Source organism: Thamnophis elegans, chromosome 9 (genome assembly GCF_009769535.1).
Source record: "Thamnophis elegans isolate rThaEle1 chromosome 9, rThaEle1.pri, whole genome shotgun sequence".
In the NCBI taxonomy this organism is placed as follows: domain Eukaryota; kingdom Metazoa; phylum Chordata; class Lepidosauria; order Squamata; family Colubridae; genus Thamnophis; species Thamnophis elegans.
This window is the reverse complement of record NC_045549.1, coordinates 47,557,685-47,843,210: the sequence shown is the minus strand read 5'-3', so window position 1 is coordinate 47,843,210 and position 285,526 is coordinate 47,557,685. Positions and strand designations below refer to the sequence as shown.

Genomic DNA, 285,526 nt, shown 5'->3' with positions numbered 1-285,526 from the left:
TTTCAAGCTATTTAGCTCTCATCAGCTAGCCATACCCTTACTGGGATTCGAACCTGTGCTGTATTGCATCTTAGGCAAACGTCTTAGCCACAAATATATATATTTACTGTATATATATACAGTATTCAAAGTTGACAGATTTACTACAGTTGTAGATAGATAACAACAGACAGCAATGAGTCAGGAGAGCTTATCTATTTTAAATATTTATCATATTTAAGAAGCATTCATACCTCACACAGCTTGCCTGAAGAGAGCAAAATGCAGTCCAAGAAGCAAGAGCATAGTCCAAATCCCTTTCACAAGTAGGTAGTCAGTTGGTCCAATGGTCAAGAGTCATCAACAAGATGCAAGGGCTGGAAAGCCGAACCGTTGTCTCCAACAAAGACTGCAAGCAAAACAGCTATCTATATCTTTGTAGCGAACTGACTGCAATTATGCATGCTTACCCTTTCATGAACATTTCTCAGCTCACTTCTGGATGTACCTAAACTTCGGCTTAGGGGTTGTGCGTCATCATCTGACTGGTCCAACTAAACAGGAGCTCCTTCTAGTCATCAGATGGTATTAAATCCTGCTTTTTTATTCCTGTGGCTGACCAATCTAAAGCACAGGTTCAGCTGGAGCAAATATTGTCATATTCCAGGCCAGAGTCAAACTCTAAACCATGGCTTAGTCTTATATCTTCAGCTCAGTCTACCGCCTAGAGTTGCCACTGTGGTGATAAAATAAAATAAAAGGTGGTTTTGATGTTAACTGTCCCCGATGGGATAGAAATCTAACACATAAATAAATTGTGCAGGATCTTGTTGATAAAAGATTGATGAGTGGGCAGTGGCACAAATATCTTACATCCCACTACACTTCCTTTACAACATGCTGGTACTTGTGCCTTGTACCTTAATGTTACTTTCGTTTCTGCTGGCATTTGTCACTGAAACCACTAAAGTAGGATCCCAGACAAAGATATCATTCAACACAGATTTTCCAGAAAGAGTTATTTCATGACTTAATAAAAGAAATTTAAATAATCACTAGCTACACAGTTATATTAAAACATATCCTGTGATTCTTAAGAAATGCTTAAGATACTTATTTGATCATAGCTATACACCAGTGATTACACCAGTGAATTATTATTATTTTTTTAAAAAAATACTGTAGTTCTCATTCTATATTCTCTTAGAAAGCAATTGCACTCTGTCCCAAGGTACATAAAGGAAAGTATTATGAAGTTCAATTTCTAAACTTAGAAATTCATTTTACTGAACTTTGCTTTTAAAAAAAAATACCTTATTCTATTTCATTATGAAACTAAAATAAGACAAATATTCTTTTCATTTGTTAGCCTTTTCATGTTTTTTCTAAGTTGGCATTACAAATGGCCATAACATAGGACTCTTATATTATTTGCATTCATGCAACAGCTTTCAGCAGTTCAGGTAAAACCCCAGGGCTACATTGAAACAAATCATTGTGTTTGAAATACATGTTTTGTATGTTCAGCCCATTGTTTACTTTATAGTTTAATGTAGTCTGCAGTCTGACAGGAGAAAAAATAATTCAGTAACCGCAATATCCTCAGAGAATGCAGCCAGAAAAAGAATAATGGTAATTCTAGCTAAAATATAAATGTCAAAATAGATTGTGGGTATCAAAACCCAAGATAATAAATAATCTATTGTCTTCCTTTGTCATGAAAGGCAAATACCATGTTCAAAGCAAATATCATGCATACATGCATGTATGCATGCATGCATGTATGTATGTATCAGTGACGTGCAGTCAGAGGAGGCAGGGCCTCATCACTGTCATGATGAAAAGAAAAACAAAATTAAAAGGAAAAAGGAAAAGGTAGTTGCTGCCAGAGTCACAGTGGATGACTCTGGTTAGTGCTTAACTGCAGGGGGAAGCGAGAGAACAACGGGCCTCCTTTACTCTAGCTTTATGATTACTTGAGCAGAGTTAAGCAAGGGTTAAAAGGTGAAAAATTCCTTATGCAAAGGAGGCAGGTGGTTCTCTCGCCTCCTCCTGCAGAGGGCACTTTGTTTAGAGGCTTTTTTTAAACAGTTAAGCAGAGTCATCCATGTGGTGACTCTAGCAGCAACTATCCTAGCCTGGCTAGAACAGCTCTTGCCTTTTTCTTTTTACATTTTCATCGTGGCGGACAAGAGGAGAGTTGAAATCCTCTGACACAGCTGGAAAAGGTATGTGGGTCGGAGGGAGGGGGTAAGGGGAGAGGAACTCAAAATTATTTGTAAGTAATTGTAATTTGTTTTATTATAAGTAATTTGTGTTTGTGTTTGTGTGTGTGTGTGTGTGTGTGTGTGTGTGTGTGTGTGTTTTACCCGCCTCTGCTGGTGCGCGGGCTGGCACTTTTTTATTTTTTATTTTTTAAAGCCATGCCGCCGCGCCTCGCCATAGAGCGGGACACACCGGCTTCCGGCCATACAGCGGGTCCCGTTGTATGGCCGGGGTGGCGGCATGCACTTTAAAGTGCCAGCACGCCTCCCGGCCATAAAGCAGGTTTGAACTTGTGATAGCAGTGAATGAATGACATTTTTAACCAGTTCTCAGTTCTCTTGATTTCCTGCCAGCTTTTCATAACCAAAGTCAATGGAGAAATCAGCAGGAAGTTGGAAATTGTATTCATGGAAATATTTGCTTAGTGACCATGGAGATTTGTTTAACAATCAGAAGTGGTGTTCAGCAGGTTCTGACCAGTTCTGGAGAACCAGTAGCGGAAATTTTGAGTAATTTGGAGAATCGCCAAATACCATCTCTGACTGCCCCCGCCCCCATCTATTCTGTGTCTCCTGAGTCCCAGCTGATAGGGAGGAATAGAGATTTTACAGTATCTTTCCCCTGCCAGACTGCTTAGCAATGGAAATTCTGGTCCCAATTATACAATAGTATAATTGACACAAAGTTATACAAAAAGGTACACAGAGATTACTCCCAGAGGAATAATTCATATATTTACTATGAAATATATTCTGATTCAGAGATTTATCTTTTTATGCAATTGATATGTTAATGGACATACTAGCAGCTTATATTATATAGTTAAGTAAGATTTGTCATTGTGATTATTCGTGGTATGCATATGACTCAACTGAGCTGCTTGTATTAATATTTTTCATTTGGATTGCTTGTTAAATCAGATAGAATGATTTGGTGGAATTTGAAATAATATTGTGGCCTAGAATGCTATTATTCACTTATAAATATGAAATGAAATGAAATCTGCTTTGATTTGAGGTACTTGAGACAATTGTATAGAGCCTGGAAATTTTTACAATTACGAGAAGGACTTTGTCTCTTGTTCCTCTGATAGATGTTGTCCACTTTAAGAAATATGTATGATGAATCAGAAAAGTTCCTATTTTTGATGAACAATTTTTGATTTTATAAGTTCATTATTAATAGTAGATTTCAGTTTTAAAGTACAGTGTAAAGCAAGTTTGGAGTTTTAAAGTTTAATGTTCTGGGGAATTAGCCTAGCAAATATGTTAGTGGAATATACAGGATTGGGAAGAATATTCTAGAAAATATTCTGGAAATTTTCTGACAAATATCCTATTTGCAAAGGACATTTACAAAAAATATTCTGTAAAAACCATAATATTTATCTGTACATTAACTTTAGAAGCTGCTAAGTTGATAGACAGGTAGCTAGCAAGAGATGTAGGTAGCACATAAGAGATAATACTTGACTCACTTTCAAACTTGGTAAGTTATATTGATTCCTTGGAATAATTTCACTTGAGCGGTCTCTTAGGAAACATGTTACATTATGGAAAATGTGATTCTAAGTGATTCAGTTGAGTACAGGAGTCTGGACTCATCTAAATCATTAATATAAAATTAATTTGTTTAATATATCTCAAAGAAGTTTCTTTTTATCTCAAGGAGAAGAGATAGCTGAGGGTTTTTTTTTAAAAAAAAAACAAAGACTTAAGTGTGTGTGTGTGTGTGTGTGTGTGTGTGTGAAGAAAGCTACAAAACTACAGGTAGTTGGCAAAAGACTCTGCAGTCTATAGATGAAAAAGTCATTCTTCCTTGCCCCATTCCATTTGTTATTAGATGTACTGCAATAATGTCTTACATTCATATACAGAAGAAAAATAAATCCATTTCAAGTTTTCTTTCAGTTGCAGCTTTAATCTGAGTCCATCTTCACATCAGTTTACAAAAGAAAAGTTGGGATAAAAATACCCCCTTAATGTCCTTTTTGCCACAAATATACATTTATCTGCTCTTTTTCCAATGTGTATTTGGTTCTTACATTCATATTTTTGTGTACACTGTTCCTTAGCAATGAAGGGTTTTTTTGCATGCAGGGAAAAAAAATTACAACTGTGTTGATATTTTTTAAATGTGCATCCTTTCATAATATACCCATTCAGAATCATCTTTTTAAGTAGGAAGGATATGAATTTGGTGAATTTGTATACAAAAATTACCTAGGATGATTTTTTTTCCTTCCTATATCTAATTCTAAATGTGGACTTTATCATACAGGTCTTGGGAACTTGGACCAATTTGTTCATTTGAATGAAAATAGAAATAATTTAATCATATTGCCTAATACTTGAAGTCATTCCTAATAGTTGCTGATATTCCCAGACAGATGCAAAGTAGATAAATAAGTAGCTAGAGAGATGGTGGATATTTACTCTATTATTGTTAAATAATGAGAGATTCACTGCAGGCAAATAAATATTTACAATCTCAGTAAATGTGTACTTATTCATGAATATAAATGTGTTTGTTACTTCCTTGCTTTCAGCATTATTGAGATGTTCAAAATAGTAGAATCTTATGGGTATATCTTTACTACAACTAAGATAAAAAATTATATTTTCATGGCTTATGGACAATTCTTTGTTCAAGATCTGTCATACTCACTTTTTACCCAGCTACAATTTCCATTGGTTTCTGCAAATTGAATTTAAATTTGAACTAGAAAAGCATTTTTAATTCTCTGTGTGTGTTTCCTGTGCTGAGCTGCAATTTGATAGCATCTTTATACCTTATAGGTGTAAGATAGGGCAGATAGGGCAGTTTTGTGCTATTCATTCATCTACATAACTTTCAAAATATACAGGTAATCCTCGACTTACTACAGTTCACTTAGTGACTGTTTGAAATTACAACAGCACTGAAAGATGTGGACTTATGACAGTTTTTCACACTTAAGACCACTGCAGCATCCCCATGATGATGATTACATTCAAATGTTTGACAACCAATCCACATTTATGACCGTTGCAGTGCCCCGGGGTCAAATCACCTTTTACAACCTTCTGACAAGCAAAGTCAATTGGGAAGCCAGATTCACTTAACAACTGTGACTAATTTAACAACTGCAGTGATTCACTTAACAATTATAACAAGAAAAGTCGTAAAATGGGGCAAAACTCGCTTAACAAATTTCTCACTGAGAAACATAAATTTTGGGCTCAGTTGTGATTGTAAGTTGAGGGCTACCTGTACACCAGCATGACTTTACTCAAATTACATTTTTTTGCCAATTGTTAACACATTATTTCCTGAATTATTTTAACTGAAAATAAATTTATGCCATTGAGAAATTTTCTTAGGTAAGCGATGTGTTTTAGATGAGTGATGTGTTTTAGATGAGTGATGTGATTTATTTTTATGGAAATATTTTGCTTCACATTTATGGTTTCAGTATAATTCATGCAGAAGGCAATCATTTGTCTAACAAGTTACTCTCTGATTTGATCACACAGCTGCAGTCTGTGATTGTGACTGCTGTTTTAAAGATTATTGTTCTTTCTGGCTTGCTAGTATTTATCTTGTTACTGAATTCCTAGTTTCACAGGATCTGCTAAATTGTAGCCTAATGATCCGTTTCAAACGCCCTACTTCTTCAGATGACTAATTAACTCTGTCGCACAAATGGTTTAGAAAAAAATTCCTTCCAGATTATGAAACTTATAACATTCTGAAATGAAAATTACATCTTAGTGTCAAATTATTATGAATCTCCCTTTTTCTCTTCTTTTCATCTGGAATCTGCTTCTTCTGGAATTATATACTTTGGGCTTAATGCGTAGCATGATTCCTTTTTATTGTTCCTAATTGTATGTAAGCAGAGGAAGGCTTATTTCTTTGATCTCCAGCATACTTGAATTAAAACAACACCCATGGCTGATCTTGAAAGGGGCTATCCAGCTCTTGTTAGAAAATTCTCTACTGACTGGTTCCCCTTATATTTTACTCCTCTTGCATCAAGGCCAATTTCATCTATTATGTTATAATGGTGCATTTCACCACACAATTCACCATCTACCAAGCAATAGATGGAGACATGCCAAGTCATTTTTATTTTGCAAAACTTTGACAGTGATCACTGAAAGCAGACTGTAGTTTTATACCATGGAAGTTTCTCACATAGAAGTGAGAAACATGAAAATTCTAAGTACATCTAAAACAAGCCTTAGTGTCCAAATAACTGTCAAAATCCCTAACAATTAATTTAAAAACAAAAACCCACATCCTGTGAAGAGCTAAATCCTGAGAAAAGGGGATGGATAGCAATAGCACTTAGACTTATATACTGCTTTACAGGTTTTACAGCCCTCTCTAAGCAGTTTACAGAGTCAGCATATTGTTCCTAACAATTTGGGTCCTCATTTTACCCACCGAGGAAGGATGGGAGGCTGAGTCAACCTTGAACCTGGTGAGATTTGAACTGCCAAATTGCAGGCAGCTGGCAGTCAGCAGAAGTTGCCTGCAGTACTGCACTCTAATCGCTGTGCCACCATGGCTCATTTTCCTCAGTATTATCTCACATTAGCTTCAGGGATATACCAGAAGTGCTGAATAGGTATAGTTCCAGGCCTAAAGAGAACCTGGGAGAGGTACTTTTGCAATTGCCTTCCTCTGATCTCATCTCTCTCTTATTTTGATTTTGTATTAATAATGATAATCCTTTCTCATTTTCATTCTATACAACAATGACACCTTTTGGATTTTTAAATTTCCACCAGCCAATCTGCATCATAACAGTATTGAATTACTGGTCACTTAGTCAAATTTGCAGATGTCACAAGACAAGTAATTTTAAATAAAATATTTTTACATGGGATAAAGTACAGATCTCTTAGCTAGCCATATACTATTTTGGGGAATAGCCTATGAAAATACCTGAGCGGAGATCAATGCATCCCATACCCCCGTTTCAAATTGGTGGAATGCTCTCAAGGGCAGTATCAGATTAACTTCAGAAGTTTCTAATAACACAACTCTTCTGCTTAAATAGTTGTATGGTGAAGTATTTCACGAGAAGAGTACTCCACTTCTCTGCTCACAATAGAATCCCTTATGCCACCAGGCTTGAAATTTTGGCCTTGGACAACCTGGAACTACGCCACCTATGGTCTCACCTAAGCATAGTACACAAAATGGTCTGCTATAATGTCTTACCTGTCAACAACTGCTTCAACTTCAACCTCAATAACGCATGGGCAAATAATAGATACAAACTCAAGGTAAATTGCTCCAAACTCGGTTGCAGAAAATATGACTTCAGCAACAGAGTGGTCAATGCCTGGAATGCTTTACCTGACCCTGTTGTTACATTCTCAAGCCCCCCAGTTTCAACCTTAAACTGTCTACCATGGACCTCACCCCATTTCTAAGACATCCATAAAGGGGGGGGGAGGAAATAAGCGCACCAGGGTGCCTACCATCCTGTCCTACTGTCCCCATTTATTTGTACCCATTTTCTTTGTTCATGTCCATGTATACTTATACCTGTTATCTTGTACCTGTTTGACAAACTAAATAAATGAATAATAAATAAATAAAGTTGGTTGGCTCCACATGAATGTTATTTTGTAGTAGTTACTGCTACACAAGAGACAGTAGGTTTTGACAATAGAAATATTTTGTTTTGAATAGTATAACAGAGTTGGAGGTCTTCTGGGCCAACCCCCTGCTTAGGCAAGAAACCCTTCACCACTTCAGACAAATGGATATCCAACATTTTCTTAAAAACGTCCAGTGTTGGAGCATTTACAACTTCTGGGGGTGAGTTATTCCATTGGTTAATTGTTCTAACTGTCAGGAAACCTGTTCTGCAGGTTAATCAGATGTTCATAAAAAGCTCATATAACAACTTTTTTGCCTATAGTTTACTTTCCTCAAGTAAAGTATTCATGAAGAATATGGAGTATTTATGGAGTATCGAGTGTTCATGGACATATTTATGTAGACTTTATTAATGAGATAATATATAACGTATTATTTCAATCCACTTTTATTCAAGGGTTATTTAGGGAAAACAAATTATTGTGTTAACAACTGCTTTTATCTTATCGGTTTCTAATATCTAAAAGCATGCATTCTTGGCTACCGCTAATCCAGAAATGTTCACATGATTGTGAAAAACCAGGTATTACTAAGATGATTTTCAAGAATATTATATAAAAATTATGTCTGCCCATTAAAATTAGTTCATATTCTTATTTCAAAAATTATTTATTAGAAAGATTATTTCTTATTAATATAGACATTTATAATGAATTATTGGATTATTATATTTTATATTTTTTATACTTTAAAGGGAACAATTAATAAATTTACAATGTAATGGGAATTATAATTTTACTAAAATTGATTTTATTAAAACAGAATTTCTTCTTGAAAAATGATTATCTTCTATTTTTAAAGTGCTAAGAGCTATAATTAATCATAAACTCATTTTAGAAGATCCTATTTGATTAATTACATCCATACATTTAAAGGTTTTTTTTTCTAAAAAAAGCCAGATAACTAAAAATCGTATTATATAAATCAGTATATAAAAGTCACTAAAATTACTGCCATAGTTAAAGTTTGTTAACCACTAATAAACTTAAAATGCCTCAGGTAACTTTATAATTAATGCAAGTGAATTAATCTTAAAGCACCAAATCATTATGTGCTGTTAATTTTAACAAAATTCTATCAAAATATAAATTAAGGAATAATGTTTCATTTTTAATGTGCCAATATTTTATTTTATTTCCACAATTTTAATAAAATATTTTATTATCCAGAATAAAAGGGACATATTATTGCAACATTAAATTAAGGATACCCTGCTTGAGGATACCCTTCCCTTTCAGAACATAAAGGGGAGGGGGGAAATCTTCCTTGCACTTTCAAGACCTCATCCAGGTCTGATGTCCAAAAAAGCAAAAAGGGAAACAATCTTGTAGTTTGTTTTAGGCAGATCAAAGGAGGCTTCCTATCAAAAGCTTTTCTGATCCTAAGATTATTGGCGACAGAAATAGATTTGGAGCAATATAATTATAATGTTCTTTTGGCTGAGGCAAAGAAGCAACTAAATCTCACAATCTCAATTTTGTAAACTTCCTCTACATGTTCATTCTAATTCTCCATACAGAGATATCCATGGAGAAACTGTGTGTACTGACAGAATCTCTTCTAGGGATAGCAAGCAATGAAAAAGGCTGCTGAATATTGGAAGAGGCTGTGATAAGCATAGGAAATCAAAGTAATGAGCTGATTAGTATTAATCCATTTTGGGGGGCTAATCTAAACTACACAAGTAATTTACAGGGACTTATTTTATAATTCTGTTAATAACCCAAACTACAATTCTATACCTTCATGTACCCAACTATAAGCCTTTATGAATTCAGTGATCTTACATTAGAGAAGACTTGTGTAGGAGTGCAAGGTACATTTGTGGTGTCATTGAATTACTGGAAATTATCTAATCAATGTCAAGTATAACTGGCATATTTTCTTAACTATTGTCAATGGTTTTCAAGTATCTTTGTTGAAATCATGCCTGCTGTGTGTAACATCATACATAATGTTGTAATAGAACATGTAATTATTAGCTTGGTTCCAAAATGTTATACATACAGTATAATCTTATCTAAATCCATACAATATATACATGTAAGTTTCCATGTATTGTAACAGAAGTTGAAGAACGGGGCTAGTACGTGGATTTAATACTTGGGTGTCATGTAACATAATATTTAGTAATTGTTAGTAACTAGAGCTCTCCCTTCATACTGAGCCAACTCTCACTAAATTGTTTTGTGTGAGCAAGGGTGAGGGCTTGCTTTTTATCCTTTCTGGAGCATCATTAGAACTGTCCTGGAAGAAAACTTTTCTTGTACAAATTGTCCTAAGTATTCGTTTATATTCTCGACGGAAGTTCTGATTTAGAAGTCCATAAATGATGGCATTAAGGCAACTATTGAAGTACGCCATGTAGTAGCTGGAAACAAACAACCATTCTGGAATCTTGGAAATTATCATTTCTGGACTGACAGCCACTGCAAGGCCGATGAGATTCAATGGAGCCCAGCAGACTGCAAACAGTACAAAGACTACAAACATGGTGATAAAGTTTCTGAAATCATATGGCTTTAGTTTAGGTTTGTAGCCAGGTTTAACTCTTCTCCGTACCTGGATAACGAGGATCCATATTCTCAGGTAACAAAATGTTACTATGGTTATTGGAAGCAAGAAATGAAAAAAGACCACTGCTATGGTGTATGTGGAACTCACTGACTGAGAGAAAGTACATGAATAAATCCTAGCATCATACTGAAGGGATCCAACAAAAAAGTTTGGCACAATGGCAACAAAAGTCAAAGTCCAGATTAGAATGACACAGCAAACAGAATTCTTTTCACTGTACAACTTGTTGTACTTGAGGCTGTGGCAGATGTAGCAATATCGATTAATAGCAATGCCAGTAATGTTGAAAATAGATCCAATCACACTCAGGCCCATAAGAAATCCACTGAGTTGGCAGTGTATATATCCAAGGTTCCAGCCATTATGAAAGACAGATGTCAAGATCATAGGATATGGGTAGATAGCTACAATCAGATCAGCGATAGCTAAGTTGACCACAAAAACATTTCCTGAAAAATAAACATAATATATTAGTAAATAACTTATAGCATTTTTTAAACACAAAGTTACATATAAGTTGAATTGAAGATCAAATTATGATTTTATGTGCATGTATACATTCATTTATCTCATGAAAAATTTATTCTGAATTCAATCCATCAGAGTCATAATTCTGACCATAACAAAATGTTTGATACAGGAAAAGAGAGTGAGAGAGAGAGAGAGAGAGAGGGAGGGACCCAGAGAGAGAGAGAGAGAGAGAGAGAGAGAGAGAGAGAGAGAGGGAGGGAGGGAGGGAGGGAGAGAGCTGGTGGAAACTCTAGGTGATTAATGCAAATATTATGAAGACTATGTAAGATTATTATTATATCAGTGACGTGCGGTGAGGGTTACCATTGGTGAGGCAAGAGCGCAGCAGCGGCGAGAAGCAACGTCCCCGCCGCTGTGTCCGATAGGCATCTGGCGTTTATGGCGGACATAAACGCGAGATGCCTGTCGGACACAGCGGCGGGGGTGTTGCTTCTCGCCACTGCCGTGCTCTGCCGCCTCGCCTCTCACCTCCTCCGTCCCTGCTGACATTCCAAAAGTATGCCGCCGAGGAGCAGCAGAGCCGGGATCATTGCTGCTCAGGTGGCCCCCACCGCCAGCAGTTTGGGTATCCCGGCTCTGTCCCAATTGCTTGCTGTCGCGCTCCACCGCCTTGCCCCCCCACCTCCTCCGACGAACAGCCAGCCCAGCACCAAACGGGGAGGAGGAGGAGGAGGAGGAGGAGGAGGAGGGGAGCAATGAGTCCTTGTGCCAGCCGGCCAGCCAGGCAGGGAGCAGGTCAGGCGGGGGTGGGCTGGCTGGCTGGCTGGCTGGGGAGGGTTCATCTGAGTGGCAATGATCCCCCCTCCCCAGCCAGCCAGCCCCCCCCCCCCCACCGGACCTGCTCTCTGCCTGGCCAGCCGGCACAAGGACTCACCGCTCTCCTCCTCCTCCTCCTCCTCCTCCTCCTCCCTGCTCGGTGCTGGGCTGGCTGCAGGCCAGGGCAAGCCGCCCAGTAGAAAATGCCGGGCAGAGAAGAAATTGCTGCTGAAGAAATGGCCCAGAGCAACCTCTCCAGAATCACCCTCGATTGCGCAGTCGCTCAAGTGCAAGACATGATTCGCTGCTCCCAGATCAGGAGGCGGGAGAATCAGTGCCTCCTTTGCATATTAATTTTTTGGCTTTTTAACTCTTACTTAACTTTTAAAAGGCGAAAAATTCCTTATGCAAAGGAGGCCCCGTGTTCTCTGGCCTCCTCTTAGTTAACACTCTGAGCAGACACCAAGCCACTGTGACTTGAAATCTGGTAGCAACTATCCTGGCTTTAATTATTTTTTAAAAAAATCTTTAAAATTCTTTCCTTTTCCTCAGGAGACTGGTGAGGCCCCGCCTCCCTTGCCTCTAGTGACTGCACGTCCCTATATTATATATATGCATTGTTTCATTCAGTGTAAGGTTTTGGAAAAATATTTCCAAATCTGCATTTGTACACACACACACACACACACACACACACACACACTGACTCAACTTTTTCAAAATAAATAAACTTCAAGTTTATGAAGACCTATCAAGTTGGATAACAGCATAACAATGTTTGATGCTGAAATGTCTACAATCACACAGAAAGTATTTGTGGGAGATGCAAGACAAAACTATTTTTTTTTTTTAAAAATGTATAGAAAAGTCTTTAGTTTCTTTAAAAAGGAAACTATATTGGGATAAATTACAAAATCTAATTCTTGAAAATTCACTAAACGAATGGATAAAAATTCACTCCTGCTGAGATAGGCAGGAAATGGGATAAAACTTATACTATTCTAACTACTTGGACACATGTATTGAAAGCTGTCTTAATATGAAAATAAAATAATATGCACAGACATTCAGGATTACAAAACTATTACCATAGTTTCTCATTTTGCTTTAATAATCCTAGACCTAGTTAAATTTGGATGAACAGACATCCAGTCTTTAGGGCACATGAAAGTTGAAGGAAAATAAAAATATTCTCAGAAATATTACATTCTTTTCACAATTCTTACATCTCCCGCAAATGTGAAATGCCTGCCTCTATAATACAAATTCTATATATAAACCTATATTAAGAATATGTATAAAAAATCCTGTGCATATTAAATGGTAATTCATAAAGACCAATGGGAATTACTTCTAGTAGTGCAGATGGCTATATAAAAGGATGTGACGGGCTTTAAATTCAAAATGTTCATTTCAGCAGAAATCATGGGTACTTCAACATATCTGTCCATCTAAAAATAGGCCATATATTTTATATTATTAGTATTTTTCACATTGATCTGTTTTAGTATCTTAGCTAAGAGAATTCTGGGAGCCGCTGTCACATTTCTGGACTGCCTTAGCCAATTGACTCTGTTTAGGAGATACAAGCAAGCTTTGTCAATTAAACAATTGATCCAGATAGGCATTTAAGAACCAGGAACCCTACAACTGTGCTCAGTAAAGAATCCCATTCCCAAATGGGATGCTTAGTGCTTGAACCAAGCTGAAACTGCGATAAAACCATCAGTTGATAGTTTTGTATGTAATCTAAGGTATTATGATTTGTGATTGTGTTATAGTCAGTGATTGTATTGTCATTATATTGATTTGTGATTTCAGTTATAGCCAGAATAATCTTGTAACTATTAGTAAAATACTTGTGTTACTGCAAATAAACCAGATCATAGAAACTAAATTACTGGTATTACAAGGTTGTGTACAACCACAATCAAGTTGCAATGGCTATTAAACCACATTACATGGTTATTTTAAATAATATTTCCATTATGTTCATGGTTACTATTTCCTTAGTCCACAAAAGACTAAGTTTGGAGCAGAAATTTTGCAACTTTATAAAAGTTTGAAGAAATATGTCCAGCAGGAAAGAAAATCAGTTTCACAAAATATTACACAAAATATCTTTTGGCTATCTTGTACAAAATGATTTGGCTCACTCTGAATTAAGCTAATATTGATAAATTCCTGAACTGTCTTTGCAAAGGCATTTCTTTGAAACAGTCCACATTTTAGTTTAATTTTGTTTAGTTCATGTTTGCCTTTGTTAATTCAACAAAGTGGATGCCAATCTGCCTTCAGTGAACTGTAGGGCAAGGATTCATTCTCAAAACTACCTTTTATAAGGAACTGCAAGATTTTACAGTGTTATAATTTGGACACTTGAAGGGATAAGAATTTCATGGTTCTATCAAAGTTCTTATCTTAATACAGTAGACTGAAATGGAACATGAAGAGAATAATTAGGCAATATAATCTTCAATGTTCAGCAAGCATTTAGCATTTTACAATTGCAAACATAACCTTCAAATATCTACTTTTATTGTTGAATAATACACATTTGCCTTTGTAGTAATTTTCAGAATTAGTGTTATGCTTCCTTTATAAGTGCCTATTACATTGATTGGAGTACAAGAAGTATATTGAAAAAGATGAGGTAACTAAGTGCTAGGTTATTTCAGATGCAGGAAAGATACACTTAATCTGATTTTAATAAAACCCATTTATACTAGAAGTACAAAAGATTTGTTTAGATTGTGCACAAATTAAATGGCTCTGTACTAGTGTTGAATCAAGGCTTCCTGTTTGAATTGTATTTTAAACTGTGTAATATTAATAGATATAATGACTAGGGATGCATATGTATGTACGCAGCCCAAGAATGAAAACATCTATAATCTACACAGGTCAAACAGGCAAAAAACTGGCAGAATGCATCCATGAACACAAACCAGCAGTCATTAGTCATGATGAAAACTTACAACATATGGGCAGACTCAGCCATAGTTTCAGAAAACTCTGATCATACTTTTGCTACAAACTGTGCAAAAGAGACAATCAACAAGGGAACAAAAAGACCATAACATCTCCTCATCAGCAATCAATGCCCAGATGAGCATAGATTAATTCCAAGATTAACATCAATCCCACCAACACTGACAGGGAAAGCCACTAGAACAGGGGTGTCAAACTGGCATCCCACAGGCTGGCTGCATCATGCCTACTCCAGGAAAAAACCATCATGATACATCACATGATAGTAATGTGACGTGGCACGTTTGACAACCATGCGCTAGAATATAAACTGAGAGTAACCTCCACACTTTAATAGCATTGGGTAATGAAACATCTGCAAGAAAACAACCAAGCTCAGAGCATTTATTTGCACACGTTTTATATTTATGAACGCATAAAATTGAACACTGGTATAAAACCAAAATCCTATGAAAGAAGTTCAGATTTAATATTTGAAGTAATTCACCTGGATAGTGAATGATTACCTAGAATCATAATTTATATAACCTTCTCTTTTCAGTGTTTCCTCTTACAGAGTTCAGTTTTATCAATATGACTATAAAGATTGTCAGGTATGGACACATAGAATCTTTGTTATATGAAGGAGCTGATATTTGAGGAAGTCATTTGGTTATTTTAAAATCAATGACATAAGTCACAAGCAATTTATATTGTCCAGGTAGTCAAGGTCTTTCCTAAAATGTGATGCCTAAAACTGGATACCAATACTAGTTGTATAATAGAACATAGAATAGAAATAATATTTGACTTGACTCTATGATTACCCCAATGATTAAGATTGAATTTTATCACAATGTTGTGATATCTAGAACATTTTGCATGTCTTAGTATACAATATAGGTCCTTCTATCATATAGTCATATAGTTAAACCACTTCCTAACTAAGAGTTACAGATTTAGACATTCAGGCTGGTAGCAATAAATATGAATAAAATACTATTAAAAAATATCCTAATGTGAAAGTTTATTTTTTTTAACAAAAGTAACTTTGATGAATTAATTACAGTATTTCTACAGCAGAACACACTGGCCAGTTAAAAGAACAATTTAGATGAAGAATATCACAAACTGTTATGAATGAGTTTATATGACTATGGAACAATCTCCCCGTGGAGATTCGTACCCTCACCACCGTCCAGGCCTTCCGCACAGCCCTCAAGAACTGGCTAGCCCGTCAGGCCTGGGGATAAGTTTACTTTTGCCCCTCCCGAATGTTGAGTGAATGTTGAGTTTTACTATTTAATTTACTTTTGTGCACATTTCTTTTTGTATTGTCCTACACTAAGGTGACCAGATTTTCAGATTGGAAAAGAGGGACACCCTTGACCGGGGGGGGGGGGGGGGGGGGGGGGGCTTGATTAAAAAATTTTTTTTGTCAAAAGGACACTGAAACCAGCATAAATACGAATCTGTTGCCAAACAAAATTTTGATCACGTGACCATGAGGATGCTGCAACGGTCGCTAAGTGTGAAAAATGGTCGCAACGGTCGCTAAGTGTGAAAAATGGTCGCAACGGTCGCTAAGTGTGAAAAATGGTCATCAGTCACTTTTTTCAATGCCATTGTAACTTTGGTCACTAAATGTTTTTCCCCTCCTCGAGACTCCTCACTTCTTCCTTCATTCCTCTTGCTGATCTACCTTCACCTTATCTGTCTTCTGCTCTTTCCCTCTCTTCCTTCCTTCCTCCCTCCTTCCATCCTCTTCTTTCCTCACTCACTCCCTTCCTCCTTTTTTCTCTTCCTTCCTCCTTCCATTCTTTATACGATATAAAATTCAATGAGGGTGAAACACACCAAATCTGGCAAAGCTGCCTTGCACCAACCTGGCCTGCCCATAGAATAGCAGCCACTTTGAGACACATAAACCTGGTCTGAACATATTGCATCACAAAGATTTGCAAAGATCACATTTGCAAAAAGGAACATTTCTTGTAGTAAATACATTTTATAAACAATTTAAAAGTAAAAATCCCCCCAAAATAATAAAAAAGGTATTCTATAAATAAAAGAAATCCTTAAAAACCATTGTTAAGTATTACACCAGCAATAATTTATACTGTCACCATTTCAAACTATCATCAGAAATACGAATCTGTTGCCAAACATCAACATTTTGATCGTGTAACCATGAGGATGCCACAACGGTCGCTAAGTGTGAAAATGGTCGCTAAGTGTGAAAAATGGTCATCAGTCACTTTTTTCAATGCCATTGTAATTTTGGTCACTAAACAGCCATGTTCCTGACTTAACAACCACCATGATTCACTTAACGTGGCAATAAAAGGTCGCAAAATGAGGCAAAAATCATTTAACAAACGTCTCCCTTAGCAACAGAAATTGGGGGATCAATCCTGGTCGTAAGTCGAGGATTACCGGTAGCCAATTGCAAAAGGCAACTTTACTTGGAACAGGTGAGATTGTGCCCGGATCCCTTTCATGCCAACATCCCATCCTGTCCATGGGGAGAACTCCACAGGCGGACAAAAGCCCCAATCCCCTCTCAACCTCCAGTTGACTCTGCCATCCGCCATAACCACACATGCCCCTCAAAGGCAAAACTCAGGGGGCTGAATTCTACAGGGGGAGGAGTAAAGGGGGGATTTGAGGGGCAGCCCAAAGCACCATCTGTCTAAATTTGCATCAGGCAGGCAGTAACATTTTCATAGACCATGATCAGAGGAGCAGCTGATCCTATGGAGAGACTCCTCCTGCATTCAGTCCCAGGCCTACAAGTGGAAGTACCCTTCCTTCCTTCCTCCTTTCACCTTCCTTCCCTCCCTCCCTCCCTCCCTCTTTCTTCCTTCTAGCCTTCCTTCCTTTCCATTCTTTCTCCTTCCTTCCTTCCTCTTGCCTATCTGCCTTCTGTCTTTCTGCTCTTTAGATCTCTCTTCCTCCTTCCTTCCTCTTTCCATCCTTTCACCAAAAATCAGGATGTTTTATTAGCATCAGCATCATTCTGCTGAAAATGCCAGATTCTGTGGTACTTCTGGATGAGATTTAGAAAATTACAGAGACATGAGGAACCATTATATAATTTCACTTGGCAAAACTCTGATTAAAATAATAGCAACAAAATGTAAGGTTTTTTAATTTTAAAACTCTAGCAAAACATAGATTTATTTCCAGTTTAGTTAATTAATGCCATTATAAACAGGAATGCAATTGATTAAATAAAAATGACTTTTTCTTTTATTAAGAATACTTATTCTACACTAAACTAGAAAATATTTCATAGGCCCTTCAACAAGTTTGTTACAAATTTTCAGGATTGCATGCATTCTTGAAACTGATACCATGTAATGTTAAAAAGCAGATAGCTAACTAAGTACACTAAAAACCATGTTTAATTATTTGCTACTTGAGGCCAATAGCAATGATGAAGAAATTTCTGTCATCCTCAATGACAATATTTTTAGGGCCAAAAAATAAAACTCTGTATATTGGATCTGTTGAATGGAGAAAGGCCTGCCCCCCCTCCCCCAAATGAGACACCTTCCATGATAATAGGAGAGGAGAGCCTGGAGACAGCAATCACAAGGCAGAACGTAGCTAAGAGAATGGAAACTTGCCTCTTGGAAGGAATGACCCGGTTTGGCTCCCACTTTCAACAATCGAACAGAGAAGCGAAGAGGAAGGAGAGACGAAGCGGGAGCCAAGCCGGGCTAGAGTGTTGGGCTGAAGGAAGGAAGGATACACACACTCGTGTTCTCCCCCTTCCTCTCTCTCTCTCTCTCAAATGGCAAATCCGAGCCCGGTCCCATGCCTTCTCCCAACCCCCACCCTGTTCTCTTAGCTCTCCTCTCCTATTATCGTGGAAGGCGTCTCATTGGGGAGGGGGAAGCAAGCCTTTTTCCATTTCAAGGAGCTGCCGCTCCTCCCCCCCACCTCTTAGAAGTCCAGCCAGCTGCCCGCCAAGCTCTCCGCGGAGACTCACCCAGAGTTTTCACTGCGATTTGCCTGGTGAGGGGAGGCGGCAGGTTGATGCAGACCAAATCCACAGTATAATAAATACAAGTATAATAAATACTTGTATTTATTATACTTGTATTTACTTCCTCCTCCTTCTCCTCGCTGCGATCTGGTTGCTTCCCTTCAAATCTTTGGAACGGCTTGGCTCCTTTTTTTTTTTTTAGGGCGCCCCTCCGTTGGGAGGAGGTGGAGGATAGGCTCCAACTCTGCCCAGAGAAGGAGCCCGAGCGCTCCAGGGAAACGCGGCAAGCAAGCCAGCACTTCAAAGTCATGTTTCGCTGAATGACGGGCAAGTTCTAAACTGCCGGCATGACTTTGAAAGGGCTGGATTGCCTTCTGCATGGGCCGACGTGGAAGGCAAGCGGCAAGCCAGCCCTTCAAACCTATGCCGGCACTTTAGCATGCCCCTTGGCCACCATTCAGCGAAATATGTTTCGCTGAATGACGGGCAAGTTCTAAACTGCCGGCATGACTTTGAAAGGGCTGGATTGCCTTCCGCGCGGGCCGAAGTGGAAGGCAAGCGGCAAGCCAGCCCTTCAAACCTATGCCGGCACTTTAGCGTGCCCCTTGGCCGCCATTCAGCGAAATATGTTTCGCTGAATGACGGGCAAGTTCTAAACTGCCGGCATGACTTTGAAAGGGCTGGATTGCCTTCTGCATGGGCCGACGTGGAAGGCAAGCGGCAAGCCAGCCCTTCAAACCTATGCCGGCACTTTAGCGTGCCCCTTGGCCGCCATTCAGCGAAATATGTTTCGCTGAATGACGGGCAAGTTCTAAACTGCCGGCATGACTTTGAAAGGGCTGGATTGCCTTCCGCGCGGGCCGACGTGGAAGGCAAGCGGCAAGCCAGCCCTTCAAACTCATGCTGGCACTTTAGCGTGCCCCTCAGCCACCATTCAGCGAAACATCTTTCGCTGAATGGCGGGCGAGTTCTAAACTGCCGGCATGACTTTGAAAGGGCTGGATTGCCTTCCGCGCGGGCCGAAGTGGAAGGCAAGCGGCAAGCCAACACTTCAAAGTCGTGCCGGCAGGCAGGGCTGGAGCGAGCGTGCTCCGTCCCGGTGGGTGCATGAGCGGAGCACTTTTACAGCGCTCCTGTGCCTGGAGAGCTCCCTCTGCATATGAGCCCGGGATCCGCCATTTGCGCTCCCTTGCTCTGCCTCGCCACCCGCCTTCCCTATCTAGGGACTCCTCCAGCAGAAATAGCAGAGTCGCGTCGAGCGCCGCTCTGCCTTTCTCTGTGCTCTTCCCGCCCGGACGCCCAGAGCCTCCCAGCCCGCCCGGCCCGGGGTGAGTCAGCTGCAGTGCAGCGGGTGGCGATCCCGCCACCCCCCCTCACTCGCCCCGCCCGTCACTTACTCTGAGTTCGGAGAAGAAGCAGCAGCCCCAGGTGGCACTTTTTGCAGAGGTTTTTCCACAGCTTGTCCGGAAGTGGAGCTGGAAAGGCAAGCTCGCTCCCCGCTCACTCGCTACGCTACCCCGCCCATGCGAGCGGCAACGGATGGGCGGGGGACTCATGCGGCATGCTAAGCGGACTCCAGCCAATCAGTGAGCTGGTTGGGATGGAAAACTTTAAGCACGCCGCGTTTTCCATCCCAGCCAGCTCACTGATTGGCTGGAGTCCAGGCCAATCCAATCTGTGAGTGGCAGGCTGGGCTGGCTTAAATTTGTAGGTAGGAGGTAGGATAGAGAACAGAACGATGAGCCAGCCCACCAAGCTAGCAGCTGATGGGCGGGAGCTGCTTGCGCCAAAAAAAGCGTGCTTTTTTAAAAAGTGGGCGGGACGCGGGAAAATGCATTGGAAAGCGGGTGTGTCCCGCCAAAAGCGGGATGTCTGGTCACCTTATCCTACACTCCCTTTCCTTTTTGACTGTAAGCCACCCTGAGTCCCCTCAGGGAAAAGGGCGGCCTATAAATGTCTAATAAATACAAATACAAATACAAATGAGGAACTACCCTTTCAGATTGAAAAATTAAAATCACAAACATTATAGTATGCTTCCAATCTCCTTGGAACTGGGTCACAGATTTTGCTCCTGACATTTAAAATTACAACTCTCTGTTAACATCTTGATATTTTGCTAAAGGACTTACAAATAATTTACTGCTCTACAAAATGTAGCAGGTTTATTGTCTGTTATAGAAATATAATCAAATCAAATCAAATGTTGCTCCTCATACAACAAATAAGCACAAAATATTTAAAAGAAAGATGTATGAAGAACTTTAAATACGGTCTTACTAGAAAGAAGATTTAGAAATTCTGAGCAAGATACTAAATACATGATGTTGTCAAGGTAACTTCATCTTGAATTGTAAAGCTTTTATTCCCTTTAGAGTTAATCAGGAAGTGAAGATGCATGTGACAAAAAACAGATCATTGAACTTTTTTTTTACTGTGGTCTGAGAATTCTGGTTTTTAACTGAAAGAATGGACATGGAATCGATGACTCAAATGCTTATTCAGTCATCTGTCTTTCCCCCAGAGTTAATGTGAGCTGACCTTTCTTTTTCCATCTTTAAACTTCCATATGCACATTAATTGTGCACGTAGTGATTTGGATGCAAAAATCCATCCCTTTAGCGGAAAAGCTCTAGAGAGAAGTTAATTCTTTGGCATTCAAACAAGAAAAGTTTTCTAATATCAACATATTTTTGTTTGTTTTAATATATAAATAAATTTATTTTTTAAAAATAATTTTATTACCTGTGAAAATGAAATAAATGAAGCAATCTATATCAAACTTCAGCAATAAAAAGGCAGAAAATAATCTGGACATGATGATGTTCAACATTATATATTTCTAAATTTCACTGATTAACATCCTTCTTAACTTCTGTTGATTTGAACTACACACACTTAGAATTACAGAAGTGGAAGAGCTCTTAAAGGTCCATTGAATCCAGTATGTATTTGCCACAAGAAATCTAAAACTTGAAATCTACTTAAAAATCACTGGATATAAACTGAATGCTGTTGACTCATTTACTTATTTTCTGAGACAGCAGGAAATTTTAAAAAAATACATACTCATTGAAATCAAATACACTAACAACATTTTAACCAAGGTTTTCTACAATTTCTTAATTAAGCAAACAGTACAAAGAATTTCCAATTTAATTCCAATTACTCAGAAGCCAAAGGAAACTTTGTACACTTTAAATACAACATGGTAGGAATGAATCAGACTAATAGTTTAAACCTATTACATCAAATATGAAGTCTGTAACATATGTGAGGTCATTGGAGAATGCTATTCCTTATTCATCATAAGTGAAAACCGATGCTGAATTGTATATTGTCAAGGAATTGGATTGGATTGGATTTTATTTCATTTATATGCTGCCCTTTTCCCCGAAGGGGACTTAGGGTGGCTCACAATTCAAATCAGGGAAGTGGGGTACAAACAGGAAATAAAAAAGACGAACTACTTACCCTGTTCTGGAGACAATAATAGATAGATGTATGGATATTAATGAGAAAGGCCCAGGTAAATGTTACTTGATTTAGACATAGTTCCTGTGTTAGCTATGGAAGGGGTTCTCCTCCACCCCCATCCAGCTGACCAGCTTTGCAACTTGAGAGTTCTTTAGGATCAACAAATAATGCCAGGAAAGCAGTGAAGTTGTGGGTGGTTTGCTACTGTGACATGCTATACATTGGTCTGCCCTCCAAAATACCTTGGAAACTGCAGTTGAATAAGGTGTGGCAGACAGGATATGAATGGAACACCAGTGTTAATTTCCTTTCATTGGTTACCAATAGTTTGCAGAACAAATGTATGAGATAGTTTTGACCAACAAAATCTTATATGATTTGACGACTTTTCCCAACAGAAATAGTCTGGCCCATGTGTGCATAGAAGGCATAGATGCTTAGGACCTAAGCCCAGTGATGGTTCTTTTGTGCCCTGACTGTCATTGGCATCATCTGTCCTGTGTAACATCATCCCCCAGGAATTTCCTGTAGTTTCAACCCTGTTAGTCTTTTATAAGGCAAATGCAGATAAAATAATTGAAACATATTAATTGTAAACATTGTAAACCATCCTCAGAGAGGCATATGCACCAAATTTAATAGAAATGGATAAAGAAGCAATTAAATCTGATTTGAAATGCCTGTCATCATTTGCAATTTGATTGTGAATGTCCACAGATATCAACCATGCAATATTAAAAGTATTGCACTGTTAAAATGTAGTCTGCAGTATAACCATCAGTATTTCATCTGTTTGAGATTCCATGCTTTAAATGCAAAACTACTTCATAGGAACTAGTATTTTTCTGTTGTATTTGTGTCCAGGAAAGGGCTGATCTACTGACATTTCATAAAGACTTATACTTTGAGGCCACCTGATGGAGAAATTATTTGAGGAAATTTACCAAGTAACTTAAAGCAGTAATTCTGTAATTTTTTTCTTTCTTTCTAGCCCCACTTTACAATATTTGCATATGAAGCACGCTGCTTTACACTGAAAAGTAATTGCCTCATGAGGGCAGAAATGGAAATGAGTGTAGCAATTTGACTTACTGTCAACTAACCACAATTGATAAGCAGCCAGATATTCAATAATGTAGATTTTATTTCTCACATGGCAAAAAACCCTACACAAAATTACTATAATTCCATTCAAAATTAAAGTAGAATTTTATCTTTTGATGCATTTAATTTTAAGGTGAAGGAGTGACAGAATGAAAATAAAATTTAAAGGGCAGAAAAGTTTTTCATTCCTCATCCAAAGGACCAAAAATGCATACTATAGTAACACACCCTTTCAATAAAGCTCTATTTCAGGCAAATAAATAAAGGCAGGTAATCTTGTTTTTATCTGAAGGCCATACTTTCAAGTATTATTTGGAATGGAGACTATGGAATGGCTGATGAATCAGTAAGTATCCATTTGTTGTGGGGTTGGGAAAAGGCTATTAAAAAATTACACCCCTAAACAAGTGGTTTTGCCACTGAATTGCAATGTCCTAAACTGGAACTTCTTTGACAGTTATATGACTAACATAATGACATCTGTAATTCTGGCTTTCTGTTCCTCATTTGTAGGATCAATGGGAAAACTGTTCTTTTTCCAGTTGTGAGGAATTGGGGGCGGCTGGAAAAGTATCAGGACACCCAATAGATAAGAGATTGTGTCCACAGCATATGGTTAAAAAAAAAGTCTAGCTGGAATTTGTGATTGGGCAATGAAAGTTCTGCCTATTTTTATCTGTGTCATGGGGACATAAATAAGGCAGAGTTTGAATTCCACTGTCGGTCAACAGCTAGCAGTTGATCCTCACATATCATATCTGACAGCCATATTTGAGCTAGTCATAGACAATGTGAAAATTTTGATTTGATTGCTGGCAAAGGTTGAGTTCCAGATGTGACAAAGCAAGCTGCGCTTAAAATTTAGTGAAATGTTCAGAAACAGTCCTGTCAGTTCTACTTTCATTTCTGGAAGGAATGGCATTGCCCCTGAAGGAAAAGATTCATGATCTGGACTCACTTCAAAATATAGAAATGGAGGCTATGCTCAAAAGATTTGTACAGCTTGCCTGGTGTGCTAGCTGTGGCCAGAGCTTACAACATAACTATGAAGTGCTGAACTATGAAATGCCTTTGAAGATTACTTGGAAACTGCAGGTGGTGTTAATATATAACACATTTATTGGTTGGTAAGAATCACTATACTCACATAAGACTTGTATTGGAGGATATGCAATAGCTTCCAGGAAATTTGTTTCGGTGAAAAGTTATTAATGGTTTGCCATTTGTGGGAGATGAAGGAGTTGGAACAGTGCTTTTCTGTAATGGTCTTCTGTTTTATGGAATATTCTTTCTTTCTTTCTTTCTTTCTTTCTTTCTTTCTTTCTTTCTTTCTTTCTTTCTTTCTTTCTTTCTTTCTTCCTCCTCCTCCTCCTCCTCCTCCTCCTCCTCCTCCTCCTCCTCCTCCTCCTCCTCCTCCTCCTCCTCCTCCTCCTCCTCCTCTTCTTCTTCTTCTTCTTCTTCTTCTTCTTCTTCTTCTTCTTCTTCTTCTTCTTCTTCCAGTTTTAGACACCCCTGATGACTTTCCAAAAATTAATGAAAGATGAATTCCTCATGAAAACTTTGGAGAATGCTGTAGCTTGAGGTCATGGTTATTATTGGTTTATTACTGTATATTACAGCTCATGCCTTATTTTGTTGTATGTTAACTAGGAATACGTTGTTGATTTATACATACATACATACTAAGAATATCATCCTAATGTACCACCTATACATTTTCAGTAAATCCCATTTATTCTCCTGATTTACCAGGAGAAAAAGATAGAGATTGCAGTGCATTAATTGACATAGTGTAGAAGCACAGATTTTACAATGGGAAGGTGGAGTTGAGTTAGCTGGAACTTTTGTGATAAGGAAGGAACTGAACCACCAGTTCCTGTATATGTAGTAATAAATATCAACAGCTCATTACAAAATATTATAGCCATGAAACATAAACTGCCCCTCCCAAATAAAAAAAGAGAAAATATGGACTAAAATTAAATGAATACTCATTCTTAAGAATATAAATTTCCTAGTTATTAAATAACCCAAAAAATAATAAAAATGTCAAGACAAACATCATTCTTCCACCAACAGTGGAAAACAGAGGAAACAGGTTCATTTAGTGTTTTGCTTAATATTATATATGAGAAAATTTGCTAAAAATTGATAGCATAAAATTCTTTCTGCTTTGAGAAATTTCTCAAAAAACGATTTACAGCACCACTGTAGTTTTGTCAAACTTTCCCTACAAAAAGGTGCATAAGAAGCATGAAAAATACTTTAATAGTGACGATATATGTACTTCAAACCAAAATACATGTGCATCAGTATTTGCTTTTTCCTAAAGTTGAAATGGCTTTAAAAACTTTAAGAGAAATATACAGACATTTAATGTATTAGTTTGGCAGGTTATTTCAAAAATGTGTAATTCATGATTATTGTGATCATTCTTAGATTCTTACATCATTATTTGTGGGTGACTGGAAAAAAGAGTCAGATAGAAAGGGCTCAATAATAGAAATAAATATCCTATTTCATCCAGCTCTCCGATCTCAAATTCAGAAATTGATGGAAAATCTTTTGCTAATTCAATATTTTTCAGACACGGCAGTTCTATCACTTTCAAAATTCCCAGTCATCAGGGCAATGTGACCAAGAACACCTGAAATGAAAGTCTCAAAAAATACAGAAGGCCATGTAGGTTGGAAAGGTTTGATAAAAATAAGAAAACATAACCTATTTTCATATAAAGATCAGGAAATAGTATTAAGTTTTGTAATTGTTGTACAACTTTCTAGAGCTACTTTCAGTGAGATGGTCAGCCAGATAAATTTGATTAGTAAATCAAATAAATGATCATGATATAAATTTCACAAAGAATAGCAATAACATTTTTGAAAGATTTTTATTCTCCACCTGAAGGAAAATTTAAGATGCAATTCTATAGACATCTATGGAAAAGTGAGTCCCCCTAAGTACAAGGGAACTTACTTCCTTGTAAACAGATGTAGGAATTGCAGTCTAAGATGGCTAACTCCCAACCCCTCCATATATGCAATTTGCTTACCCTTCACGCTACCTGATGTAAGGCAATTCTGAAATACAAATGTTCACTCTCTTCTCATGACATCCTGAGTTTGCATATAAGTAGCGGGTCTTCTAAAAGTGAAAATGTCCTTCTGATGGTTCAGATGTCTCCTCCATTTTTGCTCCAAAAGACATCTGCAATAATGACAAGGACTTTTTTACTTCAAAATTCAAGGCAGCAATCAATGTATTTTTTATGACATGGAAGCAATAAAAAATTAAAAATCTACTTCAGTTCAAAAATAGGGCACCAAAAACAATGAAGGTAAAAATGACAATTTGATTTTCTGAAGTAGATTAAAATCTAGCATCTGGCCTTCTGTTTTTCAACAAATATTTCTGTAAAAAAGGGTCCTTCATTAATTAATTAAACTGCTGTTCAAAATTTCATACTTGCTTCAGAAAAAAAAATCTGTTTTCCAAATGCCAGTCAGCTGGAACCGTCTGTAATTTCAAATATAGACCTCAATTTCCTTACTAGGTCATTAAATGACTGATTAGAATTAATTTAAAGCCAAGCGCTGCAATCAGCAGAATCATAAGTTGCAGCTCATATTTACACTGGAGATGGTGTAGTGATGTTTGAAGTACACAGATATGAAAGTATTTTAAAAGAACACATCGCACTGAAAATCTAAAATGTTATCCATCAATGACTGTTTATCCTGCTAATTGTAGGATTCACTTGAGGGCTGTACAAAACAGTTAAAAGGTAAACTTCACAAGACATCCAGAGACAACTTGGAATAGCTTTCAAGGTATCCACCTGAGCCTTGAAAAAATGTGGCTGTTTTAATGATTCAAAGAGCAACACTTTGTTATGCTCCCATGTATCATGAGTCACCTTCTTTGAATCCTTTGTGCACTCCTCTATATTTTGACTCATGTTCCCATTTGTATTATTTATAAAGCTTCGGTACAGATAATATGTTTATTCTTTGATAGTTATCATTTACAAACCAAGGACTAGACTTAACGTCTCCAGAGGCTATTGTCCTCCTCCTTTTTCTATGTGGCCTTTTTCAACTTAACTATGGTTAAATCATTTTTGATACAAATGTTCAAATGAAGTTTAGTTATTTTTATTTATTTATTTGATTTGTCAATCGTTTACAAGATAATCTTTACAAGATATAAGAATAAACATGAATATGAATGAAATGGGTATAAATAAATGGGGACAATAGGAAAGGGATGGTAGGCACGATGGTGCACTTAAGCATGCCCCTTACAGACCTCTTAGGAATGGGGTGAGGTCAATAGTAGACAGTTTAAGGTTAAAGTTTTGGGGATTTGAAGATGTAACAAGTGTCAGGTAGTGCATTCCAGGAATTGACCACTCTGTTGCTGAAGTCATATTTTCTGCAATCAAGTTAGGAGTGGTTACATTGAGTTTGTATCTGTTGTGTGCTCTTGTATTGTTGCGGTTGAAGCTGAAGTAGTCATTGACCAATAGGATGTTGTAGCGGATAATTTTGTGTACTACGCTTAAGTCCAACCATAGTTGGACTTAAGTTGGGAGTAGTTTTGGAAAACTAATAAAATGCAGTCCTCATTAAAGTTAATCAGGATTTAGATTGATCTACTACTAAACTATGCCCTAAGTGTGAGAAGAGAAAATTTGCACAAAGGGGAAATGGATAATAGATCAGAAGTGAATGTTTCCAAGGCTGCTTTCTGATTATGAAAGACCCATGGTGTTGTTTCTATTTACTTCAGTAAACTTGCATAACAATCATATTATATATATCAGAAAGATATACACCTCACTCATTCATTTTAAATATTATTAAATTTGATTAACAATCTTTTTTTATTTTTTGCTAAGAGCAGTTTGGATTTGGTAATACTTTGGAAATATTTCCCATACAGAACAGGTGTCCAGGGAATATCCGTTCATAACTTTGAATTCTGCCTTATCAATATTCTCCTTACAATAAGAAAATAAATTAAAACAAGAAATAATTGGTGAGTGAATATTTATAGTTCAATGATGAATTGTGTCATGAAAGTTAAAAATTGAGATTTGGAGAAGGGATTAAATTTGTTTTATATTTACAGCAAATATTTGCAAAAGTAGAACAGACTGTTCTGAATAATAATTTAATCACACTTCCATATTTAAGATCCTTCCCTGTTTCTATAGTTGGTTAAAGAACTAATTATTATTTTTCTGAATATCAGTTTTTTTGTTAAAAAAAGCAAAAATAAACCAAAAGTTGCATAATAATTTGAGAAAAATCTGGATAGAAAAAAAAAACCAGTTTACATGCTTGCATCAATTGAAGATGATAATGTTTGTGTTAATATGTTGTGGCAGTTGAATCAAGCAATCAGATAGTGGTCACATTGACAGTGTTACGATAAATGATAATAGAAGAATGGATATTGCAATGGAAAGCAGCAATTTGCTAAAAAAATAAAATGGGATTGCAATTAGTTAATTCCTTTGTTTTATGCACTACTTTCTTTCCATAAATAAAAAAGAAGACATAAGAATGTTACTAATTGTAGTAACTAAATATGCTACACTCCTGATTGGTTGTAGTTTAACTCCTATAGTTTTGTATTAGCTAGATGAATTGAAAATTATGGAAATTGAATTCCAACTGAAAAGCTGAAACAGGGCTGTCCTAAATGCTTTGGAAAGGGAATATGCATATTCAAATGCTAATTATTTTCCACATTTAGACAGCAAGCTTTAATTTCAAAAAATAGCAGTGATATGCTTCTAACACATGCAAAATTATCTTTGTTATCCAGCAAGGTTAATGCATCATGCCAAACACAGGACCCATCCCATTCTTATTTCTGCAAATCCAGGAAGTCAGTGCTGGAAGAAAATCTCTAAAATCCTAAATCAGTCACAACATACTGCTAGACCACTATATAGCTTAATCACTATAAGTATAAAGGTAAAGGTTCCCTCGTACATATGGGCTAGTTGTTCCCGACTCTAGAGGGCAGTGCTCATCTCTGTTTCAAAGCTGAAGAGCCAGCGCTGTCCGTGGTTATGTGGCCGGCATGACTAAATGCAAAAGGTGCACGGAACGCTGTTAACTTCCCACCAAAGGTGGTTCCTATTTTTCTATTTGCATTTTTACATGCTTTCGAACTGCTATGTTGGCAGAAACTTAAGTATAGATTTAGTCTAATTACTCTTTAATTTTTGTGAAACTAACAAAATCTTCCTAATTATCAAACTCTTAGCTTTATATCTGACTACAAATTAGAAAATGCCAAATAAAGTGCAATAAGGACATAATTAGCACACATGGAATCCTGTATGGCACCACTGAATGGCAAAATAATTGAAATAACTACATCTGCATCCCCTTAAATAGAAGAAACCACAGGTAGCCATATAAGACCCAGTTACTGTTAGTTACTTCTTTGTTTCCTGACATAATCAGCTCACAGTTTTATTGTACAGCATCCCATATCATAAACAGTACTCAAACACATGTGGATCACATTATGTGCAGCATTAGCCCATTATTATCATCATGACTTTTGATAAATATACAACTGTCTATTTTCCCATGTAGGCAACAATTTCCTGTTCAAAAAAATAAATACATTTGCCAGACATTACCATATAATATGTCATGTGAAGAAATAATTTGTACAGTTTAGTAACTTTTGGCAAAAGATGTCTTTCAGTGAAGTGCCTGTAATTTTCTTGCTTACTGAAGGCGTTGTGTCTGCTTTGCAAGTAAAGGCATAGCAAGGAAGTCCATGTCATTGCAGAAATGAAGATTGGGTGTCGAGGAAAGGTCAGTTGCAAGAGTTAATCTGAGCTCAGGACAATAGTCTGTAACCAAATATTTGGCTGGTTAACCAAACCCTTTCATCAAGAGAAAAGCTGTATAATAAAAGTTGACATCATCTTGTAACTTCAAAATTATGGCATAGATATATGTTAGTAAATGTTCAATCCATTTTTTTAAAAAAAAACTTTATCAAATTTCATCAAGATTCAAATTCAGGAAAACAGAAAAATTAAAAAAGAATAGGAAAAAGAAAGGATTAGCCCAAAAGAGAAAAAGGAAAAAAAATAGAACAGGAAAATTTCTTTATTGAGACAAATATAGAATTTTACAGTATTTCTATAACCATAAAATTTTCTAATAGTAAATTCCAAAATAAAATTTTATTTAATTCAGTTTTAAGGGGGGAAAAAATCCAGATGTGGTTTCCAGGTAGAAACAAAGCTAGTCTTTTCTTTAATCAAAACAATACAGAAATTTTGCCATTTCTGCCTGTTAATCGCATCATCCAGTCTTCCATAGTGGGAATATGTAATGTCTTCCATCTCTCTACTTACAGAGGTTTTGCTGCTATTATCATATATAAGACCCCATCCCCATTTTAAACCTTATCCTATTTTACTCAAAGAAAAATCTATGATTTTAATTGTACATTTATTTCAAGAATTCTCTAAATTAAAGTTCATATCTGAACTTTATTTCCCAGCTTTCTTACAGATCCCCAATGATGATAAAAATACCTTCAGATTGATTACATTTCCAACATATATTTGACACACTCTTACACCTTTTTGACAATTTGTAGGTGTTAAGTTCCAACAACACATCATATAAAATTGTCTTTCAAGTTATAATTTATAAGTAAAATTATCAAGTTATAATTTAATGTAAATTTAAATCATTTAGTATACATATTTTTCCATTGATCAAGCACTATATCATATTCAATTTTGCCCATTTAATCTTAATAAATCTTTGTCACATTAATCTTCCATATTCATTTTTAATAATAGTTTGTATACCTTAGCAATAACATGCTCGTCATTAGTATGTAAATCTAATTCAAAATCAGTTTTCTCATTTGTAAAATCAAAATTCTTCTTGTACAGTTTAAGTGTTTAAGTGTTAAATGAACATAAGCATTATGTTCATAAGCATACTATGGACAAGTATGACCCTCCATTTTAAATTCTTTTCCCATTTTTAGTTTAGGTTCACTTTTAGAAGTCAGTAGGTCTGAGTAGGTCAACTGATTTTGTAAGTACTTCTAAAATAAAGCTTATTGGGGTGATAATCATGAAGAAATTTGGTAATCAATCTTGTTTTATACTTGTTCCAAGCCTTCATTATAAAATGATTTTGGAAATCCATATTTACCTTAACTTTGTCATATCATAGGTAGCTGTGTCCCCACCCCCAAATCTCAAATCATGTCCTTCCAACAGGATACTTTTAGTTTAGATGTATGAAAATCTAACAGGGACACAGCAACAAATTGTGGAGTCTATATAATAAGTTGATTTTTTAAAGTGACAATAATTTGCTGGAGAATCAAACGATTCAAGAAATTGATATCTCAGCTTGCATTCATTGGCTTATTGCAATGTCAACCATAAGTTGCACTTTATGCTAAAGTCAGAGTTAACTATTGTAAGAAAGACTATAAGGAATACTTCCAAGGATCATAGTTTAATTAATATTTTTGATGAGACAGAAAGACCATTTTAACAAAAAAAATATTGTTTATAATGCTACTTTTTTCCATTGTTCAGTTGTCTCCAATTCTGTCACACTCAACAAAGAAATGTTGGACTCAATTGTGTCATAAGTCGAAGACTACCTGTATATTCAATAAACAAGGGTCCTACCAGTCATATCACCTTCTTACTCTATAGGAGCATCTTCTGAATCCAAGCTTGTGCTATGATGAAGCTCTTTATAGCTGCAACATATTATTTTCTTAACAACATTCTTGGGAGACCTCTGAGAGACATCAGTGTCTTTTGATTTGAGTTCTGCAACTCTAGTTGCAAATGTTATAATTGCTGTGAAGAGAAACTGATCTACACAGTGCATAGCCATTTTTTTCTGTCTTCCTTCCTCTTCTTTTTTCCCAAAAAGTCAATAAAGAAATCCAGATATCCGAATTGGTTTTTTCCCCAGCTATTTGGTAACATGGTGGAAAGAGTGAAGAGATATAGATTGATTTCCCCAAGCTATCACTTTCAACTGGCCTTAATCGGTTTGTTTTCCTTGAAGAGAAACAAGAAGTGATCTTCACTGATTTACATTTTCTTCAAGACACATCTTCCTTCATCTTCTGATCTATGTCAGATTTCCATCCTGTAGTGATGTTTTTCATAGTGAAAATGTCAGCAAATAACTGTGATAATTACCAGGTTCCATGTTCTTATTCTGCATTGTTATAGCTTTTCATATGTAATACATTACAAATAAAAAGTGTGTGTGTGTGTGTGCATGCGTGCCCGCTCACACACATTCACAGAGAGATGTACTATATGTATTCATTGTCTTAATGATTTAAATAGCAATCAGAAACTTAGAAAGAAAATTATTTTTCAAAAACGCATAGCACAAATAATACTATGCTTTGTGTGTGTGTGTGTGTGTGTGTGTGTGTGTCTGTGTGTAAATTAAATAAATAAATAAATAAATAAATAAATATGAATTCTCTGTTCTGTTCTAAACATGAATTCTCTATTCTACTGATACGATATAAATGCAAAAGATACAGGATACATACATACATACATACATACATACATACATACATACATACATACATACATACATACATATCCTATATCTTTTGCATTTATATCGTATCAATAGAACAGAGAATTCATGTTTGTTTGTTTATTTATTGAATTTATATTGTCGCCTATTTGCCCATGGTATCTCAAGGCGTCTTACAGAATATAAAACCATATTTAAAACAATAAAAACCTCCCACTTCCCACTCCAGCCGATCACACAAGCCATTTAATGGGCTCCATCACTCTCTGTGTTCCCCAGGCCCGCTGGCAGAACCAGATCTTCAGCACCTTCCAGAAGATAATTAGAGTGAAGTCCATTCTAATCTCTGGGGGAATGATGTTCCAGAGAGAGCCACCTCGGAGAAGGCCCTTCTTTTGGGTCCCACAGGTGTATCTCCCTCAGGGATGGGACCTGCAATATTCCCTGCCTCCTTGCTCTGATGGGTCGGTTAGATGTGACTGGCAAGAGACAGTCCCTCAGATAACCTGGTCCTAACCAATGAAGGGCTTTAAGGGTGTCAACCAGCACCTTGAATTGCACCTGGAAGCAAATCAGCAACCAATGCAGCTCCTGCAGGAGAGGTGATACATGTGCACGCTGGGATCTGCACAAAACCATGTGGGCCACTGCATTTTGCACCAACTGCAGCTTCCGGATGCTCTTCAAGGGCAGCCCCATGTTGCTTTGATGTGCCTCATTTAACAGTCTTCTCACAACTATAAAGTTACATGAGAGATGTAAATGAACACGTAAATACTCCCAAATTCAGAGTTTGTAACAGTTATAGCTAAATGTTACAGTTTAATTAATAGCAATTATTTAAAATGAGTCAAGCTTGCATTTTAAATCTCTTTTCTCAACAGCTTATCAGCTGCAAATGCTTTAATAAAAGAGTCTGGCATTGTTTTGCCAAAAAAGGTACCGTAATTGAAAATTTAAACTACAATTTAAGTGGAAAATCCTTAACCTAAATATTTTTAGGAATATTTTAAAAAGTTGCAAAGAATGGATTTTTTAAAGCATATTTACATAGAATTGTGCTGCTCATTACAATGACAATTTCTTTATAAACCCAAGACTTCCACATTTTACATTGAATACAATTATTCTGTTAGCACACCCTTGACCACAATAATGAAAAGATAATTAGAAAAGCAATACTTGGGATGAAGACCAATAAGCAGATATGTGTGACAGTGCTTATGGAACATGGTCAGAAGCATAGAAAACTCAAGAAGCAGAGCCAGCAAAATACCCATTGTAGCCTAGCCCAGTGTTTTTCAACCTTTTTTGTGCAAAGGCACACTTTTTTCATGAAAAAAATCACGAGGCACACCACCATTAGAAAATGTTAAAAAAATTTAACTCTGTGCCTATATTGACTATATATAAAGTAATTTTCCCACGGCACACCTTACATTATGTCACGGCACACTAGTGTGCCGCGGCACAGTGGTTGAAAAACACTGGCCTAGCCATCTCGCCCTAGCCACAATTTTCCTCATGTTCTGTAGATCTCAGCTGGTTTCATTCATGATATTTTAAAGCAGTGGTTTTTAACCTTTTCTTCACCACAGACCCCCTTAAATACCTTTTGTAGCCATGACCATGGCTTCAGATCACCAAGACTTAACTCAAGATTTAAATCATAATATTTCTCCTCCCCCCCCCCCCGGGATGACATTGTGACATGCCAAGGGTCCACAGACCACAAGTTGAAAGCCACTGCTCTAAAACATTTTCTATTATTTTAGCCGTACTAAAGTCACACATTGTGACTTTCTATAAACAAGCTTGCAATAGTGATGTTCTGAATTACTGAGATCTACCCTCGGTATATATGCTTGAGAATGGTAAACTCTAAAAATCATTGTGGCAAAATTAGAATGCACAAGATTTATGTTTTTGGAGTCTTATTATGGAAGACTATAGAAAATGGCCCCTTCTGCGTCAAAGAAGTTACTCTTTGGTTGACTAGAACTTGGTTCATCTAGTCTACCTGCTCTAACTGAGAGTCACTTTCTAAGATTATAAGCACTAGTTGTTCCCAACTATGTTATCTTGAATAGTTTAATTCATTGCTGTATTGCCCCAAGCTCTGCAGCTATCTTGGACCATGCTGTTAAATTTCAGTAGTGTGGTTGATAAAAATCCATGGTGCAATTTATGCAATTTCTAGATATAAAATGCAAGAAAATGATTGGGTGTGCTGCAGTAATAGAGTATTATCATAAAAAATGAAATATAACCCTTATCCATGAACAAAACCTACACAAACATAGAATCTTTATCCGTTGCCTAGTCCTACACACTTTGGAACATCATGTCATTACAACATTTTCACAGTCCAAAAATATTTAGTGTGATTCTGACTATAAATATTTCAACTCTCCACTCCTCTTCAAGCTTAAAACACCAAGAATGGAACTATAATGTTCCTGTAAAACAAAATTTTTTATACTTGTCATGGATTTAATGGAAAAAGATGGATTTAATGGATTCAGAATGCCTATCAATTGATGCAATTAAAGAGGCTAGTGATTTATTTTTCAGATCAGCAATGCAGGTAAATACAGAAACTAAATTATTCATGAATTCTGTACACAATACTATTTATTAAGCTGTATTTAATATGCTATTCCAATATTACGCCCAGGAAATACTATTTTGTGGGTAAAATACTGGAGTACAACAGATAACTACCTTGAATTCCTGAAAGAAAGTCATATTATAAACCTAATAAATAAAGTAAAGTTGCCTTAGGTAGAAACATTTTCACATAGGAAACAATACACAACTCTCATTCAAGCAATTGTACAGTATGATTCTACTACTGCAAGTTGTTATGGTTATACATGGAGTCCTTACTTAACAATGGTAATTGGGACTGGAAATTTGGTCGCTAAACAATGCAGTATTAAAGCACAGTGTCACATGGCTGCATAGCTTAAATGATGGCAGGCCCTGTTGCCATTGTTAAGTGAAATTTGAGGATCATTAAGTCACCATCTCTTTGTGACTCCCTGCCAATTTCCAAGAAACAAAGTCAATGGAGAAGTGAGGAAGAAGTTGCAAGTCCCAGATGGGACCAGGCTAATGTTAATTGAGGGCTATCTGTCCTGAAAAGCCTAATTCGCTTGTTTTCATATAGTGTATGGAATATAATGCACATATTCATTTGTCCTGGAAGAATTGATTTTTATTGCCTTATTTTCAATATCAAAGTAAAACTTTGTTTCCACTTGGTCTGTCCCTCTGTCAGTACTGTAGCACTCATGTCTCCATTCCATGCAGAAGTGTATATGTGTGTGTTTATGTGTGTAGGGGGCATGGGAAAGGGCTGGAAGAGAAGACAAGGAGAATCCCCAGACTGATGAAAAGAACACCAGCAGCAAATACCTCAAAGGAAGACTATATCCTTTGATTCCATGCTGGTTCTGTAATAATTACGTTGCAGCAGGTAAGGAAGAGATTTATTCTAAACCCCCCACAAATACTGGAAAGCACTGTATTATGTTAGGTGCTCTGGAAAAAGATGTGCTTCCCCAGAGTCATCCATCAGATTTCATCTGCCCAGATTGTCAAAACACCATGTTTGAACAACTAATATTCCATGTGATGCCCTTCAAAAGCCTGCAAGACATTTCATTCAGAGCATCAACTAAAGATTGGAATTCTAGAAGGGGGTGTGGAAACACATTTGTCTGCTTTGCTGACGCAATTCCCTGCACGTGTTTTCTGCTCCCTGCACGTGTTTTCTGATCCTTCAGCAAGCAAGATTTTTTTCCTTAATGAAAGTTTAAAAGGGCCAGAAAGGTATGAGTGACTAGATTTAGAATATGTGTGCCCCAATTGAGCCATCTTGATCAAACAAATAAGGAGAGGACTTTCCTCTATTAGAACAAGCACCAAAGAAGGCAGATTTGCTCAAGAGATTCTCCTTTTTAAATACAGGAAGAAGTAAAACTCTGTTTAACTGCCTGAGAGTTTTGCAATGAATTAAATAGACAGAAGAAAGGACAAAGAATTGGTTAGCATTGCATTGGCTGCACCCCAAACAGGCATGGTAGTAACATATTCATTTTGTACCATTATTTCTTACCCTGGATTAATAACATAGAGCAGTGTTTCTCAACCGTGGCAACTTGAAGATGTCTGGATGCTGGTTGGGGGAATTCTGGAAGTTGAAGTCCGGACATCTTCAAGTTGCCAAGGTTGAGAAACACTGACATAGAGTATGGCTTAATTGACCATCTCTTTCCATCTATTCATCTAAGAGAGAATTGTATTGCCTCTCTTCTCTCTTGCCGACTGTGTGACTCCAACTGGGACTAGATCTTACCAATGCCACTGAGCAAGTTTGATATAAACCGCCTAAAACCTGGTTCCTGCTAAAAAATCTCCTTGCTTATCCTCCCATCTGAAGTGGAGAAAAAATACATTTGTTTTTTTGTCACCCAGTTTGAAGCTGATGTTCTGCATAGTACAGGGCTCAGCGAGGGCAACCTGCAAACCTTGAAAAACTATGAAATACTGTACTTAAGATGCAAAGAAGGAAAGAATGGATACATGAGATGGGTTCATCCTATGGGCAGGTCTTAGAAAGGGTGCCACCCCAAACTTCCGGGGAAGGCTAGCTTGAACTACAGAACTTGCCTTGCAGCCACCCGGCAGAGTCCGGAGAATAAAAATCGACGGCTGGATGGGTCCTAACTGTGCCTGCCAGATTAAAGAGGGAGGGCACTAGGGGAGGCAAGGCAAGCCATCGCTTTTGGGAGGAGGGGAACAAAATTAATTTGGCGCCTCACAGCCAGAAGGAACGCCTTTATGATTTGCGGGGAAATATTGTCCCGGGACCGAGCAACTCTCCCCTCCCTCAGCCCCCCCCCCCGATCTTCCCTCCTCTCCCCGGAGCGCGGCTGGGTTGGTTTGCAACTTCTTACCACCCTCCTTCGGCGTCCCGTTTCTCACCAGCGTTCCTCAGCTTCTTGTTCCTATAGACGGACAGGATCACCAGCAAGTTGCCCAGCAGGTCCACCACGATGGTGAAGATAAGGATGACGGCCAAAGTGGAAGCCACCCAAGGGGGCTTGTCCAAGGTGAGCTGGTCCTGCAGCCCTGAGCCATTCAGCCCTGAGCCATTCAGCCCGCTCCCATTGACTGACATGCTGGGAGTCACGCCCGCCAGACACCCATGCCAGCGGTGCGAAGTTGGGCAGCAGAACTTCGTCCCGGTCCTCTGCCTTTCCTTATGCGGGACGCTATATGCGCACGAGGCGGAGCGGGGTGTGAGGAGAACGGCATCACTCCGTCTCCCCGTCCCTTTGCAAAAGAGCCGGCCCGTCGCTGCCCCTATCGCCGGACTCCTCCCATCGGCGTGCGCCCCATCTCGCCCCCTTTACCCAGACTGGAACGTTTCGCCGTACTGTGCATGTGACTCCTTGAGTTATTTTTATAGCATCTCCCCCCCCCCCCCTCGTTCCGCCTTCATCGCCCCGACGCTTCGGCTGCTGCACTTGCGTTCGGCATCCACACCTCAGCGCCTCTGCCCAAACACGCACATACAAACGCCCCTACAGCCGCCACCGTTGCCTCCAGGTGACATTCCGCGTTGGCGTCTGCCCCCCCCTTCCCGAGACACGTGCGGCGCGAGGGGATTCCAGCTGCCGCCCGAGTGGGCAGCGCGGGCACAGTGCCCTCCTGCGGTCTGCACGGGAAATAAGGGAACTCCATTCACGGCGAAATTGTAAGCGGGGAGGATCTGTGCGGGCGCGAGCGCGAAAGGTCCCATTCATTTTTTTACCCAGGCTTTCCCTCCATTCATCTTTTCGCTCGCTCATTCATGAGCCTACCGGGGTTCATTCATGAGATTGGCCGTCGGTAGGTCCTGGAGAGGCAGCACCCAGCAATTTTTCTATCTTTTGCCACCTGAAGTAGCGGCTGAATAGACTTCGGGAGGGCTTTTTGGGAGAATAGAAGAAGGAAGAGCAAGAGGAAGATGATGAGTTATTTATTTATAATACATGTGAATTTTATGTATGCTTTCTAAATCGATTTTTAGTCAAATAGGTAAGGAAAGGGAGGAGTGGTTGGGAAGGGAGGGAAGAAAAAAATACTGATTCTGTATAGAATGCTCAAAAACTTCCTTTGAGTACAGTATTTGCTTTGCATGAGGAATGAGCAGAGAAAGACCTCTGCTTTGGGGAAGAAAAAAAAAAACAGCAAAGAAGAGTCCAAATGTCTTAGTTAGTAAAAATAAGTAAAAATCAGATCCTGTATGTTTATGCAACATTGCTTATGAATCTACCAAAAGATGCAGATGACCTTTCCTGATTGTGAGATGCAATGCAGATTTTCCATATGATCTCAGAACACAACAGGATGGTCCTGTCTGAAACTGGGACCCTTTCCATCCCATCTCTCAGGAACCTGCTTGATTTTTTCAGTTGAGATATTGCCAGCAGAATAATATTAAGCTTATAGGGATCATGAATTGGTACCCGAATAATGCTATAAACCAGTATTTTCCACCTTTGTAAACTTTAAGGTGTTTGGACTTCAAGCTCAAAAGGTTGAAAAACATTGCTGTAAAGTAAACAGTCTAAAAAAATAGACAGGGAAATTAGTAAACAGTGTAAAAAAATAGCAGGGAAATTACTCATTTTCCCCTTTCAGAGAAAGCTGATTGTGTTTATTTTTTAAAGGTGTGTAAATTCAATTTATGTGCAAAACATGTTTACATTGTTCAAACAGCCTTAACAAATGCTAACCAAATTGTCCATAGAGCTAACCCCCTCACTCTCATTTTGGTGTTTAGCTGGAAAAGAAAGAGTAATGTCTTATGTGAAAGTTCAATATATAATTATTTGGCTATTTAGAGATCTGCCCCATTCCTCTTTTCCAAAGAGAAAAAAATAGAATTTATCAATCATAATGCACTGATCCTTAACCATTTGGTGATTATGTCATTTTGAAGTCCTTGACACCAAATAATGAAAGGTGCTGCACTGAGCTATAAAAAGGGAGAAAAGACAATCATAATCATGAAGCACAAGCTGAATAACAAACAAATGGAAAAAGCAGGAAGTGATAGACATGTAAAAAAAAACAACCTCTAAGAAGATGCAGCAGTTTCCTATGGTGGCATGCCATTTGCTAAGAGAGGGAAAAACTGTGCTAAAAATAGCATCCAGTGATCTTACACGTGCCTTATGCTACAAGGAAAATTTCTCTGATTTGTACTGATCACAGATTCAGAGGAACAGCGCATTAGAAAGTGAAGGGAAAGGATGATGCATCACTATACTAAGCCAGTTTTTGTCAATCAAGCTATTCTTGCACAAAAACATACTTATTAAAATCTTTCAAAAATAAAAAAAAGTATCCAGGATTTCTTCTAATGTCATGTTAATTCAGACTGGTGTTCAACTATTATATCTGAAAGATGATGGTCTGTTTAAAACAATCCCCCCATTCAAATGCGGATCACAATTTTGTGCAATGCCCAACTTCTCCAACGCTAATCCTAGCTGTCCTAGCTTCAATGCTGTCCCTACATTCCTGGAAAACTTGGGAGAAAATTTCCTCTGTCCTGAATATATGCATGTGACACATTTGCATATATGTTTATGTATCTGCGTATGCTGAGTTGCCACAGTTACATCAAAAGACAGCTTGGCTAGAATTATCTCCTTCCAAATTTATATTGCTTTTATTGTACATTGCCCAGTCACCCTCATGAGATAAGCAACTATATAAAGGTGACAAATAAATATTAATTGAAATAATTACTAATTTAAAATAAATTACCTTTAACATAAAGTAGCTTATTTATAAAGTTAATTGATTTCCTGATGGCATATAATGCATATAATTTCCTACTGGCATATAATACACAAATCAGTCTCAGACACATGCAGTAGAAAAACAAAAAAGACAGAGGAGACAAGGGAATAACATCAAAGGGAAGGAAAGTGAGGGAAAATGAAAGGAAGAACAAAACTAGATGGAAATGATACACAAATGTGTAATTAAGCAGAGGGCGAAAAAAGAGGAAGTCCCACTTATGCATTACCAAAATCTATCCTTCTCTAAAAGATAAAAATATGTTAGAAGAGACTTTGTGTGTATGTGTTTGTGTGTGTGGGGGACTCCTTGACAAGGGGTGTCACTACTTTCGTTAAGGCAAGCATGGTGCTTGATACAGCTCTAATTAATGTAATAAAATAAATAACTCAATAATGTCAAGAATTTGATATAAAATTAAGGAAATGTAAAATGTTTTAGTCCAGAAATCATTTGGAAGTTTGGAACAATGCCACTCCATCTTAGGTTGATTCAGTTTTGAAGGGTTGGGGGCGGGGGAGGCGCTCAGTGAGGTAAAACCAGCAGATCGAAACAGAAGCAGATTCTTTTAAACGAGATGGCTCCAACTAGTTGTAGATCCCTGAAATCACTGCCATATTCTAATGTTTTCCAACTAAACTTTTTTCCTCCTTTATGCCTTTCACTCTATAGTTTTTCATCTTTCTAGTTTGTAAGCCTTAGCTTACTTAATTAAAGTAAGTATATTCATATACTACTGTGAAGAATATAATGCTATGTGTGGCCCTTACTCATAACAACATAAAACTGCTTACCTCAATACAATTCAGGAAAATGTGGCTCTTTATCTATCCTCAGTTTATGAAAAACAGGCATGCATAGAGTTTGAGAGGCCTGCAAAGTGCTCCTGGGGGCTGGGTGAGGGCAGGAAACGAGCAAACAACGGCCCATTTTTTGCAAAAAAGGGCATGCATATTCTTTGGGAGCCTTGTAGAGTGCTCCTCGGGTGGGGTGGGGGACCAAATGGGCAAAACAACAGCCCCATTTTTGCCCCACCAGCCCCCAGGAACACTTTGCAGGTCTCCCAAAGCCTATGCATGTTCATTTTTGCGAAGGGGGCAGGGTTTCGGGAGGCCAAAAATGCTGTATTCAGTGTACAAGACGTACTCAGATTTTCACCCTTTTTTGGCGGGGGGATGCGTCTTATGCTCCAAAAAATACGGTAGTTCAGAGGTGTCAAACTCCTGCCCCCTGGGCCAGATGCGTTATGCGCTGGTCACTCCCACACCATTCAGTGAAGGCAAAAAAAGTCTCAAGTCACGCCACCATGATGAAGTGAGTTTTATATCCCTGGTATAGTTCTTTCGTTTCATTTGGGAGCATGGATCAAATCTCCGTGTGTATTTTATTTTTATGTGATCACTGCTTACTTTCCAGTTTTGCATGCATTTTAATGAATAAGCATTCAGGTAATCAAGACATGTTTCATTACCTTCCCTTTTAAACACAGGTATCTATTTTTTATATAGTAAATGTCACCAACATAAACATTGCTGATGGGTAACATCATCCCCAATTCCCTCCTCTCCCCTTTGATTTTCCTTTAATCAAAATATCTAAAGACTATGGAGAAGCAGTATTCATTAGCAATGAGCCAAAAATGGCTTGTGTGTTTGAAAGAAAATCCTTATTCAACTTGAACAAGAAATTGCCTGTTTAGGGAAAATCTTAGGAAGTTCTTGACTTCAAATAATTTTGGAAGAGTTGTCCTTGTTTTGTGAAATCATTACACATTAATTTGAAGCCTCTTTAGCTTTCTGCAGTTCAATTAAATTACAAAGAGGCTATGAATGAACTCATTTTAGAAGCTGTTTCTTATCAGGGATTAAGGTAACCACATATAGTGCAGGTAAATAACAACATACTTAAGAACACTATCTTAAAACATTGTCAAAAAGTTCTAAAGTATTTCTATGAGAATTAGAGAAAAAATAAGTCTTTCACACGGAAATACATTTTGGTGCAATATTAATCCATTCTTTCTGCTTTCCTTTTCTTCCTTTGTTCCTTCATTTAACCACTTTTGCTTTTCAATGTTGGCTGAGGAATTCTGGGAAAGAGAGCCCCTGAGGTTGAAAAACACTGTTGTAGAGTTCAAGTGGGCAATTTTCTCCACATGGTGTTTCACCAGGTGTAAAAAGCAGGTCTTTGCAGTGGAAATTGTATTATGCCCTATTATTGAAATGCCACTTTAGTGGATGCCATTTTTTTTTTCTAAATGTTAAATGTTTTATTCATTTTCATTTTCAATTTTGTACATTCACTTATATACGGGATATTTGCAATAATAATAATATAATAGTAAGGAAAAAAAAAAAAACCCAACCTAAACACAACTCATAAACCCAACCTATCGCTTTCATACACCCCTTCTTCTCCCCCTCCAACTTTCCTTTCTCCCTCCAACGATCACCCCTCCTACTTCCCTTTCCCCTCCTATCTTCCTTTCTCGCCTTCCTCACCCTCCTTCCCCTCTCATCCTCCTTACATTCCCCTCTTCCTCCCTCCTTACTTCTCCCTCTTCCTTTCCTCTACTTCTCACTATGGTGCATTTCTCTATTCCTTACGCCAAAAAGAAAAAAGAAAGGAAAAAAGCAATAAGAAAAAAAAGAGAAAAATAAAAAGAAAAGATAAGGAACAACAGTATACAAGTGTATTCTTCTTATTCTATATATTGAAACTATATCTCCACCCACCCACCCACCCCCAATGAACCCCCCTCCCTAACCCCCTCCGACTTCCCAGGTCACACACCCGGCACAGTTCAGTACCATTCACCTTCAAAATATCTTATTAACAATAATAATGAAAATAAAATAAAAAAAACACTCCGAAAAAGAAAAAAAACAAAAACAAAAAAGTAAATAAAAAAAAATTGAAAAATCTTTTGCATTATGCTCAGCCTCCCATCATTCTTAAAATTTAAACAGTGTGAATCATTCCATTTATATTTTGTCCTCGTCCCTTACTTCTTTGATATTTACCCCCATCTTCCTGTAGACTCTCCAGATAGCCTTTCTTAACCTTATATTCAAATATTAGTTTATACAAAAATCAATTTATCTTCATACTTTCGCTACTCATCTTCCTATCCTTCGTTTCACGTCTCCATTCCTCCCAAGCCCAAATTGCATAAGATTAGGATCTCGCTCTTCACTTTAAAATCCTGAGCTTTTTATGTTATACTTCAGACATGTAAATTCGTAAAATGTGTGCCCAAAATCCATACCAGTTCGTTCAATCCCAAGATCCCTTCATCAATATCCCGCTTAGTGGATGCCATTTTTGATGTAACTACAAATTTCTATAAAAACAAGAAAATGTTCCTGTTTGTATTATAAACCTGTTATGTGTATTTAATATTTGAACAGGAAAGCTTATTGCAAATTCTTCCTTGGCAATTTCTCTGCCAATTTCACAGCACTTGTCAAAATCACTGACCTCATAAGATTTTATTTACTAGATTTATTTACTCTCAGAAGAGTAAAATTGAATAACAGAAAGCAGCATTTCTCCAAGGCTAATCATCAAATTTTCTCAGTGATGCTAAATCTCTTTGAAAGTATGTTCTCATATTGGGCTTTTTCTTACATACATATAATCCTGATTCTATGATCACAATTGGGACCAGAGCATCCATCAGAAATTTCTGCCAACAGTAAGAATAATCACATAACAATTTTTAGCAAGTAACTTGCAAGTCTTCCATTCTGTGTATTTGTACTATAACACATTGCAATGTAACAGGCAATATGTGAATATTCATAAGTATAGATTTATCTATCAAGGATGGATCTGATTTTTAAATGAGTAAGCTCCTACTGCCACCTAGTGGATTGATTGCACACAACTAAAACTTAGCTGCACCAAGCATCCTTTACACTTTTTATATCTATGAATCTATACTACATATAGATTTGCAAATTTATATATTAAAATAGAGTAAACAAAGCTAGAGTATTTTATTAATAATTTATTATCTGTAAGAAAGACTGGCTAATGGTAGATTTCAGTAAAAACCTTTACAAGACTGCTGCATCACAAATATACAGACACTATAAAAACTGTGCTGTGATTTTGGTTCTAAACAGGAATGCAGTGGGCTCCAACACACTTCTCAGGAAAAGAAATAATGGATACTGTTCCAGAATACAAAACTTGTGTAAGACACTGCTGTTTTTTTTGTCCAGAAAATATCAGAGATGTTTTACAACTGGAAATTATGTACAGTTGAAAATGCATGAGTTATTACACTGAAATATATAAGTGATAACACTGAATTTCTGTGAAAACACGTATAAATACAGTAAACCTTTGATTTAATGAACTAATAAGGGAAGTGTTTCTGTTACAGCATTCTTTGTGTTGTGCAAAATCTGAATCTGATTTTCCAACTGCACAGTGTATAGGATTCTATAAGTATGTATATGGAAGTTATGCACTGTATGGGTCAATTATACCCTCTGCATTGTAAGCTAAATAAAGAACTGTTTAAATCAAGGGTTTACTGTAAAGTGATTCCTGAATATAATGCAGCCCAGGGTTTAATGGCACACAGAAACACCACTAAATCAGTGGAAATCAAATTATCTACAAAATCTAGGTAAAATTACCAAAATCAAAACTGTACATAAAATTTACAAAAATATAAGAAAAATGATTTACTTCTGAATGATATAAATACATTTATCATGCTAAAATGAGGAAGTGGTATGTGTTTTTTTTCCTGTTTCTAACATAGACAATGTAAGTATAAAAAAAAATACACAGGAGACCTGTGATTAATGAAACTGCAGGACAGGGGGGAAAAAAAGAGAAATTAGTTAATATGAGCTGCATATTCCATTGCAGCCATGCCAGTTTTAGTTCACTGAAATAATAGCGCTCAAGCATTGCCAGGGGGGGGAAAAAGCTCTCCAAGATTTTCTACAATCCTTTTTCTTTTTAGTTCATTAGCATCCAGGCACTTTTTTTTTTGAGGAAGAGTATCAGACTTCTGTGTGCTGTTGAGGATCAAGTGGAGGGATGATCACATCTTCAAAATGGCTGTCGTCCCCACTTTCATAGTCACTCATCATTACCTCAGACTCCATTTCGCAGCATGCTGACATATCGGAGCATGAAGCTGTGGAAGCGTACGCAGAAATGGACATGTTGTCTACAGGGTCTCTGTTATAGCCTACAGTGTAAGGAGCAAAAGTTTCTTGGAAATTTGTAGGGATTCCATTTATTGTGTTCTGAGGTTCTGAAACGTCTGAAGGATAGTGATGGGGAAGATACTGGTTGAGATTGAATCTTTGCCTGCTCCCTACCGAAGACCCTAAGCTACCTACAGCAGATACGTCCCTGGATTGCTGTATGGATTCAAACTGATCATTGTATTCCGGTGGCAAGGGTGGGAGATCATCAGGAACAGGGAAATCATCTGGTGGAGGTGGAAAGTCACTTTCAATGTCATAACCTCCAGCATAATAGTCAGCATCAATCGAATTTGGATCTGTGTACAGAGGTGCCGCCTCTTCAACAATTTCATAATTTGGATATTCTTGTATGCCAGGCAGTTGAACATTTGGCATCCAGTCAGAAGTATCCCAGTGATAGCCTGGAGAGTAGAAATAAAGAAAGATTGAATATCTTGTTCCTGATCTATCATGAAGACTGAAAAACCAAAACAAATGCATCAAGAGCAACTCTGCCAACCAGGATTAGAGAATACAAATAACTGGAGCAATTTGCCTGCAATGGTTAACAAAGACATCAATGGTTAACAAAGACATTCAGTGTTACAACCACAAGTTCACAAAGTGCCATGCAGTATATAGTTTATTATCCAAGGCTGAGCTATCTTAATTTCAACATATCTTATTATGCAAAGTTGTGAAAAGATGTAGTTGACTTCCTTATACAAGGGCACAGCACAATGGTGTCCAACCTTGGCAACTTAAAGATTGGTGAAATTCAACTCCCAGAATTACCCAGCTAGCTGTGCAGTTCTGGAAGTAGACGTCCACAGGTCTTTAAATTGCCAAGGTTGAACCCTCACACAATATCATTCTTTGGGTAAAAGAATGCAACCATCAGTGACATGCAGTCAGGGGAGGCAGAGCCTCACCACTGTCATCATGAAAAGAAAAAAAAATGTAAAAGGAAAAAGGCTGAGCTAGTTGCTGCCAGAGTCACAGTGGATGCCTCTGCTTAGTGCTTAACTGTTTAAAAAAGCCTCTAAAAAGTACCCTCTACAGGAGGCGGCAGGAGAACCACGTGCCTCACCTAGTCTGACTTTATGATCACTCGAGCAGAGTTAAGCAAGGGTTAAAAGCTGAAAATTTCCTTATGTAGATGAGGCACATGGTTCTCTTGCCTCCTCCTGTAGATGGTGTTTTTTAAGAGGCTTTTTTAAACAGTTAAGCAGAGTCACCCATGGGGACTCTGGCAGCAACTAGCCCAGCCTGACCTCAGCAGCTCTTGCCTTTTTCCTTTTACATTTTTACATTTTCATGATGGCAGGCAAGAGCAGAATTGAAATCCTCTGTGAAACAGCTGGAAAAGGTATGTGGGTTGGAGGGAGGAATTCAAAATTAATCCTCCTGGTGCAACTTTGTGTGTATATGTGTATGTGTGTGTGTGTGTGTGTGTTTGTTTCTTCACTCAAACAAACTCTCTCTCAATTTGAGAGAGAGTTTGTTTGAGTGAAGAGAGGGAAGGGGGTAGGAGAGGCAGGGAGGGCAGCCCACCAGCTTTCTTTTTCTGTGTCTGCGGCAGCCTGCCAGCAGAGGCGGGTCTTTTGCCTGCCTCTGCTGGCAGGCTGCCACTTTCTTTTGCCCACCTCTGTGTCTGTGGCAACTGCGAACACAGAGGCAGGCAGCTCAGGTGGGCTGCCACTTTCTTTTGCAGGCATTCTCTCCTGTCCCCTGACACCCCACTGTCTAAAGAGCTTTCTTTCTTTCGCCCGCCTGTCAGACTCAGGCAGGCGAAAGAAAGAAAGCGCTTTAGACAGTGGGAGGTCGAGGGAGAGGACTGCCTCACCAGCCATAAACCTCACCGCACGTCACTGGCAACTGTCAATTACCAGATGCATGGCAGCCACTTACTAAAAGCACTTTCTTTGCACGTAATGCTTATACTCCATTATTCTGATTTGGGTTTATACAGAAATAAGGGCTTAGTAGTATTTCCTTCTCAGTGAAAATATATGGGATTGCAGGATTTGTCTATTACAATTAATGGAAATTAGAATTTTGGGGAGGGATCAATTCCTGACTTCAATGCTTTTGAAAAAGGATTTTTTTTATCCATTTTTAGCAAACTGACTGATATTGCTTTTCTAGTGTAAAATATGCAGTAATTGTTCAAACTGTGAATTTCCCCATTTGTAATGTAAAATTGAAAAAGTTATTTTGATATATAGCAATAGCACTTAGATTTATATACCGCTTCCCAGTGTTTTATAGCCCTCTCTAAGCAGTTTAGAGTCAGCCTATTGTCCCCAATAATCTGGGTCCTCATTTTAACCACCTTGGAAGGATGGAAGTCTGAGTCAATCTTGAGTTGCTCAGAACTGAACTCCTGGAGTGAATGGTGAGTTAGCCTTGCAATATTGGATCCTAACTACTGCGCCACCATGATTTAGGAATAAGCATAGTATGTAAATGATACAGAAACAAGTTTCTTTTTGTTCTGTATTGGGACCAATAAATTTAGGATCGGATTTTTTAAAAATCAAAAATTTTAATGGTTAATATTACTGTTACTAATATTATCAATGACCAATTAGCTCTTTAACCGAAAGTATAAAATAAAATTGTATACCTGATTTTTAAAATGTATTAGTAACAGCATTCAGACAGTCACATGTCAAAACAAATATTAAGCTAAACATGCACAAATTTGAAAACTGCTTTGTGTTGTAGAACAAATATAAAATAAAATATGCTGAAAATAAAGGTGAACTGATTATAAAAACATTGTAGTGTTGCAAAAAATAACATTTCTCCAATTCATGATAAATTCTAAAAAGGTGTATTTTAAAACATTGCAATAAAGTGTATGAATTACAACACAAATACACACTAAGCAACCAATTAAAGTCAAGTTAGTGTTGTGGACATTTAAATGAGTATCACTGAACATCTACATGCAGAAATCACCTCTTGAATTGCCCAGGTCAGGAACAGCAAAAGACTCTTTAGAAGACAAGTGAAAAAGAGGAGGAAAATGCACAGTTGATTAGTTCCAAAACTCTTAATGGCCCCAAATCCTGCATGATGTCATGGTAATGGCACACAAATTCATGTTCATTTTTATCTATTATAGTTATGGAACTATGTAGCTAAAGACTGAAATCCGTGAAGGAACATTAGGTTAGTAGGTAGATGATAACAACATTCATCAAATATCCTTATAAAAAGGGCTTCTGAAAGTAACCTCAGTTTCAAAAGGCGATTCTGTATCTCCATCAAATTTTAGGTGCACAAAATTAGTTATGTGCCTCCTTGGATTTAATAAAAGTGCTGATTATGAACCTAACAAACTTCCAAATCATCAGGGATATCCTTATGTTCTTCTTAGTTATGAAGACAATCAACAACACCTTTTCGTATGTGGTTCTTAAGCTGTGGAATGTATACCATAGGTAGGAGAGTTGGATCCCATTGTCCCAAAATTTGGGAAATTGGTAAAAGCATTTTTGGTCAAGCTTTTAGCTGTTAATTACTGATTTAATTACCGATTTCACATGGATTTTAATTTGTTGAAGCTTATATTTTGTACCTTTACTGTTGCAAGATAGCTTAATGGTCAAATAGATAGGAAGATGTGATTCAAATCCAAAATACTTAAACAACAAGAAAAAATATCTGAGACCTAGGCCATTTTTGAAAAGTATAAATCTTGATCTTGTTTGGTTTATTTTAATCACCCACTGATCTTATATCGCTACTATGACTGATATGAGGATTACTGATTATTTTTTTATAAAATAAAAACATTTTTAGTCTGAAGGTTGGTAAATATGTCTTACTAACTGGACCCACTTCATCTTATTTACTTTTCTAGGACCCTGCTTATTGTGGCTACATAATCTATTCTAACCATGTTCAGGAGCCACCAGGTAGATATTGACGCAGTCCTTAGGCTCTTTTTCCTTTAAAAAAGTGTTTATGTGTACATTATTGTAAGACATGGGTTTTCCTCAGCCTTCTGATTCTGTTACTTGTAGATGGAAGTATTTATAAGATGGGCATGTTTGTGGACAATGGTTTTGTAGCATTTAGATAATTTGTGTGATTTTATGTAACATAACTCCCCTAAATTTTAAGGAACAAAGACCATCCATTACTCCTCCTGTATATTTCTATATATTAAAAATATAATTAACATAATTATTTTCTTGTTATTGCTGGAATAATTGTCTTTTTGGTCAATTATCATTCTGCCCTAATTCTGCTATGTTTGGAATAGATTTCCTTATCTCTTGTCCTGTTGTCTTGCCTAGAATTCTGAGAATTGTGTAATACATCTGGAGAACACTACAGGAGTTTGCTGTGTTCAAATAGCCAATATAGATTCATAGAATTCAGTCCTATTATATAGTCATCTTACACTAACCTGAATGCCAAGAGAAGTAAGAAGATCTGAAATAATAGTTGTTCTAACACACTAATTTTAAACAGCTCCTACACTGCAAACTATTCTGTCTTCCCAACTAATTGGATACACTTGTATGCATAAAAATAAATTAAAGTAATTTTATCAGTATGGGATGAAATCTATATGCAGAATGGTGAATATTTGAAGATTATTCCATTTAGATTATGCCTTTCATGTAAGTAAAGAATAAATGTATACAAAATGGAAAGAATTCTGACAAAGAACTGAATTGAATATGAACGGAAATGAATATGTATATTACTATTTGTTATTCAAAATGAATGCAGCCATTTAATAACATTCTCACCAATATTATTATAGAAGTGGGGGCAAAGAGATTGCTTTATTCGGAGGAATCCTTCATTGCTGAATACTTGAGCTGAAATATAAATCAGTGTCTTGCTGTTTCATAATTTGTACTTTTTATCAGTACAATAAACTGTTGATCTATTCTACTATTGACACCAATGTATTCCAACCTGATTCCCTTAAGATGTATTTAGACATTATGAACATCTCAGCTAGAAATTCCTGCAATCAGAGTTCTAATTTATCAGGAGATTTTCCATGGTGGATGAAGATGCATTAGTAGACAAACTTTAACAGTTATCCTTCTGAGTGGATGTGAACTTTTGGAAAATCAAGTCAGAATAATACAGGGCTACATTAGACATCTTATTTAGTCTCATAAATAAATCATATATAGTCTCATACATAAATCATATAAAGATGTCTATTTTAAAAATAACTACCAATATATACAGCACACATTGTCAAATCTACACATTACTAATAATAAAGCAAATATTGCACATTATATTCCAATGTTTCCATGTTAAAATACGGGACATGCAGTTTTCTACACAGGCAATAAATAAAAATGAAAACTATATACCTTCTTTTCCCACCGAGTCAACAACAGCATTGACAAGGTGTATTACAGTCACTAGGGAAGCTTGTAAAAAGTATGGAAGGAGTAAGTTAAAAAAGAAACCTATGATTAGCAACCATTTCAAATAGCACATAACATTATGTCAACATGAACTAATGTAAGACTTATATATTTTATAAAAATTACATGCAAAGTAAAGCTTGAAACAATTGTCTATGCACACCCGCACAAAACATACATCTCCCTGCCACACAAACAGATTAGCACTAGCATTGCAACATTTTGATTATATAGAAATATTGAAGTGAGGTACAGTCTCTAGTAGAATGAAAACATTTTCAACCTGCAAAGATCAACAATCAATCCTATCCACGTGAATGGCTTACAAAGGTTACCAAAACTCAAAATGGATTGCAAAGAGAAACATGCACATACATTTTAACAATCATTTATACTCATTCACTCTTCTTTTCATACTTGTGAATACATTGTCAAACACAAATGCAATACAGCAATTATAAATTGCACACATGAATAGTTACTTTTCAGCAAACAGAAGTGGGTTCAAGCCTTTCACTATTGCCCTAATCTTTTTGGAGAAAAGCATCAATTTACCAGGATATGCATCATCAAGAAATTCCTACACTGCATCTGGGCTCTATTTGTTTTGAATTATGTCTGAATTAGGTCACTATCAAGTTGCAGGAAACACCTTTAGATTTACTGATACAAGAAAGTGAGTTTTAAAAAGTGTGAGGAATGCCCGTCATAGCAATTAACTCCAAATAAATTCTGTTTTATGTCTATGTGTATCCCCAGTGGCTTGCCACCTGCGTATCTACAAGCACCCATTTATTAGGGAAATAAATTCAATCCAGTACATAATCCATCTTTTGTGCAGACAAGATGTAGAGAAACAGATGTCCTAGCAAGTATTACATGAAAGTTAGAGTGACACCTGGAAAACTGACAGGTAAAAAGGCAGTAGTATGGATAGAAAGCAAGGAGATGGGGAAGAATATTTTACAAAATCTTTTGAAAAATACTGGGACAAGGCAGAGTCTGTGGGTTTTTCTACCCCAGAGTAAAATTGAGGTTGCTTTTAATAGGTTAAGGCAGGAATTTTATAGGAACTAGTTCAGAATAAACACAAGCAATGGCTGAAAGACAATTAGGATTCATGTTAGTGGAAATAGAGGTGGAACAAGGAAGCATAAAAGTGGAACAGTATTTCAGAGAGGTTTAATTACATTTTTGAATTGTGCTTTTAAATTTCCTTTTGCATTTTATTTTGTTAGCTGCTCCAAGCATCGTTAATTGGGTGTAAAGTGGAATACAAAATGAGATGAAGTTGACACTATTGAAAAAGGAAGTCTGTTACTAGTAGTAGTAGGACGTAAAAGAAACCACAGCGTGAAAGTTAAACTACGGAGGGTAGGAGAAGCTTTGATAGAAGCAGCCAAATTGCTAGCTCTATTTCTCTGTTTCCACAGAACCCTTTCATCTACAGTCTGCAATTATGATATTTGTCATTGCTCTTTTCTTATCATGCTGCATTATATTAACTTATTTGGAAACAGCATTCCGATTTACAGAAATAAAGAATAATTTCTATAGATAAGATTATTTTTTCTGAGAAAAAACAGAAGCACATTTTGAAATTTCTTCAACTTTACAAAAAGTATTATCTACTAAGAAACACACACACACACACACACACTTCATTAAAGCAAGAAAACAATAAAATTTACTTTTTTAAAGTAATAAAAGGAAGTTTTAAGATGTATCATTTTTATCAGAAAAATGTGTTTTAATATATTAATTAAAATTTGCAAAAATGTTTTTAAAATAGTAGGATTTGTGGTAAAATACTTAAGGTTAAGTCAAATTTGAAAAATAAAAACAAATTTTCAGGATAGATTGGATGGTTCATGCAACTTTCAGAATGTTTTCCTGTTATGATTATAGTCTGATTTTATTAAGTGGAATATTTATGCCATGATAAAGACTAAAGGGATATTTAGTCTTTATCATGGCATAAAGCAGATTGCAAAACATTTATAACAAAGCCCCACCAGACAACTTCCTTCATTACTTATGTAATCAGACTTACAATCAGAAATCCCTTATACTCTGCTTTCACTCAGTACTGCTCTGATCCATATGGGAGCTGAGGCAGCAGCAGCAGGAAGGGAGGAAAAAAAAGGAAACAAATAAAGCTGTAATCCAATTTTAGACGTTTAAAGCCTAACATTAGCATCAAACAGCTAATGGATATACTTCCAAAGGATTATTTTGCAAAGGAATTATTTGGTCATATCTATCATCAATTACCTATCAAACGAAGATGTATTAACCAATTTAACTACTTTACTGAGTTAACTTATGTGGAACATGTACATTCCTATAGAATATTATGATATTGTGTAGTGTAAAACAGCTATCTGGGGATGAAAGCTAAGGACCATCTCTAAGTCTCTAATAGGATACAGACTTCCTCAACTTGGTGCCCTTTTGATGGTGCTGCACAAATTCCACAAGAAAAGTTGTAATTCTACATGTCTGGAGATTATCAAGCTGGAAAAAACTAAGATGCAGAAATGACCAATAAGGATCCATTGTGTACCTACCATTGTCATCACATGACTCTGACTGGAATGAGCTGAGGGATTGGACCTCAGACATACTTTCACGAGCACTGTAAGGCTGAGACACCTTTTCTTCCAGAGGCTTCTTTGGCAGGCAGGAATCAAGATCCACCACCTTAGCTAAGGGGGAAAAAAAACCCACAGTATAAGAATCATCGGAATGAAACCAATCTATCTCATAAAATAGCACAAAAAATATAAAAGGAACATGAAGAAAACCACTGATCTTTAGCTTCCCTGCCTTCCACACCAACTCTGTAGCATGCTCCTTGAAGTACCTGCTTCCGACTCTCAGCTGTTTTGCCTTGGTCTCCCTAGCGCTCAACAGCTGACTTTTGCACAAAATGAAGCAAAAACAGACTTTCATCCAAACGGTTCGCAGCACGCCCCAGAGGCATTGCTTCTGAAGTTGCTGCTTTCTACGCCATGTAGCTGTTTCGAAAGAGACAGGCTGTGTAATCAGCCACCCAGAAAAGAACTGAATTAAACCACAAACAAATGCTAATAAATCCCTTTACTGACTCTGAGTAAGTTAAATCCCTTTGTTCTGAGTATTTTTTATTACACATGCCTCTCTCTGATGAAGACTGAATCAAAACTGGGGTTCAGTCAGGAGAGGCGTGGCAGAAAAGTTTTATGGATTCAGTCTCTAATAAGAAGAAGGCAGAGTTAATCCATACTTTGGATTCTCACGTCAGCACATCGAAGAAAGAGTTCTTTTTTCCTTTCCCTTCCATCTACAACACCCCGTAACACTGGACAAAAGGAGACCTTTAATTTCATGGTATACATCCCCCAAATCCTATGTCCCATCTTAAAAAGATGCATATTATAAAACGATTAAGTAGCTTGAACAGTCAATATTTTTTCTTTCTCCTCACTGCAACTTTTTATAGTTCTTGGTGTTTTCAATACTAAAGTAACTCTTATTTTAACATATCTGAAACTAGGAAACTGGAATGTTCCTTTCTGCTCTACAAGTCAGTGATAAAAACTGGATTTTCTGTTCTTAGTGTTCCACGTAATCCAGAAGTTTCCTCTCTAATTAGAAATTTTCTTAATTCTATGGTCTCAAACTCTGGAATCTCATAAATCTGTATAAATTGTTCTGCACGAAAGAGGAGAAAGGAGACAATGCTACATTACTTTTTTTCAGAAGTTCATACATATCTACTGTTTGAGTTTCCAGGGTCTTTCTGACTGTACATAAAACAGTTTTCTATTTTTGAATGATCACATTTTGCTTGCATTCAACCATTCTAATTAACTATTAGAGGAAATAATTTACTACATAACATAAGTGGTAAAAAATGACTTGTTACTTGATGTTTAGCTTACACTCTAAATTGCCCTCAGCCATTTTATTCCTAGTTTATGATTGATAATATTATTGCAAGACACACGTCTCAACATCCTATCAGCAAACCATTTTTAATAGAAAGAAAAGCAGCACTTACTGTCATAATCAAAATCCCAGCTGGGTTTCTGTATTGAGTCACTGTCTGATGGAGAATTGGATGGAGGAGGCGGTGGCAAATTAGGAGCTACACTGCAAACAGCCACTGTTTTTCTATGACCATGTACAGAGTCAGGGTTAAAAGTAGTAAACTCTGGATGCTCTGGAATAGTGGAACCTTCAAAAGAATTTCTGTCCAAGTTGTTTCTTGAGTCACTTGGAATGCTTGGAGTATATGAAATGGGGCGTACAGGCACCTGAGGCGGAATGTCAGAATAAATGTTCTTATTCAGTTTGGAATCAAAGTATGGTCGTTGCAAGAAAGCTGTTGTAGTTCCTGGGTGTTTGTCTTCTGATTGTGGGTGGCTTTTCCTCTTTTTTCTGATCATTCGGCGGCAGACAACGAAAACCCCCACTAATAGCAAAATTATTGCTATGAAAATGATTATTCCAATTACTTCGGCTAAGCCAATGTTCCAGGAAGTTGAAACATATTTGTTAATGACCTCAATACAATGTTTTCCTCCAAATCCATAACTACAGTTACAGTTATAAGCACCGTATGTATTCTCACACAGAGCACCATTCTGACATGGGTTTTCGATGCATTCATCGACATCAGTTAGGCACCTGCAAAACATTAAAAGATTTTGGGGGTCTGTGAATACTAACAGCATATATCCAGATTACACACTCACAAGTTTATAAATACCAAGATTCTTATAATACAAATTGTAATGGGCTGTAAAGTAATCTGAACTCATGCAGGGAACAAAAAATAAGTTCACTTTTCTAGTCCAAACACAGTAAACTAAAACCTGGTCATCCTATAGCATCCAACCTCTTTGCTTAAGTTACTCTTCCATTCTGATCCACTTTCCCAATTGGTTTGTGGTCATCTCAACAAGCAAGTGGGAGATAAGGTTCTTCTATTTTGCTTTCTGCTATCTGGGAACTATTGCTTGGAATATGACAGTATGTCACAAATAGCTGTTGCGAAAAATAATTTCAGGACTACAGCACTGCATTGGCAAAAGAAAAAAAGTTAATGCATGGTTGGGTGGAAGGGAAGATAGCACTATGGATAGGAGAAAACATTGCCTTTAGTTAGTAATTGGTTCTGATTACAGCAGAATGGGATTTTTCTAAGTAACTGTTCTACAGATAAAATCTTTGCTGATGAAATTATGTGCTGAGGAGGTCCAATTTTGACAACTTAAGACTTGTGGACCTGTGAATTCTCAGAATTCACCAGCCATTCATTCTGGGAGTTGAAGTCCACAAGTCTTAAAGCTGGACACCCCTATTCAATGGGCAAACAGCTTAGCACAATTAAGCACTTAGTTGCCCTGATGGTGAAGATGAAGTCCCTAACCTACTCAACAACTTTTCTAAGCAGAAAGTTACAAAACTTTTCTTCACAGCTATTATTATCATGAAGAAAACTCTTAAAACTAATGCTAACATTTGGTAGGACACATTGATTTCCTGTTTTTCATTACTTACTATTTTTGCAAACATATGTCTTAGGGTGCACATTTGCTATAATCCAGTGATAAGAAGCAGAAACTAAAAGTTTTTTCTTGAATGCCAATACTTGTGGCAAGTTCCCTTTGGCAGATGAGGTTTTGCTATGCTGCTGCACTCATCACACATCTCCCAGGGATGCCCCCTTCCCAGCCTGGATCCCAGGCCATCAGTAGGGATAAACAACAGCAAAGGTAAACTGGGGGCAGCAGAAATTTGTCGTAAAGTACAGCTCCCAAAAAGGTGGAGATATTCGGAGAGTGGAAAATAGGCAGGAGGAAGGGGCTGAAGCACCCTGATGGTCATAATTGCAGGCAGACTGCCAAATGCCTGAATTTTCATAATAGGACCATGGGGATGCTGCAGCCCAACTTCAGAAACAAATTATACTTCTGGTCATACTCTTTATCTTTCCTTCTATATTTTACAGCATTAAAAGTTTTCTCCAGAGAGCTAGCTCTTCACATAATTTGTCTGAAGTATTTTTCCAATTTTAAAACTATGAAACTATCTTACATTAGTATAGTATTAGGTTATTTTATAACACAGTCAATTCATATGATATAAGCAAGCTTCATTTTCTTAAAAAATATTCTAATTTATTATACCAAAAAACACTTTTGCTTTATGCAATTCAAGCAATTTTCTGGCTTGTGCTGCAAACAGTTCTATTTGTACTTTATAGGTTAAGTCTTTAAACAAAATCAACCAAAGGTTGCTCAACCATAGAAACAATATTATACTTGTTTGCAAACCCATGGTTTGCTGGCTGCACAGAAAAAGCCAGTGGAGATACCTGTTCACTGATAAATTAAAATTTAGTCAAGTTCTTGTCTCATATGTCAAATGAACACAGATAGTAACACAATTTTTCTTTGATCCGAATGTTCTGTGTTTAGAGACCATTCTTTATAGTTGACTTTATGTTTCAGCCTCTTATGATAGAACTACACTTTAAAAATGGGGTAGGTAACATTATGATAGAACTACGCTTTAAAAATGGGGTAGGTAACATTATGGGCCACTAAACCCCCCCCCCCCAGGTAAGAATTTTTATTCCACTTGCTATGTAAACTTGAGCAATGAAAACCATTAACTGTACAAAAGATACTCACCTCTCACCATGAAAACCTGCATCACATTCACAAACAGGTCCATCTAAGCTATCAATACATTTGCCGCTGTTTTTACAGGGGTTGTCTTTGCAATATGGACCAATCTGACACCTATAGGGAAAAATAATAGTCAATTACCTCCTAAATCATTCGAACTTGATGAGCTATGAATGTCAGCATATTCAGCCAGGTGCCCGGAGAAAGTTGTTTTGTGAAGTTAATAGAATATGATTCCAGGATTATTAACATTTATCCTGCCTATGTATTTACCCACACCATAAACAGATATGTTATCATGGATTTCAACTTTTTTTTTGTACAATTCTTGCAGGGAGAATCTTGCTTTTCCAATAAATGTGAATTCCACAAAATCCACAACAGGTTTTGACTCTCTAAGAGAATGACCGAACAAGACATATGTTTATATACGCAAGCTTGTCCTCATTTGTACCTCACTTCTTCAAACATACATAAAACTTTCTTCTGCTTCTAACAAAGTAAATGCTCACACAGACCATTTTCTCGAAGTACACATGCAAGCAGATAATATTATAGAGCCGATACTGTGAAGATAAACATATTGGGATGAAATTTATTTCAACAGTTAGAAAGAGGCCTCCTACCTCTGGCCTGTATATAGCCCTCTGCACTGGCAGATGAATTCATCATTGTTGGAAATACAAGTGCCACCATAAAGGCAGGGATTGGAAGCACATGGGTTGATATTTACTTCACAGTGTGTACCCATAAATGCAGCTGCACACTTACAATAATAACCTGCAATGAAAGCCAAGAATAAAAGCATGTCACTGTGCTCACAAAACTAAATGATTTTTTCCTGCACGGAAAAGACAATCAATGGAGCTTTTCTGAAAACCAAATCTAGATAAATTAGCATTAAAAAAGCATTACAGAGATACACCACTCCTAAAAAGATGTAAAGAACCAGTTAATAAAGCTTAATAATATCTTACTATGGAATAAGTAACTGTAATTATGATAGCTATTTCAGAAATGATTACAGTATTACAATCAAAAGAACATATTACATCTCATTCGTTTTAAAACCTTGACAGCTTATGAAAACTTTAAATGTCGAAATATAATAAATAAAGAGTCTAGATAGTTTTACTTTACTAGAATTTAGAAAACTAGACCCAGCAGTGATGCTCCACAGGGCATTTAACATTTAGGCTAATTGAACTGAATGGCACCTGGGATATACAAGTTTTTTTTTAAAAAAAATGTCTTTACTTGTTCTACGGAAAGTCTGGTTTTAGACTATTACTTGGAAAGTATTCCAGCTAATACAAAGTTGCAATAAGATAGTGGTCTTTGTACAGCATTTATATTTATGATCATACAAAATAGGAGGGCTGTGAAAATATTTACAGACCCCTCACATCCTGGACATAAATTGTTTCAACTCCTACCCTCAAAACAACATTATAGAGCACTGCACACCAGAACAACTAGACACAAGGACAGTTTCCCCCCGAATGCCATCACTTTACTGAACAACAAGTTGCCACAACACTATCAAATTATTTACTAAGACTGCATTATTATTACTATTAATCTTCTCTTCATTCCTATCACCCATCTTCTCCCACTTATGACTGTATGACTGTAACTTTGCTGCTTGTATCTTTACAATTTATAGATTCCTAGTATGATTTGATTGCTTATTTGTACCCTATGACTATCATTAAGTGTTGTACCTTATGATTCTTGACGAATACATATTTTATTTTATGTACATTGAGAACATGTGCACCAAAGACAAATTGCCTGTGTGTCCAATCATACTTGGCCAATAAAGAATCCTATTCTATTCTATTCCATTCTAAATAAAATCATGCTAAATATCAATAACAAACAAACCTTACCTCCAGTAGGGAGTGGACTACAAATGCCTCCATTCTGGCATGGACTGCTTGAACAATCCTCTACGGGTGTCAGTAAACATCCAGGAGATACATCCACAGATTCTTCCATTTGAGCATAACTTCGAGGTTTGTTATTTAGGGGCAATTCTTGACCATTGAGTACAATGGAGTCCATACAGCCTCTGAAGCCATTGTTAACTTGTGGGCTTCTTCCATGTCTGATACCCTGCTGCCTAATGTGACCACCAAAAAATACATGGTTATCTAAATTCAGCGTCCTGAGAGTACCCGGGGCAATACCAGAGGCAGTGTGTACCCTATCTAGAATCAGTTTAGCATAGTTTCCATCCACTTCAAGAGACACTGAATGCCACTGGCCGTCATTGATTTGAGTACTCTGCACAGACACAATTCCAGGACCACTTCCACAGTCAAATTTGTACTGAAGTTTCCCATGGTGGATCTAAAAGAAAGAAGAAAGGTAACAATTAATCCTGAAGACATCTCATGGTGGTCACAAGTTGCGTGGGTAAATCTCCCATGCCCAGTAGCAAGCCCCCCTCCCCGCCAGAGTTTCTCTGGTTGTGCCATGCTGACCTTATGTACCATTTCACAATCCAAAGCAGAACTCCAAACCTTGTTGTGCTTGTGCTGCATTGAGTATTTGAACACCCTCCTCTCTCTAACAGAATTCATCCCAAACTTCACTATTCTTGTGCCATACCAGACCTTTATGCCCCCTCACCTGCCTCACAGCAGTCACCCTAAGCCTTATTGTGCACTCACACTGTGCTGAATCACTGCCCACCTGATACCAGCCATCCCAAGTCTTGTTGTACTTGCACTATATGAAACCATGCCCTCCCGAATAACAGCCCTTACTGCTAGGCTGTTTGAAAGCCCCTTGGGAACTGCAACTTCCTGCCACCTTCTCTACTGATTTTGGTTGTTGGAAACTGGCAGAAAGTTGCAAGCAGGTTAATGACTCATAAACCTCACTTAATGACAGCAATGGGGACTGTCAGGATTGTTGTTGTTAACTGATACAGCCACATCATGTCATGGTTTATGACAGCATCGCTTAGTGATGGAAATTACAGCCTCAATTACCATTGTTAACTAAGAAATACTGTAATTCATGTCTCATTTTTCATGCAAGACAATTTTTTAATGATTTATAAACTTTATAAGTTAATTATAGTGCTTTATTTCTTCCTACATTAAAATGAGAACAATTAAGTAGAATGACGTCTGAATATTTACGGATATAAGCTTAAAGATCTAAGTGGAATTATTAATGCCATTTAAAATTCCTAGTCATTGCTGGTAAATTATCAGTAATTCTGAATCTTTCAGTTTTTCCCTTCTCTTTATCTATTGTATTTATTTTTCCACTATGCTTCTTACTTCTATTAAAGAATACCATGACTACTTTTGTTCGAAAAGGTTATTAACCAGGAAGATAAAAATGCATACTCTAAAAAGCATTAAATATTTAGCTAACCATCTAAAGCATTTCACTTGCTAACGCAGTATTCACCTGATGATTAAATTATAGGAATCCAGTAAATTATTCTAAGTCTGCAGCAGTTTAGATCCGAGGTAGATTCAGAATGAAATTCAGAAGGTTTTTGATAATTAAAAGTTTTCAGGAAACCGGAGACATTTCTATTAGGTTTAATCACAACAAATATCAGTAAAGAGACTCTATATCTAATTCTACATATCATTTACTGCGGTAAGAATAACATATGCACAGAAATGGAGGAACAACACAGTACCGGACGAAGATGAGATAATACGGAAGATCTTAGAATGTGCGGAGATGGATAAATTGACCAAAGAAATTGAAGGAAAGGAGGAAACAGAGTACTATTTAGTTTGGGAAAAATGGTACAAATGGTTAATGATAGAAATAAGAATTTGGGAATTGTGGAATTACCGTAGAAGAATTAGGAAACAATGATAAGAAAGTAGAAAAAGTAGGATTTACAAAAGTAGAAAAAGATATACAATAGAATAAGTATACAATAAATAAGTCTGTAATACAGACTGTCTCATACAAATGACCAAACATAGACTATTAAGTATTAAATAAAGGCGTAAGAAATAAAAGGACCATAAATGTAAAATTAGAATGTATAGAGGGGGAAACAATACTTGTAAGGATGTACTGACTGATCTCTGCTGTAAGAAGGAATGTACAGTTCCAGTGCTGTCTGTAAGTTTTGAATATGTTTTTGTCAATGTGTTTAAGTGTTTAAAATAAATAAAAAAATAAAACAGTTTTTAGAATTTGGAGCTACATACCTCTAAAATACTATAGTCAGTTCCTCGAGCATACATGACAACCGCATGAGTAGAATATGTTCTCAGCCTCATAGTGAGTTTCATTTCCTCTTTGTTTTCATTTTCTATGAGGCGATACTTCACATAACTGCTTCCAGTAAAAGTCACTGCTTGTCCAACTGATACTTAAAAGGAAAACCACAAACCAGGATTTACCAACTGCAGACCGTATCTGAATTAGACAAAGAGGATTAAGTGATAAAACCTTACCGGGGCATTGGGTGGCAGTGCTTCCATCACAAACACAAGTGTACTTCTCTTCCTGAAGGTCAGCTAAGCATTCGGTACCTTCAGGGCATGGATTTCTCTCACAAATACTGTTCATGAGAGGGCATCTTCCATCTGGGAAACACATAACAGAGCATAACTTTAGTTTTATTCCTGCCTCTCCTCTCCACCTCTCAGTAATTATTCAAGCAGGAGCACCTAAACCTCTGATCCTAATTTTGCTCAGGCACAACAGGTGATGAAAATGATAGCTGTCAGAAGGCAGGAGGAAGGAGAATGTGACAGCCAGCCAGCAAGCAATCATTCCATCGTTCAGTTGTAAATTGCTATCAGATCAAATTCTGCTGGGAAAATTACTCACCCGAGATTGTACTCTTTTTTTCCCCTTATCCCTCTACAGAATTCATAAATTATGTTATCTAGGTAAACCATACGCTGTTTATCATTTTCAAATCCTTTGGAGCCGGCAGGCAGAATTTTCTAGGAGTTGCAATTCTCCAGTCACACCATGAATGTATGTTTTCTTAAAGGCCCACACTGAATATCCTTAGGGATAGAACTGCTAGCTGTGAAAGCCATCAAGATAAGGATATGAAAAATGAAGTTCTTAAATGTTTGAGAGACCTCCAAACTTTTCCTAGAGGCTACAGCCAGCATGATTTGGGGAAAAAGCTATTTACGATAGTGAGGTCAAAAGCTTGGTCTCTCCACTCTACCACTGTTTTACGTTTTGCTCAATATAAGGTTACACTTATAACCGTGGCTATTAAAAAGGAGGGCGTCAATTTTTGTATTTTATGCAAAGGATATTCCCTATACTTCAGTTATTGTTTTTCTGCTTAAGAGCGTAGAGAGTTGATTCTGTACCTTAGAACATAAATAGTCCTTACCTTTACAAAGGCAGACTGCACTTCTATGGTGATGTGGTGTGACAAAGCTCAGTCTAGCCGTGCTGTGAGTTGACATTATTTTCTCATCCACTGTCACTTTTTCATCACAAAATTTCCAAGGGCAATCCAAACCCAAGCAGAGTTTGTGGAAAACTTTAAGGATTTGGACACCTGAGATCTCTTCAAGATCAGGCACAGACGAATTTATTTTGTGGAGTAAGGCTCTGGTTGAATGCGGAGAACTAGCAGCCTTTTCAACAAACAGCAATACATCAAGATTTGATGGATGATCGGAAGGTTGTAAGCTGATTATCTGAATATCATTTCTTCTAACTCCCAAGGAAGTCCTTAAAGCCCTTTGAAAATTGCGCCAATAGTCGCCAATGAATTCTTCTGGGGCAAGGTTGGCAAACTGAAAAGTTATGCTGTGATTCAGCAATTCTTGTGTCACCTGTTTGATATGTACTGCAATGACAGCTGCAGTGGTAAACTTTCCATCTGTGACAGTAACGTTCAGGGGGTACTGTCCTACATCTAACCTTTTGTGAGCAATCAGTTTGCCCCCAGTGCTAGAAACACTGAACAGAGATTCCATATGGGGATCCAGTTTGTATGTTAGCGTGTCATAAACATCTTGGTCTGTTGCATGGACTTTTCCAATGACGCCACCACCATATTCTTCTCCAAAGATTGTGATGAAGATTTCTAAGGGCAGGATTGCAGGAGGGTGGATACTTTCCTCAATTATTTTAATGTCGATGTGAGTCACAGAAGACAACTGAGGCCTTCCACTGTCAGCCACCTAGAATAAACAATGATTTTGTACTCAATCTAACTCACCTTTAACTTAAAACACTGTAAGATGCAAAATATAGGTAATTTTTACAAACACAAACGACTAATGAAGATCATATACAACTGAACTTGAAAGAAGCATTACCGAGGAGTGGAAAATACCCTGTTTCCCTGAAAATAAGACCTCCCTGAATAATAAGCTGAATTGGGCTTTTGAGCGCATGTGCTAAAATAAACCCTCTCTCCTAAAATAAGCCCTCTCCTAAAATATTTAACCAAATGTATAGCCAGTCCATGCCATTTCCTGGGGGGGAGGGGGGAAGATGCCCCAAGCGCCCCAGATACACCTGCCATTCATGCAGAATGTGGATTCCATTCCCACAAACTCTAGCTATTGCACCCCTTCTCTCAGTGGTGGCTGCAAAAACAGCGACAGGCTCAGCTAGGCTGGCAAGGGTATGCCAGAAACAGAACTTTCAGCCTTCTCTCGATCAGCTGAGCCATGGACCGAGGTTAAGGGACCTCCTGCACCTCAAAAATAATAAGACCTCCCTGAAAATAAGGCCAAGCGCTTATTTCATGGGTCAAAAGAAAATAAGACCCTGTCTAAATTTTGGGGGAAATATGGTATCTATCACACTTATTCAGTTCAATTTGCTTTTAGTATCTCAGTTGTGATGAAGAACTATTCAATGTACACAGGAAACATTAGTTACTGGCAAAATTTAGAAAGAAATGCCTAGGCAGTAACAGATGATAAGTACCCAGTTTTTCTCTGAAGGAAATGGAATATTTCTGATACCCCATTTTTTTTAACAACAACGATAAGAATAAAAGGACTACTGTTTCAAATTAAGTTCATTACTAGCACGTTTCTAAGCTGACAATTTATAGAAGAGAAGCTTATTTTAAATATATAATCCGGGATACTATTTCTGAGTTCTGCAATGGCTTTTTAGATTCTGCAAAATGAAGAGATTCATTTAAATCTGAAGTCATTGCTCATTCTTAAGCCTGGCGGGCATCTGAGGCGAGTTCCATCATCAACAGAATTCACTTTGTGTGGCTAGAAAACCTGACAATAAAGTGCAACTTCTCCCTATTACAAGGTTTCAGCAATATCTATTTATGAAAGCTTCTCCGATACAATTGAAACAGTTTAATTGCCTCCTCAAAACCATTTTTTAATATAGCTTAATTAATTTAATTTGAAATCAGTGTGGTAAAATGGTATAAAACATTCATTATAAACCTTTATAGGAAAGGCAGACCTTTTAAATATGTGAAAAATTTATACATACTAAAAATGACTTTGGAATCACAAATTCAGAATGTTCTCTAATGCACTAAAATGATCAAAGATGCAATAACAATCACAAACCGCAGATGGCAGTTGGATTGTGTTTTGTTCTTTCAGAATTCAGAGCAATTTTTGTTCAGATCCTTAACTATTCCAGAAATGTCTTAATATAATTACAAAGCATCCTTTTATAATTCCTTAAATAATCCATTATGTACTTCACCAGAAACCATTTATTTTGGTATCATGTAGGAATGATACCAAAATCAGGCTTGAAAGGGAATGAGATGTTATGGTGCTCTTTATGTACAAATAGCAATAGCAATAGCAGTAGACTTATATACCGCTTCATAGGCCTTTCAGGCCTCTCTAAGCGGTTTACAGAGAGTCAGCATATTGCCCCCAACAATCTGGGTCCTCATTTTACCCACCTCGGAAGGATGGAAGGCTGAGTCAACCCTGAGCCGGTGAGATTTGAACCGCTGACCTGCTGATCTAGCAGTAGCCTGCAGTGCTGCATTTAACCACTGCGCCACCTTGATCTGGGAAAGGTACATTCTTGATAATGTTGTAATATTATTTTCTTTATTAATATGCCTAGATTGAATGATTGATAAAATGTTTATGCCACCTCTCAGCCTTGTAAGGGGATTCCATTGCTCTTCAGGGGTAATTAGATAGGTTTCTGGAAATAAATCTTCCATAAAAAGTTTCACAAGGAATCAGATGTAACCCTGGCCAGGCTGGTGAGTTCTATAGTACCGCTGCACTAGAGTGGTAACTTTTGCCTTTTTATTACTCTTCAGTATCATAATAATATCTTAAACGTACTTTCTATAAAGAACAGAAATGGACCATTAATCTATCAATGGTTATATATATATAAGATTTTCCCCTGTCCAGTCATGTATGGCTCTAGGGGGTGATGCTCATCTCTGTTTCCTAGTCGAGAGAACCAGTGTTGGCTGAAGAAACTTCCATAGTTATGTGTCTGGCATGACTATACACCAAGATAGATGGTACACTGTTATCTTCCCAGTGAAGTGGTATCTATTTAGTACTTGCATTTGCATTCTTTCGAACTGGGGCAGGAATGGGAGCTCACCTAGTCACGTGGTGCTTGGGACTTGAACTATCAACCTTCTGGGTCAACAAGCCGAGTGTCTTAATTTTATTAGAATGGAATGACCATCGTAATAAAATAGTAAAGATGTAGTAATTATAATGATTTGGAAAATCAGCTTAAATTGAAATGATTTGACCATACTAGTACATACTAATCCTTTCACAGCCCAGTTATTTCAACATTATAGCATTTCATACCTTAATATGAAGCACGTAATGATCCTTCACTTTGCGCTGTAGCTGAATACCAGTTATAAGCACTGCATGTTGGTTGATCTCAAAAGCATTATCTTCATTTCCACTCAGAATTGTGAAAAGAAACGGTGGGCCATTGTGGGAGGAGTCTTTGTCTGTGACCACCAGCTGCTGAACGTTATATCCAATTGGCTTATTTTCCTATAAAAGTGGGAAGAAATCTTCTGACACAAGCCCTTAAAGGATGCTTTATGTGGACGTGTTAATATAGTTACAAAGCTACTTTCAACTACAAAGATGTAACATGATAATGGGACAAGAAGCTCCATTTTGAGTTCACAACTATTGTTTCAGATTGAATGGGATATTTCAATCTTTCTCAAACTGCTAAAACTTATTTATAAGATGAGACAGATACTTTACATTTAGGATAAATCTTTCAAACTCAACACGGGTCATGTGGATTTCAAATTTAATTTTTTTGAAAATTACTTAGCAGGTGTGCTTTGTCTTCCCTCTTGGCTTTGTAAGTGGAAGAAAACATGATCAACCTGACTTTTCACCACATGTAAAGCACTGAGCACAATGATCCAGCTCAATCAGTTGTTCCATTTCAAATGAGGTTGCTGCAAATATGCTACTTTTACACATATTATCATGTCCTTTTCAGATCATAGAAAGTATTAAAATACAAGAATATAAAGTATACAAACATGTAAGTATCAGTAACGGCAACCTCTCTCCCCCCTCCTTATTACTGAAAATGGTTAGGTGAGGTAGTTCCATAATTTCCAAATCAATATCTTCAATTAATTAATAATAAATATAATTATAACATTTCTGGCGTATACTGAAAACATGTTAAAGTCCTTCCAAACAAATAAAAATGCTACATACATAATGTCTGAATATATGTTATAGTGAATAGCTCTGGCTGTTAAGAAATTAGGTAAAATGTGTAAGTTTCTTAATAATATATTGGGCCTTTCTCAAATAAATCTCAAGTTTCCTAGCTCCTTCCTACCCTTAATATAATATCATCTAATTGATATATTTTCTGAATTTATTTATTTTTAGGAAATGAATACTATCTAATGCAACTTAACCTTCAGCTTGGATGAACAAAAAATACTGAGGTGGTGGGGAGTGGGTTGTTTGCTTCTAACAGACTTCTAGTTTTTTGTTTTTATTTTTCTGAAATGACCACTGTTGAAGTAGGATGCTAGATTAGATGAAATGTGTTTAGCTATTAGGACAATCCTAAAGTACAAAAGTCTCAGTAACAAAACATCCAGGATTACTTCCTGTCTGTGTCATAACCCTCTGTGAAATAAATCCTTTAATCTCTCTGTCACTTTACTTCCGATGCAGTTAAAGGAGAGCTAAGCTTACTGTTTCCTATCCTTTGTTTGATTCATGTATTTTACGATGCAACCCAACTAGGCCTCCAACCATCAACTTTTTTCTGACAATCAACATGCCAAAAGTAAGTAAGCTTAGCTAGTAAATTCTGTAAGAGTGAAATTAAAGATCCAGGCAGGGTATATTTAATGTATGATGTCTACTAATATTATAAATGCACTACATATAAATGCACTATTATCACAAAGCAAGCAAGCATCTGAATGAGGAATTTTAGCTACAAATAAAGGGAAATGAGAATATTTTTCATCTCTTATTTAAATGTCCTCATGTTCACCTTTACTGCATATTTGTAAGAGGATAAATTTGATATTGCTAATTTAAGTGTGTTAAAACCTTGTTTTCTTGTTCAACAGAACAATATTCTTAATTGTACTCCTGGTTTTTGTTTGTATTTGTATTTTTAAAAGAAATTTGTCAATTACTGTCAGTAAATATTACTATTATCCTTTGCTGTCTTTTTGTATATTGCAAATTAAAACCAACTTATAGATGATGCTGTTAAATATATTTCATGTTTAGCTGCTCTCTACTTAAGAATATCCATAAAGGTTTAACAAATACATTTTGAGTACGAACATTCAAATCAATTAACATTTCACTGTTAATCGCTGATTTCTAATGACTTACTGAATCAGAAAATAAGTTCATTGAGCTTTGATAGTTTCTTTTCCTTGCAATTATGCTACGCTTTGTTTCTTTCAGTAGAAAGCAAAAGAGCTTCATTTCTCATGTTGGCAAAACTAAATTTGTGAGATTCTGCTGTCCCCAAAGAATAAGAAATAATAGTTTCCATTTGCAAGATGAACTTACATAAATTATCAATTTCAACCTAGTAACATAGTTAGAAGTACCTATGAAAATAAAAGGATCCTCCCCCTTGTCCTATATAATTTTTTGAAGGAAATAAAAGCAGCAAAGTTGTCAATATGGATTTCCTTTAAAAAATCAGGATAAGGACTGACTTCTTTTCTGAAGTCATGGAATCAGGGAAGAGAATTTTTAAATTGTTAGCATTTTCATGGACACTATTTGTCAACTCCCAAAATCCATACATATTCAAAAGATACGCGTCTAAACTCAGACTCTGCAACTGATCAAGTGTCACTGAAAATTTATGTAAATGTTTTACAATCCTCTAATGGTTGCATTGTATTACATTGTAAGTAGAATCTTTCCAATAGATTAGGAAACAAACAGAATACATCAAATGCTGGAATATAATATGTATGAATTACCTGAATAATAATGCTATAATTCTCCTTTGAAAATAAGGGAGGATTATCATTTATATCAGATACATCAATATTGACTGTAGTTGTGTTGGTTCTTGGTGGGTATCCATTGTCTGATGCTTGAACTGTCAAAGTATAACCTGAAATCTTCAGAGTGAAACACACAGAAAAGATTAACACAATTAGGCTCTATTCTTTTGAACTATAAAATTCTCCACATTTTGCGTTAAGAAATTTTATACAGCTTTTAAATGAACAACCCAGCATCTGGCCATAAACAATGCTAGTTGCTTTACACCAATGATTCATATATAAGCATCTACCCATTACAGTACCAACTATGTAGAGCAAACAACATATTGTATTTTTTGGAGTGTAAGACGCACCTTTTTCCTTCCTAAGAGGGTGAAAATTTGGATGTGTCTTATACACTTATACGCATTCATAGTCCCACCCATCAGTCGGCCCCCACCCTTTGGCCTCTGACTCCCAGCAATTTACCTCCTTGCAGCAAATGGGGAAGATGGGACTTGCGAAGGCAGCAATAGGCTATGGCAATCCCTAAAGCCTGAAACAGCTGATGATTGGGAGGCCCATGCTGAAATTGAAAGTGAAATTTGCTGTTTGCTGTGGGGAGGCAAATTGCGGGGAGGCAGAGGCAGATTTTTTTTTCTTGTGCTAATCAGGCTGTTTGCTGCAAGGAGGTAAGTCAATAATTATAAATGTCTATGGAATGTTCAAATTATTAGACTTAGTCTTTAAAGACTGCTTTATTATTGTTCTAGAAAACTTAACAAAACGAAGCAGCTTTTTAAAATAAATGTTTGATCTGAAGAGGCCCAATGCTATTGTATCTTCTTTTAAATAGAACAGAATAACATATACTTCCAGAAAGCCACATCAATTTTAACAGCTTCTGTACAAGTATAGTCTGAAATGTAACAGTGTCTTGTTATTTTGTTAGACCCTGACTTAGTCATGTTTGGAGTAGATCTATTTAAATATTTGGGAGGAGTTATGTGACAACAGTTAAGAAAACTTTCAGGCATTAATATACTGCCATAATGTACATTTCTCCAATTCTTCGCTATTTCTGTGCGTCAGGCACACATGCACAGAAATACACCACAAACAGTGTATATTGTCTGTAATATTTGCTGTTTGTTGCAAGGAGGCAAATTGCTGGGAGGCAGAGGCAGATTTTTTCCCCTTGCTTTCCTCCCCAAAATCTAGGTGCGTCTTATACTTCAGAGGGTCTTATGCTACGAAAAATATGGTAACTAAGCCAAGAAACAATTTTTTGTGAATAGAGCCAGTTTATATATACTGGCCTGTACTCTATAAATCAGTTTTAGTAATATATTACAAACCTCTACACCATATCTACTTTGACTACTGCAGTGCAATTAACACAACATCTAGCAGTAATGATGCTAACTTTTATAAGTCTCAGCTGCTTGTAATGAAGTATATATACCGACTGGCAAATGTTTACCAGGTGTAATTTCAACTTCTTGGATTAACAGTTAAATCTCTAAATTGCTTAAGGATCAACTATCTGAAAGACTATCTCTACAGTTATAAGGTAGCCTTATAACTTACAATTAGCAGGAAAAACCATAAGAAGATGTTGTCTATTTAATCTGGTATGTCAGGGAAAGCCTTTTCTTCTTTCATCTTTCCCTCTCTATTACCTATTTTATTTGTAATAGTGGCAAATATCTGTTTGCTGGTGTTATTTGGTGTCGGTATGGGTAGAAATTAAGGATTTGGGATTGTTCTGTTTGACTTCTAGCCAGTGTTGGTGAATCCCTATTCTGACACACAGCACCCAAACCACAACACATCACACAGCCAATCACCTTGCGAAAACTAACCTTATCATACACAAATGGGGTGTTGGAAATGAGAACCAGAATACTAGGAATAGCAATAACCCATAGCTTGACTGGAGTAACACAAAATCATCAGTCATGCTACGACCTGCCACACTTGTGAGTTCATCAAAGCCTGGCACTCCACAAGCAATTCTATCAACAGATACATTTACTTACAACTACTCTACGAACCCCTCGGAATCCAAATCAACTGGACAGCCAACCAGAGACAGCACCAACAAATACAACCCTTCCCTCACTCCACCAGCAATTCATCTCCCAATGACTCTGATTTGATGTAACCTCCTTGTCACTTGAAACCCTTATAAACAGAAGAACACTAACATCCCCTAAACTCTGCTGAAAATATTTCCTAGCCTGGTAATGAAATGATGATGTACTAAAAATTAAAATTGTAAGAAGTAAAAGGAAAGAATATAAAGTTGAGTTAATTGATGAAGATAGAGGAGCGCTTCTGCTCCTGATTAGCCTCTGCATCAAGGGCTGCCTCTAGGAAACATATATGCCCTCTCTTCCTGCCTGCCCGGCAAGGGTCCTCCCTGAGTGACTCCGTCTCACTCAGTGGCCAGGGCAGTGTGCCGCCCCAGGGGGCTTGTGGCAGTCCAGTCCTTGCAGGAGGAGGCTGTGTGTGATGTAGGGAGGCAGGATTCGCCGGGTCCAAGTTTATTTTCCTTAATCCTTTGTAAATTACTGGAGGTCCAGAGTGGTGCATCCTTTCCCTGAGTAGGATGAGTCAAAATATGGGCAGTCCTGCTGGCCAGGGGGCGTTGCCCAAAGAGCTTATCTGACTCATCCAACCATGAGAGGACAAAGTCAACCCATTCTGGATACTCCTCCCCCCTCACTATGGAGAATAACAAGATACATTTTTACTTCTGGCAATCTTGTATGGATTTTCTGCTGGTACATGAGCTGAAAAGATGATTTTTATGGATATATATATATATATTTTAGAGATAAGAGATGGGATATGGAATGAAGTGATGAATGCTTAGAGAGGTTTAAGAATCTCTAAATTTGTTCATATGTGTTGTGATAAAAGTTGAAGTCACTTCTTTATATTATATGTATATTTATTTTCTCTATTATATGTTTTTTTCTTTTTCCTTGTGCCTTTTATTCCTTTCTATTCCCTTTACTTGCTTTAAGTCTGTTTGTATTAGATTTTAATCAAAATAATAAAATAGGTTGAGGGTAAAAGTTCATTTTCCAAGCTTGTGGATTGGTTTCTGAACATTCTATCCACTGTCTATCCACTGCAGGATGAAGGCCTCTTCCATATGTTTCCAACCAATCCGGTCCTGAGCTTTGCCAATTGTACTCACAATACTTGCTACATTTTAGCACATTCATATATTGTTATAGAATTTGATTTCTTTTCATTTCTTCTTTGTTCTATTGAGAACATAATTGAGATTCTTTGAGCTTTAAGAAGCCTGTTTTGCAAATCCAATTGAAAAAAAAAGATCCAGGACCTTGTCTAGGTTTTTCATTGGTACTTCCTTTTTAAATTTTAAAACACCAGCCAATTCCTTCCAGTGAAATATCATTTTCTAAGTCTTATTCTTGGCCTCTCAGTTGTAAATCTACTTTTCTATCTTGTCAGATAAAATTTGTTCTACATCTGTAATTTCTTCAATAACATCTCTTGGACATAGTCTATAAATAGCAGACTTTAATACGGATATTGTGGATATTTTCTAATTCCATTCTTAAAGTTTCCTTCAGTTTTTTGTTATAAGATTTTGCATCATTCCATACCTGAAATCATAAAATTGCTTATGTTTGTTATGTCTTGTAAAAAACAAAATAGGATTTATTTTTCCACTTGAAACTGTTTGTCTGTTGTAATTCCAAAATCTTATTGTGAAAGTTTCAATATTCAATATTTTTTTCTTTAACAATGGATAATATCTAGAAATACAGTTTAAACCATTACAAACATAATCTTAAATATAACCCTACTTTCTCTCTGTCGAGAAGTTTAGCCACTTTAATTTCCCCCAAAGTGGGATCAATTGTGAAAGGATATCCTTGGTTGCCATCTATAATAGAGTATCGAATGTGGTTGTTCAAAGGCCCATCAGCATCAGCTGCCATAATCTGAAAGAGACACATTTCTGAATTAAAACCAAGCTAAGTAGATAGTGATTTTCTTTTAAATTGTTTAACTTTTCAGATAAACATTTTCGAGATTTATAAGTCTTATCTAAACCAATCTATCCTTAATTATAAATTAAATCATATTGCAGAATCAATATTCAGGACATTATAGCAATTTATAATCTCAGTTTAATAGCAATGACATTTAGATTTATATACTGCTTCCCAGTGCTTTCCAGCCCTGTCTAAGCAGTTTACAGAGTCAGCATATTGCCCCAAACAATCTGGCTCCTCATTTTACCGATCTTGCAAGGATGGAAGGCTAAGTCAACCTTGAGCCAGTGAGAACTGAGCTGCTGAACTTCCGGCAGCTGGTAATCAGCAGAAGTAGCCTGCACTGCGCCACTGTGGCTCTTAAAATAATACTTCAGAAAAATCAGCAAATATAGAACATATTATTCTTTCATGCACTGCTGTTTAAGCATAATTTTTGTTCTTCTAAAATGCAAGAGTCATGCAGGACTATCTCAGGGAAGCTAGGAATGGAAGTACATACTGTGATGATTGATTGTTCAACTTCAGCGTCTTCACTGATTACTGCTGTATAAATGTCTTGACTGAATACTGGAGTATTATCATTGATATCTGTTATGTTTATATTCACTGTTACAACATCACTTAGTGAAGGTGTTCCTCCATCAGTGGCTTCTACCATCAGAAAATGCTCAGAGGAAATTTCATAATCAAGGCTTCCAATAATAAAAATTCCACCTAGAAAAAAAGTGAAACTAATCGTTACAGCAAGTAAAATGACAATGATATATTTCAAATTGCTTCATAAATTATTTCAGGTTTAGTAACTGGTTTGAAGCTTTAAATGTTTCTGTTTTGTAACATGAGAAAGAGATGAAAATAACCCCTCTTGAAAATAATCCATGCTTTTATGGCTGATTATGTTCATAATATATCCAATAGTATTATTTTCTATGATGCATTTCTGCTAAAAAGCTACCAATCGGTGATGAATAAATGTTAAAAGCAATCAAAGCAAGGGTGTATAATCAACGATAATCCTTTGGAAGTTGTTGATTTGCAATTCCTCAAATGTGTTACCTCTGTGAATTCTTAAAGACTGTTTTTGTAACAGGATTTCGATCCTTCGCTCCTTGTAATCAAATCTATTGTTAATCTCTAAATATAAGGTGTGCATAAAAGTCCACACAAAAAGTCCAAGGGAACAATTGTGACAAAACTGCCACAAAATGTTTCCAACTTATGTACTTGAAGATATCAGAATGTAAGTATATAATAGCAACATTAGTGTAATTGTATTGTCTATGTGTTGTCATGCTGCCATTACTGAGCTGGATATAAATTGGTGTTGATTGTGTACATGCTCATCTTTTTAAACAAATGAAAGGTTGCTTGAAAGCTTTGAGGTAATCTTTTGTTAATTTAAAATGAAATTAATCTAATGTAAGACCTTATTTCACACTTCAAAGAAGTTAGTTACGATTCTCTTATTGTTGGAAATATAACTTGGAAGTTGTGGCTTCTTGAATATATTTTGAAGTTATTCACCAGCCTATTAATATGACTTTATAATGATAACTTTTTTTGGTTCCTAACCATTTGATTGGTATAAATGGAATTTATCAACATATCAACATATCAAGTAGTACGGTAGATTTTTCAAACTTTGGATGTAGCCCACAGAATAATCATATAAAGCTGGAACAATATAGTAATGCCTGATTGGTTTTTTAAAAAGTGTGCATTTATATGTGTTTCTATATTTGAACTTTTATTCACATACATAGACAAAAAGGGATTTTCAAGCAATTGGTCTTATTTACGTTTAGTTTATGATTTTTTTTTGTCCCCAACCTTTGCGTCTTGGTGGCCTGGCTAGGGGTCGGGGGAAACTGGGCTATTCTAGAAAAATTAGGAGTATTTCTTAAAAGTTTTTTTTTTGTCTCATGTCCCCTTTACTTAAAAAAATTATGAAGATTCAGAAACGGAATTGATTAAAGATTGTATGATAAAATGGGCTCAGAATATTGAGGAACCAATAATGCTGGACACATGGGAAAGAATATGGGTAAGAAATGTAAAATTTACACAAGCACAAAATCTGAGAGAAAATTTTTATAAGATGTTTTATAGATGGCATTTAGATCCCAAAAAGCTTGCTTCTATGTATCCGAATGTTTAGCCTAAATGCTGGAGATGTGGTTCTCTAGATGCTACATATTTTCATATATGGTGGACATGTCGTAATGTTAAGGTATTTTGGATAAAAATATGGTGGATCTTGCAAAATATCTTTAAAAGAAGGATAAAATTCACCCCTCAGCTGTTTTTACTAGGTATATGTACTGACTTTACAGTAGCAGAGATTAATTTGGTTCTGTACTTAATAACGGCAGCAAGACTCTTGGTGGCGCAATACTAGAAGAAGAAAGACTTGCCTACAATTCAAGAATGGACTTTGAAAGTTATAAACTTAGCCGAAATGGCAAAAATTTCAGCATATCTCAAAGAACATTCAAACGAGAGATATAAACGAGACTGGAAAAAATGGATTGATTATACACAAAGTAAATATGGGACTAAGAAACTCCAGATAGCTTATGCTTAACATCAGTAATAACTTAAACTGTTTAAAATTTGGGTAACAGTAAGAAGCTGAGCTCAATGTAGAGACATTTTAGACTGTAATTGTTAAAAAGTTATACCGTGTATGGGCTCTGGGAAGTCGGGGGGAGGTGGGGTTCTAGGGGGAGGGGGGGAGGGGGGAAATAGAATATGTGTTAAATTCTAAAGTACATGATTGCACTTGTATACTGTGGCTTTTTAATGTTAGTGTTAAAATAGAACAAGCTGAATATATTGGAAGGCAATAGAAGTACACCGAAGGGAGGAGTTGAGTGAAAGAAGGAGGGTGGAGAGGGTGAGAGAGAGGAGGAGGAGAAGGGAGGGAATGGATGAAGAGAGGGAGTGATAGAGGGGGAGGGGAAGTAGGTAGTAGAGGGGTATGTAAGAAGGAAGAATGAAAGTTGGAGGGGGTTGAAAGAGGGTGTATGGTGGGCCAAGGTGGTATATTGGGTTTGTATTGTAGGGGGCATTTTCTATATAAGTGAAGGCTGTGTTTATTACTCAATGTTACATGCCCTGGTTATGCACAGTAAACATGTGATTGTATAGAATGAAATGGAAATAAAAAATATTATGTGTTAAAAAAAAAATATATGAAGAGCCGAAAGAGCTTGTATTTTTTGTTTGGGCTATAAATGAACAGTTTTATGGCTAATTTACAACTATTTACAGTCTTTGCAGTATCTCTCATGATCGCCGTTAGTCAGTAAAACTGTAGACATTTTCAATCATCCAGGTCATGGCTGTCCCAAAGGTGCTTTTTCTAGAGGTAAGTGGACCTTTTTTTCCCTTGAAGATGTTTCGCTTCTCATCCAAGAAGCTTCTTCAACTCTGACAGGTGGAGAATTGAAGGATTTATATTCCTTGCAGAAACCTGGTATTTTGATCTTTTTAGAGGATTGTTGAATCACTTGGAAGTTCATCTGTGTCCTAGGGTCACCTAATGGTTCCTGTAGTCTGCAATTTTTCTCTGGAAATCCATTCCTACTCCCACACCTTTCAAAGGGTTTTCTCATAGCTAAAATGTCTGTAGAGATTTTCAGTCATCCGGTCAATCCAGGGGTGGGTTCCTGCCGGCAATACTACTTGTTTGGAGCCCCAAAATTTTTGCGCATGCTAATTTGCGCTTAAAAAGGTCTGTGAATGCACATATTAAAAAAGGGAAAAATACATTTTTTCAACGAAAAAATGTGCAGAACAGAAAATCAAGATGGCACCACCAAGGATAGAATTGGTACAGCAATGTGTCTGGTCAAGTTACTACCTATTCGGCCAAACTGGTCCACCTCTAAGTCAATCGTACATAACCAGCCTATGATTGAAAATCATTGAAATAATATAACTTACCTGACCAATAAAGTGAGTGTGTGTCATTCCCACCCATACTAAATTAGATGATTCTGGACCTGCATTATTTTGAAAGGGAATGTGACAGCACTGCATCACATAAAACTGAACCATTATTTTGAGAGGATGTCAGAAAAAAAGCATTTAAAAAAGCAAACAATTTAAGCCCGATAATTTGCCCAAGACTTTTACCCTTAATTTTTCTATCTCGTCAAATAAAATATGATATTGTGTTAACACAATACATTCTACGAATGTTTAAAATGCACACATATATGCAGCCCATTATGCAATGTTGTAAAAGGGATGGGGTGACTCAGTGGCTAAGATGCTGAGCTTATAGATCAAAAAGTTGGCAGTTCGAATCCCTAGTGCTGTGTAATGGAGTGAGTTAGTGTTACTTGTTCCAGCTTCTGCCAACCTAGCAGCTCGAAAGCATGTAAAAATGCAAGTAGAAAAATAGGGGTCCCCTTGGTGGGAAGGCAATAGCGTTCCATGAGCCTTCAGCATTTAGTCATGTCGGCCACATGACAGAGACGTCTTTGGACAACGCTGGCTCTTCGGCTTTAAAACGGAGATGAACACCGCCCCCTAGAGTCAGGAATGACTAGCACATATGTGCAAGGGGAACCTTTACCTTATGCAATCTGAATGCTAGTAATTTTTTTTATTTATTAATAGTTATATGAATAAGTACCTGTTTTTGAATCAATACTGAATCTTCCATGCTCATTTCCACTCACTATGGAATAGGTGATTTCAGCATTGGCTTCAATATCCCGACTAGCAGCATAGACCTGAAGAATTTCCATTCCAACTATTGCATCTTCTGAGATAGTTGCACTGTATTCTTTATATTCAAAGACAGGAGGATTGTCATTTATATCCAGAACAGAAACCACCAGTGTAGCAGTAGAAGACAGCTTCCTTGGTGATCCTTCATCTTCAGCTTTCAATATTAAATGATATACTGCTTGTAACTCACGGTCTAAGGGCTTTTCTAACTTAAGAATCCCAGAGAATTCGTCTATAGAAAACTGCCCATCTGCATGTGTTAGCAGAGAATAATGAATCTTCTGATTTAAACCTACAATTAAAAAAGAAATAGCAAATTAAGTTTCTAAACAGTATATTCAAATGAATCTCTTTGATTAATGCAGAAAATAATGACAAAATTGTCACTTTCAAATTTTACTATATAGCTCTCTGCTAGTGTCAAATGACAAACAGTACAAATGTTTACACAACTTACCCTATTTTTTTCAAAATGCATGCATAAGTTCAATATATGCATATTGATCCACAGAATTTAGTCTAAATGGACTACCCATGCCTCTAGTTAAATTATATGCTATTATCCATAACCACAAAACCTATACTTATATTCTTGTAATGATTATACCTTTTCTCTTCTAAGCACTAAAAAAAAAAAGCACGTCTGGGCTTTTCCCATAGCCCAGAAGATTCTAGGTAACATAGCTTGATCTAGAGTAGGGGTGTCAAACTTGATTTCTTTGAGGGCTTCATCAGGGTTGTATTTGACCTATGAGGCCCAGAATAGGTGTGGCCAGTTCAACATCACTCGTGTCAGGGGCCCAAGTGCTTTGCCAGCGTGTCTGTAGAAGCCCAAGTGCTCTGCCAGGAAAAACGGAGCTTGGGAGTCCATTTTCACTGGCACAAGCACCGCGGCCTGATCCTTCACTGTTTCCAGGGTGGACCCATGGACCAGGTCTAAGTACCCTGTGGGCCAGATCCTGTCCCCAGGCCTTGAGTTTGACATCCCTGATCTAAAGTAAGAAAAACTTCACAATTATATAGGCACTGGCTGCCAGCTGGAAGCAGTAGCAGTGGTGGGTTGCAGGTGGTATGCCCCAGTACGGGTGTACCGGAGCCTGCCCGGAGCACTTGGTACGTTCCGGTACAGTGCTCTGGAGGACCCGCCCACCTGCGCTCCTTACCTGTTTTTAAAGCCTTTGGCGCTTCCATGCATGGTGCGTACAGTGCCTGCGTGACGCTCCGCTGAGCAGCTGGAGCGCCTTGGAGGCTTGCGAAGGCATCACTGGGAAGGTAAAACACATGCGCGTGTCGTGCGCATGTGCATGCGGGCCACATGCAGTCATGTTGAGGACGCCGGGCCCCGTTGCAACCGTAGCAGTTGCAATGGGATCCGGAACCCACCACTGAGCAGTAGCTAATACCAATCCCTGAACAGGAGCTGTGAATTGTGATAAGATTATGCTCAGCCTCATCTACACGTCAGGGATTATATTATAAAAAGTAAGACTTATGAAATATAATTAACAAACAAATGCATAAATAGTAGAAGTTTGTTTTAGAAATACATATTCTATAACTCATACCTGCATCTGCATCAGTAGCATGAACTCTTGTCAGCAAAGTGTTCAATTCAGTGTTTTCAAACACTGTGATGGAATAGGTTTCGGCTGTAAACTCTGGACGGTTATCATTCGTATCTTCTATATTCAGAATAATATTAGACTGGCAAAATCTTCCTCCGGCGTCTGAAGCCTTCACCATAAGGGAATATATAGATTTTTGCTCACGATCAAGTGTTGCTAATGTTTTCAGTTCACCTACAATGAAAATAAAGGAACCGTATGCATTTATAATTTGATACACCAGATTAAAGAGATCCTCTGAATCTCTTCAAAATGACATGTAGTTATTACTATACAAAATAGTTTAGAACCATTCACAAATTGGTTCTCATTGCTTACCAATTGTCAAAACATTTTAAACTTTTAAGAAGCAGAAAGACCAACAAAATCTTTGCAGAACTCTACTTTTTACTTTCGTCCATTGAAAAACCTATCCATTTATCTGCTCTTTGCTTTCAATTGTTAACCAGCTAAGAATTACTTAAGGCCCTGATAAAATCTTTGTCATAAGCTTTTGTTTGAAAATGCAAGTGTATCTCCATCCATGTGCCTGATTAAAAGATAGACTAAAAGTTTGGTAAAGGATTTCCTTTGGATAACTAGATTGATTTTACAACATAGCAACACTTCTTCCTTTATACTAAAATAAGTATTTCCCTCCTCTAATTTATATCTGGATCAGCATAATAAATAATGAATACATTACAGCTTGCAAATCAAATACATCCAACCAACCATAATTTTGGAAGAAAAATAATTTAAAACACCAAGAGCTAAAATTAGCTGCCCTGAGTCCCCTTGGGGAATAGGGCGGCATAGAAGTTTAATAAAACTATAAACTATAAAATAATTCAGAAATATAAAATGATATAAACTATTCATGTTAAACTAATCAAAATACAATCTTAAACTGACTAATTACAGAGTAAGCCCATTAGTATTGAGATTGCAAGATCTCTTAAGGTGGGGCATGGGAATGTGAACATTCAGCAACACCTTAAAGCACTTTAATTGTTGGCAAGGGGAGCAAATATATGTTTGCTATGCTTGGCTTTTCTGCTAGGTTGATTTTATATTCATGATTTCAGCTATAGTAGTCTTACAAATGTAATTGTCAGACTCAAACTAAAGCTATTTGGGAGAACAGATAAGTATTAGTGATTCCAAAACTCATTGTTCCATTCCTAGAGCGTCAACATTAGACAGTCTTTGGTGGCTACAAATTGGTAGAAGAATCATGCTCAATAACTGTTGCCCTGCCAAACTAATGAGGAGCTTGTTCATGGTGTCCTTCTCTTGCCTAAATCAGAAGAAAACCAACTATGCAAACACCTATGAACAATTTCAACAAAACTTTATAACCTCTAAATCCTACCTGTGTCTGGATTGAGTCTGAATTCTTCTGCTCCAGCACCAGATAATGAATAAGTTATTTCTGCATTGGAACGAATATCTGCATCTGTGGCCATGACTTGCATGATGAATTTGCCTGGAGGAGAATCTTCTGGAACAGTATCTGTATACCAGACCTAAAAGCATTTGTAAGATAATTGTGAGTAAAAATACATTAAGTGTGTGGACCATAGACATAGCATTATTAAGATCAGGTATTACTAGATTTGAAAATGTGAGAGAACAAAGTATAAAAATATTCAAAAGTTACTCTTACATGTCTACTTTCTAGAATTCCACACTGTTCTTGTGATTCACCAGTCCCCACAAAATTGAAAAAATAAAAAGGGAAACATCCTAACACTGCCCCTTTCAGCCCCAAGTCCTATGTTACTACCTGACTTGGAGATTGGATGATAACTGCTAACGAACGGTTTCCACATTAAAAAAATAGCCATATCTATACTAAAACTTTTCAGCTTTCCTTCATCTGGCCCTTTTCTATAAGTCCTATAATATTCAAATAATATTAAAGACTGTCAAGAATTATAGAAAGTTTCAAAGCTTTTTCCAGCACCAGCTTGGAAAGATTGCTGTAGAAAACAACAGCAAGCTTTGTAGTTTTAAAATATGGTATTTTTTAAAAAATAATACATCCTTACTCCTTTCTGTGTACTATGCATGTGTTGCAATATTCTGAATAGTTTACAATTAAAAGCTTAAATAAACCTGTAAACAGCCTGATGCCAAATAGATAAAACTAAACCCCATCCCACTTTAACCCAAAAGGGCTCAGCCATCGCTCTGTCCTAAAACCTGTAATAATAAACAGGTCTTTTAATAGTTTCCTGAATATCATCATATTAACTTCCTGAAAGTTATTAATATAAATTAGGATTAGCAGATACAATGACTAAAAATGTTTCTGGGACTTGATAATTTTCTCTGCCCCAAATAATTATTCAGTTTGAACATTAGCATTCTTGTTATCAAGATTGCAGGATGTTTTCAAGCTAGAAATAAACATCTATGTAAAAAATCCAAACCAATACCTTTTCGCAAACTGGGCTATTGTCGTTTGAATCAAGGACTTTCACTTCTACCACTGCATTAGCAGCAAACATCCCATCAGTAGCTGTGATATTTAGGAAGTAGTTATCTTTTTCTTCTCTGTCCAATTGCTTTTTGACATAAACTTTCCATTCATTCTGTATATTTTCTACAGCAAACTGTTCCAATGGATCACCTCCTAAATAATTAACAAGAGAATATATGTTTATGCCATGAGAAAAGAATGAATATAGCCAAGACTTAAAAATTCTAAACATGGGGAGATGCTGAAGTACTCGCCCAAGACTGAAAATGCTGGACATCCCTTGCTCCCCAACATGCTACACGTAGCATGGAAGGATCTAGTGCTACTAAAATGTGCAATATTTTATACAGACAAATTGGCACTATGCAGATATATGCGTGGCCCGACAAAACCGCGCTTGTCAAAATAGCGGCGACAAAACCGCGTTGCTAAAGCCGTGACGTCATCACCGCGGCGACAGAAGGGCACTTTAAAACAGCGTGGTGGCAGAAAGCTGATTTAAATTAAGGTAAGGGTTAGGATTAAGTTTAGGGGTTTGGTTTAGGGTTAGGTTTGGGTTAGGGTTAGGTTAGGGTTAGGTTTAGGGTGCTGAGTGCTTCGGAAGGCGTGGATTTGCCCTCCGCGCTTATGTCGGCGCGCTAGGGTCGCCTTTTTCCTTAGTGCTTTGGAAGGTGTGGATTTGCCCTCCGCACTTAGGTTGGCGCGGATAAGGGCTTCGTGGTTTTGTCGGTGAACCGATATATGTACAATACATGGAAATCAATAGTTTAAATTTTTAATAGTTTAAATAGTTACATTTAGAGTATACCTGTATCAAATTTAAAATAAAAGCTGTAGCAGCATATTTGAGAAAACATGCAATGCTGCTTCAATAAGAATTATATTCTGGTTCAGCATGTTTTGCATGCAAACACAGTTACCTCTGTTAAAAACAGTATCCATAGCTTTCATGTTTTTCAAATGTGGAAACTTTAATATAAATGAACTTCAACTCCTAGAATTCCCAGCCACTTTTGAAAAACACTACTGTAGAGTAGTAGGAGTATGAAAGTTTTCCTGCATAACCTAATGTTATGCATTATTTGATATAACAAACGTGCCTTCTATTTCTCCAGGCATTCCAGTCTTTTCTATCTTACTGTTTTTAATGTTGTTTTATGTTGCATTAATTGCCTAACAGAACTTTTTGAATTTTTTTTTAAAAAATCCATAAAATCAAGGGTCATTTACATATTGCTAAATAAGCAGGGCAAACAAATATGCAGACTGGTAAGATATCACTACTCAAACATTGTTACAGACTTTCAAGGTTCAACTATTGCCTGCTTTGAATCCCTTCTTTGTAATGTACTCAACTGGCAATAATTTTGGATGGGAAAAAATATCAACATTGCTAAATGCATACTAGACACATTCCAAATTGTAAATATTTATTTGACAGCTATATTGCTATTTTTTTTAGTAATTGAACTCTTATAATCAATACAAATAATTGTTCCATAATAGGTGTGTATGTGTGTGTGTATTTGTTTTCGTAGATTTTCATGGGTGTAGGTATGCTGGCCTTGATGTATTTGGGTCTTTTCCCGTGTAAGATTGAGATTGTCTTGGCAACGTTTTGGCAAGGTTTCTCTCGCCATCTTCAGGCCCCAAAACCAGCCTGAAGATGGCGAGTGAGACCTCGTTGAAACGTTGCCAAGACAATCTCAATCTTCTCCACAGCTTACTCATATTAAAATCTTAACTTCCTTATTTTCACTTATAATTTTAACATACGGTACATTTTTCTACTGGCTAGAAACAACTAATATTATAGGCATGGATGAAGAAACATTAAGTGCAATGACTTAATGACAACAGGATAGGAATAATATAGGTACGTCACATTAATTAAATATTCTATATTTCTTATATCAGAATAGCACATGGGTTTAACCTTATATTTCAAGACCATTGCCACAAAACAGTTTATGGAACAATAAATCTTCCCTCCATGACAGTGAATATCATAAATAAAAGAAGGAAGTCTATTTAAGATTAAAGCTATGCCATACAAAACATATAAAGCTAAAGCTGTCTATATATATTTTTAAATATTTACCGGTAATAAAATAGTTGACTTGTCGATTAGAATATTCTGAATCAGCATCAGTGGTGCTTATTATAGCAACTACTCCTCCAACTGGATCATCTTCACTGACTGTTCCTTTATAAATCTCTGCAGTGAACTGAGGAGGGCTGTCATTCACATCAGCTACATAAACTTCCACAATAGTGGTAGAGGACAGCTGTATTTTTTCAGCACGGTCAGATGCCACTACAATAATTTGGTATTTGCCCCGTTTTTCCTGGTCAAGCTCTCTTAGAGTGGTAATCCAGCCAGTTTCCGAATTTATACCAAAAGACTCTAGGATTTCAGTATCCTGGGTTGGTTCTAGCTTGTAAGTAATTTGTCCGTTGTTCCCCGAATCCTGGTCCATGGCTTTTACTCGTATGACTTTTGATCCGGCTGGCATATTTTCTACTAAGTATGCTTCATAAGGATTGGCTTCAAAGATTGGTGCATTATCATTTGTATCTTTGATTTGAATACTTATTTCTACAGAAGAGACAACTTTATAATTTTCCTTCATAAAATATGCCAGCACTGAGAACTGGTACCATTTGGTTACCTCATGATCCAGACTTTTTTCAACTTTTAGCCTTCCATTATGTTTGTCTATCACAAAATAATCATCTTTATTTCTTTCAGGTGTATATCCTTTAACAAGACTGTATAACAAGGTATGGGTGTGCTCTGCTCGTATAGTATCAATTTCAGTCCCAATAGGAATATCTTCAGAAAGAATGTAAGAATAAAAGGGTTCTGAAAATTTTGGCAAACGTGTTTCAGGAGAGAGTATTCTAACATATAGGGGGACACTGGAATCCTTTTGTGGGGATCCACCATCCATTGCTCTAACAAAAAATGTAAGAAACTGATTTTCTAGCCCAATTAAGCTTTCTTTTGTAGTTATTACTCCAGTCAAATGATCAATTTCTAAATTCTCCTCAACATGTTCAGAATCTGCTTCAATTGTGTACGTGATATCTGCATTGGAACCTTCATCAGCATCGGAAGCCAAGACTTTGATGATAGAGGTACCTCTTGGAACATCAGATCCAATACTGACTTCATACTCAGTTGCTCGGAACAGAGGAGCATTATCATTAACATCAGTAAGTATGACATTGATGCTGCAAAATGCCACTTTCCCCCCAGCATCCTTAGCCATGAATCTAATATAGATGACCTTTTCAGCTTGAGTTTCACGATCAAGTATTTCCAATGTAAATAATTGCCCCCTCTCATTAGTATAAAATCTGTCTTTTGCAAAATCATTCATAATATGGTATGTTACAGATCCATAGCTGCCAGTATCTTTGTCTGTAGCTTTGACTTCGGTCACCAGGGTATGCAATGGAGTATTTTCAGCTAATTCTACCTCATATTCATTCTGACTGAACACAGGACTATGCAAATTGGCTCCGATTACATTTATGTCAACCTGAGCTGAACTTCTGAAGACTCCATCAGAGACAGATATATTGAGATGATAATTTGGTTTCAGAGTCTGTCTATGTATGTTTGAAAGAGTGATGACCCCAGTCTTGCTATGGATAATAAAATGCATGTTATCATTCCCTGTTAATATGGAATATTCAAGCTTTTCTGCATCTGAACTGTCTGGATCTGAGGCTTTTACACATGTTACAAAGTGCCCATGGGGAGCCAATTCACTAATATTAGATTTATAAAGCAGCTGGTTAAACACTGGTGGATTATCATTCAAGTCTGTTATGTCAACAGTTACAATGATGTCACTGTTCAGTGGAGGCATTCCACTGTCTATTGCTCTTACCAACAATGTGTGTTGCTGAGCTTGTTCAAAATCCAAACTCCTTGCTGTCAGAATGAGCCCCGTACTATCTATAACAAAATAATCATTGTTCTTGCTAATGTTGCCTACCAAGTGGTAAGAAATCTTTTTGTTTAATCCAGAATCAGCATCAGTTGCCCTGACATGTACAACAGATGTTCCAATTATAGATGCCTCAGAAATTGTGGCAGCATATATTTGCTCTGTAAAGACAGGAGGATTATCATTGATGTCTTCAATTATTATATCCACAAACACTTCAGCATGGGCCCCTGTCAATGAATCAGTTGCCCGGATCCTCAATTTGTAAGCAGGATGGGCCTCAAAATCTAAGGGAGCAATAACATTGAGAACGCCAGTGTTGAAGTTGATATTGAATTGATCAAAAGGATCACCATCTGTGATGCTGTAAAAGACTTTCAGCCCCTCTGGGCTATATGCTTGCACATGAACCACTGGACTATGTAGCGGGATATTTTCTGGTATTTCTGCACTGTAGAAAGTTTTTTCAAATATTGGCATGGCTTTATTTACCACAGTGATTGGAACAATAACTTCAGCAGATAAACTTGGTTCTCCTTTATCCTGGGCTATCACAGTAAGATGATACTCTTTGTTTAGTGTGTCTGGGTCAAATTGTTTCTTGAGTGTGATTTCACCAGTTTTCCCTATTTGGAATTGGTCACTATGTTCCTTGAAATAATACTGTATTTCACCATTTCTACCAATATCATTGTCTACAGCAGTGACATAGTGAATCACTTCACCAACTTCAGTATCTATTTTAACAGTGGCATAATATGGAAGATTGACAAAGACAGGGGCATTATCATTTATGTCTTCTATAGTGACCTTTACCACGAGGTGTACAATTATGGATGGATTATGTTCTGCAGTGACTTCTACCACAATGTCAAATGATTCCTGTTGCTCACGGTCAAATGGAATTCCAGTGGTTGAAAGGACTCCAGAAGTATAACTGATTTTAAATCGATTATCTGGATTTAGAATCTGATAGAACAAAGGTTCATTTATTTGATTTCCTACAGCAGTGATGATTGCTACTGTTTTTGCTTCTGTGGAATTTTCCTGGACTACAGCATTATAAGAACTACGTGTGAATTTCAGCTGATTTGCCTTGGCCTCTTTTACATTAATTTTGACAGATGTAGTGCTTGAAAACCTGCCATCCGATGCTCTGATTGTCAATTCATAACGGCTTCTTAGTTGAGTTGTATTTTGTATTGTTATGCACCCAGTCTTGGAATTGATTGAAAATTTTTCTCCAATATTGCCTTCAATGATAGAATACATGAGTTGTGAGAAGGCTTCTGAATCCCGATCATTTGCATTTACTGTAACAACTTTTACTCCTTTATATGTTGGCACTAGAACAGTTGCTTCATATAGGTCTTTAGAGAACACTGGAGGACAATCATTGATGTCAATTACAGAAATAGTAATATTAGCTGCATATTCTGCAGATAAGCGTGGTATTCCCATATCATATACTTGCACAGAGAAATGAAAAATATTGATTTCTTCATAATCTAAGGTCATCACTGTACGAATGGCTCCTGTACTAGAATCAATGGCAAAATATTTGTGGGCAGATGGCTCAACAATCTGATAGACAAGTAAAGCATTTGATTCTTTGTCAGCATCTGTAGCTCGAATCGCTAATGGCATATTCCTCTCTGTTAAAACCACACTGTTAATCAAAGCAGATTCACTGATGAGTCCTGTGTATTCTGATTGCATAAAAGTTGGTGCATTATCATTCTCATCTCGAAGGTGCACCAGTACAGTGGTGTTAGTGGATTGGCCAGCCATATTAGTTCCCTGAACAATAAGACTATAAAAAGGCAAGGTTTCAAAATCAAGAACCTTTTGAGAAGTGATAACACCAGAATGTGAGTTTATAGTGAAGGCATCACCTATGTTGCCCTCTTTTATTTCATAGGCTACAGATGACTGGCTATGTGTAATAACCATGATGATGGAGCTACCAATGATGCTGTTTTCACTGATTTCTGCAGAATATTCTTGGGAGGAAAACTTGGGCAATGCATTGTCAGAAATTGTGACAGAAATGTGCACAGCTGTGACTTCATTCATTGGGGGCATCCCTTTATCTGTTGCCTTCACCATCAAAGTGTACTCATCCTGAATCCTAAGATCCAATTCTTTTGCAGTAGTAATACTACCCAAGACTGGGTCGATGTTGAAAGCATTTCTAATATTTCCTGTTTGGGAAAAAGAAAAAGAAAAGGACAGGAAATTAATAATCTGGAAAAAAATATTTAGATAAATATATAGGTTCCCAACTGCTCCTTACTGAATCGGGAGGCTCTCACAACAGTCACTCGGGCCCTTGTGACCTCTAGGCTGGAATACTGCAATGTGCTCTACATGGGGCTGCCCTTGAAGAGCATCCGGCGACTTCAGCTAGTCCAGAACGCGGCCGCGTGAGTGACTGTGGGTGCACCTCGGTTCACCCACATAACACCTATCCTCCGCGAGCTGCGCTGGCTACCTGTCGATCTCCGGATGCGCTTCAAGGTGCTACTAGTCACCCATAAAGCCCTGCATGGTAGTGGATCTGCGTACTTGAGAGACCGCCTTCTGCCAATTACCTCCCTGCGACCAATTAGATCTCATAGATTGGGCCTCCTCCGAATTCCATCGGCCAGCCAGTGCCAGCTGGCAACTACAAGGAGGAGGGCCTTCTCAGTAGTAGCCCCGACCCTTTGGAACGAGCTCCCCGTGGAGATTCGTACCCTCACCACCGTCCAGGCCTTCCGCACAGCCCTTAAGAACTGGCTAGCCCGTCAGGCCTGGGGACAAAGATAGCCGCCCCTCCCGAATGATGAATGAATGTTGCTTATTATTTTTACTATATGTGTCTACGCCATTGTTTGTATTCCCCTTCCTGATTTTATGTGAGCTGCCCTGAGTCCCCTCAGGGAAAAGGGCGGCCTACAAATGTTAATAAACATTCAAACATTCAAACATTACTGAATACCAACTTAGTAGATTCAAATAATATAAAGCACAATGTCCTTTAAATGCCATAGCATTTTATGCTGAAGTAAAACAAAAAACTTAGAATGAGCCTTATTCTGGAATGAGAATAAGCTCCCAGCTGGTAGCCAGCAAAGGAACTGAATTCTGCAAGTGCCTGAAATTGTATGCAGTTAGGAGAAGAAATCAAGTGGGCTATAAGCATTGGAAAGGCCTGTGCCCCAACGTGCATAATAGGAATGTAGTGGGTTGCTGATGGATGGAGTTCTCTGACCCTGCTTTTCTAAGTTCATAGTAATCTAGAATATTTTGGGAGGAGAGAGGTTAATTATTATGGTCATATTTTCAAAACTGATTTTTCCATAAATATCCAGCCTGCAAATTGTAATCAAATGTCCTTTGATCAAGTCTCAATTGAAGCTTAATTAGTAGTTCATTAGCAGTCCTTTTATGTCATTATTTTTAAATCTAAAAACACTTCAGTGGCTTAATTAAAACATTTTTTAGCTAAATTACTCCCAATTAAAATGTATAGACTTGAGGCTCTGTATTAAAATTGTTACTTTGAGAAAAGGCAGTTTCATTCTGACTGCTGAATAAAAACAGGAACAAACAGGCTTTTCTGAATGGCAGAAAATTCTCTGGCATTTCACAGTGCCTAGGAAATTCCCAGAAATTAAGACAGCAAATATTTTCCTAATACTTTAATTACAGAACATAGCAGGCAAATTTTAAATCCACCACTTCATAATGACTGACTTTATTAGTATGTTTAAATTATGTATTTGGGTAGAATGTTAATATTATCCTTTTTTATTACTAGAAGTCATAAACAGAGTGCCATTCTTAGAATACCCCATTTCTAATCCTTTAAGCCATTACAAGCATTTAAGGAATGTTCATTTCATATGCCTAAAATGTTTGCCCCCATGCTTTAGCTGTAGAGTTGCTGAATAGACCAGAGAAAACAATGTTGAGAAAGTTTTAACATTTCCTCCCACAATGTTCTCTGGATAAATAAGGAAGAAGAATTTTTAAGGAAAGAAGAGAAAGATTGGGTGACAGGGAGCTAGCTGGAAAACAAACATCTGACCAGTTTTCATTTCAAAATAATGTCCTTTCTTCTAAACTATTTTCATACAACATGGGATGCTATGTTTTATACATTTTAATTAATAGATTACAACCTAACCTCAAATGTGGGGTTCTAATCTTTATATTTAAATAAAAGTAGAAGATTCCCTTTATATAACCTTCTGTGCTGTGAGAGTCTTGTTGGAAATCTATTGCATCAGAAGCCATCATTCTATAAATGGAAAATTATATGACTCTAGATACACAGATCATTTTCAGAGATGCCTCTTGATTTATGAAACTTCCTTTTAAAGTAGCAGCTGTATTTCATCATCATTCTGGATCCTAGAAACAGACATTTCTAATCTCCTTGCTGCTTTTAGTGCAGCATATTCCAGATAATATATAGATTGTCATTTTTTTTAACTTTTAAAATAAGTGAGCCATTACTTAACTACATTTAAAACAGGGAGAAAACAAAATTAACCAATCATTACTTCATTTTAATGGTTAATAATCGGAGGATTTTCTTCTTGGGGAGGGGATGCTATTTTGCTTCATACTATGCAAATAATTTGAACAAAGAAATAAATTCAGTATAGATCAAATACTTTTGAAAGTAAGCTTTGCATTATTTTGATTAATGTAGGTCTGGTCACAATTTGCATATTGTAAACTGTGGATATTTTTAAATTACATTTTAATCTTGACAACATATTGAAAATATTGGAATTTACCTGATTCTATGGAGTATATGATTTCTGCATTTTCCCCTTTATCCTTATCTAATGCTGTAACTTGAATCACCATGGACCCAACAGCTGCTGACTCATATACTTGGCCTTCATAAGAAGAACTGGTGAAATATGGAGCGTGATCATTTGTATCACTAACATTAATGATGATTTTAGCAAAGTTACGCTTGACAGGAACATCTTGATCTCGTACCTAAAATAATTAGCACAGTTAACAATTAGCACTTTATTTTATCCAAATTAACAAAAAAGACCGTTGGCTTACCTGAACGGTCGTTCTCGGGGCACTGCGAAGAGAGCCCAAATGCTGGGTTAACACAGCCTATCTGCCCTTGGACTGAGTGATGTTTTTCTTGACCACGCCTCCTTTGCCTGCACATGCTCAATTCGAAAACGAAGGAACCGTCCTGTAATCAATTACAGTCAATACAGCCACATCGTTCAATACTAACACCCGGGTGGGTTTGGGCTCTCTTCGCAGTGCCCCGAGAACGACCGTTCAGGTAAGCCAACGGTCTTTCTCCAGTGCACTGCTCAGAGAGCCCAAATGCTGGGAGAGCTATTGAGTCCCAGGGTGGGGAAGCGCCGAAGCCTCTGGCATTTCAGCCACTCTTTGTAATACTCTTCTGCCAAAGGAGGCTTCGGCTGAGGCAAAGGTGTCAATCTTATAGTTTCTAATAAAGGCCGTGGGGGAAGCCCAGGTGGCCGCTCTACAAATGTCTAGGATAGAGGCCTGGGTTGCCCAGGCTGCAGACGTTGCAGCACTCCTGGTGGAGTGAGCGGTGATTCGTCTCGGAGCCGTCTTGCCCTGGTGCTCCTATGCCAGTTTGATGCAAGCACGTAGCCAACGTCCCCCAGTGTGAGAGGAGACCTTGCGGCCCAGGGACGCAGGGAGGAAGGAGACAAAGAAAGCCTCTGACCGGCGGTAGTCCTTTGTTCTCTTTACATACGTGCGCACGGCCCGTCTCACGTCCAGCTTGTGCCACTCACGCTCCTTAGGGTGAGAAGGATGGGGACAGAAGTTGGGCAAAATAAGTTCTTGAGTCCTGTGAAACAGGGAGTTAATTTTCGGAGCAAATGACGGATCAAGTCTCAATATTACTCTGTCCGGGTGAACTACGCACAAATCCTCCCTGACAGAGAGCGCAGCAAGCTCAGCTACCCTGCGAGCGGATGTAATGGCCACCAGGAAAGCGGTTTTGATGGTGAGGTAGCGCAGACTGGTCTTTTTTAAAGGCTCAAATGGGGCTTTGGTCAGGGCCTTAAGCACAAATGGAAGATCCCATGACGGATACCGGTGAACAGTTGGAGGGCTGATGTTCGCTGCTCCCTTGAGAAAGCTCTTGATCTGGGGGAGCTGACTCAGCGAGCGAGAGGAGCCCTTTGCCAGGATGGTAGACAACGCTGCAACCTGGCGTCTGAGGGTGCTGACTGCAAGGCCCTTATCCAGACCCTCTTGCAAAAAGTCTAGGGTCTGGGGGATCGAGGCTGAGGAGGCCTCTATGTTCCTAGTCTTGCACCACCGTGAGAAGGCGGCCCAGGTGGCATCGTAGATTCTAGTCGTAGAGGGCTTCCTGGACGCTTGGATTGTTCGAATGACCTGGTCAGAGAATTTTTGCTTTCTCAGGAGCTCCCCTTCAAGTGCCAAACGGCTAGCTGCAGCCACTGGGGCTCCGGATGGATGATGGCCCCCTGGCTGAGGGCAATCTTGTCCCGGGGGATTCTCCAAGGTCTTTGAACTGAGAGGCTGACCAGGTCTGCGTACCAGGGCCTTCTGGGCCAGAAGGGAGCCACCAGAATGAGGTCTGCCTTTTCGGTCAGGAGCTTGTTCACCACTTGAGGGATGAGCGGAAGTGGAGGGAAGGCATACAGAAGTCCCTGAGGCCACGCTGACCTCAGAGCATTTGTTCCCTCCGCCTGGGGCGAGTGGTAGCAACTGAAGAAGCGTGAGAGCTGTGTGTTGTTGTGTGTGGCAAACAGGTCTACCTGTGGCTTGCCGAACCTCCTCACGATCTGCTGGAACAGGTCCGGGTGCATGCGCCACTCCGAGTGGTCGATGCGTTGGCGGCTCAGCCAGTCTGCTTCCCGGTTGCTTACGCCGGAGATGTGATCTGCACTGAGAGAAGCCAGATGACGTTCCGCCCACCTGCCCAGCGCTTCTGCCTCGAGCATGAGGGCCTTTGATCGAGTGCCCCCTTGCCGGTTTATGTGCGCTTTTGTCGCCACATTGTCTGTCATCAACAGTACATGAGCCCCTCTTACTAGAGATGCGAACTTTCTCAGCGCTAGGTGAGCTGCCCTCAGTTCCAGCCAATTGATGCTGTGGGCGGCCTCCCTCTGAGTCCATCGGCCTTGGGCTAGGTGGCCCAGACAGTGGGCGCCCCACCCCAGGAGGCTGGCATCCGTGGTGACAACTAGTCTCTCCGGCTCCTTGAACAGGCAGCCCTTCCTGACTGCCTTGGACCTCCACCATGCCAGAGACCGGATCACCTTTCGTGGGAGCCGAACCTGCCTGAGTGAGTTGCTGTTCCTGGCCCTCTGCACTGGCAGCAGAAACCACTGCAGCTCCCTGGCGTGAAGGCGAGCCCAGGGAACCACCCCCAGGCACGAGATCATTATCCCTAGGAGCTGGGACAGCTGAATGATGGGTACCGACCTGGCAAGGCCGCAGTGCTTCACTCTGCGTCTCAGGTTCGACAGCCGGTCTGGCGAAAGAAATACCTGGCAGGAGGTGGAGTTGATGATCGCACCCAGGTGCTGTATACAGGTGGATGGTCGGAACTGGCTCTTCTCCATGTTGACAGAGAAGCCATGGTACTGCAGGGTCTGCACAGTTAGAGAAACATCGCGGTGTGCCTGCTTGGTGGTGAGAGAGTGAATGATTATGTCTAAATAACATTCCAGACGAACCGGATGGTTGCGGAGATGAGCCGCTAGCACTGCCAGAATTTTAGTGAATGTTCTGGGCGCAGATGATAGCCCGAAGGGAAGAGCCCTGTACTGGAAATGCTTCCCTTCCGCGTAGAACCTCAGGAACCGCCTGTGGGCCACATGGATGGGGACATGCAGGTAGGCCTCTTTGAGATCTATTGATGTCAATAGGTCCCCCTCCCTCACACAGCCCAGGATGGAGTGGAGTGACTGCATCTTGAACCTCTTGTAAGCCAGATGCTGATTTAGGCTCTTGAGGTCCAAGATGACCCTCCACCCCCCTGAACTTTTGGGCACTAGGAAGAGGATCGAATAGAAGCCCCTCCCCTGCTGATCCCTGGGGACTGGCTCTATCGCCTCTATCTCTAGGAGATGGCAGATTTCTGCCCTCATGCGTTCCCTCTTTTCTGGGTTCCTGGGGGTAGGGCAGTGGATAAACTTTCTTTGGGGAAAGGATAGGAAGTCCAGGAGAAGGCCCTTGCGAATGGTGTTGAGGACCCACTACGGCATACAGCCGTAGCCGACCCCCGATGGGGGGATCCCTGTGACCGTCACTTTCCCTTATGAAAGGGCCGGGATCCACCACTGTTGTTTCCTCCTCCTCGGAATGGTCTCCGAAAGGAAGACTGGGATTGGTTGGCACGAGCCCCGAAGGATCTGTCTTGGTGCCTATCCCCCCCTGCCTGAAAGGGCCTCTGATAGGAGGAAGGGTGAGAAGATTGCCCTGTTTCCTGGCTCCTGTAGGGTCTCTTACGAAAGGACCCCGCCCCTTTCCGGTCACCCCTTTTAAGGTTGCCGGAAGGATCTTGCGTTTGTCCTTGGTTTCGGTGACAAACTTGTCCAGGGCCTCTCCAAACAGAAAGCCCCCTTTAAATGGGGCCGATGCCAGCTTCCATTTAGCCTTCATTTCGGCCTGCCAGTGCCTGAGCCATAGGAGGCGGCGGGAGGTGATATTGGAAGCTAGAGCTCTGGAAGAGAATTTTGCTGCTGTCAAGGTGGCATCCGCCGAATACTCGACAGCGGTAATAATCTTGGTTAGCTCATGGCGCCACCTAGATTTCCTGGGCGGGGGTCTGGACCTGAGTTGGCGCAGCCAGAATAGGGTGGCCCTAATAAAAAAGGAGGCAGAGGTGGATGCCTTGATGGCCCAGGCAGACGCCATGTGTGTTTTCTGACATGCCTTTTCCGACCTCTTATCTTCTGCCTTAAGTCCCTCTAGGAGCTCAGCTGGCAGGTTGGAATTGGAAGTCAGAGACACGACTGGGGCATCTACTTCTGGGAATTCGAGGATTTCCTCCATTTTATCTTCTACTGCATATAGAGTTCTATCCCCCCCACTGGGGTTGGTCAGGGTGCCCGGCTGTAGCCACTGGCGCTGTACCGCGTCCATAAATAGGTCTGGCACAGGAATAACCTCGGGAGTTTCTACTGTCTCTTTGAACAACCCATGCTTAAGATCCTTGGAAGTGGAAGCCTGAGAGGCCTCAGGTCTGGAAGTGGGGCCTAACTCTGTGGCCGTCATGGCTTTGTGCAAGATAGACTTGAATAATGACGGTTGAAACAGGCCAGAGAATTTTGGCTTGTCAGGGGTGGGGTTTTCGTCTTCGGAAAGGGCGAAAATCTCCCCTTCTTCCTGCTCAGAACTTGATAACCCAGAGTGAGAGGGGCTTGAAGATGGAGAGGATACAGGCTCCTTAGAGGTGGAGGCCCTAGGTTTGCGTTTCTCCTTTGGGGCCTTGCCCTTGCGAGAGCCCTTGCGCTTAATGCCTTCAGCTATCCCTTGGGAGATGGCTAAGGCAATTACCTCCCTCATTTCATCCGAAAGAGCAGGACTTTTTCCCCTTTTTTTCTTTTGCTTACTGGGCCTGCGACGGCTAGGCCTGCCTGAGCTGGATCCACCCTTCCCAAAGGGGGAATTCTGGACAGAACCTCATTCCTCTCCGATGGAGGAGCTAGGGGAGTCGGGGTACCCCCAAGATGCTTCAGGAGATGGATCCCTGGATGCATAGTTATCCCCAGACAAGAATTCACTGTCCCCGGGGGATTGGGCCTCACGATCAGGGGAAGCTGACTCCCTGCTGCGACGGTCTGGGCTAGGTTCTGGCTGAAGGGGCCTTGAAACCTCCCTGGGATCCACTGTGGCTCTTGGAGAAGACCTTTCAAGTGAGCCTTTGTGCCCTTTGCCTTTATTTACAGAGGGATCCAGCTTGCAGCGCTTGCTGGAGGGCCCCACCTGATCCCCTAAGGCCTCCCTGCATTCCTCAGCCATTTCAGGTCCCCACGAGGCCTGGAAGATAGCTGGAGTTGGGATGGGCACGCGCTGGCCTTTGCAGTCCAAAAGCACTGGCAGAATCTCCAGGAGGGAAGGGCCGCCTTGGGGTCGGATTTCCTTCCTCCCACCGCCCTCGGTTCCCCGAGACTTAGCTTATTTTCCGGAGGGAGAGACTAGCTGGCTTCCCAGACTAGCCCCCAGCCTCCCCGCGGCGTTCTGCAGTCGTTGAGGGCTCGCTGAGGCTCCGTTGGCTGGCTGGGCTCTTCTTGCTGCCTTGTTCCTCGCACGCTCTGAGCTCTGCCGCTCTGCCCAGTGAGTCGGAACGATCCAAAATGGCGGGGGTGCGCACGCAGCCGCTTCCCGCTCTTTCCAGCCCTGAAAGGCGCGCGAAGGCTCCAGCCGTCGCTGCTGTTGCTGGGCAAAATGGAGCAGGCGAGGGAATCCTAGCAATCCGGCTCACCTGCTTTAGAGCCTTCTCAGAGCCTTGCTGGACTTTTCCTCCCCCTGGGACGCCCCTGTTCCAACAGGGAACTTGGTTTATCCCACTAAATGCCCCCTTGCTAGCCAGCCCCCGCTGTGCAAGCCTTTTCAACCCCCTGCAGTGCTTGCAATTAGCAACAGCAGGGAAAACCCGGCAGCCCTTCTCTTAAAGCGACGGAAGCCTCACTGGAGGCAAATAGACAGACCTGATGTAGAAGCGTGATTTCCTCTATCTGAGAATTTAAACGTGGTCCAAATTGGGAAACTTTTTCCAGCCTTTCTGCTCTTAGACTGGAGCTCTCCCAAAACAGCCCTAACTCGGGCGGACTGAGTTTTCGAATTGAGCATGTGCAGGCAAAGGGAGGCGTGGTCAAGAAAAACATCACTCAGTCCAAGGGCAGATAGGCTGTGTTAACCCAGCATTTGGGCTCTCTGAGCAGTGCACTGGAGAATTCAATTTTTACACGGAACTTTATTCTAAACAAATTGTCAAACCTCCATCCTACAGAAATAATTTTGCTCAATACAAACACATACAATGCAAGAGAATAAATATTACAATTTCGCCTATTTCTTTTGTGATGTGGGTGAGTGTTTTTAATATTGTGTACCATTCACAAGCGTATGATTAGCGTTACAGATGGCTTTTTATATAAATCTCCTTAGTTAGATTAGACAAGGAAGAGATAGGAATTAAAATGGGGAAAAGGAATAATAATAGTTAAGCACTTCTTTTTAATTGGTCGTCTCTTTGATAATATTCAAAGTGAAATGCCTTCCAAACAAGAACAAAACAGAAATGAGGGGACAAAACATTAAACAGCTTGAATGTGGAAAAAGACCATAACATTAGCTGGCATTAGTATTTTATAGTGTTTAGAAAATTTTTGATCTTTCAAATATATCATCTAAATAAAGTTTACAGAACTCTTTATGAAATAGGTCAGTTCTACAGTATTGCCATCTATGTTAGTTGCCCAGAATTGCTATAGTGAGTTGGCAGACCTACAATTTGGATATTTCATTTTAAAGCCAGTGTCTTGTAGATTTGGAGATAACAAGTTGCCAAAGAACATCATAAGTAGTATCACAGAAGAATTAACATTTAAACAAATAACTTTTAAATTTACAGCTCAGAGTTAAATTGAAGGGTGGTTTGGGTGAGAGCTAACGAGTGTATTGAAAAGGGAAGGCATTCTAAAAATTAGGGAAAGAAGGCTTCCCAATTTACATATCCCACAAACCTTTCCCAAGCAAAAACAAGTAAATGGTTAAGCTATGTGGTATATATAAGTGTAAGAGGTAGCTGACCTGCAGTCATTTCAGTTTCTACTTATGAATGGTACTGTTTTACTGAAAAGCCAGACATTTAATTTGTTTTTCAGATTTGTAGCCATATTGCAAAGTTTAACACTTCAGCTGAAAAACAAGTACAATAATGGGTTTTTTACCATGACTGTGAGAACATGTTGATGGATGACTTCATGATCCAACTTTTCAACAGTATAAAGTGAGCCAGTTACAGGATCAAGGCGGAATTTCCTAAGGCTGGTAGGATCCATGCTGCTTTGCATAGTATAAATTAGTTTATTCTTCTCATCTCTGTCTGAGGCACTGACTTGCAAAATTTCTGTCTCTGGCAATATGTCTTCTGCTATAACGACTTGGTATTCTAACAGAGAAAATTCTGGTCTGTGATCATTTGTATCTATTATATTAATGTACACCTGAAATGACATGCAAAAATAAAACATGGCAGCAACAACATTGTAACATAAATATGAAACCCCACAGGAAATCAGAAAATAATGCTGCAAACAAGCTACAGACGACAATATAAAATAATACATATTAGAGAGGATCAAGTCAGTCTGTTGCAGAGGGAAAAAAATTGTCCATCCACTATTTTAGAAGTTTTCAAGATTCTGAGCATGATGTATGAAATTCTTATTTTGTCCTCTAAAGAACACAATTATCTTTAGGATGGGCTGGTCTTTGTAGAAAATATAACATCCTTAACATGTGGCATACCTTTTCAATCATATCTACTATAGTATGTTATATTTACTAACTATACCAAATTAGCAGAAATTATAGACTACTCCAATCCAATGATTCTAGGTGGAATTATGTAATTCATATGATTAAATAATTTAGAACAGTTAGTTACTTTCATATAAAAGTGACAATATTTGTACTATTTTACCAGAGTTCAACATTTTAGGACTAAGAAAAGCAACATATTAATGTGGTTCATAAAATATTCATTCACATATATATATATTGATTGAAATGATCACGTCTGATATACATTTACTATCAATTACAAGTTTCATATACGGATAGTTCAAAACAAATCTTTATACTATGTGTTTGTTTTCTCCAATCCTTTATTTATGAACAAACTTTAACATTGTAAATATTATTGAAATATTTCCTTTTCTACATGTATGCAGCATCAATCTCTATTTCAGTCATTAAGTTAGCATAAAATGACAATTTACAACCATCTAAATATGAACAGCCTAGTCAATGAAAAAATACTAAAACACAGAATTATTAACAAAAGAAAAAAACCTTAATATCACTAAAATCTACATGTAAAATATAATTAATATGGATACTATGTAAAGTATAATGTGCAGAATACAATAGAGTGGTATAAATATTATGATATAAAAAGCAATGCTAATAAGTAACTATAAAACTAAGCAACTAGAAATAAATCAACAAGGATACATCTAATATATCTAACTGCTGTCTAATCCAGCAATTCTAACTGCTATAAATGAATGAGTTACTTTATAGAAGTTATGAACGTAACAGAAAAAAAATCAAACTACAGTCATTAACACTTCTGTGAACACACACACACACACACACACACACACACACACACACACACACATATATATATATATATATATATATATATATATATATACACAAACTGAAATAAACTATTCCAAAAAAAATACATGTATGTCAACTAGCAATTGGGACAAATATCTGAGTGCTCTAGAAAATTATGTGACAGCAGTGATCAACAAGACATATAAGAACTGACAAGAAAGAAGACCAGAGGCCATGGTTTCTATGATACCAAAAAGTGACAAGGACATCTGAGACTGTAGCAGCAACAGCACTTCACTCATCAATGTTTAGATAACTTCATCAAATATTCCACAGATGCTCACCCCAGTTATACTTCAGGGTTATTTTTTTCCCATAAGATCTTTCATGAAGTTATTATTTGCTTAAAAGTCTTTAAAAAATACCCACTGGTAGTCCTCAACCTATGACCACAATTGACTCCAAAGTTTGCCTTGTTAACCAAGACAGTTGTTAAGTGACTTTTGCCCCATTTTTCTTGTCATTGTTAAGTAAATCTCTGCAGTTGTTAAGCTAGTAACATGGTTGTTAAATGAAACTGGCTTCCCTATTGATTTTGTTTGTAAGCAAGTTGCAAAAGATGATCACATGAGCTGGGACATTGCAACTGTCATAAATACATTCCAATTGCCAATTTTTTTTTTTGAATTTTGATCATGTGACCACTGTGATCCTGCAATGCCCTAAGGGTGAAAAATAATCAGAAGTCAGTTTTTTTCAGTTGCTGTTGTAACTTTGGATGGTCATCAAACAAACGGTTGTAAGTAGAGAACTACCGGTATAAATAGATAAATCTGTGAGAGGCATGGGGAATGATGAAGTGGGACATCATGACTTAATTTTGTCCCCTTTTGCATGTGATCACAATGTGATATTACATGCATGCATAAAGAGGACCATGTGTGTCCTCCCACAATGCAATGTTGCTTTCATAATTTTGAATAAAACCGGGAATCCTCAGGATACCCCTGGATGAACAATAGAATAATATAATAAATAACATAATAGATAATACGGTGACATGATATATTACAATAATAAACAACACTTCAAAGCTTTCTTTTAGAATTTTAAAAACTGAATTCTTTAAGAGAAGTTTGGGAAAATTGCCTTAGGCAATAAACATGTCTAGACTAGTTGGAAACTTTGCTGCTTATTAAATAAACACAATTCTATTTCTTTTACATAATAGTGTTAAATTCCTGTAGCCAAAATTCAGTTAATTCTTTTAAGAAAGGAATATGAAAATTCAGATAAACTTTTATCACAAAAGTAATCTGTTCCTTTCTTGACAAATAAAAAACGTTTAAAAATGATATAGGATTTATAAATAGCAAACTATTATTTTCTAGAGGACATGGTCAATATTTGATTCTAACCATAGGAAAAATCACTCAAAGATGCTGTTTTGACAAAGAACCAACTCTACCCTTTGACTAAATAAACAGCCAAATCTCAACAATGTCTGCCATGATGACAATGATTCTGCGTTCCTTAGGATTTGTATATAATGGCATTCTTTATCTCATTCTGCTAATAAGTCACAGTCTAACTTCTCAACAATTGGTATCTAATAAATCTTTCAGATCTACTTCAGCTGATGTTCATCAGCACATCTTCTGGCAGCATATTTCACAGTTTAACAATAAGCTATGTCAAGGTCTCTTCCAATGGTCTAAAACCAGTTAATTACACTGGATAACCATGTTTTAGATAAAGGGGGAAAACTTTGTCTATATTCATGTTCATACCACACATAACTTATCTTTCTCATCTTTTGAAGAGGAGAAGGTGGGCAGAAGAAAAAGTTGGCCCAGCTATTTCAAAGTACAAGTAGGACTGATAATAAATCTTTCATTTTCTACTTTCTAATCTTTAAACTGAATTTGTTCTTTAATCATTTCATATGTCACAGTTGAGTTTATTCAAATTGCTTTTGTTTCAAACAGTCTTCCTCAAAATTCTGGTGCCAAGTTGTATGGAGAATTGTTGTCATATGGAAGTTGTTTCATGTGGTTTCAACAGAGAAGTTATATTCACAGTCATTTTATCTTGACATCAAAATAAACAGGAGGTCTTTAATCATTGGGATAATTCAAACATAAACAGCTATTGTTGCTTTATTTCAGGTTTTAATTTAAATAACCCTATATACAAACATAAATATACTACTAGTATATACAATGAAGACATATAAACAGATGGAAATTTTTGTTGGGGAACATCTAGTAGTAAGAAACCTAATCTGTCATTATTACTTTTAAGACCAACATTAATCCAGACATCAAAACAAAATTATTTCACTATAGAAATGATTATTTTCACTGAATTTGTGTGTATGGATATACACATTGTAGTATTTTCTTATTACTGCTATTATACTTTCTTTTCCTATGTGAATTGTAGCTTTGTCTTGTTTCTGGTTTTCATTTATTGTACTAATGGTAGAACACTGTCTGATTTTAAAGCTGACACAAAGTGTACTTATATACTCACACAGAATCGTCTCCCTTAGAATTATGGAACTTTAAGCTATTGTATTATATTTGTATAGAAAACTATTTTTCAAATAATATTACCGTATTTTTCAGACTATAAGACGCACCTTTTTTCCTCAAAAAACAGGCTGAAAATCTGGGTGCGTCTTATACACGGAATACAGCATTTTTTTGCCTTCCGAAACCCTGCCGCTTCACCAAAATGGCTGTGCATACCCTTACGGAGACTTTCAGAGAGCTCATGGAGGCTGGGGAGGGCAGAAATGAGCAAAAAACAGGCCGTTTTTTGCCTCCCTGCCCCCAGCAGCATTCAAACCTCCATAAGGTATGCATGCAATTTTTTTGACAAAAAACGGGTCCTTTTTCACAAAAAACTGGCCCTTTTTGCTCATTTTTGCCTTCCCCTCCTAGGAGCAATCTGCAAGACCCCCACCCCAAGGCTATTCATGCCTATTTTTGAAAAAAAAAAAACAGGCCTGTTTCGTGAAAAATGGCCGTTTTTGAGAGGTTTGCAGAGTGCAAAAACTTTTTTTTCCTTTTGGAAAGCTCTTTAATTGATTGATGAGAATTAAATTGATCAAGTGCTGTGCCAGCAGAAACACCTATCTATCTACTGTATTTCTCTCTCTCCCTAGTTCTCTCTCTCTATCCCTCTCCCTTTCTCTCTATCCCTTTATCTACCTACCTACCTACCTACCTACCTACTTAACTACTCTCTCCCTACCTATCTACTGCATTTTTCTCTCTCTCTCTCTCTCCCTCTACCTACCTACCTTCCTACACACTATCTCTCTTTCCCTACCTACCTACTGTATTTCTCTCTCTTTATCTCCCTGTCTATCCCTCTATCTACCTACCTACTTTTTAAAGAAATTTTCCTCTTCAAAACCTTGGTGAATCTTATACTCCGAAAAATACGGTACTTTATGTAATTCTGCCCAGGGACACTGAAAACGAACACATGAACACACAAACACAATCTGATTTCTGTAAACAGTTCATTAGAAATCCGTTACCTGTGTACTAATAGTTCTAGTTCCATCTGTTGCTTCTACTGTCAAATTGTAATTTGATTTCTGTTCTGCATCAAGAGGTTTAGCGACAACTATTGTTCCTGTGCCCTTGTCCACATCAAATCGGCTGTCAGAGTTGCCACCTGCTCCAAAAAATTGCACAAGAAGTAAATTCATAAAATCCCGTTTTCTTGTAACATGGGAATATTCTTTGCTCTAATGCAAAGAATCGAATAGGCAACTATGGTCCCTTTAGAACCTGTGGAGTTCAACTCCATGGCTGACTCTGGAATTCCAGGAATTGGAAGTTTAAACTCCACAGGTCTTAAAGGGCCATAGTTGCCCACCCTTACCCCAATGTTTTAATCAAATTAAAAAAAAACAACTTTGAAGCACTCAACTGATAATCTTACTGGAATAAAAGAGGAATAGCCATTTAAAATCTCCATTTCATTCAAAACTATGTATTTAGTGTTAAAATCCAACAGAACTCATTTCATTTCATTTTCATTTTATTAGAATTTATAGGCCGCCCTTTTCCCTGAGGGGACTCAGGGCGGCTTACATAAAATAAGGAAGGGAAGGTACAAGACAATAGACGCAAAACAATACATAAAAGTAAAATAGTAAACAACATTCATTCATCATTCGGGTGGGGACATATTATCTTTATCCCCAGGCCTGGCGGGCTAGCCAGGTCTTAAGGGCTGTGCGGAAGGTCTGGACGGTGGTGAGGGTACGAATCTCCATGGGGAGATCGTTCCAAAGGGTCGGAGCTACTACTGAAAAGGCTCTCCTCCGTGTGGTTGCCAGTCGACACTGACTGGCAGATGGAACTCGGAGGAGGCCTAATCTGTGTGATCTAATTGGTCGCAGGGAGGTAATTGGCAGGAGGCGGTCTCTCAAGTACGCAGATCCACTACCATGGAGGGCTTTATGAGTGACAAGTAGCACCTTGAAGCGCACCCAGAGATCAACAGGTAGCCAGCGCAGCTCGCGGAGGATAGGTGTTATGTGGACGAACCGAGGTGCACCCACAATCACTCGCGCGGCCGCGTTCTGGACTAGCTGAAGTCGCCGGATGCTCTTCAAGGGCAGCCCCATGTAGAGCACATTGCAGTATTCCAGCCTAGAGGTCACAAGGGCCCGAGTGACTGTTGTGAGGGCCTCCCGGTTCAAGTAGGGTCGCAACTGGCGCACCAGGCGAACCTGGGCAAATGCCCCCCTGGTCACAGCCGTCAGGTGGTGGTCGGAAGTCAGCTATGGGTCCAGGAGGACTCCCAAGTTGCGAACCCTCTCTGAGGGGTATAGAATTTGACCCCCCAGCCTGAGCGATGGAACACTGATCGAATTATTGGGAGGGAAACACAACAGCCACTCGGTCTTCTCCGGGTTGAGTACAAGCTTGTTAGCCCTCATCCAGTCCATAACGGCCTCAAGACCCCGGTTCATCACGTTCACCGCTTCATTGAGTTGGCACGGGGCGGACAGATACAACTGAGTATCGTCCGCGTATTGATGGTATCTTATCCCGTGCCTCCGAATGATCTCACTCAGCGGTTTCATGTAGATGTTAAATAGTAGGGGGGATAGGACCGAACCCTGCGGCACCCCATATGTTAGGGGCCTAGGGGTCGATCTCTGCCCCCCCACTAACACCAACTGCGACCTGTCCGAGAGGTAGGAGGAGAACCACTGCAAAACAGTGCCTCCCACCCCCACCTCCCGCAGTCGTCGCAGAAGGATACCATGGTCAATGGTATCGAAAGCCGCCGAGAGGTCAAGGAGAACCAGGATGGAGGCGTAGCCTCTGTCTCTGTCTCTCCAGAGATCATCGGTCAATGCGACCAAAGCGGTTTCTGTGCTGTAACCGGGTCTGAAGCCCGACTGGAAGGGGTCGAGATAACTTGCTTCCTCCAAGGACCGTTGAAGCTGGAAGGCCACCACCTTCTCGACAACCTTCCCCACAAAGGGGAGGTTGGAGACTGGACGGTAATTGTTAAGGACAGCTGGATCCAAGGATGACTTCTTCAGGAGGGGTCTCACCACCGCCGCTTTAAGTGCGGCGGGGAAGTGCCCCTCCTGAAGAGAGGCGGTGACAACCGCCTGGATCCAGCCTCGTGTCACCTCACTGCTGTTAGCAACCAGCCATGAGGGACACGGGTCCAGTACACAGGTGGAGGCACTCACAGCTCTCATGGCCTTGTCCACATCCCCAGGGGCAACTGATTCACCATGCTATATTTTTACTACTAGAATTTCCTCAAAGGCTTCTGAGTAAAAATAAAGATAAAGACAAAAGTCCCGCCGGGAATAGGGCAGCATATAAATAAAATGAATCTTGCATATAAATAAAAAATTCCAGCCACCCTTTTCTTTTCCTGAAATTAATTCTGACCATGATAGATTTATTTTGAATGGAACCCACTCTGCAGCAATAATGAAGTGGCATTGTATTAAATATTATGAAAATGATTAAAAGAAACTTTAATTAGTGTAATAAATATTTTTGCCCACCCAATTTTTTCTCAATTTTAGATAAAATATTTCTAAATAATAAATCATGTTATGTGTTACCATGTTACTGGGGATACCCACTCAAATTATCTTACTTCCATGGTGCATATTGATTATATTTTTTTAAAAAATATTTTAAAATAATTTTAAAACAGATGTTGTCATTCATTCTTGAGCTGCATTTCTTTCACAATTACATTGTACATTTCTTCCAAACATATATTTAGTTGTAAAGAAGCTTGAGAGATGTTAAAGGCATTTAATCACATGTATGTTTACAAATAATGGGCAGGATATTGCCTTATTACAAATAATACTGAATTTCTAGATTGCCAACTCTAAAAGCAGGATAAAGCTTCTAACTGCTACAAAACACAAACAGGGCTACAGCAGAACATCATACTCTTTATCTGAATTGCTTAGGAGCACATTGCATTGGCGATGATAAAATAACAGACAGAACCATGGCCAATTATTGTGAACTAGAAAGCTGTGAACTGATATAACATATTCTACATCAATGTTTTTTAGTGTAGATCTCATAATCTGACTGCAATTATGTGATCTAAGCAGATACCTTCTGTTATACAAGCCATGGGAAAGATGTAAAAAACTTCACTAGCAACTTTGTCCTCTGATATAGCCAAAAAGGAAAAATAATAATAATAAGGCAAATACAGAAAATGACAATCAATTTGATTCATGCTGGTAGTAACAGTCAAGAAACTTGCAGTAATTGCAGGATTCCAATCAGTACGTTTTATTATCTACACAATAGCAGCATTTCATGCAAATAGAAATTTTCACAATTCCCATTCAGCTAGGAACAAGCAGACAGACATAGATCAATTACTCCAACTAGCCCTTATCTACTAACTAGATCTCAAGAGTGCAACCTAAGCATTCTGGCTTGTTCTACTCTTAATAAATGGTGTGCACCCAAGAAGCTGAAATTGAACTGAAACTGCAACAAAGTGCATTGAATAAAGTCTTCTGCTTGATAGTTACTTTCATGGAATATTTGAATATCTTTGAGTGATAAGTCCATTGTGTCTAACTATGGATTATTAGAGTACAGCATTTTAGAAAATAGTTTTGCATCCTTTTCCAGATTGATAGACATCAATGGCTTTTTTACGGTGCTCTTCAAAAATTAAATTTAAGCAGAACCCCTGATGTGCAACAACTTCATTGGGATGAAAGGACCCAAAATCTTTGTGATTGGTATGGCTAAATCAGCATTGCTTAGTAATGCATTTAAAATACTGTCCTTAATTATCCATTTTTATTAAATTGAATCTAGCTATTAAATTAGACAGTGCAATTATTTTTCATACTGGAACATAGAATGTTGGATTATTTTATTTATTTTATTTATTTACAACCCATCACTCATCAACAGCATATATTTAATTAAATCCTTCCTAGATTTCTTTTCATTTTGTAGCTACTGACGAGATATTAACTATCATCTAAATCCGGGGGGGGGGGTCAAACTCACATGATCACATGACATATTATCACTCCCTCCCCTTTGCTAAAGAAGGGATGGACGTGGCCAGTGTGTGACGAATCTGGCCTGCGGGCGAAGAGTTTGACACCCCTGATCTAAATAATCAAGAAGTCACAATGAAAAATTCTAAAATTCTCTTACCTGTAATATCAAACCAGAGTGGAGTACTAAGTGGCTCTACACCTATTACACCAATCATGTGAGCTACTGGATCACTTTCCATGACCGTAAAAGAAAAAAACGATTCTTCAAAAGAAATGGGTTCAGAAGATGGAGTGGGTTTTGAGATCCATTCTATATGAAGACGGGCTGTTGATGACTTTTGTGGACGTCCATTATCCACAGCTTTGATCTAAGAATATAACAGTATTAGAAATTTTAAATGTTTGAAGGAAAATAAATTATATACAACACAGAAAATACTGGACTAAAATGGCCAACTCACAATCAGGAAAGGTCAAGAACCAGTAAGTTTGTAGCTGCAAAAGAACTTTCAATACAATCCTATTCAGACATTTTCAAGCATTTATTGACTTTAAGGTTTATTCTCAACTATATTAGAATAAACTGCATTATATTATCTATATATAAAGTATATAAATGTATAAAATGGAGATTGTATGTATGAAGAAGCAGGCTAGAAAACTATTTGCACAATGAACAACTGAATCTTAGCTAAGAGAATGTTCTTTAAAAACCATTTGGTTACTAAAATATTACATGAACATTTTATTTTTTTATAAAAAGGAAAACACTCATCTCATTTATATTTTGAAAAAGTAAAAGTTTGGTTTTAAATTGCTATCAATTTAAAGATTTTCCAGTATTTTACACCATTTCCCAAACAAGCTATAATAGTGTTACATAAAAATTCAAAGGCATTGATAGAATGCAAGGTCATGTAATTGAAATACAGACTTACTGTTAGAATGTCGTATTCTCCAGCTCCAGAATATTTCTTAGATGAGACAACACCCGTTATTGGGTCAATAAAAAATTTTCCATGCTCATTGCCATCCTCAATTTTATAAGATATTTCTGCATTGGGACCTTCGTCTTTGTCTGCAGCTACCACACGATAGATTGGTTCTTTTCTTGCTGTTCTTTCTCTCTCTGGTTTTTCACGCTCGGGCAGTTTGATTTGATAAAATTTTTGCAAGAATTGAGGTCGATTATCATTTTCATCTAAAATTTTCACAATGACACGGGTAAGGGTTGATTCTGCTGGTGTACCATTATCTGTCACAGTTACCTAATTGGACAATAAAACAATTCACAAAAATAAATGTTTCTTCTTTGTTACAAATCAAAGCAGACTGTGACTCCCCCTCTATTTTTCCCACTGTAGAACTTTCAATACCGTTTCCAGCTGTAATGTCTAAATATTTTGAAAAGTGGATAAAAATGTGATTATCTTTGCCAACAATATCTAATATAAGCCTAAATTAAATCAACTTCTTAAGTATTCATAATTGTCTATGTATCAAAATGGAAAACATGACTCACTTTACTGCAAGCACTTGGAAAATAATTAAATACTATCCTTAAATGGTGCTAATATTAAGTATAGTTCTAATGTTCAAAATATTTTATTTAACAAATCAGGACTAGAACCAAATTCCGCAGTGCTGAAGCTAAAACAGGGAGGAAGAGAGTCACTTTTAAAATGATGCATTTATTTATAGAGCCATCCATCTTATGTGCCACATCTCTAGCAAGAACAAGAACACAAAAGAATCAACAAAAACTAACCTCCAAAAAATAACTCTTGAGTCCCTGAATGTATTTTTAAAAATCACAATTATTGGGGGTCAGTTTCACTATCATAATTCAAAGTTTGGGGGAAAGCCATCTAAAAGGATGGAATCCTGACAGATCTCAAGGAGAAGTGTATTTCATGTAGTAGAGCTGCTACTTGGAAGACACTCTGCCTAAGTGCCATCTATCTGACCTGATGGAGGCAAAGGGAGCTGTGGCTTTGCAAATAACCTGGCCCTATGCCAGCTTTAACTATAATAACCGACATTATGAATTACACCTGAAAAGAAAATGGAAGTCAGAATACAGCAATGGTATTATAGAGGCAACCAAAAGAGCACCTGAATGTTAGATTCTGCTCCTAAGTCTGAAGTCTTTAAAACTCTTAGTAATTACCAAACTTGCAAAACTCTTACCCATTTTAAGTCCTTATGCTAATTTATAAACATTTTTGCCTGAATATTATATTTCACATCACACATATGCACAAATTGTTCATTTCATGTGAAAATATGCAATGTCATTCAATATAAATCTACTAAAGTTGTGACTCTTATATGGGATGGAATAAGATTGAATCAACCATATCATCATGCTTATTTATATGAATGTAGGTTTTGTATTTTTTGCTTATATGTTCTTTGCAGTAGCTGCCATGAAAAGGCAGAGTACAGAATTTTCACAACTGTACCAAACTATCCTTTGTTAGTGATTAAGCTCTTCCTTTTTATTAAGATAAAAATGTTGCCTACATTTCTGATCCATATTTTGGTTGTATCTGTTGGAGAGCTATAATATCTAGACTCTGCATTATAGTCTCCGTTATGAGTCCTGAGAGTGTTTTGTTGGTATATTTGTCCAGGAAACTGATAGTAGGTAGTGAGACAAAGGCTGATGAGGTTCATGGTTCTGATTATTTCAATGTTAATGTATTTGGTTAGGTTGGCTATGTTCAGTAGTACTGCTGACCTGGACTCTTTCATTTGTTCTGTGTCTATATCTGCATTGTTTACATCCATAGGTCCAGAACTTTCAAAAGAATGGTGTTGGATGTATAAAACAAAAAATACCATTGTAGTAGATTTTTAAGGTGCTTATTGCTTTTTAAAAATATTTTTCTACTGCTCACTAAGTCAAATTGCTTTTGATTTGCTATCTTTATAATGTACCTTGAAACTTTTTGTCTGCATGTTTCTAAGGCAGGACTTAAGAAGACGCAGTGTGAAAAAATAAGGAGTCGCTTACAAAATCTTTCTCGTGCTCTACCCTTTGCAGCCCTCTTTACCACTTTCTAAATTTCTCTATAAAATCCCTAATTCTCAAGAATGGATCTGACATAAAGGGAACAAGTGAAAAGGATAGAATGGTGTTTCATTCTCATGAATAAAATAATTTAAGTTTTTGATTTATTTTAGATAAAATGTTGAAGTAAAGACCCTCTGCTAAATTCACCTACTATGTTGCTATTTGAACATTCAACTCTACTGTATTTCTATCACACCTTTCCCAAATATCTCCAGGGCTGAATTTGATCCACACTCCAAACATATTTCTTTGAGAAACAATAAACAGAATGAACATTCCTCATCGAAGGCCACCCATAGATTTTATGGCTGAGTAGGGCTTTGAAGACATTATTACTAACACTCAGAAACTTTGTAAAAAATAAGCAACTGGCTAAGGTGGTTCTACCAAAACACTTATACAACAACAAATATTGTTAAAGAATCAAGAACAGTTATTCATACTTTTAGTTACAATTGCAATCCAATGCAGTTCTAACTAAAAGTACGTCCATCGACTGCAGATGCCATAGTCTCTGAAACAAAATGTTTAGGACACTACTATAACTTTTGGAGGTATAACTAGGTACAGAGAAAATAATTGCTCCCCCCCCCCCAATGTTATGTAGGAACAAATCATGTATTCTAAGAAACACTGAATGTAACTATAACACATTTGTACTTACTGAATTTAAAAGATGCTACATAAAGATTAGTTTAGAACCTAAGAAAATATAAATAGGATATCTTTGTTTCAATGGAAAGAGAAGTAAAATACAGGATAAATGTTAATAGTAAATAAAAAATAAACTTGGTAGTTTCTCTAGTCAAAACTTTTAATGTCCAGAAATGTTATGACAATATTCAATTAAAGTTAAATAAATACAACTTAAAAAGTTCCAGGCTGGCAAATGCTAGATATGTAACATTTCTAAATTAACATATTTTGACAAATTTTAAAGTGCCCCTGGATGTCAAGTGCAATTTTGTCTTTAATCTTCCCAAGTGAAATTATGTACCCCTGTAATAGATTCATTTATTTTACTGTACTTTTTTATTTGATATCCCTGTTATGTTTTTGATGAATCTCACACATTTCCACATTTCCAGAACAGTGCAGCTTTTACTATAAACAGAACTACTGTGAAAAAAAAAAAAGAAAGCAGCCAAATCTTTTTGATGAAGTGCAATATTAATCTCTTGCTGATCAGGCCTGCAAACAGCTTACTGAGCAGCCTTCATCGAATTGTCAGAATTGGCATGGCTCTAGAACAATTGACTAAAGAATGGCACACAATGCATTAGTTTAATGTAATATATAATAAAAGCTCAATGCTGGATTTCTGTTTCACAAGAGTAATTGAATTTGCAGGGGATTTTACTGGGATCATTGCAATGGCAGGCCTTCCTGTTCCAAGTATAAATGGACACAGTGAAGCATAATAATAGGAAGCAAATACTCAGATCATACCCAGACAGTTTGCATGAAAGAAATGGAAGCTGATTTCCATTTCTAAACCTCACAAAACTGACTCCAGCTGGGTGAGCGCTTTGAACAAAGATGTTGGTGTGCCAGAAGGAATGAACAGATAAACAGATAATTAAGACTGCAATACATGTAATTGGAGACTTGAGGATGAAGTTGTCTTATAAAAAAAAAACCCCTTTCCTTCTTCTAAGCAGTCACATGGGGACTGTTGAAACCCAAATTTTCCTCCCAAGGACTGAAGAGGGAGACCTAGCATTTAGAACTTTATGGATTCCCATTTAGCACACTCTCATTGCATTGAAGGGGAAAGAGCAGAAGAAGGACAGAAATATTTGGGAGGTGTATTGTACAGAAGAAAAGGGATATGGTGGCTCAGTGGCTAAGATGCTGACCTTGCCGATCAGAAAGGTTGGCAGTTCAGCAGAATCCCTAGTGCCACGTAACAGACTGAGCTCCCGTTACTTGTCCCAGCTTCGCCAACCTAGCAGTTCAAAAGCATGTAAAAAATGCAAGTAGAAAAAGAGGGACCACTTTGATGGGAAGGTAACAGCATTTTGTACGACTTCCCTGTTTAGTCATACCAGCCACATGATTACAGAGCGCTGGCTCTTCAGCTTTGAAACAGAGATGAGCACTGCCCCCTAAAGTCGGGAACAACTAGTACACATGTGCGAGGGGAACCTTTATGTTATTGTGCAAAAATATCCCTCCCCCTCCCACAGCACAATTATTTTTCGTAGAAGTGTAGTAAGAACACAGCAGCATAATTTACCTCTAATATATGTTCTGCTTGCTGTTCTCGGTCAAGTTTTCTTGAGGTTGTTGTAATTAGACCTGCAAATATATATAAAAAGATTAATTCATTAATCATTATTTGGTATGATGAGAAAAAGGGAATATTGTCAACTGCAATTTTATAATCTAATTTTGTTACAAAAGTATTGTATTAGCCTGTATGTATGTATTTTCCGAGTTTATTTAATATTTGATTCATTCCTGACGTACTTGATGGTGTGATAATAAGCAAGAAAGTCTTAATGTTAATGGCAGAGTTAGGGAAGACCACTACTGAAGAATTCAGCCAGAGTTCAGTTCTTTATTTGCTTTCAAATACAGCAAATTAGATACTCCTGCTCCATTGGCCCAACCGACTTCATAGAGTACATTTGTTTATGTAAGCAAATTCAATCATTTAGAGAAGAAGCAGAATATAATTGTCAAGTAAATGAAAAAAAACTGATGTGATTTTAAGTACGCATTGCATTATGGGGATGGGCCATAAATGTTTCCGGAAGAAATCATCCACTAAACTGTCCTGTCCCTTGTGAGATAGAGATCATATTAAGTTTAATGGGGATTTTAAAATGTATCTTTTTCTAAATAAAAGAAAATAGTTTGACTATTATATCTAGCTTGAAACACAAATGGTGCAGATTTGCTTTATCTTTTAGGATTCTTTCTTTGAATACCAATATATAAACAAGGAATTAATGATGACATGTAGAGTTTGACCAGGGCTGCTGTGGTCATCTTCAGTTTGGCTGAATGCTTGGATAGTTTCAAATAAGACAAAGGAGCACGATACTGGTCCTGTCTTTTCTTCCTCTCTGATTTCCATATATTCAGCTGGAGAGTGTAAGGAAAGCAAACTGCTTAAAATTTTAAATCATGAAGGAAAAATGTCTGAGTTGAAATAAACATATGTAGTTTTCCTTTAGCCTCATGTTTTCAGACTTTGTCCAGGCTAAAGTTCTTCATGCCTCCAGCTAAAATGTGGACACAGCTTTCCCATTTATCATTAAACTGACCCTTTTCACTATTAACTATCAATAATGCCATACACTAAGCTCAAATGAATGCTGAGTTCCTAATTAAAAAGTGCTTTTAATGGACTGGTATGGAACATTCACAAAATAGTAAGGAAGTAACAAGAATAGGCTCTCATCAACTGTTTTTTACAGCCTGAAAGATAATTATAAGTCAGCATTTGGATATACTTTCAGTCTGACTTTTTGACCTCTATACTTCTGGCAGAGCTATTTTCTGATTTCTAACAGATTGGACATCAATTAGCATATTCCACCATCTGGCACCATCTACGTTAGGACATCATTTTAAGACTGTCTAAGAACATTCTTCAAAATCTATTCTTTTCATGCACTTTTACATGTTCATTCTTGGAATTAGTTCCAACTAGACAGACATGGTGAAAATATGTAATGCAAAAATCTATTCTACAGAATATATAGCAGTGTCAACACCAAATGTAGTATACTTTACTTACAAGTATAGTTGTTCCCTTATATATGTACAAACACATAGCAAAAAAGGGATATAATGGTATATTATAAAGCTGATCGAGTTATAGAATTACAGTTTTCTTAAAACAGTTTTAGAATGGCCAGTTACAGAATTTCCTTTAAATGGAAAGTTGAAAAGCTAGAGATACATTCCTGGAAACCCATTTTACAATGTTCTCCATTTTAAGCATGAATAGTTCTATTAGGTTATCCAGCTTAACTGGAGCTTAAGTAACACTTATTGGAAAATTTAGACAGACTGTATTCTACAGCCTTAAAACAAATTACAATAATTATAGGGGAAAACTGCAAGTATTCTTGAGATAATGTCATTTCTATAATGGTATTCCTGTTGCCTTATCTTTAAAAAAGTTTTCCTTAACTGGATACTCATTATAAATAGGCTTAATGAGTTACAACCTCATACTGACATCCAAAGAGCTGTCCTAAAGTATAACTTGTGAATGAATAAGTGAGTAACAGTGCCCTATGGGTAGCAGATGGCACACCTACTTAGCACAAAGTCAATAAAGTATATGCTGGCAAACTTGTTTGATTGGTATGTTTGTCAAGGAAGTCTCCAGGACTTCATGTGCTAGATCAAAGGTTACCATTTTAGCTCATACTTGGTATTTTGCTGTAACAGTCACTATGTTATCAGCTGTCAGGAAACACTAGAATTGGTTTCAGCAAAACTACAAAGTACCGGCATTAGAGTGCATATGTGCCGGTACCAGACTACTTCCTCAGTCTCTAAGCAGCATTAAGATGTTAAGATAATGAATCTGCAGATTTTGCAAGAATTAGACTTTTAAGTCATATAATGCCACATGAGAAGATGGATCCAGACATTGGCTTGCTGCCCAAGAACAACACACAATAAAACTAACATTCAAAGTATAACAAAAGGAACTAGGCCCTCATAGCTTTACCCACTCACTATAAAATCTGTTTATGGGCACTTTATATATTTTATATGAATTTTCAAACAGCGAATAAGAATTTAATTGCATAGAATTTAAATTAATCTGGTTATTTTAAAAACAAAAGATGTCCTGTTCACAATACTGTAAATATTGTTTCTTGAAAGGACAAGGCAGACATTTATAAAAATATAAATTGAACAACTTTTAATAAATATTTACTTTCAAATAAAAATGTCAGCCGAGGGCAAAATTTTTGGAAGGATAAGACTTCAACTAGATAATACCTATATAGTTATGAAAAGTGCTTGAGCATTGGACAAAATTTCAATGTTTTATTGCTTTATTACATATTAGTTTTTGTTTTAGGATGAATCCCCCACATAAATTTAAACAAGTGTGTTAGAGGACTTGTTTTATGAATTAACTGAAGATTTAAGTCACTTAAATTGACTATATTTCAATAGTTCTGCTTTAAGGCTAAATAATATATTTCAATATTCAACTGATTTTTATCTTGATGTTCATTTGATATGAAAACATAACAGCTTTTTAAAGAAAAGTAAACTCTACATGGATACCATTATTTTTTATATAGGTTTAGGGTCTTTGATTTAAAAAGAAGAAACTGATAGCAAGTCATGAATGCTTGCTAATCAGCATGATTGACTTCTACATAATGAGTTCTACAAGTTGTAGTTAAAACAAATCCTTGTTTCCTGTGATATGAAAAATACAACCATTTTATACCTTTTGGCAAATCTAAGTCTAAAACTAATCTAACTGAGCACTTGTACTGCTTATCCAAGCAAATTATATATTCTTTAACCAAAAGAGCAAATCAATCCATATTTTAATTTCCCCATCTGTACATTGTTCTACTATTATATACAGAAGTTCTGATGTGACTTTATGTGAAATTTCTTTAATCTCAAGTTTCTTCCCACTTATGTAACTATTCTGTTGCTTAATTTCCATTTGGTTAAATTAAAAAGGGCTAGGAAACCGGAAAGCTCAAAGATAAAGATCAAATGTAGTTGATGCTATTTTTAATCTATTTGATTATTTCATTGTGTTTGAGAATCAAGATCATCTGACTCTGAGGTTTGTTTGTTTTTTTAACAAGAATGGCACACACTTGAACAAAATGCGCCATAAGCTTAGTAAAATAAAGCTCATCTAGGTGAAATATTTTTACTTCTCCACTTTTGTTTATTATTTGAAATTAGTAAACTGTATTGCCAAATTATCTAGTAATTTGGCAAAAGACAATATATAAGACTTCTGATCTAATGAAAAACCCAGTTATATGCTGTTATATATTGCATTTTAGATACTGGCAATCTAAAGTTAATTCAAAATAGTATGAGATTTGAGAATCTCATTTTTATGAGATTATGAGAATCTTGTGAGAAGCTGATTACCAACAGCTTCTTTTCTTTGCTAAAATATACTAGGATAGTCCGTTCATAAAAGAAGGAGAATGCCATCTAAATTGTTAAAATACATAATAAAATACATTATTTAGTAATAATAATGTATGGGGGAGCTTCCCCAAATGATAACTCTGATCCTGAATAGCTTGCTGAAGTGAGACTAACTGGTAAGGGGACTAATCATATATCTTTTTATAGTCTTTTACCCATCATAGGTAAATGGAACAATAATTAATGAAATATGAAGATATTGTTATCAGTATGATACAGATATTTCCACTGTTATCATAATGGAAAGATTTGAAACTTACACTGGATTCCATAATGTTCTCAATCATATTTAACAAATCTATACTTGAATTAGATTTTCTGCTCTTTAATTGAATGTCTATTTAATAGAAACCAACTAATGCAGGCAGCCTCTAACTGCACTGTGTCATAAGAGGCAACCTTTAAAAACTGTTCAGAATTGGCAGCTGATCCCAGGATGACCGTAATATTATTAATTAAAGCTGATATTTATCCCCATTATACCGGTGCTGTGTCAATGCAATGGCTCCCACTCCATTTATGAAAGCAGCATGATTTGCTTCAAAGGCTTAGTGCCATTTTATTGTACTACCTGGAAGATTGCATTTTCCTATATGTATCTTCAAACTTCATACTCCAATACTCCAACCAGATTCAGGGAAACAACTACTAGAGTCAGAAATGGTACTTTAGTTATTGCATAATTTTGCATATTACATAAATATGGCATGATGTGCATTTTCTTATGTGTTATGGGTTGATAACCTGATTTGAAAATTGCGTTTTTTCTATTTAAATTCAGTTTATTTTTTAAAACTAAAAACTGTAGGGGAAATGATGCACATCTCCTTTTCCTAGTCTAGTGAGCCAGAAAAAGACATGTCCATGTTATATCATCAACATGATTATATGTCGAGGCACATTGAACACGATTATCTTCCCACAGAAATGGTACTTATTTATCTACTTGCATTTGCATGTTTTCAAAAGGCATGGTTGGCAGGATGTGCGGTAAGAATGGGAGCTCCCTTTGTCACATGGTGCTTGAATCTCAAACTGTTAACCTTTCAGTCCCAAGCCTAGTAACTTAACTGCTAGTCTACCACTCTCTAAACTAAACTGAATGCAGTAGCTATTATAGAACAATTATACGACAAATAAAAATAAGTTTGTCCATTATTATCATTCACAATCAAGAATGCATAACAAAACACATTTCAGCTCAAGATACTTTTTATATAGGTATCTAGCAAATTTATTGGTACTAGGCAAATGGATCTACAATTAGAGCAGGTTTGACTCCAGTCCACTGAGAATCAGTCATTTTTGATGCATGCTGCAATGTAATGATTGCAGCCTCCAGGTAATTAACAACCTCTTCTTCACTTGAATTAAAGTGGTTCATATGGCTAAGCTCTTCCCTTTCATGTGGTACTTTCATTATAATAATAAAATAAATTGATTTCATTTCTTAAAAATCCAAGGAAGCAGAATAAGGATTGTGTGCAAAACCTTCCCTCTCAATGAATTTGACCCCCAGTAGAAGACAAAGTACATTCAGAAAAAAATAATAACAGAGGTATTAAAAGATAAAACACTGTTAAATCAAGTCCAACTGCTGATGACTTTGTGGAGATATAATTTTTATTAAAATATTGTCATCACATCAATGATGTAATTGTAATCTCCTTTATTTCTATGAAGCTCTCCTCCCCCCACCAATTTTATGTTCCAGATGGAAACAGAAGTTGCATTTTGTAATTTCATTCTGTTTTGGAGTTTTGGATCATTTCTCACAAAAACAATAACAAAGAACAAATAAAATGTACCATTTTTTCTCACTCCTGAAAAAAGCGCATGGCCTTATTTTCGGGGAGGTCTTACTATTTTTGAGGTGCAGGAGGCAGTGAGCGTGGTCACCTCATGGCTACTGCTGCGTTGCAATATTTTCAGAAAGGGCTTATTTTTGGGGAGGGATTATTTTAGCACATGCGCTCAAAAGCCCAATTGGGCTTATTATCCAGGGAGGTCTTATTTTCAGGGAAACAGGGTAAGAATATAATGTAATATTAATAATTTACATATAGGCAGTCATTGGTTAACAATAATAATTGGAACTGGAATTTCCATCGGTAAGTAATGTGATTATAAAGTGCAATGTCAAGTAACTGCACTTACCGTATTTATCGGCGTATAACACGCACCGGCGTATAACACGCACCCCCCATTTTAACACAAAAATTTGAGTAAAAATTTTTTTCATTAAAAATAAATGACTTGGAAGCTCGGAACTTAATGTTGGATTAAAATTTATAACATTAGAACATGAATTATAACATTAACTCCTCTTAAAAGGCAAATATGAAATGAAAAAACACCTCTTTGAGCAAAAAAACTTAATCAGAATCACTGCTTTTTGGAAAACCAAAAACCTCTTCCTCATCTTCACTCTCTCCCTCTTTTTTCCCTTCCTTCCCCCTTCCTCTTGCCTATCAACTTCATCCTCTTTGTCTTTCTGCTCTTTCCCTCTCTTCCCCTTTTCTTCCTACCTCCTTCCTTCTCCCTCCCTTCTTCTTTTTCTTCCTTTCTTCTTCCATCTTCCTCCTTCTCCTTCCATTCTTTCTCCTTCCATCCATCTTTTCTCCTTCCATCTTCTCCCCCCCTCCCTTCTTCTTTTCCTCCCCCCTCCCTCCTTCCTTCCTCTCCTTCCCTTTCTCACACACAGGAAGGGGAGGGGGGCTATCTAGTCGCTTTCACAGCATAATTTCTTTATCTAACTTTTAAAAAACAGTGTGCAAATCAAACGAGATTTTCGTAACCTGCGAAGCACCAAGTTATATTATGTTGTTACAAATTCGCAGCTACTCCATTCTTTCTGATAGGGAACTACATTTCCCAAGATGCCTCAGGTCCTCAAAGCGCTGAACGCAGCTTTGCAATTGACTCCAGCGAGGCCTGGCAGCCGCCGGCTGGGGTGGTTGTCAGGGCGATGCGGAGCGGACGCGCCGTTTGTTACTGCTTCCAGCAATCAAGACGGACAAGGGAAGCGACTGAAACGGACGCTGGCCGCAGGAGAGCGAGGCTGCTGCCAGCCGTTTCACCTTGCGCAGCGAATTTGACTGGGTCCCGGGGCTTCTGCCGGGTGGCAGAAGCCCGGGACCCAGTCAAATTCGCTGTGCAAAGTGAAACGGCCGGCAGCAGCCTCGCTCTCCTGCTGCGGCTTCTGTTTCAGTAGGGAAGAAAACTTCCTTTCGCTTCCCGAATTTGACTGGGTCCCGGGGCTTCTGCCGGGCGGCAGAAGCCCGGGAAGCGAAAGGAAGTTTTCTTCCCTATTGAAACAGAAGCCGCAGCAGGAGAGCAGGGCTGCTGCCGGCCGTTTCACCTTGCGCAGCGAATTTGACTGGGTCCCGGGCTTCTGCCACCCGGAGTATCGGCGTATAACACGCAGGCAGGGTTTAAGCTTGCAATTTTAGTTTTAAAACTGCGTGTTATACGCCGATAAATACGGTATTTAGCGACAGCAATATGGCAGCCCTCATTGCTGCTGTTAATTAAATCCTACCCAGTCATTAGGCAAGGCCCATTCTCATCCAAGCCAAGCCACCCATAGCCATAATTAATATGATTGCCCCAAGGTAGTTATAAATACAGGTGGGCCTGAATTTTATTCACATACCTATGGAGGCACTGCAGCAGCTGGGACTTTGAGGGCCAGTAGTAAATTCCTTTGTTCAGCGCAGTTGTAACTTTGAATAGTCATTACCAGTACAGGTTTTTTTTAAATAAAATGCCTAATAAGTTTTTTAATTATGCTTGTAATAACAAAAACTACAAGATAACTCATAAATCTAGTTCTGAAAACTATCAAATATGTCAGATATAGAAGATTCCTGAATTACTGAAAATTCTATAAAAACGTTAATCACTTCCTAACCAAATGAAAGACCCAAATAAAAAAAGGATCCCCCTACATAGTGGTGGGTTTCAAAAAAATTAGAACCTATTCTGTAGGTGTGGCTGGGTGATCATGTGACTGGGTGGGTGTGGCCAATGTGGAAAATGTGGTGGAACTTGCTTAGCAACCAAAATTTTGGGCTCAATTGTAGTCATAAGTTCTCTTTCTCTCTCTCTCTCTCTTTTCTTTCTCTCTCTCTCCCACTCCCTTCCGTCCTTCCTCTTTCTTTCTCTCTTTTTCTCTCTCTCCCCTCTCTCTCACACATCCCTTCCAATTATATTGTAGATATAATCTATGAACTAAAACCGGTCCCCAATAAATCCTATGATCATGGCATTCTGTGTCCTACAAGCAATTCACAGAGCTCACAATTTAGCCTCTTACCGCTCTGGGGGTTAACCGAATACGGTTAGTCGTCTTGTTATCTCTTGGCTTTGGTTCCTGCCTTTTTAGCAGAGAGGCAGAGAGGGCTAATTTCAAACGGCTTTTTTTCCTTTTGTCGAAGCCAAATTTCTCTGCCACTCGGCCGATGACCTGGTGGGTGTCAAAGGTGTTGGCCACACCACGGAAGGCACACACATCAAAAACACACACTGCACTTGCCACAATGCAAGGCACATGTGTAAGGGAGACTGGATCAGCTGGAAGGCTGGCAAAGAAGCCTGTTTCTTCGCTGCCGTGGCTTGCAGAGGAAGAAGGCAGGTATTATAGCCGGCACTTGCCTCTTTTCCTGCCAGCCACCCAGCTAAGCAGGGCAGGCAGGGCTGCAGCCGGTGGGCCGTAGGAGCAGTGGTGGTGAGAGGTAAGTGAACACCAGGCAGCATCTCTGCCTCCTTCCTCCGTAAGCGTGGCCACGGAGAAATCAAGGGGAGAGAAGGAGGAGAAAGCCACCCCTAGCAGAAGCTCGGCTTTCTCTTCCCTCTCTCCCCGATTTCGCTCTGGATGCGCTCGTGGAGGAAGGAGGCAGGGATGTTGGCCGAGTGGAGGAAGGAGGTAGTGATGTTGGCCAGCGAGCTTGCTTCACTTACCACTTGCCGCAGCCCCGCCTGCCTTGTTTAGCTGGTCGGGAAAGTGGCGAAGGGGCGAGCGCTGGCCAGCATCCCCACCTCCTTCCTCCGTGAGAGTGGCCAGGGAGAAATCAGGGGGAGAGAGGGAGAAGGCCATCCCTAACAGAAGCTTGCCTTTCTCCTCCCTCTGTTCCCCTGATTTCTCTCCGGACAAGGTTGCAGAAGAAAGAGGCAGGGATATTGGCAGATGCCCACATGGCGAGCACCCCCTTCTCTTTGACAGCTGCTTGGTTTCCAATGGGGGGGGGGAGAAATCCATGCAGAGGGAGGAAAAACGCATGGATTTCTCCCCCCCATTAGAAACTAGGCGGCTGTCAAAGAGAAGGGAGCGTGCACCACGTGGGCTTCTTCCAACAGCCGAATCCTCCCCTCCTGTTCCTTCTTGGGCTGTTTCCCTCCAATGGGGAGGGAAAGAAATCCATGCAGAGGGAGGAAAAACACCCATTGGAAACCAGGAGGCTGTCAAAGAGAAGAGAGCGTGCCACGTGGGCTTCTCTCAACTGCTGAATCCTCCACTCCAGCAAAGGAAGTGGGTGGGTGGGGCAAGCCTGGTGCGGAAAGGTGGGTGAGTGGTGATTGTGTGGGTGGGGGGAGTGAGCAGGGGAGCAGGCCAGGGGAGGGAGCGTTCAGGTATGGAGCCTCCAGAGGACCCGTACACAAATGCATGCTGGATTTCTGGATCCGGTACATGTGTACTGTACAGTACCGCCTTACACCCACCTCTGCCCCTACAAGACAAATGAATAAGGTACAGAGGTGTGCACAGCATAGGTACCACTGGGCAAAAATGCTGAACCAAACAGTTGCATATTTCAGTTTAACTCACTGATTCCTTGATGAAAGGAAAATAAATGACAAAAGCTGTCTGAAAAATTAATGCAATGATATTGCTAGATCTGTTGGAATCAAGGACCTAAACAATAAAATACCCAAATACACAAGATTGCATTATCTATACAGATTTGCATTTAATCCTGATCCGGACAGCACTTTATCACATATACTTCCATATACTTATTTTCTGTGGCAAATTAAATCTAAGATATTTAAGTCTGTATTAATAAAACAGTATATATTTGTGAAAAAATACATACCAACCAGAATTCAAATTACTGGCTGAAAATAAAATACTTTGAATGTCATACTCTAAATTTTATTCACAACATGTTCAAATACGAGTACCTGCCAGCATTCCCAATAAAAGCCGTTTTTTTCCTATTGGGCCAATATATAAATCAGTTTTGCAATAGCAGTCCTAATATTGCCCACATATTTTCCATAGAGGTACATATAACCTCTCAAAGTCTCAAATGATTTTCTCCAGTTCAATTTCTATTTAACAATCTGTAGAATCAATATGCTGGTGTAAATTTCACAAAATAATATCTGCCAGCTACTTACCAGTTTTAGGATTTATATGAAAGAATCCTTGTGGATTTCCACTACTAATCTTATAAGTGAGCTTTTCATTAGAGCTTGAATCTGAATCAAAGGCTTCAATCTGGATGATTGAAATGTCCTTGGGTGAGTTTTCCATAACTTCTGGGTAATAAACTGGTTGCGTAGTTTGTGGGGCATTGTCATTAACATCCCCAACTTCTATGTAGATTTCAATGAATGAAGACAGAGGAATAACACCTTGATCTGTTGCATAAACAGTTAGCCAGTAATGAGATGTAGTCTCTCGATCAAGCAGATCAACAGTGAATATTGTACCTGTTTAGAAAGATAAAAAAAAAATAAGTTTTAAATGCTTTTTCCCTACAGGACAGGTCAAAAATATTTTTGTTACTCTGTAAAGAAAGAAACAGCTTCCTATATTTATATAAAGTATAATGTTCAAGCCTGTTAATTATAGATGGGAAGCAAATCGTATTTAGTTATTATGAATCAACATTATAAGAAAGAAAAAAACAGCACAATTAAATGTACACATAATTGTCTACATGAAATATATCCCAAATAACAATTGAGCAGCAAAGCTGTCAACACAGTTGATCCATTCCCACTTGCAAAAGCAGGAAAGAAGTACCTTAATGTGCAGTAGTACTATAAATAGGTTGCATACTCTTTAGAAACTCCTGGTTAATTCTTGTCAGTTCTTTAGGAGGAGAATTACAAGCTTGTGAGGAAATAGTCCCTTGCATTTCTTGGCCATGGCTAACAATTGTAGCCAAAAAGCTGATTAACATACATGGTTAACATGAATGTCACCTGTGCTTCTTCTCACTGAAAGGAACCCATGAACTTCAATCTTTCCCCTTACTATTATCCTATTTATCAGCTTTAAACAATACCTCATCAGATGCATTAACGATAAGGTTGGAACTGAATTCCATGAGCTCAATTCCAAGTCATAGCAATTGTCTAGTGGAAGCCGGCAGATTGACAGGTAAAGCAGATAAAGAGCCTAAAATCAGGCACTGGGAAATGTGCTCTCCTCTTAGGACACTTTGACCTAAGATAAGAATAGCTGCCACTTTTTGGTTGTTTAGAAGCTTGTAAAAACTTTGTGTTCTAGAGCAGGAGTCAGCAACCTTAAACACTCAGAGCCATTTGGACCTGTTTCCCACAGAAAAGAAAACACTGGGAGCCATAAAACCTGAGTGGGCATGGCCAACTTGACGTCACTTACTCCCACCCAGTCACATGACCACCCTAGCCTACTGAGCTGGTCATTAGGGCAGAGAAAAGGTTGTTAAAAACACCCGGAACCACAAAAATCCTTTGACATACTGTTTTTTTTTTCAGACTGTAAGTCGCACCGGTGTATAAGATGCACCAAGATGTCGAAGAGGTAAGTAAGAAACAAAAGTTTTTTGTCCTCCCGGGCCCGCAGGAGCACTTGCAAGCTTCAGCAGGGTTGGAGGAAGGCAAAAACACCCCCAGTTTAGCAAAAAACAGGTGGAAAATGGGCTGTGTTTTGCAAAAACAGGGGCATTTTTGTGAAAAACAGACCATTCTTTTAAAAAATGGAATATGGGGCGAGACTTCAGGCCAAAAATGGCTGTATTTGGTGTACAAGATGCACCATTTTCATGATCTTTTATGGGGGGAAAGGTGCATCTTATAGTCCAAAAATACAGTATATTTCTCTCTATCTCTCTCTCTCCCCCCTCACATCTCTCTCTCTGTATCTGTCTCCCCCTTTCCCTCCCCCTCTCCATTTGTGTTTCTTTTCCTCCTGCCTCTCTCTGTGTCTCTATGTCTCCCTCTCTCCCCCTTCTATCTCCATCCATCCATCCATCCATCCATCCATCCATCTATCTAATTTATTTATCAGCACAAATACAATACACACACACACACACACACACACACACACACACATCTGTCTAGCTAGCTATGATTGCAAGGGAAAGAGGAGGGTCACCCAAAGCAGCTCATGCTTGTTCCTCAGCTAGCCCAGATTTCCAAAAAGTTGCCAAGAAGAAAAGAAGCGAAGAGCCCAACAGAAATCACCGGGTTGGCCCAGCCTTGTCTTTTTGAGAGAGACACACACACACAGATACACACACACACACACACACACAGAGGGGGGGGGAGATTGGTGAGAGTGCTCCAGCTTTCTCTGAGCCTGACCCCCCGGGGTGGGTAAGTGAGGTTTGGTGGGGCCAGTCTCCTTTTCCTACTGACCTGAGCTTTACTCGTCCAGCAGAGCATACCCGCCGCCTTTCATTAAAAAGCATCCTCCAGGTGGCAAAAATTTTAAAGCTGTGGCTGGGCACTGCAGGCCTGTCTCCCTTTCCATCATGCCCTCCTACCGGATCCCATTCCCACACCGCGAGCCATCATGTTAGCGAAACCGGCATTCAGTCCTGGCTGGGTCAGGCCAGTATCTTGGGGCGAAGAGCATGTTGCATGTCCAAACGACCAAGGCACGCCCAGCACCAATAAGGGCTGGAAGAAGCTTCAGCAAGAGTGAGGTGGGGGGAAATCAGCCCCAGCTGCTTCTCCATCCCATGCCCTTACTTTCTCAGGCCAGGCAAGCAGTGACTGGTAGGGAAGGCAAGGCTAGCCAGTGGTGGGAACACGTAGCCACAGCAGAGGGTCCCAAGAGTCGCACATGGCTCCAGAGCTGCAGGTTGCAATCTTTTGGGCACCAAATACTGATTCCTTGGATAGAGGTTTTTCCATGGATCAGAGGGGGCATGCTTTCCTGTGTTGCATGCATTCAGTGGATGGTGCTTTGCTTGTTTGTCTGGCCCTGTTTCTGGCATGTCATGGACCTGTACCAATCCAAGAACCAGAGGTTGGGCCTCCTGTTCTAGACAGCATTTGGGACTTCAGTGCTGTAGAGAACTGGGATTACAGACTTTTTGCAGAAATAATATATATTATTTTAATTATTTTATGCAGTATTACTATTACTATATTGGCTACGGGTTGGCTGCTTCCATAAAGGATAAAACTGACTACAGTAGTTTACAAATGTACAAATTAAATAAAAGTCAATAAATTAAATTACACATTCAGAAGATCTAGCTACATCCTTACATGAACAACTAACCATTCTCCATATTTGATTTTCACTATGCTTCTTTGGAGCTTCAATCCCAAGGCAGCACCCACCCCCCAATAATAATAATGATCTTATTGGCTAATATTTTAAGTGTTCCCAATTCCAAAAAAATTCTGACCATCATGTACTGTATTGAGATATATTATGACAGGACTTTTAGTCACCGAGATTTCAAATCTTTTTTTCTTTTTCATTCCTTGCTATCTCTTTCCCATTAAAGCATATTTGTAAAAGAAAAAAAGAAGAGGCTATCTAATACGAAGATAGGACAAGGATAATAAGCATCAAGATTAACTCACTACAAGCAACATTAACTCTGAAAAAACGGTTGGTTCAATTCAACCACAGAATATTTTCAAAAATTGTTTCTAATCCTATCTTGCTTACTTAAAAAATCCACAAAAAGTGAAGGAATTTTCATACTTAGTTTTAAATAGGTTTAAATTGAATTCAATTTCAAATGTTATTTTAAAAATGTCTAAATTACCACCAGATGTCACTGTAGAAAATATTTATAAAAGTAATAGTGATGAAACAATATGAAAAGCAAGTAAGCCAAGTAGTAACAGAAATTTGTATCCTGAACATATTTTCATTTCTGTTCTTCATGCAAAAATGATCCAATTATATTAGAGACAAACTGCTAATTGCCTTGAATCATGCAAAACCAAGTTATTAATGCAGGTCAAATTGTCATTAATGTAACACAACCAATTCAAATTAATGCATATTTTAATCACCCTCTACTATAGACTGCAAAACAGAAAAGCCTTTACATCTTACATACAATATAGATGTATTATCACTGATATAATATTACACTGTAAGATTTTTTTCTCCTTTAGAAATTCTACAAGAGAGGACTTAGAAAAAAGAAGAGCATTTCAGAGATAATTGAAGCTAGCAGGTATTGTCTGAATGAACTTGAGGGAACTGTGTTACAATGTCCATCAGCAGACCAGTGAAAAAATTATCATCTCTTTGATGTACAAAATATTTCCGGACAATCAGTCCAGTCAATTTGTAATTTTTATTCATTTCTTGTAATTAATTTCTCTCTGCATAATGGAGAAAGTAATGTGGCATAGGAGATCTTAACTGACAGGAAGAATGTTCTATATGCATGCCAGAACATCTCTTGAACTTCCCTTTGATCAGAAAGAGTATGGTAGCAACTAATTTTCCAGCTAATTTTATTAAAAGAAATAAGCATACATAAACTTAGTTGAAAAAGGTGGTACCAGACTCCTCCAGGTTTTTTTTTTCTTTGTCCCAGTTCTTTTAGTGTTTACAATTTGATCTTATCAGTGATTCCGGCTTTATTCTGAGAAAGCCAAATCATGTTGTAACCCAGCCAATCCAGTTGAATCTTGCACAGAAACGAAAGATGACTCACCTCTAGCAACAGATCCTGCCAATTATGTACTAACAAATAGCAACAGCCATGATGTTATTTTATAGAGTGGGAAATATACAGCTGGAAAGATCCACATGTTCAGCCTTATCCAAACATTTCTAATATTCACACCTATATATGATAGCAAGTTGCAATGGTACCTCAAATTTATAGTGGAGCTTAAACGTTTGTGAACCCTTTTCAATATTTCTGCAGGTACATGACCAGCTATGTGAGATGTTCTCCAGACAATTCTTAAAACCTGATAAATGGAATCCAATTAATTGGAACATTATACCTGTTCATTGATTTATTAAGGAACATAATTCAATCCTTAATACTGACTTGGAATCTCACTATATAGGCAGCACTAGTTCATATCATTTCATGATTTTATTTTAGTCCAAAATAAATTTATTATTTAGAGCAAGCTTAATCTGAAGGCAAGTTTCATCTGAAGGCTTACATACAGTAAGTATACATTGGGAACGCAAATAAAGGCCTTGTCAGTTAAAGGAGAAGATGGAAGAAATGATGGATAGAATGTGAGAAAATACACAAGAGATCAAAGAGTTACAGCTTAGCTGGCTCCGAAAGCTGTTGATCCTATAATTGCATCTTAAAATGGAAGATTCCCATGATGACTAGAACAAGCAGAGAATTCTGGGAATCCTTTTTAATGATACCTTGCTTCTGAATTATATGATTGTTGTCATATGATACTTCAGAAAGGAATTTAGTATTAAATGCTAAGTTAATAATTATTTTATGTCAATTCAGGTTTGTCTCCTATTGACTGCGTAGACAAATGCTCATTAGAATTTTACTGAATTCACTCTAGTACAATAATAATTTTTAATTCTTGCAAGGATGTGCCAGTAATTCCATCTATTCCATCTACTTTTATCAAATGCCCAAATAATAATGGTCATTGTTTCAAAGCAGTAATATGTTTTTTATTGATTCTTCTCTGAATTATTAGTAAGTGTCTCTAACTCTATCATTCTCAGGCTCGTCTGTCATACTCTACAGTTGGCTCCACCCTGTTCCAACCCCATGAAAACATGGATCCAAAATCATATTAATCATTTTTATTCCAACGTTTTTAAAGTTCAACATATTTGTTTTATAACAAAGGGAGCCAGTCTACAATACAAATCCTCAGCATACCATAACTACTGTTTGTTTATAATGCGAAGATGATCATGGTAAAAAGACAAGAAAGGATGAGGAATGACAAGGTAACAAGAAATTGAATTTTAGCTGCTTGAGACAGTAGTTGATATCTGGCAATTACATTACAAAAATGGAAGATCAAAGAATATCTAGAAATGCGGAACATTCTAGGATCACTTGGATAAATCTGCACTAAGGGTTGGCTAAACTCCAAAGGAATTAAATCATTGTGATGGGTATTGATTGCAACCATTATTATGAACGGAGAAATTAATAGGAATACAGAGAACACTGCCCAAATTGTACAAATTTGAAGAAATGTACAAAAATTGCTCCTCAAGTAGCAAGTAGTGGGGTAGTGACAGTGTAGTGCAAATCTGCCAAGAAAATCAGATAAATAGCTCTATTAGGAGAGTAATGCAAATAAATATTTAATCTTCCAAAGTTATACTATCAAACATACAAAGTCACAGTGATGATTTTGTCAAAATTGACAAATGAATAGGAAGATGATTTTGTTTAGGTAGGCAGACTCTACGAAATACACCATTGCCTTACCTGAACGGTCGTTCTATGTGCACTGCGGGAGAATAAATCTTATTACATTTTAAAGATTGCATCACCATTATAGTCAAAGGATAGATGTTCAAATCTACAATATAGAGGGAAAAAATGTAATCATGATGCCTTTTTGTGCTTCGCATGAAAGTAGATATTTTCATGCCTACTTTACATGAGTCACAATTTCTGATTACTACAATATCAACCTTACCTTTTAAAAAAGGAACCAAAATATTATACTAGTAAAAACATATTTTGTACAAATATTTCATATTTCTCTTAAGTAATACATTCTTTCCCTCTTGTACAGTTTCCTTAAAAATAAACCCAAAACCTAGGTTAAAATTTCTCAGAACCTTTATAGAAGGCTGTATTCCTATGTTAATGTGTCTTGCACTTGTTTCAGCTTGACTGTTGAATTAATTATTATCATAAGGAACTCTGAGCTGGCTAGCAAAATGAATCCTTTAACCATTTTCTCTTGATAAAGGAAACTGCAAATGCAAAACAAACTATTTTTCTCTGCATGATGCTGTTTATAAATTTAACTCCAAGTCAGAAAAAAATCCTCTTGGTGGAAAGCTGGAAACAATATTTAATTAAAGTATATTTAGAAACTTTTCATTTCTCTACAACTGCTTGATATTCTGGAAAACCACAAGTGAGGAAATAGGTTAGCAGACGGCTGAAAATCTGTCTGTTGCAATTCCTGGCTTCAGGAATGATCCTCTCCACGCTCCCCCACCCAGATTTTTGTGGTTTCTACCATTATTTCAGTCAGGAAATTAGTGAAGATTTGTTGTCTTCCAGGCCTTGTTTTTGTTTCTTTGCTTCATTTTATTTTGTTTTGGTCTTTTGTTCTGTTGTATATATACTCTTCTTTTGCCCTCAATCTTTCCCAGCATTAGGCTCTTCTCCAGTGAGTCCTTTATTCTCATTTGGTGGCCAAAATATTTCATTTTCATTTTCATGACTTTTAATTATGCTTATTACATTGTGTAGCAATGAAGGCTTAAAAAACTACTTTGTAGTCTCCACTGTGGTCTCAAATTAGCAGGCCATGTTATATCCTAAATGTTTCCTTTCCTGGCACCTTTTCTAAGCTCTCCCCCACTCCTCAAAAAAAAAGGGTGCTCTTTAATCGCCAAGGAACATCTATACTCAAGAGGTATGTATCCAGGAGGAGGAGCCAAAGTCGTGACGATATGGTTGTGTGGTCTCGATGCTCCAAGACCGCAGCCAATACTTTTGCTGCTGGGTGTTCCAATTGGACCTAAACCGTCCCAAAGAGATGGTGAACAGGAAGAATACGTCTTGCTGACCTCAGGGACATCGTAAAGTCCCTAATAGACACAAGAGACGTTCTTCAAGCAAGTGACAAAAAATCCGGCCAAGGCTGACGAAGTCGGGGTGGCTCCAAAACAGAAGGATGTGGAAAGAGAAAGTGCTTCCAGCTGGTGAGGAACTTTTATTGTTTTAAAAAGAGACTGCCTATAAAAAACTTAAAATTAATCTAAATTGGAGAACAGAAAAATCAAGCGGAAGAATTAAGGTTGGAATGGTTTTGGACAGTGGTTATATTACTTTTTAAATGCTATCTTCACGGATGGAATTTATGCAAACCTTTTAAAACAGATGGATTAAGTTTTCCTCTTCTATTTTTTCTTTTATTGTTCTCTGTAACCTATGGATTAAAGTTTTCCTCTTTCATTACTGTGGGTGTTTTTCTAACTCATTTAAAGATTGGACTCTTTTTTCTAACTTGAAATACAAAAAAGATACAAAAGAAATAAGATTTGCAAAGGGAACATTGCTGCTCGGCTGGGAGGTTTGTGGATTGGAGTTTGTGTATTGAAAATGGAACACTTTTTTTCCCTCCAGATTGTTTTGACTTGGCACTACAAGGTTTCACTGCTTGGCTACAGAGAGTGATAAGAAGGGAAGCACACAGATGTCCCTTTGAAGTATATCTTTAACCAGAGAAAAGTGAAAACAAATGTTTTTGTGAATCTGTTTTAATTTTATTAAATTTACCTTCCAAGCTAGAGCAGCTGTGTTTGTTAGCTGAGAGAATGGCACAATTTCAAAAGCAAACAGAAATTTCAAGCTTCCAAAAGATATTTTCAGAAATACAGAAATTATCAAATACATATGAAAGGATAGAGAAGAAACTGGAAGACTGAGAGCATATAACAGCAAAATATGATGAAGAAATTAAGGATGTCTATCAAATGCAAAATATGGTGGTTAAAGCTCAAAAAATCGAAGTGGAAAATGAATATAAAGAGATTAAACCTGCTAATATTTATGGTGATTGGTTTGTTTCTGAAAATGGAAAGAATGGAATGCTGAAAGAGGAATTAAATGGAGAGGAAATTTATTCCAGAGGGCAAGATACAGAAGAAGAAAAAAAACCAAAGAATCTATGGATTTAAAGAGAGAAAGTCTATTAGCAAAAGCATTGATAACACTGCTGACAATCAAAGATAAGCTGAATAAGGAAACAGAAAGAGGGCATCAAGATTATATGAGAGATCTTATAAGCAAGGAGTTGCTAAGAGGAGTCTATACAAAGCTGACCAAGAAGATGATTAGAGGACTGAGACTGTTTTGCTATTGGAAAGATAAATGTTATGATATAGGATATAGTCAAATAAAAGAGGGATAAGAATAACAACGTATATATAGATATGGGTATACATAAGGAAACTGGATGTAAACTTTAAATAGTGATTTGGAAAGGAGGATTAGAAAACTTCGTTATTAAATATTATAGATGTTTAGCTAGAATAGGACATAAGGATTTAGTGTTAGTGGAGGATTTTAGAATTGGTAATTGAAAGGCCAGTTATGTGGTTATGTATTAAATTTTTGTATACTTTATGATGATGGACGCTTAAACAATTATAGTCAAATGAAAATGGAGATATGATGATGGTGACATGTATTAATATTTGAGTTAAAATACTTAACTCAATATGAATTATGTTTGTTGACTATGGAAGGGATGCACGAAAGTCTTTTTGTAACCACCTGATAAACTTTCTATAGCATGTAAAGAAGGATGTTGTATTTGTTTTAAATTAAATATTAAAAAAATATATTTAAAAAAAATTGGTATGTATACTATCTTCTTCCTTGGATAAGGATAACCTAACTGCTGTTAGTCCATAATATAAGTGGGCAAATTCCAAAGCATGGATACTGGCCATTCATTTTATACTTTGTGGCACTCAGAGCCCTGTCTGTGGGCACGCGAGCTGTCGCCCCAACTCAGCTCCATCCTCTCACCAGCCAGTTGATTTTCAGGCCTCTGCTGCGCTTGCACATGGGGTTGTGGCACTTGCGGGAGACACGTGCACATGTGGGTGGACACGCATGTGTGTGAGTCGAGGGGAGCAAGTGAGTGTGCTGCCGCAGCCCATTTTTAATCTCAGGAGGCTGCAGGGAGGTCTACTAGGCCAAAAACAGAGCATGGGAGAGTCACATGTGCATGCACGGACTTAGGGGAGCGTGGGGAGAATTTCAAATGTACATGCATGGAGAGAGTGTGAAGGTGTCACACACTCATGCGCAGGGTGCAAGGGGGTGTTGTGTGAACATTGCATTATGGGTGTGAGTGCACTCGCTTTTTGACACCTGATGACAAAAAGGTTAGCCATCATTGTCGTAGACTGACCTTCTGCAGTGCTACAATTTACATTAGGTCATTTCTCTATGAACCCATTTTCTCTGAAATTATCTCCTCCCATTTCTGATATCCCTGAAATTTTTATCTTCTCATCCTCGGTATTTTATCATAAACAAAAATAAATTATTTCCCTCCTCCCTGCTTTTTCCTTTCTTTTCAAGCCACCTGTTAACACATCCCTTTCTTTTTGTAATTTAAGCAATATTGCTTTATTTTAATTTTATTTTGAGACCTGCTTCAGGATAATTGCATGGAAGGGATATTAAAATAGACCATCAATATTTTTTTTAAAGGTATTAGAACTACGGATCTGAAAAATTGTAATCTCCTACTTCTCCCTCCACACACACATGCATACTTCATGTCCTCAGATAAAGTTCTTTGGGGGGAGGAAGAAGATGGGACACAGGCATGGATGTTTTAAAATCCAGTTCTCAGATCTCTCACATTGCATTGGAACACAGGAGTGAATTTTTGGAGAAAATCAATATATATAAGAAGAGTGTCTGATGTTTCTATGACTTGTTAATAATCTTGGGGGGAAAGCACCTAGATTATTTCATATATATATATATTTTCAAAATAAAAAAATTCCCCTCATTGGGGAATGGAAAATTGATGATCTGGATGGACTGTGTGTGATCTGCACTATGAAATCTACTCTGGTTCACTTATTTTTTTGAAAGATCAGTGTTCAAAGCTTACAACAATCTTTTAAAGTAAGTTACCATGTGAAAGGCATTGAAAATTATTTTCCTAAATTTGAGTAGTTATTTGAACCACAACTTAATTGCAACATGAGAATAGATAAGAAGACAACTGGTTACAAAAAAAACTTCTTTGTCTCTCTAGCATGAAAAACAAGTACTGACATTTTGATCTGATTTAGTTTTGCTTCTGCTATAGACTTAGCAGGTCAAACTTCTGTTTCCAATCTCCTGATCCAGCCGACTATCTTACCTATACAGACTTAACGAGCACAATTGGGACTGGAACTCCCATCACCAGGTGATGCAGTTAAGTGAATCATCCCAAGACTGTGCCCATTTTATGACCTTTGCCATGATTGTTAAGGAAACCATCTTCCCTCACTAGCTTTGCTTGTTGGAAGCTGCCTGGAAAGGTTACCAAATACATGCTAGGTGTCAAACACCTGAATTAAATCACATGACTATGAGGATGCTGCAATCATCTTAATTGGGAAAATGGTTACAACTTTTTTTCCCAGTACAGGTAGTCCTCAACAATTCATTTAGTGACTGTTTAAAGTTACAAAGGTGCTGAAAAAAGAAGCATGACTATTTTTCACACTTATGACAGTTGCAGCATCCCCATGGTCACATGATCAAAATTCAGATGTTTGGCAACTGGTTCATATTTATGACCGATGCAATGTCCTTGCGTCATGCGATCAGCTTTTGCAACCTTCTGACAAACACTAAATAACAGTGTGACTAACTTAACAACTCCAGTGATTCACTTACAACTGTGCCAAGAAAGGTCGTAAAATGGGGCAAAATATACTTAACAAATGTTTCACTTAGCAACATAAATTTAGGGTTCAATAGTGGTCATACCTCTAGGACTACCTGCACCATTATAAGTTTAAATAATTGGTTATAAATTAGGGATTACCTTTATAGGAAACTCAATTCTAAGTCTGAAATGTCAGTCATGCATAATGCATACCAAGCAGCCCCATTTTCACCACAGCAGAAGACCAAGAAAGCAGAAAGGAAGTCATCACCATCAACCCAGATTGTTGGGGGCAATATGCTGACACTGTAGACCGCCTAGAGAAAGCTGTAAAGCACTGTGAAGCAGTAAATAAATCTAAGTGCTATTACTATGTCTATTCATTGGCTTTATGACACTGTGATAAGCTATTACCTTGAGGGTAAAGCAATAGCCTGAAAATAGTTTTAATTTCTCTCGGCCCCATCAAAGGAAAATGTATGAAAAGTCATTCATTCAGTTCTGAATCAAATGCATAACCACAGTGAGCTCTTCCTTCCATTAATGGAGAACTATAAAGGACGCTTCCTTACGACATGCTGACATTCAAAAAAAAAGAAATGAAAGAAGGTTCTTATAATGTGTTTTGTTTGTTTTTTAAGAAAAAAATTATGCTAACATGTTTTTCTATGTATTTAGCTGTGCCAAATAGTTGAAGGAATTCTCCAACAAATGCACTGGATTATGTACTAAAGCCTGGCATTTCAGAACCCCCTTTTCTTCCTGCCAGAACAAGAAGACCAATTATGGTGATCAACTGACTACCACAACCAATTAGGATCTGTTAACCCACCAAACAAGGGACCAAATTGAATCCGATCAGTAAAGAAATAGGGAACTAGTTTAGATTGGAAAGAGGAGACAGTTTATTATATGTTGTTTATCAGAAGAATATGGAGGTACAAGGAAGGTTTTTTGTGACCTGGAGGGGATTTGCCATGCTTGGTTTTCTCCCCAAATTAGGAACTATACATTTTACAACTGCCAGATCATCACATTCCTGAAGAAGAAGGTAAAAGGGCTAGAGGCAAGACTCTAAATCTTAATTATCAAGTAAAATAGAGAATGCCTGAATCAGACAAAGCACTTCACCAAGAAACCTTTAAGAAGGAAGCACAGCATTAAGGTATGGCAAGATGGTGCAATGTAACACAAGGGTACAATCCTCTCAAAACAAGTTCTTATAATATGGTCTACATTATAAAAATAGATTTCAAGATTCATTGTTAATCTGCAATATGCTTGAGAGACTGAAGAAGATGACCCTACAGGGTCTATAGAGTGAAGAATTCTTGCTTCTAATTCCAAACAGGAGGACATTACAGTAGTCCTCAACTTACAACTGTTCATTTAGTGACCGTTCAAAATAACATCACTGAAAAACGTGACTTAAAAGCGTTTTTCACAATTATGACCACTGCAGCATCCCCATGGTCACATGATCAAAATTCAGATGCTTGGCGCTGAATATTTATGACAGTTGCTGTGTCCAAGGTTATGTGATCACCTTTTGTGACCTTCTGACAAGTAAAGCCGATGGGAAAACCAGTTTCACTTAACATGTTACTAATTTACCAACTGAAGTGTTTTCCTTAATAACTGTGACAAGAAAAGTTGTAAAATGGGGCAAAACTCACTTAACAAATGTTTCACTTAACAACAGAAATTTTGGGCTCAATTGTGGACTATCTGTACCAGTCATGGGTTCCAGATGCCAGCGCAGCAGGTATGCTGTGCAAGGGGCCGGGCATCGTAAACGGGCACACGTGCTTCATGCAAATGCACATGCCACCGTCCTGCGACACCCAGCAGAGGTTACGCAGGCACTGCGTGCTGTGCGTGTATGCACAATGGGCCGTTCGTGGTATTAAACGCCCATAGAATGCGGACAGGCAGGTGGGCCAAATGACCCACCGTACCATTACGGTGGCTGCTTCTCCCGGCTATTTCCAGTACGGCCATACCAGGCCATACTGCCTGGAACTCACCACTGATCTGTACCACAGGTACAGATGGTACTGAAGAAAAGACTCCCTTTTGAAAGAGAATAATGCAACAAGCAATTGGCCACTGTTCGGGGAGGAAAAAATTGCCCTTCTGTACACACAGAATGTGGGATATGACTCCTAGGACCCACTAAACCTACTGACAAGTATTGCTTCCAACCGATCCACATAGAAACAACCCAATAATTTGTTATAATAAGTAACAATAAATAACTAACACAATAACTTCTTGGCCAAAGTAAACATGATTATTGACAAAGTCTAATTAGATTATTGAAAGGGAAAATGGTTAGGTTACAGAAATCTCAAGAACTGGATATTTTCACTTGTTCCCCATTTTATCTCTAATCCCATTAGGATGGGCAATTTTTAATGGATCTGATGGACAGCAGAGGTGGACAGTTGGTTTACTAATAATGGAGGAATTTACATTTGATATAACTTTAAGGTTTTATAAACTTTTACTCATTTTCTTGTATTCTGAGAAGCACATACCGTATTTTTTGGAGTATAAGACGACCAAGGTTTTGAAGAGACATTTTTTTTAAAAGTAGGTAGATAGAAGCAGGGAGGCAGGGAGGCAGGGAGGGAGGGAGGGAGAGAGAGAGAGAGGGAGAGAGAGAGAGATACAGTAGGTATGTAGGGAGAGAGAGATGTTTCCAGGTTCCATGTGCTGGAGAAGGAAATTGCTGACAATCTGCAGCACCTAAGACTTTGTTTCTGCTAGCACAGCACTCGATCAATGTAATTCTCATCAACCACTCTAACTAAAGAGCTTTCCGAAAGGAAAAAAAGTTTTTGCACTCTGCAAATCTCCCCAAAATGGCCCATTTTTGCAAAAACGGGCCCAATTCCCACTCCCCAAAAGGCATGAATAGCCTTTAGGGGGCTTGCAGAGTGCTCCTGGGTAGGGGAGACAAAACCGAGCAAAAAACGGCCCATTATTTTGCAAAAACGGGCCCGGTTTTTGTCGAAAAAATTGCATACATAGCCTTTAGGAAGCATATAGAGTGCTGCTGCGGGGGGGGGGGGGAATGGGCCGTTTTTCATTCATTTCTGCCCTCCACAGCCCACAGGAGCTCTCTAAAAGCCTCCATAAGACTATGCACGGCCATTTTGGTGAAGGGGTGGAGTTTCGGGAGGCAAAAAATGCTGTATTTAGTGTATAAGATGCACCCAGATTTTCAGCCTCTTTTTTGAGGCAAAAAGGTGAGTCTTATACTCCGGAAAATATGGTAAGTATCAACCTGAGAAATACTGAGCAGGCTAAGTGTTTAGCCTAGTGTTCTATTAACTCCTTATTATCAAAAGATATGCCTTAGGAAGAGAGAAATATATTTAGTAAGCAATGGGCTCCACCGATGGTGCCAAAGGAAATGGTTTGGATTTTTTAAAACAATAAAATCAAATGCATTTTTCAAAATAGATTTCTGGTAAGGTAAGAAGTATGCTTCATTTACATCGAGATTATTATAAACTTCTGAATCCTATGGGAGGTGAAAAGAAATAAGCCCATAAAATAGTGTAAAAATAAGTACTGCAAGAAGTGAAGGCACAATAATAAAGACCACATAACGAAGGTGTCAGTTTTGGAAGCCATATTTTTTTATTTTAACTTCCTGATTGCCAGGAAGGTTGTTTTTTTTGCTGGAGCCAAAACAACATGTTTTACTCTGGGAGTCAAGGATAAGTGCCTGCCCCTGGATGGGAGTGACTGGTTTCCAGTTGCAGAATGGACTGGACCATGTGATGAATTTGTGGGTGTTGAGCAGGATTGTGAACTTTCAACTTGGTGGGAAAAACCTGGATGCTCTCAAATTTGGGTTTTCCCAGATTGCCAACAAGACATTTTTTTCAGACTTATGTTGCTTTTAGTTACCCGATCTAATCTTATTTAAGTTGAGTGAAATTTTTAAAGGTAGTTTATAGGTAGTTTTCAACTTACAGCCATAATTGAGCCCAAAAGTTCCATTGCTAAACAAGGCCAGTTGTTAAGTGAGATTTGCCCCATCATTTTAACAACCTTTTGCCACAGTTGTTAAATGAATCACCACTTGTTAAATATATCATATGGCCATTATGTCAATTTGGCTTAGCCCATTGACTTTGCTTATCTAAAGTCAGCTGGAAAGGTTACAAATGATGATCACATAACTCTGGGAGAGTGCAACTGTTTGCTCCTGTGACAATGACAATACTACAACATTTATAAGTATGAAAACTGGTCATCGATCACTTTTATCAGTGTTGTAACTTTGAAGGGTCACTAAACAAATGGTTGTAAGTCAAGGACTATCTGGAGATCATCTAGTCCAGTGGTTCTCAACCTGTGGGTTGGAACCCCTTTGGGGGTCGAACGTCCCTTTCACAGGGGTCATCTAAGACCATCGGAAAACACATATATTAGGGAAAAATATGGAAAACATAAAATAATTTTATGGTTGGGAGTCACCACAACATGAGGAACTGTATTAAAGGGTCATGGCATTAGGAAGGTTGAGACCCACTGATCTAGTCAAACCTTCTACTAATATAGCTTCAATAATACAGAATCTACAACTTCCTGAAGCAATCTGCTCCATCGTTGTTTAGCTATTGTGTTAGGAAGTTTTCTTGATTTTCACTTGCAATTTACTTCTTTGTCATTTAAGCCAGTTGTTACTTGCCTTATCCTCTGCAACAACTCTGAGTAATGCTGCCTTGTCTTCTGCATGATATTTCAAATACTTGAAAACAGCTGTAACGTCTTGCTGCAGGCTAAGCATACTCAAAATCTCCAATTGTTCTTCAAAAGGTTTTCCTTTCAGGCCTCAATCATCTACATTTTTTCTCTTCTGGTTATGTTTCAGTTTCTCCATGTCCAGTTTCTCAGTGTCCTTCTCTTGAACTCTAAGATCACCAAAGAGGGAAAAGCAGTGGAAAGCTGGAAAATATCCTGCTTTACCTCTTACCTTTTTTAGATAATATTGAAGAAAACCATTCCTCTCATTTTCTTGTAAGCTTTTTTAAAATGAACAAAAAACATGTGAGAAATTTTAGAGTTTTGGCCAACTACATTTTTGAAGTTTTGGTGAAATTGTTTTTTTCTCCAGGAAATATCTATCTTAGTAGTTAATAAGGGTTGTAAAATGGGGCAAACCTCACTTAACAACTGGCCTTGCGTAGCAAAGGAAATTTTGGGCTCAATTGTGGCTGTAAGTTGAAAACTACCTGTAAACCACCTTTAAAAATTTCACTCAACTTAAGTAAGATTAGATCAGGTAACTAAAAGTAACATAACTCTGAAAAAAAATTTCCTCAACCTTTAAAATATAAAACTTCAGTGTGATTTAAGGTGATTTAAGACTTCTGTCTCCTATTGAGAAATGCAGGCCAGAGATTGGGAAAAGTAACAGACCATCTGCAGTCTGCCTCCACATAAAGACAGATTTTTTAAAAGGTTGTTGTATTTTTTAGCTCAGTTTGACTTAGGTGATTGTTAGGACATCTCCATGTCTGTACAGTTTTATTGGCAATAATAGTGATTTCTATTGTTGCCTTCTAGAATGAATTTCTTACCTTCTACTCTTACCTCGTAGAATGAATTTCTTACCTTCTACTCTTACCTCGTAGTCTCCCATGCAAGTATTAATCATATCTGACCTTGCTAAGTTTTTTTTTATCATGAACACACAAGGACAGTTGACTCAACAAAATCTAGATCAAACTGTCCCTGTAATCTTTGGATTCAGGACTGAATCAAGGAATATATTATTGTAGACTTCTTTGCAGGTATTTAAACAGTTTACTCTTCACAGAGCAAGCATATTTAAGGCTGATTGAAAAATAATTTCCCAAGACTTATAGAGACTGATTGTACAATAATTTGAAAATCATATAAACCACAGATAGTGTCAAATGTAAACAATCTACCAGTGATTAAAGATGATGAAAGTGCCCTTCTAAGTGACTATCATGATGGTTCAAATTTTCTTCTTATATACAATTGCAATTCAGAATCAGAATGCAGCTTGTGTGTTGTAGAAATTGCATAAAAGTAGGAATTTAAAAAATAGCAGAATTACAGAAAGAAAAGGTTAAACCAAAGAACAAATTATGCCTCTGCCTGTAAAAATCATTACTACCCCCCTAATAAACTTGATTGCTTAGGGAGGAGGGAATCTTCATTTTTCCTGCCTGTACAAGTCAAAGCTATTATTGAAAAAAGTATGTTAATTTTTCTAAACATAACACAGCTTTCAAATGCCAATTTTATTCCATTAACAAATTGTAAAACTATCATTCCCTGTATAACCTTCTTTAAGAGTGCTATTCATTAGGACTCTTATTAATATTATTAATGATTCTGTAATGGAAATCAAAACCTGCAATCATTTTTCAGCAATGCATGAAAATGAAGTTTAATGGACTATATCTTAGGAGTGATGGCTGAAACAAAGCAAACAAAATATTCCAGTCTTTGGAACATGAAGTTGAAATGTTGATTATAATTGTAATTAATCTGAATTCTAATAAGCTAAGCACATTTTTAAACAGTCACATTTTGGTTGCCTTGAAGTTCTATAGAAATATGTACCTATTATAAAAGGATAACACTAAGAATATTTAAAATTCTATTTCAGAGGTAGTACTTGAATAAAATATGTCTGTACTTTTCGAAGTATAAGACACCCCGCCCCCAAAAGAGGGTGGAAATGTTGGTGCATCTTATACATAGAATACAGCCATTTTTGGCCTCCGGAAACCCCGTCCCGTGTGTCCCGGTTTGCCAAAATAGGTTTGTTTTTTCCAAAAATGAGAGTAGAGGGTTTGGGAGGCCTGCAGTGTGCTCCTAGGGTCTTGGAAGGGTAAAAAGACAATGTGTGTGTGTGTGTAGGGGGGTGGGAGGTGAAAAATGGGCCCATATTTTGCAAAAATGGGGGTGGTTGTTCTCTTCCCAGTACTCAGGAGCAGGCCTCCCAAACCCTCTGTGTGCCCCATTTTGGTGAAAAACGGGCCCATTTTTGACTCCAAAACCCCCCAAGGTTTGCTTTCCCCAGCCCCCAGGCGGCATTCTGCATGTCTCCCAAACTGTGGGCCCTGTTTTTGCAAAAAAATTACTCATTTTTGGCCTCCCAAAAATGCTCAGGAGGGCCATTTTTGCTCTCCCCAGCTCCCAGGTGGTCTTCCAAATTCTTCTGCATGCACTGGTTTTGCAAAAAATGTGTCCATTTTTCACCTCCTAAATCCCCCACGGGTCATATTTTTACCCTCCCCAGCCCGTAGGAGCACTCTGCAGGCCTCCCAAACCCTCTGTATGCCCTGTTTTTGCAAAAAAAATGAGACATGCAGGAGGTTTGGGAGGCCTGTAGAGTGCGCCTGGGGGCTGGGCAAAAACATTTTTTTATAGTTCAGCTCTTTGAAATCCTGGTGCGTCTTATTCTCTGGTGCGTCTTCTAGTCTGAAAAATATGGTACTTCTCCAAATAATGTTTTCTTTAATTTTTTTCAGTGTGTCTGCAAATAATTTCTTATCTATCTAAAACTGGTTCCAAAAATAGAGACCCATAATCAATAAAGGTGGACAATGTATTTAATCATATTTTTGGCTTTCTGAATAAAATTGTATAGGGATATGTGACTAATACATGAATCATATAATAATGCCCATTATTATTTCTTTAATTAATTAAATCTACATACCATTTAACTTCAAAAAAATTCTGTATGGCTCACAATATATGCATAAGAGAAACATAATAGAATAAAAAAGAAGGAATTTGTTTGCTCAATACAAAAACATGGAAAAATATATTCATCATCTTAATGCAAGGGTTGAGAAAACATTCAAATATTCAAGACTTGTGGAACACCAACAGGATGGAGCCACACAGATTTCAGGAGCTGGGTCATTCCAGTACACTGTAGCATTTATGGGTGAAACATTCCATACAAACTTCACTTTTCAGCTACACTTCCAATTGACAGGGCGAAGAGTGTGGTAGAGGACAAAATATAAATCACACATATAGCTATAATTTAAAAGTCTGCACAAGCATCTTATCAATTGTAACTCTGTTGAGTAAACCCCAAATCTGTATCTTTAGGCAGACATGGGACTGTTTTACCACTGAATTCAGGAACCAATACCATCAGCATTTGCATTTTCATTTTAAAGATCCAAAATAATTGTAATAATTCAATATGATTACACTATATATAAATTAAAATAATGCACTCAGTTTAGAACAAATTGATTATACTCTCTCAATAATTATGATCCTACAGAGGCCATTAATTCAGAAGATCATCAAGATTGGTTTTGTGAGCTCTTCATTTACCACTACATGATGCCAACTTGCTTTAAACAAATCGCTAGCAATACTGGAATGAAGCAACTTTGTTTAGACCCAACTTCCATACTGTGATGTAAAACACATTTCAAAACACAAGAAAAAAAAGTGATTTGGATCTGACATATTACCAAACCTAAAACCATGAAGAATCAGAACATGAAGATTGAACCAGTCTATTGTATCCATTTATGCAGGTGTGAAGTTACTTAAATTTCAAAAATGTTTTGAAATTTCCTTAAGATGAAGATTCCCATGAGTTGATTCTTGTAAATTTTCTTTTAAGCTGTAATGTGGCATTGTTGACTATGAAATCTTCTAATTTCAGGATTAAAGAAGCAAATCTGTATTTTTCAAATAGAGATGCCCAGCATCTGGAGCAAAAAAAAGAGTACTTCAAAGGCAAAAACTATGCTTTGAAGCAGACATGGGTGTGCACTTTGCATCTGATGGCACTTCCTTAAAGAATCTGAGTCTTCGAGGAACTCAAAACAGTAACTGCACAACCCCAGAACAATCTGCATTTCAATTAAAGTATTGACACAAGAGGGCCATGAAACAACTTTTTTCAGCCTGTCTGTGCCTCACACCCAGTTATTCATGGCTATTGTGAGAAATTAGAAAAAGATGCTTCATTCAGAAGGTGCTGATGGGAATGGGGTTCTCAATATTCCCTATTGTAAAGCATCTTTGAAACCAAAGTACTGAATAGTGTTATATATAAACAAACATACATTTAACAATGTATGAGTCCCCTAAGTTTCTATGTTTTTAATATAAACTGAACGAACCAATTTTTATTAAGCAAATTTTTTAAGATTCCTCAAAATGGAAAAATGTATTTTTTTAAAGGCTGGGGAAATAACAGCAATCAACATTATGATCTAAAGTCTAGATATCTCAAACAACTTAGATCTTATAGCTGTATTTATCACTCTTTTAAGTAGCCTTTTATTTTTTTATTTTAAATTGAAACTAAAGTTTAATCCACAGAATGACTGCATAGTGAGTAGAGTTTGTTTTGTTTTGATATAAAATGTTTAATACAAACTTTGTTAGGCTATCAAAAAATATTGTAACATGTTAAGCTGTTATATATTGCCTAGTTTTGATGTACTCCAGTGTGGATAAAAATCAATGATACATGCATGCATGCATATGAATGTTATGAAATTAATTATATTAAGTGATTGCCATAGCTTATTTATGCATATTAAAAATACTAAATATATATGGCAAATAATAAACATGTCAGTCAATTTATAATTGTTCAATAGTTTGTCCCAAGTATTTCTTTGGTGCCTTCTCTGTCAGCTTGTTTTAGTAACCAAAAAAAAAAAAAAACCTATTGATTTTTCAGCAAGCAAATTAAAGGATAAAATTGAATTGATTATTTCTATCCAAATGGGATAGCTTATATACTAGTGAAAATAACTTTAGACATGACTGTCAGTATATAAGAACATACATTTTTATTTGGTTTATTTAAGGATCCTGTTAAAATGGTCGCATAATTGTAGCATCTTTCAGATGAGAATTTGTTATGTTCATAACACACTATTTAATGGTAAATAAATCCACACTTATAATATTAACATATTTTTTTTGTCTGACCATATAATTCATACAATTCCTTTCCTGCATATATTCAAACAAAAATCTTAAAATCTGGGAAACTTAAGTGCATCTTTTTGAATTATTAACTGGCTTAGAAACTTTATTTGAAGGTAAAGAATAAATGATACATTAGTAATTAGTACATGGGTTTTTAATCTATATCATCATATATTTTCCCATTAGATTTAAAATAGGCCATTGTTTTCCCTCTTGATAAACTCATTCAAGTTATATATTTGAACTTAAATTACCTCACTCATTTCCTCTTGCAAAGCCATAAAATAGCCAATTAATACTATGCTTATAAATCAACAGCACTTTGCTTCTAAGAAAATAAGTAGATTTCCCATTTATGTTTCCATCCAGATTACATTTTTACAAAGTGGGAATAAAGAGGCAAACTTTGTTTCTAAGTTTTCTAAAAACTATTCTAATTAGTACTTAACAGTACTTTATAATACTTTCAGAACAAAATCATATGTATGGGTTTTCTTTAAGTTGAACGGTAGTCAATAAATGGCTACTGTTCTGTTCATATAACATTCAATCTGGTATTTTAGCTGAAGATACATAGACAACATAGTTATTTAGCAGAAGATTGCTTTAGGGAACATAGGCATATATGACTGTTTGTGTTTTCAACTGACATTTTAAGTGCTCAATAGTTCCTTGTCTGTAATGGGATGTACCAGTACGTTATAACTTAAAACACTTACAGGCAGCTGGTTTTACCTAGTTGAAACCACCACTAAGGCGGGGTGGAGCTGTTTCCTTGGCTCTTTAATACAGACAGTCCTCTATCTCATTTGCTTTGTTGATAACAGTCATACAAAGGACTTTCTTGTGTTTTGGGTTGCTTAGACTAAGAAATATGAGAGGTTCAGTCACTTTAAAAAAATGAGGACTTTTACAGGTTGAAATCTTCTGAGAGCTGTCTACTGAAAGCGGCTCTGTTGTAAGCTAAAGAGCTATGGTTGAAATTAGCTGTTGCCTAGAGTTGTTCACTTTCTGCAATTCATTGCTGACGAAGCTGTGCATAAGCTGAGCCAGCAGTCTGTCGCAGTCAGAGATTTTATGATGCAGTTTAGATCAGTGTTTTTGAATATCTGAAGTGGGTCTTTTTATTCTTTCAGATTGGAAAACTACTTTAATTCTGCAATTTAGAAACATAAAAAAGAAATAGTCTATTTATAAAGCTCAAGGTGATATATGTAACTTCTGATGATTCCATTAACAGACACAGTGATATGTGCACCATTTTGCAATCTACGTCAAATGCATTACAACTGGAAATACTCCAGTACATACATATATGATATTCAGTGTGCTTTGTGCAGTCATAAGTTGCATCCCTTTTTTTCGATATTAGATAAATAAAGGAGAATTGAATTGCATTTATCCTTAGGAAGAAAGAGCAGGTAGAGTGGCAATTACCAATAAACTAAATTCTGAGGCTTCAGTTCTGTGCATATTATCTGGGTTGAAAGTACCATTGAAATCACTGTGTCTAAGTAAATTAATGAGATGGTATTATCAAGAATTGGCAGCATGTTTTTTCCAGCCCTGGGCAATCTGGAACCTTTCACAAACAAATCTCAGGCTGAACTTTATAGCCACACTATGAAATTACACAGATGTTTCTTGATTAAATTCTATTCAAAGCAATAAGGGTTAATCTTCAATTATCTGAAAATAAGGAAGTGGCTGAAAAAGACAGAGAGCTGCTGACAGATACCTTATGCCCGGGATGGCGAACCTATGGTATGCGTGCCACAGGTGGCACGTGGAGCCATTTGTCAGGGCAAGAGAGGCACTGCCCTGTCAGCTGGCCAGTGGGCATGCACACACTAGTTAGCTGAGTTCACCCTTTTTAAAAGCCATTTTTGCCCTCTGCAGGCTCCCGAGGCTTTATACGAGCCTGGGGAGGGCAAAAAGAGCCTGCCTGGCCCTCAGGAAGCCCTCTGAGGGGTTCATGAGCTTATCTGAACCATCTGGAGCACAAAAAACTGGCCCTAAGGGCAAACCGGAAGTTCGGGAACGGCGTTCTGGTTTGCTTGGAGGGTCGTTTTAAGTGCTCCGGAGGCTTCAGGGAAGCCTCCTGAAGGTCCCTGAAGCTTCAGGAAGGCTTCCGGTGGAGAGGCTGTCCTATAAAGCCTCTGGAGTCTGGGGACGGCGAAAAAGCATGCAAAAAAAATGGGGGGTTGCCTGTAGTGCGTGCATACACACTGGGGGGTCGTGCATTGTATTATGGGTGAAGCACGTCCACACACGACCCCCCTGCGCTCCCCCCCACTTATGGCACATGAGCCAAAAAAGGTTCGCCATCGCTGCCTTATGCTGTACTTTCAAAGACTCTTAACCATCTGATCTATCAAGCTGGATTTCAACTAAAAATAATTCAAATGCTCATGTGTTCATTTTCCAAGCATATAACATATTAAATCAGAAAAGTAATTGTAATTTGCATAGGCTTTCCCTAAGTTCACCAAATAAGTTTTATCTCTGTAATACAGATCAATAAGCAGAAGTTTAATATAGGATTATTTCTCAACAGAAATATCAGCATAAAAAAACACAATATAAAAACAGCTGGTGAGACTTCCAGGACAGCCATGAGTCTAGAAAAAAAAGTCAGATTTGAAAAAAATGTAGGGGTTTCTATCTGTTCTAAAATATCTATTTTGAAATATTTTACAGACCTAATAGGAACTAAGGTTTCTATCCATTTTTAATAATTAAAGAATCATATTTAATATTAAACATGGTGTCGGGTTTAAAGTTCAGGGTAAAAATTATGGCTTGAGTTAAATTATCCTAAAATTAATACATTTGGGTTGCCATCTCATAACCATTTGATATTAATTGGAAGGGACTAATTTCTGGGTATACATGAATAAGAGTGGTCTAAAAAACAAGTTAACAAAAAGATGTAAGATTCACTTTTTATTTGATAAAGAGTGAGTTATTTGTGACAGATTCTTTGAACTTCTGCTGAAATGTGGCTGTTATCCTCTTTAAAAAATAGCAAGATGGTTTTTCATGCTAAACCTCATGTAGGTAGCCCTTGACTTACAGCCATGATTGACCCTGCCAATCATGATCATAACTTGTGACAATCGTACAGTGGAACATGATTGTGATCAATCTGATTTTTACAACCCTTTTCCCGTGATTGTTAAGGAAATTCAGTGGTTAAGGAAATCCATTGTTTACTATGGGATGATTTTGCCCAAAATATTATGACCACAGAACATGGCAAACAATAATAAATACAGCCCCATTGTGGAGTGCCGAAAATGCAGTCATGTGATTATGATGGGAGGACAGAACTTTGGAACAGATCATAAGTACCTTTTTTGCGGTGTATTGCAGTTTTGACTGGTAGCTAAGTGACTAATTGCAAATTGAAGACTATTTGTAGTTAATTCCTGAATTGAGATATTTCTAAAAGCCAACTTTTTAGGTTAAGCTGCTTTACAAAAAAAAATCATATAAATATATTAATACATGATTCCACAAGGCTTATTTAGTGAACAGGCCATTTCCCTATCTAAATTCTGCTACACTGTTTTCTTAACGTGAATAGAAAACATGAATGCCACCTTTTCAATTGGTAAGCAAGATTATTTCAATAAAATATTATTAAAATTTTCCTGATGTTATGGAAGATCCAGTACTCTAAGCAAAAGGAGATTAGAAACAAGTCTAAGCATTCTTGAAAATAAGCTTTTAAAAATGATTTAATTAATAGCTCCCAATGGAGCCTTAGAATTCAATTTATTAATTCCATTTCAGGAAAACATTTGGGCTAAAACAGACAGCTCTTGCTGTTATTGCAGTTGAAGCTTATAGTCATTATACTGCATTTAAATCAAATTTTGGGATAAGTGATATTTTCTGAGACAGAGAACATTTGAGAATACATAGCCAATTAAAAACTGTCTTACATGTTTAAATGAACTAGATAGCTTACAACAAATTGGGAACACCTATGAATATCACAGCCACAGATATCTTGGGTTCTACTATACAAGGAACTCCATCTGTGAGCAACACGGTTGTTAAAACACAACATCATATGCTGTGCACACTTATAATGTTCATTTTAGCTGTGGTCATTCAGTGAATCACTGCAGGATGTTAAATGCAATGTCATGTGACTGCTTCCGTATTGATTTTGCTTGTTGAAGGCCAGTTGTGAAGGTTGAAAATGATGATCATGTGACAATGGGCTGCTGCAACTATTAGAAATGGTGGAAACTGCCAAGTGTCTGAAATACAATCACATGACCGAAGAAAAGCTATGATGGCTGCAACTTCCAAGACTGGCTATAAGTTTCCTTATTCAACTAATTGTAGTAGTAACTCAATGGTCATTGAACAAATAGACAGTAAGTGAAGACCATCTGTACTAGCATGGAAAGTCTAAATCTGCCATTCTATATAAATTTTAAATAGCTCTTCTTTTCTCCTCAAGATATATAAGCTAATACATGTATCGTATACACAGAATAATATTATTTTAGCAAAAAGAACATCAAGTCTTTTTGAGAAGTCTTCTAATTTTGGAACTGATTAAATAAATAATGAAAAACATGTTTAGAAGAAGAGCTGTGGTGGCACAGCGATTTGAATGCACTATTGCAAGCTAATTCAGCTCATTGCCAGGAGTTCAATCCTTACCAGCTGAAGGTTGATTCAGCCTTCCATCTTTCCAAGGTCGATAAAATGAGAACCCAGACTGTTGGGAGCAATATGCTGACTCTGCAACCATTTAGAGAATGCTGTAAAGCACTGTGAAGCAGGATATAAGTCCAAGTGCCATTACTGTTTTTAAAAATCTAATGAAATTTCCTTGCCTTGCATAAAAATACACAACCAAATTTATTGCTCTGTAAATTATTGTTAAAAGTAGAACTGAATAGTAAGCTGTATGCATATAACTTTGTAGACATTTTTAAATTGGCCTGAAAGATAAATACAAATGTTTGGTGGCAATCTTTTAGCAATATGAAATCAAATGCCACAGTGTTATTGTATATTTTGTCTATAATTCTAGCTAATTTATTTCACAAAGCAATCAACATTCCGAACCTAACAGGCATAACATTTGTTGATCATTAACTGCACAGGTCACTACAAAAGCAACATAACCCTCCCCCTTAAGTTATGGAAAGGCAATAATTTGCCTTTTATTTTCTCCCATACTTAATCAGCCAATGGATTTAACTTTCACAATAGATTGTCAACTGTATTGCAGTCATAAAGAATTTTATACATGTCCTGCAGTTCACATAATATTGCTCTTCAAACTAGGAGTCATTGTGAAAGTGTGCTTCTAAGCAAGACAAAACAGGAGCACTTATCTTTTGTGCAAGAAAAATAAACTGCAATGGCATTTGTTAAATCAAAAATGTATAGTTAGTGAAGACATTCCATTGTTATCTACCATCATTTTGATAGATTTTTCCTTTATAGAAAAACACACTGAGCACTCTAAGGGCACATATTTGGATGAAGCAGATATTCTACACTAAATTTTTTTCCTATTATTAGCAAAGCATGTTCTCAACAGAAAAAGGAACAGAGTGAACTATAACATTTCCATCTCTCAAACAAGCTTCTGGAGAGAGCTACGTACATCTAGACTGGTGGAAAAGATTACAAGGCTTTTAAAAATGTTTAATAGAAAGAAATTAGCCACAAAGTACAAAACAATTCTCAAGAAAACAATGTCCAGCCACTTCAATAATTTCCCGTACCTGAGTTTAGCTGAAGAAAAAAATTATTATACCTCCAATGAATATAACTTTAGACCTTTAAAGTGTTACAAATGACATTACATGAGCCATGCAAATAACAATAGTGCAAAATGTAATAAATAAGCAACCATAATGCTGATGCAGCCCTCAATGAAATTTGAGTTTGACACCCTGCTCTACTTGTAGATTTGTCATTATTCCCTCACTTCACTGGTTGAATAGTACTCAAAGAGCAGGCACTGACAAACACATTTTATTATCAAAGTCCTCCTGATTTTTTTCCTTCCATACACAAGACCTCCTCCTACAGTGTGAAGAGGAATATCTACATCCTGTTAATCAGTAAACTTCAATCAATAGCTCAAATTTACTTCTTTCTCAACAGGTTCTTTTCTTTTCAGTCTTAGCTTGGAAGCCATTACTATGGAACTTTTTGCTTTGCATACGCATGATGGCAGCTATGTATGGTGCCTTCTGGGGTCAAAGGATTGAGAGCTGCTATTTCTATCTCGAAAATCTGGAATAACACAATATCAATTTCTTTTATCCCTAGAGGTTTACAAGCACGAGGAAAAATAAAACCTTGTTCACTCATTCCTCTGAATAAATTAATATGTAAAAAAAGGCAATTCACTGAATTTAATTCTTAATTTATACTGAAATAAAAGTGCATTTGACCCTGTGTGTATAGCAAAAGCAAAAAAAAAACCTATATAAAATTGTCATAATGGTTTTCCCTTATATTGTGAGAATACTTCTCAACACAGATGCATTAAACAGAAACCCCAAATCGGAGATGAACAAGGCAAGCAAAAATGCACAGTATATAATGCAAATAAGAAGAAAAGAAACTTCTGCTGCCTTCTTTAAGAAGCTGCAGTATTTACTTTTAAAAAAACTGAAACAATCCTATTAAAGGGTCTCCCTTGGGCTTGCTTCTCTTTCTAGGGCCAATGATCTTAGACTGCTTATTAACACATACAATCCTGCACTGCCAAGATATTCCCAGAAGCTAGCATAAAGGCAGGAACAGGAGAAAAATATAAAATGTATGGCAAATCCCAGACAAAAGAATATCATGTAAATACACTGAAGAGTATTTACTGGTACATGATGAAAATTTATTACAATATCTTGAGTAACCAGCAATGGCTGCATCTTACTTTGCTGCATATTAAACCAATCCAAATGAAATCAGAAATATCTATTTTTACTTTGGCTGGTTCAATTACAATCTAGGTTAATTTTTAAAATAACTAATAACTTTTCAATAAAATAAAATAACTTAATAATTGTTATTTGTGATTCTACAACTGTAATCTAGATCTAGTTACTCTTCCTCAACTGCTTGTCAAAATTTGCTCAATGTCTCAGCCCAGCAGAAAGTGTCTAATGTTTCAGTTTCATGAAATATGCTGGGTATCTGTATTTTTTTCTGAGACGAACTTTGGTATTAGTACAGTTAATTAATAATGTTAATTAACATTTTAAAAAACTATATTCTGCACCTAGAAAATATTTAAAGTACATTTCATTTTGCTAAATTGAAAAAAACCCACAAAGCTCTCCTTATTTGATTTAATATCAAATAATCTTATTTACTTTTTTAGGAGAATGCTTCTGTATTGGCTTCATGTTAGAGATAGTTCAGTAAGAATTAGAGATAGAAAAAAATCCTAAGAAAATACATGTTAATAATAAACAGACTTCAAGGTCACAATCCACCAGAAACCTGCGTAAATGCTACTGCAATCAACAGAACACACTGCAGAACATTGAGCTATGTTTTTAGCCAGAATTTCTTAATGATTTAAAGCAACCCTGTTTAGTCAACTCCCAATGATCTTTGACCAATGCATACAAAGATATATATTCCCATAAATTGGATTTTGACCATGATAAAACATCTACTGCCATTCTTTAATCAGTGATGCATAATGAAAGTGAATCAAGGTAATGACTAGGCTGTAACAGAGAAAAACAGATTATTGTGAAATAATTGTAAGTCTTAAAGAATTAGGTGAAGGACCCAACAATTAACTCATTATAATATTAATATAAATTTATTTGACATTTGACTCAATATCTGTTATTCCTTCCACATTAAAAAAAACCCATAAAATAGGAAATACTATTTTAGTTAAATCTGAAATGTCACTATTAAAAGAGTAAATGACCAATGGATGTTCCTCTCCAGGAATGGACCATGCTCCCTTCTTATTCACTCAAAATATATCCTAATCTGACATATGATGTGATGGAGCTTCCCAGCTGTTTTGGAAAGTGTTTAACTTAGAATTTACTTGTTGCTCTAGAAAGCAATTCCAATGGCATTTTACCAGAGTTTTCTGGGACTTCAAGAATTAGAGTATTTAGAGTATTTATTAATACTTATAGGCCGCCCTTTTCCCTGAGGGGACTCAGGGCGGCTTACATAAAATAAGGGGAGGGGGTATACAAACAATAAACACACACAATACATAAAAGTAAAATAATAAGCAACATTCATTCATCATTCGGGTGGGGGCAATTATCTTTGTCCCCAGGCCTGACGGGCTAGCCAGGTCTTGAGGGCTGTGCGGAAGGCCTGGACGGTGGTGAGGGTACGAATCTCCATGGGGAGATCGTTCCAAAGGGTCGGAGCTACTACTGAAAAGGCTCTCCTCCTTGTAGTTGCCAGTTGGCACTGACTGGCAGATGGAACTCGGAGGAGGCCTAATCTATGTGATCTAATTGGTCACAGGGAGGTAATTGGCAGGAGGCGGTCTCTCAAGTACGCAGACCCACTACCATGAAGGGCTTTATGAGTGACAAGTAGCACCTTGAAGCGCACCCGGAGATCAACAGGTAGCCAGCGCAGCTCGCGGAGGATAGGTGTTATGTGGGTGAACCGAGGTGCACCCACAATCACTCACGCGGCTGCGTTCTGGACTAGCTGAAGTCGCCGGATGCTCTTCAAGACTTTTTGATGGCAAGAACATTTGTCCTCTCCTTCTAGAATTCCCCTCCATATATTTTTCCACTAAATGGAAGAGTAGCTTTGCTACTGTCCCAAGAGTACTCACCTTGCTACCAAAAGTTGCCTGCTTTTCATGCTCTCAGTGGAAGCCTGTACAATAGTTGGCTAATGCAAGGAAAACATGGAGACTACTGCTAAGTGCAATGAAGAAGTGCCTCCTTTCTCACATAAGTAGCATTAGAGAGTAATATCAGTGAATGTATGTCTTCTCAATCCAGAACCCGTTCTATTGATTAATAAATAGAATATTTAAAAATACACATTTGGTGCAGAAAACATCTGTGTCTACTCAGAAAAAAATTACATTTGAAGTGAAAAATGCCAAAGATTACACTATTAATTCTAATTTGGTAAGGCGAAATGCACCTTGTGCTGATTCTTTTTATGCTGGTGTAGAAAGTCATAGAAATGGGTTTGGAGGGAGTATTCAGAAATTGTTACAGAAATGACAAAGGCAAAACCATTTCTTATATTCTGAGAAAAGAGATTGTATTAAGAAGAGATTCAAGGTGGCTTCTTTTTGATTCCACAAGATATAGAAGGAAGGAAAGTTAAAACACAAGCAGGCTTGTAAGATTCTGTTATTATAGCCTATTGACAAAAAAAACCTAAACCCATCCTCATCTTGCTAGGGGGACAGTTTCTTAATCTGATCTACTTTGTATGCCTAACAACTGATTACTTGCACCTGAAATGCTAACACTTACACAAATGATTCAGCCACCTTCAATTTAGCTTCTTGGACAATCACTGGATTTACAAAAGAAATCTCATTGGATAACAAACTGTGCTGTTTCTTTCTACATTTATAGTAAATGTTGTGACATACCCTTAATACCCAAAGCAAAAATTTCCAAAATCTGAGAAACACATCTGAGTCTGCAGATGTGTTTCTATATCTTGAAATCATCAGTTGCTCATAATTCACAAAAGGTTATGCAGCACCAGCAGAGACTTCTGTGTTTTGGCACCCATTGTATGAATTCAAACATTACTATTCTATCAACTTACTCTTAAAAGAAGTTGAAGATTATATTTAAAATGGTATTAAAAATAATCCATTAGCTTTAGCTTAATTTTGAAAGATTTTCATAGATATAAGAAATATTGAAATTATGAAAATGATTAATGAAAATAAGCATTGCAGTATGTTAGTGCATGAGCACATGACGTTGTACTTCAGATGATAATCATACTGGTATATTTAAAATGTACACCTAGACTAGTCTTAAATTCAAATAAAAAATACTTCCCTTGAACAAGATTCTCAATTTGATTTTACAAGTATCTTGTCATCCTTACCAGGTATACCAGCATAAGAAAAACAACCAGATTCAACTTTTTAGTAAAGTTACATTAACAGAATCTTGCAATCCTGAAGTATAACTTTCCTGCCATATCCTTTACTGTCAGAGAAACTAGGGTGGGTCTCTTCCGATTCTCTTGCTTCACCCATTCTCCAGTACAGGTTATGCTATCTCTTATTTGATTGTTCCCTAGGCAACATGTCTCTGCCTTGTCTCCCAAGGTCTTTTCCACATACCATTACATATCACCTAACAAAGAGATATTAGAACATCTTCAGAAATATGCACTTGCTGAAATAAGTTCCTTCTTTAATTTTCAGTAATAAATTATTAAATTTCAGAATATGAACATATTCTGAATACATACATCATAACATAGAGTATAAAGCAGAACTGTACCACTCATTATGTAGGATTAGTCTCTTACTAAATACAAAATAATTTATGATTAAATAAATGAAGGAAAAACATGTTTACGGTACATATTGCCAGGTCTATCCCTTCTTTCTGGTCTTAATTTTAGTAGAATTTCCAGTGTGATTTTAGTATCAGCAACCATGCAACACGACATATATTTTTTTAGTTTTGACAAATGATTTTCCTGCACTGTTCTCTATTTGTAGAGTTCTGAGAGACACGGAAAATTAAATCCACCTTACTTTACTTTAATAAATGAAATTCTCTAGGGCAATCCTAAAGACAGAGAAAGTGTTTCACACCTAATCTTAGTCCTCCAAAAACTAGTCTGTTTTCATCAGACCAAGGTATGACCTGGTCAATAGGGGTAGTCTGCTAATCAATGCTCATTTTCAACAGAGAAAAAACAAAAAAAAACCAAACCCAGTGTTTTCATGGTCAGTGCCCTTATTAAACCAGGCTCCAGGACAGTTTATCTAACTAGATATTTAAAGACCATCTTCACCTTTCTCAGCACATTCTCTAATGCAGCAAAAGACGAGTAAAGTTAGATGTAAAAAGCCCCACAGTAATAATACTGTTTTATTGGTATGGGTCATTTTTCTCCATGAAAGTCAATTATTTCTGTTTATGATTTTAAATAAAATTTCAGATGATATATTAAAAAGCTGGTAAATATAATTCTTCTATCCACATTCTAAGCTAGTAACTACAACTGTTGAGTCTTTGTCAGCATAAATAGTTTCATTAAAAGCTTAAACGGTGTCTGCTATTTTTTTTTTTTTACAAACAGGTGCTTTTACCTTGCACAGAAATACAGAACTTGCATTTCACAGATAATATACATTTTGCAGCCATATCAGAATGCTAATATTTGGAATTTATCTTATCTTACCAACCGGTAGTTCCAGTTACATATAAAAATATAGTAAACATGGTTAATTACAACAAATCCTATCCATATTTATATAGAGAAATGTGTACAGGATTTGTTATACTTCCCCCCCCCCCGCCACAAAAAAAGACAAGACATTTTAACACCTAGTATTTTTTTCTTTCTCAATTTTTTAAAAGCTAAACACTTTAAAATTACAAATCTTTTTACACTTTTTAAGGTGCATATCACAGTTATTTTATGTTTCTTTGTTCTAAAGTGACCTGCACAAAAAGATATTACAGGCTTTTAAATTCTCTAGTCCTGACCCCCTCACCTCCCATCCAACAACCTCCACAAATGAGAAAATTATGTTGAGAAAAAGTTTACACACTTTGGAAAAGGAACAAGGTTGTCATTCAAGAAATAAGTTTAGCACAGAAATATTTAAATCAGTTTTCCAGATCAGGAATGAACAACATGATACACACATGCACCCTTGTGAACACTGAAAACCATTACCATTATACTGTGGAGAGCAATACACATTATTTTTGCTATTTTTATAATGAAAAAATTAAAAAAAGTATACTATAAGGCCTAAACCATTGTAAAGCAGTCATTTGTACAATATTGCCCTCTCTACTTTGCATCATTGCTCTCTTCCATTAAGTTAAACTTCCATCCAAAATGATGCCAACCTACTTCTGGTCATCACTATGAACTACAAGAGGGTATAGTGTACAGAAGATTTTATAGACATTATAATTCACTCCTAGTGTTACTTTTCCGGCACCAATTGTCTCTATTGCTCACTTCACAGACCCACAACTTCATAAATGGTGCTAACTTCTGTATCTCTCCATTAGGAAACTGTATTATTTATTTATATCCTACATGTATTATTTTAATAAATAATTCAAGGCAACAAACACATGTAATAGACTTCCCCCACCCTCCATTTTCCTCACAAACAGCAACCCTGAGATGAGTTAGGCCAAGATAGAGTATAAGGGGCCCAAAGTCATCCAGCTGAGTTTCATGCCTAAAGTGGGACTAGAACTCATGCTCTCCTAGTTTCAGATCCAGTCTCTAGAAAAAACTGTTCTACTTCCGTTTATAGGTACAATCCTTATGGCATATTATTGGGGGAGGGGACTGTCTCCCATTTTCCTTTTCCTGCTATGCTAACAAAAAAAATGTCTTAGGTTACGCAAGAAACAAACATTACCAATGTTCCAAAAACGATTTATATTAAAACTATAAAGTTACATATCAGACATGCTAAAATAATATCCCAAATAAAAAACATTGTAAATTGTATTATATTCACTTTGGAATATGTCTTTATCATGTTGAAAATATACTGGAGCTTATGATAAAACAGATATTTTTTCTATATCCATCTATCAAGCATTCTGAATGAAATAATAATCACCAGATTAAATCCTGGTTTAAAATGTATTTCAAAAATTCCATTTTTCTTGTTAAACAAAAAGCAGTTTTGTGATACATGCGCTGAAGCAAAATGCCATTCTGCTTTCCTTGAGCATCTTTTAGTACTCAATCCTAATATTCTTTGAGAACCTCCTATAGGTATTTCGTCCTTAACCAATTTGCTGAAGATTTAAGTGCAAAGACATGCAAGAATTCCAGAGACTTCTACTGCCCCAACAAGCAGAATATTAGTATATTATGTTTGAATATGAAATTTGTTTCTCATTTCAGATTAGAAACTAGTGGAACAGAACAAGTCAAGGGTCTCCAAAAGGAAGCAACATGATAACCGTACATGCATACTGCTTCACAAGAGGGTAGGTCAGCCAGCACAAGCCAGCAAGGACATTTGTTCAATAGTTACAAAAGTCAAGCAGAAAAGTTCTCTACTGTTCTCATTCAAAGACAAAAAAGAAAGGGAAAAAAATCCTTGCATCAGGAACAGATGAGAGGTTAGAAACAACAGTAACAACAAAAGTAGATTAGATCATATTTGCAGGGTAAGCAAACAGTATCCCTATGTCCTTAGCAGTGGGAGAAACTGCAAGAAAGGGTTGACTAGTAAAATATGCCTAAGTAACAAATACAGCAGAAAAATGTGGGCCTCCCCCCGATATTTTCAATCTTATTGCTCATTATGCAGTAATGAGTTTATGTGCCTCTTCTTGTTCTTTTTGAGAAAAGCAAGAGACAAACATGGATATATTTCTATCCTGTAATCTGCCTAAACTCCAATATGCTCTAATGATAGTGTTAGATTTTCACCAAATGTCTTAGCAAATACCTGAATGAAATGCAAATTAATCAATCATAACTGGTTCCCCCGCCCCTTATATTCTAAAAAAACTATACTTAAGATCACTCACATGCAAAGTATTATGCAATCAGTTCAGAGTTATAATACTGGTCTGACAATGAATACTTTGTACTTCATTATTTCATAAGGATGCTCCAATATTTAATTTTACATCTTCAAATCTCTATGGAGACTTAATAAAAAACAACTGTTGCCATTTTTGTCTATATACATAATAACTGCTCTGGCATAGAAGTATTATCTGTATTTATGCTTTTTCATTAATGAGAACAATAAATACAAACTTAAAGATAACTCTTGAGTCTTTTCAAAACATTTAGAAGAGAGTGTAATTTCTTACCTTTTTCTTCATCTATTCTGAAGATTCCAATACCCGATCCATCTCTTATCGAATATCTGATTTCACCATCTCTTCCTGTATCCTCATCATAAGCAGACACAGTCATTACTGAAGTACCAATGGGAACATCTTCACTTACAAAACTTTTATCCACAAAATTAGGAAAACGGGGTGGCTGCAGATTTTCATTTACATCAACTATTTCAATTTCAACATAACAGGTAGAAGACAATGAAATGGGTTTTCCCTTATCCTTAGCCCGCACTGTTAGATTATAAACTTGTTTCCTTTCGAAATCCAGTCTTTGTACAATACGGATTGCTCCACTGAGTTTATCTACATCGAAACATCCATTTCCACCATCCAAAAGGCTATACCTTACTTGGCTTGCCTGGCCTAAATCAGGATCATAGGTTTCTAGCCACATGACAATAGTTCCTTCAGGAAGATCTTCTCGAATTTTCACTCGATAATTTGTAGGAACAAACTTTGGAGGATTGTCATTAACATCTTCCAACGATACCTTTAATAGAACTGTTGAAGACAATTGTGGTGACTCTTTAGCTTGGTCCCTAGCTTCTATTTTTAAGAAATACACTGCTTGAACTTCACGATCTAAAAGTCCTGAAACTTTTACAATTCCAGTGACACTGTCAATAGAAAACTTATTTGTATCTGTAAGAAGTGAATATCTTACTTCACCATTGGTCCCCAAGTCTTTATCTATGGCTTCTATCTGAATTATTTCTGTATTCAGTTCTTTGTTTTCACTTACATCAACATAATAACTATCCTGTAGAAATTCTGGAGGATTGTCATTGGCATCAAGAACTCTGATATTTAAAAGACGCCAGTTAGACTTTTGTGGTATCCCAAGATCATAAACAGTAACATTCAAAGTATATTTATCTCTTATTTCTCTGTCAAGAGGAGACAAGATTTTTAGCATTCCTGTTTCCATTCCAACGATAAAACTGCTGTCATTATTACCTCCAGAAATAGAATAGATTAACTTTCCATTAAAACCAGTGTCAAGATCAGTTGCATTCAAAAATATGATGGTAGAATCTACAGGCTGATCTTCTTTTACTTCAATGCTCCTAGGAAGACTACTTTCAAACTGAGGTGCATGCAGATTCATTGTATGTGTATCAAAAATAGTATCCTCTACTTCAACATGACCATGTAGCTTATTTGCTTGCAAGAGTTTTTCTGCCAACATTTTGGCAACACCAGTCTCTTCACATTGTAAGCTCACTAGTTTGCGGCTGGTGACTACAGTGATGTTAATAAATATGGGTGCTGCAAAATTCTCTCCATCTGTAGCAGTTATTTTCAAACTATGAAAAGATGTTTTTGAACTTAATCCATCTCCTAGTGATTGTTTCAGGAAAAGAACCCCAGAGTTTGGATTCAAACTAAATAAATCTAATTCATTTCCAGATTCAATTTGATACTGTACTAACTGGAGCTCATCAGCATCAATAGCAGACACCGTAGTTATTTGATCTCCCACACCAAGTTCCCTGGGAATTGTTCCCTCACAGTTTATTTTCTCAAAGAGAGGAGTGTTGTCATTCAAATTATTTAAAGCTATTGTAACAGGGACTTCAACTTCTCTGCGATAAGGGGTGCCCCAATCAGATGCTCGAATTCTTAACTTATAAATTCTTGGCATCAATTCATAATCCATAGTTTCAGAGGTGGTAAGCACACCAGTGAAGTGGTTTATTTCAAAAGGAACAGGGTTTATATTTGCAATGCTATATGTGACATAGCCATTTTCACCTTCATCAAGATCCTTTGCACTCACACTCATAACACTTGTGCCTATAGGGACATTCTCATTAAAAGAAGCTTTGTAAGATGTCTGAATAAATTCTGGAGGATGAGTATTCACATCTATGACCTTAATGAATACTTTGGTGGATGCTTTTCTATCGCTTGTCATGATGTCAAATTCAAAATGTGGTGCACGTTGAGCTTCTATGGCATCTAGAGTAGTGATAAGGCCAGTGTCAGGATTCAAACTGAACTGAGTTTTGCTTGGTGCATTTATAAACACATATTTTATATAGGGATAAGTAGGCAATGCTTTTACCATAACCACAGGTGTGTTTGGTGGAGCAAATTCACTTATTTCAGCTCTATAAACTGCTCTTTCAAACTGGACTACTCCAGAACTAAACTGGGGAGAGGGCAGATGAATTGCTTTCACAGACGAAAACTTTGGAGGGTTTCCTTTATCTTTAGCCTGTAATGTAAGATTAAAGCCAAAAGGTTGGCTTTCCCATTCAACAGTGCCAACTGCTTTGATTTTATACTCTTTTCCTCCTGGGAAGGTTCTCACAGCTTTGAACTGCTGAAGTGGGTCACCCGCTACAATACTTAGAGATGCTACCTCTCCATTTAAACCATGATCTTTGTCTTCCACAGTTATAATTGCATATGCTGGATCCTTGTCCAGCTCTGAAGGAGTCAAAGCAAGGGCTGTGATGACTGGAGCATGCTCGTTAGCTTGTTCTATATGAATTGTCAATCTTGCCATGCTACTAATCCCACTGCTGCCATATAATTTCATGCCACGATCCACAGCAAGGATTTCCAACTCATAAATTTTTGTTTCTGAATAGTCAAGTCTGCCAGTCAGAATGACCACCCCACTTGTGGGATGAATAGCAAACATGTCTGTCCTCTCCTTAAAGCTGTAATAAAACTCTCCATTGGTTCCAATATCTGCATCAGTTGCACTAACTTTGGCAATACTGGTCCTTATTGCTGTATTTTCTGACAACGAAACACTGTAAGAAGTTGGAGAAAACAAAGGCCTTAAGTCATTTGTATCCAATACTTGCACTCTGACATTTGTGAGAGCTTCTGCATTTGTATTTTTCTCTATTGCTTTTACATTTAACGTATAGTGGTCTTTTACTTCTCTGTTAAGTATAGCGGTGTTCCCTCCCTTGGTCCGAATTCGTAAGAAGCAAAAATCCCCCAAAATGTATTCTTCGGCTTTAAACAAGTTTTCACTATCCCCAGAAATAATTTTGTATTTTATATCCCACAGGGAGCTTGTAATGTAAATGCCCATTTTTACTGGATGCCCAACGTAAGTCTTAGCTGCAGAGTTTTCATATACTGTGGCATTGTAATGAACTTGTGTGAATTGCATTGGCAGTGCATGGTATTGTCTCAAGGTTCCTTCACATTGTTCAAAATCCTGCACAAGCAGCAGTAGGGACAGCAACAGCATCATGGTCCAATGGCTCTTCATACAAGCAATCACTAAAAATCTGGGGGAGAAAAAGACAAGAGGAGAAATCAATGTCTTTAATCATGGTCCTTTAAAATAACTATTCTGTAAATAAAATGACTTGAGTTCTCTTATAAAGTCTACATGGGAACATAATGTATAGCTCCATTATCCTATACACATATTTTTTTTATTAAGTGGTCATACCATACCAAAGGATTAAAATAATGAAATGGAAAAGATTTTCCATATTAGTAATATCCAAGAGTCCCTTGGTTTTGGCTAGCTGAAGATCCAAGAAAGCTTCATGCCTCTACAAGTCTTAAGGGCCAGGTTTTTGTCCTTAGCTTGCATTTAAAAATGGATATAAATCAGAATACTGGATAACATTCATAAGTTATCAATATTACATAATTGAATTTCAAGATTCTTCATATAAATTCAAGGTCTAATTGAAGTTTAGAAGTTATTGAATAATTATTATATATATATTTTCTTTTGCATTGTTTCACAGACATTTTCCATCAACTTTATTTCTTCCCCGAAAGAAAAGACAAAATTCCCATGAATAGGATGTCAGATTCTGGCACTTTAAGGAGCACTCAGACATGCACCAGATTCCTTTCTTTCACTATCCAATTTGCCCTCACATTTCCTCATTTTCCAACCTGACATTAAATCTCTAGGGAATATATAAGAGAAATGTTCCCAAGGTTTTTTTTTCATGATTAGGAAATGAAAAGGCAGTTTGACAAATATATAACTGGGAGAGAGAAGAGCAACACCAGCATCCTGTAACAGTGCCCAGTAATGAATTCTAAAACATTCTGAGAGTAAGAGAAAAACAACAAATGCCTCTTTTATTAATAAAACTTTCAGGAATTTGGAAGTAAGTTTTCAAAGTGGCATTCACAGAGATAATTCACAGTGTCTTCGGCTTCTAATACATAAGAGACTAATAAAGCTGTGAAACTGATTCATTCAGAAGAGAAAGACCATGTTGTTTGTGTCATAAAGGCATCAACACAAATGCCTAATATATACTTTTCATATTTTATTGAAGAGAATGAATTAAGATGAACGATTCTACACTTAAACAATGCAATCTGTAAGCACCCAAGCAATATATCACTTAAGAGACAAAATACAAATATTAAAATACATGTCTTGTTTTTGACCCTAATCTTGGTATTAAATAATATTAGAAGAGTTGAACTTTACACCAAACTGTAGTTAACAAAACCAAACATTTTGTATTTGCTGAAGCTCAGATAGAGAACTTTTCATTCTTTCAAGCATGAATAAAATACATACTAATAGAAGGACAGAAAAATAATCTCCCCTGCATTCCTAGCCATAACAGCTTTAAGTGAAGATTAGTTTTTAATTAGACTACCATCCCAAGAAGAAATTCTATCCTTTAAGAACACTGTAAAAACAATTATAGTTTTACTTGGTAAGGTAGTTTACATAGTGATTGTTCTATTAACAAATGCAATTTTTGCTCCATTCAACTTAGTTCAAATATTTTTAATGGTGCTTTTAGAGTGTAGGTAGTTTGCCTTAAACACTACTTTTTCCAAGATACTACTTTTTATTGCATACAATGTGTTAATACACGATACAACAAGATCCTGGAGTTTCTGAAATTACATGTACTCTCAAGTACTGTCAGATCTTAAGATTTGCTTTGCCTCACCTTGAAAAAGGATAACAGATAATGAGCTCTCACCTTTGCTCTACAGAATATATGATAACCAATATTTGATTTAAAGCACCAATGTTTTGGAACCAAAGTCTTGTGGAGCAATCTCAAAAATTGCAAACAATTTTCTAAATCATAAACAATTATTTCAATTATCTTTAACTACACAATAGGACACTGTGTCCCACAAAGTGACTCAAGAGGCAATTATGATTTTTCACAAGTATAGATATTATTTTATGACCTAGAAACTCCTAGCACTGTGATGGCAGACCTATGGCATGCATGCCAGAAGTGACACACAGAGCCATCTCTCTGGGCATGCCATTATTCTTCTCAGTTCCACGTGCTGATCTTCGCATGTGGGAGAGTGCTGAAAACCAGAAAAAGCAGCTCCCTGGCACACGTGTGCATGCCAGGAAGCTGAGCTTCTGGTTTCTGGCACATGAATGCATGCCAGCCAGCTGGTCTTCATGTGTGCATGCATGTCAAAAACTGGAAGACCAGGTGATCGGCATGCGCATACATGCTGGGAAACTCTTCTGGTTTCCAGTGCTCCCCCACAGCTGCTCGTTTTGACCCTCGGTACCAAAAAGGTTCGCCAACACTGTCCTAGCATGTTCCCTAGCACTTTAAAAACCCAGCTAAATTTCTATTTATTAACAAATGGTGAGCAATCCAACATGCTGCAAAACAAAGTATCAGCCTTAAGCTTAGGTTTTACTTCTAAGAAAGGTCCATAATAAAAGACCAACGTTTGACACTTTTCTTTTGTTAACAAATGATTATGCACTAAATCCATCTGGTGAGCTGAATAGCATTACAGTGATCACTTGAAATAATACTTGGTCTGGAATCAGAAAAAAAGGCTTTACAATCTCATGTCTCCTAGGGTTATGTATAAATTTGTTTGCTTTCTCTGACATCTTCATACAAAAATGTTCTTATGTTTATCAATAGGTAAACATTTATATACAAAATTCCACTGTAGTTCATCGAACATACTAATTATTTAAAGAACTATGGCTAAAAGATAAACAGACAAAAACAACTGCAACTGATCATTAAAAGAATCAGGAACTAATCAACTGTAGGGGAAGAAAGCTTATCAACTACAACTGGGATCAACAACTTAATTGCTTCTACTACTAAGTGAAACATCAGGTGAATGTAACTTGCAATTTTGACTTCACATTGTCCATTAAGTCTGCTTGTCAGAAGCAAGTTCACAAATGGTGATCACATGGCCAAGGAATGCTGCTCTGTTCATAAATCCATGCCTGTTGTGAAGTACCCAAATATTAATGTAGCTCAAGATGAGAGGTCATAAAGCTGTTCTCCCCCTCCAATTGTCATAACTTCAAATGGTTACTAAATAAGATGAGGACTACCTGTATACTAAGAGTTTCTTCAATAGTTTTTCACTTTTGTCCAGTTACCAAACTATCAAAATGTGTCACTACTTTGTGAAGGCTGAATTCTTTTACTCTATGGATGTGTTCTCCATTTGGAAATAAGTAACAGAGGATGTCACTAAGATTTGTTCATTGAAGAACATCTTGAAAGTTAGGTTTTTACTTATTTATTTTAGCAACTAAATATCTATACTAATATTATTAGCTACAACGCAGTACCAATGAATAAAAAGAACATTTTATGAAAAAAAAATCTGTAGAAAAGCAGGCAGAGCTGAGGGGAGGAGTTAAAAATATGTCATCAGCTTAGAAAAGTTATGTTGCTACAAATGATCCAAGTCCAAACCCTCTTTATATTAATGACAGGTGCAAAGAATAAGTGTTACATTTCAATTTCAATTAAAAGATTTATTGTTCAAGCTATACACAAGAATCTAGCCAAATTAAGTTCAACATTAAACTGGCCAAAGGACACAGTGGCTCAATGGTTAAGACGCTGAGCTTGTCGATCAGAAAGGTCGGCAGTTCAGCGGTTCAAATACCTAGTGCTGCATAATGGAATGAGCTCCCATTACTAGTCCCAGCTTCTGCCAACCTAGCAGTTCAAAAGCATGTAAAAATGCAAGTAGAAAAATAGAAGTCACCTTTGCTGGGAAGTAAACAGAGTTCCATGAGCCTTAGTTGTTTAGTCATGCCAGCCACATGACCACTGAGACGTCTTTGGACAGTGCTGGCTCTTCAGCTTTGAAATGGAGATGAGCACTGCCCCCTAGAGTCAGAAACAACTAGCACATATGTGCGAGGGGAACCTTTACCTTAGATGAAGGTTATTAGAATTCAGGAGGGGTTAGACTTGAACCATTTGTGGCAATCTAACAATTCTAAGCTGATGGATGCTTAACTACACACCCCAGCTCTGCCCGCTCTTCTCCAACAGTATCATCTACCAAGTGATACAAATACACAACAAGTAAAAAAAAAAATTGGTTTGCACAAATTGAATGATCTTAAGCAATGCTAAACACTTACACACTCTTTTTATGCATAGCCCAGGGTTTACATTCATTTTGCATGAAATTTGGTTAGATGGCAACATTCAGAGACTGCAGCTTTAAACAAATTCTAGTTATTGAAATAAATCAGAATAGCAAAGATCCATTCATATACTTTTCCTGAATTTTTGCTGAATAAATAAATTCTGCCAATACTTAAGTAAACATGTTAAAATGTTTATTTCAAAAATATTACAAGATTAAATATTTTAATAAAGTTTTAAATATAGTATAAAAAGTTGCTTGCTTAAGTTAACTGGCAATCGATACTGATTTTTTTAAAACTAAATCCATGATGGCAAACCTATGGCACACCTGCCAGAGATGGCACAAAGAGCATGTGCACCGTCACCAGCTGCTCTTCTGGTTTCCGGATCTTTGCGTGTACTGGCGAGTGTGGATGCACGGGCAGCTGGTCTTTAGGTTTCCGGCATGCACAAAGACCAGCTGGCCGGTGTGCATGTGCACACTGGAAACTCAAAGACTAGTTGGCAGGTGTGCATTAATGTGCCTGCCAGCTGGTTTTCGGCGCTCCAGCACATGCGTGCACGCACATTTCAGTTTGGGCACTCAGTGCCGAAAAAGTTCACCAACACTGAACTCTTTTTTTAAAAAATGAGGCTTGAGTTTAAAATCATTTCTTTCTTTTTTCGATGTCTTTAAAAGCAAAGATCACTGCAATAAGGTTTATCCCTTAAAATGGGAAAATATTCATTAAATTTATATGTTGCCCTTCTCAGTGAAAGTGACTTTGGGCAGCTCACAATTAAAATCATAAAAATATCAAAACATTAAATATAGAGACAAGATGGAAAAGGCAAGATTGGTAAGGTGGCTACATCTCTTCTGTACGTCCACCTGTTACCTCCAACCTAGAGCTCCCTCAGGCCAACTACAAAGCCAAGCTTTAATGTACTATTCTGGGAAACCAAAAGGGTGGGGCCAGATCTCATCTCAGGTAGCAAGATATCCCAAACAGTGGGGGGCCACAGCAGAAAAGGCTCTCCACCTATTCCCTGCTAGCCAAAACTCTTTACCCACGCAGATTACACTGCACCCCTTTGACCAAATCAAGTGACACAAGCTAATTCCGTTCCTCAGATAACATGGTCCCATGCCACAAAAGATATAGTAAAAAATAAAATTTTAAAATACAATAAAAGTATTGCTTGTCAAATCGGAGAATAGATACAGATTGGAGAAGCATTTTTAAAAGACATTCTTAATCCAAAATCTATTCTGAAAATGAACTTTCTGCATTATAATGTTGCCCTCTAATCACTACAATAATCTTTCCTTTGTTTCATTGTGGAAAGAATTGTTAGACAATATTACCCTGTATATTTCATACAGGCAGAACTGTATATTTATCCCTCAGTTACCAATAGCCAAATCATGATTGCTATTGAATAGTATCTAGTATTGAACAGTATCTCAATTCTAGAGTTTTTCCCAGTTCCTTTATCTTTTAGTTTACCAGATAATTATTCATGACTATATGAAAATAAGCCTTTTGCTTATCAAATCTATACGTCATACTAAACTATAATATGGGTTGTTTAGTATATTATGCAAGTCCAACTAATGCATATTGAAACACTGACTTTTGTCTCAGACTCAGACAATGTATCTTCACTTGTGCTTTATTCAATAAGCTACAATTAAACAATAGTTTGAATCCAGTTGCCATGCTCAATGGACCTATCTCTTTGGTGTTGCTTTCTTCAACCTGCTGCAAAGTAGTAGCTTACAACCACTATCATCCTCATTCACAACTGTCAATAACAGGATTAGGAATACAACAAATTAGAAGAAATAAGATTGGTACCTAAGGGAAACACATTTATGATTGTATCCTATTAACAACCAGTATAAGTTTATTTTAACCTATAATACTTTGTTACTGTTTTTTGAGGCAGGCTAATCTTAGTGTCTTATTTGCTGAGAATTTACCTGTCTAACATATGAAAAGATCATTCTAAAAATACAATATAGATCAGGGCTGTCAAACTCCCAGCCCGCAGCCCAGTTTAGCAAAGCAGGAAAAAGTCCCAATATGTCACCTGATGCCGCCGTGACATGAGTTTTACACCCTGATATATCTGATACACGTCACTTCAACAAAATATAAAATAGAATTCAAAAATAAATAAGTGGTCTCACATTCAGAATCCACAACTAATAAACTAAAATGGGACTGACTTTAAAAATGAAGGTGACTTTTTCTTGCAAGCTTCTCAGATTGTTGAGTTTATCATATCAAAACAAACAAATTGAAAAAAAACCCTAATTTTTAAGACCTTCCCCTCTGAATATTGTAAGTTCTATCCTTCCAAAGAATGTGAAGGTCAAACTGTGGTGGAGTCTGTAAACAAGCCAGAAAAGAAACAGAAAGATCAAGGATGAAGTCTCCCCAAAGTTAAGCACTCTGAAGGCCTACTGAAATCCTACAGGAATTTGCCAAGGCAATGTTATTCAATTAAAAACTTTTTAAAATTAATATATGATTGTGATATGTGAGCAAACACTAGGCTGTGAAGTGAACTGGACACAAAAAGCATTTTGGAGTTAATGAGGTGCCACATTGCATCTATTTGGCAACTGCATTCCTTCCTAGACTCATACAGTAAGACACATTGGATTAAGGGAGATCAATTTAATAACCATGTCCAATCCGTCTCCAAATTACTTTCTCCTCTTAAAATTCAGATTGCTGCATATCCTAGCATATTTATATAGGCATGTTTGCATATATGGAATGTAATTTAGAACCTGTTGCTATTTAACTAAACAGAAATTGCTTTTGAATAGATATGGATAGGATTCAAGGAAGCTTAAGTGTTGCTTGAAATAAGTGGGACTTTGCTATGAATTGATTATATTCAATTATAGACTATGTCCTAAACATTGTATTACTATAAGATAGACAGGGAGATGGCAAGGACAAGCTGCTTCTGGATTCTTGCCAAAAAAGCTATATGGATATCTCCATGAAGTCACCAAGAGTCAAATTTGATTTAAAGAAGACTATATTTAATGAAGGGCTTACACTTGGACCAAGGAGAGCCAAGTTTAACCAACTCCGCATGAGTGTACCACCATCTCTCAAACCAATTTATTTCATAGATTTATGTGGTGGGACAAAATAAGAAATCCTCCTATATGCCATCTCAAACCTTAAAGAGAAAAAGTGAAACATAATTGCAATAAACAAATCTTGGCATTTTAAATGCTTACTACTTTAGATTATGAAGTTTATAATCTTCGACTACAAGATGCCAAGAATTCTGCATGCCTTCCTTTTTAAAATGTATTAATCACTCTTTGCTCTTCAAAACAAACTCTGGCAAGCATAACAAGAGAAATCACAGCCTCAACCCATAGTTAACAGCTCCTTCCTTTCCAAGCCCACTAATAAGAAAAGATAATTACTGCCTACTTCCTTCAATTTTTCTCCAGCACTTTAGTTAGGTCACAACAACTGAATTCTGATCCAATTAGGAAAGACAGGCCGACCTTGATAAAAAATAATGAACCCAGACCAAGGGAAAAATAATGAAAGACTAGGAGAGGTTTTAGCAGCAGATAAAACTTTTAAGTACTCTGAAATCAAGAACAGGAATTGTGCTGGGGAGGAGAGAGTAGAAAAAGTCTTTAGAGGCTTTATCTCACTTTAAGAGCTCCCTCCCATAAGAGATTTGATTTAGCAATTACTCTTGAAAGAAAAGGGGTTCTCCCTCATTTTTTTCCTAAGTCCCTTTCATTCCCAACGTGGCTTGCCGTGCCCTACTCAGCTAATGGCAGCAGCAGGACAAAAGCTCCTGGGCAGGCTGCAGCCCCTCGTGTCTCACTTGCTATTCTCCTCACGTCCCGACACCCAGAAAGGGCGGGGGAGGGTAGGAGAAACTCTCTGCCACCCATCCAAATGTAAACGGGGCGGACGGGCAGAAAAGCTCCTAACTTTGCAAGAAAGCACCAACTTTCCCACCTCCCCCTTGTGCGGTAGCCACGGCGCCTCTTTCTCCCTTAGCAACTTTTGCCCTCCCGCTTTGCTGGCTGCTTCTGCTCCTCCACCAGCCTCCTCCCTCGTGCGGCAAAGACCCCGGGTGGGAAGGCACCGCGGGCATTCCGATCCCGAACTTTCTTCTACTCCGTCTCCCTCGGGTCCAGCTCGCCGCCGAGTCCCATCCCTCCCCGTTTCTCACCTATAAGGTTTCCCTGGAAAAAGCGGAGGCGTCGGGGGAGACGGCTTCCACGAAAGCAAAGCGCCCGCCCGTTCTCTCGCATGGTGCCCGGTCCGAGTCCCTAAGTCTGCCTTTCTTCCTCCCCTCGCTGCCTGCAGCGGCGCCTCCTTCGCTACCGCTGCCGCTCGTCGCGACACGCTCCGGTCGCCGGATTCTTCCGCCAAAGCAGGGGCAGCCGCCACAAACCGCGTCCGGAACTAATTTCTCTGGCATGAAAAGTTAAACCACTCTTCAGCGACTCCACGGCTCGCAACCATCTGGCTCCGGAGTGATTATAACCCTGCAGATCAAACGCGCCACGATCCTTCTCCTTCTTCACCCCCTTTCCCTTTAAGGACAGAGCGCCTTTAACGGAGCAACAGTTGTGATCACACGAACAATTGGGAGGGGAGGGGGGAGAAGAAAAGGCTTAAGGCTAAAGAGATGTGTTGGGTCAGAGCTCTGTTTATTCAAGGGGAAATCTCACCGGGTTCATTAGCTGCCCGCAGCAGTCTTGGCTTCAATACATCTGTTTACTCGGAAGTAAAGCTAGGTGGAGCTTCCTTTAAAAACTGCAAACATCGTTTTTTCAACCTGGCCGGGCATAAGTTGCCTTCCTGAGTTGCACATAGTTGATCTTTAGGATAAAGCCAGCTAAATCTTTTTAAGAACCTTTAAACATATTTAAGGCTCCTCTGCAGCTACTTTTAAAGTAATGCTTGCCTCTGGCAGTATGTTAATCTTTTCTTTGAACCCTCGAAGATTTGACTTTAATCCATCATTGGGTTAATGTCCTAAAGCAAGGAAATGGGAACAAGGCATCTTTTCCTTTCCTTTAAAAAAACAAAAACAAAAAAACAAACTAAAGCCTCAGATGTGAGAGTTTCTAGTTTCCACCCGCCCGGATTTCGGCCGAGCATGATAGTGCCGTGCTCCGAGTCCATCTCTTAGCCTGTAATTGCTTTATACTGTGCACATTCTCTTACAAGCCCTTAAAAGGAAGACTCCGCGAACCAAAATCTTGCCTCCTTTGGCACTTTAATGCTCTGCCGCCCCGAACATTCAGCGACACCGACCTTCATATTAACCTGCAATTGTGCTCACAGCTGGGGATTCGCTAACCTTTCAAACTTGCAGAACCCCAAAGCACCTCAACGCCCTTCGTGCAGATCCCGCAAAGTACCGTATCCCAACCAGAAATTAAAGGCGGGTAGGAAAGGGCAGCTACGCCAACTTGGGAGGCCCAAGTCTAAAAACAGTCGCGTATTTGAATTAAAGACAAACTTACCCGATTTAAACTAAGGAATACACACGCGAAAACCTCCCCCTCCCCCGGCAACAGTTTGGACCCCAACAACCGTCAGAGCAGTCTTTGCCTTCCTACTAAAGCCAATTTCCTAGGAGTAGCCATGTTTACTCATGAGTAAAGCACTGACGAAACGTAGGGTTATTCCCAGATACATGTAAAACGGATTGCTGCCGGAATCAGATCAGCTACTTGATCTCCCTGGATTCAGGCGCTTCCACGCGATTTGACGGTTGATCCTAAAACACGAGTGCATTGCCCGAGGCTCTGGTCGACAGTAGGATGCTCTTTCGGTTAAAGCAATACCGCTTAAATACTTGAATTATTAATTACAGCGAGTTCCCGAGCAACCTTAAAGGTTACTGGAGCTGAACTCGACAAAGGACCGCCCTGTCGGTAACTTTTCAGGAGTGTCCGCAGCCTCTATTGCCCAACAAAAGATCACCGTACCGTAACCACCTCCGCCCGCTTCCAACAGGAAATAAAAGGGGAGCCTTACTAAGGGAATTTAAAAGCTGAACTACTTACTTTTAGGGGTAGGAATTTCCACACACCCCAGAAGCATTGCTGGATTATTTTTGAGAGACTGGGCGCTGGAAGGGATTCTCCAATAGGAACTGGGAGGGGGGAGTTTTTCCTGGAGGAGGGGGGAACTCCTGGAAAATGGGTGGGTTTTCAGATTCCATTTCAGAGCTTTGATTTAAAATGTAATCCGACACCAGCGATCCACCTCTTAATTTCAGGAACCCTCCGAACAATTTATAGAAAGGAAGGCGACTTTTCTCCCCTGCCTACATTGATAAAAGAGGCGAGGCTTGCTCTGATGAATGCTTTTTTAAAAAACTGCCGTGTCATGAACGGCTACTTTGAAATCCTTTGAAGAGCTCAATAAAAACTGGAGTTCACCTGCCTATCAGCAGTTTACAGAGTACCGAAGGAGGAGAAGGTGCCTGCCTTCTGCAAACAGTCGTAGGCGAACGGCTGGAAGACAAGCAAGGCCAGGCCTCAGTAGTTTCAGAAGGTCCACCACAGCAACGTTAGGCTTCTACTCGGGTGTAAATCCTTTCGTGGTTAATGGGGCTTACTCCTAGGTTTGCAGCCACAGGTCGACAGTACTTGCCTAGAAGTACCTCCTCCCACGATTGCCTTTGCTGCATGATCCTACCCATCCTACTCCTAAGAAAATGGATACTTGGTTCTGGTTCCCATTAGACCACTTTTGTCAGATTGAATTTCATCTCGATGCGCAGAAATTGTTGGGCTGCGCCCGTTTGGGCTACATCCTTGTAAATGACGGCCGGGCACTGTCTCTTGCAGAAGGGTGGCAGTCGAGTCACGATCCTGCTGGTGTCTGCAGGGAGTAATGCCTTCGAAGACCTGGATGGACCTACTTCCGGGTGGGACGCCGAGTCGGACGGAGTTCTCTGTTTCAGATCGCCGCGATTACAAATCACTTGAACAACCCGGCGCTACCGGCTCAAGTGGCCCGACGATCACGGGCAGCTTGGGTCCCTTCGGGTTGAGACCAGCAGGTGACACATACCTCGAATTTTGCGCCACGTTGGTCTTTGTTGGGGATAAAGCGCTTTTTTTTAAAGCACCCAGAGTGTGAATTGCCAACAGCGCGACACGTTTAATTGAGCATCTCTCCTCCCACGGGCTGCTTCGGAAACGGGTTACAACTAGGAATGTGTAAAATAAATTGCTATGGGATGAAGCTTAAAGAGGCATCCCCGAGGAAAGGACCGCAGCGTGTTTAGTCAGTTCCGGTTTCCAACCTTGCGACCCACCCTCCGAAATGTAATTGCCTAGAAGGAAGGAATCGCCCTTTTCCTTACTAAAATCTCCCTAGAAAAGGAGGGGCTAAAAATAAAGCAGATTCTCCAAGGTGCGCCACGCTCTTTGCTCACTAACCTTTCTTCTTCTTTTTTTAAAGGCTTCCCGCGACAAGTGCTAAAGGGGACCGAATCGCTGTGATCAATCCCTCCCCACACCTCGCTTTAGGAAGCCCGCTTTTTCTCATTCACACGCCCCTTGACTGACAAGGGGTCGTGAAACGAGACTCCAAAGCTTGCCCTCGAGGTTCACCTTTGGAGAAAACCGGAAGGGGCCCCAAAGAAGGTGGGACAACAATGGACGCGGGGGTTGTGGGGGGGGGGGATAAGCGCTGTACTCTTTCTCCTCGTGACTCCGGACAATGCTGAACTTGACTGGCTGGGTAGCGGCCCAGGAGAAGCGGCATTTCGGGCCAAAAAAAAAAAGAGGACGGGAACTCAACCATGGCCCTTTTTGGTAGCTAGAGGGCGCTGCGCCATAATGCTTCCTCGTGGATCGCCTACTTTGTTTCTCCTTCCCAAAGGCGCTATTCCTAAAACAAGTTGCACTCGACCGTATACGTAAAAGCTAGGAGCGCCCCTTTACAGCCAGGTTGCTTAAACAACGATCTGAGAGACTCAGGCTGCAACTGGGATCGCTGGTTCTTGCAGTAAGAAAAAGGGAGGCAATGGATGGGGGAGGTGTGTGGGGTGTTTTTTTTTTTTTTTTTTGCTAGGGGAAGTCACACAGATAGAAACCAAAGGAGGTTAAGAGAGCGAGCACGCAAAGGGCCAGTGCCCCCGAAGTGTCTGTCCATTCGTCTATTCAACACTTCCTCTTTCAGGTGAAGCCACGCAGGGCTTTACGAAACGCAACTGGAAGGGTTGGGAAGGAGGGGATGAAAGGAGGGGACTCACCAACCAGGCCAGCTGGGTGCAACCTCGCTTTGCTTGCTTTGCATCTAGATTCCTTTTGCTTCAGTCCATTCCGGCAGCCCCGCGCTTCAAAGAAACCAAATCAAAGACCAACTTGTCTCCGTCTCTTCCAGCGCCCGAGAGATCGCCCGCTTCTTTCCATCTCCAGGTGGCTGCCTGCCGGGTTGAACCCATCCGGTTCAAAAGGAGAGAAGGAGGGGAAAAAAACCAAAACCCAGCAAGTTGAGAGGGGCGGGACAAGATCCAAGTTTTTCAAGACAAGTCCAGGCAAAGCGCGCGGCTGTTGAGTTTCAGCGCCGGGAGAGCGCTGAAACCTTCCCCGCCTGCTTGGAACTCTCCGGCTGGAGCGCCGCCCACTCCCGCTTCCAAAGGCTGCTCTGGAGGGGCTTCTCCAGCCAGGCGCCGGCGGCGGCAGTTTGCTGCTTTCTCGTCCGGCCTCCGTCGGCCTCCGCGGAAAGGGCGGCGTCCCGGGTGGGCGAACTCTGCCTTGGCTCTGCTCCGCGAGAGGTGGGAGCGAAGGGCGCCACCCCACTTTCCTTCCCCGCTCCTCTCTGCCGCGTGGGTAGCCTTGCCTTCGCCGCTGGGGGAAAGGGACGCGTGGCTTGAGCGACTGCGGCCAGGTGAAGAGAGAGGGGGAAGCCTAAGTGCGTCTCATCACTGGCGAAAATGATCGTTTTGCCAAATCCTGAAGCCACGATGTTCTCTCCGACTTTCTCCAAACATCGTTGGATCTGTTTGTCACATCAGTGTCATAATCACATCCCGCGGCTCTTGCGTTTAGATGCAGTCACTTACGTACACATACTTTGATTTGGCCAGAAATCCTGGATCCGTGGTACGGATGCTATAATCTGCCCACGTTAATCATGTTAGGGCATGATTTCAACATAGGACAGATTCGTTTAGAGGAATTGCAATAGGCATGCAAGAACCACAGGGAAGTTGGTGGGCAAGAGACAAAAGATCTTTTGTTCTGTGGTTTTTCATCAACCCTTTCAAAGATAAACATTAGAATTACATAATCTTAGATAATGGGTCTCACTTTTCAAAAGAATCACCAGAAATAGTCAGCAGAAATCCATAGTCTTTGGAGCACATTTTCTCCCTTCCTTTGCCAAGCCACTGCCAGACATGATTCTTGAGATGTTTGTGGTATGCAGCAGATGACACCAACATCCTGTTTTTGTTTAGACAGTTCATGCAAAAGAAATGAGTGAAAAAATAATCTCCAGCAGACACCAACAAACCCCCTTCCCTGGGCATTCAAGCAGTACTAGAGAGTTTTGACACTGACATTCACAAATGCTATGTAGGGGCATTTCTGCTCTGCAGAAATTAAAATCATGTACAATATCATCAGATACACACAGACTGATGGACACACTGGAATTTGGGAGACACACCAGGGACGCTGAAGTGGAAAGAGTAGAAAGTTTAAATATAAATCTAATAATGCATTAATCAATATTATTGGTAATTGCAATAGTGATGGTTATAGCTACATAATATTCATTTATCTCACCATAGATTCATTTGGTTTCATTGATTTATAGGACTATGGAAAGTTATCACCCAGCCCTCTCCCAGAAAAAATGAAATATCCTAGGAAATATTGAAAAAGGCAGAATACATTTCCCTGGATGTGAAAAGGGATGAAACATGTTTTAAAGACAAAGTAACTCCCTGCAGCTTCCTGCCCATCCTCCTTTGTCATTGGGCCATTGCCCAAGCCAGTCCTTTTACATAATAAAGATTCTCCCCCTCAGCTCCAGGGGGATGGAATTAAGGCATGATTAGTCTTCACCCACTCACCACATGGCATCTGAGAACTCAACCAAACCTGGATTCAAAACACAGCCTAGGGAGTTGCCCCTGCATGGCCCATGAGAGTCTGACAACCAATCAGAATACAAGATCAAAGGTCAGAGAGGGCATAAAACCAGGGACTCAGCATCTCAGCCCTTCTTTCTCTTCTCCACCACCAACATTGAAGCCTGTGATCACCTTTTCTGTTCCTGTCCACCATTAAACCATCTTTCCAAGCAGCCTCCATGTCTCCAGTGTCTTTTTCCCCTCTTGGAGCTGAAGGACATTTCTTTCATCAGGACCTTCCAGCTTGCATACATGACTGGATGGTTCATCTAAAACTACATAGTAAAAGAAAAAGCTGCTTTTGAACTTTCATGACTGAGAAAATTGAAGGACATACAAAATATTGTAGCAACAAAAGAAACCAGCAACCAATCCACTTGGCTCAGCTACATCTGAACCACCATGACTAGCTTAAAATGGCTATTTCCCCCTCTAGAATTCTCAAACAGCTCTCAACTATCTTGATCTTAAGCCCCATTGACCACTCTATCGTACACCTGTCAAACTCGATTGCGTCCCAGCCAAGATAGTGACGTATCATGATGTTTTTTGCCTTTGCGGAGCCAGGATGGACGTGGCCTGCGCATGAGAGGCCGCCTGCTGCCAATTACCTCCAATAGACCGATTAGATCCCACAGATTAGGCCTCCTCCGAATTCCATCCGCTGGCCAATGCCGACTGGCGACTACCCGGAGGAGAGCCTTCTCTGTGGCTGCTCCGACCCTCTGGAACGAGCTCCCGGTGGGGATTCGAACCCTCACCACCCTCCAGGCCTTCCGCAAAGCCCTTAAAACCTGGCTGTTCCGACAGGCCTGGGGCTAAAGAGCTTCCCCCCCCCCTCGAATGGTATGGTTGTTGTGTGTTTTAAATTGTGTATTGTTATGTTCGTCTTTTTATCCCCTGTCTATACCCCCTTCCCTGACTGAATTGTGAGCCGCCCTGAGTCCCCTTTGGGGAAAAGGGCGGCATATAAATGTAATAAATCCAATCCAATCCAATGACATATTCGGCCCGCAGGCTCCCAGTTTGACAGGCCTGCTCTATCAGAAAACCTCCTTACCACAAGGTTTTACATTTATATATTTACAAATACTTTCTTATTACATGTATATTTACAGTAAGACTAAAAGATTTACTAACTTGTTCCATGTCTCATTTAGATTATTTCCAGATAGAGCTGTGCCTGCTTTGAAAATTATTCATAAGAACTTTGGATTTCAGATGAATAGTTCTGCTATTTGTTAAAGCAACCCACCTTTTCTCAGGCTTCAGCCCAAACTTTAATGGCTTGACTGCTTTAATGAGTTGATTCCTTAAAGCAGATGTAGCTTTTGATTGTTTTAAGGCCTGCATAGAAGTCTGAAAAAAGAAATGGCACCTTTAATTAGTAGCAGAGAAACGTTGTGCTGAGATAACATCCAAACCCCTCTTTATGAATCATTGTTCAAATACGTACAGACCTAGTAATGTTATTGATTGAAAATCACTCTTCTTGGATGAACCTTATTGCCACGGTTTATGTTTCTCTTTTTCCTGGGCAGTTGGACACCCTTCTCTTCCAAACAAGAATATTGGGATTATAATGGTTTAAAAGGCATATTACTTTTTCTATACTTGAACAAGCATTTCATTGCCAGGAACCTTGAAAAGAGAGCATTTGGAAATGTACATATCATTGTTTTTGTTTACTTTGTCATTTAAAAAATAATAATGTAAAAACACTTAAATAAGAATAACCTAACTGTATCATATGGCAAGAATTGAGATGTAAAATTAGTTTTGATTACTAAATGACAGGATTATATTCTGGGAGTGAATTCTTCTCTCTCCTTTCTGCTTTTTGTTTATATAACTTCTTTAAAACACATGCACAAAACACTGCAACCATCCCATTTTCATTTTCTAATAATACATGTTGAAGGCAAGTGAGTCTGGAACTATTCCTGAAATAGTTGATGAAGTAATATACAAATTTCCATTCAAGGTATGGTCAGAAAAGTCAGGATTATGGTTCTTTCTTTATTCATGTCAGAAGCACTACTGATTATGGTCACATAACATTCAACATTCAGCAAATAAAATATGTATAAAATAGGTTGCAGACATATAGCATGTGTAAAAATAAGAGTACAAATAGGATTAAAACTAAATGATATTCGCCCAGTATCAGGCCACATTGTCTTTGGTTGCAATGGTACAATTGAACTGCCTATTTTTTCTGTGTGACACATAATATTGGAAGAAAAATCTGGCCCAGTTCCACGTTGTGAGAAAGACACTTGAAATGAAATGGAGGCAGGCTTGCAGAAAGAAGATCTCCATTTGATAGCCAGAAATTAGTGGCAATAGCATGTTTCTGGGGTGGCTGACAAAATGGGGGTGAGAGTAGGTGGGTTTTTATATATTCTTTGGGCTTTGTGATTGAGATGCATATTCCTGTGCAAGAATATGTCCTTTAATATTTTAATGGCATTGCTAGTTTCCTATGGGCATGGCACGACAAAACCGCGCTCGTCAAAATAGCGGTGATAAAACCGCGTCGCTGAAGCCGCGATGTCATCACCGCCGCGACAACAGCGCGGCGACAGAAGGGCGCTTTAAAACAGCGCGGCGGCAGAAAGCCGATTTAAATTAAGGTAAGGGTTAGGATTAGGTTTAGGGGTTTGCTTTAGGGTTAGGTTTAGGGTTAGGATTAGGTTTAGAGTTAGGGTTAGGTTTAGGTTTAGGGTTAGGTTTAGGGTTAGGTTTAGGGTGCTTCGGAAGGCACGGATTTGCCCTCCGCCCTTATGTCAGCACGGTAAGGTCGCATTTGCTTTGGCGATTCGGATGGCGTGGATTAGCACTCGTGCTTATGTCTCCGCAGATAAGGGCTTCGTGGTATTGTGGTGGAACCTCCTATGGGGTCATGTAGGGGTCATGGCTGGCTCTACAGGCAAAAGGGATTGCAAGTGCTAGGTGTTTGTCTGAGCTAATGAATAGATTGGCCCAGTCTCTCTGAATGGGTACAAAATCTCCATTCCTAAAGACCAACCACTTTAAGTTTCTACTTGAGGCTGTTTTCCTATGGTAGGAATACTGGGGTTGCCTTCTTGCTTTGTTAAGGTTTCTCCTGATAGGTATTATGGATACCTCTTTCTCATTAATTGTATTTGTATTTCATTTCAGACACTGCTTGTTAGTACCAGAAGTTTGGGGCCCAGGGAAAAGTATCTGCAGCCCAATGGGGCTCACAGACTTCAAAAGATGTATACTCAGGAGAATCTTCAAGGGAATCAAGAATGGTCCAATTGTAACATATTTCTTGGTATCATAGAAATACTACAACTTACATACTTGTGGCAGGCATAATGCCACTACATAATGAATATAATGGTCCCATTTGTGTAATGACATCATTGCATATGTATCATAATTTTGGTGTCATTAAGGATTTGTGGTGCTTGTTTATTTTTCAGGCACCACTATATTTATCTATGGATCAGAGGACATGCAAGAATGAAAATATTGTGATCCTCAAGCTTTTGCATTAGCTGTCGATATGTTGCTCCTTGGGCATTTCTGCAATGCTGAATGCAAAAATCTAAAAACACATTGTGATTGTTTTCAAAATGCTGGGGAGGGGGAGCAAAAAATATTGCTATCTCCTGAGCTGCTGTAATTGAAATAGCAAAAGTCCCTTTGGAACAAGAAAGTAACATGAATGTCTTGCAGATTCTCCTCAAATTTTTCAGTTATGGGAGCTGACAAAAGCATCTAGCCACTTTGCTCATTGAAAGAATTGAGGCCCAGAAACCCAGAGGTGGATGAATCAAGAGGGAATCTGAGAACTCTAGAGAGTCATGCATTTTTTTAAAAAAGTACTTTTACTGCATTATTAAATCAATAGCAGGTGAACCAGAAGTAAATCAGATCCATTCTTGATTCAGCTAATCTTGTGAGATCCCAGGTGTCAGCTTCTGCCTTGCTGTTGCTTCAGCTGCCATGAAACGGGAAGGGGGGGGTGGTATTTGGGAGGGGATAATTGATGTGCTGGAGGAATGTTCTAGGATGTACCAGATATTGGGATTGCGCATGCGTGAGTGTTCCCGCCTGCATCAACGGCCTCGACATTCTATCTTTGGCCTGTCTTTTTGAAGTTATCTCACACCTGACACTTGAAGGACTTATGATTGGCCTGGAGCTATGATCCTAAGGGGTGGGGAATGGGCTATTCTATATATCAATCGCTTTCGCGCCTTATTAAGTAGACTTTGCTTCGCAACTGCTTGCTTACCATTTATAATTAGTAAAAGTACTTTGAATTTCCAACTCATGGAGTCTCTTAGTTTTCTTTCCTAATTATGGAATGGAGTAACGCTGACAAGAAGCAAAGTCTACCTTTAAACCCTTTCCAGGAGATTTACGTCTACCGTGAAGGGAGATATGTCTTCACCGATCAGAGATACGGAAGGGGCCGTTAGCGGCGTGGATTCCAGCGAAGCCAGACCTCCCGAACTTTCGCTTCACGAGCCAGAGGGCCCCGACCTATCACTTCATGAAGATTTATTTCAACTGCAAATTTCCAGCCAGCCGGACCTTCCTCCCCCTCGATGGTCTACTTCGGTCGGGCAAAGAGAAGAAGAGGCGAGCTGGAATGCAGGGATCACTCAAAGGCAACCCCGACAACCAGCGCTGGAGACTGGAGCTGTGAGAAAACCCCAGAGGAGTGAATTACCTGATTATTGGGGTCAAAGGTATTTTGGGGAAAGAAGGGGGGAAGATGAAAGAGACTGGAGAAGCTGGCGTCAACAAACTCCACGCGCGCCTTCACCCCCTCCCCCTAGGCCTGCTTCACCCCCTGTGGCTAGAGGCTTTGCTGGACCCGGGGCCCCTCCTCCCCGACGGCACCGAATGGCAAAAATCCCTCCCCTGCCTGTGCGTTTCAACGGTGATTCTGCTACCCTGGCCTCTTTCATTATGCAGGTCTTTAATTATATGGAGATTTATGGCCGTGATTTTGAAACTGATGGCATGAGAGTCCGGATGGTTCTCTTATCTTTAGATGCTGAAGCTGCCACGTGGTCCACGGCTTTGCATATGTCTGGTTCTCCCCTCTTGGGAGATTTCAACCGCTTTATGGAGGCTTTCCGCCAACGCTTTGATGACCCTTTGACAGAGAAACGAAGCAAATTGAAATTTATAACCCTTGAGCAAGACGATAGACCTGTTGCCCAATACATCCAGGAATTTCAATGTCTGTCGCAATACATGAGAGGCTGGGGGGAGGACGCACTCCTGGACAAATTTGCTTCGGGGTTAGATGAAGACATTTACCAGCAATGTGTCAATCGTAACCTGCCCAGGCGTTTGGTCACTTGGTTTGAACATGCTGCAGACGCTGAGCTCGACCTCACCAGGCTCCGTTATGCCAATGAAGAAAGAAAGAAGCGAAAGGAGAAAGCTGCGAAGTCTTCTCCCCCTCCTGCCAGGAAATCCCTCTTCAAACGACGGGGGGAAGGGAGGGGGCCCCCTTCAGGCCTCTCCAGACCGTTAACCTGCTTCCGTTGCGGTAAATTGGGGCACACCGCCCCCGAATGTCGTGCTAAATTGCCCATCTCTGCTCAACCCCCTCCCAAACGTGAGGAAAAGTCTGGCAGAGTCTCAGAGAAGAAGAAAAAAGAAACTGCCTTCGCTGTGGACAACAAACCCCCTCCTTTCGCCCAGCCATTAGAGGGAGACGCGGACGCCAACTCCTCTTCTTCTGAAGATTCCGATGATGACACATCGCCTCACTGGGTGAGTTCAAACAAAGGGCCCCTGCTAATCCCCATTGAGTTAAAAGTACCCCCCCAGGGACCACCTGCCACCCTTCTGGCCTTGCTCGACTCCGGCTGTTCCCAATCCATGATCAATCCGGCCATGGTGGAAAAATTGGGCCTCAAATTGCGCACTTTGAAAACCCCAATTGTGTTTTGCCAAATAGACGGCTCTATTGCAGGGGGGGGGGGGGGCGCCCATTTTTTTACTGAGCCTTTGGAAATGAAAATGGGTACCCATACTGAACTAATTTCCTTTGTGGTCGCGCCTGGCATGGACAGGCCACTCATTTTGGGCATCCCCTGGCTCCGGAAGTGGAACCCTCACATAAATTGGCGCACAGGCCGCTTACGCGTCCGCTCCAGGGTGCCTCCAGTGGGGGAGAACTCTCCTGAACAACCTGTAACTGACATTCCTGAAGTGGCCGCTAGAGGGCAGGAGAGAATTGCAGGAGAGGAGAAAATTCCGAAAGAGTATTGGGATCTTAAGGAAGTCTTCAGCGAAAAATCTTCAGACAATCTACCCCCCCACAGGCCTACTGACTGCTCCATAGACATTTTACCCGGGGTTAAGCTCCCTAAACCCCAGATCTACTCCATGTCTCCCAGGGAAATGGAGGAAATGCGTTCTTTCATTGACAAAAATTTGAAACGTGGTTTCATTGAACCGGCTCGCCCCAAAGTGGCTGCCCCTGTACTTTTTTGTGAAAAAAAAGATGGCTCTCTTCGTTTATGCTGTAATTTTAAAAATCTTAACGCTGTATCAACTCAGAACCTCTACCCCCTCCCGTTGATGAAAGACTTATTGGCACAGCTGGGGAAGGGCCGCATCTTTACTAAATTGGACCTCCGGGAAGCTTACTATAGCATAAAAGGAGACGAATGGAAGACTGCTTTCAACTGCCCTCTTGGTTGTTTCCAGTTCCGGGTTATGCCTTTTGGCCTACAGGGGGCTCCTGCTGTTTTCATGCAACTTATTAATGAGATCTTGCACGATCACCTGTATAAAGGAGTTATCGTATATTTGGACGATATCCTTATCTATACTCGCACATATGACCAACACGTCGCTCTGGTGTGCACTGTTTTGAAAAAACTACGTGCCGCTGACCTCTATGCCAAATTGTCTAAATGTGAGTTTCACCAAACTAAAATTGACTATCTTGGCTATCGCATCTCACCAGATGGCATTGAGATGGACCCTGAGAAAGTGAGGGCGGTCATTGAATGGGACGCACCCAAAACTCGTAAACAATTGCAAAAATTTTTGGGTTTCGCTAATTTTTACCGTCAATTCATTCCCTCTTTTGCTAAGATTGCTCTTCCTATTACTAATTTGCTCAAGACTAAGGGCGATCCAAAACCTAAACCTAATAGGCCTTTGGACTGGAACATGGAATGTCAGGCGGCATTCGAGAAACTTAAACGCCTTTTTGCCGCTGAACCAGTACTTAAGCATCCTGACCTAGACCGGCCTTTCGTCGTCCAGGCTGATGCCAGTGATGTCGCCGTAGGGGCCATTCTGCTGCAAACCAACGACCAAGGTAACCTGCAACCTTGCGCGTACACCTCCCGAAAGCTCACTGACACGGAGAGACGTTGGGCGGTTTGGGAAAAGGAGGCTTTCGCGGTCCGTTGGGCCCTGGCTACGTGGCGCCATTTCCTAGAGGGCGCGAAACACCCATTTGAGGTGTGGACTGACCACAAGAACCTGGAAGCGTTGCGGACGCCTCGTCGTCTCTCCCCCAAACAAATGCGATGGGCCCAATATTTCGACCGTTTCAATTTCACTCTAAAGTATATCCCGGGAGGGAAGAACTTCATGGCGGATGCTTTGTCCAGATTACCTCAATATAATTGCTCTAAACTGACTATCGTCCAACCACTCCTGGCAGCTCCGGTACTCACACGTCAACAGACCCAGGCACAGAGAGAGGTGCCTCAAGATCTACTTTCTGACCTTAAAAAAGCTCTTGCTCACGACGACTGGTTCCTGAACCATCGTGACGAGTGCACCATGAGGGACGATCTACCGTGGATTGGTGCTAAATTATACATCCCCGCGTCCCTCCGCCTCGTGGTCCTTCGCCGCGCTCATGACTCCAGATTGGCGGGTCATTTTGGATTCGTAAAAACTTTACATCTCGTGAAGCGACAATTCTGGTGGCCCTCTTTAAAAAAGGACATTGAACTTTACGTGGCTAGTTGCCCCATTTGCGCTGCCGCCAAGAAACCACCTGGGAAACCGCAAGGACTGCTCCAGTCCGTCGCTCGCCCAGTTGCCCCTTGGAAGGAGATTTCTATGGACTTTATTGTTGAGCTTCCCGAAAGCCAGGGGCATACCGTTATATGGGTGGTCACTGATTTGTTTTCCAAGCAAGTTCATTTCGTGCCTTGTCACAAAATTCCTTCCACCAAGGCATTGGCTAAACTGTTCATTTCCCACATCTACCGTTTGCATGGAGTGCCCGACCGTATTATCTCCGATCGGGGGGTCCAATTTACATCTAAATTTTGGAAGGAATTTCTCAAGCGCATCGGCTCCGCCCAGGGCCTTAGCTCCGCCTACCATCCTCAGACTAATGGCGGCTGTGAACGTACAAATTCTGTTCTTGAGCAATATTTACGTTGCTTCATCAATTATCAACAAGACGATTGGGTGGACTTGTTACCACATGCTGAAGTGGCCTACAACAACTCGGTTCACTCCAGCACGGGGTTCACCCCTTTTTGGGTCGTTTACGGTCAGGATTTTGTTCCTATTCCCGAATTGCCTAGTGACCAACCGCAAGTCCCTTCAATTGCGGACTGGAGTGAACGCCTCAGTCACATTTGGCCGTTGACCCTTTCCACTTTGGACGCTGCTCATAAAGCCCATAAGAAGCAAGCAGATAAAAAACGCACTCAGCCCTATGAATACCGCCCTGGGGATTTGGTATATTTGTCCACAAAATTCCTGCACACTACGCAGAAGTCAAAGAAATTGGGGCCCAAATATGTTGGCCCTTTCCCTATTGTAAAGGTCATCAATCCTGTTTCTGTTCATTTACAATTGCCAAAACACCTCAACCGCATCCACCCGGTTTTCCACATCAACCTCATCAAACCTGTTCGGGTTTCCCACTTGCGCCCCCCAGATGAACCTCCGCCTACTCCGTTACTAGTGGATGGGGAACGTCATTTTGAAGTTCGTGCCATTCTTGATTCCCGCAAACACCGTAATCGCATCCAATACCTAGTGGCTTGGAAACATTTTCCTCCCTCCCACACTGAATGGGTTGATAAATCCCATGTTCGAGCTCCCCGTTTACTTCGTGACTTTTATGCTGCTTATCCCGACAAGCCTTGACTTTCTTTTTCCCCCTCCCTCTTTTTTTTGTGTTTGTCGTTTGTCTGTTTCGTTTTTTTTTTTTTTACAGGCCTAACAGCCTTTTTTTTCCGGGGGACGGCCGGATGTCAGCTTCTGCCTTGCTGTTGCTTCAGCTGCCATGAAACGGGAAGGGGGGGGCTGGTATTTGGGAGGGGATAATTGATGTGCTGGAGGAATGTTCTAGGATGTACCAGATATTGGGATTGCGCATGCGTGAGTGTTCCCGCCTGCATCAACGGCCTCGACATTCTATCTTTGGCCTGTCTTTTTGAAGTTATCTCACACCTGACACTTGAAGGACTTATGATTGGCCTGGAGCTATGATCCTAAGGGGTGGGGAATGGGCTATTCTATATATCAATCGCTTTCGCACCTTATTAAGTAGACTTTGCTTCGCAACTGCTTGCTTACCATTTATAATTAGTAAAAGTACTTTGAATTTCCAACTCATGGAGTCTCTTAGTTTTCTTTCCTAATTATGGAATGGAGTAACGCTGACACCAGGGGTGTGGAACTGCTTTAGAAGAATGGAACTGTTTTTCTTCTTTTTCTAAAACTGTTGAGCAAAATTAGATGGATGTTTTGTCATAAGCACATTATGAAAGCATGTTCCAATTAAAATTCAGCACTAGTTTTAATGGGGTGCTAAATATTTGTGTGTGTGTATGTGTGTGTGTGTGTGTATGTATGTGTGTGTGTGTGTGTGTGTGTGTGTGTGTGTGTTGAAAATATATAACTAGATAGTGCTTTGAGAATTCTGAAGCACAGGAGTTGGTTACTTGTTGACGTTCTTTGAATAAGGTCCTCCCTCAAGACGACTGCTGAATTGTAGGTACCTTTTTCTCTTTTGCTGATCTGTTGATTTTGCTACCAAAGCTGGTAGTGCTGCTCCCTGGATTTGAATGGCAGAATTTAGGATTGATCCAAGATGAGATTTTTTTATTTTTTTTATTTACTGTTTTTTATTTTTCCATTTTCATAACATATAATCACATGTATACTATTACATAGCCAACATCATATTGTATTATTAAACATTTACATCAATTCACCTTACCATCAGCTCCCAAAAACAACTACTGGCTCTTCTGCTCTCCGTACACCTTATTTGTACCTTATTCATCACTTTCTTCTCTCTCTCTCTCCTCCTCCCCACTACCTTCTTTCTTTCCTCTATCATCCTTCTCTTCTCTACTTCCTCTCTCCTCCTCCTCTCTTCCCTTTCCACTCTTCCTTTCTCTTTTCCTCTTCCCCCCTGCCCTTTCTCCTATCACTCTATTCTTCCCTTACCTCTCTCCTCTACTTCACACTCTTCATCTCATTTACTTGGTGTATTTCAGCTTCTGAGCGAGCTCCATTTCATGTTGATGGTATTTATAATTCCTTTTCAGTATACATATTTATATTTTTACATATATCTTCCTCCTCAATAACCTCCCCCCCAGCCTATTTTTGGCCGAGATGTAAACCTGGTTACAATTCCCAGCTATGCTCATCATTATATTTATATAATTATACATCCTTACACGCTCCCAATTTGTGATTCTGTCTTTAAATCTCAATAGTTTCCCATTGTAAGTATATTTCATGTTCCCTCTCCATTTTTCCATATCTGATCCAAGATGAGATTTGAATGACCATGGATGCACCTGGGACAAGGACTCTTGAAAATTACACTTCCTAGTGGGAGCAGCGGAAAGTCAGGGTATCCATCTTTTCCCCTTGGCAGATCATTCTCTTAAGCATGCCTGGGTTTTAATCATACTTTTTGAAGTTTTAGATTTACTTAGTTTTTTGTCTCTAAAAGTTAACTGGCTGTTTGAATGCGGATTTATTTTAATCCTCTGCTGGATCTCACCTGATTTTTTTCTCTCTCTCTTTGTTTTCATTTATTTAATTATTTTGAATAACTGTTGCTTTTCATTAAAGAATGTTTTAATGGATGCCATGGACTCATTTGGGGAGGGGAGTCTTGAAAATTCCTGTCCCCTTTGAAAGCGGACAGAAAGCCATGGGCATATATCTTCCTGTACAGTCAATAACTCTGTGAATCTGCAACTTCTGAGTTAGATTCCTCCAAAGCAGTGGTGGGTTCCGGCTTCTGCTACTGCCGGTTCACCCAGGGACGCACTTCGTGGGTTCACTTAATGCACGCTATGCGCTCATGTGCAGTAGTAAAAATGGTTCTGAACATGCGCAGAAGCAAAAAACAAGATGATGGCACCTGCGGCACCACTGATAAAACCAATTCGGGGGTGTGGCAGGCTGAGTTGCTACCTACTTGTCCAAACTAGTCCGAACCAGTAGAAACCCACTTCTGCTCCAAAGCTATATGCCTCCGCTTATTTTCGACAAACATTATCATCTCATCAAACTTTTTAAAAACGTATTTGATTAAAAGTTGCATGTTGTCAAAAGATCTTTTCTCAGATTTCAGCCACTGTTTGTAATGTAATAAACTGTTGTTCTCTGGAGCTTAACCAGAGAACAAAGAAACTGGAACAAAAAAAAGGAATGCTGTTTTCTGGATATTTTGATCCAAGATTAAAAGAAAAATTAAAAAATAAACTCCAAATATTTTGTAAATTAAAAAGATACCAAAACTCTCTTGGGAGAGTTCAATATTCATAAAAATTAAATGAGAGCACTTCACAATCAACAAGCATGCCATGCTTCCATGTAGAAAACAAAAGATATTTAGAACACCAACAAAAATAAAGAGGAAAAAAAGAGAACAGCTAAGGTCTAGCAAGAGGGATGAAATAAATCAGCATTCAGCCAACCATTCTACTTTTAAAGATAAAAAGCAAAGGAAAAATTAAGAAGTTAAATTAAGACCCTGCATGCATAAAAACCAAAATGCTCATAGAAAGATATACCCCTTATTACGATTATAGGCAACATTTATTTTACTACCCATTATTGTTAGTGTAGTTAGACAACCATAATATTTACTCTTAGCCCATTTTTCAGATAGCCTGCAAAGTAGGCAATGAAATTAGCAGTGTCTTCCATTACATTCCTTCTTCAAAATATGGTTTTGTCTTAATCCCCAGAAACTAAATCAGTTGCTTAATATATGTTGCTGGAAATATATAGGTTTTTGATATTAAATATGTAAGAATAAGGAATCTCAATGTTACACGGTATTGCAAAGGCATATTTTACTGTAGCAGTGGAGAATATTTCAACTTATGTACAATTTTTAGCTCTTATGTACAATTGTCCTGAACAAGGCAAAATTCATTTAAATGCAACTAATCCACAAATGATGATGGTTATTAGATCTGAGGACTTGTTAAAATATATACTCTATTTGGGAATGCAAAATCTTATTCAACTCTGTTCCTTTTCTTCAATCTTCCACAGCAGTGCACACAGCCCCTCAAGTGCCTATTATGTTATCAATATATGACTGAACAATTTAACATCACAGTGTCTCATTCAGTAGCAAGATCTGTAATAACTGGAAGCTGTTGCTCTGACCTTCTGACTTCTGTAAGTTCAGGACAACACAACATCAAGTAAAACATGTAGGAGTCTTGCCCTAGTACACTGGAATGGATGTAACATGGGGATGAACCTAATTATATGAGCCAATTTTACCAGCTACTAGTCAGAATCTGCTAGCATGATAACAATAGCACTTAGACTTATATACCACTTTACAGTGCTTTATAGCCCTCTCTGAGTGGTTTACAGAGTCAGCCTATTTCCCTCACAATCTGGGTCCTTATTTTACTGACCTCGGAAGGATGGAAGGCTGAGTCAACCTTGAGCCGGTGAGAATTGAACTGCCAAACTGCTGGCAGCCAGTGATTAGCAGAAGTAGCCTGCAATACTGTATTCTAACCACTGTGCCACAGCAGCTCAGGGGCACTCAGATTCCCAACTGTAAATCAAAGATGGAGAGACAAGCTTCAGGAAGTACATGTCCCTCCAGGAAGCTAAGTCATGACTAGGAAAAAAAGACTCTTCCAAATGTTATTGAGCATTTGGAGTTTGGGGGCTTCTTCCAGCTTTTCTTCTGTTATTCCCTCACTACAGAATGTCTCTATTGAATGTCTGATAAACTGACTCTTCCATCATTTGTGTTCATTCCATAGGATTCAATAGAGCAGGTACACTTTGTAGCTTATCGATTGAGCAGTATTTTCTAAAGAGCCCTAGAGTCTCCTGTGTTGCAGTCCATACTTTTTGGGAACGCATTGTCCTTCAGGCCTTTAAACAATCTTTGAAAACCTGTTTCTTTTTCTTCTTCCAAATTGTAGAGTAGATTTGGATGTATTCATCTGGAGTGTATTATTTCTTTTGATTGGGGAGATTTATTTGTTGATGTATTTATCTGTATAGTTGGCATTTAACTTGTTTTTAATTTATGTGCTGCCCAGAAACAGTATAATGCTGGGCGGTCTTCTAATTCTAAATAAATAAATAAAGGTATCGCTTTGGGGGCTTCTATTTGGCCTGTACACTTTTTGCATTTTATAAAATCTATAAGGACACATTTCTGCCAAGCTTTTAATTGTTAATTGGTTTGAATGCCCATGTTGATGTTATTTCTAAATTTAGCTTTAATATTTTGTGTGTTTTAATTTGTTTTTAATTTTTGCAACTCTCCGAATACTCACCAGCAGAGAAAGATGAAGGATAAATTATACAAATAAATAGATGGCACTTCATTTTGCCTCTTTTAGAGAGAGAGTCACATTTTGAAAGAAAACAATTCCCTTTTTTGTATTGTCTATTCTATTTTCATATTTTAGACAGATATAATAAGAAAATATTTCCTTATTCCTGCCCCTATAATTTTTATTTTTTAAAGAATGATCCAATGGTATATGGGATGGGAAGCAATTTTTTCTTGGAAAAAAAATAGGATTACTACTGGATTTTGTTTGCTATCTTTTAATAAATAAAAATACTTTAAAACTCAGAAGTCAATATAGTCTGGCAGTTACCAAGCGAATGAAATTGATCTCTAGGGACACCTGGCTGGAGACTAAGTGATCAGAGTCTAGTTAATTAGATGTCCAGAACTTCTGAACTATCAATGAATATTTTAATATTCCATGCCACATATTTTTCATACTTCAAAGTGTGTTTGAATGTTTGTTAGCTATTATAAAAGGACAAAGTTCAGAGTCTCTAAACTTTCTTATTTCATTCTTTCCATGCTCGGGCCTTAGAGCATATTCTAGAGCCATCCATTCATCAATGCAGTAATATAAAGGCTGCCCTCATTACTGCTATATTAGCACAGGAATGGTTAAGTAACTCTAGAAGATATTCTAAGGAGTGAAGAAATAGCCTAAGTCAGTGCCACAGTGTGTTTTGACCCATGGCAGTCTTTATGCATTAATTTATTAAGTTTAGATTGGGAGAGGGTAACCCAAAGCCAGTGATCTTCCAGAGCAGAAGGTGGACTTGAATCTGATTTCTTCCAATGGTAGAGTTGTTACACTGCATATATATATGCAGATAAAACACACACATATATATATACATACATACATACATACATACATACATACATACATACATACACACACACACACACACACACATATATATATATATATACATACACATACATATATACATACATACATACATACACACACACAGCAATATGACAATGCATATTTTCAGCTGCATTTCTTTCAGATACATATCACAGTACAAAGGAATAAATTATGAATGGAAGAGGGCTTTACCCTATTCAGTCTCCATTGCCCTCCTCTCTGTATATAGAATTACCAAGCAGCTGGTTTTCTAACTTAGCACTTGAGGTTTGCTAGGAGGGTGGCATCCAGCAGTCCCAATACATCTGGAGGGTGTTAACTCAGAGATGTGCTGCAGCACATCAAAACTATTCAGTTCTGAATAACATTATTTGAAACATTGGGTATTTGTTGACTTTAAGAGCCTAGTGGAAGGAGAATAACTTATCAGAAAGCATACAAAAACCAAAGATAAGCATTTGCAATAGCAGCTGATGAAATGTGTACATTTTTTTAAATTAAAAACACTCTTTCAATACAGATTAATATGAAGAAAGACAAAAACGTTATTGAAACTATGATATGGATTCTTCATCCATATAAGAGAATTCAGGTAGAGATGAATCAATATAAAATTAATCAGCCCTTTCCCCCAGAGCCAGTGTACAAAGATGTTGATTTTTCCCCCTGCTTCACTTTCTGCATTCATACACACACAAACATACATTCCAAGAACATGATGTCTGTGGATGTTAATGAATAAAAATCCTACTGTCAACCTAATGCAAAAAAAAAAACCAACCCCTTATGTCTTACTGGATCATTCCTTTTTCCCTAAATAGCTCTGCTTCTGCCCCAATCATTCATCAAAGGCCACAACACTCTTGCATCTGTCATTTTTCATTGCAACATTCTAATAAGGAATCCGATGGAGCAGTGAAAAAGCTGGCATGGAGGAACAGGTTATCTTTCCAGATCCTTTTTCTCTTGGGAAAAGAGAAGATCTCCAAATCTATCACCTCTAATCCACTCTACCTGTACCAGCTTGCCTTTATTGATCTCAGAGAGTCATAAATCAAGCAACTCTTATCGTTGGTGTGAAAGTGATCCTTCTCAAAACTATTCTATATCTATTTTCTGTCTTGATGAGAAACATTACTTTGGAATGTCAAAACAGGATAAAAAATGAAGGCCTTTATCAGGTTCAGGTTTGACTTGGGAGTCACACTGCACCTGGATTAATAACTGGATCAAACAATTATATGTGTATGACTTCCTTAATTAAAGAGGTCAAAACATTTTATTCACCGATAAGTGACTAATCACTGAAGTTAACTATTAATCGTTAGATAAGAATTTTTCCCTCAATCATTTCAACTGGAACCTTTGTACTCTTCTCAGCTACAATGCTTGAAAACAGGTAACTGTTTTTTAAAACAGCTATTTTAGACTAGCCTTTTAAATAAAGGCTTTGTACCCCATACCTGAAGAGTTGAGTGCTTTTGTTTCATGCACATGAAGAGGCAACTTCAGAGTTCATTAAAGTTATGCTTTATGAGGCCCAAGGGTTAGTAGGGAAGATGAGCTTTTGATCAGTGGGCTGTTTTATAATTTTTAATAGAAAAATGTACAATTTTCCCATTGTGACACTTTTTACAATTATTTTATTCCTTTAAAATTGACAACTTGGTATCTAGTCTCCGGTGGGGTCTGGTCCGTTCCTCCATTGAAATGAAATTGTTGTTGTTAATTAAGAAGTTAATGAAAAATCATCATGCAAGGTAAATTTGGCAATTATAACCATCTTTTTTGAAACTGAATATAAAAATGAGTGATGAACTGGGAACAAACCTAGCCAATGATATATGTTTATTGATATAATATGTTCATTTTAAAATTTTGCTATATATTTTCTGTACTCTTTATTTTTAAATTTTAATTTTCTTTATAACCGGATCATTGATCAAATTGAAGAAACTTATTGACTGGCTAATGGGTGGACCAAAACACTTCTCAATTGTTTTTAAGTGCCCTACATTTTGGGGTTATTAAAAACTTCAGTTTCAATTCCAGAAAGATGCTATGTTCTATGAGGGATATAGCTATTTTAAAAAGTTGAAGAAAGGTGCTATATTCATGTCTTGGCTTCCTCCCCAAAACTATTTAAAAATCAAATTTGAACCACTGTAGATAGCTCCTACTGGAACAATTCTAAATTATATTCAGATTTGTTATAATCATTGCCTATTCTTTCAATTTGTACGATAATTTCAAAACAACTAATTTAAATAAGAAGGACATACATAAATTCAGTGTCCCAGGAGATATGTAAATATGATACAACTATCATATCCAATTGTCTGAAAGACTGTCATAGAGAAGAAGAAGGGTTTTTATTGCCTTAGAGAACAGGAACAAAACCAGTGAATTAAAATGACAAAAAAGAAAATTCAGGCTAGACATCAGAAAAAAGTTTCTGACTATGAACTGTCAGCTGGACAAGGCTGTGAAGTGGTGATTTCTCCTTCATTAAACCTTTCAAATGGAGGCTGGATAATAGGGATCCTTAGAACTGTCTGAGTTTGGTTGTTTTCTTATAGACATTTCATTACCCAAACTAGGTAACATCATTGGTGCTAGGAAGGAGTGAGGTTTGTTCTCAGTTTAAACTTACCAATGATGTTACTGTTGTGGCCTACCAGCAGCCAGCAGAGCTGGCAGCAGAATTGGACAGTGAGGAGGTTGGGGAGGAACATAGACCAGTCTTGGGGGCTGAGGAAAGCTCAGAGGAGGACTGTGTTGGAGGCAGAGAGGGAGATAGACAGAAGTGAGGCAGAGGAACAGCTGGAGCCTGTTCCCAGTGTGCACATGCACAGAACTGCCAGAAGACAAGAACAACCAAGAAAGCAGACTCGACTTGGGAGTGAACCATACCTTGGAGGTTATTGGCCCCTCCCATAAGAAAGAAAAGAAGAGTGAAGAGGAGTGGGCTTTTGCAGGAAACAATTTGTTCCTTTGGTCATTTCAAAAGACTCTGTGCCAAGTGTTGCCTTGCTCTACATTTGGAAACTAGTTATCTGGCAGATTGCCAAGCGGATAAGGTTCGTGTTGATAAATATACCTCTGAAAGATTGTTTGCCAAGTCTTGCTGACTGTGAATGAAAGGAATTCACAGTCATGTAAATAAAAGAGGTTGTGTTGGGACCAAAACTCTGTTTCATGCTTGTTAAGGAAGCCTAGGTCAGAACAGTTACCTAGTTTTAATGAAGCATCTGGGAGAAAACAACCATGCTCAGAGAGCACCAAGGACCTTTAATTTTAACTACAAACATTATCCTACATTGGAGGCTGGACAACAACATCCCAAAAGTGCTGTTGTGGAACCTGCAGTTAGCAGGATATTGGATTAGGTGACATCTAAGGTCTCTGATTCAGTGAAATATAAAATAGATATAAATACTCCAAACGTTGTACCCAATGATTTATCATTTCTTGTTTCCAAACTATTGCTGATAATTTGGCTTATGTGTCAGTGTCTTTTGAAGGCCAGCAAGATGACACATTATATTAGGGAAACATAAACAGTGGGGGCAAAGCTGAAAAGGTTGTGCTCCAGAAATGTCTGATACAAACGATAATGCTGAAAAAAATGACAAAATACTCATTACAACATCATGTAATACATCATACAATAGTCTTTTATACTTACAACAAGATCTTGGATGCAAATACATAAGTCTCATATTTGCACAGCAATGAACATTTCATCATTTTCTCTGCCTCAGCAGGTGCCAGTTATGTGTTCCCTTCTTTAATTTTGCCATATAAGTTCAATAGTCATGAGGGTACAGTTAAATAATATAGGGAAGTCCCCAGATTCTTCATCCCTATTATAGTGGAAATCACAATGATGGGATAAAAGTGGAATGGCAAACTAAATCTGATACTTTATTTGTTATTAGCACCATTCAACTAGTGTTGGAAGACATTTTTGTTCCTCATTAAACAGCAGGTGCATCTTATTTTTCGGGGAAGCAATTTTTATTCTCATGTGCATCTGTGGGTGTAAGAATGAAATACCTCAAAAGGAATCCATTTTGTACATCTCTGCACGAACCATTGATCTATCTTTGCTTCTTGACTGCAACACATCAAATCTCCAATAGTGACTCATTCAATGGTAGAGCTGCAATAAATAATTTTATATTGTGAACTTAATGACTTTATTGAAGGTCTACTTTAATGAACCATGTTTATTATGTTGATTGGAAAGTTCCTCCTCCAATTGGAAGTTTTAGAACTGCTTTTATGATTTTAGACAGAGAGAAATAGGTTTTTGGGGATTTTAGACAGAGAGAAATAGGTTTTTGGGGATGGAGGGTATTGCAGAGAGCCATGTTCAGCTTACTTAAATGGTAATTATCACATTCTGAGCATGCTCAATAAAGTTGTGTTAAGGCGGGAGAGAGTCGACAGCTGATTGGCTTACCATCTGACAGCGCCGAGTATAAAAAGGGAGCTGTCAGATGAGAAGCTGCTGTTCCTGTCTCAAGCCGGTTCCGATTGTTAGCTTGTTACGTTTCAGGGAATAAACTTGTTAGCCTTTATTCCTGCCTCCGCTTCAGTCATTCCGGCCATAACCCACTGTCCTAGTACACAATACTGGCGACGAGGATGGGATCGCCGAACTGAGGTTGAGAGTTAACTGGTCACTACGGGCTGAAGTCACTAGCTGAAGTCACACTTAGGAACCGAGCTTGCCACTTGCGATGAGACGTCGCTACCAATCTGACAGGAATGGCCAACCTAAGGTTCACACCATTCAGCCAGGGCTCCGAGACTTGGGAGTCATATACAGCCCGATTTGAATGCTTGCTGGTCGCACACGACATTACAGATTTGACAGATGAACGAAAATGCGCATTTTTCCTGTCAGTGTGTGGGTCTGACGTTTTCCGCACAGCAAGGGCTCTCACAGCCTCTGACCCTATCAAAGCGGTTACATGGCAGACCCTGATGGCAAAACTAAAGAGCCATTACGCTCCATTACCATCCAAAATAGCCCGCTGGCACGCTTTCCATCAACGGAGCCAGGGTGAAGGAAAGTCCGTCAACAATTACGTGGCCGCACTAAGGACGGCAGCTCTCCACTGTGAATTTGGAGACCTTGACGAGGCCCTACTCGACCGTTTGGTCTGTGGCATTCGTGACCTAAGGCTTCAGTGGTGCCTTTTAGCAAAGGCTGACCTGTCCTTCCAGTCTGCATTCGATGAGGCTCACACCGCAGAACTGGCTGCGACTTCCCTGGCCGCTATTAAACAAAACCAAACAGCTGCCGTGGCTCACCCCTCAGGAACGTACAGCATGGCTGCCATTCACCAAGGGGAGGTGAGCGAAGAATCAGACCCAGAGGAGGAGGAGGACATCAACTGCCTTCATGAGGCAAACAAAAAGAGCTTTACAAGAGGCAAGGGTGACCCTAAATCTGCATGTAGTGGGTACGGAGGCAACCACGAAAGAGCTGAATGCAGATTTAGGCAAGCCCTTTGCCAGCTCTGTGGCAGGAAGGGGCACATTGCCAGAGTGTACCAGGCCGCCATGAACGCTCCAGGGTTCCAGGCTGACAGATCTCGGCAGTTGCACAGCAGGCAAGAGGGTCCCAAGAAACTGAGAGTCGATTGCCATGCCATCCTGCGTAATACGCCTCACAGTGAAATGATTAACTGGCAGTTGTGCCACAGCCTCAAGAAGAAGATACCACTGACAGTCCACATCGAGGGGGCCCCATGCCAGATGAAGCTCGATACCAGCTCTGCCACATCCATTGTTTCCTGGAGCACCATAAAGAGACTCATTCCACATCTTGCAAAGCGCCGATTACAGAGTTGCAATTTGACCCTCAGAGACTATCACAGCAACCTGATCCCTGTAATCGGCACTAGCAAGTTTAAAGTACAATTCAAGGGGTTTGAAGGCAGGCTGCCGCTCATAATTGTGGAAGGCAGGCTGCCCAGTCTGCTTGGCCTGGACTGGTTCGATTCACTTGGCCTGCAGATCAGTGACATTCACAGCATTGGAAATTCTGACCTGGACTGCCTTGTAAGTGAGTTTCCTGCTGTGTTTGATGCCCAGATGGGCCAATACACTGGCATGCCTGTGTCCTTTAATCTCAACCCGTCCATGCCATCCATCCGAATGAAGCCTCAAGAGTGCCCATTGCCCTCAAGCCAAAAGTTGACACTGAGCTATACAAGCTCGTCGCGCAAGGAGTCCTGGAGCTGGTGGACCATGAGCGTTGGGAGACCCCCATCGTCTTGCCCATCAAGCCAGATGGCAGCATCAGGATCTGCGCTGACTACTGTTGTTCCATCAACTGCGCCCTGCCATCCAATGCCTACCCTGTGCCGGTGGTTCAACACCTGCTTCACACCTTGGGCGAAGGCTCCATATTCACGAAGCTGGACCTCACCCAACCTTACCAGCAGCTGGTGGTCGACACTGCCGCACGCTCAATAAAGTTGTGTTAAGGCGGGAGAGAGTCGACAGCTGATTGGCTTACCATCTGACAGCGCCGATTATAAAAAGGGAGCTGTCAGATGAGAAGCTGCTGTTCCTGTCTCAAGCCGGTTTGGATTGTTAGCTTGTTACGTTTCAGGGAATAAACTTGTTAGCCTTTATTCCTGTCTCCGCCTCAGTCATTCCAGCCATAACCCACTGTCCTAGTACACAATAATAATGCTTTATGAAGTAGGAAAATAATTTCATCTAGTTTGAATTTAAGAAAAAAAAATTCAGCAGTTTAGCAATATTGTATTATGGAAAAGTCTGGGCAAAAATAAAGCCGGAGGAGTCCACAGTGAAAGAGATTGTAAAAAACAATAACAATTAAGATGGCAGGTGCATGATTGATGTTTTGCCCCTAAGGTATCAATGCTTTTTGGGAAACTAGGAACAATGTATATATTAATAACAATTATAAATAAACATTTAGAAGATAGTTACACCAAAGTGCATATAAATGTTAGTATAAATTTATTGAGAAAAAAGTTCAACTGCAATAAACCTGACAGGTCTGCAAAATTAAGACACCAAGAAATCCTGAACTTGATACATTTGAAAAATGGAAATGGAAAAAAACTAAAATTGACTTATTTGTCCTTGCCATCATGCCTGTGGGAATGAAAGGAGTTTGTTTCTGCAGCCCTGACAAAAAATATATTTACTTTGGAATAAGTGCCATTTTATTGGAGAAAAGGGAATATACATTTTAAAGAATAAGAATAAAATAAGAACTTTAATTGTTGCTCTGGGATTAGAGATATAGAGGGTAGCACACTCTGGCTTCATCCATTGGTAAGGGGCCTAAGGACTATTGGAAGCCTGTTCTTCCTGCCTCCCATGAAGAGGACAAGAGGGAAAACAACTTGGTTGCTTAAATCAGCCAGAGAAGAAGCATCTGCATAAAGTTTGCTTTGTTCCTTCTGCCAAACAGAACGAGGCAATTGCCCAGAGACTGAAGAACTGATATTCAACACACCCTTTGTCAGCCAAAGGAATAATAACCACAATTGGCTATTTGAACAAGAAAGCCAAGAAGGGGAGAAAAGTACAGCTGAGTAGTATATAAATGCCTACCATAGCCAACTAATTCTTTTTTGCTTGGAAAACAGATTTTCTTGCTTTTCCCTTCATCCCCATATTTGTTTGACTTTTTTTTAAAAAAAAAACACATACTGAGTCAAATGGAAAGGCCCATCAGTCTTCTCTTAGCTAATATGAACAGTGCTCTGAAAAAAAGAGCAGCCTGAAAAATCAGACACAATAAATGTAAGAGATCAATGTTACACATAATAAACTGCATACAAGTATATAAAATGATAAAATAAAACAAAACAGAACAGAACATAGCAGCCACCATTACCAGTTGCATTATAGCACACAGATGCATTATTTGTGCCATCTTATTCCTACATATTTTGTTTTAGGATCATGACTTATAACCATAACCTGTACAGGTAGTCTTTACAGGTAGTAAGACCACAACTGAGTCCCTAATTTCCATTGCTAAGTGAGACACTTGTTAATTGAGTTTTGTCCCATTTTATAATCTTTCTTTCTTTCAGTTGTTAAGTGAATCACTGTAGTTGTTAAGTTAATAAAAAGGTTGTTAAGTGAATGGCTTCCCTATTGACTTTGCTTTCAGTCAGAAGGTCGCAAAAGGTGATCACAGGACTCCTGGACACCTCAACCATCATAAATATGAATCAGTTACCAAGCATCTGAATTTTGATAATAGGACCATGGGGATGTTCCAACTGTCATAAGTGTAAAAAATTGTCATAAGTAACTTTTTTTAGTGCCGTTGTAAGTTCAAATAGTCACTAAAGGAACTGTTGTAAGTAGACTATCTTAGTCGAAAAGCTCATGTTGCACAGATTTAAGAATAGCATAAAACTTGTGCCAAGCAGACGTGTTATATATAAATAAATAAAAGTAATAGCATATTAGCCTTCTAAGGAAAAAGTTCTCCTCCTGAGATATGGTAGCAAGGCTTCCTGTTTTCATGTTGAAAATCATCTAACTTTGTAAAGTAAAAAATAAGGAAAAAAGGAAAAAAAGAACCACAGTATCCACAACCAGATGTAGTTTTCCCTTTCATTATTATGTACATACATGCACTCCTATCTCAAGTAAATGCCTAACAAACTTTCACTGTATCCTGACTCTGTCAGATAAAGTAGAGACATGGTTTATAAGAAAATAATAATAATAAAAACTTCCACAGAGAAAGGTCTTTTACACTAAGTACCATGACAGTGATTGGTAGATATTTAAATTTAGGGAGGCCTATCTCAGTCATTTCACTGATAGACTGATAGCATAGCTGTTATGGCAGGAAGCAGAGAAGGTAAATACAGTACTCTCTAGCAGCATAAAATGAATTTAGAAGAATTACTTTCAACACCAGATTGTACATATTCAAGAATAAAACTTGATAATGACAATAGTGAGGAGAAATCTAAGGAAGGTCATTTGAAGTAGCCAACAGTATTTGTAGCTGGTAGCTATGGGCATCTACAAAGGGCAAGTAGACTGAGTGACATCAATTGTACTGCTAGAAGGGAATATTCTATCACAAATGGGCATCATTTGTTCACAAATGCTTCAGAAAATACCCAAATGGGAGAAATTTGCACGTAGGCATATTTCCACCAAGGAACAAACCTTCCTTGTTTGCCAGCATTCCCTGCTTACCAGTGTCAGATAGAAACCTCAAATAAACTGCATAGCAGGATGGAAAATAACCCAAGAAAGTGGGTGGGAAATGATACAGCTCATGATCACAGCTGCACATTTCAGACAAAACAAATATCAGCATGGAATATCTCAAGGAACAATTAGAAGAGACCATCACACCAGACCACATGGAAAGGCTGACAAGCACCATCAAGACAACTGCCCAGAGATATGCTGGAAAAAGGAAAAACATGCTGCAAATCAAACTATATAAACTAAACTCCAGAATCAAAGAGGTGCCAGAACCTGACTGGGTGGTCAAAATATCCAGCTGGTCACTAAGCTAACCAATTAGAGATCTTTGCAACCTTAGGAGGATTATTTTAAACTCAGGGGTGGTTTCCTGCCAGTTCTAACCTCTTCTATAGAAGAGGTTCCACAAATCTACAGTGCCGTTTCCAGCTCCCTCTCCCCGCTCATCCACACATCATCAAGATGAAGAGCGAGACGAGGAATTCTGGGAGTTGAAGTCCACAAGTCAAGTTTGAACACTCCTGGGGTTTTTTTTCTAAAGGGTTAGGGGTGCAAGGGTCTTGTAACTTGACAGCTTTAAGATTTGCACACTTCAATGTCAGAGTTCCTGAACCAAAAATTTTGGTTGCTAAGCAAGAGTGTTGTTAAGTGAGTTTCACCACATTTTACAAGTTGGCCACTCCCACATAGTCACATGGCTGACAAGCCACTCCCACCTGCTCAAATGGCCAGCAAGCCACTCCCACAAAATAGACCACACCTACAGAAGAGGTTCTAAAAACATTTGAAACCCACCACTGTTTAAACTATAGGACTTCCAACAGAGACCCATCAGACAAACTATGATACCATAGCCCAAATGAAGATGAGAACAAAATTAGGACAAAGCAACACTCAAAAATTAAAGAAACATCAAACTACCATCATCCTACCTGCAGACAAATGCCAAACCACTGTTATCAGGAGTGGAACAGAATATATACAAAAAGTGCAAGAATTATTACGAGACATAGAAATTTTCATTCCAGTGAACACCAATCTCATACAAAAAGTAGGGAATTGGTCAAAAAAACTGTCAACAACTTCACCAAGAAAGGTCAAATTGCCAAACACAAATGGTAGATGGAAGTAGTGGCCATGTCCTCCCGTGCTTCTATGGACACTCAAAAACAGTGGTCACTAACGAGTATTCTGTGAGAAAATTTTGGTGGTCTGCAGAAAAATTATCTGCATTTTTTATATTGCACTAAATACTATTTATCTTTTTAAAAAATTCATAATAGTGGTCCACGGGATTTAAAATTATGAATTTAGTGGTCCCTGAGGTCCAAAAGGTTGTTGACCCCTGCTCTAAAACACCCAAGCCAAACATACCTCTCTATCCCATTGTATAATTACCAGGGAGCCTAAGCAATAACAACGCCAAAGAATTGACAAAACAGACATGAAAGCATCAACAATCTTCAAAGGAACAACATTCACTAGGGAAAAAGAAAACATCAACACACTACCCTTCCTAGATATCCTCATCAGCAAAGGCAGTGACAGAAAATTAGAAACACAAGTCTATCACAAAACCACCCACCCCAAAACACCAGTTTTTAAGCCAGACTTAATAAGTAAAAGATTCTGCTTCTGATTTTACTGTGTAGGCATTTCTACCTGGCTTGAGGATCTCCCATATTTTAGAACTAGAACTTTTTTCCAAACTTTTGGGCATGACATCAGCCAGCATCACTGAATGGTGATAATCACCTTATCTCTCTCATTTTTCTTGAAACAGAAGAAAAACTATTAAAAGATGCTCATGCTTCATCACCTTTCAATGTGAAAAATGGGTCGTTCTCCCCCCCCCCCCGCCCCGATAGTCCTGAACCATTTGTTTAGCAATTGTTCAAAATTACAATGGTACTGAAAAAAGTGATTTACAATCAGTCCTCACACTTACAACCATTGCAACACCCCCATGGTCATGTGTTCAAAATCAAGGTGCCTGTAACTTTCCCAGCCAGCTTCTGAAAAGCAAAGTCAGTTGTTTCATATTCTATACTTATGCTGCATACCCTTCTAATTCATACTTAAATAAATCCTTATTGTTGATCATCCATATTCAATCCCTTGTTTTATAGTATGAGAAATTTAATTTACACCACAGCTTAACAATTGCAGCATTATACTTTTTTAAAAACATGGCTGGGGAAAATGCATGAAACAATGGCTTTTAAGGGAATTAATTCTGAATTTTACTGCATTTAGGAGGTCCTATTAACGTACAGTATATCTATGACAAAATAAAAACATAAAGTATAATGGAAAAGATGTAAATTTCCCTTCCTCTGGCTTCTGTTTTTATGTTCCAGAAATTTATTTTGTTCATATGCATCTTCCTTTAGTTTTTAAGGCAGCAATTTATAGAAATGAATGAAAACATAACTGTTACTGTATAGCAAAATTTTGGAAGTGCTTAGAGACTGCATTTATAAAGATTGTTATTTCTCTTCCTGAACTTTTCTAGCAACCCAATAAGCATTTTGATTTTCAATCTAACAGAATTGGTTTATGCTTCTAGGTATCTTATTTTGCAAGTTTATTTTCTACACAATCCCTTGCATGTTGTAAAAGCCTAGATAAGTCCACCACAGCATAAATTAGACAAATAGGTAACTCTGTAGAAATTTTCATTAAGGGAATATGTCTTACTTTTCCTTTAACTTATAAACCTCTCATTTATAGAAGGATCAATGAGTATAAAATAGAAGAATATATTCAAATAGGATCTAAGTAAAAATCTACACAAATCTGCATAATTTTTGCATCAATATGTCTATATTTATGTATCAGCCATACAAAATTATTGCAAGTTATCCTTTCATTGATTTATTCCCATTTTTACCAACATTTGGCATGAGATAAATATTAATTGAAAAGAAAAAAGGGCTTACATCTTTAGATTTTTAAATATTAAACCAAATCTATTAATATTTTAATTGATATTAATATAAAACACTTCAGCCCAAAGAGGTTCAGGTGAAGTAGACAGATAATATTTAATAGAATTTCTGAATACAACTAGAATAGACTAATGAATCCTTTCTGTATGTGCAGGGTGTTCATTGTTCTTAATCAGAAACAAACTTAGGATGCCAGTTTGGAAATTGTGTTTTTCAAACAGTTGACTCACTTCAACATAATTTACTATGGAAAGGGCTCTCCAAAAGTGCTTCTTAGAGGACACCAGCACTTTTTATATTAAGTGATATATTTTTATATTCCTTAGGTCCTGTCTTCTCCTCTCCTTTGTAAAAGGAATTTACTAGGTTTCTATACTGCTTAATCAATTTATATAGCACACAACCAACTTCTATTTGTCCCACTTCCACATACCAGTAGTTATAATATAAGTCATGCTATATCTTTCACTTAACAGTGATGTAACTTACTATCAAAGTACACTAACCTGGTTGTGCCCAACCCATATATGTAATTCTCAGGCAATAGTGCTTCCAATTTCCATCTTTTTCAACACACCATAGAGACCCAAGGATTTCTTTCCCGTTTCAGGTAAACATTTTACTACTACGGTTTTCTACTATGGTTTTTGCCTTGGGCCAGCCAGGAAACTGGCTATGAAAATATGGCATACCAATTAATGTCTAAATCTAATATATCTACCTTATCTTGGAAAGGAAACTTCTGTGCATTGCAGATTTGGCAGATAGTCTCTTGAAATTAAATAAGTGAGACAGGCTAGAGGTCAAAACACATCTGGAATTTTTATTATACAGAATCAAGACAGCATTGTTTAAAGTTTTAAAGATACATGCCTATTTCTTACATTTGCTATTTGTATAGAGTCAGTTAACTTTAAACACAATTCCCTGATTTTTATATAGATTATGGATATAATAATTTTACTTGAAGACAAATACATGAATATCATACCCAGACCTGATTTGTACATTATGTTGCAATGATGTGCATATATGTCAAGTATATAGGGAAATATGATTTTTTAAAATGTTACAGTTGCTTAGGGTAAGTAACAGGGATATAGACACTTTATATTGCTGTATCTCTCTGCTATTCAACTTTCTTTCTTTCTTTTTTTCTTTCTTTTTTTTCTTTCTTTTTTTCTTCACATCTGGGCAGTTCAAACAAAGAACAAACATAAAAAATCCTATAGAAATAATAATAACATACTAAACATGCTCTATTAACTAAAAATTCTAATCAGGAAAAATTTCTTATATTTGGTTATGTTTTCATTGTGATGTATTTAATTTTAATTATTTTTACTACCCAAAAGCATATACTGCAATCTGTAGAGTCTTTTAAAAATATCCCCGTCTTATATGAGTAATTGAATTTACTGTGGGTTGGGAGAGTGGAACCTAAGACCTATATAATGTCATTTTTGTAATTTTTAGCTTATATACATATAGTATATGAAGATAATCTAGCACTGCTTGCAGAAATTATTTTCCTGCAATCCTTTAATTTCTATTTTCCTTCCTATTCATGAGTAGACTCTTTTAATCACAAATTTATCAAAATATATATCTAAAGAATGAAATAGTAATGAGCAAGAAAACATAAGAGGAAATTACATAAAAGTAGAGGAATTTATTGGAACATACCTATGAAAATCTCATCCTGCTTTGATTTCAAAAAGTCTTTAATTTCATTGGTAGCCAAATCGACTCCTCCCATCAATCAGGTGCATCCTTTGTTTGTTCATTCTTAAAGCATGATTATAGGTGAAATGAAGATTAGTCATAAAAATAAAACATTGCTAGTAGCAATATCTGAGCTTTACTGCAGCTGCTAACTGAAGTTAGAATCTACAGATATTATGAAAAGATGATTGTGATTGTATTTTTGTCTATACTTTGATTATATACTGATTAAATGGTATGGGTATTATTTTATGAACTAACATATTGTAAAATGTAACTTGTAACAATACTATATATAATTTCTTGAATTTCTTTACATCTTACAAAATTGATCACACATTTTTGTTTTATGTGTATTTTATCAATACATATTCTTTTCATACATTTTGCTGCTACTATCCATGTATTTCATGCCAGACATTAAATAAATAAACATACTGACTTATGTTCATCTGATGTCTTTCAATGGTTTGTCACATTTCTGGATGGAATCCTTAGTGAGCTATCATTTATTTCTGTAACGCTTTTGATAATTTTTTTTTTCTCTTCCATTTAGTCATGTCAGATTTCCAGGGATTTCCTGGGCAAGTCCATTCAGTTTTCTTGGCATTTTTTTCGAGAAGTGTTTTGCCATTACCTCTCTCATAGGGCTGAGAGAATATCACTGGTTGAAGATCATCCGGCTGACTTTATGCTTTAGGCAGGACTAGAAATGCAGTCTTCTGGTTTCTAGTCTAATGCTTTAACTACAATACTGGCTTAGTTGCTAAAATACATCAAAATCCATTGTGTTTCACCAATTAACATCAACAGGAATTATGTCCTACATATTTTTGTATATAGCATATAGTCAAGGTCCATTGATGAAGAAGCAATGGTTGTAGAGTTTGAATAACCTAGAAGGTTTTTTTTTTTAATTGCTTAGGCTTGAGCAAAACATTGTTAGCTGGCATAGATTTTATGGGTTCTTATTGAATAATCTTTGGAATAGCACTGAATCTTTCATTAACAAGAGCTGTGTCCAACCGAAATCAGTACTGCCATGGCAAGTATATGCCATAAAATGAAGTTTCTGATTATTTTCATGCTGAATTAATTAATCCAGCAAATTATGATTCTCTTGTACTTCTTAGCAAAGGACCTTGATCAGCTGTAATGAGGAAAGACCGATGATGTTGGACAGGGAATAGGATAGAAACTGAAGAAATTAGAGTATACCATGCAGAGCTATGAATATATTCCCAACAATTTGGGGATTAATTTGAACCAATATTGAAAGATTTTATTTAAGAGAAAATAGGCCTACAACCCTGATGGTGAACCTATGGCACGCATGCCACAGGTAGCATGCAGAGCCATATCTGATGGCACGCGAGGTGTTGCCCTATGTCAGCTCCAGCGCCCATGTGCATGCTGGCCATCTGATTTTCAGCCTTTCGGAGGGCAGTGGAAGCCATTTTTGCCCTTCCCAGGCTTCAGAAAAGCCTTTGAAGCCTCGGGAGGGTGAAAAACGCCCCAACGGGCCTACCAGAAGTCCGGAAACTTCAGTGAGGCCTGCGTTCATGCACAGGGGGAGCACAGAGGGGTTGTGCAGGCATGCGTGAGAAGGGAGCATTGCATACACTCACACCATTTCGGCACCCAAGCAGAAAAACGTTCGCCATCACTGGCCTAGAAGTTTGATATAGAGGTGGAAATGCAGAAAAATTATAAGCTTTTGCAAAATCAGTCTTCACAATATAACTTTGTGTATATATATAATCTTTATATACATCTAAAAATCTATATTTAATCTTTTCCAACTTTTCTTGCCAAGACAGGAAGGTTCTGTACTTGGGGAAGACTATTCAAATATTCCATAATAGAATGTGGGAGGAAGATACAATCATTAAGAATAGATTACTTATCTCCTGCTTTCTTATGACTCAAACTGGATGAGTGGATATGCTAAATCTTTCTTATACTCTCCAAAATGTGCAAGTATGTTTTCTGTTTTTTATTAGCTGTGTGACAGTTCAGAAGGTGACAGTGAGGTAGAATGTTAGAGACTGATACATGTTTACATAGTCTTAAAAATATTTATAGTATTAATATACTTAACTAACAGGCTTCAGTATAATGAAAGTGAAGCATATCAAGTAGCACAGCTGTCAAATACACTTTGGCCTGGCAAGGCCAACTGTGAACAGCTGACAACTAATAATGCTTAAGCAATTCTATTTTTTAGCAAGTGATCTAAACAGAAGCATTTAACTGTTGAACCACATATCCATGATATAATTAAGCATTCTTAACACATCTGTAAGAGTATTTTTATAATCGTATCTGCTAGCAAAACTTATCTTTGTTCTTCCCAAGACCTGATTCCTCCTCTCCAAGTTAAAGAAATATGTGGCTGGCTGCAGTGGCAAGCTATTACACAATTGTCTAAGGTGATGAGTTGTATAATAGAAAACAGTAGGCATTGTCTGCGTTGAAACAAGTTACAGTTATTTTCCAATCTTGTCAGTTTTTACATAACACATGGGGGATTCAAATGCCTTGACTCTTTCCAAATAAAGGTGAATTCCACTATTGTAGAATTCATATCTTAAAATCTTATTCTTATTCTTCTACATGATTATGGCTGCATGGCTTTGAACTTGTATGAGTGTAACAGTTCTATTGCAAATTTTGTTGAAGGGACAATGACTTGTGAATTTATATTCCTTATTTCTGATAAAAACATGACTATCTATGCAAGAAGAACTATGGCTTTCCCTTTTTCTTTGATCAGGAGATATGGAATATCACTGCTCCTATAAGAAAAGACGAATTGGAGGCAGAATCGAGAGAGGAATCAACCTGGAATCATTACGTTCTGACAAGTGGTACAAATTTAGAACCTTTTGAATTTCATTAACTCTTATCTAGTGCCAATTTAATGCTGTTAAGTTGACTAGATTCCTGTGCAGAGGCATGACCAATAAATCAGCTTAACTAGAAGTAACCCATGGTCCTAATTCTTTGTGCCTGACAGTTTGTCTTCAATTCTCCCTTCACTCTATGGCTGTTCTGAATGAAAATGATGGAAATTGTAGTACAGTGCCAATAACAACAGGATAAGAAAGGCCGTACTATTTTACTATTTTCAAGACTACTGGAAACAAAGATGAGATTAACTTGACTTACTGTATATCCAAAGTTTGCAATTTAACTGTATCTTCAGTCACAGTGTTATTATACTGGATCCAAAAGAGATTGAGGTGTAAAAAAGGAAATATTCATGTGATATAAACTGAAAAATGCATAATATATATTTGCAAGATACACTTTTCCTTTTCTAGTTTTCTTAATGGATTTTTTTTTAAATGGACACCTTTCAGTAAGTTTTAGAAGCTTAGGCAACTGCCAGACAGAAAAATAATTAGTAAGACATTGTTCATTTAAACTGTTCTCTCTAAAGCTAAAACCCTGAAATATTTTTAGCAATAGCTAACAAGTGCATATAGCTTATCTGACAGTAAAGCAAAATTGTCATAGTATAATTACACATCTTTTCAGTATAAGATTAAAAAAACATATGTTTTACTAGCATAACCCTACAATTAAGAAGCTGATATCTTGCCATCTAGATTTTAAGTAGATGCACCAGATTACAAACAATGTCTGGATCTTTACTCTGATCATTTATCCTTTCCAGGCTTTCTGGAGTGCATGAAGAAAATGTGGATTCTGCTGCCAGATTAGTTTATAAAAACATATCCATTGTTATTCAATTTACCCTGTTGATTTAACATTTATGCTTACTCCTACATATTTTATAGAGAAAAGAAAATTCTTTTGCTCCAGTTCTTCTAGGATGCTTAAAGAAATATGTGCTCAAAGATCTATTTTTAATGACAGGAAGAAATTTTTCCTGCTTTTTATTCTATCAAATGTCAATCTTTCTGTTCTAATAGAACATAATTTAAAGTCTATTTTGGATGAATTCTCACAAGTGGAATCTGAATCTGTTGCATTTATTAAGTTATAAGTGGCCAAGAAGTGTGTGCAAATCTCCACTCTTTCTAAAGGTTTGTGGTTTCCTCACTTTCTAGGTTTCAATTTAAATCTCAGGAAATCCTCAGGAAAGGAGGAGGATGAAGAGGAAGAAGAGTAGTAGTAGGAGAATAACAATATTACTGTCATCCCTAAGTGGAACGCTATTCTTGAAAAATTATTAGAAAATTTCTCCTCCTGGGAAATCCAGCAACATTTCTCTGCACGTAGATTTGAAAGAAAATTCATGAAACTGGTCATCTAAGGCCTTCTAAAGATTTTTCATCTGCTTACACATTCGATGGTTACAAATAACTCTTAGATTTAGAATCAAAATACCATTGAACATAATTTTCTGGTAAAAGTCTGATTAATCAGTGCTCATCTTGCATCCTTCTGTAAAGGCAAGGCAATCCAACCCTGGTCATGGTTGTTATATCATGTATTCCCTTACTTCAAGTTCATTTCACTGGAAAACATAAGTGGTATGTCCTTTGTGAGTGGGTAGAGAGTAGAATAGGCATTTCTCAACTATGGCATTGGATGAATTGTTGTAAGAGGAACAGATTTAGGCCATCAGTCCTGAGTGAATCAACTCTGCTATAGTTTGATTTGGACATTCAAATATGGCATGAGATTATTTGAATATAACTAAATTAAAGCCATTTTAAGAGTTTGCTTTCAATTAAAAATAATTGTCCAGTCATATATATAGTAGTACTTCAAAATGCCAAAAACTGCTTGTTTTGGATCATAATGGCGGATATTAATGATGCCAAGTGTTAGCTAGATATCTTCAAGGTTCTATGACAAGTTTTTAAATATAGTCACTGACTTCTTTTAGGATAAAGATAGTAGTGATGAGGAAAGGACAAAGCAACAATCTCCAAGTTTTTTCATAAGGAGGCTTTATAGAAGATGCTAAAACAAATGCAGTCAATGTCTAAATCCAGTTTAAAAGACTATACATTCAAAAACATTATTGGAAATACATTATTTTCCCACTTACTTTTGTAGGGGACTCTGACTTAATATGACACTAAAGAATGACCATGTATTTCCCCTTGGCATACTTGTTCTCTTGTTTTTATGTTATATCAGGTAGATTAACAAGTATGACACACACACACACACACACACACACACACACACACACACACACGGTCCCTTATTAAGGACCTTTTATCACTGACTTCAGGATGGACATAGTATACTAACAAAACTGGTCATCTTCTGGACAGGAACCAGAAGAATTATCATGAATTTGTTCTTCTAGGATAAAGTAGTTGTTACCTCTATTCACTGAAGTTTCTTGGATACCAAGAAAGTTTCATAGCTGGTTGTCAAACATGGTCCTTCCTGGAAAGACTTCCCTAATCTCTGATTGGGCTCAATTTATCAAGATTGTATCTTGCTAGCAACAGCCTTTGTTAATTAACTGTCAAAGGCAACAGAAGCAGGATGGCATTGTGAGATACAATTTGACAGAGATAGGCAACTCCTGAGAAATAGGCTAGCCAGAGTAAATGACATGGATGTTTTTCCCCAGTCCTGTTCTTAAAGATAAATAAGACAGTATCTATTAAATGCTAATCTGCCATCTATTCACTCACTATCAAGCAGTTATACCTTCCATGTTCATGCAGATTGTGAAACCGAGATCAACTGAAGCCCATAGTGAGAAAGCTGAGAGCAAAGCTGATTTTAATCTTGTAACATTTAGCTAGGACAAGACAGAGCAAAGTTAAGTTAAAACTATGAACGAATGAATGAAGCCCAAGCCCTACTTCCATTAACAAATCTGCTTCAATGCTGATGCTTCAAGCTCTTCTAAGTTTTGCATTGGAGCGCACTAGCTGCATCATCTTGGAATTGCCTTAGATAGTTTTTTCCTATTGGAACTAATGAAGAAGAAATTGTAAGACAAAGGGCTATTAACTTCAAGCAAATACATGTCACATTCTATCCTGGATGATCTTAGCTGGTAGGCATCAAAATAGAGATCAACCTCCACATCACTTCTCCCTCCCTCTTACGATTACTCAATAAGCCCCTTTTTGCTTCTGGAAAGCCTGAGGACAAACTACTATTGTACTTATCTATGTATACTATTTTGTTGTGATGTTAATACTTGGTAAAGTTCAAAAAACTCTGCATGAAGTAGAATGAGAAATCAACAGTTGTTTGGTGTTTGTATTAAAAAAATAAATTAAATCCTCAAGGAACTCTTGAAGAAAATATAGGCATTTTATCTGACTGAGAAAAGAATTATGCTTACACAAACAAATACAATGCATAAAAATAAGAAGAATCCTTGATTTCCAATGTAATTGATTGTAGACAGGAAAGTTTAGTTCCTAAAAAAATGATGGTCAGTTTGTTATAGCAAGAACAAGATTATTAGCAAGAAGTGAACAGTCATTGTGCTTTAGAAAGAGAAATACTGGATTCGACCGGAAGTTCGACCGGAAGTTCTCCAGATGAGGGGTGTGAGCTCTGAAGAGTCTCACATGAACTCTGTCTGATAAATTAATTCCAAGATCCTTTTTGGATCAGAACCCCCCTGGGGAGGGGGTGAAGAAGGGGCAGCATCTCATCAGACAGAGGGAGGCAACAGATCCCTTGCAGGTCAGAGATTTGCCCTCTGAATCAGAGTAGGGGCGGCAGCATGGCAACATAGCTGTACAAGAAGCTAGCTTCCAGCCAAAGCAACTGAACAGGAGCATGAGATCGAGATAAAAGACTGGTAAATAGATTCATTTAACCCACAGTCATAAATCAAAACTTGGAAAAGGCAAAGAATTTTGAGAGTACAAATAATATTAATAGACAGATCTGGGTTTTGGCAAAAGGAAAGAAAGAAAGGGAAAATGGAGGGTTGAAACACTAGCCCCCCCAAAAGCCATTTGTTTGAAACAATTTGGACAGAAAGGGAGACAGCAGAGAAGTGATGAACCCACTGAAATACAAACTCTAAATTTTGTTTCGGATTTGAAATAGAAACCAAACATTTTGAGGTGATTTACTTTGTCCAAATTTCTTCTAACAATATATCTTAAGCAACTCCAATTAATGAGAGGTGGAATGCAACAAGGGAGAAAAATCAAGGAAAAAGCACCATTTTCTCACTGACAACTGATAACCTAACCTTGCCTGTGCGGGAGATTCAATTAACCAACTGCCATAAATCAGAACTTGGAAAAGCAGGAGACAAAGAGGAACATACCCAAGTTTGGCTGTATGCAAGTTTGTTCCAATTAATACATTTTGAGCAACCATAACCAATGAGAAGTGGAAGGTAGCAAGGGAAATAATAATAATAAAATCAAGAACTGGGAAAATATGAAGTTTTTTTTTTCTTTGCAAAACATCAAGATGGCTCCTCTCTTCCATTCTCACATTAGCTAAATTTAAGGTGGACCAGAACTTTGATATAAGAACTGTATAACTAACTGCAATTTTGGAGCTGGACATTAAAGAAGAACAAAAGACCAAGATGGCTCCCATCGCTCTTCTACACAGCAGCTGAATTAGATAAATTTAAGGTGGACCAAACTCTGAAATAAGAACTGTATTATTAACTGTAACCTTGGAACTGGACATTATGGAGAGGTGGGAATTTGAAGAACTATGTGAAATTATAAAAAATATGCATAAATAATTAAAATCAAGCCTAAATAGAATTCTGAACTCAGAGAAGCAGGAATTTAAGGAAGAAGGGAAGGAAGAGGTGGGGGGGAGATAATGAAGGGGTAGAACCATTGGGAAATAAAAAGCAGACAAAAAACCTCTTTGGGTTTGGCAGTGATATAGGGAAAATTGAAATTTTACAGAGGAGGAGAAGCCAATGTTGCGACAATATGAGCGTGCAGTCTCGATGCTCTAAGACCGCAGCCAATACTTTTCCTGCTGGGTGGTCCAATCGGACCTAAACCGTCCCGCAGAGATGGTGAACAGGAAGAATACGTCTTGCTGACCTCAGGGACATTGCAAAGTCCCTAATAGACACAAGAGACGTTCTTCAAGCCGGTGACAAAAAATCCAGCCAAGGCTGATGAAGTCGGGGCAACTCCAAAACAGAAGGATACGGAAAGAGAAAGTGTTTCCAGCTGTGAGGAACTTTTACTGTTTTAAAAAGAGACTGCATATAAAAAACTTAAAATTAAATTGGAGAACAGAAGAATCAAGCGGCGAATTAAATTTGGAATGGTTTTGGACAGTGGTTATCTTACTTTTTAAATGCTATTTTCATGGATGGATGGAATTTATGTAAGCCTTTTGAAACAGATGGATTAAGTTTTCTTCTATTTTTTTATTGTTCTCTATAACCTATGGACTAAAGTTTTCCTCTTTCATTGCTGTGGGTGTTTTTCTAAATCATTTAAAGATTGGACTCTTTTTTCTAACTTGAAATACAAAAAAGATACAAAAGAAATAAGATTTGCAATGGTAACACTGCTGTTCGGAGGCTGGAGGGTTGGTGTATTAGAGTTTGTGTATTGGAAATGGAACACTTTTTTTCTCTTTGCTGATTGTTTTGGCTCAGCACTGCAAGGTCTTACTGCTTGGTTATAGAGAGTGATAAGAAGGGAAACATACAGATGTCGCTTTGAAGTATCTCTAACAAGAGAAAAGTGAAAACAATTTTTTTTGTGAATCTATGTTTAATTTTTTTTAACCTTCCAAGCTAGAGCAGCTGTGTTTGTTAGCTGGAGAGAATGGCACAATTTCAAAAGCAAACAGAAATCTTGAGCTTGCAAAAGATATTTTCAGAAATACAGAAATTATCAAATGCATATGAGAGGCTAGAGAAGAAGCTGGAAGACTTAGAGCACATAATAGCAAAATATGATGAATTTGAAGATGTTTATCAAATGCAAAATGTGGTGGTTAAAACTCAAAAAAATCAAAGTAGAAAATGAATATAAAGAGATTAAATTTGCTGATATTTATGGGGATTGGCTGGTCTCTGAAAAATGGAAAGAGTGGAATACTGAAAGAGGAATTAAAGGGAGGGGAATTTTTTCCCAGACTGCAAGATACAGAAGAAGAAGAAAAAAACAAAGAATCTATGGATTTAAAGAGAGAAATTTTATTAGCAATAGCATTGATAACACTACTGACAATCAAAGATAAGCTGATTAAAGAAACAGAAAAAGGGCATCAAGATTACATAAGAGATCTTATAAGCAAGGAGTTGCTAAGAGGAGTCCATACAAAGTTGATCAAGGAGATGATTAGAGGACTGGCACCACAAATGGCAGAAGATATGAGACTGTTTTGCTATTGGAAAGATACAGGTTGATAGATGGAAAATAAAATTTAAAACCAGTTAAACTTAGTGAAATTTATTGACAATTGATATAGTTTAAATAAATAATTGATAATGTTACTAATGTATACGATGTGTAGTGTTATGATGAGTATAATTGGATATGAATATGGAGTGGTACTCATGTAAGGAAGATTAGAAATCCCTTTGGATTATACATAAAGGTTAATAAAAAAGGGAACCAACTTAAATACAGTTAACGTTGTGATACAGGATATAGTCAAATAAAGGAGGGATAAGAATAACAATGTGTTCTGGCCCAGCAGGATCCGCTACAGCTGCTGAGGGACTCAGATAGCGATGAACCTTATGAGTTGGCTATGGAAGAGATGGAGGACCCTGGGCAGATGTCAGAATCAGAGCAGGGACCAGAGAGGCTGGTTGGCCACCAGATGGCGCCTGAGGCATGGAGCAGTAGAGAAGAATTCACAAGATTACGATGAGCACAGAAGTGACGGCAACAGCTGCTTCAGAGAGAAGGTCCTCAGAGATCCTCTTCAGAGACCCTAGCTCCACGGGAAGAACCTATGGAGTTGGGCACCACCAAACCCCACTTGTCGCAACCTGAGATGGACAGATGGTGTGCAGGGGGTTGTGTTTCTACTGTGGGGATCCTGGACACCTGGCCATGGTTTGCCCCCAAAAGAGTAGGGGGCTGCACAGTCTGCGGCCTCCTCAAAGCAACTGAACAACATGTTGGGAAACAGGTGGAGCCCGATCTGAGGGAGACCTTAGGTCGGGTGCGCACCGAAACAGATGTAGACAGGCCTCCACAGCACATGAACACACATCCTCTTGTCGGGTAGTCCGCAGGAAATTCTGACCCATGCCTTGGTCGATTCCAGGGCTACCACGAACTTTATGGATGCGCCGTTTGCTACAAAGTACGATGTCCCTCTGTGTCCGGTGGACCCACCGATGCGGATCAAGACCATTGATGGCCGAGTGCTTCTGTCTGGGCCTATCAATGCCACCATGCAGCCGTTGCGCCTGGTCCTCGGGTAGCATGAGGAGACCATCCAATTTTACGTTGCTTCTGGCCTGCATTTCCCCGTGGTCCTGGGCTTGGCTTGGGTCCGGGCGCATGACCCTCAGATTTATTGGTTGCAGAACCTGATCATGTTTCCGTCCCTGCAATGTGTCTACCACACCCGTCATGTCTTTGCAGGGCAGGTGCTCAGCTCGCCCAGGGTGGCCGTGCCGCTGGACTTAGCAGAGTTTGCAGACATCTTCAGCGAGCAGGACTTATAACTGCCCCATAGACCTGGTACCAGATGCAAAGCTCCCTGCGGGTCGCCTGTACTCCATGTCCGAGCCAGAGTTGGCCGCATTGCGGGACTTTCTGAACAAGAAACTTGCCCGGGGTTTTATCCAGCCCTCATCATTGCCACTGTCTGCCCCGGTCTTGTTCATCAAAAAGAAGACCGGGGATCTGAGACTCTGTTGCGATTATTGTCGCCTGAATGCCATCAAGGTGCGCAACCATTACCCACTGCCCCTGATTCCTGAGTTATTGAAGTGGCTCCAGGAGGTGACAGTATTCACAAAACTGGACTTCTGTGGCGCTTATAACCTGGTCCAAATCTGCGCGGAGGACTAATGGAAGACAACCTTCGGCACCCAGTATGGACATTTCAAATACACGGTTATGCCGTTTGGTTTGACCAATGCCCTGGCAGTGTTCCAGAACTTCATGAATGATATCTTCCAGGACCTCTTGGATCAGTTTGTCATCATTTACCTGGATGACATCTTGATCTACTTGACATCTTGGAAGGATCATCTGCAACACCTGCGCCTGGTCCTGCAATGACTCCGGGAGCATCATTCATTTGCAAAGCTGTAGAAGTGTCAGTTCTGGCAGATTACCATTGAGGACAGGAATCTTCAAGACTCTCCTCTCCAAATGAGTCCATGGCATCCCAAAATTACTTTATGTCAGTCCTAAGCACCCCTATTCAAATTCATAAGCAGCACTGCCAGAGAACCAGCCAGGTAGCAAAATCAGCAGATTGTTGGCTGAGAGAAAAATCATCTTATCCTTCATCAGTCCTCTTGGGGAGCAAAACTAAAATATTTTTCAACGAAAAGCAAGAGTTATTCAAAATAATTAAATAAATGAAAACAAAGAGGCCACAAAAACCCCAGGTGAGATCCAGCAGAGGATTAAAATAAATCCACATTCAAACAGCCAGTTAACTTTTAGAGACAAAAAGCTAAGTAAATCTAAAACTTCAAAAAGTATGATTAAAACCCAGGCATGCTTAAGAGAATGATCTGCCAAGGGGAAAAGATGGATGCCCTGACTTTCCGCTGCTCCCACTAGGAAGTGTAATTTTCAAGAGTCCTTGTCCCAGGTGCATCCATGGTCATTCAAATCTCATCTTGGATCAGATATGGAAAAATGTAGAGAGAACATGAAATATACTTACAATGGGAAACTATTGAGATTTAAAGACAGAATCACAAATTGGGGTCGTGTAAAGATGTATAATTATATAAATATAATGATGAGAATAGCTGGGAATTGTAACCAGATCTACATCTCGGCCAAAATTAGGCTAGGGGGTGGGTGGGTTTAAAAGTACAATTATTATATATGTATACTTTTTTTCCTCACTTTTTTAAAAAAGGAGGAAGATATATGTTAAAATTAAATATGTATATTGAAAAGGAATTATAAATACCATCCACATAAAATGGAGCTTGGTCAGAAGCTGAAATACGCCAAGTAAATGAGATGAGGAGTGTGAAGTAGCATAGAGAGGTAAGGGAAGAAGGGAGGGATAGGAGAGAGAGCAGAGAGGGGAAGAGGAGGATAGAAAGAAGGAGTGGAAATGGAAGAGAGGAGAAAGAGAGAGGAAAGGGAAGTAGAGAAGAGAAAGATGACAGAGGGAAGAAAGGAGGTAGGGAGGAGGAGAAGAGAGGGAGAAGAAAGTGATGGCTAAGGTACAAATATGGTGTATGGAGAGCAGAGGAGCCAATAATTGTTTTTGGGAGCTGATGGTAAGGTGAATTGATGTAAACATTTAATAATATAATATGATGTTGGCTATTTAATAGTACACATGTGGCTATATGTTATGAAAATGAAAAAATAAAAAACTTTATACAAAAAAAAAAGAAAAAAAAGAAAGAGAAATTCTGTATATAGGCACTTCTGTCCAGCAAGCTGTGGAGCTGTTTGATCTACAGTCCAAGCCTGTAGATAAACTGGTGTGTTCCAACCCAGTGTGTTGATTCAAAAATTACTAACAGTTCCTGGTCTTTGGCAATGCTAAATGAAATTATGGAAATAATTAAGATGGTATCCCAGTGATAATACTTCAGCTATGTTTGAATCATCTTGTGTATAACAATATCTTTTACCTGACTATGCTTTTGATGAGTAGAGAAAAGGAATGAGTAACTTTGGTTTAATTCAGTTCTAGTGTTAGCAATCAGGCACATACAACAATGGGAGAACTTCTTATCATGAGGAAGCTTTTGTCAACCTGGCATCTCTAGCTGTGTGCAGCTGCAGTATGCCTGTAACCATCAGGCAAGTAGAGTAGGGATCAAGGGAGTTATAATTCAACATGTCTAGAAAGTGCTAAGGTGAGGATAGCTACCATTGGCTTTTCTGGATTTGTGACTTCTTTTTTGAAATTAACAGTGGTGTCAGTAGAGCTTTCGCAGTAGATGGTGAGACAGAAGTATTTTAAGTGTATGAAATAAAACAATGGATACCATCTCCCACTTCAGAACATTCATTTTCAAAGAAGAGGAGGACAGTCTCTGTACAGTTTCTATAAGAGGAAGTATAGTGAGAAAGAGAGAAGCAAAACAGAAAAAAAGATAAATAGTGAAAGAATATGTAACCATATTCACATGTGTGTAGCAGAGTATTCTGTTAGAACATACTGTTAGAAAATAGAGTTATTTGAAAAGAGCAACGAGGAGTGCCATATGTGGAATCCCAAATGTTGTGGATATAGTTTTCACATACTTCAATGCTACAGGTAATATTCAACCTATAACTGGTTCACTTAATGAATGTTCAGTTATCACGGATCTACCCTGATACTTTTTATGAGCCAAAATCAAAGTTTTGATGGTTACCCACCAGAGGTGGGTTCCTACCAGTTTGCACCTATTTGGTAGAACCGGTTTGTCAAATCTACCGAACCAGTTAGAAGAGGTTCCACCAGTGGACCCAGAAAGCAGGCCACACCTACAGAAAAGGTTCCAATTTTTTTTGAAACCGACCACTGTCACCCACCCTTGTGGCTATGTGACCAAATTTTGGGCATTTAGCAACACAATTGTAAAGATGATTGCATTTTACCCAGATTTGCTAAAAAATCATTCGTTTAATAACCCTGATGTTTGCTTAATGACCATGACATGTTTACAACTACCACATCCACTTAATGACCACCACAAAAATGATAATAATATCAGGTTGGTCTGGTCACTGATCCATTTACAACCATCACAACTTATTATCATGAAGTCCATTATTATTATTATTATTATTGTAAATTGAGGTGTACCAGTAATGAATTAGAAACTGTAGTTTGGTTGCTTTTGAAAAATCATCCTTATCTGAAAGAAAGGTTTAGTTTATTGGACTGAACAGTGACAAAATAGTAGCACTCCCATCTTGCCCTTTTACAGACATTCTGACCAGCCAAAATCCTTGTAGCTCACAAGGAATTCTTCTCCCAGGCTGCACCATTTCAGAAAAAAGTTGAGCTCATGGGAACATGGTTTTAGTCACAGCCATATGGACAAGCTTCTTGAACTCTGCTGAATAGCTTCTCATCATGAAAAAGGTATTTGTGTGCATCATCGCTTTTGCCTGATAGTTGTTACAGTATTTGTCTTTCATGCTTCCCCTTGCCAAAGGTTTTAGCTGCTCTGTTAGACGACCAGAAACATGTGTTGTAGGAGACAATGAATAACAAATTCAAAACTGTCAGAACTAAAAGTTCAGTGTAGAATGTAGGCTAAACCTTAGTTAGGCAATCAATTTGGCAAATAAATGCCCTGTTTTGAACACAGAATGCACGTAGTCTAAATGGGAGTGATTCCCAAATAACTTGGAGACTGAAAAAAGGTAGAAATTTAATGGATAATTAATTTGCAATGAATCATTTCACTAGTATTTAAATTATTAAAAACTTACACAGTGCTTTGAAGATATACCATGCTATATAATTGCCATGTATTACCTTTATTAGTATTATGCCTGCTTTATCTCTTTCTTTTCCCTGAAGGAATTATGCAAAGATTTTGTTTTCCAGATGGGATGTATATATAGGCCCTTTAAGAAATAAAATACGGTGATCTTTCTGAAGTATATAATTATAAAACATAATGAGGAGTTGGACTGAAAAAGACAGAAAAAAAGCTCACATTAACACATGATTTGCCATTATTTCATACAGTTTAAAGAAAACAGATGTAGGGTGGAGTGAAAAAAGTGAACTTGCATCCACAATTGCATGATCAAAGCCTCAACCTTTGTTCCAGGCATGAAAAAGTCAAGATGGCAGCTGTAATAGCACAATCAAAGTGCAATAATAAAAAAGGCAGGCCTGCAACTGTTGCCATTTTGATTTTTTTTTTACACCATTCCTGGACATGCCCTAATTACAATTTCCCCATAATTTGGTTCCAACTGAGTCTTTGCATTTGATGACGTGAATTCTATGCACAAAAGTTTACAGTATACATGTCTATGGAGATTCTCAGTCATCCAGGTCATGGTTGCCCCAAAGGTTCTACTCAAAAGGCAACTAGACTTCCTTTGTTTTTTCCTTGAATAAGTTCTAAAGAAGCTTCTTGGATGAGAAGTGAAACAGCTTCAAGGAAGAAAGCAAAGTCCAGTTGCCTTTTGAAAAGCACCTTTGGGATTTATAGTATACAGTTATACCATCATCTTCAGATTGCTTGCTTGAGTAACAAGAAATCCCAGCAGTACAATAGTTATGCATGTTTCATTTCCTTTGGAAGAAGGTCAGTGTTGACTTATGTCATATTGTAATATTTATGTTTGTTTATACATATACAGATTAAACATTGATAGGAACCACCAAAACTTACCTCAGACAGCGCTTTCATTCTCTAAAAGTTGTTAGTATATAAAACACAGTTATTTCTCTCTAGAAGAATAAAGACATAGTGAAAAGCCATAATTTAATTAACTATAGTTTGTTTAATAAACCACAGTTGTCTGGGTTTCCATACAATGGTAAGCCATAAACCATATTTTACAATTCATAAAATGAGTTAAATCAAACAAATGCATCACATTTTGGTTGATCTCATTGTGTGAAGCCAAAATAATGTAATTAATATGCTTCCAGATCTACCTGAAACATGTTTTTAGTCACCTAGACTGAATTACCTTTTTCAAATATTTGCAGAAAATGTAAGAAAAACTGCATATCACAAAGGTAGATCAGCATCTCCCAGTCACTCCCTAAAATCTTGCTGCTGAAATTTGGCAGAAAAAGAATGGACATGTTGCACTTTCAGATCATTTGAGGATGGGTGGATTAAGAATTGGTCTGGCCTAAGGCTGTATTTGGGGAACCCTTCACTCCTAATATCCTTTACTATAACCTCTTCTCCCCCACACAAAAAGTGATCTAAACAATTTTTCAAGGGTTGGAATGAAATGAGATGAAGACTTCTTTTAAACTTCAACAATAACTTCTGATCAAAATCATTTGCCATTACCCTGACAAAAGTACTTAATTGCTTAGTTTCTTCTGAACGAATATTTCAGAATCATTTGCTCCAGGACAGGGCTCTCCAAACTTGCCAGCTTTAAGACCTCTGAACTTCAACTCCCAGAATTGCTCAACCAGCATGAGTTTGGAGAAACCTGCTCTAAGGAGGTCATGAATTCAGTGGTTAGCAGCATTTAAAGCCACAAAAAGGTGATTATGCTGGTGATAAATACATATCCCACATTTTTGTTACAGAAAAGAGCATTTGTACACAGTATGGCTGCACAATAGGGACACAGTGACTCAGTGGCAAGGTGCTGACTTGTTGATCAGAAAGGTCAACAGTTCGGTGGTTCAAATCCCTAGTGCCACATAACGGAGTGAGCTCCCGTTACTTGTCCCAGCTTCTGCCAACCTAGCAGTTCGAAACCATGTAAAAATGCAAGTAGAAAATAGGAACCACCTTTGGTGGGAAGATAACAGTGTTCTGTGCATCTTCGGCATTTAGTCATGCTGGCCACATGACCACAGAGATGTTTTTGGACAGTGCTGTCTCTTCGGCTTTGAGCATGGCTCCCTAGAGTCAGGAATGACTGACACATATGTGTGAGGGGAACCTCTACCTTTACACAGACTGGCTACTGCACATGCATTTTTGTTTGCGGGTTTATTTTTTTTGTAATTTTTACTGATCTGTTTAACAGGAAGTGGTAGATATAAATCAAAATGCTAGTAAAATATAGAAAAAATACTAGTAATAATATTAATAATACCAATAATACTGGTGGGGGGATTGCTGCTTTCTTGTCACAGAGTATAAATTACTGAGTTATTGCATGTAATGGTGTCTGGGAATGCCTGGCAGACAGGAGGAAGAGCCACAGACTGAAAAGTGTTATGTAAAAGCTGGCTTGGTCCACAGAAATGGGGGTCAAGTGAAGTGTTTCAAATGGACCTTCTTTGTTTTCTGGAATTGATGTTAGCATTTCCAGATAGTCCAGACAAGAGACACAACTATGAGTACTAGTTCTAACTTTAATGAAAGGTTACATTAACAGACTCTTGCAAGACCAAAAGTATTTCTTCCTCCCTTCCCCATAATTTTCTGAAGAACCAGGGAGGGCCTCTTCTGAAATGCTTCTGTATCTTCTGTGGCCTGAAATATCTTTAACATGACAGTTGTCCAGTCTGTGGCTCTTCTTCCTGTTTTCCAAGGCCATTTCCAAATACCATTGTATTAAATTGGAGAGCTAACAGAGAAATCTTAGGGTTTTTAAAAAATAAAAATTCAGTCTTCATGAGACAAATGCATCTCCTCCCCCTCCCCCTTCCTCATCCTCTTGATTTGGAAGCCTTTCCACCTATTACTTAGCCACTGTGAGAAAATATTGTTAGACTAGATAAGTCCAATACAGCAAGATATATTTATGTTTTTACTGAATAGGCATGTATAACTATGGTGGATCAGTGAAATTGGTAAAGAAACTATGAATATAATCAAAGAAACTTACTATAAATGCACAGGCTGATTGTGGGGCTATAGGTGCCACCTAGAACTAGATTCTCTCTCTCTGTCTCTGTCTCTGCCTCTCTCTCTTAGAGAAAGCTAATCTTACAGAGTGACTCAGATACAAAGCAAGTCACTTTCATTGTGGTTGTATTTTTTGTTTTAACTGCATCTGCAAATGAGTTTTGGAATTGTGATGGCAAAGACAGTGTTAACCATCTCTTTCAGCATCATGTCTGAGGAAAAAAATATCTCTCTGTAAAAGCTACAGATAATAATTTGTGCTTCAAGAAACCCATTAAGTTCAATGAGACTTTATAATCTGTTTCACAAATTAAAAATGTGTAATCTGTCCTTGTTAATTGCCTCAAGTTGAATCAAAAATAAGGAATATCTATTCATGTAAAGCAGGATTTTAGAAGATTATCAAATTACAGAGAAGGAGCATGGATGATAATTTGTATCCTCCACCTATACCTCAGTGGTATGAGGCAGATCTTGTGATCATCTGAACAAATATTTTACATAATTTCTCTGGAGGGCATGTTGACCATATATTTGCATCACTATTGTTTCAATGTAATTGCCTTCCAATAGAAAATTTTCAGGTTTTTAAAAACTGGATCCCATTCCTAACTTGATTTGCAGATGTAAGCGTATTGTTACATAATGGTAATAATTTACAACTAACTCTTAAGATGTATTCCCTATATGGTTTATAATTCATAATTGTGAGTACAGTAACACATCTTAAAAAAAAACAGAATGAATTTTGAATGAGTAAAAAAAATAGATGAAAAACAGTTGGGTTCAAAATTTAAAAGGGCAATGAAAAAGTCTCCCAGAGATAAAGCATCATAGATTAAAGCACTGGGAATAAACACTGGGAATAAAAGAAGTCTGCCTGGCAGTACAATAATATCAACTTAGATTTTGTTATACAGAAGATTCTTTTTTCATTATAATGGCTTGAATAAATAAATATTGAAATGAGAAAATAACCTTGGGGGGAAAATTATCTCAGCTCAGGATTCACCCACTTAAAATTTACTTTTTCACAGTCCAAGTATTGGTATGCAATATTAATTCAGTATGTCATAAGATCCTGTTTAACATTGCTGCTTGCATTCAATTTCTCCCTTCCGTACAATATATGGTTTTTTTGACCAATTCCATATAGCTTTTAATTTATCCTTGGCCCTCAAATATGTAATATCACAAGTGTCAAAGAACTCAGAAATCAACACTGTTCCAAACCCACAGATACATGTGCATTATTCCTCCAGTTATCATATCTGGAACAGAAAAAAATAGAGTTAATTATTTTCCAAGTGTAAAAGCAAATGTGACTTAATGCAGTGAAAAAAAAATCCATGTTAAGGCAATTCCTTTAAAAAGTCCATCTAAGATCTGAGATATTTAGATTTCTTCACTGGATCACTGTTATAAATATGGAGATTTCAAAAGCTTACACATATTTGGGGTCCCTTGAGATGATTTAACAAAGCTATGGGGTTGGGATTTGTATGGGCATGAGGATATGTTAACCTTTATTTTTATATCTAAAAAATATGTTCTGTCCAAATGATACAAATATTTCTGTGTTAAACAACTAGGTTAATTTTTTTAAAAACTGCTACTTGGATGTCTTGATACCTGGACCTTTGGCTGTGCACTTATAAACACAGTCATAATATTATATAAATCACACTAAATGTTAAATTTGGTTACCATTTCTTCTAAATATTTCCTTATTCATTTGATGCAAAATCTTTGAGCATTGTTAATTATGAAATTAATTACTAAAATACACTGCGATTAGCCTGTGGGGCCTGACTTTTGGTATATTTTATATTTCTATTGGCTGCACTGTGCCTGTCAATGCAGACTAAATCTGTAAATCTGTCATGGGATATCTTTACCTGCAGGATTTGTACTTTTTTATTCTTTATGTTCCAGCAATATCAAAGCTGTAATTCTACAAAATGGATCAACCACTGCTGAACTGGGATGCAGAAAAATAGGTTATGATTATGAAGACAATAAGAACTTGGTTTCATCTTGCTCTCTGGTTTAATCTTGTTCCTCTTAAAGTCAAAATGCCATGGTATCTTACAACCATTTTTTCATATTTTTTTCAAACTCACAGTGAAGACAAACCAGTGGAACAATGATAAAAACTGGCCAAAAATTGAATCTTTCATTTTCTAGAAACAGCTGATCAGTTATGAGGAGTACAGAATGTTGCAAGAATGGAAGTGATAAGGACACTCATGATATAATTTGAAATTTGTGGCTATGTGGAACTGTCCATGCCCTTTGTTGCAATCCCTCCTGATTTTTTTTCTCTCTTTTGGGTATTGGGATAATTTGTAGTTCTGATCACATGCCAATTCATTGATATGAAAATACCATTAACATCAAATTTATAATCACTATCTATAGAAAATCCTAAGGAATTCATAAGGAACTGATTCAGATTTTTAAGTTCATTCAGAAAGATTTACCAGAAAACATATGACCATAGTACAAATCAGGTGTTTTTTTTTCATAAATAAAATCTGTAAAGGAAAATAATCCTGCACTTTAAATGCGATAATGCCTTATAAACCCAGCTATAAATTCTCTTAGATGTTTAAGTGACTTAGATGAGGGAATAGAAGGGGAATTTACCAAATTTGCAGAGATATTCAGCTGGCAGGAATAACTAGCATCCTAGATGATAGGCTCAAGATCCAGATGGATCTTGACAGACTTGAACACTGGGCCCTATCCAACAAAATGAAATTCAATGTAGAGAAGGTAAAATCTTACATTTAGGCAAGAAAAATCAAAAGTACACTTATAGACTGGGTGAAACCAGACTTAATAGCAGTGAGAGGCATCTTGGAGTCTTAGTGGACAACCAATTAAATATGAGCCAACAGTGTGCTGCAGCAGCCAAAAAAGCCAATGCAATCCTAAATTGCATTAACAGAGGGATACAATTACGATCAAGTGAGGTACTAATTCCACTCTATAAATCTTTAGTAAGACCACACCTGCACTAAATGGCAGCTTCATAACTGAAAGCCTTCAGGAAGAGAGTGCCATCTGTCAGAAATGGTGCAAGGTCTCCTGCTTGGGTGGGGGTTTGGACTAGATGACCTACAAGCTATCTTCCAACCCTCTTAATCTCTTAATAAATTGTACATAGAAGTAAAATAATCAATGTCTTTGTTTAATAGGTTAATGTTTGCATGTCAAAGTTGTCTGCTAATCCCAGTATTTTTTTCTAGTGGGCAAGAGTACCATTCATGGAGTAAATCTGTAATTTTGAAGTTAACCTGGAATCATAGTTCCTACCAAAGCAGCAAATGAAGGCCCAGGTGAGGATAGATGCCAATTAAAGCCCTACCTGTAGCAGAATTATAGTAACACATGTGCTCATCACTTCTTTTCTGTATTTCAGTAATAATGGTATGTTCTTTACAGTTTAGTTTAGTTTATTGTCACTGCATCTCATTCAAGGAAATTAAATGCCATATTCAGTGTACATTATACATAAAAAATAAAACAAAAGCACATATCTTTCACATTCGATACAATTGAATTAAAGACCCCTTATATTGCATTAATATTGCATTATATAGTAAAATTCACTTTAGTTACTGCTCTGGGATAGAAGCTGTTTTTCAGCCTATTTGTCCTTGTTTTTATTATTCTGTACCGTCTTCACAGGGTTACCTTTTAAAGTAAGCCAGAAATTGCATTTGGTTCAGAAATCAATGGCTTATGTGCCAATTAGTTGACCCACCAATAGAACATTACAAGTATGCCACATGTCCCTCGTGGGCTTCCAAAAGTTTCCTGATGTAATTGTGTTGACCTATAAAGCCAAGCTTGGCTTAAAACCAAGTTAGAACTGTCTTGGCTGACTTTTCATCCTAAGAAAAGCAACAGATTTCTGTGTTGCTGAAATATCGAAGCTGCCCAAAGTAATGGCATGATCCCCCAAATATAGTTAAAACCAAGCTCTTTCGAATAAGAGATAAGGTAATCCAGGCTGAAAGTAGTGACCGGGTTGACTTATGACAATCTAGTCATACATTTGGAGTTGATTATGTGTCATCTGTTGACTATTATTAATTTTGCAATAGAATTTTTTTTGTCATAACATACCATATTTTTAACATTAGCAAAAACTATTGGGAATTATAATGGTATAGATATATAAAAAATAAATTCCAGTTGTCCTCCTGTAAAGTTATGCTTCCTTGGGCTTTTTAAATGGTGCTATAATGAACAAGGGGGACATAGTCCAGTATTTCAGAGCAATAAGAACAATAAAATGTTAATAGGCCTGCAATATTTATATTACCTCAAATGCAAATTTATTTAAGGATGCATTTTATAGGTATGTTGTGAAGATTATGAAATGCTTATAAAGATTAATCAGCACTAAATGTCACATATTATTCATAGTCCTTTAAGGTTTTATTCCTTTTAAAACGATTTGGCAATTATTATATACAATTAATAGTCTTTGCTTTTTTGGAATCGCCTTCTCCTTTTAGCTCCTGCGGTAATGACTTTTTCTTTGTACATTCCATGATCTCATTGTCTTTTACTCTATAGTACTGAGCAGCTTTCTCATTTATATATGCCTCCAGTGCGCAAATTCTTTTAGATAAGCACGTGAGACAAATCACCTCTACTGTTTTGAAAGAGCTGCAATTCATTTTCTAGTTTCCCATAGCAAGTTTGAAGTTTCTTTAGTTCTTAGTTACAAGAGTTCCTAAAATTCTGTATAGAGTAAGGAAGACAAATAGAAAAAGAGAAAGGAAAATGATAGAAAAAGAAAGATGGAGAAAAAGAAGATAGGCTTTGAAGAAAGAGCATTTGTTTCAATTTTGTGTAATGTGTCTTCTTAGTAGGAGCAGGCCTAAAAACACAACTGGAGTTGGACAGCTAATAAAGTCAAACAAATAAATGATTTCTTTTTTTAAAGAAACCCTCCTCATTTCTCAAATGAGAAATTGAGTTGAATTGAAGAGGATTTGCACATCTTCTCTTGGGTAAAAATTCTAAAACTCTTGTTCATAAAAGATAATTAGTTTTATTAGTGGATTATGGGTTTTAGCTGATAATTTTTAATAGACTTTTTTTATAAAATCATATTATAATAATTCAAAGATTCACATTTAGGTTTCTTTGTTAGAGAGAGTAATTTGAAATAATGATATCAACTGTTCTGAAGATCAGACAATCTGGATAAATGCCTTGTTAAATATCATCACATTAACTGGGCTACCTTAGTCAGATGGTATTTCAATTTTTCTCTAACAGCAAGTTTTTAACAGCATTTATTCCGGTGATCATTTTGTGGCAGGAAAGAATAAAATTAGCCTAAAATTAGTAATAATGTACAATTATGGATCTATTTGAATGGTGAGAACAACATTCACACCATCTTTAATGAGATTAATATTTGAATATCAGCTTCTTTTATTGTTCAATTCTTGTTCTGTTATACTTTAAAAAGTGTCTGGGGACTGTGGTAATATAATCCTCACTGTATTGCCCAATATTTAATGTTCATATTTACATGCCTTTACTGGCATGTCTTTTCTAAGATATGTCTCATCAGGAAAGAATGTGTCTATAAACACTGCATTCTTTTCTACAGCTCCCTTCTAATACGGAGCAATCTAAACCAGAAATAACAATTGTCCCACCTCCACCTTTTTAATGGAATTCATTAATTTGTTTTCTTTCCATTTTCCTATTTTCTGTGTTGTGCAGATTGACATAGATGAATACATCTGAAAGAGTGATGTTCAAAGAGCTTTTGGAATGCCAGATGTATAATTCTGCTTTTAGCTATATGGATAGAGAAAGGAAAGGTGGTATTATGCTCATTTTTTTTAATCAACGGCTCTTCATTTACCTAGCCTGATAGGAATGTAAGAGAAAAACATGTTTAATAATTCACTTTTTTTCATCTTTCTGACAGCTGTCTTCATCAAAAGGGATCAGCCACCCAGTTGGATTTCTTATTGACCAAAATTCACTTGGTAAACAAATGTTAAACAATAGCTACACAAATGATTCATCCCTGCTTCATTTTCGGTGACCCTTTCTCTATCTATTATAAAATAAGAAAGAAAAGATTTTAAAATTTGGAACGTGAACATGAGTTTTCTCTCTTGGTAACATTTATATTCTTCATGGAAGCACAACAAACTACCATCTTTTAAAATAATGGCATTTTGCACATATTATTAAGCTATTATTTACTTTGCATCTGTGCAATTTACTTGGAAGATATTATATTCTCTCCTTTCCCCTATCTGTGTTAAGATGAAATACAAATCTTGAAAGAGTAATTCACCCTGAAGCATGAATATGCCACATCAAGTCTAACTACAAGTGACTTATTCAGGAATTAGAAATAGCTTGGCTTGTGGGTTATTACATACAAATGCAACATAAAATCATCTTGATTTAAATTATACACAAAGCTACAAAAACAGAGTCCTCCCTGCAATTACTTTATATGTGAAATATACTCCCTACACTCTCAACTAACCATCTATAACCAAGCTTGTCAAAAATCCCAATTTAATAAGAAAATATATATCAGGAAATTTGCACAGCTCTCCTTAAAATATAATTTTTGAAAAATGCCTGCCTCATCTCTGCTTCTAAAACTTTTTATATATGTATTGCTGATATTGCAAAATGTTTACGGATTCCAAGGAACGGATTTTACTTTTCCATGGTTCTGTTTAATAATAGTAGAAAGGAAGCTTAAAGCTAAAAATTTGAGAAGACTATAGACTACAGAAAAGCCACTTTTAAGGATATCAAAAACATTGCTCATTTTTGAAAAATCCACACTATGTGCTGTAGCCTAATATAACAATATTATTTACACCAGAATAGCCAATTCCTTCCATTTCAAGTAGGATTGCAATATCATAGAAAGTCTGTTATGTTTATATATTCACAGGTGAGTTTAAATACATGTGAAAGATGTTTGTGAGTTCAAGCACCCTTTTGCTTGATCACATTTTCATCCATTTATCATACTCAGAAGGATGAATTAAAGAACTAGCTTTATTATTCTTTTCTGTAGTTGTCCTTATTTAATTAATATGCTTCTCTTCTCAGTGTTAAAGCAATTCTGGGCTATTATTTTACTGTATACTACTATATACATATGTTATATACTATTATATACTATATGTTGTAAAATAGTGACCATCCAGTTAGAAAATAAGTGTTAATAAAATACAAATAAAAATACGAACACTTTCTGAATTTCACTTCCATTTATTGACAAATATATGTGCTGTGTGAAGTTGGGGTCAATACCTTGACAATGATCAAAAGTGTTCTGGTTTGCTTTCTTCTGAAGAATGCATCATTTAAAATAGAAATATAGAATATTTCTAGGAGAGTTAGTATTACTGGCTGTCAGGTTCTGCTTTATTTTGTATGCTGTTGCAAGAAATGGAAGAGGTATTGCTGAGATGTAATTAATGGGCATAGATTTGGTCACAACAGCTTGGTATCTTTATGAATAATGTGTGAAGAGGAGTACTGCAAATGTCTCTGAAATAAATACATTTTCAATCATCTCCACTAGGCCATCAACATCCTTATGTTGCCAACGGTACACTCAAGAAATTTTACATCATTCTTTTAGCACAGCTGAAGAAGGGGCACAGCTGGTCTGGTATCAGGTTAAGACGGCAGGGTTAGGTTCAAGGAGATGAAAGTTCAAGTCTGTGAGATCCTTGGGGATCTTTAAGCTTGGTTGTGTTCTTGCAGATATTTCATTATCTAACTAGGTAACAATACTAGCGGATGTTATCTAGTTGGGTAATGAAACATCTGCAAAAAAACAATCAAGCTCAAAAGCACTGACAACTCCACAGTTCAACCCTGAGCTACAAATATTCTCTTCTGTAAATTCAATACTACTCTTTATCATGGTGACTTTGGGTCAAATATGCTGTTTTAGCCCATACCTCCCTTTGTTCTAGGAACACGATCAGGTAAAATAATGCTATATATAACCATTCTGAACTCCTGAATAGCAAAATATAACAACACTTAACAAAATAAATCAGCCAGCAGACAGTATTTTTTTTAATGAAATTTGACTATTATAGTGGTGGCTGTGTGCTATATCACTAAGGAATCTTGGAGCATAGCTTGAAAACTACTGAGCTGTTGGTGTGGACCAACTGTATATTCAATAGCTTCTTTATTACTGGAATAATTTCTAAAATTCCATAGCCCAAATGATTCAATAACTGTATGTTTTAGAGAAGCAGCCAACATTTAGCTTGCACAGATTGTTTTGCAAAACAGTGCCATTGTATGGATAATGCATTGCATTTTCCCTATACTAGAAGTGCAACACTGTTAAAACATCTAAGAATGCAATAACAGATATGGATCACAGCAATTTTCAAAACATTTACTTTTTAAGGAACACTTTCTCACAACTTAAATCCAATGTTTCCTTACAGTCATTATAGTCTTAGATTCTATGTTGCAGTATGTGTAAACAGATGAGGTTGTGGGGTTTACAGCTAGATGAAATATCTGACTGATAGTACTCTCAGTTAGAAGATATTTCAGATAAAATGTTAGCAAGTTTCTCCCCTCTTCTTTAGCAGTAGGTAAAACATATTACAAGGCTGTGAAAATCCTTTAAAAAGTCCAAGGGAATCAATAGGGACAGCTTTTTTAAAATCATTATAGCAACTTTTTAAAAACAAATTCATATGGCTTCTGAAGAAGATTCCCTTGGCTGTCTCCATGTGATACATGGGAGGAAAAGTTGAATAATTTCTGACACAATCAGAAATTTCAAATTTTCAGAAATTCAAATTTCAGAAAAGACTCAGCTGCTTTAATGCTTTTGAAAGAAGCATTCTAAACATGTGCTTTATAGCACCTCTTTGGAAAGACTTATATGGCTCCATGAAATATATTTTGGAAAGAGGGAGTGAAATTTGTAAACAGTAAAAATCAGTCATTAATGACAGCTGCTCATTCTAAAAATAGAACCAAACATTCAAGGCTACTTAAAAGACATTGATAATGAGGAGAAAGGGGAAAAAAAGTACAATTCTTTATGGAAAGCTAAGTACTATGTTTCCCCCCAAATAAGACCCAGTCTTATATTTGGGTTCTAAAATAAATACTAAGGTTTATTTTCAGGGGATGTCTTATATTTTCATGTACAGGAGTCCCACTTTTCTGCTTGCTCGTGCCTACCTATAAGATATGAGAGTGACATGATAAGATAACTTTTATTAACATTTTGTTTATTGTGAGCACACTGGCCCACATAAAAATGAAATTCTGTTGCTTGTTCTTCAAGAGAAAATGTGTATTTACCCAAACACATACATAACACACATGTATATACACATGCTATACACATACATAAATATATACCTGCATAAAAATGCATAAATACATATGCAATACACACACACACACACACACACACATCACTGTCCATTTTGAATATGTAGCAGAAAGAGGAAACTTAAGAGTTCACAAGGTTGATGCTGTATGGACCAAAACTGTGACTGAATCTACATGCTTTACTCCAAATACCACCTTCCAGAAGGTAACATAGAAAACAGATCATGAAGAGGATGTATAGTGTCCAAGACAATACTGCGGACTCTGCTCAAGCATTGCTTGAGGCATATATGCCATGTCCTGGATAAAAGGAAGTGAACTACCAATAATCTTTTCTGCCATCCTCACCACTCTCTGCACCACCTTCCTGTCCGAAGCAGTAATGCTTCCAAACCAGACAGTAATACAATATAATAGGATATTCTCAATTGTCCCTCTATAGAAAGTGGTAAGGACAGGGAAAGAAAGGTGAATTTTTCTTTTTTTATTATCAGATTTTTTTATTTTTCCCTTCTACAACACCTTACAGTCATTATATCAACATTGTTATGTCATCATACCTGTACATGTATATAATATTTCACTTCTATATTTACACACCTTTATACACAGTTCTATATATATTTATATATATTGTTTTTTTGGCTTAATTAATTTTATTCTTGTTTTGCAGCCATTTGTACCAATTGTTCCAAATTTCATAATATTCCAACTCTTCCTCTTTTAATTTCAGTATTAATTTGTCCATCTTTGCACAATCCAAAGTTTTTTTTTAAATCACTAATTCATCCGAGGGGTATTATTTTGTTTCCAGCATTGGGCAAATGCTATTCTAGCTGTAGTTAACAGATGTGTTAATATGTACTTAATTTTCTTTGTATATTTCCCTTTGATTATTCCCAGCAGAAAGATTTCAGGTTTGTATTTTATCTGTTCTCCTGTAATTTCTTGCACCCATTTCCAAATCTTTGTCCAATATTTTTGTGTCCACCATCCGGGCAGATCCACCATATGTGATAAAACGTCCCTTGTACTTTTTTACACTTTCAGCAGGTCGGCTTCATGTTTGGGTACATTTTAGCCAATCTTCTTGGTGGTAAATACCAATGATAAAACATTTTTTACATATTTTCTTTAAGTGCTGCTGATCCTGTTAGTTTATAATTTGTGTTCCAAATTTTTCCCAATCCACTAGATCTATGTTGTAACCAAATTTTTAGGCCACGCTATCATGCAACCTTTAACTTTTTTTTCTTCTAGTGTTATTTCTAATAAATATTTGGAAACTTTCGTTATGAATTTATTTTCCGGGCCAATTAAAATTTTATCTATTTGTTGTAATTCTGTGTATATTCCATATTCTTTTAGATCTTTTTTGTATCTCGATTGTAGTTGGAGATATGGCCACCAATCTATATTTATATTTCGCTCCTTTAATTCTGGATTTGTTTTCAAATTCCCTTGGCTGTCTAAAATTTCACTATAACTAATCATTTTCAATAGATCCAGTGTATTGGAAATGTGTCATGGCTTCCATAGTGGAAAACCATGTTGGTATTTTCATGTAATGTTTTTCTCTAATTTTATTCCAGACCTGTATCAGTGCATCTCTAATATAGTGTCTGTGAAAGTATTTTTGTTTCTTTTTATCCTCTTCCCATAGGAAAAATGCCATCCTGTTTGCAAATCATGGCCCTCTAATGTTAGTATTCTTTTATTATTTAAATTTATCCAATCCCTGGATCCATGTTAGTGCTGCTGCTTTGTAATAAAGCTGCTAGTCAGGGAGTCCCATACCACGTCTGCTTCTGTCATCCTGTAGAGCTTTCAACTTTATCTTCCCTTGCCATATAAATTTTAATATAATCTTATTTAATTCAGTAAAAAAAATTTTACTCCTAATTTTATGGGGATTATTTGAAATAAGTGTAATAGTCTGGATAGTACATTCATTTTTATCACTGCTATTTTCCCTAATAATGATAGTTGTAGTTTCCCCTATAATTCTAGATCTTTTTTTATTTGTTGCACTAATTTTGTATAATAATTTTCTTTTATAGTTGAGCACTTTGCAGTTAGCCATATTCCAAGATATTTATCTTTCTTTGTCACTTGCAGTCCTATTATTCTTTCTAATTCTTTATTTTGTTCTTCCTTCAAATTTTTAGTTATCATTTAGTTTTTTCTCTATTAATCTTTAACCCTGCTACATCTCCATATTTTCCTAATTCTCGCATTAAGCTAATTCCTGTTTCTAGCGGGTCTTCTATAATGAATACCAAATCATCTGCAAAGGCCTGAATTTTATACTCCTCTTTTTAAATTTTAGTTCGTCTTATCTCTGAATTTTGTCAAGCATCAGGATAAAGAGCAGAGGTGATAGTGGGCAACCCTGCCTTACTCCCTTCATTATTTTAAAGGTCTCTGTACTTTCACCATTTATAATATATTTGCCCTTTGGGTGGAGTATATTGTTTCTATTACTCTTTCAAATTGCTCCCCTACTTTCATATTCTTAATTTGTTGCATCATGAATTCCCAATTTAAATTGTCAAATGCCTTCTGTGCATCTAGAAAGACAAGTGCCACTTGTTTCTCTGGATGCGCCTCATAGTACTCTAAAATATTTGCTATTATTCTAGTGTTATTCCTGATTTGTCTTGTTGGGAGAAATCCATTTTGGTCTGGATGTATATAGTCATTTAATAGTTTTTTCAATCTTTCTGCTATTATTGTTGTGAATATTTTATAGTAGGCATTTAACAATGAGATTGACCTATAGTTTTGAATCTGTTTTTTATCTATACCTTTTAAAAATATTAATGTAATATCTGCTTTCCTCCATGAATCCAGTATTTTTGCTTTCTCAGTGCCTCATTATACATCTCCAACATCAAGGGTTCTATCAATTCATTCAATTCATCTATTATTTTGTACCATTCTGCTGGGAATCCATCTGGGCCTGGCGTTTTATTATTTTTCAATTCTAGTTTTGTTATTTTTTTTGACAACGTATCTTTCATATCTTCTGTTATTGATGGGGTTTCTTCTCCATTTAGATATTATTTTATTTGTTTTCCATCTACTTGTTCCCCTTTATACAGAGTCTCAAAGTACTTGTATGCAATCTTTTTCTTCCATTCTATAGTATGTTATAGTTCACCAGTTTGCTCTTGAAGTTGATATATTAACCTTTTTTCTCTTTCTTTTCTCAATCTATATGACAGCCACCTCACTGGTTTATTTGCTTGCTCAAAGAAGTTTTGTTTTGTTAGTTTTAGGCCCTTTACCATTTCTTCCTGGTCTAATATATTTAATTTATGTTTTGCTAACATCCAATCCTTTCTAATTTTGTCACTTTATGGCTTATTTTGTAATTCTATTTCTAGATTTTTAATTTCCTCCTCTAATATCTTCTGTTGTGCCCATTTTTCTTTGATTCTTTTTGTTGAACACGCTGTTGAAAGAAATGTCCTTCTGGGTTCAGCTCCAAGTGGGGAAGAAGACACTGGAGACATGGAGGCTGCTTGGGAAGATGGTTTATTGTTGTACAGGGCCACATGGCTTGAGCCCTGTACAGAAAAGGTGATCACATGCTTCAATGTTGATGGAGAAGAAGAGAAGGGCTGAGGAAGGGGCTTGCTAGGCTTTTATACCCTGTTCAGTCCCACCTCTCTGTTTCCTGTTCCTGTGTAAGAAATGTATTCTGACTGGTTGTCAGACTCCCATGGTGCCATGCAGGGGCTACTCTCTAGGCTGTGATGAGTTCTCAGTTGCCTTGTGGTCAGTTGAGTAATATCCCTTCCCCCTACAGCTGCAGTGAGGAGAAGTCTTTATTATGTAAAGTGGGCTAGCCGGGCCATCTTAATGGCCCATTAGCTGGGGATGGGCAGAAAGCTATAGGCAACTATTGTCTTTTAAAACATGTTTCTTTTCACATCCAGAGAAATATTCTGCCTTTTCAATATTTCCTAGGATATTTCATTTTTCTGGGAGAGGGCTGGATGATAACTTCCTACAATCCCTCCTTTTTTTTTTCAAAACATGTGAGTGGAACGCACATGTTTTGACAAAAGATTAAAATTGGTTAGATCAGGGAGACTTAATTCTTCTGATGAAAAAGCATTGAGAGAGACAGTAGAGGATCTCTTCAGTGGCTCCCAGATAGCTTTCAACCATGAAGGTCTAGCAACCAGGGCACAAATTTCTGGAAAGAAATTTACAGTATCCAATTTTCCATGCCAATTAGTATCAGATATCATTTTCTGTGAGCTTTCAGACAGGTTTTTTAAAAAAGCAGAAATCCCAAAAATTATTCACAGCCTTGCTTTCCCTTTAAGTTACAGGCTGCCCATTTTAAAAGGGATGGATCTTCAACCTGCCCTGGCTCTTATTTTAGTGAGGCCAAATTGAGTTTAGATGGTGTGCAATCCAGGTTATCTATTATTTGTAAAATTACACAGAATGAGCCTGGGGACTCCTTCTCATGAGACCACCAGTGCAACATATCCTGCTTTACTGGGCAGTGTGGGTTTTTTGTTTTGTCACAGTGAGGGCTTGGGGTTGTTTTTGGAGATCCTCTCTGCTTCCTCTTCAACTGGGGGAATTGCCTGAGGAGAATTGACCCTCCCCCAATGGGATTAAAAGGGAGAAATCACTGTTTAGGCTTTTGTGCCAGGGCAAAATCAACCTAGGAAAAACTGTGTGTGAGAAATCACTGTTTAGGCTTTTGTGCCAGGGCAAAATCAAGCTAGGAAAAAACTGTGTGTGGAGGAGATAGTTTCAATCTAATTCTGAATAGGCTCTTCTCTCTCTCTCTCTCCCTCTCTTTTTTTCTTTGTGTGTGTGTGTGTGTGTGTGTGTGTGTGTGTGTGTGTGTGTGTAGCTGGTTCTACAATACAGAAAATACAGACATTTTGGACAAACTTTCCCTCCCACTAGACAGAAATCTAAGGTGTTCAAAATTGCTGTACTAGCCATTCTTAAATACAATTCTTACATGAATACATTAAACTGATTACAATATAAATGAGACAAGAAAGAAACCTTACAATGAATTTCTGTGAAGAAAGCAAAGAGAGAAAACTTTAGGATCAATTTTCACCCTCCCCTATAGTCTTTACAGCTGTCTTCTGGGGATAGAAGAAAGTCTTTTGGTCTTTACTTCTCCATCTCAGGGTCCATTCTTTCATATCTGCTGGATGGCATTAGGCTTAGCTTGCTGGTAAGAGTGGTCAGTCAGGCTTGGTAGTCAGTTCCAGACTTGGCTAAGTTTTTTTCCCCTTCATGTCAGGTTTTATCAGGATGCAATCACCAGCAGCCAATTCAAGAGTTATGGTTTGAGCTAGCAGTCCTTTGTTTCTGAGGTGAAGAAAAAGGGAGAGGCCAAGTATACAGTTCTTTACAGACATATCTTTAGTCTCATGTTGTGGAATCTCACCCATTCTGTCCAAGTGGAAATCCAAACATTATTCCAGAAGGCAGACGATGTAAATTTCATGGAACATGACATTCCCACTGCTTCTATGATTGAAACACTTTTGCAGTAAGATGAGTAAATTTTTCAAAAGGGACAACAACTTGTGTTGCAAACAAACATACAAAATATCATAGGGTAGAGCACCTTGACTCACAAGCTTTTAAAAATGCACTCAGGTGTAAAAGAGAAAGGGAAGAAAAACAGCTTTAAAAAAAATGCAATTAAAAAAAAAGATACTTTGAGTCAACACTCCAAAATATTAGATTCCATTCAGATGGAAGCAAATTCATATCAAGTATGTTAAAACATTTTACAAATGTAAGCAAAATATCTCAAAATCATTTCTTTTTATAGGTTTAATTAAGCATTTTAAACCTCAAAAATTTCCAGAAGGAAAACAAAAAAATCAAAATTGTATTCAGAGCAGAAAAGGAAATGCAATTGCATAACTTTTATAGATGAAAAGATAACAGTGAAAGGTAAAGGAGCAAGTCACCCATTTACTCCAAATTTCTCAGAAGAGAGGAAAAAAAATGGTTAAAGTGGCAGATTTTTGTGGCTCTGTGAGCTGGGTGTGCCATGTACCATCCTCCTGCCAGGCACATGCTCCCCGATGTTTGCTCCCATCGGCAAAGACAGTTAGTGTCTTTGATAGGGAAAAGCTGTTGATGGAGGCTTCCACTGGAGCGGAAGGGCTTTTGTAATTAGGGCTGCAAAAAGGGCGGGTGTCTGAGAAATAGTGGACAAGTGTCATGAGATCACATTCTTGGGGAATCAAATTTGGATTGGGGAGGCCGCACTGCAGCGCTCCCATGGGTTGGAGAATTTTATTAACAGCCCACAAATCATGCAAAAAATGCCATTTACCAGATTTCTTTTTTATAACAAACACAGGGGTGTTATAAGGGCTGTGGGATATCTCTTTCCTCTTCCTCTCTTCTCTCTCTTTCCCTCTTTTCACTTTCTCTTTCCCTCTCTTCCATTCTTCTGTCACTTTCTCCTTCTCCCTTCTCTCACTCTTTTTCTCTCTCCTCTTTGTCTCTTTCTGTCTCTTTCACTCTTTTCCTTTCTTCCCCTCTCCCACTCTTTCATCACTTTCTCTTTACTCTCTACTGCCCAACCTGTCCTCATAATTTACCTACTTTCCTAAATAGGCACAGTTCCCTTAATGGATCCCTCGCTCACTCAAACACATACACACACATACCATTAAACAACCATGCAACTTACTGTTTCTTTATATGAAAGGAATTAAAGTACATTCATACCAACTTTTACCGGCAACACTCACATTTGCACTGCAATCAGGCTGCTTGTGTAAATTAATTTCACATACAAAAATATCCCATTTCATTTTTTCTTCATACAAAGCGATTATTACAATTACTTCAGGGAGCTGTACATAAGCCAATGAGCTCCATTTTCTATTATTAAGGGATCTCAACTTCCCTCCAGGCCTGGGGGAGGTTCTGTCCCTTTAAATCTTCAATTTCTTTTACTTGGGGAACATGTGGTTCATTCTGCAAGCAGTGGGGAAACTCAGAGAGAGCAGTTTAAATCCTAACTACTCTTCCCTCCCCCACAGCTTCAAGCCCAAGCTTATTTATTTATTTAGCTAGCTGATCAAACATATCACCATCAATTCAATTCATTTCTACATGTTATTAGATGCACACCTAAGATTTTTTTTAACAGACATTACATTAAAGTAATCAAGTCCAATTACCTAGGTCTTCCCATTCAGTCAGGCTTTACCTCATTACCTGATAACTTTCTTACTTTTGCTCGAAGTTACACCCGTTGTTCTATCTCCTTAAGCACTAGAGTGTTAATAACTGTCTCTGCCCTGGGGTGTTCCGTTTTAAAATTGGATCTGCCAGCCCACGCTGGCTAATTTTTAAAGATCCAAACTCTTATATATCTTGAACTCCCAGCAGCGCTGGCATATTTTTAAAGGTCAAGATTTATAGAGACAATGTATAGAGATGTTTGTCCACACATTGTTTGCATTGGCCAGGGTTCTAGGTTGGTCCTCCCAGCTGAGCGCTGGCATAGTTTTAAAGGTCCAAACTCTTAGCTCTCCCAGCAGAGCGCTGGCATAGTTTTAAAGAGCAAGATATATAGATATTTTATTAACACATCATTTGCATCTGGGTGGGGCTCGAGCTCTACTTTTCTTTTAAAAGACAACTATTACAGCTGCAACAATTTTCTAACATATCCCTGTGGACTCCTTAGTCACTTCAGGGAAGAAACTCAGGTAGAACTTCTCTTCAGTTCATCTGATGGTGGCCAGAAAATCAGCAAACTTGTTACAAAATCTAAATTAAAACTGTCTTCTAGGGGCCAGGTTTCGAGTAGGTTGGCCAGATAGATGTGCAGAGGGTTTTACTCAGGTTGAAGGCAAACCTTTAGTAGGAATTTCCTTCATCTTATACATGCACACACAAGGCAACACTCTCCTCCTTCCCCCAAAAGGGAAAAAAAAATCTATACTCACCTGAAGGGTAAATCTTCCAGGCCTGAAAAACATGAAAACAAGGTTCCCTCCCCCACAGAAAGGGCATTGTTGGGGGATTAAGGGTAAGGGAGGGGCTTGGGGGGGTAGAAAGCTTGCAGGCAGAGTTTTTTAAAAAAAAGGTAAAATCATCAGTTACTAAACAGATAAACTGGTAACATTATGGGGATATCACAGATGCAAAATGGGGTCTGGATTCACTTGCTTCAGGAAGGAAATAAACAGGTAAAATCATTTAAACACACGATAGAAGCAAGGATGAAACTTTTCCTGTAAATGAACTTAAAACATTTCCTGGGTTGTTACTTTAAGGCAAAGGGAAGGAAGGAAGGAAAAAAAATACTTCTCTGTACTCTGGGTTTTTTTTTGGGGGGGGGGCAACAAACTGAACGAAGGCAATTTCTGCCAGTTTACTCTTTTCTTTCTTTGAACACTTTAAAATCCTTGTCTTTTGGTTCAGAGACATCTTAGTTACAATTACCTTGAGGGTGCACAAAGACTTAAGCACACATTTACACAAGAACAAGGAGAAAATAAGAAAGGAAAAAGACAGAACTCTCAGGTTTTCACATCCTACATTCTTAGTTACTAATCTGTTAAATTAGGGAAGGCACAAATCTTAACGAACAAACCACGTGGTTACATAGAAGACAAAGAGACAAACAGACAAGAGAAAAAAGAAACCTCAACATTTTTCCCTTTTCTTTTAAGTACCTTTATGTAGCCAAATTAGTTTTCCTGTATTATCTTTCAGCAAAGCTCATTTCTCACACGATTTCCTTGCCTTCATGCCTGCCAAGATAGGCATGTGCCTGGCGTCCCAGGCATCTAGGAAATCTCCAAGGGATTTTCCTGTCACCCTCGAGCTAACGCTTCCCATGACCCATTACATGCAGGGCTCACTTTGGCTTAGCCGGGTGACCACCGCCCCGTAAGTTTTCAGAAAAAAAAAGATTCTGGGAAGGACTTCAAATTCCCTAATGAAGTATTCGGTCCCTTCCTTCCAGGGAATTTCCGCTAGGGTTTTACAGATCAAAAAGGTAATCTGCAGAGGACCTCTGTTCCCTTTAACAGTTAGTACCTGCACCTCTTTCTCTTTACACACAATGAGCCTTTGCTTTTTCTTTTTGCTTTCACAGAACAACAGCAACAACAAAATTTTCATTCATTTTTCCATCCATTTTCACACACACTCTCCTTTCCCTAACAGAAGGTCCTGTGCTCTGGCCTGACCCTAATACTTTCCAGGCTCTCTTGGTAAAACATACAGAGGAACCAGGATCCAGCTGTGCTCAGGAGAAGGATCCCACACACGCACGCACGCATACACACATCTCCCATGCTTTGCTATGCTTTAAATCAAATTTTAGAGAATTAAAATTTAAAGGTACTCACCTTCTTTCCAGGCAGCCTTTGAGCTCAAACTCAAAACCCCTTTAAAACCTAGATCCAATGGTTAAGGCCAAGATAAAGTCCACCCTCAGACTCAATGGGGTCTGTGCCGGCATGGGAGGCTTACCTGGGCCATATCCATTAGTTAGGCTAACTTGGAGTCCCATCTGTGGGTCGCCAATTGTTGAAAGAAATGTCTTTCTGGGTTCAGCTCCAAGTGGGGAAGAAGACACTGGAGACATGGAGGCTGCTTGGGAAGATGGTTTATTGTTGTACAGGGCCACATGGCTTGAGCCCTGTACAGAAAAGGTGATCACATGCTTCAATGTTGATGGAGAAGAAGAGAAGGGCTGAGGAAGGGGCTTGCTAGGCTTTTATACCCTGTTCAGTCCCACCTCTCTGTTTCCTGTTCCTGTGTAAGAAATGTATTCTGACTGGTTGTCAGACTCCCATGGTGCCATGCAGGGGCTACTCTCTAGGCTGTGATGAGTTCTCAGTTGCCTTGTGGTCAGTTGAGTAATATCCCTTCCCCCTACAGCTGCAGTGAGGAGAAGTCTTTATTATGTAAAGTGGGCTAGCCGGGCCATCTTAATGGCCCATTAGCTGGGGATGGGCAGAAAGCTATAGGCAACTATTGTCTTTTAAAACATGTTTCTTTTCACATCCAGAGAAATATTCTGCCTTTTCAATATTTCCTAGGATATTTCATTTTTCTGGGAGAGGGCTGGATGATAACTTCCTACAACGCTATAATAATTCCATGGGAATAAGCTTTCATGGTGTCCCATAAATTTTGTATAGATGTCTGTTCTTTTATGTTTTCCTTAAGGAATAGCTCCAATTTGTTTCTACATTTTTGAATAATTTTTTTCCCTTTTAATATTTGCAGATTTAACATCCATCTTCGTCTAGTTTTTTTTCCTTTTCCCTGCAGTCAGTTCATTCACCACTTTTTCTTTAAGTTCTGGTTGAGTTACTTTTCTTTTCAGTCTTTGCAGAATTGTCCACGTTCTTCTGTTCTAAATAGTTCTAAATAATTTCAGCACAGCTGTTGCATCAGCCTCTTCCCCTTCTGTTTCATTGTTCTCTTCTCTTCCTAACTACTGTCTGTCAACCGCTGCTCTCAAGCACACCACTGTTCTCCAAGTCCTCCTTCTTTCTCAGTTTCTTAAGTTTCTACAGACTACTTGAGTCTGTATGACTTAGAGTCAGTTTGTGCTCTTTCTTGTTGTCTCCACTCCAATTGCTCACTTATGTCAATTAGTTCTTCGGGCCGGTCTTTGCCTCTAAAAATCTGTCGCTCTCACTCCTCCAAGTGGCCTCTCGGTTAAAGGGCTCTCTCACTGCTTTGCCCGTTCTTCCCTGTGATTTTCCCTTTCTGCCCACACTCACCGCTATTTCCACTCACAAGCCAGTCTGCTAATCCACTTGATGACACAACAACAAGTTGATTAAATTCTTCCTTCCCCTTTTAGATAGTTTGTCAAGACTTCAAGTCTGCCCTTGAAACAAGGCAGACACTTATCCCCATGTCATAACGGGTGGTCGCCCTCCACCTCATTAGTCCTAGGGTTTCCCTACTCCTCCGCATCTCTCTCCAAGATTGCCGTACCCCCCGAAGAGATCCTCCAAGCATGTAGATTGGGATAAGAAGTCAGAACCCTGATTTCTTCCCCACACTCATCTTGATGTCACCACCCGAGGTCTCGAAAGGTGAATTTTTCTAATGCAACACAGACAATGCTGGCACTGCTGTGTTCACTTGACCAGTGTTTCATCATTGAGTGATCAAGCAAGCCTACTTGTTAGTTGCATATCCAGAAACTTGATGCTGCTAACCATCTTCGCAGTTGAATTATTAATATGTAGAGGTGTGTTTCTGTGCCTGCTTTTCTGAAATTTACAATAATCTCTTTAGTTTTTCCTACATTGAAAATGAGGCTGTTTTTGTTACACCAGTTCACTAAACTCTCTACCTGTTTGCAGTAAGTATCCTCGTTGTCATGTTGAATAAGGCCCATTATTGTATCATTCTCATACTTCACAATAGGGTTGATGGTAAACCCAGCACAATAGTCATGCGTCAACAGGGTGAACAGCAGTGGACTTAGGACACAGCCCTGAGGAGAATCTGCACTCAAAAAATGGTGTTAGAAATATTAGTCCCAACTCACACATATTGGAGCATATCATAAGAAAATCAAGAATCAAGACATGAATGAGAAAGTCACATCAGCTGGATTAACAAGGTATGCTGTTGGGGAACCTGTTAATAAGTGAGGAGGAGACAAGAGAACCTAGAAAAAGTATCTTTCAATCTCTCTGGATTTCTATATCTCTATTTTTTAAGTTTCCTGTCTTTCTGTTTTTCTACTTTTCTATTCAAAGATGCCTTCTACAGGTTTTATATTTTCAAGTTATATTCCATGAAACTTCCTGGCCATGTTCATGTTAACTGTGTAATTATAATTGCACCAGAGGTGGGTTTCTATCTATTCAGTCCAGTTTGGCTGAATAGGTAGTAACTCTGGTGGACACGTGACTGTACCAGTTCTATGATCAGCAGTGCCATCTTGATTTTCTGTTCTGCACATGCGCAGAGCAATCTTCATTTAAAAATCTAACTTTTATTCATTTTTTAATGTTCTGAGCATGTGTAGATCATTTTAAATGAAATATTTTTTCACAATATTTTTTACTACCAAACCAGTAGTAATGGTGACCGGAACCTACCCCTGAATTGCACTGTTAATTTATAATGGGTCAAAGTACTTGTTTTAGTAGGTTTACTCTGTTATGCTCTAGTTTTCAAAAGTCATTTTTACCGATCTTTGAAAGCTATCCAGAGCCAAAGGGGCTTTGTGGCATTCATATTTTCTGAACGAATAAATAAAATAAGCGACAAGTTCATCAGAAAAATATTTGCTCCACAGGCCTCCACATTCTTTTGTCCTGCAACTGTGTGTAGTTTTAGCCATCAGTACTGCCTTGAGAGTTTTTCCAAAGAGAAAGCCAGGATGCATCTAAAAATATGAATAGGATATTTATAGAGAAGGGATTCAAATAAATTAAGAATATGCTCATACTTCATTATTGAAATACACACACACACACATATGCACGCACACACACACACACACACACACACACACACCTTGCATGTGTGGCACACATAAAAAAAGAGATGAAGTCTTGACTGTGTGGTCATGGCTGCCATATTCTCTTTTTTGAACCCTTCTCTTGATGCTCCTGGAACCAATTGACTTAAAATTCTTACAGATATTTTAGTGATTTTTTTGCCTAAATTTAAGAACATATTAACACCATTGATAATCCTTGTTAGGTTTCCAAACCTTTGATTTGAATCCTGCTTGAAATGATCATGTTTTGCTTAAGATTTTACTTGGCTGATTTAATTTAAAATCTGGTGGTGTAAGATCTGGTTACCTACTTTTTTTGCCTGGTATGCTGGGCAGAGTGGGTATGTTTTGAGTCCCTTCCATTTAAGATAGTAATCTTATGGGATGGATGAAGTATTTTTTGTCACTGCCTCCATTGTCTGGAACAGCATTTCTCCAGAGATATGGATGGTACCCTTTCTCCAGGGCTTCCAGAAAGCCCTTAAGATCTGGCTTTGATCACAGGTCTGGGGTTAATGCATTTTGCAGGAGAAAGGAGGAAGGAGGCTGTTTATTTTAATGGTTGTTTTGAATATAGACTGTTTTATTTTGTTTATATTTTAATTGTTTTATTATACTACTATATTTTATAAAGCATTCAGAACCCACTGGTATGGGCACCAATATTAAATTTAAGTAACAACAACAATAAAGTTTTATTCTTTTCTTTAAATGGAATCTTTGCATTATTTATTACTAGTAGAGTTGAGTTATGCCCAACATTTGGGAAGCACAACAAAGAATGATGATAAAGAATGATGTTTAAAAGTTTCTGTAAATTTGACAGATTATTTTAATGACATCAAGAAAATGGAAATTAAGCTTATTCTGATTTTTGCTAAGAGATTGGTTACACAAGATATACTCAGAGGTGATATTTAGCCGTTTCCAACAGGTTCTGGACAACTGATAGCAGAAATTTGGGTAGTTTAGAGAACTGGCAAATAGGCTGGCCCTGCGCTTGCTGTCTCCCAACCTCCCAGATGATCTTCTTTTGTTGCACTGAACAGGAGAAAGGAGCTGGAAAGCAGGTTAGTGGGGTGGGGAGGGAATGAGGATTTTGCAGTAACCATCCCTGCCACGCCCACAAAACCACACCCACAGAACCGGTAGTAAAAAAATTTGAATCCCACCACTGGATATACTGTATGTAGCTCTGGGTTAAACTGTCTAATCCTTGGTATTCTCTGTCAATCAAACTCAGAGAGCACCAAGGAATCCACAGAAGAATGACTTTGTCAGAAATTTATTGTCTTCTCTTGCTTCTGTTAGATAAAAATTCACTTTTTTAATATCAATAAAATGAAAACTTTATTACTCAGAAATGTTAACAGTGTCAATGGAGAAATGGCTGGTAAAAATGGTGGAACTTGCCAAGATGCCTCAGTTGACTTTTAAATGGCAATGTCTGCATTTATTGATGACTAGATTTAAATTAAAGCTGTCAAGGAAAATCTGAAACACAACATGATCATTTCAAGCAGGATTCAAGTCAAAGTTTTGGAAATCTAACAATGACCATATGTTTGCAATACAGTTCCAGAAGAAAAACTATCTCTTCTTGTTACCACAATGGAGCAAGGCATATCAATAGAATTTTCCTAAACAATATGAAGTCCAGATACCGAAAAAGGTTGCTTTCCCTGTATCTTCAGCTTGTCTCAGTTCTGGCAATATTTAATACAGAAAAATCTTTCTCCCACTTCATAAGCACAGCTTTGCTTTCTTAAGCATTACCAGAGGCAGAAGTAGAAAGAATGGAACCAGCAGCTTTTGGCAGCTGCCTCATGTTACTCATAAATGCTTACTTCCGGACTGAGACAGCAAGTTAGTAATGAGACATCCACATTGCTTGATAGCACAAAGCAGAGAGTGGCAGAGGAAAGACAAGAAAAGTCATTCCATATGAACTTTAGATGCTAACATTTGAAAATGAAAAACAAACACATCATAACCTCCTTTGAAGAACACGAGAAAAGGATGCGTTTCTGACTCGCGTGCTTGTTAATTTGGAATCGCTTCACAAAGGAAATCTTCTTGAATGCAACTCAGAATAAATCACATCATTCAACTTCAAAGCATCAGCAACTAATGCAAACAGTTCTCTGGAGTGCACAGACCAATGAGTTCAAAATGCTAACTTAGCAACACTTGCTTACATTTGCTCCTCCTTGTGTAAAGTGCAAAGGAACCAAAAGCAATTTTATAAGCCACAAGTATTTGAGCACCAGCTGAAAGAACAGAAATTGGGGAGCATAAACACAAAGGATTTTCTCCCTCACAAAAAATAATAATAATAAAAATGTAATTGTGCTGATCAGGTCAAGCTATGGAAACTGCTTGGAAACAGAGAAATCCCAGAACATCTCACTGAACTCATGAGAAACTTATACACAGGTCAGGAAGGCACGCTATGTATAGAACATGGTAAATCAACTGACTCCAGGTGGACAAAGGAGCGTGATAAGGTTGCATACTCTCCCCTTATTTATTCAACCTACAGGCTGAATATATATTAAGGAAATCTGGATGGAAAAGGATCAGCATGTTTTAAAACTAGAGGAAGAAACTGCAATAACTTTTGCTGTGCTTATGACACTAACCTGATAGCTGGCAATGCAAAGGATCTGCAGTGCTAGTGCTAAAAGTCAAATATCACCGTAGAAAACAAACTAACAACAACCTGAAGAACAATCAGCCTTAAAATAGACAGTGAAGCTATTGAAGCTATTGAAATGCTTGATACCTTCTGCCTACATTTACAAAGATTGGAATCATGCAACCCATGGTATTCCCTGAAACACCCTATGGAGGAGAAAATTGGACTTTAAAGAAGTAGAATAGGAAGAATATTGATACTGTTGAACTTTGTTATTTGAAAAGACACCCAAGAATAGATTAAGGACAGATCATCATGGAGAAAATCTATCTATGTGATCATTCGGAGTTGAAAACAAGTTGATGGCGTATAATCAATCAATCAATCAATCAATCAATCAGTAATCTCATCATCACCTTTGAAAACATATATTTATTGATTTTAAAATTATGTTATCTGATGTCATGTATAATTCTCAATGATAAAACTATTTATACCTTTGGGTAAATACAGTATATTTAAAACATGATATAAAATCTGTTAATTATACTACAGTTAAAATTTATGTAACCTCACTGTTTATGTTAGTAGCATTAATAAATGAGCCGATTGTTAGACATATTGTCTTAGAAGCAGAATTCATTTCTAACATATAACATTTAGGAGACAGGTTATTTTCTCAGTAAATGTGAATTACCTTACAGAGCTTTGGTATAAGCATTTAGAAGAGGAGGAAATAATGCAATGTTTTTTGAAGAACAACCATAATTATAAAAGCCATTCTGTTTTCCGTGGTGTGCTTGTGCAGACAGACTCACTATCACCTTTAAAATGAACGAGATCCAGATACAATAAAATACAGTCACCCCCCCCCTTCTAGCACAATATAGGAGATGAGATTCTAGAGAGCAATTTTTCACCTATATTCATCTAACTTTATTAATGGAACACAGATTATGAAATGTATTTGACATTAGGCTTCAGCTATAATAATAATAGAACCATGCTTCAATTCTAGCTAAGTTAATGTGAACTGTTTCTGTTAGTTTCAGTGGAAATAGGATGAAGATGAGGCCAAGATCTTTCCAGTAGTCTCCAGCAGACCATGTTTCCTTTTAAAGTGTAACATGACATACCTGTAAGTATGCATGCAGATTGCATACATTTAATGTTCAGTTCAATTCAATAAACGTGTTTAAAACTTTTCTACCATTACCATGGTGAGTTAGGAAAGACATTTCAGAACTATTGCTAATAGGCTGTATTTTCTGTATGGTTATTGTTGCTGTCTTGGAAACTTTAAGAGTCCTGCTAATAAATTGTGATACTTTGGAATTTAACATGCAAGATTTTTTTTAACAAATCAAAGCATTGCAAAATTGACACATACAGATTTAGAACATTCATCACATGTGAAATGACTCTGTATTGGTTTACAAAGACCAAAGGGGAAAAAATGTCTGCATATTAATTTTGAATTCGGTTTTGTTGGACAACCCAAAACCTGAACTTTGATTTTGTGTGTGTGTGAAAATGCTGAAAATATCCTTATTGAAAGTGAATTTTATATGGCTAGTGTTAAAGAAATATAGCCAAGTGGAATTAACTTGTTGACTTGGAACATTAAAGAAAATAAATAAGGTTGGGAAAAAGTGTACTCTCCCCTGGTCTATTCTAAACTCAATTGTGCCCATAAAACTCCTCAGTGAAATCTCTGCTATTAAAACAATGCTGAAGAAATAAACATTTTAGAGCTCATAAACCATATTGCTCAGTGGGATTGTGGCATTTGTTGTTAAAGAATGTGTATGCTTGGAAGAAACCAAACAGATCAACAATTATTAAAACAATGGAACAAAACACAAGGAAACAAAAAGCCATTAATAGAAAGAAAATAAAAGACGCAGAAAAATAATAGCAACAAAAATGTATAATAAAACAATTGAAAAATCAACCAGACAATAGAAGTGTTCTAATGAAAGGTATAGTCTAAGGTAATTGTGTCAACCATCTTGATAGCCCGTGCAAGTAAAATGTAATTTCCTTCACCATCATTCTGTGAGCTTCTCAGTCACTTAAATAAATAAATCCATTCTGCTCTGTCATATGTGGTTTATGAGTGAATTTACTTCTTGAAACAAAGAACTATTAAAATTCTACTCCTCTCCTTCAAATATTAGGAAACCTAATATAGTTTTCAAAGAAATGACATATGCCACATCTTAATAAATAGTAGAAATTAGATTTTAGCCTCTAGAAATATGTATTAGAGATTGTTTAATTTTACTGTATTTTTTTTGAGGAGTAGGTACTAGTTTCCCTTCATAGCACAGAAGGCTGATGAAAATCTTACTAATATATACCTTGATGTGCCAATAGTGCATACTTGATTTGATATATTTCTTCGAACTATGTGCAAAAAAGGAAGAAAAAAGTCCCAGAAGTGCAGAAGTTGCCTTTATATGAGACATCCTCAAATATCATTCTTAATTAGATGACATGTTTTGCTAGGAAGGCTAATTTCCCTCTCTGCACTTTTCTAACTTTCTGAATGTCACTTTTATATGAGCCAAAGCACATGGCAAAAAAGTAGAGAAACATCTGTGTTTGGTATTAGCAAGGAAAAAGACTTCTGGCTTTGGTACATGCTAATGCACATGGCCAGGTTGCCAAACCACTTGTGGATTGTCTCATCCATCTGGATTGGGACTATCATGCCAAGCTGAAAGTTTCAAATTAGTTACTTTGATGCTCTTGCTGAAGTGTTGTTTATTTCAGTGGGTGTGTGGTGTCCATAGCTAAATTCACACAAATATTTCATGCATTGTGAATTTCTGGGATACAGTGAAGATCTTAAAAATGTATACAAATGGTTGTCCCAGGGTAGGGCAAATTCCAGAGTAATCTGATGTCAAAAAGGGGCATTTAAATCTCTTCTCCTTTAATATTTAACTTGGCTGGAAGGGAGGAGGGGTGCATTCCTGTAAGGGGGGGGGAGAGAGAATGATGATGATGATTGCTAAACCTGCTTCTCCAGATTAAACTGACTTTTTTTTTTTAAAAAAAAGCTTTTCCTTCCATATGTTTATTATGTAGTTTACACTGACTAGTAAAATAAAGGAAAATATAAATGTTGGGTGTTTTAATATTTAGTTACGGGGGGAAAACCTGTATATAGTAAGTAGATGAAGCTTGCTGCACATTGATTTCTTCTATGCAAACAACAGAGTCTGCCTCTATACTACCATCATTTCTATTTACAAAACCCAAAGGGACACTTCCACTCCAATCCATCTTTTATCTATCCACAGCTAATCTTGTAACACTAAACTCCAGCCTTTCTATCTACAATATTCACAGTGGATTCTCTTATCCTGTAACTGATCCAAAAAGTAAATTGGTTAAGCTGCCCAATAAAAAGGATGGGATAAGGTCCCAGGAGTCCAGGCAGGCTCCAAGGCAGGGGCAGCATAATTTAGTAGTTATGTCATTGGACTAGATCAGGCATGATGTCAAAGGAAGTCAATTCTCAGCAAGTTATTTATTTAATTTTTCAATTTATATAGTTGCCAATCTCAAGACTTCGGTGATTGGTAACGGTTGATTGTTGTTACTTCTAGTTCACTCTCACCATTTTTCAGCTTTATCTATCACAATAACTTGTTGTGGGGTAAATTAGAGAATTAAATATAAAGACTGCCTTCTTGAGCTCTTGATGAAAAAGGCAGAATGTAAATTTAATGCATTTATTAATAATGCTCCTGAAATAATGGTTTAATTTAATTTTACTAAATTAATCTGAACAACTCATATTACTAGGATGAATAAACAACTTGGTGCTATTGTCCCAACTTAGTCCTTAGAGCTAAGTGAAAGTCAAAGGACCTGAAGATACGACAAGAAGCACTGGATAGAAACTAATCAAGGAGAAAACCAATCTAGACCTAAGAAAAAAAAATACGGACAGAACAATTAATCAGTAGACCAACTTGCCTTCAGAAGTTGTGGGTACTCCAACACTATAGGTTTTTAAGAAGAGATTTGACAATAATTTGTTTGAAATGGTATAGGACAGTGATGACAAACCATTTTTGGCTCGCATGCCAAAAGGGGGGGAGTGCAGGGGAGTCGCACATGGGCATGCCACACCCATAATGCAATGCATTACCCCATTGCACATGCGCGCATGACCAGCGGTTCCCTCATAAAGCTTGTGTCAATCAACCCAGTTCTTCCATGTCACAAAAGATTTTTCCATCTCTGAAAAATGTCTTATTTCGCTTGCTTCAGTTTTCACTGTCAAAGACAAGACACTTTAAAATTAAATAGTGGCTTATCTTGTTGACAGAGGAAGCTGCTGTAGAGAAACTAACAGATATTTGGCTGTCCATGCTATTTCTCTTACAGTATGTATTAATTCTGAGAAATGGTGAAAACTGAAAACATATGATGTTAATTGAAGGCTTGACAAAAGGTCCATAAATTGTGACCCTCTTATTTTTGATTTGAGTTATTTATTTGTAATAAATAACTTGGGGTATTGGGGTCATGATCTGGATCTAGATCATTGCATGTGGGGACAAAGAAATCCATTATGTTTTTCATTTCTTTCTTAAATATACCATTTATGTGTAGGGTTTTTAAAAAGCCTTAACTGGTTTCCTTTGACCGTGAACAGAACAACCATACAAGAACACAGGTAATCCTTCACTTGCAGGGGGTAATTTAAAGATCATTTGGAGTTATAATGGCCATGAAAAGGGGACTTTACAGTCCGTAAAGCATTTCCAGCTGTTGTAAAATATTACACCACTCCCTCACATGACCATATTTCAGACACTTGGAAACTGGCTCACATATACAAGTGGTTGCAGTATTCTGCTGTCATATGACTACGATAAAAATTGTTGTAAAACCAGGTCCAGTAGCATTAATGCCTTGACTTATGACTGTCATGACTTACTGTATAATGAAAATTCCAGTCCCAAATGAGGCTGTAATTCAAGGATTACCTGTATTTCACCATAGGAGCCAAAAAAAAAAAAAAAGTCCTATCAGTCCTCATGAAGAATTTGATTGGTCTGTTAAAGGGCTCTTGTTGATTGTTCCATCTTAGGCTTTCATAAAGCTGAGAACTTATCCTTTGAATCTGAAAAATGGTGATACAGATTTGTTGCACTATAGGGCAGAATAAAATGTCCTGAACCTTCTGTTTTTCTCTGAGCTTCACTACATCGTCACCATTCTGAGGGCTAGTGTTCAGAAACAAGGCTGCAAGTTCAATTTCTGGCATTTCCAGGTAGGTCAGGGAGAGATGAAGTGAAAATGTTATTCTCTCATTGTAAACAGAACAGAACTTCTGTATAATAGATGTATGAACTATATGATTTTATATAAGATACTTATACAGAAAACTATATTTATACACTGCAGTACTATTGATTTTCCTCTCCATCCATCATCATTGTATGGTTATAATTATTGGGCCTGGCACTTGAGAATGTGGTAGCTGATCAGATCCAGGTTCTCTTGGATAAAACCAATTTCCTAGATACATTTCAATCCACATTTAAGCCCAGTTTCTGCACTTAATTTTTTTATTGCTCTGTTGGGTGATCTTTGTCAAGTTTAAGAACTGAAGCTGATATGAATGGAACCAGCAATTCATAAATGATATTTCTATGTTATATAATCAATGAATATATGTCCTTTAATCTAAAATATGTGGGAAGATTTTCTACTGACATGAAAGGAAGAAGAAAAATATTAGACGTGAAATTCTGGACAAGACCTACCAATTTTTGTGCATATTGCAGGAGCAGTCTTCTGGGTATTGTTTCATACTTGTCTGTAATAAAGGAATTAATCTTGGCATGTTATGTTGTAAGCAAGTTTCTAAATGTAGGGTTAAATGTATAAAGAAGAGGGTTTTATATTTTTCCTAAATCTAGTGAAAAGGCTTACACTGGGAGAGCCACAAGGAAATGCAATCTCGTTGTTTCTTCTGGACTTAGCAGTGGCTTTCAATACCATCAACCATGATATTACTTTGAAGCAATTATTAAGATCGTCAAAACCATCCCTAGATTATTGCAATAAGTCCAGCGGTGAAATCCACTTACCTTTGCTACCAGTTCAATAGCAATATGAACGCGTGCGCGCTTGCTTTGCTTGCGACTGCCACCTATGCGCATGCACAGGACCTTCAGCACATGCACAGAGTGGCAAAATGATGTCCGGGTAGGTGGGTGGAGCCTGCTACCAAGTGCACCTGCCAAGCAAGTAAGCGAACAGCAAGGTAAGTGAACATCGAGGGGGAGGCATCTGCTGTGCCATGCGTTTAGATTAGCTAGAAAGCAGGAAATAAATAAATAAATAAATAAATAAATAAATAAATAAATAAATAAATACATACATACATACATACATACATACATACATACGTTGGATTTGTGCTGATAAATAAATAAAGGGAGACTAGTATAGATCTATTTCAAGCTATTTATTTCTCATCAGCTAGCCATACCCTTACTTACCCCCCCTCGATGTTCACACACATACACACATAGATAGATAGATAGATAAATAGATAGATAGATAGATAGATAGATAGATAGATAGATAGATAGATAGATAGATAGATAAAACAGGACTTTGGGCTACACAAATCCAAATGACCACAAACTGGCAGAAATTGGTATTTCTGTCTCTATCTAGACGTTATCTGACCCAGCCCATGATTAATGGCTGTAATAAAAGTCTGCTTGCTTCTGATTTTCTTGCAAATATTTGCTGGATTGTACTACTATTCTTACAATCAAGATGATTAGAACTTGATTTATAATTCTATTAACCCCAGTAGCTGCATTGGTTTGAAGGAAAATGCCAGCAGCCCTCTGATCATCTTATAATAGCCTAAAGGTCAAAAGGGAAATGGTGATGTTTAGAATAATTGAAGCAGGGTGAGGCCTATGCAGGACAAGGAACTTCAAAATTAAAACTGGAAGAACGCAATAGCAAACTATTTCCTTATCACTACAACGTCTAAAAAGGGTATAATACTTATAGTGGGTGATTAGCATGCCAGTTAGAAAAATAAAGAAACATAAATAAATTGGACTGAATAAATTCAATAATGCAAGAGATAGATTAATAGAGTTTTGTGAAGAACAAAGAGAATTATTTGCTCATTGTCAACACTTGTCAAGCAATATAAACCATGCAGACTCTGCACCTGGACAGTACCAGATGGAAAAATATTGGAATCAGATTGGCTACATAATAATGAATAGAAGATGGAAAATACAATCCAGTCAGAAGGACTCTTCCATGTGCAGATTGTGGAACAGACCATGAATTATTGGTGTTAAATGTATGGGTTAAATTTAGAAAATTAAAGACAGTAGGTTTGTGAGCAAAATTTGGTCTGGAAAATGTACAATCAGGCTCTAAGATTAACTGAAGAAACAGAATTTATGTGAAAAAGAACACGAGAACCTATGGGATGAAATAAGAAATATTCTAGTTTTCCAGAATGTATTAAAATTTGACTTTTCCTCCAGGAACTGGGATAAGGTGAAGCTGAAGCCCAGTGATTGTGATTTTTGGAGATGATTACTAAGATGATCATGGATTCCAAAAGATTGGTCAGTTTTAGAAGAAAAATAGCCCTTCCCTTGAAGGGATTAGCAAAGGACTAATAAAGCCCTTCATGGTATTGAACCTGGGTACTTGAGAGACCGCCTGCTGCCAATTACCTCCCATAAACCCATTAGATTGCACAGGGTCGGTCTCCTCCGGGTTCCGTCTACCAGCCAATGCCATCTGGCTACCACCCGGGGGAGGGCCTTCTCTGTAGCAGCTCCGGCCCTTTGGAATGAACTCCCCACGGAGATTTGGACCCTCACCTCTCTCTAGGCCTTCCGGAAAGCCGTCAAAACCTGGCTGTGCCGGCAGGCCTGGGGTTGATGAGTTTCCCTCCCCTCTCGACTTGTATGGCTGTATGACTCTTGTGTATTTTAATTACGTATATTGTGTTTGTATCCCCTTTTCCCCTTTTGAGTTGTTCGCCGCCCTGAGTCCCTCCCGGAGAAGGGCGGCATACAAATAAACTAAATCTTAAATCTTAAATCTTAAAGAGAAGCACACTTGCTTTGAGCATGTGATTGAATGGGCATGTGACTAGAAAAAGTTAATAAATTATGTTTTGTGTGATTGAGGGTACAAAAAAGAGAAAGTCAAGAGATAAGGACAGAATGAAGAATTTCACAGAAAGTTGCTAGACTAGCTTTGGATTGTGCACAGGAACAAAGAGAAATGGAAGACATCCCCCTCATCAGGAGATGAATCTGACAATGGTATCTAGCTAAAGTTAAAAACATTCAATTATGCTTTTAACATTTTGATTTCTCTTTTTAGCATTTTTTCATCTTCGGATGTTTCTTACAATTAAAAAAAATCAAGATGGCATGATATTTGAACTAGATTGTTGGGTAAAAGCAAAATATATCAAACAAATAAGGCACTGATCTAGCAATGTAAACGAAGTTACAAAACATTTCAACTACTAATAGACAAGATAGGTACTTTTAAAGCAAATTGGGTATTATAATTTTCACTAAAGAGAAAACATACAGTAGGTGTGTCTGAAATGTGAAAATCATAAAAGTACTGTAATAATAATAATGTGACAAACTATAATTCTATAGCTGAAGAAGAATAATGTCTGGACATATGTTGAAAACAAATCATAAACAAAATGTATGCTGGGAAGAATTAGAATTTTAAATAGTGAATTAGAAATGTACAAATATTTTTAGATTTTCTTGTTTTGGGGACTAAAAAGTAACAATATTAGGAGTAACATTGGTGTGAATACTGTATGTAAATTTTTTATCAATCCTGATGTTGTTTCTCATTTTGTCTCCTCATACTTCTGGAAATAGTGACATAAACAATTTCATCATCTTAAGGATCATACAGTGAATAATATAATATTCATAGCAATCCAAAGTACATTTACTCAGAATTGAGCACAACTGTGTTCAATCAAATTTAACAGTGAGAAGACATCGCTGAGGTTGAAAGTAGAGGTAATTTAAATGCATCTGCTCTTTACATTCATGATATTTATGGCTGCAACAAATGTTGATTATTAAATGCAACAGTAAATACCAGTGTATATGGATGTCTGTCTACATCATGCAGGATTTTGAGAGCTGAGGGTTTTTTAGTGGTTCATAGCCAAATTGGGGGGAAATGCAATTTATACAACTTGCCTGAGTCAAATAAAATATAATGGTGGTATAGTTGTATTGTTTGGGCATTTTCATCTCCAAAGTTGCATAATATTTTGTGAAACCATGGTACCATTGGCTCCAAAGTTATTTTGCTAGATTCCCAATCTAGCCTACAACTCTGAGATTTGCTGGTGGTCTCCCACACAAGTACCCTGTTTTCTGAAACAAAAGTTAGTTAGGATGACTAACCTTTGCTGCTGTTCCAAAAAAGGAAACTCTATCAGACCTATCTCTTTGTTCAAGAAATTTTAAATATTCATTTCAGAAGGGAAATAAATATGAATTCCTTCTTTAGAGCATTTAGAACCAAAATTACTCTGTTCCTGGTCCCATCATGCCAGCCTTATGAGCTAGTCCAGACAAAAAGTAGACCTGTATGAACTAATTCTTATTATAAGGTTACATTAAAAGAATTTTGAAAATATGAAAGTACATTACTTCCCTGTGTCCTTTACAGCCCAGAAATTATGGAGAGTCCCTTCTGAGACATTTGCCATATCCACATTTCCTTTGTGACCTAAGCTGACTCTTATCTGACCATCCCATGGCTACAACTCTTTCCCCTGCCACACAAGGCCATTTGTACATTCCCACATATCATTACATATCAGAAACAAATACACACATGAACCAAATATAGAGACAACATGTAGAAACAGTGAATTTAGTAGTAAGGAAGTGCCATATTTGAAGGTAAGTTTATCCTTGAAAACAAGTTTAGCAGCCCAGCAATAAGTGAAATGGAAAAATCTCTGGTCCCCATTTTTAAGCTAGATGTTTTCAAGCAAAAGTTGAATAAATTTAGGTAGTGCTCAACCTATGACCATTCAGTCACCAACCACCCCAAATTATGACAGTGCTGAACAAATGGTGGTTATGGTCATTGCTTGGAGTTCCAGCTGTCCTAGCATCCCTGAAGTCATGTGATCATATGCTGGGTGCTTAACATTCACAGTTACATCCAGAGGTAGTATTCAGCTGGTTCGGATCGGTTTGGGCACAAGAAGCCTGTAGCCACCACTTCTTTGCCAACCGGAACCGAGCTGGCAGTAGCAGCTGGAGGCTTTTCATGCTGAAAAGGAGGCAGCAGATGCAGGCTTCTTGCATTGAAAACTATCAAAAACTACAGGCCAAAAAAGAGGCCTGAAGTCCTGTCACTGCCATCACCGTCTTGTTCTTCACACCCATCCCACTGCCTGCTGGTGTGCAGCCGCACCCCATTGCCAAAGCCGGCCAGGAGAACAGCCTGCTGTGCTGGAGGGATGGTGTCACAGCGGAGTTGCTCGGAAGGCAGCCAAACTGTGGTGTCCCTTTAAGGTTCTTCAATGCGGGGAGGGAGGGGTGACCATAAAGAGACAGGCCACAAGAGATTCCTTTTCTGCTGGTTCTGTGGGCGTGACTTGGTGGGGATCATGTGACTAATTGGGCGTGGCCAATTTGACATCACTCATGCTGAGTTGGCCATATCCACTGAGTCACTTGACCCAAGTCACGCCCACCAAGCCAGGCCCACAGAACTGGTAGCAAAAAAAATTGAATCCCACCACTAGTTACATCCATTTACTAAGCGCCAAGCAACTTCTCAGGAAGTGAAGGGGGAAGCTGGCAAGGAAGCTTGCAAGTTGGTGGGGTGACTCTTCCCACCCATGCTCGCTTCCCAAACTCACTGTGCTTGTGCCACATTGCCCATGTACCATGTGGCTACTACATACCATTGGTGGCCACTGCACACCATTTCCAATTCACATGACACCTGTCGCACATCTTCTCACCCCACCCTCACTTTTCCTACCTTCCATACTTATGTGTCATCCCCTTGCAACATCCCCGCCTGGCTGTGGCCATTTTCCTGCCTGTGGCCCTGGGATTTGCATCTTTTTGCCAGCTTCCTCACTCACTTTAGTTATGGAAGCCACAAAAGAAATTGCATCAGCTAACAAGTATGGTATTCAGTTAATGACATCAGCCATGACTGCAAGGACTGCTGTTGCTAAGTGACAGTCACACTTTATGATTACATTGCTTAGCAATGGAAATTCTGGCCCAAACTGCCATCATAAGTCAATCATTACCTGCATTAGCTGCTTTAATTTGGATTTTTCATAAAACAAGTAGTTGGAATCAGAATCCTTAATGGACCTTTCCAACTCTATAATTCTATGACCATCCATTGGTCTAATCTTGTTATAAATTAATGAACATGTGCACCACTGCCAGAATAATTGCATAGTGCATGTACAGTTCAGCTATCCTCTCTCCACACATAATTTCCTTTTGTTTTCTCTGTTCCCAATCTACATTTGCTTGGCTTTCTATAAATTATTCTACCAAGAATGGGGACTCTGACCTGATTTACAAAATAGACAAGTGCAATATTTTGGAAACAAAATTAAAAAATGTCTTCTGTAGATAACTGCATTTTGAAAATAATAAAAATCTCCTGGTTTAATTTTATTTATTTGATGGGAAACTGCTTTATTGGCTGAGGAAAAAATACAGAAAAATGATAAGAGAGAAATAAGCCATTAATACTTAGGACTGTACTAATGAAAAATACCAATTTTCTGATAACTTGTTTTTGGGTGGCGGTGGGAAAGTTATCGATGCACAAAGAAGAATGTGACTTTTCCACATACATTTTGGTCATCTAATTTTTGAATGCTTTATTATTTGAATATAGTTGAAATTCATATTTGTTCCCTCTTTCCCTCTTTTTCCCCTAAAACTGGATAGTTAACAGGGCAAAATGTTTTATCCTTTAAGGAGTTACAGTTTCTGCCAAATGTATACTGAATGACAGGGTACGGAAAAACCTATGCTGCAATCCCACATCTATTTTCCTGAAAGCTACATTTTATTTCAACACTGGTTTAAATCTGGAATGTTCAAATAAATATATTGTGGTTGGGTTGTACAGATCTTTATTGCAGAAAACATAGGATATTCTGAGTTCCACTTGTAATGGTAACATCCCCTAACAACCTGTCCATTGAAAAATGAGCATAGCTGATGTGTTGTACAGTTGTGTTATGCACAAAACTGTATGTCCCCAGAGGGAGCCTATATCTGATATGAGCTTAACACATTGTTTTGCACATGTATATGCATATCTGATTTCAATGTAAATACAAGCAAATGAATACAGCAACTCATGTTTAAGTAACTGGAGAATTTAGCCTGGAATCTGAAACACATGCTTTAAATAGTGGAATTTTTGTTTCCTTCCTAAAAAATAAAAGACATGTAATAGTAAATCCTGTGGTTCTCAGTTCTCCAATTTCTAACTTTTCTGCTAACCATTCCAAATACAAATTTGCAACTCCTTATGTATTTTATGTTTGTGACTCCAAATCCCCAGGGAATGTTTAACTTCAATTCAAATGGAATTAGCAGTACAATCAAGTCATTTATATCCAAATATGTGAAAAAGCCAACATTTGTTGAAATAATATTTCTGCCATCTAATGAAAAGCATCTGTTGTCCATAAACTATTATATCTTTTTTCTGGTATTTTGAAGAATTATATAATAAAAGGGCACCAACTACATAAGATAAACCTATTTATTTGGGAATACATTCCATTTTATTCAGTGAAGCTTCTGATAATATTGAATGTTTCAGTTATTTCAGTGGGAATGTTAATTATGTGTTTAGGTTTGCAGATAAAGTATGCAATTATGGCTGAACCATAGCCATTACTTGGATATATGATCAATTTATAATAGTTTGTAATAGGAAGAAGCTTAGAGAGAATCTGGAATTCAGTATTTTAGCAATAGCAATAGCTCTTAGACTTATATACTGCTTCATAGTGCTTTGCAGCCTTCTCTAAGCAGTTTACAGAGTCAGCATATTTCCCCCACCAATCTGTGTTACTTTACCAACCTCGGAAGGATGGAAGATTGAATCAACCTTGAGCCAGTGAGATTCGATATGCTGGCAGTCAGCAGAATTAGCCTGCAATATTGCATTCTAACCACTGCGCCACCATAACCTATGTACCACTCCAGGTTGCTTTAACACATCTCTGAGTGGTTTACAACATTAGCATATTTTCCCCAACAATCTGGGTCCTTGTTTTACAGATCATAGAAGGATGGAAGGCTGAGTCAACCTTGAGCCAGTCTGGATCAAACTCCTGTCTCATATGCTACATTGGTTATTATGTGGTTTCTAGGGACAATTCAATGTGCTGGTCATCACCTAAAAAGACCTTCACAGCTTATTCAAAGGACCTGTGCACCAGGTGCTTCCACTAAACATGGTCATTTTGTGGGATCCAGAGAGCATACCTTCTTGGTTGCTGCTCCCTATCCTTTTGGACAGCATCCCTTCATATGTCCCCTAGGATTTCTGATAGATGCTTAAGGCTTAGGAATTAGTATATTTGTGTATGGATGTGGATTTTTTTAAAAAAAATTATGGTTGCTTTTTAGTCTGAATAGTTGTGTTTTAATATTATGCTTTTAACTGTTTTAATTGTATATTTAGATGTTATAAGCTGCCCATAATCTGTTAAAGTGGGTATATATAATAAATTTAATAAATAATCATGAAGAGGCTTGTGGATATTGATGAAAGCAAAAGAAACTTGGAACCAATCAGTGCTTGGGTGGACAGATTCTTCGTATCTAAGATATTCTTGTTCACCATAAATGTGGGCCTTACCATAATTCACGAGGATACTTGTCTTCCAGCCTTCTTTCATTTTGAGCTGTTGCATGCTATTATTTGTTCCTTTACATTTAAAATTATTCTTATTGAATAGCTGTCTAATATTATTAATATAAATGTAAGTACCCTAATTAATATAGTAATTTTAGCCAAAGTTTTTAGGCTACTCTTTGGTACATTGTACAGCTTCACAAGAAAAAGGTATTACATACTTTATGACCTAGAATAACCTAAGTTGCACTCTGAATCAATCAGCAAAAGTAAGACATTATTTTGTAGTCACTATGATTAGTAGACCTTGAATTTTGAGTACTATACAAAATAGAACGTGATCTTTAGTATTATCTGCTCTGACTAGCAGCAATTATCCAGATTTTCAATCCCAACAATTCATTCTTATTATGTAGCTCTTGAATTGAAGATGCCAACTCTGAAAACTTGTCCAATGATTCTTTCTTTGAGAACATTTTGCAACAATGGTATAACTTTTCTTTCTCCAACCTGGTGCTGTCCAGATGTGTTAGATCATAAATGCTAAATTACCAACAAGCATGTCAAAATATATTTGAAATTGCAGGAGTTGCAGTCTAACTTAGCTGAAGGGCATCACTTTGGGAAAAACTACATGTCCAAAATTTGTAAAGCCATTTTTTCCAATAACAAAACTGAAGCTTTGAATCAATATGAATATATATTTGCTTTTATATGTAATGAAAATATACAGGTATAGCACACATTCTCCAGATGAATGGTTCTTTGAAAAGAAAAGGAGAAAAACTTGGACAAATTTCCCAGTTCATTCATTAAAATGTAGTTTATGTTAAAAGATAAAGATAAATATGGACTTCCTATAATTATTCTAATAATTAAAGGAAGATATTAGTGGAGAAAGTCAAGCCAGTTTGATTTCTCTCTTGTGTTGTCTTTCATGTATCATCACTTCCTTTACAACTTCCACTCTTAGTAAAAAGTGTATAGTTGAAATTGCCTCTTTAGTTAAATGTTATTTTATATGAAACTATGATGTTTTCAATTTAACTGGGGTTATGTTTTGTTAGAAACCCAAACTTTGGTTTCATTTTTTCCAATCATATCTGGCAGTTCATGGGATCAGAAGAACTTTCCTTCAGTTTTCCTCTTTAATATATCTTTATCCTAATTTTTCAATAGCCTCCATGTCAATATTTCTTGCTTATTGCACCTATTAGGTATCAAAGAAATCCATCACAACCTTCAGTGGGGTACATTAACATGCTTTACTGAAACAGATGCAACTAGGCCATAGAGAAGTAAACGTTTATGTTATTTTATTTATTTTCTGTATTTGTATATTGCTGAAGCAACCGAAGGACCTGTGATGGTTAACTATAGCAATAAGCATCCATGGTAAAATTGAAATATAATTCATGCAATTATATGTAATATATCTAGACACAAGCAAAATATAGGACCAACAACCCGAAACAAAACAAAATAATGAAATGTTGGATGACTCAGTTTTCAGTTAATCAAGCTAGTGATCTCAGAAAAGTTATATGATAATGATTATGATATGCAATCAAGTCATTTTCAACTCCTAGTCACCAGATAGATGATGATACTTTTTGTCCCAATTTCTAAAACAAAACTTGGTCAAATCAAAGTGATAAACATACCTAGCGGCCTCCCTCCGCCTCTTTTCTTCACAACAATTTTGGCTGGTGGGTTGGGCAGATAGAGTAACTGGCCTAAAGTCACCCAGCCAGCTCTCATGACTAAGGCGAAGTTGAACTCTTGGTTGCCTGCTTTTTAGATTAAACATTTAACTAACCTGAGGAGGGGGCGAGACAAGGTTATAGTTATTTCTGAGAATCTTTGATAAATTTTGCTTTTAGAAACTGCATGCTAGATATAGCTTTATTATTATTTTTTGAATTGTATGTAGGGATTATCTTCTGCGTATCAGGAATAGCAGAATATAAAGCTCCTTTATATTGAAGAGTGTTGCACATAATAGAAATAGGGATTGATAAATTGAGTTTTTCCATCATTGTTGCTAAAAATAAACCCAGGCAGAAGAGAACAATACAAAGGAACCAGCAACCAATTTAGTGATGTCTCCATGCACAATTTCTTCCACATGTCACATTAGTTATTGAACAACGGCCCACTGTCTAGTAAAATACTTTTGAAATTCACACAAGTTTGGACTGGCAACATGGCACAGACACAAGATAATAAAATTAGAACTGCCATATTAATGCATTTCTATAGTAGCTGTCTGGATTGGGGCCTGACCACATTGAGCTAGTTCATACATCAGTGGTTAGCAATGCAATGGACAAATATAATTAAATCATGACAAATGCAGATGTGTTGTTAGTTAAGCCATAATGGGTGAATGATTCATGCATTGGTGATTAGTTTCAGTTCATCAAATCAATTTACTGTTCAGAACTTATTTGGATCTTGCAGCTGTCATGTTCTGAGGCTCTTAACCTACACTAAACTCATAAGGAACTTGGAAAGCTCTTTCACTTTTGCCCAGTTTAACATATATTATTGGTGTTTCTAGTATCTTGACAGCCATACAAACTATGGAAATCCATTGAGGCCCACACACAGACTGCTCCCAACCAAGGGTAGGATTTCTTTTCATTTTTGTAAAAAAAACAGCAGTGAAAAAAACCCCAACATATTCAAGGGGAGAGAAGTTCCACATCACCAGTGAAGCAACTCGTTCAGCAAAATTGTCTTAACAACAGAGTTAGGAAGACAAAGAAAAGAAAAACATAGTAGACCACCATGAAACCAGTTTATGTGTTGAATGCACAGAAAGTCAGGGAAAGAAGAGAAGCTTGGAAGGAGGAGTTCATTGCTAAAAACAAAGCAGACCAGAGTGAGAAGAAAGGGTGCAGCCAGGTTAGAAGCTTGGAGAACCTTGTTCCATCTACACATCCATTTTTGTTTATTGCCAAAGGAGAACAAGATGTTTAAGAAAAAACGATTTGTTCAATGATACATTCCAGGATACTAAAGAAATGCAAAATATCTCTAGCCAAACTGAAATTCATCTACAATTTGCAAACTGTTACAAACTAACTAGGGGAAAAATGATGAAAAGGAATTATATATGCCCATGCAAGAAAGTGCCATAGCTGAAATAAACTACAAAATTAAGCAAAATATTTTATTCCCCAGCTTCTTAAGAAATATGATAGGTTCATAAAGCAATACCCAAAAAGAAAGAAAGGCCCCAGAACGATTCAGTCACTTGGGAGCTCATATTTCATTAAATATAGAGTGGTCAGCCCTGTGTATGGTAATATGTATTTTTAATCTAAAAATAAACAGGGGAAAAAAGAAGACTTTTAATATTTTTGTCCCTTTCTGAAATCTCAATGAAGGTCTGCACTTATGTAATAAGAAGAGCAAAGGAAAAAAGAAAAGTTTCTTGTGATGTGCTAGAATGTGATATTGCAACAGAGAAAGAAAGAATGAAATGCCTTTCCTCTTGTAATGAGGAAATAGACAACATTTTCTAGATATGGAGGCTATCATTTTGTTCCATTGTTTGAATGACCTGTTTCTAGCATCTAAAATCTTGTGAGGACACGAATTCCATTTGACATTTGCAAAATCATTTGAAGTCCTCATGACATTTCTTACAAGATTTTGGCCATTTTCCATGTTTTCATGAGAAATATTTTTAAATAATATTTACTTATTTACTTATCTACTTATTTAAATATTTTTAAATAAGTAGTAGTTTTTAAATTAGTAGTATTTGTTAGCTTATTTAAAATAACAAATGGATATTCTATTACCTGTGGAATTCTTGCTGAATTGGGTCAGGCAAACCTTTTAATTTTTTTTATTCGTTTTTTCCAAAGGACTAACTAAATACTGAATTTAATGTAACATAAAGGTTGTAGTTCTTATAGTACTAAGTAGATACATATAAGATTGAAAATTGTTTGACTAAATTGTAAATTGGTCATTTTCCCCCTTAACATTTCTGTTCCACATTTAATAGAAGTTTGGATTCAGTCCATTGTACCTGAAGCAATAATAGTATAATGGTTCTGAGAAGACAATAAATCCATAAAACGATTAGCATACAGTATATCTGCCAGGCATTTATTGTTAACTGTCAACCCTGGTCAGGTAATTCTGGAATTTTCTCTGAATTCCAAGTCAATAAAGAACTGTTAAAATTGTGTTACTTTGCTGAATACAATGTATAATACAATAACTGTCTGGATCAAAAAAGTATGGGAAGATAATAATAATTCCATCACTAACTTTGTATCTGCAACCACAACACAGCTACTTCTTTAAAAGAAACACAAATGTGGCAGCCTAAAATACTCTTTTTCTAAGCCAGCTAGTTTAGTCTCAGCCTGTTTGGGAATAAACTATTGTGCTCCCCCTTTTTTATTTATTCTCATTAAGCTGCTTTCCCTTCTATTACTGCAATCACTCCATGAAATGATAAATTTTGAAACACGGGTGCTCTTTGTTATGATAATAGTCCCCAAGCCAAGCCCACAAAAGGTTCCAGCAGTTTTCATCCGTCAGGAACAGCAGTTGGTAATGGACATTTTAATGATGGGTGATTATAGTCATACTTCAAAAAGTATCTCAAAATGTGTTGTGATTACAAATCCCAGAATTCCTATTAAATATGCCTAGTGAGCTTTCTAAGTGGCAACATCCAGGTCTAATCAGCTACAACTCCCTAGGTTTCAGGAATGTTTTAAAAGAACTAAAAAAAGAAACAAGTTTGTCTATGGCATCTTTTATAGGAAAAATACCCTATCAATGAAAAAAAGAGATATGACTTAGAAAAAGAGAAGTCAATGAACTGATCCTTCTGCAAATTAGAAGAATGGTAGATTCTACAGCAATTTAAAGATCACTTTGGAATCAGCTGCATGGAGCATTAGGTGCTATTATATTAGTCAGTACCAAAGAGCATCAAACTGTCTATGAGAACTTATTGTTATATTTCTTCTCTTTCTAGAAGGTAGCCATGTGTGTGGAAATGCTTATTAGCACACCAGGAGAAATAGTAGTCTGCCTTCCATATAACAAGTCAAAATCTAATGAGGGAGGGAGGGAGAGAGGGAGAGAGGGAGGGAGGGAGGGAGGGGGAGGGAGGGAGGGAGGGAGGGAGGGAGAGAGAGAGAGAGAGAGAGAGAGAGAGAGAGAGAGGAGAGAGAGAGAGAGAGAGAGAGAGAGAGAGAGAAGCTCAGATCTGTTTCCAGCTTTTAGTCAGGTGGTATTCAGCCAGTTCTGACCGGTCCTAGAGAACCGGTAGCGAAAATTTTCAGTAGTTCAGAGAACCAGCAAATACCATCTCTGGCTGGCTCTTCCCCCACCTATTCACTGCTTCCCGAATCCCAGGTGGTCGGCTGGGTCTTCTGCTGTTGCCTTGCACAGGAGAATGGAGCTGGAAAGCAGGTTAGTGGGGTGGGCTGGAAATGGGGATTTTGCAGTATCCTTCCCCTGCTATGCCCACAAAGCCACACACACCAAACCACACCATGCCCACAAAACCGGTTGTAAAAAAAATTGAATTCCACCACTGGTATTCACTGATTGTGAATTGGTGTGATTTTTAATGGCTTTAATTCTGTTAATGTTGTATGTATTATTCTTACAAATAGTCTGGAATTAGTTGGAACACAGCACTGTATAAATAAACAAAATAATGAAGCATAAAGTTTAAAAGAAAAACAGGGAGAAATGAGGAAAATAAATGGAAATGAATTAATGTTTGAGATACTCTGAATAGAGACAGAAAAACTGATAGATAAATAGGACAATAAAAGAACAGACATGAACAGACATGTTTACAAGGCAGAGAGAATCACTGACTACTCTCACTACTTCTCATGATGTCTTTCCAACAGAAACTGCTGTCTATATAAAGCAATTGGAGTGTGAGGTCAAACTCTGTATATAGAAAACAAAAATAATCACTTTCCAACTCCCAAGAGCTCTACTAGGTACAGAATTTAACAAGTGAATACAATTCATTGGCCCTACAAAGTAACCATGATAACTATGTACTGTCAAATTGATTCAAATCACTCTGAATTAGGTGAATGAGAATTCAACTTAATTCATTGTTTACAAATGATTTGACAAGCTGGTTAGACTCAGCACTTTGTTAAAATCAACATACAGATGACTTTCTGAACCAAATGTTTATAGCTTTCATATATTTGCTTTAATCTTGATCATTAGGTTGTAATCACTACCCACATTTAATGTAATCAATGATCCTGTAGAAATCTAAGACCATATTACACAGTGTTTCAGTATTGGTCCACATCATGCAGAATTTCAGATTTGGATAATTCGAGTACAAACGTGCTAAATTTAGTATCTTTAATAATAGAATTGTATGAGAGGAAAAATATCATCAAATAGAGTTGCCAGTAATGAATAATATTTATAAGCCAGCCACCATGTAGATAAACAGTTGTATAAATGTGTACTAGCCTCTTAGAAATGAGTTTAGGATTAGCTCTCTTAAGAGGAAACTGTTGAAAAGCATAAGCTATTTAATTATTATAGTTGTTCTTGTTTTAAAAGCATTGCCAAACACATGCTTTCAAATAAATGTAGAATGGAAGCAGTCATCATTTCTCCTTGTTGCATAGATTTTATATGTTATATGAGAGAATCAAGATATTCATTTACTGAACAATAACTCAGATCTTAGCTCTTGGCCATTTTACTGCACCCCCAATTTTTATAGTCAATTACATAGAATTGCAGTGACTCAGAATTTTGGGAAATTGTGATGCAATGTAATTTGTATTGAATTGTACTGAAATGGTGGAAGCATAACCCAAGTTAGTTCTGTTTATTAAAATATAAGGTCATAAACCAATCATAACCTAAGCTAAGTATGCGGTTATTGTCTTTAGCAATTCTTATGCATTTGTTTAGTTCGTGCATTTTCAGATAATCTCTCTCTAAAATGATTTCAAAGGAAATGGACTGATGGACAAAAAGTAGGAAGTAAATACTTATAATGAAGAAATAAATTCTGGTTTGATTAATGTATGATTATAAAATAAATTCATACATTTATAATTCTCATGCTGAACAAGAAATTCTTTGGAAAAAATACTGTCATCTTATGAAATGTTTGTATGATGTGAATTTGTGCTGGTTTTGTGTGTGTGTGTGTGTGTGTGTGTGTGTGTGTGTGTGAAACCAGAGCTTTCACCAGCCATACTTTCTATTGTGTTTTACCTCCAACACCACCAATACTATCCTGTAGTAAAACAAGCACATTCCAAGATCAAGAAAGACCTGAACTCACATATTACAATATTGGTAAACATTTTTGATTTTTTTATGGTTTTATGTATGCTACAGTCAAATTGTGTTTCTATAAGCAGACCTCCAAACTTAGAAATAATTCATTAAAAAAAACACCTATAACAGACATCCCTTACTTGATTTTTAACGCTTTTATACAATTAGATGTTTATGGGGATTCTCGGTTATCCAGGTCATGGTTGTTCCAGATATGTATTTTCAAGAGGCAACTGGACTTTCTGGATTTTTTAAAAAGACATTCCGCTTCTCATCCAAGAAGCTTATTTTTTAAAAAATAAAATTTTATTTTTAAACAAACATAAACAAACAAGACATGTACCATAAAAACATCTTCAATTACGTACAGTGTGTAGATTGGTTACAAGGTTTTTGTGCGTCCTTTACATAGTCATCACTTAAACTTTATCTAAAGTCACATATTGTCAATCAAATATATTTGTATACATTATTATTGTAGTAATTTATTTGTTGGATTATCACTATTGTTTCTTCATTTTAAACAAGGTATTCTAAATATGGATTCATTTATATTATAATAATTGATTATATCATCTTCAATATATCCAATAATAAAGTATTTTTATATCCTATTCTAAGTCATTCTATTATTTTAGTATTGGTAATATTCTGTAATAATTTCCAATTCCATTTTTTCCATTATTAGTATCATCAATCTAATATATATGTATACAATTATTATGATTATTAAACATTCATTGAGTATAGCTATTATTACATCCTTTTTATATTAAGCATACTAAATTTAAAGTTATATTACATCGTCCTGAAATCATCCAATGATATTACATCTTTATATTTTATTCTATATAAAATTGTTTATCTTCTATAAAAAATCTTTTCAACATCATCTCCATAATCCCACTTGCAATTTTGTATAAAATTTCATATTATCAATCTAGCATATATAAATGCATTATTGTCATTGTTAATCATTTATTTGACTATAACTATTATTACTTTGTCTTATACATAATATTCAAAGTTTAACTAAGTTTAATTTATTTTTATTTATCATATTTTCTGCAATTTTTTGATCTCTGTCTTCAAGTTTCATCATTGTTTTGTAAATATTCCCAACTCTTCCCTCCATTCTTTCTGTATTTTGTTCTATAATCTCAAATCTCTTATCAATTCTCTCTGTGCTTATTAGTATTTTGAATTTCTAGCATAATTATTTGTAACATTAATTCCTTTTCTTCTTCATGTTGCACCATTTTTACAGGTTGTAAACACTGCCACTAAGACATCCAAGGCTTTTTGCCAGATTTCAAACAAATTCACTGTAATCTTTCAAGTCAAGGCTTTCTCTTTACTCCAAAAGAGCAGCTGTATAAACAAAACGTGCTTAATAGACTTGTAATATCAGATGTTACCAAGCTTCCAGCCTCTAGGTGGCAGTGTTACTTTTTTCCCTCTGCTTTTCCCTCTCTCTTTAATCTCTGAACTCAAGAGGAGAGAAAAAAATGCTTAAAAGTTACGATCCAGCCAACCCTTGAGAGGAAAGAGAATTTTAATGCACAAATACAAAAAATGGGAAAAAATAGAAGAAGGGGGCGGGGAAACCAGTCCAATTTAAAAGTAAGAGGCATTTGTAAAAATTCCATCCATAGACAAAAACGAAATTAAAGTGAAAAAGATAATACAATAGTTTTAATCTGGGCTTAATTCACCACTTGCTTTCTTCTGTCTTCAATTTTAATTTAACTCTAAGTCTTTTTGTGTGTTCTCTTCTCTAATAGTAAAATTTTTCTCACCATTTCTGACACACTCTCTCTCCTGTTCTGCTTCCATTTCAGGGGTCTGTCCCAACTTTCTGGAACCTCAATGGCTGCTTCTCTTGTAGCTGGAAAAAAGATCAGCAGGACATGTCCTTTTCTATTACCGTCTCTACAGGATGGTTTAGGTCCAAAAAGGATTGTCCAGCAACAGGGATATCAACAGCAATCCTGGAGCTCCAAGATTGCATGTTGTATTGTAGCGACGTCAGCCCCACCCTCCCCAAGAAGCTTCTTAAGCTCTGACTAGATGAAGGAGAAACTAATTAATACAATTAGAGTTAAGCTGTATTTCTTCCTTTGGGATTCAGTAAGAGACTGATGATTCAAATTCTGGCAGAAATTCTCACTGAAGGACAGCTTTTGGGAGCTTCCCTGAGCTATCTCATCTTGCTAAACAAGTTTGTTTTAAGGAGATGAACGATTCAGCATCTTATGGAATTTCTTTGTTAGCAATGGCAATAGTTTGAGTTTTTGAGTTTGAGTTTTATTTCACTTGTATGCCGCCCTTTTCCCTAAGGGGACTCAGGGCGGCTCACAGCTCAAAAAGAGAAGTGGGGATACAGACAGTTTAGTAACAACACAAAACAATACATAATTAAAAAGCACAACAGTCATACCATTCGAACTAGGGGCAGCGAATCTTTAGCCCCAGGCCTGTCGGAACAGCCAGGTTTTGAGGGCTATGCGGAAGGCCTGGAGGGTGGTGAGGGTACGAATCTCCACAGGGAGTTTGTTCCAGAGGGTCGGAGCAGCCACAGAGAAGGCTCTCCTCCGGGTAGTCACCAGTCGACACTGGCCGGCAGATGGAATTCGGAGGAGGCCTAGTCTGTGGGATCTAATTGGTCTAGTGGAGGTAATTGGCAGAAGGCGGTCTCTCAAGTACCCAGGTCCAATACCATGAAGGGCTTTAGAAGTGACGACTAGCGCCTTGAAGCGTATCTGGAGACCAATAGGCAGCCAGTGCAGCTCGCAGAGGATAGTTGTTACGTGGGTGAACCGAGGTGCACCCACAATCGCTCGCGCGGCTGCATTCTGGACAAGCTGAAGTCGCTGAATACTCTTCAAGGGCTGCCCCATGTAGAGCACGTTGCAGTAGTCCAGTCTGGAGGTCACAAGGGCGCGAGTGACTGTTGTGAGAGCCTCCCGGTTCAGGTAGGGGCGCAACTGGTGCACCAGGCGAACCTGGGCAAATGCCCCCCTGGTCACAGCTGACAAGTGGTGTTCAAAAGTCAGCTGTGGGTCCAGGAAGACTCCCAAGTTGCGAACCCTGTCTGAGGGACGTACTGTTTGACCCCCCAGCCTGAGAGATGGAACACTTGGCCAATTAGTAGGAGGGAAGCACAACAGCCACTCGGTCTTATCTGGGTTGAGTACAAGCTTGTTAACCCCCATCCAGTCCCTAACAGCCTCGAGGCCCTGGCACATCACGTCAATCGCTTCATAGCCATAGCCAAAACAATAGCCTTGAGGTCCCAAAGGTGCTTTTTTCAAGAGGCAATTGGACTTTCAAAGAAGCTACTTTAGCTCTTTAGAGCTGAAGAAATTTATTGGATGAGAAGCAAAATGTCTTCAAAGAAAAACTAGAAAGTCCAGTTGCCTCTTAAAAAGACATCTTTGGGACAACCATGACCTGGATGACTGAGAATCTCCATAGACAAATAGCATTGAGGCTTGTATGTGTGTGGGAGTGAGTGGGACAGCACACCATGGCTCCTTGTTAGCATTTTTAAAACATTTGGTCTGGATAATTGATTTGATTTGATTTTATTAAGTTTGTATGCTGCCCTATTCCCGAGAGACTCAGGGAATAGGACAATAAAAAGGGAGGGGATACAAAAAAATAAGATAAAAAACAGCAATTTAAAATTCTACAACAGTCGTAACCTCGAATGGGGCTGGATAGCTCAACAGCCCCAGGCCTGCCGGAACAGCCAGGTCTTAACTGCTTTGCGGAAGGCCGGAAGGGTAGTAAGGGTCCGGATCTCCACGGGGAGATCGTTCTGGATATAAAATTCTGGCTGGATTGAAGCAGAGAATTGAAGTTTTAGATATTCATATTGACAGAACCAATAATTCTTAATTTTTTTCCTATTGTTTAATTGTACCTCCCTCCTCCCCCTGACTCTTCATCTTTTTTTAAAAAATATTCTATATACCCTCACAGGGCACCTGGTTTCCTAAGGGAGCTTGTGATTGATTAAATGTCCGCAAAGGACAAAGGACAGCCTTGTGATCGAGGTTCAGTGGCTAGACAGTGAATTCAGCCAGGCCCAGTCTTTCCAGAATAAGGAAAGATTGTGAGACCACCTCTTTCACTCCAGAAGCTGCTCCACCTGAGAAAACTGCAGGCAGGAACTGAGATTGACTTATAGATAAATGGCTGAGAATGGAACAATTTCAACTAACCTTACAGCTGTAATGCAGCCTATATAATACAAACTTCATATAAGCCCCACTTTCTTAAATATATTTAATGTAATTAAATTTACAGTTACAGAGAAATTTTCTGAGTGGGAAGATAAAAGAATTCCACTTGATGAGTAAACATTCTTTCTGGAGTAAAAAAAGAGAAAAGCAATATGGTAGTTTTAAAGATTTAAAAACTTTATGGCAAAAAGCATAATAAGGAGGGGATACAAGAAAGTTAAAAAAAATAAATTGAAACTACTTGGAGCCTTAGTTGTGGGGGTGGGAAATGCTTCCCTCCTCCTTTGCTTTTAGATGGGAAATAACAAATACTGAGACTGAATGAGTATTTCTCATATTAGTAAAAGGAAGAAATGAAAAAGGCAAACAAACAAACCAATAAAATCCTTTATTTCCTTAATGTAAATCAATTTCCTCAAGATGATACAGAGTTCTATCAAGGATAATTTTAACCTGAGAAAGAAAAGAAATTGCTACATTTCAGCTGTTCTAATTAGAAATGCACAGGTAATAAATGAAATACAGGGACAAATAGCCCATGAAGAATTCAAATGGGCTGTTATAGCAATGCCTCTCTCTCCTAATAATGACACTGAAACATAAATAGGCTGATGGATACATGGATTCTGCATCATCAATGAGCGTGAAAGCCTCAACACAGTTTCCAAATGTGCCCTTATTGGCTTTGACATACTTGTGAAATTCAACTTATTTTGTAGTAAAAAATATAAATGATCATTTTTAGGCCCCCTGATAGAACAAATACGATCCACCTAATAACATCTACAGAAAGTGGTCAAAATAGGGAAATGTTGGTGATAACCTTATAATCTAATCCATATTCCTTTTGAATATATATCGATTTTTACTGCACATATAAAGGAGAGAAAGCTTAAATTTTGGTATCTGATCTAGAGCTCTGTTTGTTTTAACATACAGTTCTTGCAGATGCCATTGCTATCATTTATCTCTCCATTTTAAGCAACTTGAACATTTGGCTTTTTTTGTATAAGTATTTATTTGCTAGTTTTATTATTTTTATAAATAACTCAAGTTGGTGAAGATATACAATACTTTCCTCTACTACTTTCCTCCCAACAACCTGTGAGGTGAATTGGGCTGAGAGAGAGTGACTGGCCCAAAGATACCCAGCTGGCTTTAAAGATTAAGGAACAACTAGAACCCACAGTGTCCCGCTTTCTAGCCTGGTGCTTTAACCATTAGATCATACTGCATCTTTTGGATCATTATCTTTAGCCCTTAGAGAAAAATATCAAGCAATAGAAAAAACATGACCATCAGCAAATTATATATTGAAAGCTCTCCCAAAGGAAAGTTTTCATGAAATAATGGAAACCTGTTAGGAAAGTAGTAGAGCAACTATGCTTCAGAAGTTCCAACTGTTCAGAAGAGTTACAGTTGTGTCTACGTGCAGTTGTTGGATAAATCTTCCTAATTTCTGTCAGATAAGGGTCAGGGACTATTGGGATATACAACAGAGTGAACTACTGTAGGATAATTTCTGGTGAGGGAAATATTCTTCAAAAAAGTTTTTCTTCAATGCCAAAGTGATTGTTTCATAAATGAAACATATCAACAATTAGGAATATCTATTTGTGTTAAAATTTTCTAACCTACATTCCTTTTGTTTCCATGGCAATTACAAGTCTATCTGTCTGATCTAAAAGAGATGGGGTTAAGGGAACAATGGTAGCAAATAGCCAACGATACTTTATCGCCCATTGTATTTGCAAATTGGATATATTTTTTTTAAAAAGACCCTGGATAATTAATTTATGATTACATTAGTGAAAGGTATGAGCCAGTTATGATTTTCTACTGTTTCCTTCCAGATTAATTTTCAAAGGGCAAGACACATACACAGAAGCTTAGCACAAATAAAAACCACAGCGAATTTTCAATTAAAAATTGTCTGGAAACAGTCTATGATTGATTTTGCTGAAAAGAAATTAATTAGTACACTGCGTTCTTGACAAATAATAGATTAGGAGAACAATGAGACTGAGGGGTAAAAAGCAAAATAAAAACAATTTGACAAGTGAGAAACTTCTAGAGCCAGTAGAGATGAAGATAAACTCAAACAAAAGTTAGCTGAAGTAGAGGAAAAACAAAATGTCCTTTACTCAAGGTAAAAGAAAGAACTATAATCTTCAGATATGAAATATATTTGGTAAATTATTTTAATAAATACATGCACGCACAATATTTTAATATATTGAGACATAGCAAAAAATATTTTGCATTTTCTTTACTTTTCACTTCTATTAATTCTATTTGATAGAAAAGAAAAAGTCTTGATTTTTTTAAAAATAGAAAAGGTTAAAGAGATTGAATGTCAGATTGCTTGTGTTTAATCTGAATTATGAAATGGCCAACAGGGGCACAAGATTAACTTTCCATTGGAATACTTGCAATTTTTTGACTTCATTTTGTTGTGTATGATTCACTGGATGGGCAGCAAATTGAGGAAGATGGTTGCTGTTCCAAGAGCTACAATTTCTCAAAGTGGGGCATTGATTGTAGATGTTTTAGTACTTTCTATTTGGTCAGATGAAGCAGAAACATGAATTGAATTATGGTGTTCCCTGTCCTCTGCATTTCAAGGTTGAGTGGGCAAGGAACTTGAGCAAAGTTAGAATGATGTCAAAATGCCATAAGATTCCTGTCTTTAATTGATAAGCTTGTTTCTTCTGTCTGTATCTGTTAAGAGGTCCTAAGAAAGTATTCATGACAAATCTCCTCCGATGATTTATTTCAGTGTGTGAAACTTGGGAAGTGTGGTTTAAAAAAGTATATAAACTTGTGCAACTTTATTACAATAAAGCAAGTTCAAACCAAATAAAGTTCTAAAGAGATGCAAAAGCATCCTGAGAATAAGGTATAAAAGAAAACATCTCATTTAGGAGAAGGCAGTCCTTGGGAATAGAACAATTGTTGACAAAATATTTCTTTAATAATCTAACTCAGGGTTTCTTGCTTCAAGTACAAGGTTATGCAGTATTATAAATGTTTAGTAGAACTATAAATGTGTGATCTTCCTAATTCTTCCAGCTTGAAGACAGTTTTGTACTTCCCAGTATTCCCAGTAATACTATTTGTAATGTATTGCTGCACACAATATCAGGGTTCCAAGTAACACCTCAATGAATGAAAACTCAAAGGCTTGAATTTCCTCAAAGTTTCATTTTATTAGAGATATCATGTTGGCACATCTGGGAAAATTCAAATCTGAAAGTTTCCAGGTTTTCCATACCCAAAATAAAGTTCAAGTCTCTGCCCAGCACCCACATGCCCATCACATGATTTAATCAGGCACCATCCTACTCTGGAGATACCTACAAGTTACACCATTAGTGCTGCAGGACAATTGACTCTCAGAAAAGAATGTTATTTTGACTATATCTCACCTATACTCTATATAATCCCCCTTCCCATTTTCCCACAGTAGAAAGTGTGTCAGGTCTGAAGGCCCAATGTAAAAGATGGCTTCCAGGTCTGACACACAGATTGTTGTGAAAATCAGGCCCTTACTAGCTATGGATTAGAATTAAGGAAAAGAGCTCTCCACCATTTAAAAAAATCTCAGTTGAAGTATTCCAAACTCAGAGATAATTAAACCCACTTTCATTCTTGATTTTTAGGTCCACAATATTTAACCTTATTGGTTTTATAGATAGATGATAGACAGACAGATACACAAATAGAGATAGATAGGTATGTTGAACCTCACAATTTGTAAAATAAGTAAAAACGAATAAATAATTTAAAGCTTTCTTTAATAGCAGATAGTATGTGACTAGAATCTCACCCATCTATATGTAAAAACCCCATAACTGTCCAATGCAATGCACTGCGATGTGTTTATGTGTTCCTGGATTTTAAAACTTCATATTTCATTTTGTGTAGAAGCTATGCTAGTCATAATTCTTATTCAATTACAATCCAAATGTGAAATGCAAAAATAAATTCATGCAAAGATGAAATGCATTCACTGCCCTATCTACATCTGCATATACAGTATGTCATCTAACTTTGGGATTATTATTGGGTTTTTTTAATGCTGGCTTTGCTGCCATGATCAAACAGATTTTAAATGGCTAACAAAAAAGAATATCTAGGACTATGGTGGTACAAGTTGAAGCAAGAGCTCCTTTGAGTCATTCTCCTAATATTCTAGAATGTGAGAAGTAGGATTGTGTATGCCTCACTTCCCGTTGATGTGAAAAGAGAAGAAAAAAGAATTATGTCACCCCTACATGTAAATTAGTCTTTTTCGGTGGAGCTGGAAGCTGTCTGTTACCACAGCTCCTGAGCACAGGGACAAATCTTGCTGCATGTTCTGTGATATTTATAAACCTCTTCCCTGATTCTCAAATAAATATCAGCATGAAGAACTGGTGAAAAAAATCCCAGAAAAAGACAGTGACAAATTATATTCAGATTGTGGTTGAGAAAACTACATAGATATGTCCACAGTCACCAGGTGTTAAATTTGACTTGAAAGAGACTTGGATTAATTTATTTAGCCACTAGAGAAAACCCAAGAAAATGATGTGTTAGAATAGAAAAAGAAAGCAGCTGATGTTTCCAAAGACGCTCAGAAGAGGGAAAAAAAGGAATAAAGAAAGACAAGTTTTAAACAGATCACTAAAGGATCATTTCCATCTTACAAAACAGGAACCTCTGGTCCCAATATAGACTAACTAGCAAGATTTGTATTTACAACTTATGAAGGTCTGGACTGATATCTAAGACTGTTTTAAAGTTTTAAAATAGTTTTAAAGACAGGATTTGATTGTCAAAAAAGTATTTTATTTTTTCTAAGGTCTGGCTTCTGATATTAACTTGCCCATCAACAGGGAATGAGTGTAGGAAATCAAATATTTTGTTATGACTAATCAAGACAATAATAACAATGAACAATAATTAAAAGAATAATGTTATTCTAGAGACAAGATTATTAGAAGAGACATCTGCAGACTTCACGAATCCTAAAGAAAGTAGAACAGATATGATTTCTGCCATTCCACACTAGAAGTATGGATTGGCAGTTGCATAAAAATAATTTTGATTAAACTTTCAGATATGTTATTATTGCACTGTAATTTATAGATTCTACCCACAGCAAGAATGACCCCAAACTTTGTTTCAGTTATCATCAATCTATCTCAAGTCACAGAGTGATAAAAAAGGGCCAGACCTATATCTACCAACTCTATAAATTCATACACAAAGGTCTGTGCATGGATGTGAGGCATGTAGATGATATAGATTTAAGATTGGATGGGTACACTTTGAGCATCAGCCTCTGATAACACGATGGCTCACATCTCTTCCTTATTTTAATATTTCCATTGAAACTGAACATCCTAGTTTTGAAGATTTAGAGCAGTCTGTGTGAGGATCAGTGCACTCTCCTTTGAGAAATCTGTCACTGTCATTTCACTGCTTGAGACTTATGAATGGGTCTATTGTTGCAAACAGCTGTAGCATGAAGACATTTAAGCTAGACATTACTGCCTGTGGTGTTTAGTGCTCCAAATATTTCAAACACTGACATTACAAATTATAGAAAGAGTTTAAAAACAAAACAAACAAAAATGCTGTCTGCATAGCCTATTTAACTCTCCTTTCCTTTTATGGTCTTGATCACAATATAATGTTATTAGGCTGGCCACACATTTAATCCCAGCTAGTCAGAATGAAACAAGAAAGGCAGGTGATGAAGGGTGCTTTATTTTAGGGCAAAAATCTTATAATTTTGGAAACTCAAGAGAAGAAAATGTAGTGGCCATTACACCAGTCTCTCTCAGATAATAGTTACTGCTCTGCCAGTTGACATTTCTCTGGTAAAAATTAATTGTCATGCATAAGTGCAGGGTAGTAGAACATAAGTAGAAGGCTTGACTTGCCATTAATAATTTATTCATTTAAAAATACCTGATTTTGTAGATTGTGCTTCACTGATTTTTTTGTGCTTTTAACATCTGGTGCTTCCTAAAATATTGGGGAAATGGTTTGACAACAAGCAGAAGTTTTTTCTATTATAAATAAAGCCAGTTGTATTTTTGTGAAACAACTGGTTCATACTGCCCATACCTTTTGTCATCACACTAGAATAAATAGATATGGTTATTTAATACTGAAATTGTTAAAATGGGCATTTCAGAATAATCTGATGAAGAATTATTCTCTCCTTTTGTTTTGTGGTGAATCTGTACAAGATGTGTTAATGGCTCAGTCACCAGATGCATAAGACATCTGGTGTAAACTGACATTGCTAGGGCTTGAAGATTAAAAGGTTCAGCTAATCACAGCTTTATTAATGAATTAGATTTGTTTTTCCTTAAAGAGCTTAGAATGACTTGGAGCTGACTCCCAAGGCAGTCTTTTCTAGGCAGTTTATAGGGCAGACCTGCTGAGTTTTAGCAGTGAAAATGCACTACATCTTTCCAAATTACTCTCTAGTTACACATCTGATCTGCTTTCAAAACTGGTCAGAGACAAAAGACAACCTTCATGAGAAGTTCACTTGTCTCAGTAGAATGGAGATAATCACACATATATGTCTACTTCTTCCTACATACCTTCCTTCTCCTCCACAGAATCAGAATAATTATCCATTCAATAGCTTAACATTGTGATGCACAAGTGAATGGGTTTTACTGTTGAGAAGTCCTCCAGAAGATAAGTAGAAAGGTCCTCTCACTCATTATATACTAACAGAGTAGAGTAGAGTTGAGTAGAGTAGAATAGAGTAGAATAGAATAGAATAGAATTCTTTATTGGCCAAGTGTGATTGGACACAAAAGAATTTGTCTTGATATTAATGAAACAAACGAATGAATGAATGAATGAATGAATAAATAGCAGCAATAGCAATAGCAGTAGACTTATATACCGCTTCATAGGCCTTTCAGGCCTCTCTAAGCGGTTTACAGAGAGTCAGCATATTGCCCCCAACAATCTGGGTCCTCATTTTACCCACCTCGGAAGGATGGAAGGCTGAGTCAACCCTGAGCCGGTGAGATTTGAACCGCTGACCTGCTGATCTAGCAGTAGCCTGCAGTGCTGCATTTAACCACTGCGCCACCTTGGCTCAGTATGAATATTTATTTATTTATTTATTTACTTATTTATTTCAAATGAATAAATAAGTAAATAAATAAATATATTAGAATACATTAGAACCAATCACTGGCTAAGAATATATGCATGCATTCAAAACACACACAAACACACACACACACACACACACACACACACACACACACAGACACACACACACACAGAATAATATCTAGTTCCAACTTTGTAAGGAGTGCTCATAAGGTTAGGAAGCAGGGCTGATAATTAGCAGGGTCATGTTTGAGATCTGGTTAAACTCCCATCACATGATCCAATTCCTGATGATCCAGCAGTCTGAAAGTGGGAGACTATGAGTAGATAAATGGGTACCATTTTGGTTGTCAATTTAATGGGGACATGAAAGGAGACTCAAATGGGCATCCCCTGGACCACATTGAAGCCACCATTCAATCCTTTCAACCCAGAAGCACTTTGGTGCACCCAATAGGACTGCAGTAGTAGTAGTCCCATCTCTCAATTTATTTTTGCCAAACAAAGCATTTGTGATAGACAATAGCAATAGCACTTAGACTTATATACTACTTCATAGTACTTTTACAATCATCTCTAAGTGCTTATTTCCCCCAACAATCTGGATACTCATTTTACCCACCTCGGAAGGATGGAAGGCTGACAATGGACACAGTAGAGGTCTAGGAAGCAGAAAGAAGTGGAAACAATACTTAACCTGAGTGGGATAGCTTCTATTTTAAGTTGCAGTTGAAAGTCATAGTTCCTTTCTTTCTAAAAGGTTCAGTGTGATTAAAAAAAAAGAAAAATAGAAAAATGGTAGGGCAAAATAGGAAGAATAAAGGTGGAGTTAGCTTGCTGGGTCAGAGTGATTTCACAATTAAAGCTTCCTCAGAAAGCACCATGGGTACATTAGTGCACATTGGAGCAAGTATTGGGTTTAAGTAAGGCCAAGCTCTACCTGTTGCATTTATAGTATTATTTATTTGTTACAATAAATGTATGCTGTTCTCTTCTCCTTCTTAAGGCATCAAAGAATGTCTACCCCAAATAATGAAAGAATATTTAGATATTGCCTCAAGTGGCATTTCTGTCCATAGGTTTAGTTTCTGTAGCTCAGAAAAAGCTCAGGTCCCCTTACACACCTGCAGTGATCCAACTTCTTTGAACAATGAATATTTCATTAGATGATGTTATATAATCAGGTAAGTCTCATGTGCAGTAGGTATATCTGTCATGAAAGCCTTTTGCTGCTGTGAGGAATTTTAAAAGTTAAGAACACATTCCTTAAAAATAAGCTATCATTTCTTCTCTTCAGAAAGGAATTTTGGCCTCCCCGATTTCTGTTTGTACCCTTTATTTTTCTTATCTCCATATTCAGTAACGGGACAAAATACTTAGCACATTAATGGTGTCATTTATGGTTCAGCAGTCTAATACTCTTGATATAAAATGAACTGCTGTTAAGCTAAGGGAACTTTAAACCTCTGGGATGCAATTTGGAAGCATTGCATATTTTATGCAGATTACCTTACAACTTCATCCAGGAATTTAGAATCAACAGACTAGGTGTTCAAAGTTATTGGAGTTTAGTAGAAAGGGATACTAAACCAAATCTAATAACAGGAAATTTTTCCTGCTTTACACTCACGTTAAGCATATTGCCCACATGCGTAATGCATGTGAAGATAGATTTATAAACATGCATGGACTTACTTTATGGTGGCTTCCTTAAAGTCTGTTAACTTTAAGGAAGGTGAACCAGAAAAATCTCTCATGGATTCAGTCCATATTTAAAGGGAGGTGGGATTTGAGAGGAAATCATTTGAAAATCAGCAAAAGTCATTCAGCGATGATTCCTATTCCATATGCAGAACTACTAACTAACAACCAAAGGATATCACATTATAGGGAAAGCTCTGAATCACAAAATATGGCGCCTTAAAAATATTTCCTGGACCATGTTCCAGTATTCCAACATGGATTTCCATTTGCAAAATCTATTCATGGATTGTGTTTATAACAAAACTGTCTGATGATCTGTCTGTCTCCATTGATTTTCTGGTAAATCCATAAGGGATCCACATTATATTCCTGGCATCATTTCTGCTTTTTGCAAATGACACCCCACTTCCTAATCATGAACAGCTATGACTGAAACAACAAAATATTTATGTGTTTTTCTTGGCAGTTGATAATCGCAATTTTCCATTTATAGGAGAATCAGACCATTCTTTGTTTTTTGAAGGACAGCCGACATAGCATAACTTTGCCTTTACTGTGCATTTTCATCTTCCTGTATCCTATCGACCCCAGGAGAAGGGCACTGTATATCTGGAAGAACTTATGATAATTTATCATTTTTCTTATTGATTCTCAAGATGATTACTTCCCTTCCACCAACAAAACCTATTCTTACTTCTATACTGTGATTAATCTCAGCTCAAGAGATAGTATATACTGGAAGAGCATAGATTTCAACAAACAAACAAACAAACAAACAAATAAATTGTATACTAAGTATTGCAGAGTGACAGATGCTTTAATAACACCCACCCATGCCAGCATCTAATTGTTTCCATTGCCTATCACAACCATATGTTGTTCAGGCTCCAAATTTATTTGAGGAGAGGGAGAAACAAGCTGTTTCTAAAGTGTGAGCTGATGTAGCAACTATATAACGTGTGATCTTAGAGCTCCAAGATCCCAGTTGATATTTCTGCCACTGGACGTTCTTTTTGGACCTAAACCATCCCGAAGAGATGGTGATAGAGACAAATACGTCCTGCTGATCTCAGGGACACTGCAAAGTCCCTGATTAACCCAGGAGAAGCTTTATTTTCCACTGACAGAAATCTACCCCTAAAGCTGCTGAAGTTGGGACAGCTCCAAAACAGAAAGAAAACTGAAGAGAAAGTGTGTCAGTTTGGTGAGGAAATTTTATTATTACAAAAGAGACTACCCTAAGAAAATTAAACCTAAATTAAAATTGAAGACAAAAGAAAACAAGTGGCAAAATTAAGCTACATTAGACTTAGTGTTATCCTTTTTAATTTCTCTTTTTATGAATGGAAGTTTCTCAAATGTTTCCTATTTTTTAAATTGGAAGGCTCAGTTTTTCTTCTTCTACTTTTTATTCATTATTTTTTATATATATATACTGGTGGATTGAAAATTTATCTCTTTTTTTTTTTGCAAAGTTTGTTTGGATTGGGTTTTTTTATTAAGAATTTTTCTCTATCGGTTTGCTATTTAAAGAGGGCTGCAACAGCAGAGAAAAAAAGTAACACTGCCACTTTAAGGCTGGAGGCTTGGAAACATTGTTTTATCTTTCTTTTCATTGATCATCGGAGTTACACTTCAAAGCCTTTCAGTTTGTTTATTGAGAGTAATAGCAGAAAGAGCACCTGGAAAGAGCACAGATTGTTTACACAGGTGCTCTTTTGGAGTTTCTATTAATAGCTGGACTGCAGTGAAGATAAAGCTTTTACCTGAAAGATGATAATGAATTTGTTTGGAATGCAATAAAAGCCTTTAATGCTACAGTGGCACTGTTTATAAGCTGGAAGGATTGCACAACATGAAAAAGAAATATTGATATTGCAAATGATTATGTTTAAAATTCATAAAATATTAGTAATTACAGAGAAAATTCAGATAGGAATGGATGATGCAGAACAAAGAATAGCAAAAAGAGATGGAAAAATTGAAGACATTTATCAAAGGAAGAAAATTGAGGACAGCGCTCCAAAAATTGAAGAAAAAATGGAACAAAGAAATAAGAAAATTGTTGATACTGACAGCATACTGAGTGTGGTTGGATATAGTAAGGGTGGACTAAGGAAAGGGGAGATAGTTGGACTGGAACTCTACCTCAAACCTCAAAGTACAGAAGTAAAAAGAGAAAATTTGATGGAAGTAAGGAGAAAAATCTTGATCGGTGATAACCAAAGATAAGTTGATGAAAGGAACAGATGGAGGGTTTCGAGAGCTCATAAAATATACAATGAGCAACAAGCTGTGAAAAGAAGTGCATAAAAGACCTACTAAGAAAACAACCAGAATATTATTTCTACAAATGACATGAGATATAAAACTGCACTACTACTGGAAAGACACAGGTTGATGTAGTGAAAGTTTACAATAAGAATTAAGTCAAACTTAGGTAAATTTAGAGTATTATATATAGCTATAAAAGAGTAATAATGACAATAATAATCCATATATAGGTACTAATTTGAGGATATGAAATTTTATACAAACTGCAAATGAGGACTATTAGAGGAGATTTAAAAGTATTTGTTATTAAATATAATCAATTTTTATTTAGAATATGTTAGAAAGATGAAATGTTATTGGATAATTTTAGGAAGATTTAATGGAATGCTGTTATATAGTTTTACTTCAAATTTAGGATATTTCATAGAAAAGGATGTAAAAGCAATTTATAGTCAAATGAATGTTCAATAATTAAAATAATTTTTATATAATCTACTGGATTGATAATATGAGAATTTGTTTAAATGAGTTGATAATTTGTGATTTTACATACATTTGAAAGTGAAGTCTATGGAAATGATGCACAAAAACTTTACAAATGACATGCTGTACATGATTGAAGAAGGTTCCATGTGTTATGTATTGTCTGTCTTTGATCAAAAAAGAAAAATATTCTTTTTTAAAAAAACACAAGAAATTATAAACAAAGGTTTTTGCATTTGTGGAAATACCACCCCAAGAAAATAGAAATTAAGAGCTGGAAGAAACACCTGCAACAAGAGAAAAATAAAGGAAGAGGGGAAATGAGAGAAAAAGGAGGGAAGGAAGAGAGAAGGCGAGGGGAGAAAGATGGAAGGGGAAAAGTGAGAAGAAGAGAGGGCAAGATGGAGAAGAGGTAGAGAGAAGTAGGGGAGACGTAAGGGAAGAAGGAAGGAAAAGGAGAGAAGGAACGAAGAAAGAAGAAAAGGGAGGGAGGGAGAGAAAGGAAGAGAGGAAAGGAGATGAGAGAAAAAGGAGGGAAGGAAGATAGAGAGGAGGAAAGGAAGATGGAAGGGAGAAGGAGAGAAGGAGAGGAGGAGAGAAGGAGAGATGGTAGGAAGGGGAAGAGGAAGAGAGGAGGAGGGGAGAGGTAAGGGAAGAAGGAAGGGAAAGGAGGAAGGAAGGATGTAGAGAAGGGAGGGAGGGAGAAAAGGAAAGCAGAATAGGGTGGTGTCAAAATAGGCGAGGAATGGTAAAGAAAGCAACCCGATTGGAATATTACAATTCTATAAATGGAATTACAAATGTATTAGAATTATGAATGTAAAAAAAGAATAATAATTATGTAAATGTATATATAGAGAGAACAAAAAATAAAAAAAACCTTTATTTAATAAAAAAAAGAACGTGATATCTTTGCAATGATTTCTACCTTCTGAAACTCTGGAAATAAATAATGGATCCAAGTAGTCTTGATGCATTATAGTTCTTGTTCCTAGATTGAACTATATTTAATTAATGTGAATGGATTAAGTAAATTCAGAGAAAGATTCAACATATGCAGACCTCTTCCTAGAATTCTGTCAGATTTCTGTGCTTCATTTTTTTTAAAGATTCCTTTTCAAAGGTGGAAATGTACATTGTCCCAAAATTTAAACTATTGATTTACTTCCATATCAGTCATTTCCACTACCTGATTTTACTAGACTGCAGTCTAGTAAAGTATTTATCTCTTTATTTTTTAAACAATGAATAAGTAACGCTATCTCCTGGTTGCATGATAAACTAACATGAAAGAAATCGACCAAGGAAAAGGAACAATTGTTCTTCTGTGAGCTGGGGTTGATTTTGTGGTTTATACCAGTTTAACAGCTAGAACCAATATGATCAGGATTCAGAAGAGAAAAAGAAGTAGGGAGAAATACCATTTGACATCTGAGTGTTCTATTATTTTTTTAAACAATGAAAGAGAAAACAGAATGTTCATGCTATATTAGTATTTAGAACATTGCGAATATTTACACTCTTTATGAATGCATAATACATATATTACAAATCACTACATGGATGGGATTTAGGAGCAGATAATATTTTCTTGAAAACAATTT

At 37.6% G+C, this 285,526-nt stretch overlaps 2 protein-coding genes across 8 annotated transcripts; both read right to left on the bottom strand.

Moving 5' to 3' along the window:
• Positions 1–8,521: 8,521 nt before the first annotated feature.
• On the bottom strand, positions 8,522–38,989 carry MTNR1A (melatonin receptor 1A). Of its 2 annotated transcripts, XR_004255999.1 has the most exons (3): positions 37,878–37,992; positions 26,379–26,521; positions 10,861–10,931 (listed from the first exon to the last, which is right to left on the bottom strand). XR_004255999.1 is itself a non-coding variant. In XM_032224666.1 (2 exons), exons 1-2 carry the CDS (start codon positions 38,099–38,101, stop codon positions 10,063–10,065), a joined length of 1,065 nt encoding a protein of 354 aa, XP_032080557.1. In that variant the 5' UTR covers positions 38,102–38,989; the 3' UTR covers positions 8,522–10,062. The 2 variants fall into 2 exon arrangements, 1 of the variants encoding a protein (XP_032080557.1); XM_032224666.1 differs by lacking the exon at positions 26,379–26,521 and having other exon boundaries at positions 8,522–10,931; positions 37,906–38,989.
• A 5,786-nt stretch (positions 38,990–44,775) lies between these two features.
• Positions 44,776–174,562, bottom strand: FAT1 (FAT atypical cadherin 1). 6 transcript variants are annotated; one of them, XM_032223997.1, is made up of 28 exons: positions 170,034–170,256; positions 158,404–161,696; positions 122,957–123,271; positions 112,617–112,678; positions 108,237–108,566; positions 107,456–107,666; positions 103,288–103,427; positions 98,333–98,608; positions 91,181–91,391; positions 84,527–88,591; positions 82,382–82,578; positions 81,313–81,466; positions 79,899–80,132; positions 78,236–78,625; positions 74,090–74,304; positions 73,396–73,533; positions 69,536–69,679; positions 66,879–67,076; positions 63,461–64,262; positions 62,553–62,684; positions 62,304–62,467; positions 59,994–60,456; positions 58,728–58,881; positions 58,105–58,215; positions 55,464–56,092; positions 53,989–54,126; positions 48,966–49,001; positions 44,776–46,420 (listed from the first exon to the last, which is right to left on the bottom strand). In XM_032223997.1, exons 2-28 carry the CDS (start codon positions 161,675–161,677, stop codon positions 45,807–45,809), a joined length of 13,797 nt encoding a protein of 4,598 aa, XP_032079888.1. In that variant the 5' UTR covers positions 161,678–161,696; positions 170,034–170,256; the 3' UTR covers positions 44,776–45,806. The 6 variants fall into 6 exon arrangements, with proteins under 6 accessions (XP_032079888.1, XP_032079884.1, XP_032079883.1 ...); XM_032223996.1 differs by lacking the exon at positions 48,966–49,001 and adding an exon at positions 53,472–53,528 and having other exon boundaries at positions 46,332–46,420; positions 170,034–170,732; XM_032223993.1 differs by lacking the exons at positions 48,966–49,001; positions 170,034–170,256 and adding an exon at positions 174,090–174,562.
• Positions 174,563–285,526: the final 110,964 nt, after the last annotated feature.

Coding starts and splice junctions, on each gene's coding strand:
- FAT1 (XM_032223997.1), bottom strand. CDS start 161,677: ATGAAGAGCCATTGGACCATGATGCTGTTGCTGTCCCTACTGCTGCTT. Junction 67,077..69,535: donor ATTATAGCATTATTATTCAG/GTAATTCATACA, acceptor CCACTTTTATAG/GAAAATAAGCCAATTGGATA. Junction 56,093..58,104: donor GCAGGTTTTCATGGTGAGAG/GTGAGTATCTTT, acceptor AATGTTTTGCAG/GTGCCTAACTGATGTCGATG.
- MTNR1A (XM_032224666.1), bottom strand. CDS start 38,101: ATGTCAGTCAATGGGAGCGGGCTGAATGGCTCAGGGCTGAATGGCTCA. Junction 10,932..37,905: donor CAAGAAGCTGAGGAACGCTG/GTGAGAAACGGG, acceptor TTTATTTTTCAG/GAAATGTTTTTGTGGTCAAC.